The sequence below is a fragment of the Mustela erminea genome, chromosome X (assembly GCF_009829155.1).
Source record: "Mustela erminea isolate mMusErm1 chromosome X, mMusErm1.Pri, whole genome shotgun sequence".
In the NCBI taxonomy this organism is placed as follows: Eukaryota; Metazoa; Chordata; class Mammalia; order Carnivora; family Mustelidae; genus Mustela; species Mustela erminea.
In genome coordinates, this window is record NC_045635.1 from 97,820,559 (window position 1) to 98,108,916 (window position 288,358).

Below are 288,358 nucleotides of genomic sequence, written 5' to 3' on the forward strand. Positions count from 1 at the left end.
ATTACCTCAGTAAGTCTCAGTCTATTCCAATGACACTACTACAGTACAGAGTGTATAATGATCTAGATAGCTTGATTAGTACCAGTAAATGTATCTATAGGCTTGATTAGTACCAGTAAATGTATCTATAGACGTGTATGATACGTTAATTCTCCTTAAACAAAACAAGACCTAGCACATTTGGGATAAGCTAGAGTTAGTAAGAAAAGACATTAAACCATAGAATGCACTGGAAATGGTTCAAAAGGGAAAGCACCTCATGAAATGGATGTGTTTAATTCCAAATGGAGCTGGTAACTTGCAAAAAAAGAAAGAAATCAACAATTCATCAGCTTCTGACACAGCTTTTCTTCAGATAGTGCTACTGGACAGAGTCATCATTTAAGCCAATCTTTTTTTTTTTCCCCCCTAAAGGGATTTTTAAATGAATGGGATTCTGGTATGTGTTCTAAAGTTACATCCAACATCATAAAATAGTTATTATTTTAATTTGCTAAAATTGCCTCAGAGTGTACCTACCATGTGCTATTTGTCTAGCCAAAGACAATCCATAGAGTTTCATGATTTCTCTTTTCTTGTCCCTAAATCATCTTCAGAGTCCTGTCTATAGGAAGCAGTCAAGGAAAATTCTAAACAGATCTGTCTTGGTCAGTCTTCTCCCTTAGAACTTTCTGGAAGCTTCCAACTAGAATCCATCCTCCTTTCTTGCAATGCCATTCAAACATGTGCAAAGTTTCAGTCATCTGCTCAGAAAACTCTTTGTCTTTTCAGAATTTCAATTGCCACCCACTCTTGATGCGGTTTGAACAGTCAACCAATTTTCATTTGCTAATTGACTTTATTTTCCCATTCTTTAGCTTCTTTTTTGCTTCCATTTTCAAATTTAATGGGATAAATAGCAAATTTAGTAGGCCATTTCAAATGATTTATTCATAAGGTTTCAAAATCTGAGCAAACTGTTTTATACAACTCTTCCAAAAAGTTAAAAATAAAATGTCTACCTATGCCAAAATAAACATAGAAACAAAGCTGCTTTTTGAATGCAGAAAGGGCTACTTTTAGAAACATACCGGAGCCTTTTCAAAATGCAAGTTGTAATTTTCTAGTCCAGGAAAGAAAGAAGACATTCAGAATAGCCAGGAAGCACATTAGGTAGAATCTAAACGACGGACCCCATCTCTCGCTCCCCTATCCCCTCCAAGTCAATAGCAAGTCCTGCCAATTTGGGTCCCAAGTAATTCTCCCATTTGAATATTTCTGCATCTCTGTTGCGACCCAGTCCAAGTTACCATTACCTCTTGTCTAGATTCCTACTGAAGCTTTGTAACTGGCTATTGGTTTTCACTCTTTGATCTTATGGTAAATTAATGCCCCCTCCACCTAACACTACATACAATGTTAAGGAGTCCACATCCTCACCCCTGGGATCTGTACATATGTCACCTTCCATGGTAACAGGGATTTTACAGATGGGCTGAAGCACGTCGAGATGTGAGCATCCTGGACCACATGGTTTGTTCCAGTGTGATCTCAAGAGTCCTTTTCAGAAAGAGGGTGGTAGAGTCAGAGACAGAAAAGGTAACGAATGGAGTGGATGTCAGAGAGAAGAGAGGGTGCTACATTGGTCATTGGGAAAATGGCAGAAGGAGCCATAAGGTAAGGAATGCAGATAGAGACACTGGGTAAATATCTCTTGAACGAAGGGATAAATTCGTGGTCTGAGACACAGGATCTCTGGTCAAACCTGCTTCAAATTCACATGACTCTCACCTCAGCCTTGCATGTCAAGAACAGAAATCTCAGAGGCCATCCCTTGGAGTCTTGGTAAAAGACTCCAGAAATAGCATCGTCCCTGTCTGTATTTTAACTTTGTATATTGAGGACCCAGAGTCCCAGAGGAAAGGACCCCACCAGAGACACCTGGGCAAAAAGAGTCAGGTTTAGGGGTACCTGCTAAGTCAACAGAGCATATAGTGCTTGATGTAGGGGGGTCCCGAGCTCAAGCCCCACATTGGATATAGGGTTTACTTTAAAAAAAAAAAAAAGGGGCCATGTTTCCACCACAGGGAAACCATTTCCGTACTGTGACTGCAAGATGGTAACTTTTTAAAAAATTACCTATTTTTAAAAAGATCTCTCTGCCCAACGTGAGACTCAAACTCACAACTCTGAGATCAGGAGCTGCTTGCTCTTCCAACTCAGGCAGCCAGGTGCCCCAGGATGGGAACATTCCTGATATGCCCAAGCAAGGAACAATCTTGTGAAAAGAAATGAAACAATCAAGTACTCCCTATCACAAAACCCAACAACAACAAAGAGGAAGTTTAAAAGGAAAGCAAGTTGTAAGGAAATGCTATCCTACTGAAGTTGGAGGACTTCATCTGTCCCCAACATTTTCCTTGTTGAGGAGATACTGTGACAGGGGCACGGTGACATCTGCTTCCAACCTCCCTTCCACTTCGTATGTGTAGTCACCACTGCAGTCAGAAATGTTGCCAAAAGTCATGGAACCAGATAAGATACTTCAGAACTGATGTATACATATCTTTGCTTCATAACACTGCCATTTCCTTTGTTAGCTGTTAATGCTCTTCGTTTTCATACAGTTTCCTAATGCATGCTAAAAATCTCCCTTCGGCATACAAGAGAGCAAAGAACACCAGTGTCAATTTGCCAAGACTCCTTTTTCAAATTGCTCTTGTGTGACAAGCTTATGAGTCACGATGTTGGTGCTGTAAATTCATTATAGATTCTCATATCATGGCCCATCATCTCAGTCAGACATGCTTTCGAGACTTCTCAATAGCACTAGCAATTGGTTGTTTTCTTTCAGGCTGCTTTAATATTCTACTCTTTGGCATCTGATGTGCATTATGGAAAAATTGAAAATACCCCCAATTAAAGTTGTCGACTGCAATACTAATTCAGAGCTAGCCATCAAGGCTGAGGGCTTCCGTTTAATCTGAAATTCAGGCTTTGAAGGTTAGCCATCTCTGAGATGTGAGATGGTGTTAACACAGCACCATTGATTCAAATGTTTTCACAGCTGAATTTCTTGTTTCAGTCATCATCCCAATCAAGCCATCTGGTCCTTTTGGCCATTAGGAAGACCAAATCAAATTAACCATTCAATCTCTGGGCAATCGACCCATAAAATGATCAATATAATCAATTTTGTCAAGCTAGCCTCAGTGTGCAGAGGAAAGCTGCTAGAACACCACACTTGAGGGAATGCAGATTGCTTTCCTTTCCCTGTCAGCTAGCACAGAATGATATTTTAGTACTTCTATGGTAGAGGCATCTTTAATAAATAATGACAGCTCAGTACTTAATGTTGGTTGAGTTTCGGGATTTTAAATATTAAACTTCACAAAACACTGATGCAAATGTTAAGTCCATTTTTCAAAATATAAGTAGTGATTGGTTTCCTTTGGTCATCCATAACATTCAGTGTGCGCTCCTTCATGTGACCGGAATGTTAAAAGAGAAATGAAAAGCCAAGAAATGAATGAGGAGACAGGATCACACTGAATTACATAAAGGCAGTTATTAAACTACTGAACCCCAAAGAAAACAACACTTTGTGGAGAAATAATTATTTGAGCGTATTCATATTTCAAGGCACTGAGAAACAAATTTTGAAAAAGCCTGGGTATGGTTAAAGGTACAAATAAATCATAAAATGTTGACTGAAATATTCCTAAGAATTAAATTGAACTGTTTTTTTCCAAGCCTAGAAGCCATAAATCTTTGTAACTTTTGCTAGAACTCAGTTTCGGTAAACAACATTTGTAATATTTGCAAATGAGTTAAGGAGACTATAATCATGATGTTTCCATCCTCTGATTGTATATATTAAGAGCTGTATAAGGTCTTAATGTTTGTTACTCCTTGTGGGGGAGTTAGGTGTGTTACGTTATTTCCATATACATCTAGAGTATTCTATTTTACATCTTAAAATTGGGTCATCACAGCCAGAAAATTCACACCAAATTACATTTCCTGGACACACAGGCAGAGTTGTCAAAATATTCTCATCAGCTGAGTAAATTTTTGCTCAGAGCAAAAACAGCAGACTGGAAAACACAAACACCCTGTAAGCTATCAATTAGCCCACACATGAGAATAAACTCATATCACATAGAAATTACGTCTGTGACATAAAACCCACACGGGCAAGTATGCACATGAACGCATATAGAGCTACACACTTGATGGCATTCTTTTGAAATCATTTTTTAGAAAAAAATTCTCCTCGGCAGAAATCGTTGCCCCCTGATTAGAAAATAGAAGGCATTACTGTCATTTGAATTATAGGAACACATTTCAGTGTGTCAAATGCCAACATAGCAAGAGAATCAAGAGTCACACGTTAACCTTTGGTAATGGAACCCATCAAGAAATCTGAGGCTGAAGAAAACAGTACGAACCCGACATCCTCATTCATCTCAAGGCCTAGAGATAGACGCCAGGCTGAAATCAGAGATCAGAACGGAGGAGCCTCATAATGGGTTCTCCAGGAGGAGGGCTGTTTCTGGGAAAGATTCTGGGAGAAAGCTCCACCAGCCATGTGCAAAAAAGATTCCGAGTAAACATGATTATAGAGAAGGAGATGAATTAAAAAGGTAAAAAGCAACAGGGTCCTTGATTGAAGTGGAACATAGTGATGGCTACGGCCGAATGGTTTTATGATGAAGATTCTACACAACTGAGTGAAAAAATGGGCCAAAATAATGTGTCTTCCCCCTTCATGATTAAGCCAGCTACTTGTGTTCTTTATCTGCTACAGAAACCTGCTCTATTAATTATTCGTTTGCTCTTCCATCTTCAGTAACTTCCACATTATTGGGTCTTTCTTCTCTGCCTAAAATTAACCACAAATCTATATGACTTCAAAATAATAAAAAAATAAGAAAACAAAACAGAAATCTTCCCTCAGCCCTGAATCCTCCTCACCTGTCAAATTATCACTCTCCTTCCTTCTGCAAGTAAAGCCCTTGATAAAGTAGTCTGTATTTGTTTTCCTCCCATCAGCTCACTGTGACAATTTAATGAATATTTAATGAGCACCTACTAAGTACCAAGTGGTATACAAGAGGCTGAGAACGCAAAGACGAATAAATACATGATCCTCACCCTAAAGGACTATGGAGCTGGTAGTGGGGAAAAAATGTGTAAGTAAGTGTTCCACTGTCAGAAGTCTAGTGATGGAAACTCAAAACCCAAACAGGTTATGATATGTGTGTGTGCACGCACGCATGCACCCATGCACGTGTGGACAGAGATCCCTCGTGATTTGACTCTCACTACTACTCACTACTCAAAACTCCAGAACCAAATACATGCAGATCACGTGGTGTTCTTTCTGATCTGAAGCATCACAATCCACACTTGGAAACCAAACAGACTTGGACAGTGAGGGATACGTGGTTTTATAGTAAGATGTTAGGTTTCAAATACCACAAATAGGTACAAAATAAGTAGTGTAACTTCTGCTATAAAACCGAGACTAATTTCACGTTTGACAAACTTAATCCTGGAGATTTTCAGACTCTTGGTCCCTCTTTCATTCTTGATCCTTTCCTTCACTGCTCTTCATGACAAAATTTATTCTCTACATTTCTGCTTGCATGTGTCACTTTCTTAGCACCGTTTAGTGCCTACCCCACGCCCATGTTATGTAAAGTGCGGTCCCTGGCCAACAACGTCAAATTTCATCTCAGAGCTTAACAAAGATGTATAATCTCAGGCCCTATCCCACACTAACAATCAAAATCTGCAACTTGAAAAGATACCTAGGCGTCTCATAGACACCTTAAATCTCAATAAATGCAGGAAAAGCCTTGGCAAAGTCCAACATCCATTCCTGATAAAACTCTTAGCAAAGTAGGATTATAGGGGAACTTCCTCAACCTGAGGAAACTACAAAACCATAGCTTTCATATTTAATGGTAAGCGATTAAATGCCCGCCTTTAGTGATGAGGAACACAGCAAGCAGGTTCACTCTTCCAACTCCTTTTTCAACATATTTTCCGGAGAAACTAGCCACTGCAAAAGGCAAAAGGTAGAAGGTTAAAAAAACACCTAAAATGCACATAATCAAAAGTGAGAAATAAAACTTTATCTATAGATGGCACGATTATGTAAAAAGCCTCAAGAAGAATACAAAAGAGCTAATAAAACAAGTGAATTTAGCAAGGTCTCAGGATACAAGGTTAACATGTAAAAATAAACTATACTAGCAATGAAAAACTGGAAATTGAAATGCAATATGCAATTTACAGTAGCATCAAAAAACAAAATACTGGTCTAAATTAATCTAGGAGAATAGGTGTAAGATATGTATGCGGTGGAGGGGGGGAACCCTGCAAAACATTGTTGGCAAATGTCAGAGAAGACCTAAATAAATGGCAATACATGCAACATTGATGGATTGGGAAACTCAATACTGTTTGAAGGTCAAATCTCTCCAAACTAATCTACAAGTTCAATGCAATTACAATCAAAATCCAAGCAGGAATTGTTTGTACAGGTAGACAAGTTGGCTTTGAAAAACATTCATAAGGAAAGGGAAAGGAACAAGTACAGTCAAGACAATTTTGAAGAACAAATTTGGAATGAGCCTACTTGATCTTAAAGCTTACTATATAGCTACAGGAATCACAGAGTATGGTATTAGCAAAGGACAGACACAGACGGATGGGACAGAACAGAGTCCAGAAATGGACCCACACAAATACAACCATTTGATTAAGACAAAGAATAAAAACAATGGTCTGTGTATATTTGGATATCCATATGCAAAGAAATGAACTTGATCCATCTATTATACACAAAAATTAACAAAAACTGAATCGTAGATTTAAATGTTAAACCTAAAACTATAAAAGATCTAGATGGAAATATCACCTATGTAACCTTGGTTTAGTGATAGATTTTTTTCACATAACATGACAAAATGTGATCCATAAAAAAATGTCAAATTAAGAACTCCAAAACCACTATTAAGATAACAAAGAGAGGGGCGCCTGAGTGGCTCAGTGGGTTAGGCCTCTGCCTTTGGCCTGCGTCATGATCACAGCTGAGGTCCTGGGATCGAGCCCCCCATCAGGCTCTCTGCTCAGCAGGCAGCCTGCTTCCCCTTCCTCTCTCTCTCTTTCTCTGCCTGCCTCTCTGCCTACTTGTGATCTCTCTCTCTCTGTCAAATAAATAAAATCTTTAAAAAATAAAAAAGATAACAAAAAGAGGGGACCCTGGGTAGCACAGTTGGTAAATCATCTGACTCTTGGTTTGATCTCCAGGTTGTGGGATTGAGCCCCACATCAGGCTCTGCACTTAGCACAGAGTCTGCCTAAGTTGCTCTCTTCTTCTCCCTCCACACTTCCCCTCTCCATAGTCTCTCTCAAATAAATATTTTTTAAAAACTAGAAAAGAAAGCATAAGACTCAGAAAAAACATGTGAATAATATGTATCATAAATGAGTTGTATCCAGCATATATAAAATATATGTTACCATATGATCCAGCAATTCCAGTTCTAAGTATACATCCAAAAGAATTGAAAACATATATATTCAATACACTTTACATGAAAGTTGATAGCAGGATTATTCATAAAAACCAAGAGATGAAAACATCCCAAAGATTCGTCAACTGATGAATGGATCGGCAAATGTGGTATATCCATACAATGAATGGATATACAATAAAAGGAATGAGGTTCCTACTACAACGGATAGTCCTCGAATAAATATAAATAAATAAATAAATAAATAAATAAATAAATACTGAGTGAAAGAAGCCAGACACAAAGGGCTATGTATTATACAACTGAATTTATGCAAACTATCCAGAGTATGCAAATTCATTAGTTGTTGCCAGGGACTGGGGGAAGAAGAAATGAAGACTGACTGTTAATGACTACCAGATCTCTCTTTGGGGTAACAAAATAAGATAGTAGTGAGGGCTGCATAATTTTATGAATGTACTAAAACCCAGCAATTTGTTTACTTGAAAACAGTGAATTTTATCTGGGATTTAAATCATATCTCAATTAAAAATACGTAAGTAGAAAAACTCAATAATAACAAAGTAATTAAAAATGGGCAAAATATTTTAATAGAAATCCCACAAAAGATATACAAATGGCAAATAAAGATATGAAAAGGTCTTCATATTTAACAATAAGCAGATTAAAATTAAAACCACATTTAGATATGACTAAATACTACTTAGAATACTATAATTTAAAAAAAAAGAACCAATATTACTGAGTAACATTCATATGTTAATCTTAGGCACTGCCACTTTTTGGAAGACACTTTGGTAGTGTCTTACAAATTAAACATAAAGCTTACCATACACCCCAACAAACCTACTTCTAAAATTTTACCATAGTGAAATTAAACATGGTGTTTTCACAGAAAACCTGTATACTCTGAAGTGGAAACAACCTAAATGTCTTGAACTTGTGGATGGATGGATGGATGGATGGATGGATGGAAGTGATACATCCATAAAATGGAGTGTTACATGGCAATAAAAAGGAATGAACTACTGATAGAGTCAACAACATGGACCAATCTCACGAATGCATGACAGCCAGTACAGAAATGCTATACAATGTATGGTTCCTTTTTTATGACATTCTGGAAAAGGCAAAACCATAGACTGCTAACAGATGAGTGGTTGTTGGGCTCAGAGTCTGGGGAAGGTTCGGTTATGAAGGATCAAGGGGGATTTATGTAGTAATTGAATAGTCCATTAACTGAATTGTAAAGAGGGGGACTCTTCCTGTATGAAATATACACCTTCAAAAGGGGGGGGGGCATGCAGCTCAAGTAGGCCTTTCTCTGTGAAACTTCTTTTTCAGTTTCACTGACAAAATTCTGTTTGTCCCTTTTTGAAAGTCCTATTAATTTATTTGAGAGAGCATGTACGCATGTGAGCAGGCAGGGGTTGGGGGAATAGGGTGGGCGGAGGGAAGGGAGAGAATCTCAACAAGATGTCCTCGTGAGCACAGAGCCCCAGATGGGCTCCACCCCATGACCCTGACATCATGACCTGAGCCAGAATCAAGAGTCTGATGCTTAGCCCACTGAGCCACCCAGGCGCCCGTTCATCTTCTTCTGACAACTTCATTATAACATGTATCCAACTTTCTGTTATTATTACTCAGGTAGGCATCCTAATTTCACATTTGACTGTGACTGCCTGGATGGTGCGTTGCAACCTTCCCATCTTCAGCACTGCTGGTCTTTGCACACAACAGCTGTTCCAGAAATATTTTAAGCGATGGGGGTTGGGGGGACAAGGGGGAAAACTTCGAACGTTTGTGAGCCTGGATGAGTGAGGCAAGGATGGCGCCCCTAACAAAAACAAGGAGCAAAGGAAGGCCAAGAGTTAAGTCAACAGCACACGAAATGGCACAATGCACATGACCCCCCCTGCATGTATCAATCCACACTACGGGTCACAAACCTTCAGCGGTGGGGACATTGAGAGCCCAGACACAGTGAGCCCAGTATGACTGCATCCAGATGGGAATCTAGCAAATCGGGAATGCTGAGACAAGTAGGATAAGCAACTGAAATCCCAACAGGGAAGCCAGTGACCCCAGGAAAACTCCAAATTCCGAAGGTTGCAGGACATGATGCCTTTTCGCCCAGGAAGACAAGAACATGAACTAAGGCAGCATCTGCGAATGGCTTGCTGCAGAGAGAATGATGTGAAGACTAAAGTGCAAACCTTAATGACAACGGCAACTGCATTTGCATAGCGCTTTCTACTTTTCAAACTGTTTTCCCAGTCATTATCTTGTTTGGTCCTTGTAGGTTTTTTAATTAGCAAAGCTATTTACATATTATACATATTTATCATCTTTTCCCATCACCAAATAAAGCAATAACATTTCCACATAGACATTCAGGATTCATTTCTTATTAGCTCAATACTCTCAGATTTTCCAGTTTTCCTTCATAGACATAGCTCAGTCCTCTTTTTCGTCTTGCCTACTTTGCTCTTTATGCCAGTATTCCTCCAGCATCTCTCATTTACCTATAGTAACACGTTTTTCTTCATATATATATATTTTTTTTTCTATTAGGATATACTTTTTAAATATAACATACTAGTTTCAGTCATACATGGTTCAATATTTCTCCGAATCTCACAGTGATCACAAGTCTATGGCATCCATCACTACGCATAGCTAGAATTTTTTCCCTGTAGTGAGAACTTTTAAGATCTAGTCTCAGCAATTTTCCAATATACAATACAGTATTAACTGCAGTCGCTATGTTGTATATCACATTCCTAGGACTTATTTATTATACCTGGAAATGTATGCCTTTTTTTTAAAGATTTTATTTTTATTTATTTATTTGACAGAGAGAGAGATCACAAGTAGGCACAGAAGCAGGCAGAGGGGGGGAGGGGGAAGCAGGCTCCCCACTGAGCAGAGAGCCGGATGTGGGGCTTGATCCCAGGACCCTGGGTTCATGACCTGAGCCAAAGGCAGAGGCTTAACCCACTGAGCTACCCAGGCTTCCCTATACCTTTAAAAAAAAAAGATTTTATTCATCTATTTGAGAGAACAAATGGGGACACGAGCAGAACGAGAGGATTAAGCAGACTCTGCATGGAGCATGGAGCCCTATGTGAGGCTCGATTACTTGACCCTGAGAACATGACCTGGGTGAAAATCAAGCACTGGTCGCTTAACCGACTGAGCCACCCAGGAGCCCCAGTTTATACCTTTTGATCACCTTCACCCATTCATCACCAACCAACACACACACTGAGTTTTTATCTCCCCAAGTATGATTCTATAACCTCCCTCTTTTCTGCTTTAATAGAACCTGAGGGAATTTTCGGTGTATTTGCTACTATCATGAATAATCCAACTAACTCAGAAAGATTTTCAGTGGGATGCCTCCAAAGACGAAGAGCTTAAGCAATCTCTTCTTCCTCTTCATAATCTTCCCTTGAGCAAGTATGGTGTCGCCTCTGAAACTCTGCATTAATTTTTAAGAAGTAGTTTATTATCTTCTGCACAGCATTATAGCTTTGTCCTGGTACTTCTAGTTCCTGCATCCTCTTAAAGAAGACACTTCAACCATTCTCTTTATTGAGTTCATCAGTTCCAGTTTCACAAGCAAAGGTTCATTTATTTTCTTATAACCCTTTCATTTCTCACTTGTCTTAAATCCTGTCTTTAGTGGCCTCTACAACACCACTTTTAGTTTTGGAAAATGTTTTCCCTGGGGCACCTGGGTGGCTCAGTCGGTTAAGCATCTGCCTTCAGCTCAGGTCACGATCCCAGGGACCTGAGATCAAGCCCCATGTCGGGTGCCCAGCATTTCTCCTTCTCCCTCGCCCGTCCCTCTGCTTCTGCTCCCTTGCTCTCTGTCGAATAAATGAAATCTTTAAAAAAGAGTTTTTCCCTTTTGAGTGGAGGAAAAGATTTCCATGAGTCATTTATGCTTTTGTCTTTCAATGCTGTGCAGATACTCTGTGTAGGAAGTACTGATTCAAGCTACAACATGAGTAAACCTCAGAAACCTTGTAAGGAGAAGAAGCCGGTCAAAGAAGACCACTTATCATATGATCCCATTTACATAAAAAGTCTAGAAGGGACAAATCCATAAAGAGAAAAAAAAGCCAGATTAGAAGTTCCCTGGGGAATGGGAGAATTAGGAGTTATTGTTAATGGATATAGGGTCTTTTTTGGGGGAGAGATGAAAATTGAAAATTAGACTGTAAAAATAGTTGTACAATCCTCTAAGTTAACTAAAAGAAAAAAAAAACACTGAACTGTAAGTTTAAAATGGACAAGGCTGTGGTATGTAAACTACACCTCAGTAAACTTGTTTACAGAGAAAAACAACTGTGATATAAAGACCAAGCTTCAGGCTTCAGAGTCAGAACATACCAGACCTCCTTCCTCCTGTGACTCAAAGTTGACTTCCTCCTGATGATCAGTAGGAACCACATATTACTAAAATATGTGAAAACTGGCAACTCAAAATGTTTAAAAAGTCTTAACCGCATGTGCTAACGATGATTCCAAATTGCCCACGATTGCCCTCGTACTGACCACCATTTTATTTATAACGTCCACATACTGCCAATACTATTCTTCTCTGCTGTGCCGCCCCTCATTGTTCCTATAAGCTCCAAATATTCAGGTGGTATAATGTAACAGCAAATAGGATAGTCATTACTAATCAGGGTACTGGAATAAGACAAATCTAGATTTGCATTATGGTTCTACAACTTAGCTGTCTAATCCTAAAGAGTGGTCTTGAGGGGCACCTGGGTGGCTCAGTGGGTTGAGGCCTCTACCTTCAGCTCAGATCGTGATCCCAGGATCCTGGGATCGAGCCCCACATCGGGCTCTCTGCTCCACAGGGAGCTTCCTCCTCTTTCTCTGCCTGCCTCTCTGCCTACTTGTGATCTCTGTCAAATAAATAAATAAAATATTAAAAAAAAAAGAGTTGTCTTGACTTCCCTAAGTCTTGGGGCCCTCATTTATAAAATGGCATGAATGATAATACCTCTCCCCACCTTAGAGTCTTGCATTATTTAGGGGATTTAAAGGGCTATGACAGACACTGTCTTTGGGGTGATCCATGGTAGATGTTTTGAGGGCAACTGACCCACAGCCTGTGTGCCCCAGAAGGCCTCCTGGGGAAGCCTGAGCCAGCCACGTAGCTTTCTCCCTTTGTCTTATAACCATGTCCACCAGCGAGAATGCTAATTCACCAGCTGCCCGCCTTAAGAGATTCAAGAACAAGGGGAAAGACAGTGCAGAAATGAGGCAGCGCCGAACAGAAGTTAACATGGAGCTGAGGACAGCTAAGAAGGTTGACCAGATGCTGAAAAGGAGAAACGCAAGCTCGTTTCCTGATAATGCTTCCTCCCCCGCTGCAGGAAAGCTGCCACAACCAGGACACTGTAGAATGGTCTGTTGATGACACTGTCAAAGGCATAAATAGCAACAATGTGGAAAGCCAGCTCCTCAGGCTACTCAAGCTGCTAGGAAACTGCTTTCCAGGGAAAAACAGCCCCCCGTAGACATGGTAATCTGGGCTGGTTTGATTCCAAAATTTGTGTCCTTGGGTAGAACTGATTGTAGTTCCATGCAGTTTGAATCTGCTTGGGCTCTCACTAACACTGCTTCCGGGACATCAGAACAGACCGAGGCTGCAGTAGATGGAGGTGTGATCCCAGCATTCATTTCTCTGTTGGCATCTCCCCATGCCCCCATCAGTGAACAAGCTGTGTGGGCTCCAGGAAACATGGCAGGTTCAGTTTTTTGAGACTTGGTTGTCAAGTACAGTACAGTTGACCCGCTATTGGCTCTCCTTACAGTTCCTGACATGTCATCTTTAGCATGTGGTTACTTATGTAACCTTACTTGGACACTTTCAAACCTCTGTCACAAGAATCCTGCACCCCCGTAAGATGCTGTTTGAGCAGATACATTCTTCCTACATTAGTTCATCTCCTACATCACGATGATCCAGAAGTATTGGCAGATATCTGCTGGGCCATTTCCTACCTTACTGGTGGTCCAGATGAACAGACTTGTGCCCCAGTTTATGAAGCTTCTGGGAGCTACTGAACTGCCCTTTGTGAACCCTGTGCTTCGAGCCATAGGAAATATTGTCACTGGGACAGATGAACAGACTCAGGGTGTACTAGACACAGGAGCACTTACTTTCTTTCCCAGCCTGTTAACAAACCCCAAAACTCATATTCAGAAGGAAGCTGCCTGGACAATGTCAAACATCACAGGGGTTCTCCAGGACCAGATCCAGCCAGTTGTGAATCACAGATTGGTCCCATTCCTCATTGGTCTTCTCTCTAAGGCAGACGTTAAGACCCAAAAGGAAGCTGTCTGGGCTGTGACCAACTCTACAAGTGGCAGGACAACTGAACAGACTGTATACCTCATTCAATGTGGCATAATGGAGCCACTGATGAACCTCTTAACTGCAAAAGATCTCAAAATTATTCTGGTTATTCTGCATGCCATTTCCAACACTTTTCAGGCTGCTGAGAAACTAGGTGAAACTGATAAACTTAGTATAATGATTGAAGAATGTGGAGGTTTGGTCAAAACTGCAGCTCTATGAAACCATGAAAATGAGTCTGTGTACAGAAGCTTCACTAAACTTGATGGAGAAGGATTTCCCTATAGAGGAAGAGGAAGATCAGAATGTTGTGCCAGAAACGACCTCTGAAGGCTGTATGTTCCACGTTCAGGACTGCACTCCTGGGACCTTTAACTTCTAGACTGTACACCTGAGGGAGAAAGTCATTTGTGGTGTGCTCTGGTAGAAGTCTGTCTTACTGTTTCTCTAGTAAGGACTCTTTCTCAGTGTGTTTTGTTATGGTAGCTCTTTTTACAATGAAACTCTACTTGACCAGTTCAAAACTGTACAAACTGTAGAAAGCTCCTCCTCTCAGTGGGTTTCCTATTTCTATGTGGAATCTCCTATTGTACAGTGTCCTGTAAATAAAGATTAAATTCTTTTTCTTTAAAAAAACTAAATTAGGGTGCCTGGGTAGCTCAGTGGGTTAAAGCCTCTGCTTTCAGCTCAGGTCATGATCCCAGGGTTCTGGGATCAAGCCCCACATCGGGCTCCCTGCTCAGCGGGGAGACTGCTTCCCCCTCTCTCTCTGCCTGCCTGTCTGCCTACTTGTGATCTCTGTCTGTCAAATAAATAAATAAAATCTTTAAAAAAATAAAAATTAAATTAAAAATAAAAGGATATCACATGTTATGTACTTATACAGTGATGGACAAAAAAAAAAAAAAAAGAACCAATACAGACAACTTTTAGTATGACTATTAAAATAGAGATAAAGAGCAGAAGAAAAGAACTGGAGTCTTTGGAACTCAAACTTTTGGACTCTTGGTCACTGAAATCTTCTCTCGCATATACATTACAAAATAACTGACAGGCAGAAAATGGTCACAATACCAGCATCAAAGGAGCGTCAACTGAAATTAGAAACCTGTATCGTATACTGATGCTGAACACGAACCAAGTGTATATGGTCATATCTACTAATGCCTCTTTAGTCTCCATGCAGAATGGCTTCACCACACTACAAGGTACCATGATCTCAACCAAACAGAACAAGCTGAACAACGTCAGGAGTGGCATGTGTCATAGTGAAATACTAACCCTGCTACTACTAATAAACAGGTTAGCAGTTAACCATGGGGCTCACAGGGTTCTGTTTCCTATGAAGAGTAGCTAAGTTTCAGCCAAGGGTCCTACATATAGGTCGGCCAGCCAAAATTTTCAACCTGATTGCTGGAATTTAGAACCCCTTCGCCCAAGACTTGGACAAAGACGCGGAAAACAGATGCCATGGAGAACCAGAGCTCCAGACTTCTTATCCCTCAGTTCAAAGATCTATTCTAGGATCTAATTTTGAGTTCTATCTTCCTATACAGTTCTCTTGGCAATTGCTGAATAAACAGGAAAAATAAGGGGAAGGGGACGTGGGGAGGCAATCTGCCAGTTGTCATTCTCCAAGACAGATGCAGTGCCAACAGGCACATTCAAGCAAAGGGAGGGAGAAAGCTATCCCCAAGTTAGCTTCTGGCATGCCTTTAGCTCAACCAATGTGACACATACCTCAGGGTTACAGCCCTGGTCCTGGGATTCCTAGTTCTGCTCAGCTGCAAGCAGTTTTGCTAGTGTTGTAGCAAATGTTGGCTGAGGACTGTAGTTTTAGCAAATATTTATGTTGCATAGGCAACACAGAAGTTTCCATAGCAACCCAGCTGGTCTTGAAGAATAAGGAAACATTAGGGTAGCCTTATGGAAGGCACCGGGCTCTCGGCATAGAAGCTAAAAGTGTGATTCAGGCTGGGATTATAACCCAGGTATCTTGACCCACTCTCTAGAATTTTCTAGTTTGCCCCCCCCAATCTTTCATGAATTGGCAATCTAGTATGTGATTTCTTCCAAAGATCTGTATTCTGTAAGGGTAAGGAATGTTGATGTTACTAGCTACTACTTTCTATGCTTTTTTTTTTTTTTAAAGATTTTAGGTCATATCTCCACCCAACATGGTGCTCGGAATACATGAGCCTGAGAACAAGAGTCATGTGTTCCACAGAGTGAGGCAGCCAGACACCCCTGAACTACTTTCTAAACAGGAGGGGAGCATGGAAGTGTCAGTCAATTGCTATGTCTCGTGGTAGAGGTGGTCCAGTGGGAAGTGATGGTAGGGGCTTCACAAAAGATGATAAGAAAGAGCCCACAGGGGACTACATGCCCTACAGACGGGCAAAAGTATTAGTCCTTTATTTACACCTTTGGGGTTGTCTCCTCAGGACACCCACCTTGTCTGTATAAACAGCACTGCTACCTACCTATAGACTTAAGACTCCAAACCCGAGAATAGCCATCCCACTGCATGATCAGTAGCCAAAGATACTTTCTCTCTCAGAAATTTGAACTAAGTAGAGAGAGAGGGTGGAGATTAAGCTGATTTGAGATTTATTGTCTGGTTTGCAAACCAAAGAGACAGAACAGAAATGTAAAAACTTCAAAGGCAACTTGGCAATTGAGACTTGCCTTAGATTGCTGAGGTGGGTATGGTCAGCAGCTACGGTCCTCAGAAGAAGTAGATGTTTTATTTTCAGCAGAATCAAGCAGGCAACTGATGTCCCAGACCCAGAAGACGCCAGTATAGTTGCAAAGCCAGAATTAGGGGTTTACAAAATAAGTAGGCAAGCAGGAAGATCACCAGGGAGTCTATAGGAAGAGGTCCTTGTGCTGCTGACCACTTGCAAAGGACACACAAACGTTAACTGATGTACAATCCGGTCTTTCTAACCTCAGATAGGAGGTTTGGGGGTAGAACTGCTGAGCTCCCACCGGAGTTTGGTCCACCTGAGGGCACACCTCATGGCAGCGCTAGGGAACTACACTGGAAAGTTCACAGGACTCCAGCACAACAGAAGAGTAAGTAAGGTTGAGAGACTGATTATTAGAATAAAGTAAAAATAACTAATAGTGATATAACATCTATGTGTTTGTACCTTTTAAATTTTTTTAAAGATTTTATTTATTTGAGACAGACAGTGAGCAAGTGAGAAAGCAGAAGTGGAGGGGCAGAGGGAGAAGCAGACTCCCTACTGAGCAAGGAGCCCGACATGGAGCTGGAACCCAGGACCTTGAGATCGTGACCTGAGCCAAAGGCAGACACTTAACAGACTGAGACCCCCAGATGCCCCTACTATGTGTTTTGTGTTTTTACACTGTTCTAAGAGCCTTACACATTTGAACACATCCAATCTTCACAACAAGGGCACTATTTGTATTATTATCCCACATTTTATAGGTACAGAGAAGTTAAGTAGCCTGTCTAAGTTTGCAGACTTGTGCTGAACTGCCTCTCTTTAAGACTAGTTCTTAGGGGCACCAGGGTGGCTCAGTCAGTTCAGTGTCCAACTCTTGATTTCGGCTCAGGTTATGACCTCAGGGTTGTGAGACTAAGCCCCGGCTCAGGTTCCACGCTGGGCGTGGAGCCTGCTTAAGATTCTCTCTCCCCTCTAATTATATAAGGCAATAAATTTATGGAAATACATACACACATAGATTTATGATGGTTTAAGCCACATGTTTCTGGTAACTTGTCACAACAGCCATAAAAAATTCATACAATGCTCAAATTAGGTTTTGCTATCCTAAGGGAGTCCTACCCTTCACCTTGTGGCAGTTACTTTGACTGCAGTGCTAAGCTTTCATTTCTCTCAGGAGAGCCTGAATATGCTCACACTGCAGATTCCTAAACTCCCAATCCCAGATGGCCAGATCAAATTAGCCTTGTGGGTTGAGACTCAAAAATCTGCGTGCTGACAAGTACCTACACGTGATAATGCAGGGAGAAAGACTACACTTTGCAGAAAGACCGATATTGTCAATGTATGTGGATTGAACAGAAACCTTGGCCCAACCTGTGTACTCGCTGTATGCATGGCCCCCACCCTTTTCCTATGCTACTGCTTCCTCTCTGTTGGGAACTACCCCTGGTCTTTACCACCAGCATCCTCTACAGGATTAAACCAAGTCCCAAATCTATACGCTCAGTTAGGTCTCTCTTGTCGCTGGCTATAAAATTGTCCCCAGAGAACATTGTTCTCTATCCTCTGTTCCCCACACTCCAAGACACTTAGGGTGCACCTACAATTGACCAACATCCAGCTATTTTCTCTCCTTTTCCTCCAGATCTCATAACTGCCAAATCGTTTCTTCAATATGGTTGCTATATACACTTGGTTGATGTTCTTGTTGACTGACCAACCATCCAGTTGTGGTAAATTTCATAGTGGTTGGACAAGCCTACAACCCTTGAATAAACGTGTTTCCATGACTGCTCTTTGCTAAAAGTTTTGACATGAGATCCCTATCAACATATCCTGTTCCACACTCTGGAACAGGGATTCCAAAACATGACTGTGCAAAAGAATCACCAAAGAGCTAGTTAAAAATGAAGGTTTGTACCTATATGCTCAGAAATTCTAAGATGGGTACGTGTGTGACTCAGTTAAGCGTCTGACTCTTGGTTTAGGCCCAGGTCACAGTCTTGGAGTCATGAGCTCGAGCTCTGCATCGGGCTCTGTGCTGGGCATGGAGCCTGCTTAAGATTCTCTCTGCCCCCACTGCCCTCCCTCTCAAAAAAAAAAAAAAAAAAAGAAAGAAAAAAATTCTAAGAGGTAGTTCTCAAAAACCTACATTTTAAAAATGTTTTTCTAAAGATTTTATTGATTCACAAGAGAGATAATGAGAGAAAGCACAAGTCGCAGAGGAGGGGCAGAGGGAGAAGGAGAACCAGACTCCCTGCTGAGCAGGAAGCCTGATGCAGGGCTCGATATGGGGCTTGATCCCAGGACCCCAAGACCATGACCAGAGCTGAAGGCAGAAGCTTAACTGACTGAGCCACCCAGGCACCCCAAAAATCTACATTTTAAATAAGAACTCCAAGAGATGCTGATGAAAATGGTCCATGGACTAGACTTTGAGAGGCATTAACTTTTATGAAACTGACATTGTATCCCTTAGATCAATTTAGGGGTGGAGATACTGCAACCTTCCTGAGACCCTAAAATGTTTGCTTAAGACCCTACCCCCTTCCCTTGGTGCTCATTCAAATGTATTCATTATACGAGGCACCCAAATTATCCCATTGTGAATTCTGTCTGTCTCTAGACTTTAAAGATCATCATAACATCATTCTTTTAAATGTCACAAAGACACTTTTTCTTGGAATACAAGGCTTAATGAAGGGTAAAATATCACTTTTGAAGTACACAATGCTTGCGAGGCTATTAAGGGGAGTAAACTCAGGATGAAATTCTAATATAGATAGGTCTAAAAGCTATATTTTGTAACGTAAAACACAGGCCAACAGCCGTTGTGACTAACACCCATTACTGTTGCCTCTATGGAGAAGAGGGACATGAGGGGATTACAATAGGATGGGGGCAATGCTGTGTGTTTATAAAACTCCATTTGGCAGATTTTCATCTGGGAAACGTCTCCTAATTTCATCAGTCTGAACATTTGCCATTTTCAGCACTCTGCGTCTTGACTGATTGCCCAATCTGCCTCTTCCTCAATTGTTATCGAGCCATTTAGAGGAGGAAAATAGCATTAGCCTGCAAAAGAAATTACTCCCTGGAAAGGTCAAAGTAACACGATTTTTGTTCTCGTTCAAAAGAAGAGATGGAAATTCTAAATAGTGCAGCCCTCAATCCCACCTCTACAAAGTACAAACGCTCTCCTAAAAGTTGGTCTCTGATGCTCATCAAAGCCCATTAAAGCACATCAGATTGTACTTACTCAGTCCAATCCTTTCAGTGTATAAATTACTCTCCGGGGTTTGGAGAGGTTCAGTAACTCTTTGAGGCCCTGGTCGGTGAGTAAGTACATCACAGCAGTCATTTCTCAATCGACCCTGTGGCCTCAATGCGTTAATGCACTCCCCAGGGGACAGGCTGGCTTAATAGTCTAGTCATCTATTCCTAAAGGCCTTAAAAATGGATGTCATTATGGTGGCGCTCTTCCTTTCAACACAGATCTTAAGCCTGCCACGCAATATTACATTGACGATACACTAATTGTCAGGATGGAGCTTCTTAGAGCTGAGACCCACATGCTCTTACCGGCTCATGGTCCCCGCCTCCGTTAGCGTGAAACTCTCCAACAATGAAACAATCAGCATTTCCAACCTGCTCAACAGCTGATATTTCATCCTAATGAAATATCCTCGGGAAACAAGTAAGATAGTTGAAGCATTTAAACATTATAGAGTTGCAGGGCAAGTTTTAGTGTAGTCCTGAGTCTTACACAGCCTTGGAAATTTGCATCAAGGTGAAGCTTTCCTGGGGTGATAAGTACAGAAGGAGGAAAGTCAAGTCGCTGGGGGCCGAAGGATGAGATACAAAAAGAAATATGCTGGAAAGACTCTTCCCTAGGCCTTTCTGTAAAAACGTAGTCTTGTTTTTTCGGACAGTGGCATATATACTGGTTAACTTTTACTTATCAATTGCCAAACATACACATTAAAGCAAAAGTTGAAGACTCAAAATAAGTGGTTGGTGCCTCAGGGGCCAATGGCAGGCTACCCCAAGAGAGGCCACAGTGGCATATAGATTTTGAGCTGAGAGACCCAAAAGACTGAGGAAGCAACTTTGATTGCCCCCCCCCAACAACTTCCAACAAAGAATTTAGAATGAAAGCCAAGCTCTAGAAAGAGAGCTATCACCATACACAAATACATTAGAAATGAAATAGAGGAGATAGACAAGGAACAACTGAGAAAAGTCAAGATTTTAAAAAAGTTAAAATTCCTCTGTAGGTCCCATGTTTGTTTCTGTGTGGCCAGCAAACATTTCCCCCTTTTTCATCTTTTTTTTTTTAATTTTTATTTATTTGACAGAGAGATCACAAGTAGGCAGAGAGGCAGGCAGAGAGAGAGGAGGAAGCAGGCTCCCTGCCGAGCAGAGAGCCCGATGCGGGGCTCAATCCCAGGACCCTGAGATCATGACCTGAGCCGAAGGGAGAGGCTTAACCCACTGAGCCACCCAGGCGCCCTCCCCGCCTTTTTCATCTTACTGTGAACTGCATTCCTTCCCTTTGAAGTCCCAGATGCTCCTTCCCCTTTCTCCTTAGTTCTGGGTGACACATATCACATTTGGCCTGTTTTTGGAATCTTGTGTGTGTATTTCCCATATGTAGGAAATGATATTTTATTTTCTACTGTTAATCTGTTTCCTGCCGAGTTAATCTATGGTCTATCTAAAAGAACATTGGACAGAGGAAAATTCCACCCCAGCCCCACCCGACCTTGGGACATGGCTAACCTAATGTAATTCCGAGCTCTTCAAAAGTTGGCTTTTTTTTTCCTTCCACCTACAGGTTGTCTCAAGCTCCATGATACCATTTGGTTCTCAGCTACTACTTTGAGTACAAGTTGTAATTTTATATTCATTTATTTACACCCCCATGTTGTTCTTAAAAGGAGTTAAAGAACAGGTACTAAGGACCTATTTTAAATCTTTGCTAGTTACCATGAGTATAAAAGACCTACAGAGGGTAGTATTTTTGTAACCCACAAAGTTTTTGACTGCCTGGGCCTCCAGACTTCTAACATTTGCCTGTCCCCTCTGTCTCGAGCAGCTCTGAGCCACCATTTAAAAAGTACACAAGCCTTTCCTCTTTCCACTCTTGTCTCCCCTAATTTTTTTTAAAGATTTTATTTATTTATTTGACAGAGAGAGAGATCACAAATAGGAAGAGAGGCAGGCAGAGAGAGAGGGGGGAAGCAGGCTCTCTGCTGAGCAGAGAGCCGATGTGGGGCTCAATCCCAGGACGCTGGGATCATGGCCCAAGCTGAAGGCAGAGGCTTTAACCCACTGAGCCATCCAGGTGCTCCTTGTATCCCCTAATTTTATTGTGTCTCTCATTCACTCATTCAAGTCTACTCTCTTCAGACATAATCTGGTTTTTTTTTGTTTGTTTGTTTTTAAACAGGAACTATCCATAAAGAATTTCAATGTGCCTCAAAACACACAAAGACTAATCATTGTCATGATTTTCACCTAACCTTGTGTTTTAACTTTTATGTATGGGCACTCTCTGAACACTGAATCTATGTTTGTGTATCTTTCCTCCGTGGCTGAAGCTGTTCACACAAAATAAACTGGGAAGCATAAAATGAAATTTATTACAGTTCATCATAAGAATGGTCAAATACACCTTATCTGTTACAGCACAGTTGAATTGTTTACATCATTTAGACATGGTGTTAACTTTAAGAGAGTCCAGGAGATTACCAACAGCATATATTTGCATGCTATTTTACAATGCAGAAGCCCTTTCACACACTGGGTCCCCATGTAAGCTAGGAAGGATTAAGGATCAGAGAAGTAAATTGATTTGCCAAAGATCACAAAGCTAATAAGTATTGGAATACGTAATTTTCACTTGGCATTTGGAAATGTGTGAATACACAGATTAGATGAGTACACAAGACTTGAGTCCTTGAGAAAATCATAACCAAGGGACTGGCATAGCACCATTGTCAATTTTCAATAAATATTCATGGAGAATGGACCCAAACTCATTTTGAGGTTGCTTGGTGTAATAAAAAGCAGCCCATGAAGTTTTAACACCCTGCCAAGATCATGGTCCCATTTGGAGTAGAGCACTCTGAGACAGTTTCTGTAAATTGACAAGGCTCACATAAGGCAGAGGCCCCATCACCCTAATCATTCAGTGACTGATTCAAGGTCACAGGCAACTCCATACAGCTTGGACACAAAGAAGCCAAATACCTGGGGCTTCTTTGAAACTCGGCCCAACAGAGATTGCCCAAATCAGGGGATGTTTAATGGACTCGATTATAATTTTTGTTAGGAAGTTAGGATCACTTGTTGGCCTTTTGGTTAAGATCATGTGTAGACAGGAAGTTAGGTACACGCAGAGTTCAGGATGTATTCCAAACAATCATATCCTAAAATCTTGTGGGAGAACAAATGGCTTTGAGGAAAAATAAACGGGCCTTGACGAGAATAGATGGGAAATACGACAGGTTTATGACAATGTCTAGTTGGGCAATTCTGTATCCGGGTGCTGCTTTGTGCTGACTTCTCTTCAGCCATAAGAGTTAGTCTTCCGCAGTTGGGAGACTCCCAAGGAGGGGATTTATGCTGGTTGAATTCTTTTTGGCGGTGCTTTTAGGAACATACAGGGAGTTAAGAAAAAGCCTCTTCCTGCAGCTATTGTTTCTTCAATGTCGTCAGCTGAAAATAATCCTTACACCTTTACAACATATTCTAGACCCTTCGGTGCATAACCTTTTGTCCTATGGCACTGCAGATCCCATTGTTAACTAAGGAGACTCTTAATTTTTTTCTTCTCTGATGGAAACTTTGGGAAATCAGTTATTCGCTAGGATCCATGAACATTCATTGGTAGCTGGTCACGGGTACTTGAAGACGAAAGACATCTTTTGCTATCTTAGACAAAGATATTTACCTCGGGTCTATTTACCTCGTCTCTAAAAGTATCCTGATATTTAGGGCTCCTCTAAACACCCGAAATCTAGCATAACAAGGTTCAATGGGCTATAACTGGGTGATAGATTGTAATATGTGCATGCTTTTTGAAAGGAGGGTGAAAGATCATGGCTAGACTATTTGTCTGACCAATGGCCTGGAACACTGAAATGGGAAAGTCAAATGCATATGCATTGCAGTGATAAGGAAAGGATGTCTGTGGCAGAAATACTAGGAGTCCTAAGAGTTCTTTCTACCATGTCTTTAATGTACTTTCTACGAGAGCATGTTTCTGAATTCACAAGGAAAATAAATAGCAATATATAGTTCGGTATTCAAATATCTGCTTGATAAAAAAACTTTTCAGAATGTACCTTGGTGACAGGAAAATACAATCAGGAAATTTATTATACAGAATAACGACCATCCTTAAGATATCCATGATCTAATAAGCAGAAATTGTGAATATGCGACCGTATATAGCAAGAGGGACTTTGATGATGTGATTGAGTTAAGGATCTTCAGATGGGGAGATTATCCTGAATTACCTCGGTGAGTCCAATGTAACCACAAGAGTCCTTACCAGAGAATAAGGCAGGCAGAAGCGTCAAAACAGAAGGTATGGCAAGAGAAGCAGAATGGGACTGATTTGATTATTGGAAGAGGGCAATGAGCCAAAGTACATCAGATGACTCTAGAAGCTGGAAAAAGCAAAGCGCAGAGTCTCACCTAGACGCTCCAGAAGGATCACAGCCTTGCTGACACCTCAATTTTAGCTCAGTGAGACGTGTCCTTCTCCCGACCTCCAGAAATGTAAAATAATAAATCTGTGTTGTTTTAAGCCACTTTAGTGTGTGGCAATGGGTTATAGTAGCAATAGGAAATGAATATAGTATTATTTATTATGCTGTTGATGCTTCCATTTCCTTAAATCAGGACCCGCTTATGCTTTAAGTTTAGACCTTTGCAATAAATACGAGGATGTGACAGTTTATTTTGCAATGAAAAATACCATTCTTACTCATTAATGCCTCCATAAGACTTCAAACCATAATTAAAGACCAAAACACCAGCTCACTCATTTGATGTGGAACAAAAGCATAATTTAATTGTTTTTTCTTCCCTGATGCACCCAATAGCATGAAGTTAAGACCAAAGTGATAACTTTACATGTAAGAACCCACATCCTAAACACAGAAAAGGAAACCAAAGTCCATCAGAGAATTTGGCGGCTGCCCTTAGTTTACAACATAAAGGGATGCGTGGTAGATAAAGATGTAGCCTCTGACCTTTCAGAATGAGATGGGCTTCCATGCCTCAGCAAACCAGGACCATCTAGACCACCAGTAGAAGGAAGGGCCTCATTCACCTTCTATCAAAGCCTGCCTCCCAATAATACTGTGCTGCTTTTTGACTGTGAGCATGACCCAATTTCTGATCCGAGAATCTGCAAACATAAAATGTCCCTCCACGACATGTTTGGACTCTATCCAGGAAGTACCCACAACCAGTTTAAACATCGCCTCTTCCCACCAGATACTGACCCAGAATCTGTGTCCCTTTACAACCTGGCCTCTACCCCAAATCCATTTATTTCCAATTTCCATTCTCCATTGACCCAGCGCCACTCTGTTTCCCTAGGTCAGACAATTGGAAATAGATTAGCCTTGAACATTACATATATTACAGTTGATGCAGCAAACATTAAGATAGCTTGTGAACACAGTCATTGTTCACAGCAGCTGTACCTAGCAGATGAAGAAGCTAGCACTCCAGTCAGGTCGGCCTGATTCCAAAGCTCCTCCCTTACACCCTACTGTATATGGCCTTCCACTCAGACAATCGCGAATAAGATCAGAATCTACCAACAGCAGAGAATCATCCGATCCTTGTGCCCACACATGGTGCCAAACTCTGGAACTCCAGCTCTACCACCTTCTGCCTCAGTGCTGTCCCCCGCACTCACTTCCTAGATTACCTTAATGAACACGATAAGCTTTTACATGCTAAACATCAAGACTGTGGTTTGCATTTCAACAATTTAGACCTGTAAGGCCAAGCAATGATGAATGTAAGCATTTCATGACATAAAACAAGCACATATGTTAGTGATGCCTTTCAATGCCCCCCAAAGAATCGGAGAATAAAGTTCCTTGCCTATAGGAATGTCTGTCTGTGTTTATGAAATACTTGAATTAACATCCTAGAAATAAAAGGAAGCTTTTGGGGTACTGTCTGCTACATCCTACAAGCTGAAATCCAATGGGTATTTTCACAACAACCCTCTGACCCAGGAGGTGGCTCAGTGCTGAGCCAAAGCATACTTAATACCACTAAAGTAGAATGTTCACTTTCCTTCCAGTTAGGAGATAAATCAGTGGCCAGTAAAAATTGAGAAAACAGGGGCACCTGGGTGGCTCAGTGGGATAAAGCCTCTGCCTTCAGCTCAGGTCATGATCTCAGGGTCCTGGGATTGAGCCCCGCATTGGTCTCTCTGCTCAGCAGGGAGACTGCTTCTTTCCCCAACCAACTGCCTGTCTCTCAGTCTACTTGTGATCTCTGTCTGTTGAATAAATGAATAAAATCTTACAAAAAATTTTTTTAAAATTTTAAAAATTGAGAAAATGACTGTGTATTGCAGATTGATGGGACCCAGTAAAATTGGTGATTATAGAGTTAAATTATTCTATAATGATATTCTCTTTTAGAACGGAGGCTCAAACGAAACACTAGCCATTTCTTCAGGAAGAATTTAGAACAAATTAGGAGATAGGTGGCAAGCTTTCCTGTCTTTCCTTCTTAATATCACCGTATTTCACCCCCTCCCCGCAGGTGTTTTGCAGTGTGCCACATGAGAGCAGTTTATGGGAGTGGTTAAGATTGGGGAAGAACTCCTGGTTTGGAGTCGAACAAACGTAGATTAAAATTCCAGTTCTGCCATTCAAAACCCACAAACCTCTGGAAAAGTTAGTTTCTGTGAACCTCAAAGTGTTGCTGTGAAAATTAAGTAATGCAACAGGGTACCTGCCGTATCAGTGTTCTGAGGAAGCTTTGTTGTTTCCCTCAAGCAGCAAAATATCTTCCCGAGGTAGAGGTTGTAGGGCAATTTTGTAACCCGAAGCCAAACCGTAGAGCTGCTCTTCTGCTACAACCATAAAGAAGTAACTGATGAAATCTATCGGAATTGTATTTAGCGTAGTGAGGTCTGTCAGTTTTGTCTATGACAGAGTGACCGCTACTGGGCTTGTCCTCCCGCAGTTAAAACACGAAACAAAACGAAAAAACTACAAAGGGACAAAGAACGTGAAACATCTGTTTTTATACACAAGACAATAGATGGTACAGGTTGGAAGTCCTTGGAATGAAAATAATAAGATGGGCCTGAAAAATATGCCTAGAGGTCTCATTATGTCTTTGGCTGAACAGGAAGTTGTTCATGCACTGCCTCACACAGGCGAGGGACAGCTATAGGGGAGTTACAAGCTGGACACTTCCCAAAACTCATACAGGATTGCAAAATAGTCTAGTTCTCATCAACTAGCAGGGACCAGTAAACACATTCATGAAGGAGCCAGATAAGAATACTTTAAGCTCTGTGGGTCCAAATGGTGTCTCTCACATAATCTTTTTTTCTTTTTAAAACTCCCCTTTAAGGATGTAAAAATAATTCTCACCTCTCAAGCTCTTCAAAGTCGGTCCACAAGCTGGATCTGATCTGCAGGTTATGGGTTGCTGTATTTAGAGCGAGAATGTAGACACCACTTTGAGCACCAGAGTATTCAGTGGGAGACCAAAAAAGGTCACACCTTGGTAATAGCATTAAAGTAGACAGAGAATACAGTATATTCTTTTGGCTCAGACTAACAAACCCTAAACACAAACCAAAAATGAATAAAGAATAAGGAAAAAGTTATAACATAAGAACAAAATAGAGAATGTCACTGAAATCCTACTGATATTAATAGGCTAACTAGACAGTATTAACAGTATTATGCCAATAAGTCCTCCAATCAGATGAAATGGGAAAATTCCAAGAGTGACACCAATTATAAAAACTGACACAGGAATACACAGAAAACTGAATAACCTCACAACTATTGAAGAAATTGAATTCATAACTGACAACCTTTGCACAAAGAAAACTTCAAGCCCAATGAGTTCTATGAAACATTTTAAAAATAAGTAATACCAAACCACAAATATGTCCAACAAACAGAAATAAGAACACTTGAACCCATTCTATGAGGCCTGCAATACTCTTGTACCAAAACCAGGCTAAGATACTACAAAAAAGAAATTTATTCACTAATATCCATGAAATAGAAAGTACTAGAAATACTGAGACAAGCAACACATAACAAGTATAATACATCTAAGTGCCTGGGTGGCTAAGTTGGTTGGGCATCTGCCTTCTGCTCAGGTCATGATCCCAGGATCTTGGGATCAAACTCCGTGTCAGGCTCCCTACTCAGCAGGAAGTCTGTTTCTCTCTCTCTCTCCCTCTGCCTGCCACTCCCCCTACTTGTGCCCTCAATCAATTAGGCCTTATGCCAAGATTTCAAGGCTGCCTCAACATTTATAAATCAATCAATGTAAATCACCATAGGAAAAAACTAAAGAAGAAAAACCATATTACCCTCTCAACAGATGCAGAAAAATCACTCAGAAGAAATTCAACATGCATGAATTATAAAAATTCTCATTAAAAGGGGCATCTACATGAAACCTACAGCCTACATCATACCTAATAGTGAAAGACTAAATGCTTTCCCCCCAAATCAGAATTTAAGGCTGCCCACTCAACCCTTCTCTTCAATATCCTACCTGATATTCTAGCGAGTGAAATAAGAAAATAAAAGGTATATATTTTTGTAAGGGTCAGTACTGTTCTAACAGCAGGGATGAGTTTTGCATATTAATTTTTGTGTATCGAGCTTGAAGCCCGTGAACCTACTGAACTCAATTATCTGAGCACTTTTTTGGTAGATTCTTTAGGGTTTTCTAAAGGACAACTTTTCCTTTCTAATATGATTTTATATTTTATAAAAAGTACAACAACAGAAAAAACTCATCTGTGCTGCTAGAGCAGCATCTGGTACCTGGCAAACACTCAGTAAATATTAAGTTTCTATTTTATTTGACATAAATATTGGAAATGGAAAACAAGAGTCATGTAGCTTTGTAGTATATGTATACCTTATGCTAATGCATTCTCAAATTCTTCAAATATCCAAAATGATTCTACAAATCATCTGTTGGGTTTGCTGTAAAAACCTTTTTCTAAGGATAAAAAGTTGTTTTAGCCTTGGTTGACGTATATAATTAAACTAACTCACCCTAAGCTATTAATGTTGTGCTCTAAGTGATTGTTTTTAACATTTTATTGAGGCATAATTTACAGAGGATGAGATATATCAATCTAATTATACAGTCCAATCAGCTTTGACAAATGCATACCACTGTATAACCAACACCCTTATCAAAATATAGAACCCTGCCGGAAGGCCAGAAAGTTCCATGGTGCCCTATTCCAGGCACCCTTCTTCCCCAGAAGAGTCACTGATCTGCTATTACCACAGATTAGTTTTCCTCGTTTTCAGAATGTCCTATAAAGGAAGCTACGCAGTGTTCTCTTCTTTGCTGGGCACCTTTCAGCATAATGCTATTTTTAAATTTTTATTAATATTATATTGTGATAAGAAAACACAAGATGCACCCTCTTAACAGACTGTTAAGTGCACCATAGAGTATTTTTAACTGTAGGCACAATGTGGTACAGATCTCTAGCCCCTATTCATCTTGTATAACAGAGACTTTATCCTTCTTACACAGCAACTCCCTGTTTCCACCTCCCCCCATCGCCAGCAACCACCATTCTATTTTCTGCTCCAACAAGTCTACTTTAGATACCTCTTGCAGCATTTGTCCTTCTGTGATTACTTCACTTAACATAATACCCTCAAGGTTCACCCATGTTGTTCCATATTGTGGAATATCCATCTTTTTAAAGGCCAAATAATATTGGATTCTATGTACACACCTCGTTTTCCTGATCCACTCAGTCAGCTTTTGATGGGTATAACCCTTTTGGATAAATATCTAGAAGTGGGATTGTGGCCTCACATGATAGTTTTAATTTTCTGAGGGAACTCCATATTGTTTTCAAAGCAGCTATATCATTTTACATTCCCACCAACAGTCTGGAGAGGGCAAAATAGAACTGCTTAACCTGAAAAAATGAATCCACCATAGAATACAGGTCCTAGTAATCAAGGAAAAATAGGTCTTCCTAGGTCACATGATAAGTAAGAATACAGATAGATGTAAGGGTAATATTTTTCTTTCTTTCTTTTTTTTTTTTTTAAAGATTTTTTATTTATTTATTTGCCAGAGACAGAGGGAGAGAGAGCGAGCACAGGCAGACAAAGAGGCAGAGGGAGAAGCAGGCTCCCTGCCGAGCAAGGAGCCCGATGTGGGACTCAATCCCAGGATCCTGGGATCATGACCTGAGCCGAAGGCAGCTGCTTAACCAACTGAGCCACCCAGGCATCCCAAGGGTAATATTTTTCAAATGCTAACCTTCATTCCTTTCTTCTAATCACTCACAACCACCAGACAATCCCCCGTCCTTCAAGTAGCAAGGCTGTCCTGTAGTCATTACTTTATGTGAGGGATAGAACAGAAAAAAGATACGCAGATTTAGTCGCTAGAGATCTTAGAGAAGAGAGAAAAGTCCAGGAATAGACAGGAGTTTGGAGGGAAACATCAGGGCTTTCCTAAACCTGCACTCCCCTCCAAGAGCCCAAAGAAAATCCACAATCCATGGCGGCGCAGGAGGGAAAGTTCTGGTGAGATGAACAGTGAGAGGGAGAAGGCAGGATCTAAGGAGACTGAATCATAAATGAGGATTTCAGGGCAAAAGGTAACTATGAAGAGCATCATTGCGCTATCTAGGCGTTTCATGGAACCATTCTGCCCACACTTAACCTTAGCAAGCAGAGTCTGTTAATGAGGGCAGTCCTTCTAAATACATCTTATAAACTCTCAACAAACACCAGCACCCCACCCTGTGACTACCAAGTGTGATGTCTGTCTGGCCAGGCGACTACTCAGCATGGACAACATCTTCAGCAATACCCAAAGACAGGAGGGATCCAAGAGAAGGGCACTGGCATTGTGGTGGTGTTCAAGAAAAGCTCTCACACTGTTAACTGTCAAACTAAGGGGAACAAAGCCTCCTCAAGTCAGGAAATTGGTCAAATGCTCTTAACCTCCAATCTCCCCGCTCATGAAAACAAAATCATCTGGTCAACCAACCAACTTCATTGAAAATCAAGGTTTTTGCATTTCCCTTCTCAAACCACAGAGATCTGAGCGCATTATAATTACACATCCCCAAGGTGACACTCATAAATTTTGACTGGAAGTTAAGGACTACGTTACTATGGAATGTGACTATAGGGTCCCTACTTATTTCAGGACTGTCATATATGACACTTGACAGATAGAAGGCAAGAACATAAGCTTTGCAACGCACACAGGTACTAATCCTAGCTCCAGTCCTTACTAGATGTACATCATTAGACAAGTTACTTAAAACCTATGAGCCTCAGTTTCCTCATCTACAGTGGGGCTGACACTACTTTCCTGGCCAGGTTGTAGTGAAAAAATAGAGATGATCATCTGACGCTTAGTACTAAAATCACCTATTACAATCCCTGGCACATGGAAGACATTTAGTAAATGGAATTATTAATGAAAAATCGTTCTGCCAAAGTGCCACCATTAAACACTCACTCCTGTGGGTTAATGAGCTACTCACTTAAACAGAGTCATTGCTAGCCAAAGTTGTAAAATACATAATGTGCCTTTAGCACCTACATTCAGACTTTCATCTTTATGCCCTTCTGTCCTCAAATTGGTATTTTGTTAGAGAGAGAGGGAGATCAGAGAACGCGTGGGAGAAAATGGAACATAGAAAAATTCCCAGTTCTAGTTTAGACTTGTGACTTCGGAAGCTGGGTGACAGATGTGACATATTTAAGAACTTATTTTTCCAGAAAATGGAGCTGGACCAGGCAGACAATATAAATTTCCCTGATGTTATGATAGAGTTAGTGCATTATCATTTAAGTAGTACTCTTCAAACATGACTAAAAATATATATGTGTATGTCTTCCCCCAACTTCATGTATTTCTGATTACCTTAATCATTCATTACTTTCTCAAACATTACAACATAAAAATGAGAAATGGCTTTCAGTTAAGAAAATTTGCAAGAGAGAACATAATAATGTGGAACAGCTGCAGCTATGAATTTTATGAATGCTTTGTTGAAAATAACATTAAATGGTAAAATCAGATCACAGATTAACTCTACTCTGTTTTATGCTATGCGCAAAATGCATCACTCTTATTCAGCTATGATGAGAAGAACATGAAATAATTTACCCTGGTCTTTATTGGGTAGAAATCATCCTCATCGTCATGTTTTTATTGAGGGGCTAGTATATGGAAAGTAATGTGCAAAAATGTATGGATATGAAGACAAGGTGCCTACATTCAAAAAACTTAAAAACAACTTAGGAAACAGGCAGTATAGACAAACATGAAAGCACAGGATCAGGGTCAGAGTTGATTGGTAAGTATTCCTTATTTTTACATACTAATTCCTGAGCTTTGGATCCCTTCTCTACATCAAGTAGATAGTCCTAATGCCCCACTTCTCCACTTGGTTTCTGACATTAATAATACATGTGTAAGGTTTTTCCAGCTAAATTTTGCAAAATTATGTCCCAGAAGCCAAACAAAACCCAGAAACAGATTTGTCACACTATCCATATTTCCAATGTACTCTTTGACTTAGCTGTACCCATTTTCAGATGGTTTTGTTTTACTTTGTCATTCAGACTTCCAGCTTCTCTTGACAAATCAAAAGATCTGGCAAGGCTAGAGCCATTTTCCACTCTCCATAACATTTAGCTATTCCTAACAGAAGGCCTCTAGACGGGACCTAGGAACTCCACTTCTGTCATAGGCCCCACCACTGTTTTTTCTTCCTTACACATGTCTAGCTCCACTCCTTTACCTCTCAGTCTCTAAAGGCACATCTGGGACACCTGGGTAGCTCAATCAGTTAAGCGTCTACCTTCGGCTCGGGTCATGACCCCAAGGTCCTGGGATCAAGTCCCACATCGGGCTCCTCACTCAGTGGGGAGCCTACTTTTCCCTCTGCCTGCTGCTCTCCCTGCCTGTGCTCTCTCTCTCTGACAAATAAATAAGATCTTAAAAAAAATTAAGGCACTTGGGTGTGATCTATGATCTAGCCACACTCCATACTCAGCATGAAATCTCACGGTGGCCTTGTTGTGACTTAAAATTTCTACCTTGGTCCTCCTGCCATGTTCCTTGTTTCAGGAATCCTTCTGGCACTGGCATTTCCTGACTGTTGACTTCCTGCTCCTGCCCCATCTCTGTGACACTTCTTATTGAAACCTATACCCACAAAGGGTTGGCTCAGACCTTATTTAAAATCTCTGAATGACTGTTAACTTTACCGACACCCAGATTTAGGGCAATCAATAGTGATGAGAAAATATGGTTCTGTGGGGAAAAAGAACTAATTGTATTCATGAATAATCTGAGAGAGGAAGTTCATGAGCCTCTAAGCCAAAATTTCAACAAAGCCTTGGTCTCTCTTCAAAATATGTAAGAACAGGCAACAGTGAAATCTCCAATGGAAGTAATTCATTTGGGCAAGGATCAGAAAGGAAAATGAAAACTATGAGGTGATAGGTTGATGGGGAACACCATTTTTCAGCAGAGGAAGACGGCAGTCATCATGTTAAGCCAGGGATCTTTTCACTAATACAGAGTCAAACACACATCATGTCTCTGAATACCACACAATAGACAACACACAGCCTCATCGATGATGCAATGCAGTCCTATGAAAAACGTTCAACCCAAATCCAGTAAATTTTAGTTCTAAATTCTAGTTTCTAGAACTCCGGAGTTCTAAATGCTAGTTTTTAGAACTGTAAGGAATAGAGGAACAAGTTCAATTACACCACAGGGAAAAACGGGTGACACCAACACGCAACTTATTCTAAAGAACAATATTCCCATCAAAATCATGGAAAGAAAGGGGCGGGGTTGAATTACTTATACACAAATCGAGAAATTGATTGCTTTTAAATAAATGCACAGGCAGGAAATCCAGCAAGCAAATTTTCAATATAAGTGAACCGTAATTTGATCATTCATAGAAAGAGAAATGGTTGGATAACATCGAAGTACCAGGAAAGCTGTGAGCACAGATACAGGTGATGACTAACTCAAAACATTTCACCTTGAAACCGTCACTGAGGAACTGACACAATATTAAGTGAAGTGCTCCAGGATTTTGGGTCTCTCTCACTTATCCTATCCTTCACTAACTCCTGCTTACCAGGTATCTGCTTGGCGATTCCCCGCCCAGTTTTACTTTAGCTCCTCTCCTCTTCTGTTCTCTCAATGCTCTCTTCTTCCATCATGACTTTGTCTACTAAATTACTTATCTGTCTCTCCTTGTGGCTGGAGACCTTCTATAGGACAAGGCTAGTATGTCCCCAGTGTCCAGTCCAGTGTCTTGCATAGCATGGGCTTCCAGTAAATCTGGCATATCTTGTTACTTAAAACTGAAGTCTTTCTACGCCCTGTCCTAAGATTTGGAGCCTACTTCTTAATCTCTCCTAATAACTGAGGCCCAGGTATCTAACAAGATAAGATTTCATTTTCTAGCTGCCTGTAAGTCTGTCCTAATATCGCGTCCTATGGAATCTTAACACGCTGCTCTGTTCATCTGTCAATGCATCCCTGCTACTTAATTTTCTGAAATGTCAAAGTCAATGTCACTATTCTTTCTCGTTATCTCAAAATGCTGAAATTTTTGTGGGAACTTTTCAATACCTGAGCAGTTTCAATACCAAATTCAGGGCATTTTTGACACCTTAGCCCTCCAAGTTCATTATCTGAGTGGTAGTTAAGCTTGACGTGCAAGAGCCATCCAATCAAGCTGTTTCTACTGCATGTGATCAACGTAATCATTTGCCCTCATTGTCACTCTCCCCTAACTGTCAGTACTTTCATCCTGTAAAATCCCAGAGAGGCTATCAACTGCAAGTCCAGTTGAAATTTGGACTATCTTCATTTCTGGTCTTGTCGACATCTCCTTGACATAGGTGGGTGCATCTACAAGTATTTAAGCCCCTTTGGTAGAAGGCAGAAGTCAGTGACTTTACACGGAACCGAAGTAAAATATATTCAGTAGTAAGGTTGCTTTTGTAGGGTCAAAGAGAAAAGTACGACTAGAGTTTGGGAGTAGTTATCTTCAAATTAGCCACCAGTCAGATAGCCTTGCAACATAAAGATGTTTATTAGCTAGGTGTCATTTCCGCTTTTCATGCATAGAATAAGGTCCCATAAAGATCCCTACCTTTCAAGAAACCCCTAGGAAGCCATCTAAACTTCATTCTAGAGGCTAATAAAGTTTTAAAAAACTTTATTAACAAAGTTTTAAAAAAAATGTGCCCATTTGGACCGGTTTGTCCAGACTAGGAAGAAAAAAAAAATTAAACAGTCTAATACATCCTGAGACCTTCACAAAGAAAGTGCATCACCTCTATTTGCCTCACTGCTGACTTTGGTTAATTGTCAATGGGGCTTGCTGCCAAATGACGCTGCAGTTGGCCAAATAATAGTCAGCACCCTCCAGCCTTTTGACTGTCTGCCATTTGAAGCTTCAGATGCAGCACCCAGCACAAATGGCCAATGCAGGGATCCGCCAGACCAGGCCTTTCTTTGTCTCTTCATCTACTTAGTATAACATCATGTTGAGTCAAGGTTGTCGGAGGATACTTACCTGACTGCCTTATGTTCTTTTTCTTTTTCTTTTTCTTTTTTTTTACAGCAATTACCACTACATCTCTATTCCCTGTTACAATGCAATCTCTTTGGTGGCAGAGGGTACCCCACCCTGAACACCGAACACAGTGGCAGATATAGAAAAATTGCTCAGTCAATATTTGTTGGCCACACAAATGAACGCAACAGCCAGGGTTTACTGAAATTTTACCATGCCGCGAGATTGACGTGCAGGAGCCATCCAATCAGGCTGTTTTTACTGCATGTGATCAATGTACAACATAACTGCTTAAGGGTTCATGTGTTGTATTGGCCATTATTTCTGAGGAACACTACCATGAAAGAGGTGTTCTATAAAATCATGCCCATTTTACAGTTGAGGAAATGTAGGATCAGAAAACTAAATTCTGATGAGGAAGGCCATGCTTGTGATTATTGTTAATACATCAGTAGTCCATGAGGAACAGTAAGGAAGGAGGGGACACTTAGAAATGTAACATACCCTGGAGATGCCAGTGGAGATTATTAATAATACCTAACATTTACTGAAAACTTTCTATGGGTTAGAAGAGTTTATCTCTCTTTAAATTTCACAACAACCCTATGTAGGAGGTATTATTATTATTATTATTATTATTATTATTACTCCAGTTTTATAGATTAGGAAATGAAGGCACTGAGCAGTTAGGCAACTTGTCCTAGGTCTCACAGCTCCTAAGTGATGGAACTCGACTTCAATCTTGGTTGTCTGACTACCCAAACAAATCTCTGAACACTTTCGTGAGTGGAGAGACTACATTGAGGAGTTATATCTTATATAATTCCCCAAAGAACTATGTGCTATTATCTTCAGCTTATGGATGAGACAAGGGCTTAGAGGAATTTCAAGTCCAAGGTCATACAGCATGAGAGTATTCTAATTTCAACACCCGTCCCATTTCCCTGAGCCCTGAAAGATGGGCTGGCTTAGGGACAGAAGTAAGGTAGAACTGAAAGGAGAAAGTAAGAGAACAAGTAACCAACATAAGAAAAGCCTAGACTGAGAAGATCAGAGTACAAGTTGAAAGAAGGGAAAAAACAAGGAAAAGGAAAAACTAAGATTTATTCCTTCAGGGATAGAGATGGATTTTGCTTGAGGTATGGAACATTAACCACATGATGTAGTCATTAAGAAGATCATTCAACTAGGCTGAGTTTCTAACTTGACTGCTTACTGGCTCTGCGAATTTGGGTAAGTCACTGCAACTCACAGAACCTGTTTCCTAACTGATAAAGCAGATGTTACAATAGCATGTGCCTCTAATGGGGTTGGGAAGAGCATGTGATATGTAGCATGTGCCCATTAAACGTTAGCAAGTGTTATGGGTGGAAAAAGAGGGGCCAAATACTAAGTTTCATTATCTCCACTTCCCACTCAATCCTGGCCTGATTCCTGCTTTGCACACAGTATTAGGCACCAAAGAGGAGAAACATAATTCTTAGAGTTACCCATAATTGCCAAAATGCCTGAACACTGTGATTTTGATGAATGACCACATTACCTGGATCATGTTTCTGAGTAATGGCTAACTCTTTCAAGCATGTCCGTAAATTGACTAGGCATTTGCAATATGGCCTAAGGCTGTGGATAGCCTACACCCTTTGGGCCCTGGCATCTATAGGATTCATGTGGGCCCCTTCCTGTCTTAACATTCTGAATAAAGGCTCCCTAAAATGGAGCTTCCCACTATGGTAGCAGTTAATTCACTTGCCATATGTGCTCTTTCCTAAAATACCCACGTATCGGTCTTCTACTAGTTACTTTGTCTTTTGTAAGGGATTTTCCAGTATCTTTGCTGGCTCCATATTTCCACTGTTAGTTCTGTCCAACCTTTGGTCCATTCGCCTGGTGACTACCAGACCACAGGCGCTTTAGCCTCAAAAAATGGTGAAGTTGTCCTTGTCTAAGTCTGCACAGAGCTTCCATAGGATTTATCTCCCTGAATGTTAGTAATGGCCCCACAAGGTCAAGAGCTCTAACCCCATGTTAAAGAGAAAGAAACGATCATTAAAAGAGGGTAAGAGTCTTTCTCCAAAGTACATGGTTATTTGGTGAGCCTGTGGTTTGAATGTGTCCCCCCAGAATTCGTATGTTACAATCTAATGGCCACCATGGTGATATTTGGAGGTGTAAACTTTGGGAAGTGATTAGGTCATCACCTAGATTAGAACCCTTGTAAGAGAGATCCCAGACAGCTCCCTCTTCCCTTCCACCATGCGAGGACACAACAAGCAAACAGCCTGCTATAAACCAGAAAGCTGATTTTCACCAAGGAATATATCTGCCAGCACCTTGATCTTGAAATTCCCAGCCTCTAAAACTATAAGAAATAAATTTTGGTTGATTAAAACTACCCAGCATATGGTATTCTCATTAGAGCAGCTCAAAAGGACCGAGACAGGTGACAAAGCTGACAGGTTAATGGGACCATTGGACTCCAAGTCCAGTGTCCTTTATACTTTGCTAAAGGATTCTATTCAGCTGAGTTTTAAGGACAGCCTGCATTTTGGCTTAAATAGCATGCTTCTTGCAGTGTAGGGATGTGGGGCACAGTGTCATGTTCGGAGGTCCTAGTGAATATCCCTTTTTCTTTTTCACTAGAGAAAGGACAGTGATAAAAATTATCTGCTAATGGACTAGAACATGCTACATTCTTCTAGGCTTCTGGACAGCATGATCTGCTCCTTCTTATGAGAATACACTTTCCCTTATTCCTTTTACCTAATGAATGCCTAACCTACTGTGGTAGGCAGAATAATGGACCCCTCCACCCCCAAGGCCATCCTTATTCCCAGAATCTTTGAATATTACCTTATATAGCAAAAGGGACTTTTCAGATTTGATTCTCAAGATTATCCTGGATTCTCCAGTTGAGCCCAGTGTAATCACAAGGTTCATTATAAAAGAGACCAGAGAACCAGAGTCAGAGAGAGAGTTGAATAAGCTACACTGTATATTTCCAAAATGGAAGATGAGGACCAGGAGCTGAGAAATGCAGATAGCTCTAGAAGATGGGAAAGGCAAGGAAATGATTATCTCCTAGAGCCTTCTCAAGGAACTCAGTCACGTCGACACCTTGATTTTGGCCACATGAGATGTCTGTCAGTTTTCTGACCTCCAGAACCGTGCTATGATAAGTTTGTATTGTTTAAAGACAACGTTTGCAGTAATTTCTTACAGTAGGAATAGGAAACGAATATGCCTACCTGTGGGGACTTAGTTCAGACATCATGTCCTCCTGAAAGGCTTTCATAGCTCCCAAGGCAGACCCAGGTGGCAGTGCTGCCATGGCTCGGGGTGGGTCTCCTTCTCTTTTACAGGATTCAGCATCAAGAACCTGAATCACACTCCATTGTGGTCCTCCTCTTCCTCTCTTCCAGATACCTCCTGCTGCCTGAAGGGAAGAATAGGAAAAGAAGCCCAGCTCACTTCCCACTTTGCTGCAAGTGACATCCTGGGAAATACACCAAAATTTATGGGAAACAAATACTGATCTTTCAGGGGCAGAATATGTTTTTTTTATCTGAATACCTTTCTGAAGTTCTTACAGTGTGGTAAGCTTGCCTACCTGTGCGAGAAGCAGAGTCACTCACCAATCCGGCCCCAACCACCCTAACAGCCTTGTCTTTCCCACTTGCTGATACAAACTACATCAGTCAGGACCCAGCCAGGAAAAGAACCCACAGCAGCTAGCTCAACAGAGGGAAGTCAATACAGGATACAAGTCACATCCATGTTAGAACAGAAAGAACAACTGGGGGGAAAGCTGAGGCAACCTAGAGCTTGGTGACCCCAAGAAGCTGCTGCCACCCATAGAGCTGAGGGACAAAGGCAGGAGATAATATCCCAAGTCCGGGAACCAGGAGTCAGGGCAACCAAAACGGAGCTGGAACGACAGAAGCAGCAAACACTCGACAAAAGCTGGGACCCTACATCTCCAGAAGAACAAAAGCCAACAAGAGGAGACACTGTCAATTGGCCAAAACCCAAACCATAGCGAGGGGAATACCATGGCTGCTAGTATTCTACTGTCTAGCAAACGCTGACTAGCGCCTCCTATTGGTCAAATCAAACCAGAAGCCATTTGGGTTAGAAAACCGAAAAACAGTTTGCCAGGGTCAAAACCCTTCACAGAGGAAGGAAAGGGAAAAGCATGAATCTAAAAGCAAAACCGATATTCTTCCAGGTTCCCAGATACAGTATACCTTTTACTTCCTCCCTTTACTTCAATTACACCCCAGTTCTCTTATCTCAAATATGACCTCCACTGTGAAACCTTCTCTAACTATCCCAGGCTTGCGAATTCAATGATCTCTGTGGTCTCTACTGTGCGTTGGGTGATGAACTTAGTCGATACTGAGGAGTAGCTCTGTTATCTTTGCCTGCACCTTGGAAGGAGATCTAGACAGCCACATTTCCTATAGCCATCTAACACATGGCGGGTTTTTGCTCAGCTGCCTGCAGCTTAATTCTTGACAACTGCATAATATATCCTTTAGCAGGGTATATTAAGATTTCCTGGAATATTCAGGGGGTAATATTCAAATACTTAGCAATCGGTATGGCACGGGCACCATGCAATCAGAATGCATCCTGGCCATTACACCTATACTGGGACAATCCTGCAGGATATCTGACTGGGCTATGCTGAAAGGAGAAAAGAAGCTGCAGGCCTGGGTTATGTACTGATTCTATTATTTGGTTATGTGAGCCCCATTATTAAAATAAAGCAATGTTGGGGAGCACAGGTGGCTCAGTCAATTCAGCTTCCAACTCTTGATTTCATCTCAGGCCATGATCTTGGGGTCCTGGGATCAAGCCCCACGTTGGGCTCCATGCTCGGTGGGGAGTCTGCTTGAGATTCCCTCTGTCTCTCCCTCTGCCCTCCCCCAACTCATGTGTGCTCTCTCAATAAATAAATCTTTCAAAAAATAAAACAACGTTATTTTAAAAATCAGCATGTAAAATATCGTGTTCTCTAAAAAATAAAACATTCTACGGGGCGCCTGGGTGGCTCAGTGGGTTAAAGCCTCTGCCTTCGGCTCAGATCATGAACCCAGGGTCCTGGGATCAAGCCCCATGTCGGGCTTTCTGCTCGGGGAGCCTGCTTCCCCCTCTCTCTGTCTCTGCCTACTTGTGATCTCTGTCTGTCAAATAAATAAATGAAATCTTTATTAAAAATAAATAAATAAAACATTCTATATATACATAGATGTATGTTGTGTGCCCTGCATTTGAGTCTATATTTTTTCTATATTACATATTAATATATATTTTTTATAATACTCTCTGGTTTTTGTACACACACAGACATGAATGTATAAAAATGCATAAGAAACAGGGTATAACACAATGGCTGCCTCCAGGTTCACACTGTGGGTGATCATTATTTTACTCTTATTTTTGCTTACTTACATTATCTGCTTTTTGTACAACACTCAAATACTCGAGGATATTTTTCTACAATGTCCCACTCGGGGAATAAAAAAGTTTGCAAACTAAATGAACTTCTATCTTTCCTTCTTTCTTTTTTTTTTTTAAAGATTTTATTTATTTATTTGACAGAGAGAGATCACAAGTAGGCAGAGAGGCAGGCAGAGAGAGAGGAGGAAGCAGACTCCCTGCTGAGCAGAGAGCCCGATGTGGGACTCGATCCCAGGACCATGAGATCATGACCTGAGCCGAAGGCAGTGGCTTAACCCACTGAGCCACCCAGGCACCCCAACTTCTACTTTTCTAATGTTTCCTTAATCTCTAGCACATGGATGATGAATGGAGAAAAGAGAAGCAAGGTCATAATACATGCTCTAAAAATACATTTTTAAAATACCCAGTATTTTGCATGCTCTTTGTATGCTTTCTAGTCCTCGGAGAATCAAAGTGGAGAAAAATTTTTTTTTAAATCCCAAACCACTGTTTTGAAGCACTGTTCCGAAGAAGAAGAAAAAAGAAGAAAGAAGAGCAAAGGAAGAAGGAAAAAGAAGAAGAAAAAAGCATGTAAGGAGCAAAAAAGTTTATTGGAAGGCATGGCTTCACATTTTGAATGGAGATCGGTATTTCATAAAATGTTGGGAGGATTAGTTTAGAAAATCATCACTCTTCCTTTTCACGGAACGTGCCTGCCATGTCAAATGACACCCCAGCAGCCCTTCCATTTCACTCACTGCCAGAACTGTAAGCATCCTGTGGCTTGACTGCTCAGGTCAACCATAATCTTCATCATCCCCATGATCAGGCCAAGCTGGGAGGTCATGGCCAGCATTTGGGTTCACAGCAGGTAGACACAGAGGCCAGGCAGAAGGGCCAATCAAAGATATGGTAACACAACCTATTTCCGCTCTGAACCCTCCTAAAAGCTGAGCTGCCAGTTGTGGGTGCCCAACGGGGGCAACCCATTTGCAAGGGACTAAAACACAGTGCCTCCCGCATGACCTACTTGGTGATCTCCATATAACTAAGATTGATTTCCTTTCCCGAGACTCCTTATTGCTATTTTCGTTGCACAATTACTTCTCACAAATCTGTCAGGGTGACGCCTCCATTCTCCCAGCTCAGGCCACTACCAAGGCAGCAACAAATCCTGTGTTTTTCCAACTCTAGTTGTGTTCCATTAACTTTCTCTTTGGCTTGAACCTCTAAACTAGGTCAGCTTAAAGTCTGAGCATTTAATTTCTCCTTTTCCGGCAACTATCATAACTTATAAGCCTTGTATTTAAAAAAGGTTTAGCCAAATGTCAACCACATCCCTAGCCTATGAAGATAAGAGCTATATTTAGCTAGCTCTAATTAAAAATAGCTAAGATGCCGCTTGCTATGGGAGGAGGGGGGAAATCTGTGTGGTTCACGTCTCATTTCAAAGACTTTGACATTTGAGTTGCTTCAGTACTGTTTATAGTTTGAATTAATATTGTTCCATTTAGTTTGAAATACAGCGAGCATCTAAATTGTATTATTGATCCTTGTAAAACATGTCAAGTTCACCAGTCTCACGGGCAGTAAATTCTGGGCATTTAAAAGGGGTCTTGTGACTCTCCTTGTTAAAGTTATCCTAACCAGAGAATTGGATCCTGGATGAATTGTTCCTGGAAGAGTCATGCAGATGGCTCCCTCTTGTAATGGACATCAGGTGGTCAGTCAGTCTGATATGCAAACATTGCCACTTGACAAAAACCGCAAAGCAAAAATTTAATATCTGACCCAATCTGATGGTGGGCTCACTTCTTTATGGAGCACAAAAAGAACAGAGACTTGCATGTTTACAAACCAGGGGCGGGTGCATCGTTTTGTTCTTCTACTTCTTTTAAACACTTCCCCACAACTTAAAAAAAAAAAAAAAAAAACTGTCCATGAAAAGGAATTCAGATTTTGAAGAGGTGAAAGCAAATAGGTTGTCATCTGGCCCTCCAATGGGATGAATGTTCCGACCTCAGGAAAGAGATTCCTAGGGAGAATGGACACTTCTCAACCTAGAAACAAGGTTCCAGTGCTTGGGGGTGGGGAGGAGGAGTGGAGGAATATAAGTGAGCCTCAAACTCAAAGTCCTACAATAACCTTATCAGGAAACTTCATGGCCGACAGAAAGCATTAGGAGCCAGGGGCTGCGTTCGGGGCTTCTGAGGGTGCAGGTATGTCTGTGCACCTGTGCACACGTCATCAGTGTGCTCGTCTGTGCCAGTGTGTGTAAGAATATGGGTTGTGTATGTGTGTGTTTGTTGTATGAAGCTCTGTGGTCCAGGTTGTGTGTATATATATGCCAATGGAAAATTTCAAAGGCCCTAGAGATCATCTTCTTTGGCCTTTTTCTGTCTTGAGAATGTTCTTTCTCTCTCTCTTTCTTTCTTTCTTTCTTTTAGAGTGTGAGCCACATTTTTGATGTTACACCTGGTATGCAGCAGTACCAAGGCAGAACAGGTGAAATCAAACATGACTTGTCTGACAAGGAGGCCAATGCGTGTAGAACCGTTTGATAGCTGGTTGACATTTCCTGTTCTGCTTTAGTATGCCTTTGGAATTATCAAAAGCAGCCAAGAACATATAACAGGAAAGTAGGAAACTAGGCCTTCCAGAATCTGCTCTCATTTCAGCTGTCTCCAGTCTCTAATTGGTGTCAGGAATCTAGAATGGCTTTCCCTTCTGTTTCTCGACACATTTCACCTCACTGGATTCCACATGCATAGACAGGGAGCATCTTAAAGGCAGGAATTATGTCTCATTCATCTCTCTACTCATAATAGCGGCACAGTACCTGGCATTCAAGTCAAACTCAGTTTTTAATGAATTGAACCAATTTTTCCTATTCCCAAGTCACGTTTCCCTTGCTCTTCCAACACAAGATCGACCCTTCGATTCAGCTTCATGTCCTCAAACTCATTCCTGGTAGGACGCAGTACAAAAAAACGAAACTGATTAAGTTCACTGTCTTTCAAAGCACTGCCTTTGCCTAACACTTAGAAGATGTCATTTCCCATTGCTCTCTCCGGAAGTCTATAGTTAAATACATATCATGCGTTAGTCAATTCATTCAATTAATATTTTCTGAGGGCATGCCATGTGCTCAGCACAGCAGGTTTGGTGAAGCAATAAAGACACGGGAGATAGTCTCTGTCTGTTGGACATTCATCTCGTACAACAGGTAAAATCTAACCAAATGACTCTGGTACAAGATTTTCTGTGTAAAATGTTACACAATCACCCACAAGTTATCAGTTTAGGTGACGATGAGAGCTCTTCCTTTCTGTATAATCAGTAGAAGCTTCCTGAAGAAGGGGGCATCCAAGCTGGACCATACAGGATAAGTGGGATTTACGTAGGCAAAGAGAAAGATTTTGGAACCCTGAAGCACAAGGGCCAAGGTGATAATAGTCCCAGAATTAGGAATTTCTAAGAATCCCCATCTAGGGCTTGCCGGTATATGTTCGTAGGTTTAAAAAAAAAAAAAAAAATCTTGTTAATGTAATGTGAACTGTCTGTCAGCTTCTGGAATACAGCCCCAAAGGCTGTGGTTTACAAATCAGACAGGGACAGCTTAGGCTGTTTCCTAGGATGGTATAAATCTCTTAACTGAACTGGCCAAAAATGGGTTGTTTGGACGTATGCCTTTCCCTTTGAATAACGTGTCAGTGCGTGTTTCATAGACAGCTGCATTCTAAAGAGAAAGGGAAAGAACAAGAGGGAACAAAAGTGAATTTTCAGCAGATTCTTAACAATGGCATATTTCTACCAAAATTCTAAATTCATACACACACACACACACTTCCACAAGAATCATGAACAGAAAGCTCTCTCATCACAAACAGAATTTTGTCTACACGCCACCAAGTAACTACCCAAAACTAATTAAAAAAACATTTGGCAAAAATGCCGCCTACTTGCTATGAAACATTCGGAAATATACAGAAATACCTGGATAGTGGGCCAAAGTTCTGTTTTCCCCAGCATAAGACAGAGAAATCAACACTGTGTAGACACAGCCTTCCTCTGCTTATTGGAACGCCAAATCAGGGAGCAGCTCCCAATCAAAACACCAAGCATTTCCGCTTGAGTCTCTAACGCCTCACTGATTTTGAAGAGAAAATGAGTGCTACAGTATGGATAGATTGGATGTTTTATAGTAGCGTTTCACCTAATTTGCCCTCAGTTTGGTACTAGTCATCCTGTTATAACGATTTAAAGGCACCATACCCTCTTAACTGGTGCACTTAAAGAGAATTCATCTCTTGTCAGAAAATTTGATACCAAGTGCACAATGGTCCTCACTCGTCATTAGAATTCTTTATAAAGTGTAGTTAATGCTAAAAATATTTAAAGCAGATTAAGAATAGAACAAAGAAATGAGGTGCAACTGTGACTATGACAGGGTATGAATATTAATGACGCTTTCTTTCCCCCATCGTTCCTGTTCTTATATTGTACCGTCCCCTGTGCTTTCTGATTCAAGATCTTAACTTACACGGCAGCAATGACTAGCAGCCTTTGGTGATCTGTGACAGGACACATATCTAAAGATACAATTCATCTTTTTTTTTTTTTTTAAAGATTTTATTTATTTATTTGACAGAGAGAAATCACAAGTACACTGAGAGGCAGGCAGAGAGAGAGAGAGAAGGAAGCAGGCTCCCTGCTGAGCAGAAAGCCCGATGCGGGACTCGATCCCAGGACCCTGAGATCATGACCTGAGCCAAAGGCAGCGGCTTAACCCACTGAGCCACCCAGGCGCCCCAAGATACAATTCATCTTTAGTCTATTATCTGTCTGAGGGTACGGGGCTAAGCTGCAGTATTAGGACTACCCCACCACCTAAGGGATAAAGTCCAATCTCAGCCTGACATGTAAGGCTCCCTGCAGGCTGGTCCCCATCAGCGATTTCCAAGTCCTATCTCACAACTCCTTCACACAAATCCTCTACTACTGTCACTTCCACTTTGTCACTGCCCGCCCAAGAAACCATGATGAGTCTTCCTTGTGCATACTGACATACACCGGGCTCCTTATTTGAATGTTCACCTTTCCCAACTTGTATACATTCCTCAAGCCTGTGCACAGATTGCCCTTCGACAAAGCTTCCGGCAGCCAAGCCAAGCCAAGCCGTAATGAGCTCTCCCTCTCCCAATGACACCACTCTTATGACATACGGTCTTATTTAAGTACTATTTATATCTCCAATTATACTCCAATTATAAACCTCTTAATGGACAGGGAAAATGTGTGCTTGTGTTTCAGCCTCCTACAGCTCTTAAAAATGTTGCCTAGAGCTGAACCAAAGAAATGGCTTATAAGTTGATGAATAGATGGATGGGTGTGGATAATAACATGAAAATACCTACTACATGTAACCCCAAAGCTCCTGATTTGTTTTCTTTTTATTAAATACCCCCCACGGGTTCTGTCCTCTACAATATAAATATCCTTTAGCTAACCACAACAAAAGATACGGCAACACAGAGACTCGTGTCAAAGCTCACAACATCTGAGAGGCCTAGAGCTCTGTCTTGTGATTTATGCTTAAGGAATCCAATTGATTTCAAAGGATACTGTACTGATCAATGCTTGGAGAACTTGAAAAACAGCCTTTACTTTAATAATAATCATCAAGGACCAAGTCCAGAAAATCGGCGGCGAGTCTCTGCCGTATTTTAGGTGCTGAGGAAAAGTAAAGCAACGAGGAAATGAAGGAATTTGCTTCAATAGTGCTTCAATTAAAGCACATAAACTCAACACGGGCCCATGATACACATTCTGTATTCAGACTCTCCCCTATAACCCAATTTTGCTTCTCATAAAAGAAGAGAAATTTCTCCAAAGCTTTAAGTGTCACAAAGCAAATAACTGAAGTGTTTCTGTTTATGGGAAGGAGTCTCCTCTCTTCCTGAAAACCCCATCTGATAGAACTTGCCTCCCCTAGCTGTCCCGCCTCCCATCCTCAGCTCTTATACTCCTAGCTCAAAGGAAGAATGGCCTCTCCCCTTGCTCCAGGGAACACCGACCCCCGAGGTGGCAGGACAGCCGGCCCTCCTTTTCTCTTTGCCCAACTCTGTTTCAGAGTAACTAGCAAGTGCCTAAATAGAACTATTTGGCCTGACTAGATTCGAAGTTCTTTAAGAGCAGGAACTCTGCACAACGAGAGAGCACGGAGTTTACGGCAGTCAGTGTTGAGCATCAACAGAAATGTACAAAGCTCCCGCACAGTCACTGCCGGATGTCACTTACCTTCAGGAAAGGGGACATAACCATGTGGGGCCCCAGACCTCATCTCAGTCCCGCAGGCAATCCTTTGTGTAGCAATGACAACCTATGTTCTGCTCTCTTCCTTCGCAGTTCACTCTGATCCAGCCAAACAGGACGGTGTCCTGCAATCCACACCACACTCACTCCCCCTCGTGGGGCTTTCTACCTGTATTTCCCTTCTCCTCTCTACATGCCTTTCCCTTCTCCAGGAACACAGGCATACCAGACGTATGGTGGGTTTGGTTCCACATCACCACCATAGAAGGATTTAGGTGATCTTTTCAGTGTCCCTATGCATATGAACATTATGTCACCACGATATGCTAAGTTATTTTTTAAAAGATTTTTATTTGTCAGAGAGAAAGAGAGTGAGCAAGCACAAGGTGAGGAAGTGACAGGAGAGGGAGAAGCAGACTCCCAGCTGAGTAAGGCGCCCAACGCTGGACTCGATTCCAGGACCCCAGGATCATGACCTAAGCCGAAGGCAGACTCTTAACTGACTGAGCCACCCAGGTGGCCCTATGCTAAGTTATTGAGCGTGCAATAGCATTAGCTCTAAACAAATGATGTATGTACCTTAATTGAAAAATACTTTATCACTAAAAACACTAACCACCATCTTAACTTTCACCGAGGCCTAATCTTTTTGCTGGTTTGTGGAAAGTCTTGCCACAATATGGATGGCCGCCGATGGATGAGGATGGTGGTTGGGGAAGGTTCAGGCACCCATGGCAATTTCTTAAAATAAAAGCAAACAAAATTTGCTGCATCGATGGATTCCTTCCTTGAGGAAGGATTTCTCTACAGCAAGTGAGGCTATTTTACCAACGGTGGGGCTTCTTTTAGAATTAGAGCTGGTCCTCTCAAACCCTGCGGCTTCATTAGCAATCGAGTTTATGTAATGTTCTAAACCTTTGGTTCTCTCTTCAAAGATCTTTGCAGCATCTTCACCAGGAAGAGGCTCCATCTCAAGAAGCCACTTTCCTTGCTCATACAGAAGGAGCAGCAGCCCCTCATTCCTTAAAGTTTAATCATGAAATTGCAGCAATTCAAATACTATAATGCAAACGTCTAAAATATGGCAAGAATTAACAAAATGGGACACACATAATGTGAGCAAATGCTATTGAAAAACTAGTACTGGCAGACTTGCTTGATGCAGGGTTACCACAAACTTTCAATTTATAAAAAACACAGTGTCTGGGGCTCAATGAAAGAATGTTCAACACAGGGGTGCCTGGGTGGCTCAGTGGGTTAAAGCCTCTGCCTTCGGCTCAGGTCATGATCCCAGGGTTCTGGGATCGAGCCCCACATCGGGCTCTCTGCTCAGCAGGGGGCCTGCTTCCTCCTCTCTCTCTTCCTGTCTCTCTGCCTACTTGTGATCTCTGTCAAAATAAATAAATAAAATCTTAAAAAAAAAAAAAAAAGAATGTTCAACACAATGAGGCCTGCCCACAGAGTGTTCCTCCCTGCCTCCCCCATGTAAATGCCACCTAGCCCCACCTCGGTCTCCTCTGTAAAGTCCTCCCCACTGAGTCCTGCCAATGATTCTCTCTCCTCCAACTACCTACTCGATTTATTAGCTACCAAAGACTTTGTGCTTGATTTTATCTACACCTGAATATCTTTCCATTGTTCTCTATTGGTTCCAAGCAGAGGCCACAGAATACTAGCATCTAATCAAATCACATATTTTAGCCTAAAGATTTTTAACTGTTATGCGGAAGCCAGTGAACAAAGTCCAAAACCCTTACCATAACACTGAAAGTCCTACTTTAGCCAGTCTCACCAGATTCTGGCAAAACTTTACGTCTCTCTCTCTCTCAGTTGCCTCAGGCTGCCATTATAAAATATGATAAACAGGGGCACTTAAACAACAGAACTTTATTTCCTTACAGTTCTGGAAGATAAAAGTCCAATAAGATCAAGGTACTAGTATGGTCAGTTTCTGGTGGGAGCTTTCCTCCTAGTTTATAGATGGCTGCCTTTTCTCTCTGCACTCAGATGGGGGTGGAAGGGTGTTGTTCAAGGTCTCTTCTATCTCTTATTATAAGGGCTCTAATCCTATCATGAGGACACCATCCTCATACCTCACCTAAATCCATCTCCCAAGGCTCAATGTCCAAATAATAGCCTATCGGGACTTAGTGCTTCAATGTATAAATTTCGAGGGGAAACAATCTGGTCCATAGCCAACTCCCACTAAAGCCCATAAAATGATTCAACTATAAGGGTCAATGTCTAGACTCAACTTGAGGGTTCTAGATTCCACCACTCACTGGCTGTGTAGATTTGGACAAATAGCCCATTTGGGGCCTTAACTTCCTTATCAATAAAATGGGTTAATAATTGTACTTACTTCATAGGATTACACTGAGGAATAAATAAGACAATTTGCATAAGACATACACCCAGTGTTACCTAGAGCACTTACACCATTAAATGCACAACATAAGGGCACTATGCATCTGGCTACTTTTCCTAGAATATGTTCTCTCCAGGTCAGCTTATCCATCACTTACTATCAAGTCCTCAAGGTCCAATCCCACATACTACCACATCTTTCACAAACCTCCTCAGATCCCTTGAATTATAGTCTCCATTTTCTTCTAACGTACTGTGTTTATATTTTTATTGCTGCACTTATTCTAGCCTGCCTTAGTCTAGCAGGATGAGATATTTAAATATAAAAGCATTAAACAGTATGCTCAGGGCTTGGAGGAACATGCATTCATTACCTTGCCAACAGAAAGTACTCCATGCAATGAACATCACTGGGCTAAGAGTCAGGATATAACACAGTTATGACTTTGGTGGTAGTACCTTTCTGTAGCAGTAATATTCAGAAAGAATGAATCTCAGAGCTTTTTTTTTTCCTTAAGATTTGATTTATTTATTTATTTATTTGTTTGACAGACAGAGATCACAAGCAGGCAGGGAGGCAGGCAGAGAAAGAGGAGGAAGCAGGCTCCCTGCCGAGCAAAGAGCCCAATGCGGGACTCGATCCCAGGACCCGGAGATCATGACCTGAGCCGAAGGCAGAGGCTTTCATCTATTGAGCCACCCAGGCGTCCCGATCTCACAGCTTTTGATTCAATTTTCTCATCATAAAAATGAGGGGATATCCCCAGCTTACAAATATTCTTTACTAATGAACTTGTTTGTTGTAAAAACTTCTTGGAATTTGATTATGAATCCCAGCCATGCCATTTACTAGCTGCATGACCCTAGCAAGGTCTTTTCTTTGCTTCTCACTGATCTCCCCTGAAAACAGGAATATTGAGAAATTGTTTGAAGGATTAAAAAAATGTGTGTAGGGGCGCCTGGGTGGCTCAACTGGTTAAGTGTCTGCCTTCAGCTCAGGTCATGATGCCAGGATCCTGGGATGGAGTCCCAGGTATGGCTCCCTGCTCAGCGGGAGTCTGCTTCTCCCTCCACCCCTCCCCTGCTCATGCTCTCTAATAAATAAAGAGTCTAAAAAAAGGTGTGTATAAAATGTCTAAGGCACACTAGAACTCAGCTGGAACTCAGTAAAGAGCAGCTCATCCCCTTATCCCCCCTCCCTCCCCACCCCCGCCACCATCCTGGGCAAGGACATCCTTTCTTAGCTACGCTTTCATTCCTGCCTATGTGGACCTTGGGAACTGGTGCTTCTCTAAAGTGACTGGTCATTTCTTGCCTTTTTTTTTCACAGCTTTCTTGCTTTCCTGTAGAACTGCTTACCTCTATCTCTCTTCCTGGTATATCCTCTCCCCACTTCCATGTAGCACACGTAATAACCTGGATCTGAGAGACTATTTGAGCACACTGGTTTATTATCTAGAGAGATGGCAAAGCAAGGGTTTCTTCACATTGTATTGAAGCTTCAGTGGGAAAGACTGCTTCTGGGACCCATGGCTGAAACACGGAATGGATTTTCCCACAGAAGCATAGCTTTGCATGGTCATTAGCATGTATGGTATTATTAATATAGCATGATCCTTCAGATTATGCATTACATAGGCTTTTATGGGCTGTCCTGGGAACCTAATTACCATGGATACCATTGTTTTCTGTGGGAAAAATGCATTCCACATTCCAAGGAGCTGACTCACAAACATAATACAGAACCATGAGCCACACACAAGGCACAAACTTTCTATACTTCTTCTCTAAACTACCCAAGGTCAAGCTTAGAGCTAAGTATTACTAACTGCGGACTACTTACAAAAACTGAATAATTACAAAAAATAATTTATAGATATCTGTCCTGGATACTCATTTCTGTCCCTAGAGGGCCAACATTCATACCACTTCCAGAACACTCCTGACGATGCATTACTGCTACCTACTTACTTATTGGCTTATTTCTCTCTTCCACTTAAGGATGGGAACTTTTGTTTTTGTGCCTCTAGTGTGAAGGATGGTATTTGATCCTTGGTAGTTAAGAGAGAATTTAATAAATGACGAAAATGCCAAGAACTACTGACCTCTGGGGAAGATGGCACAGGAGGACCCTAAACTCACCTAGAACCAGGAATACAACTAGATACCATTCATATCAATGCAAATAATGCAGAAATGACAGGAAGACCAGCGAAACGAGAGAAGAGGGCACATCGAAGAGGGTCAGGAGGACAGAGATGTGGTAGGGAGCTAAACTCTACAGGTGTGACTACCAGAGAGAAGGAGCCACGAGTGCACAGAGGGATGAGAAACAGACTATAGTACCAGGAAGGCTGTGCAGGGAAAATGAAACCCTATCGCATCTGGCTTTGAAAATCAGAGGAACCGAATTTCCTGAGTTCTTACAACTACCGGGACTTAAAGCCTGGAACTTTAAAAATTACTGTCTGGGATCTGGGAGAGGCCAGAGGGCCATAGGAAGCTGAGTCTGTACCCTTATAAGAGACAGCACAACAGCCCACTGAGACACATCTTAGAAGCAGCATTTTGTACAATGACTCCGGTGAATGGGAGGGAGTGTTAGTTACTAATCTCAGAGTTCCCTAAGGGACTTCTCCAGGAACAAAGGAACAAGCAAGCACCATTTCCCTCCCAAGCCACCCAACATAAGCAAATGCAGGAACAGATTAGGTGCCAGCGTTTATGGCCTCACTTGCTTACACTGTGCCCCACCTCGTCCAATCAGGCCTGCCTCGGTCCTGGCCCTGTGACTTCCCTCCCCAGAACAACTGGTGCAAACCTTGCCAACACTGCCACTCCCCACTTCCTATGGAGAACACATGTACCCTTGTTAAAGCTGTAGCCCGCAACCATGCATGCTTTGTGCAGAGGCCCTCACTGGCCCAGTCACCACATTTGTGGTGCATCCCCTGTAGAAGAAGACAGGCATCACCTTGTTAAAGACACACACTCCAGCAGTTACTTGCAAGAGTAAGAGACATAACTAACTTTACTAGAACACAAAAAATAATCACAGAGAGTTAGGCAAAAGGCAGAGACAGAGGAATATGGCTCAAATGAAAGACCAGGACAAAATTGCACTGACAAACCTAGGGGAAATGGAAGTAAGTGATATGTCTGACAGAGTACTTAAATTAATGATCATAAAGATACTTACTGGACTTGAGAAATGAAGGGAGGCCATCAGTGAGACCCTTAACCCAGAGATAAAAAAGAACCAAAGATAAAGAACACAGTAATTCACATTAAAAATATACCTCCTGGAATAAGCAGCAGACTAGAGAAAGCCTAGGAACACATTAATGATCAGACAGAGTAATGCAAAATAATAAATGTGAGCAAGTGACAGACAAAAGAACTATGCAAATGAGAATACACTTAGGGACCTCAATGACTCCATCAAATGTAATCACACCCACATAATATGGAATCCAGAAGGAGAAAAGAGAGAAATGGTGGTAGAACATTTATACCAATAAATAATACCTGAAAACCTCCCAAATGTGGGGAAGGATATATCCAGATCAAGGAGCCACAGAGATCCTGGAACGAATTCAACCAAAAGGTGGTCCACAACAAGACATACAGTAATTAAAATGGTAAGAAGTAGTGATAAAGATTTTGAAAACAGAAAGAGAAGAGAGGCGCACCTGTCCAGCTCAATCGGTGCAGCGTGTGACTCTTGATCTCAGTGTCATGAGTTCAAATCCCACGTTAGGTGTGGAGACGGAAAGAAAGAGAAGAAGAAAGAGAGGGAGGGAGAGAGGAAGAGCGGAAGACAAAAGTCAGTTACATTCAAGGGAAACCCCATAAGGTTATCCTTGTATCTTTTAGCAGAAACTTTGCAAGCCACAAGGGAGCAGCATGATATATTCAAAGCGCTGAGTGGGAAAAACTGGCAGCCAAGAATACTCTATTCAGAATAGAAGGAGAGGCAAAGAGTTCTTCAGACAAACAAGAACTAAAGGGCTTCATGATCACTAAAGCATCTCTCAAGAAATATTAAAGGGGACACACCTTGAGTGGAAAGGAATGACCATACGTGAGAGTATAAAAAGTAGAAAACACAAAAGCAGTAAAAGTAACTATATCTAAATATCAGTCAAGGGATCCACAAAATAAAAGGAAGTTAAAAGATGACATAACATTCCTAAAACATGGGTAGTAAAGAATGGATTCAAAATAAGTGAGCATCAACTTAATATAGGTTGCTACATGTGGAAGATGTTATATACAAACCTAATGGTAACCACAAATCAAAAGCCAATAACAGATATGCCAAAAAATAGAGAAGTGAATCTAAGTGTATCACTAAAGAAAGCCAGCAAATCATGAAAGAGAGCAAGAGAAGAAAGGATCAGGGAATAACTACAAAAAAAGACAAAACAAGTAAAAAATTGGCAATAAAAACACATTTATCAAAAATTACTTTGAATATAAAGGGACTAAATGCTCCAATCAAAAGACATACGGTAACAAGGTGGATAAAAGAACAAGACTCATCTATGTGTTCCCTAAGAAAGATTCATTTAAGACCTACAGACACCTCCAGATTGAAACTGAGGGGAAAGACAAACACTTACTGTGCAAATGGATGTCAAAAGAAAACCAGGGTACCAATACTTCTATCAGACAAAAGAGACTTTGAAACAAAGACTGTAACAAGAGACAAAGAAGGACCCTATATAATAAAAAAGGGGACAATCCAACAAGAATATAATAATTATAGATATTTACGCACCCAACACGGAGCACCTGAATTCCTAAAAGATAAAGGAAATAAATAATAGTAATACAGTACTAGTAGGGGACATTAACAGCCCATGTACACAAATGGACAAATCATCCAAACAGAAAATCAACAAGGAAACAGTGGCTTTTAATGACACGATGGACCAGATGGGCTTAACAAGTATATTCCAAACATAAAGTCATACCACGCATCTTTTCTGACCACAGCACTAAGAAACTAGCAATCAACAAGTAAAATTCATGCTACTAAACTAAACAATGAGTAAGTGAACCAAGAAATCATAGAAGAAATAAAAAATTACATGGAAACAAAGGAAAATGAAAACACAATGGTCAGGGGCGCCTGGGTGGCTCAGTGGGTTAAAGCCTCTGCCTTCGGCTCAGGTCATGATCCCAGGGTCCTGGGATCGAGGCCCACATCGGGCTCTTTGCTCAGCAGGGAGCCTGCTTCCTCCTCTCTCTCTGCCTACTTGTGATCTCTGTCTGTCAAATAAATAAAACAAAATCTTTAAAAAAAAATTAAAAAATAAAACCACAATGGTCAAAAACCTTTCGAATACAGCAAAAGTGGTTCCAAGAGGTAAATACAGTAATAAAGGCCTACCTCAGGAAATGAGAAAAATTCCAAATAAGCAACCTAACCTTATGCCTAAAGAAACCAGGACAAGAAGAACAAAGAAAACCCAAAACAAGCAGAAGGGAGGACAAAATAAGGATTAGAGCTGAAATATATTATATAGAAATTTTTAAAAACAATAGAACACATCAATGAATTCAAGAGCTGGTTCTTTGAGAAGATTAAAATTGATAAACCTCAAGCCAGACTCCTTTACACATTTTGTTGTTATTGTTGTTGTTAAGATCTTATTTATTTATTTGTGAGAGAGAGGGCACAAGCAGGGGGAGCAGCAGGCAGAGGGAGAAGAAGTCTCCCCACTGAGCAAGGAGCCTGATGCAGAACTCGATCCCAGGACCTGGGATCATGACCTGAGCCAAAAGCAGACACTTAACTGACTGAGCCACCCAGGCATCCCTCTAGCCAGACTCATTTTAAAAATAAATAAAGAGAGAGAAAGAGAGAGAAAAAACTCAAACAAAATCACAAAGGAAGAGGAGAAAGAACAACCAAGACCACAGAAATACAAAGGACTGTGAGAGAATATTACAAAAAATTACATGTCAATGAACTGGACAACCTAGAAGAAATAAATAAATTACTAGAAATGTTATATAACCTTCTAAATTGAAGCAGGAAGAAGTAGAAAATCTGAGCAGACTGATGATGACCAGCAATGAAATTGAATCAGTTTTCAAACAGCTCCCAACAAACAAAATTCCAGGACCAGATGGCTTCACAAGTCAATTCTACCAAACATTTAAAGAAGAGGGAATACCTTTTCTCCTCAAACTATTCCAAAAAATGGAAGAGGAAGGAAACCTTCCAAATTCATTCTATCAGTTCACCATTACCCTGATACCAAATCATATAAAGATGCTACAACAAAAGACAATTTCAGGAGAGTAAGTGACTCTCGATCTCAGGGTGGGGAGTTCAAGCTCTATGTTCAGCAGTACAGTTCACTTAAAAAAAAGGGGGGGGGGGAACGGGGGAACTATAGGCCAATATCTCTGATGAACACAGTGCAAAAAATCCTCAACAAAATACAAACAAACTGAATTCAACAGTACATTAAAAAAAAATCATTCACTGCGGTGCCTGGTGGTACAGTCAGTTAAACATCTGATTCTTGGTTTGGGATCAGGTAATTATCTCAGGGTTGTGAGATCGAACCCCACATGAAGCTCCACACTCAGCAGAGTCAGCTTCAGATCCCTCTCCCTCTACCCCTCGCACTCATGAATGTTCTCTCTAAAGTAAATAAATAAATCTTTAAAAAAAAAATTTGCCACAATCAAGAGGGATTTATTCCCAGATTGTAAAAGTGGTTCGATATTCAGAATTCAATCAACGTGACACATCATAGCAATAAGACAAAAGGCTAAAAACCGTATAGTTATTTCAATAGATAGATACAGACAGAGAAAAAGCATTTGACAAAGTACAACATCCATTCATTATAAAAACCCTCAACAAAGTAGGTTTAGATGGAATATACCGCAACATAATAAAGACCTTATATAAAAAACCCATAGGGAACATAATACTGAATGGGGAAAAATTGAGAGCTTTTTTCCCTAAGGTCAGGAGCAAGACAGGGATGTCCATTCTCTCCACTTTTTTACAACATGGTACTAGAAGTCCTAGCAACAGCAATGAGACAACAATGAAGAAAAAAAATAAATAAAAGGCATCCAAATCAGTAAGAAAGAAGTAAAACTTTCACTATTTGCAGATGATATAATACTATATCTAGAAAACCTGAAAGACTCCATCCCTACCCCCAAAAATACTAGAACTGATACATGAATTCAGTCAAGTCACAGAATACAAAACCAATCTATATAAACAGAAATGTGTTGCATTTCTCTACCTGAATAATGAAGCAGCAGAAAGAGATATTAAGAAGGGAGTCCCACTTTTAAGTGCACCAAAAATAATTATGAAGAATAAACTTAACCCAAGAACTGAAAGACCTATACTCTAAAAACTATAAAACACTGATGAAAGAAATTCAAGACAACATAAAGAAATGGAAAGATAAGCCATGCTCATGGATTAGAAGGATAACATTTTTAATGTTCCATACTACCTAAAGCAATCTATAGATTCAATGCAATCCCTATCAAAATACCAATAGCCTTTGTCACAGAGCTAGAACAAACAACCTTAAAATTTGTAGGGAGCCACAAAAGACCCCAAATAGCCAAAAAATCTTGAGAAAGAACAAAATTGGAGATATCACAGTTCCACACTTCAAGTTCTACCTCAAAGCTGTAGTGATCAAAACAGCATAGTGTTTTGCCATAGTGCCAGCATACTGGCACTAAAATATATACATAATCGATGGAGCAGAATAGATTGCCCACAAATAAACCCATGATGATAGGGTCAGTTAGGCTTCAAAAGGGGAGGCAAGAATATATAATGGGAAAAAAGTCTCTTCAACAAATGGCAATGGGAAAACCGGACAGCTCCAGGCAAAGGAACAAAACTGGACCACATTGTTACACCATAAACAAAAACTCAAAATGGATTAAAGACCTAACTGTGAGACCTGAAACCATAAAAATCCTGGAAGAGAGCACAGGCAGTGATGTCTCTGACATCAGCGGTAGCAATATTTTTTGAGAAATGTTTCCTGAGGTAAACATTTTTGGGAGGTAAACATTTTGGGAAAGAGCAAAAATAAACTATCAGGACTACCTTAAAATAAAAAGCTTCTGAACAATGAAAGGAACAGTCAAGAAAAGGTAAAGGCAAACTGTTGTATGGGAGAAGATATTTGCAATTAACTTATTGGAAAACGGGTTAATATCCAAAATGTATTTTAAAAACGTACACAATTCAACACCAAAAACCCCAATAATCCAATTTTAAAAATCACTGATCATCAGGGAAATACAAATAAAAACTATAAATATTATCTCACACCTGACCAAAACGGCTAAAATCAAAAACACAAGAAACAACCAGTGTTGGCAACAATGTGGAGGAAAAGGAACGCTCGTGCAGTGTCAGTGGTAATGCAAACTGGTGCAGCCACTGTGGGAAGCAGTATGGAGCTTCCTCAAAAAGTTAAAAAAAGAACTACCCTACAATCTAGTAATTGTACTACTAGGCAGATATATATATATATATATTGTATGTAAAAACACAAAAACACTAATTCAAGGGCATACAGAAACCTCTATGTGTATTGCAGCATTATATACAAGAGACAAATTATGGAAGTAGCCCAAGTGTCCATTGCTGGATATCAAAGAGCTATCTGCAGATAGCTGATCACTGCAGCATTATTAACAATAGCCAAGACATAAAACAAGGTAAGTGTCCCTCAATGGATGAATGGATAAAGAAGATACCCCCCGACACACAAATATATACTCTCTCTCTATATATATATATAAACACACACAAACAAACATATATATGCACATACACAACAGAATATTGTTCAGCTGCAAAAAGAATGATGTCTTGTTATTTTCAACAAGATGGAGCTGGAAAGTACCATCCAAGTGAAATAAGTCAGAGAAAGACAAGTACTATATGATTTCACTCATGTGGAATTGGGGGGGGAGGTGGCGGGGATTGAGCAAAGGAAAGAGAGAAAAAGAGAGAGAGATAAACCAAGAAACAGACCCTTAACTATAAAAAACAAACTGGTGGTCACCAGAGGGGAAGTTTGGCACAGGGATGGGTAAAATAGTTATAGGGGATTAAAGAGTCCACTTATCAGATAAGCACTGAGTCGTGTATAGAACTGTTGAATCACTATATTGTACACCTGAAACTAACAGAAACACTGTGTGTTAACTTTACTGGAATTAAAATTTTAAACTTAATTGAAAAAAAGCTAAGAGCTACAGGTGCAATAGAATACACACAGGTAGTTATTTCCACGGACCAGCGTGGTGGGTCTGGGAGAAATGTACATGTCTAGACTGAAAAGAAAGAGCTAGAAACCCTAGCCTAGTTAGCACAGAGTGTACCACGGCTTAGATACTAGATCTTTCACAGATTCTGAATCAAGCACTCGATATTAACAGAAAAGTAAAGAATCAGATAACTATATGATGTCAGAACTGCTGGGGACATAGGAGATTATCTTTCCCTTTTTATTTTCCAGAGATGGACACTGAGACCCAGACGGGAGCTCGGACTTGCAATTCACCCAAACTAACATCCAAGAACCAGCTCTCCATCATCTGACAGTTCCCATTTTGAACAGACAGCCAGGAAAGATAACCACTCCACTCAAAGGGAAGTCCAAACTGCTCCTGAGAATCTTCTACCTATCCTCTAGGGTCAGCCCTACCTAGTTATCAAGGCCAGCTCAAGTTATAAAACCTAAACAAGGATAAAATGTCTCTGACACAGAGCCCTGAAAATCCATACAGTTCAAACTGTTCTCAAACAACAACAAAAATACTCCCAACAAGTTTCAGGAACCCCCTGCACAAACAATTGTGTCCATACTATATTACACTACCCAGGGTTTCTCACAGAAGTATCCTATATTTATCATATTTTATGAATATTCTATGTTTATGAACATAATATTTAACATTCAATTTTTAAAAGCATTAATGTGTTTTCAAGTTGATAGCACTAAAATAGGCTATTTGAAAAACCAAAAAAAGGGTCAGAAAATACATCAATGTACAGGGGCACTAGTGGAAATTTCCAGTAGCAAAAATGATCCCTCCCATTGCTCATTTTTTGTTCATCAAAAGAGTGTTTGAAGACTTCAGTGGGGATTTTCTAGTCAGAATTGTCAAAGAGTACGTTGCAGAGATCATTCAATGAGAATACCAGTTTGCTTCTCCATACCTGTCCGTGTACATATTTCATGAGTGCTAAGTGGTAGAGTAAAAATAGCACTGAACTAGGAGTCAGGAGACCTAGCTTCTCGTCCTCGCTCTGGCTCTGACAAGCTGAGCTGTCCTGGGAAAATCTCTCACCCTCTATGCACATCAGTTTCCCCATCTGGAAAAACGAGCAGATAAAAATAGATTAGAGTTCCCTCGGAGCCCTGCTTTAATATTGTTATGTGTGTTTTGGAAACAATTTCATTTGTCAAAAAGAATGCCAGTGCCCTAAGATTCTTCACAAATTACTGAAGGGAAACTTTCATGATTTTGCTCCTAATGATTTTGATCGCGTTTCACTCTTAATGGGCTAATTTGGCAGAAGGATCGAAGGATGCAACGGTTCAAAATGGGGGCTATTCCCAATAGTTGTCAAACAAGAAATTGTTACTTTCTGAAAGTAAAAGAAAGTAATGGATAAAGCAGGTGACGTAGAGAAATGCTTCCCATCCTAAGAAATGGTTTGCAAATATGTTACTGCTGAGTGTCCAATGTCGACGTAATCTCCATGCAGACCAAACCAGGATTAACGTAAACTAGGCTGGAACAAGCCATGTCGTAACAGTGGGGATGGGATGTTGTTTGCATGGATTCTACGGAGACCCATAGTGTGAGAATAGGTCAGTGTGCTCTGTCCAAGAGAATCAGTGCTCTGATTCTAAAAACAAGCACCAATTCTCTGGAGAGTACTATTTCAGGAGTGGAGAAGAACAAACTGTCACACCACCCTAGCTTGATGGAAATGTCCCCAGAGAATAAGACATTTCCTCTGTTCTAACTCTATATTCTCCAAGTAATATTCTGATATACCACCTGACCTCAGAGTACACTTTCCAATCAGGAGTGTGTGTCCCGTGCCAAAGATTGATAGCAGGTGTACTGCTGGATACGGTCTTTCTCATAAATTGAGAAAACATATCTTTGGAGTATCTGATCTCTTGGATTCTGATTAGCATGGGCAAACTCATTTACTGAGATTTTGTTCTGAAAAACTGGAATAACAAAACCAGGATCCTGAGTTCCCTCACCAAGAAGGGCATTCACCCGTGCCTCCTGGGCTGAAATGGTCAGTACCTCAATACTACTATCCTTCCATCCCCTAACAGAAACTTCGGTGTGGCAGACTATTTCTTGGGGCCTCACACTAATGACACAAAGAACATTTTCCAGTTTAGACTCATGAACCTGGTTATCTTCACTCTTTCAGGGCTATTCTTCCAGTCAACTAGCCTGACAGGAGGTTCAATGTCAATAAAGTTTTAATAAACATATATAAAAGGCAACAACTACAGGGGAAGCTAAATGAAAGGAGGGTATCTACATCACTGGAAACCTACACATACTGCTGGAAATAAAACAGATCTGTGACTTGACTTTAAACACCCCCTAAACAGCACATGACATGCATGACATAACTAATGCCTGTCTGCATCTTTGACCTCATCTCCGAAGACCCTCTCTTAACACTCCCTCCCCTCCAGTCATACACTACATTAACAGTTCCCTATATAGAATATGTCCATGCTTTAACATATATAATCTTTTCTACCTGGACAATCCTTTTCACTCTGAATTTTCTGGTTCAGCTTGAAGGGGAACAGAAGATACTACCCCAATCTTTGACATAAGGATTATTTTGAGCTGCTTGTCTGTTTTTTTTTTTTTAACCTTGTAGAAATCGCTTTACATGATTGTTGACTCATGCTGGTGTGACCATTGATTCTAAAATCTTTATTTTTTTATTTTTTTTTTTTTAATTTATTTGACAGAGAGAGAGAGAGAGATCACAAGTAGGCAGAGAGGCAGGCAAAGGGAGAGAGGTGGAAGCAGGCTTCCGGCTGAGCAGAGAGCCCGATGTGGGGCTCGATCCCAGGACCCTGAGATCATGACCTGAGCTGAAGGCAGAGACGTAACCCACTGAGCCACCCAGGCGCCCCTGATCATTGATTCTACAAGCCATTTCTCTTCACTGGCTTTTGGGCAGATGGAAAATCTTTTTCTCCCCCTCCTTTTGAAATTTACATATTTTTTAATTGAAGTATATTTGACATACAATATTATATTAGTTTCAAGAGTACATCATGAGGGGCGCCTGGGTGGCTCAGTGGGTTAAAGCTTCTGTCTTTGGCTCAGGTCATGATCCCAGGATCCTGGGATCGAGCCCCGCATCGGGCTCTCTGCTTAGCAGGGAACCTGCTTCCCTTCCTCTCTCTCTCTCTGCCTACCCCTGCCTACTTGTGATCTCTGTCTGTCAAATAAATAAATAAAATCTTTAAAAAAAAAAAAAAGTACATCATGAGCCGACAGTTATATACACTATGAAATCCTTACCATGATAAAGGTAGTACCTACCATGTGCCACCATATGAAGTTATTATAATATTACTGACTATATTCTCTATAATTTTTATCCATGGGACTTCATTTATTCATTGTTTTATAAATGGAAGTTTACACTTATTAATCCCCTTAACCTAGATTGTTCATCCTTCATTTTGGAAGCCACCAATTTTTTCTCTATATCTGTGAATCCATTCCTGTTTTGTTCTTTGTTTAGTTTCTTAGGTTCTCTATATAAGTGAAATCCTATGGCATTTATATTCCTGTCTGACTTATTTTACTCAGCATACCTGCTAGGTCCATTTCACGAATGGCAAGATTGCATTCGTTTTAATGGCTGAGGGATATACCACCATGTATTTATTACCACACACACACCACCATGACCACCACCACCACCACTTCTTCACCCATTTATCTACTGATGGACACTTTGGTGGCTTCGTTATCTTTGTTAGATATCTTTGTTATCTTTGCTGTAAATAATGCTACAATAAACATAGGGATGCATATATCTTTCCAAACCTGTATTTTCATTTTCTTTGGGTAAATACCCAGAAATGGGATTACTGGCTCGTACAGTATTCCTATTTTCAATTTCTTTAGGAACCACCATATTGTTCACAATGCCCATACATTCCCACCAACAGTGCACCAGGGTTCCCTTTTCTCCTCATCCTCCTCAATGCTTGTTATTTCCTGTCTTTTTGATACTAGCCATTCTCACTGGTGCAAGGTGGTATTTCCTTGTAAAAAGAACAATTTGCATTTCCTTCAGCTGGTTATTTTTAGGAAAGAGCAGACACAGGAAAAGCTCTGAAAACCTAACAGATATAAGGAAAATCTCCATCTGTAAGGATGTCTCCCTATCTGTACCAGAAGGATGAGAATGAGTAAATGAATCTCTAGAAACTCTTATCAATAGAAAAGGCAGAAACTTAAATCTGCATAACAACTTAATCCTTGACTACTGGACTCTGCCTGAAAACTTCCCGTAACAGGGCCCCCCAACCCCAGCATCTTTTTTTTTTTTTTAAACTGATGGTGATACTATTTAAGGTGATGTCTTGGGCCATTTAGGGGAGTTCAATCAGTTTTTCCAGTATCTCCCTTGTATACAGGAGATATATATGTTATTCAACTTGTTTGTTCTTTTCCTATTAATCTAGCTTTTATTATAGGAGGATACCAGTCAAGAACCCAGAAGGGTAAAGGGAAAATTATTTTTCCTACCCTACAAACTCAAGCTTTATCTTCTTTTGTAAGCTTCTGATGACAATTTGTTAAGTGTCTTCCTGTGTGTCTTCATAGACTCCTATCTCTGTATATGCCTATCAAAGTTCTCATGTTTATGAATTATAATTCCAGGTTTTGTGCTCTATTTTCCCCCTGATGCCATCAGCTCCTTAACACAGGATGTAACATCTTATTCATCTGTGTATTTTCAGTTTCCTAATAAAGGGTGAGCCCTTATTAACATGTTTGTTGAATAAATGGTCGAATGCTTATAGAGGAAAGTATGCAGCACAGTGGAGAAGATCCAATCACTGAGGGCCATGTAAGGAATTGCAAAAAATTTCCCTCACATAGTCCCACATTAAACATTCCAGTGTGGTTCCATGTCTCAAGCTTCCTTCCAGCAGCTCTGACATTCAAGAGCCACCCAACATTGAATATTTTGTTTTTAATTGTCGGTCACTTTCTTAATGAAATTCAAAATAAATCATTCTACTGAGTGCAGAATGAGCTCAATAAGCAGAGGCTAAGTTAAAAGAAAGAAGACAAAACCAAGGCCAGAATGGTCTAGAAGAGGGTCAAAATGCCTTTCCATTCCTCCGAGAACTCTTTGTGAATTAGACCCCACATTCATCTTTCCTTCTGCGTGTTTGAAATAATGTCAGACTAAGTCATAAACGTCAGATGAGCTGAAAAATATCTACTTAAGAGGATGTTTCATATACAGCCAAAGAAAGGCTATTCAAAACTTCCCACATAAATGCAGCTTTCAAACATTTATAGACCTGAGGCGATGTTGCATTTTCTCCGATGGATAGAGAACATTTCTTTCCTTGTTCCCGTTTCAGGTTTTCGACAAATACCCATTCCTCCTCTCGGTGATGTGCCACTTCAACCTACCCTTCACAAAACAGATGGCAAGAATGAAAGAAGAAAAAAAAATCTATCACGAGTAGCCACAAAGTTCTTGCTTCAAATGGTCATTTTTGAGCTACCTTCTCTCAGGTACCCTGTGACAAAGTTGAAAGTTAGACTTCGTTTTGTAAGCATGATTCCTTTTCCCTCCAACTTACTCTCCTCTCTCTTCTCTCTCCTTCCTTCCCTCCTCCATTGCTCTCCCTCATAGTTACTTCTAGAGTTATTATTTTCCCATGTCCTGACACATTATGTAATTCCGCCGCATTTAGAATTATTGAATGGACTTTTGTTGCCATTTTTACATTTTAACATGCACTTTAACATGTACTGATTTCAGTTTGGGGGTCCTTAATTCCATGAAATTATAGGTAAATTCCTGTTTTTTTCTTTAAGATTGTATTTATTTATTTGACAGAGATCACAAGTAGGCAGAGAAGCACGGAGAGAGAGAGGAGGAAGCAGGCTCCCCGCTGAGCAGAGAGCCTGATGCGGGGCTCGATCCCAGGACTCTGAGTCCATGACCTGAGCCGAAGGCAGAGGCTTTTTAACCCACTGAGCCACCCAGGCACCCCATAGGTAAATTCTTGTTTTTATACTTCAAAGTCAAAGATAGATATTTTGGCTATGGTGAACATTATCACTGTTTATTGGGTATTTCATTTTTCTTACCTTAAAGAAAGACCTTCTTACCTTTCTTACCTTTTCTTCCTCATGTTGAGAGGAAATTAAAATGACTGATGGATGAACACCCTGGATCTACTCATAGCCTTAGTGGGAATTTTGTATACAAAGCCATAAGAGCATGTCATGTTTGAAGGTCTTTCTGAGTGGGGCGCCTAGATGGCTCAGTCGTTAAGCATCTGCCTTCGGCTCAGGTCATGATCCCGGGGTCCTGGGACCGAGCCCCTTGTCAGGTTCCCTACTAGGTGGGAAGCCTGGTTCTCCCTCTCCCACTCCCCCTACTTGGGTTCCCTCTCTTACTCTGTCCCTCTGTCAAATAAAATCTTCTTTTTTTTAAAGAGTCTTTCTGAGTTATAGAGCAATGTAGTGTACATTCTTAAATTGGGTACCAGAGAAAAATCAGAAGACTGCAAATTGGGTTAAGTCATTTAACACAGTTCAAAGTCAGATCAAGCCTTCCTCAGATATCTGGCTGGGTTTGTGTGCCAGGCTCAACTTTGTAAGAAGAACATTTGGTTCACTCGGTTATCACAGATCTGACCTCATTCTTAAGTGGGTTTTTTTTTAAATTCTTTTTTTAGTAATCTCTATACACAATGTGGGGCTCGAACTCATGGCCCTGATATGGAGTTGCTTTCTCCTCCAATCATACCAGCCAGACACCTCCACAGATTTGTCTTCTTAATGACAACTAACCTTACCTTTTTATTCCTCTCATTATACCCCAATTGTGATTTTCCAAATAAGAGAGAAAAACAAATATTCCAATTCTTTTGACAGAAGTATTTATCATTGCCATTAATAAGCTGACTCTTCAACATTTCTCTGGGCCTTGGTGGTAGAAATTTTATTTCCCAGAACTATATCAACCTGGGACAGACACCATTAAAGTTAGCCCATGGAACTAAAACCAGAGAGAAACAGGAACACTAAGTCTTCAATCAATATTACCATTATTTATGTTATACTGTACAGGCTCCTAAGCATAGGATTTCACATAGATTGTAATCTGAATTCTATTCTTCTGGCTTTAACTTCTGGACCTTCTTTCCACGCTACTACATGCCAGCTACCCTGCTTTCTATGCATTTGCTCCTGCCCCGACCTCATCCCACCCTCTACTCCCATTGTGCGGAGGGAATCCAAGGCCCGATGCAAATATCAACTGTTCCATAAAACCTTTTCCTAAGGCATTAGGCAGAACTGTTATTTTCTTGATGTGGTCTTGTTGGTTGATTTATATCTCTATTGCAATACAGAGTACATTATACTATTTATCTATCTGTCTTCCTTTCTTGAATGTGAATGCCTTGAGGACAAAGGACCATGTCTCCAATCTTAATTCCCAACCCCTGGAGTTAGTCACATCCTTCTTTGTACTACCATGGCCCTTGACTTTCAAACATAGTGTACGATATCAACATCACTTCTATACAAGGCTGTCTCTTTGACAATGAGCTCATTTAGATCAAGGACTATATTTTGTCCATCTCCAGCAATGAGCACATGAACAAAAATATAGCAAACGGTCAAAAATATTTGGCAAAAGCAAGCAGAACACAAACCTTACTTACATGAGCACCATTTTCTCACCACTTGAGCTACTGTCAAATGGGATAGATTAAACATTCAGAATTTAAAAGTAATTACAGGGTCATTGTTCTAGCAAAACTTCAAAAGGATCACAATCACAAACATAAATATAGCCCAACTATTATTTTCCATACAAGACAGAATCATGGGAAATCAACATCATTCAATATGTATCTACTGAGCACCTACTATGAGCCAGGATCCTGAAGTGCTGCTGATATAATAGAGAAAAAGACAAATACCCTTTATTCACATAGTTTACATGTTAGAGTGAAGAAAAAGACAGCAACAACAAGTACAAATTGTTTTACATATAGACTCTGCTGAGAGGTAATTAACTACCACAAAAAATAATAAAGCAGGATATGTAATTCTGATCATTTCAATAATTCAAGGAGAAAATACATTTGTTTTGATTATGTGGCATTTAGGACCCTAAGTGTTTCTATAGGTCTACTTTGTAAGTTTTGGATTCTGCAGATCATTAGCACCTAAGGAAACACCGATTGATTTCTTAGCATTAATTAACGAGTGATATTAATCCACAAAACCACTGCTGCTTACGTCAGTATTATCACCTGCTGAGGGGGATCAAAAAAATGAGAAGGAAAAAGATGGAAGGAAGCAAAACAATAAAAGGAGATTTGAAGCTCTAAATCTGCATTTATCCAAAATGTGAATTTGCCCTTGAAATCCCCATAACAGGGCTACTACACAGGCAACTCACCGTTATTATAAAATCCCCTGGACACGCAGAGACCTAAATCCAGATGAATCTATCTTCTACTGGCTTCTACAGAAGAGAGAAATACTAGAGAGCAAGATTCCAGGAGTATCATTCTTCTCCAGGGACGCTTCTCCGCTGCAGGTGTCTCCCATTCCCTCCCTTAACACAAAACATCTCCCTTCAGGCAGTGGAAATTATGTTTCTTTGAAACTCTCACTTCTTAAGAAGTGATGCAGATCTGCTTTAAAGCAGATGCCAAAGTGCCCAACATTGTTTTTCCCTGGAATTTCTGGAAAACAAAACACTAAAGCTTTATCTTTTAATGAAGAAATCTGGCACTGTTATTAAAGGCTTACCTATAGTCTTCAAATCTTTAAAAAGATATCAGTAGACTAAATCATTTAGCAAAAAATGTGTGGGTGTGTTTTGAGTAGGCCACAGTCAAATTATCATGCTGATTCTTTCTGCATATTCTGTCTGATATTAAAACCAGACTTTTACATCTTAGGAAAAAAAGACAGACACTCAATGCAGAAAAGTCTAAGATAATCTGGTTATCTGAAGATATTTTTCTTTGAAAATCACAGTGTATTTCCAAATAACAGGGTAATAAAAATTATTTTAATTGCTTAAAAATATGTTTAATAACATTTTGCCACATATTTACTCATGTTCTTGCCAAGTTCTTTACCCAAAATGAAAAATGGGGTCCCCTTTCCAGGTCAGTTCTCTTTAAAATGGAAAACTGGGCTGACCTCTATTACTCTTTTTAAAATTCATATTCTCATTTGCACTTCACTGACTTGGGGCTAAGCCATCGGGAATGAAATCAGCATGAAATTGTTAATAAGTATTTTGTAATTATTCGTTTATTCAATCATTTCCCCTACCTTCCTTGTATTCACTTAGAAACAAATTTATTGTGAGTGCTAAACATTCACTTCAGATAGGAGGACACTCATCGGCAGAGTAAAAGAAAATTTAAAACATACGTAATTAAGCCACCCCAAAATAAACATTGTTAACATTTTGGCCTATGGCTATTCAGCACTTACACAGAGGTTAAGTATAGACAGATATATAAAAATACACAGGTGCATATTAAAAATGGAAGTCTAAACTGTTCTCTCCAGCTCAATTCTATAGGGAACATCTTTCAATCTTAATAAAGGTGGTTCTACATCATTTTTTAGTAGTTGCATAATGCATGCATATTACACAGTCTTTAATTATGTTGATATTATTACTATCAACTTTTAGATACTTTATATTCAACCTGCTTTATATTCAACCCTGCTATGATGATTCTTTAAAAGATTTTATTTATTTATTTGAGAGAGACAGAGAGAGTGAGCCGGGGAAGAGGAGGAGAAGCAGGCTCCCCACTGGGCAGGGAGCCCAATGCAGGGCTCGATCCTGGGACCCTGAGATCATGACCTGAGCCGAAGGCAGACGCTTTCACCCACTGAGCCACCCAGGTGCTCCTGCTATGATGATTCTTAATGCTAAATTGTAGCAACCATTTGTTTTCCAAAGGATAAAATGCTAGAAGTGAAGTGTCAAAAGCCATGAAAATATTAATACCTTAAAACACATGGCCCAAACGCATTTCATGAACACTGCCTGCTTTATAGTCAAGGGCCATTAAAAATATTTTAAGGAGAGTGTAAATACTAGTACAGCTACCCAGTTCCTCCACTGTCTCCACGGCACTTAGAATTATCATTCTTCTTAATGTTTGCTCGTTTGGCAGGCAAAAAACATACCACCTATCTCTTAAAGAGGAGAGTCTTTGTAAATTACTGAAACAACAGACATCTGTTACAACCACTTGATGTGAGGTATTGCTCTCAACTGTGAAGATCACACAACCAAGGCACCAATGTCGCCTCCAAAGAACTTAAAACCCAACAGAGGGGGGCACCTGGATGGCTCAGTGGGTTAAGCCGCTGCCTTCGGCTCGGGTCGTGATCTCAGGGTCCTGGGATCGAGTCCCGCATCGGGCTCTCTGCTCAGCAGGGAGCCTGCTTCCCCCTCTCTCTCTGCCTGCCTCTCCATCTACTTGTGATTTCTCTCTGTCAAATAAATAAAATCTTTAAAAAAAAAAAAAACCCAACAGAGGATTCAGACATGGACACAAATGGTAAAGACTAGACACGTGCTAGTCTAAGATCTGTAACAGAAGTAGAAATAAAGTATATGGCACAACCACACCAATAAAGTCATTTTCCTGAGTCTATTTCAGCAAACAAAGGCGTTTCCAGTTTTCACAACCTGATGGGTTCCATATAAAAAACCAGATATTTAAAAAGGAGAAAACGTGGGGTGCCTGGGTGGCTCAGTCGGTTAAGTGGCTGCCTTTGGCTCAGGTCATGATCCCAGGGTCCTGGGATAGAGCCCTGCATGGGGCTCCCTGCTTGGCAAGGAGTCTACTTCTCTCTCTCCCTCTACCTACCGCTCCCCTTGCTTGATCTCTCTCTCACTCTCAATCTCAGTCAAATAAATAAATAAAATCTTTAAAAATCAATAAGTAAAATAAATATAAAAAGGAGAGAACTGAAAAGTACACAGACCTGAGAAGAAAGCAAATAAACTTTGTTAAGTTAGAGATGCTGGTAAAGGATTACCAGGGCTGGACAGATGAAGAAATGGACACATTTCAAGCTGCAGGCTCTACACTTACCCTACAGAGAAGAGGGTAAGTGACAGTTTCTAGAAGGCTTCATGGTGGGTCAACTCTGATTTCTATCTAATCACCTTTTACCATTTCGGCACACAGAGAAACACCAACCATAATAGTGTTTTGTAAACCTTACCATATTTTTTCTTCCACCCTACCTTAGTGAGGCGTAAGAGCAGTATTGATGTAGGAAATGGTTGGAGTTTGGAGCAATGGCCAAGAAAGAATTACTGGGATGCCATCAGTGCAAAAAGGTGGTTTAAATGAAAGCACAGGGACAGGACCCGTGGGCAGAAAGAGCGACGCTGGGGTCATGAGGAGTGGCCCATGATAAACTTTCAAGTTGGGAGGGGGGTTAGGGATAGCATACGTCTCTAAGGAATTTTGGAAGTAATTTCCAGGACCTTGAAGGACCTTATTACTAATAACCCTAGTCATGAGACCCTTCAGATGTATATCAGTGAGTCATATGCTTGGGGGATGATTGCCAGCATGTATCTTGAGGGGTAGCAATAAAGTAAGATTCCAAAGGAATTTTTATGTTAAACTAGACTTACAGGATCCTGGGGGGTGGGGATAATGTTAAGCTAAGATTACCTTTTGCCCTTAGCAAAGTGTTAACTTTGAGGAAGCTGAGTTGCTAGAGGAAGCTCAGTCTGCCTGTTTCAAGGACTTGTCAATGGACTTGAAGTAGTAAGGAAATGTAATTTTTCTTTTGCCTTTGTTTCCCACATCAGTACCACTGACTCCTCCACTTTTTCCCATTTTCTGCATGTACAAAGATTAAGAATATTAAAGTCAGAGAGGTTAAGGTATCTTGTTCCACGGGCTAAATCTGCAAGATTTTCCCACTGACTAGGGACAGAAAGTATAGGAGGTCCATTTTTACTATATCTCTGGAACAATTTCTAGTTTCATGAAGCAGCCTAGAGAAAGTCAAGACTTTACAACTGCCTTAATTCTTTGTCATAAATAAAATAAGCACATTATATATTTATTTTTTCATTGGAGATGGAGTTCTCGGTCACACTTTAATACAAATCAGGAGACATTTTAATGTGAAATATAGAAATACTTGTTCTCGGTCCACTAAGAATTCCAATGAAGCATTTTGGATGGCTGTCGTAGACTGTCTACCAACATGCATGGTGAAATGGAGAACAGAAGCCATTATTAATAATAGTCTAATCAAAACCCATTTCTGCCTTAATTTTTGCAGAGTTCATATAAACTGCTTTAGGGCCTAAATAACCCAGACATTTTCTCCATTTTCAAACTGCAGGGAGATACAGATAATGATAGATCATTAATTACACACCTAAAAAGCCACCAGGTTAATGGAAAATTAATGGATCTTACTCTTTATGTCTGCATCGAGAACAGTACATATGTTCTCTATCTTTGTTACAAACACTTTCCAAAAAAAAAAAAAAACCTAGGTCATTTTTACAGTCATTTTTTTTTTTGTCTTTGCTTATAGTAAGGTCTTTTTGTGCTCCTTTCTTTTTAAAAGTTTGTCAGTGATTCATTCTATTTACAATGAAATCCTCTTACATAAGTTTTTTTTTTTTTTTTTCCTCCAGCCGAACTGCACTGTCAGTGAAAAGTCATTAGACCCAGATTTTCCATTTGTATTCTGTGAGGCAGCAAAACACTTGAGGACCCTCCCAGTTCTCCTTTCTGCAGCAGGAGTATTTAGGGCCATTATAAGTGTATGTGGGTGCCTTCTCTGCATTTTGCCCTTCTAGCCCTGGGAAAGCTTTTTCATATCTCAAGAGGCTTTCAGAGCCTTTCATTTGCATTTTTAAAAATTCAAATGGGCGGAGCAGCCCCCTTGGCTATTATAGCCTGTGAATCAGAGCCAACCTGTGTAAATGACAAGGTTGTTTGAAAATGAAAGAATTAAAATGACCTGACAACATGGGCAAATGTCACTGATTATCCCATGGACTGACTGCCTTGGAAAAACTTGGTTGCCCGTGCTACTGAGTAAATCAGATACAAGACAAGGTGATACATAGTACTGTTACTGATTTTTTTGTCTGTTTGTTTGCAAATGGAGTTGGATGAGAAAGAGAGGAAATTAAGAAGTTATGGTTACAGGTACATGTACAGTTTATGCCTCGCGTACCAGTACATTATCACCCTATGTAAAGACAAGTGGACTTGGGAACATTAAATGAATTGAAAATACTGAGAAAGAAAAAAAAATGTTAAGTAACATGAAGACTCTAAAAAGTGTCCGCCTGAGGCACACAATTTATTCTTTAATACGTTTATCTGTTTCTGTGGGGGGATACGAATGCTAAAAACTAATGGTTTATTCCAGATCACCCACATCATCATTGTTCATGCTAAACAATACAAATGAAATTATTTGATTCTTTTGACAAAGCACACATAACCATCCATCAGTGGAGAGAGAGAAGTGATCAGGAAAGAAAAAAACACTAAAAGGAACTCCCAGATACCTAGAGGCAGAAAAGAAAGAACTTGTGGTTTTATGTTCTTTTCAAGATTTTACTTATTTATTTGACAGAGGGAGCGAGGGGGGCGGCAGGCAGAGGGGAAGCAGGCTCCCACAGAGCAGGGAGAGCCCAGTGTAGGGCTCGATCCAAGGACCCTGAGCAGAAGGCAGGTGCTTAACCCGGCTGAGCCACCCAGACATCCCAAGAACTTGTGGTTTTGAAAGCAGAACAAATGAAAGCAGTACTACCAAAAACAAGCAGTGAAGTTCACAATTCACAGACTGAATTGACAGGAGGGTAGAAACACCAGCCACTTCAATGCATACCCTGTCCTTTGTAATCTTGTGGTAAGTCTAGGAATCAGGCACGTAAAAATGAACACCAAACCAAACTGCGTGACATTACGAGCAAGGAGCTGTATGGCAAATACAATTTTTTAAACATTATGCAGAGGAAGAAATATAGAACAAGTAGCCAGGAGATCTATTATGGCTTCTTGTACATTGATAAACCTCGAGTGCATTAGGCTAAGTGCAGCAAGTGAGACAGAAAAAAAACTACCATAGAATATCACTTCTGCGCGTAGTCTAAAAACACAACAAGAAAACCCAAACTCCTAGAGAACAGACTGGTGCTTGTGGCAGGGTGGGGAGGGCAGAGTTGGAAGAAGGGGGTCAAAAGGTAGAAATTTCCATTGATAAAAGAAGACATGGGGATGTAACGTTCAGCCTGGTGACTCTATTTCTGAAGTTCATAATTCAGCATTGTATATTTGAAAGTTACTCTGGGAGTAAATCTTTGAAGTTCTCAGCACAAGAAAAATATTTTTCTTAAGTATTAACCACATGCAAGGTATTTTTGCAAAATGTGGTAGGGAATAGAGGGTTGAATGAAATGAGTACAGTCCTTCATTCTATTGGGAATAATTGTTGCTGTCTCTGTCAATCTCCTGAATCTTAGAGGAAATGGAGTCAGTCTTTCAGCTTAAAAGATGATATTACCTGGGTAGATGCATCTTATCAGGCTGAAGAAACACCCTTTTGTCCTGGTTTGTTGCGAGGTTTTGTCAGGAATGGATGTTAGATTCTATCAACTATTTTTTATGTACACATTGTCATGATTATACAGTTTTCTTGCTTAACCTGCTAAGGGGGTGAATTACATGGATTGACTTTCAAATACTAAACTAAACTTTGAATTCCTGGGATAAACTCCACCGGTTCATGATATCTTATCATTTTGACATACTGTTAAATTTCATTTGCAAACATTTCATTTAGAAATGTTTCATCCACATATAGGAGAGATATAGGCCTTCAGTTTTCTCATAATGTGTTATCTCTACTTTTAGAATCGTGACAGTGTTGGACTCCTGGAACAAGGTGGAAATTTTTCCCTCTCCATAAATTTCTAGAAGGATTTCCATATCTGTGATACTATTTCTTTTTCCTATATCTGGCAAAATTCCACAGTGAAGCTATTTAGAACTGCTAAGGTTTGTAAGTCCAAATTCAACTGCTGAAAACTAGATATGTGTATTTTCAAGTTATTGAGTTAATCGTACATAAGGTGTGGTAGTTTGTGATATTGAAAATGTGTCCATTTCATTCACGTCATCATATTATTGGCATAAAGTTACTCACAATTTCTCCATTAGCCTTTTAGTATCTGTATGAAATGTAGAAATATTATGTCTCTCATTGTTAATATTTTAATTTGTACATTTTCTATTTTTTATCCTAAGTCTGGCTAGAACTTTGTCAACCTTACTGATCTACTAAAAGAATCAGATTTTGATTTCACACTGATTTTCTCTATGATTATGCATGATTATTTTTACTCAGATCTTTACTAGTTGTTTTCCTCTACCGTTTCAGGTGGGGGAGAGCAGGGGGCAGGCTCCACACCCATCACTGGGCCCAGTGGGGGGCTTGATCGCCACAACCCTGACATCATGACCGGAGCCAAAATCAAGGGTCAGACAATTAACCTATAGAGCCACCTAGGCAGCCCTATATTGTTTTAATTTGCTTTGCCTTCTTGTCGTTTTCTAAGGTGGTGGTTGAGATCTTTGATCTACAATTTTTTCTTCTCTTCTGGTAAGGGTGTTAAGTGTTATAAATTTCCCTCCAATTACTTTTCTTTGGCATTATAATTTTTTTCTTATTTAAATTTTAGGTAGCTACCATACAGTGTAATATTGTTTTCTGGGATAGAATTCAGTAACTCATCACTTACATATGACACCCAGTGTTCATCATAACAGGTGGGTATCCATAATACACATCACCCATCTAGCTTCCTCATCCACTTCCCTCCATCAAACCCCAGTCTCTTCTCTATTCTTAAGAGTCTCCTATGGCTTGTTTTCCTCTGTCCTTTCTTTCCCTCCTTCCCATATGTTCATCTGTTTTCTTTCTTAAATTCACCATATGAGTGCAATCATATGGTATTTGTCTTTCTCCAACTGACTTGTTTCATTTAGCATAATACACTCTAGCTCTATCTGTGTCTTTGCAAATGGCAAGATTTCATTCTTCTTGATGGCTGAATAATACTCAGTAATATTCAGAGTGTGTGTGTGTGTGTGTACACATCTTTAACCATCCATCCGTTGATGGACATTTGGGCCCTCTCCATACTTCAGCTATTGTTGATGATGCTGCTATAAACACAGGGGCGCAGTGTTCTGAAGGGGTATCCCTTCAAATCTGAATTTTTGTAACCTTTGGGTAAATACCTACCAGTACAATTGCTGGATTGTAGGGTAGCTTTATTTTTAATACTCTGAGGAAGCGTCATACTGTTCTCCAGAATGACTGACCAGTTTGCATTCCCACCAACAGTGTAAGAGCATTCCCCTTTCTCTACATCCTCGTCAACACCTGTTGTTTCTTAAATTGTTAAAATTTAGCCACTCTTAGAGGCGAGAGGTGGTATCTCATCATGGTTTTGATTTGCATTTCCCTGACAATGAATGATGTTGACCATCCTTTCGTGGGTCTGTTAGCCATCTGGATGTCCTTTTTGGAAAAGTGTCAATTCATGTTTTCTGCCCATTTCTTAACTGGGTTGTTTTTGGGGGGTGTTGAATTTGATAAGTTCTTTGTAGATTTTGGATACTAACCCTTTATCAGATATGTCCATTGCAAATATCTTCCTCCATTCCATAGGCTGTCTTTTATTTGTGTTCATTGTTTCCTTTGCTGTACATAAGCTTTTCATCTTAAGGAAGTCCCAGTAGTTCATTTGTGCTTTTGTTTCCCTTGTCTCCAAAAACATGTCTAGTAAGAAGTTGCTAAGGCCGAGGTCAAAGAGCTTTCTGTGTTCTCCTCTAGGATTTTAATGGTTTTCTGTCTCACATTAAGGTCTTTCATCCATTTTGAGTTTATTTTTATGTATGGTATAAGAAAGTAGTCTAGTTTCATTCTCTTGTGTGTGGCTGTCCAGTTTCCCCAATTCCATTTGTTGAAGAGACTATCTTTTCTCTATTGGATATTCTCACCCGCTTTGTTGAAGATTAGTTGACCATAGAGTTGAGGGTCCATTTCTCGGTTCTCTATTCTGTTCCACTGATCTATGTGTCTGTTTTTGTGCCAGTGCCATACTGTCTTAATATCTACAGCTTGTAATATAGCTTGAAGTCCAGAATGGTGATACCTCCAGTTTTGTTTTTCTTCTTCAGAATTGCTTTGGCTATTCAGGGTCCTTGGTGGTTCCATACAAATTTTAGAATTGTTTGTTTTAGCTTGGTGAAAAATGCTGGTGATATTTTGATGGGGATGGCATTAAATTATACCCCACATTTTTAAATAAATTGACCATCCAGTTCAAAATACTTACTAAATTCCTTTTTAATTTATTCATTCATCCATGGGTTATTTAGAAGTGTTTTAGTTTCCAAATATTCATGGATAGTCCAGAGACCTGTTATTGACTTCAACTTTAATTCCACAGTGGTCCATGAATATACTTTGAATGACACGAATTCTTTTAAATTAGTTGAAACTACTTTTATAGTCCAGAATGCAGTCTATGTTGATAAAGGTTCCATATGTACTGGAAAAGAACGTGAATTCTGCTGTTGCTAGGTGGAATATTCTATAAATGTCAATTAGCTCAAGTTGGTTGACAGTGTGCCATTTTGTTACTGATTTTCTGTTTACTTCTTTTTTATTTTTAAATTTTATTTTTAAGTAATCTCTAAACCCAACCTGGGGCTCAAATGCACAGCCCTGAGATCAAGCATCGCATGTTCTACCAACTGAGCCAGCCTGGTGCTGTTACTTCTTCTATTAATTACTGAGTGAGGGATACTGAAATCTCCAACCGTAACTGTAGATTTTTCTACTTCTATCTGCAGTCCTATCAGCTTTTGTTTACATATTTTGAAGCCCCATTATGAAGTACATAAACATTTAGGATTTGTAGTATATTTTTTTTTCTTAAAGAGTTACTTACTTGAAGAGAGAGAGTGTGTGTGCACATGCGTGAGCAGGGAAGGGGCAGAGGGAGGAAGAATCTCAAGTTGACTCCTCACTGAGTGCAGAGCCCTATGTGGGAACAGACCCCAAAACCCTGAGATCGTGACCTGGGCCAAAATCAAGTCAGACACTCACCAGACTGAACTAAACAGGTACCCCTGGATTTTTATAGTCTCCTGATGAACTGACTCATTATTCTTATGAAATAAGCTTTCATATTCCTAGTAATATCCTTGGCTCTGAAATCTACTTTGTGTATTAATATATTTACTCAGCTAGTGATTAGCATGTTATATGCAAGGTAATTTTGTTAGCAAGTTATCATTTGCCTCTTTAATGTATAACCTATTTATGTCTTTATATTTACAGTGTTCTTCTTACAGGCAGCAAATGGTTGTTTTTTAATCTTGGGTTTTTTAATATCCAATCTAGCAATATCTGTATTTGGAGTGCTTAAAATATCTGCATTTAATGTGAGAATGTGACAGTATTAGGTTTAAGTCTATTATCTCGCTACTCACTATTTGTCCATTTGCTCTTTACTCTTTTTCTATTGTTTCGCCTTCTTTTGGATTCATGGAGTATTTTTTAATGATCCCATTATTATTATTATTTTTTTTTTGCCTCTGTAGACATCTCTATCTTGTTATTTTAGTGGTAGATTTAGGATTTACAATATACATCTTTAAACTTAACAGTCTCCTGTCAAGTAGTATTATGTTACTTTGTGTGTATGGTATAAAAATTTTACAAATTACATACCTCTATCTCTCTTGAACTTTGTACTATTGCTCTCATTTATCTTACATTCACATATGCAATAAACCCCCACAGTACATTTTAAAAATTTGTTTGTATACCCACAGATTTCCTTTGTGTAGATACAGACATTCTTCTAGTGTCATTTTCTGGTTGAACTGAGACCCTGCATGGGAGAGTGAGACCTGGCTGAGGATGAATTCTTTGAGCTTCTGTACATCTAAAAAAGGAGTTTACCTTCATTTTTGAGAGATATTTTTATTGTCTATAGAAAATTAAGTTGTTTGCCCTTTTTTTGTACTTTAAAGCACCTTTAACTACTATCTTCTTGCTTTAAATGGTTTCTGATGAAAAATCTGCTGCTATCTGTATTTTTGTTCTTCTGTACATGTCACTTTTCCTGTCTGCTATCCAATTCTTTTTTTTTCAAGATTTTAATTTTAAGTAAGCTTTACACCAAACATGAGGCTTAAACTCACAAGAGTCACATGTTCCATCAACTGTGCCAGCTAGGTAACCCACCCAATTCTTTAAACAATGATTTAAGGAGTTTGATTCTGCTAGGTGTTGGGGTAGTTCAATTAACTTGTGCTTGGGATTAACGTAGCATCTTGGACCTAAGGCTTATAGTCTTCATCAAACTTGAAACATTTTCAGCTATTATTTCTTCCATTATTTTCTCAGTCTCCCTCTGCTAATTCTCAGAGCTTCAAATTAGGTGTATATCAGACTTCTTGAAGTGACTTTAAAGCTCATTAATGCTGTTCTTTATTTTGTTCTCTGTTCTTCTGTGTTTCATTGTGGATAATTAGTATTGCTTTATCTTCAAGTTCATGAATATTTCCTTCTGCAATGTCTAGTCTGCCATTAATCCCATCCAGGGTATTTTAAATCTCTGGTAGGGCAGTTCTCATCTCTAGAAGTTCAATGTTGTTCCATGTATTTATCTTTTGTGAGTCTATGTTTCTGAACATAATACAGCTATAATAACTTTAAATTTCTTGCCTGCTGATTGTAATATCTGCATTTGTTCTGGTTCAGTTTTGATGATTTAATCAGTTTAAATTCAATTTTCCTATTTCCTTATATGACTGGTAAATTCTGATCCGATGTCAGGCATTGTGATTTTTTTTCCCTTTTTGAGTGCTTGTTATTTTTATCTTTGTATAAATTTTTTTGAGCACTATTCTGGGATGCCGTTAAGTTTGAAAACAGTTTGATCCTTTTGGGTCTTCATGTTAAAATTTGTTAGGTGGAATCAGAGCAGTGTTCAGTCTAACGATTATGGTTTCCACCATTCAACAGAAATCCTCACGTTTATGCTACCCAATACCACAGTACCTGCCTGGCTCAGTTGGTAGAGCTGAGACTCTGGTCCTGGGTCGTGAGTTCGAGCCCCATGTTGGGTTTAGAGGCTGAATGAGGGAAGGATGGAAATGAATGAATGAATTCATGCATGCATGCATGCTACCCAATACCTTATAAACCTTGAGGTCTTCCAGCCGAACTGATACAAACAGGCACTATTCTCAATGTTGTGAGAGTGCCAAGCACCATTAACTTTCATCAGAGGTTTCCTTTCACCAGCCTTGGGTCATTTTCTCATACACAAATGATCATCCAAATTAATCTGAATGCTCAAAGAGGGTTGTCCATACATCTGTAGAGTTCTCTCTATATGCAACTCTTTCCTCCCCCACTTACTCTGCACTTGAATTCTAGCCTTCTTAGTCTCACTGGACTCTCATTTCCATCTCACCTCAGAGAGCTGAGCTCCCTGGGCTCTGCCTGTGTTGTTCCTCCTTGCAGTATGACCTGGAAAGTGTCATGAAGCAGGAACCGAGGGCAGTCACAAGGCTTATTGAAGTTGTCTTGGGGATCATGTCCAGGGTCTTGAAAACCATCATTTCACTCATCTTGTCCATTGTATATTTCAGGTGGGAGGGGCTCAATCTGGTCTCTGTTTTTCAATCTTGTCCAGGAGCATAAGTGTTTGCTCCCATTTTGAAATGTTAGGAATACCTGGGGAAATGGTACCCACTAAGAAGTTACAATTACTTAGTTATCATCTAAAATCTATGGCTCTCATTCAACCCACACTGGGCACCAGAACGAGCCTGTGAAAACAATAGAAGGAGGACTGCTTGATACAGTGGTAATTTATAGGAGCCGACAACACTGCCCTGCTTCTATGCTTCTTCTGTATGTAGGTCATTTACCCATGATATTATTCACTTATTTGGAAGGTCCCTTTTGTTCTGAGCCTGAAACAGACCTAGTCCACATGGAGAGGCCTGATCAATGATAACCATCACAATCTGCATATGTATAGGTTTATATATTTATGTGCATAGGTAAGTTTATATATTTTTAAAAAGTGTTCATACCCATTTACATCCTATTTGATCCTTGATGTGTCTGTCTATAAGGCACTAAAGATTAGGTACATCATACCCATTCACAGAGAAGTCAAATGATCTGCTTGATCACATCACTGGCTAGAACAATGGCTGGCACTCAATATGTTCAAATCCTTCCCTGGATTCTGTCCCCAGAACCTGTGGTTAATGACTGACCTATAAAACCAGGATGAGTATACTGTAGTTACGTGAGCAAGGGCTTGGCCTTTTAAATAGGAAATCAGACAAAAGAGACCCTAGGAGACCCACTGGAGCAGAAATCCCATAGAAGTGTAGGGGAGCCGTCCTCTCATAATACATTTTAATATAATGCAAAATTTCAGGCCCCAGCTGGATGTGAAAGCTTGTTTTCCTCCCTCTTAGCCATCATGCATTATTCATGTGAAGTGACCTCACTTACATGTCACAGGCAGATTGTGATGACAGAAGCTCCTGTGGTGCAGCACACAGAAGGCCTGATTTCCTGGTGCTCGAACTTGGTCTCCTTCCCCTGCTTCCTATGCTGCCACTGGGGCTGTCACTCCCCTGTGGTAATGAGCTCAAACGAGTGTTTAATCACACAGTTCTCCCTCATTTTGAAGCAAAGCCCTTGTGTGCTCAGTCTGGTCTTCTGTCTTCACAAGGGATCCTATTGAACTCCTGGAACCCAAAGGTCCCATTCGTCATTCCCCTACCCCTAAGGCTGTGCCAGCTGTCCCACTGAGGAGCTGCAGAGAGCCACAGGCTGACCAAATCGCTGGTTTCTGCACTCATTGGTACTGTTTATCTGGCTGACCTAAGGCTTGTGCTTCTGGAACAGAACCAATAAGAAGGCTGGCAGGATTACTTTAGAACCTCTCGACTTATTTTTTTCTATGTTTCTTACTCTTCTTGTTTATTTCTTTCACTTAAAATAGATCATGCAATAAAAAGGTCTAAATATCTTTGCAGTATCCTGAAAATGTCCAGCTGCCAACGAATCTAAATGTAAAAAAAATAAACAACGACAACAACAACAAAAGCCTTCCTAAGAGGAAATAGAAAACGATTGACAAAAACAGGTTCTTAAATGCGGTATCACTAAAGAAAAAATGTATTGGGAGATTGTCTGAAGAAAAATTTAACATTAATAACTACCCAAGGTGACTGAGTATATAGAATAAGCAATGTTCAAGAAAGGGATTTCATAGAATTCTACACCAGTTAATGGTTCTCTGAAAAATGATTTCTGGGTGATTTTAGAGATGTTCTAAGAATGAGAATATGTACAAATGATTCTATTGACTTTTTAAAAAACCTGTTCTGACCCAAAGGGAAAAACTATAAAAGCAAGACAATATAATTTGCCCTATCAAAGACCAAGAAGAAAAGAATTTTTATAATTACATACTACCAAAAATTTTCTATAGCAGTAAGTTTTTTGTTTAATAAGCATAGCAGATAAAGAGTGTCTATCCAAGAGATTCTATCTATCTATCTATCTATTTGAGAGGGATGGTGGGTAGGACCAGAGAGAAAGGGACAAGCAGATTCCACACTGAACTCAGTATCCGACATGGGGCCTGATCATGACCCTGAGATCATGACCTGAGCTGAAATCAAGAGTTGGATGCTTGACCTACTGAGCCACCCAGGGGTCCCTACCTCAAGAGATTCTATTGCAGGATTCTAAACCATGAAACCAAAAATGAGGTTACAACTTGAAGGCTTCACAGCTCACATCTCAAATTCATTCTTCACCTTGATTTGCACAGCTAACTATAGGACTCTATTGTTTGGCTCTTTTTTTCTCATCTGGATGGACACTCGGGGAGAGATTACAGTGTTTTCTTAAAAGTAGGAGTATATTAGAATCACCTCTGGAAGGTTTTTTTTTTTTTTTAAGACTCCATTTATTTATTTATTTGACAGGTAGAGATCACAAGTAGGCAGAGAGGCAGGCAGAGATAGAGAGAGGGAAGCAGGCTCCCCACTGAGCAGAGAGCCCGACGCGGGGCTCAATCCCAGGACCCAGAGACCATGACCTGAGCCAAAGGCAGCAGCTTAACCCACTGAGCCACCCAGGCGCCCCACCTCTGGAAGCTTTTAAGCAGTAAGATAGCAGGGCCCGACCCTGGCTGCACAGTGTCCAACTCTCTGGGAATGGAGATCGGATACGTTTTTGAACAGCAATACATGATTAAGATGCACATGTGTGGGGCTCCTGGATGGCTCACTCGGTTAAACGTCTGCCTTCAGCTCAGGTCATGATCTCAAAGTCCTAGGATCAAGCCCCACATAGGGCTCTCTACTCAGTGGGGAGTCTACTTCTCCTTCTCATTCTCCCTCTGTGCTCGCTCTCTCACTCACTGTCTCTCTCTCAAAGAAATAAAAATATTTAAAAAAAAGAAAAGATGGGCATCTCCGTTAAGTTTTAGATTAAGAGAGATTTAAGGAAATTAGGTCACTAAATTCATAGCAGTAACCGATCACTGCTGTAAAAAAAAAAATGACACTCAGCTTTGTGACTTGAAACAACATATTTATTATATTATAGTTCTGGAGGGCTGAAGTCTGAAGTAGATCTCACTGGTCTAAAATCAAGGTGTGGCCAGGGCTGCATTCCTTTCTGCAGATGCTATGAGAACACGTTCCTTGCCCTTTCCAGCTTACAGAGGCTGCCTGCATTCTCAGACTTCCATACCCAAAGCCAGCAACAGTTGGCCAAGTGCCTCTGATGATGCTATCTCTCTGATTCTGTTTCTTCTGGAGAGATCAGCTTCCCCCCTCCTCCATTTAAGGACCCTCAAGGTTACATTGAGTCTACTTAGGTAACTGAAAATAATCTCTTCAAGGTCATCTGATCAACAACTGTAATTCCACCTGCAACCTCACGCCTGCCCTTTCCTGAACAAGAGAGCATATTTACAAGTTCTAAATTAGGACACAGACAACTTAAGGGCATCTGTTATTCTCTCTACCCAAGTTGATCTATTTCAACCACTTCACTGGGCAGATGAGGCAAAAGAGACATGAATCTGTGGAAAGATGTCGCCAGTTAATGGTATTAATGGCGTCAAAGATACTCATCCCTTTATGTCACCCCTAAAATCGAATAACCAAATTCCAGAAATGTGGCACCTAGTCATCTACATCAACACTGTCCTCCTCCTTAATTCAGAACAACTTGTCAACCTCAATGTAGACCTCACCTGATGTTCCAGAGGTACACTGCAGATGTTTAAGATACGCAGCCCTCTCCAACTGCCAAATAAAGGGCAACTATTATTTAACACCTGACCTAAGTCAAGCCCTTCCCAAAGTACCAGTGGGATTTGCAATCAGGCTTTTTTGCACCACACTTAAGGATGCATCCAAAGGACTCCTGTGCAATCTGACTGCCCCTTATCCACGTACCAGTGCCTGGCCCCTGATACATGCTTTGCTTTGGCAGACGTATGCTTTGCTCTGGCAAAGGCCAATCATATTCCACAGGGAGAAGCCAGCTCCTATTCCTGACAGTCAATCAAACTTTTAGCACCTCCCAAGCTGGAAACATTGAAATTGCATCCCTATCCTTGATGTCTCTTTTCAGTTTTCTCACTCTCACTCCTTTAGCCTGCTGTTTCTCCAGGGGAGAACATATCCTTTTCCAAACAGCTGTTCATTTAATGCTTGGTGAATGAATGAATGAATGAATGAACAAACTGGCTATTGAAATCACCTCATCAGTTCCTGTGTCTCCAGTCTCTCCTTTCAAAACACATCCTTTACATATCTGCTGGAGAGATCAGCTTAAACCAAGGATCTAATTGAGTTTTTTTGAGCTTCCGTTGCCTACAAAATAAAGCTTCCTTTGACCTTCAAAGCCATCCAAATTAACCACTTTAACATTCCACCTTTGTCCGCTATTGCACTAGCTCTACTCAAGGTGCTCACCCCCTTATTTATCTCCATTCTGTAACTACGGCTAATCCCTGATTGCAACCTGTTCTTTAAGCCTTGCTGTTCCATACTTTCACAACATGAAATCTATCTCTGTCCCTTCCATTCTCCACGACCTAAACCTTAACCATTCTTCAAGTACCAAAATTCAAGCGATTTCTTCCATCCATTTCTCCCAAAGCACCCAGCAGGCATTACTCATTTTGTGACCCCAAAAGGTTTTGCACTAAGTCCAACTAATATATATTTATTAAGTAATCCCAGATTTTATAATAGATCAGCATTAAAAATGTTGAACCTCATAAAATTATGATTCCTCAAATCATACAAGAGTTTTATTTTTTGCTTCATACTGCACTGATGGACACAAGTATTTACCATATAGTAGACAGGGTTTTTTTTACCCCAACAGAAGAAAAGTTTCCAGTCAACTTCTGGTTAACCAGAAAAGCCAATTAACCAGAAGATCCATTCCTTGCTCTCAATTATACACACCAATGGAGTGAAGCAGTGAGGCCAATGATCTAAAACAGTAGATAATCAAAAATTCTACCCACTGGCTTGCAGGTTCTCCCCACACATGCTCCCCCTTTCCCGCCCTACTACACTACACACCCTGGCCTCTGGCAAACTCATTATCCTGATTCTGCCTGGCTTGGATTATACAGCAATGAGTTTACATTTTCTGCATCTACATTCCTTTACCTAACTTGAATTGGCCGCCTCCTGTCGGCCAGCCGCCCAGCAAGGACCTGGATGGAGAAGAGAAATGGAGGCAAATCTGACACAGTCCCTATCTGGAAATAATGTATAATTTTTCTATAACCCAAGTGTGAAATAGAGTTTAACACGGAATTTTTTTCAGTCCCGAGAAAGCGATGAACTTGACATATTCGTCAGCTGCGATGGCATACAAAACTATAGAGAGATGAAATACCACGATCTCCTAAGGGAAATTCAAGATGGTACAGTCAGGGGCACCTGCATGGCTCAGTGGGTTAAGCCTCTGCCTTCAGCTCAGGTCATGATCTCCAGGTCCTGGGATCAGGCCCCACATTGGGCTCTCTGCTTGGCAGGGAGCCTGCTTCACCCTCTCTCTCTGACTGCCTCTCTGCCTACTTGTGATCTCTCTCTTTCTGTGTTGAATAAATAAATAAAATCTTTAAAAAAAAAAGATGGTACAGTCAAGCATGCTCTGTCATCTGGTTAAGAGAAGGTGACTGCAGAAGGCATCGGGTGAGAATTCAGGGTTGGAGAAAACAAGACTGAAAAGCAGGTTGAGGCCAGATTGGTGAGGACCTGATAAGCCAATCCAAGGCATTTGGACTTGATTCCTGGAAGCAATCTTAAACTGGCAAAGGAAATAAGACTGCATAATGGCAGGGGTGACGGCAGAGTCATGGGAAGGATCTAGCAGCCCTGGGTTAATCATCTGAACTACAAAATAACCCACAGCCAGAAGATGAAATCTGAGCATTTCAAGAGACCATTTCCTGTTGCAGATAACTTTTTCAGAACTCCTACTGCCTAAGGATTTAGACATGAGATCTCTACTAAACAAATAGCCAAGAGCCTAGCACAGAGCCCTGCACATGATCAAGCATTCAGTAAATCATCACTAAATTCAATAGAATAAGAGATGAGGCTGGATAAGGAAGAAACTATATTAAGCCACCGGGTGCTGAGTGATAAAAGGCCTACAGAGGGACATTACCTCCCTGGTGCTTATGGTAAGTAAAGGAAAATCCTATACTCAGGAAGTTGAAAAGAAAATCATGTTGAAAATCCCCTGCTTAATATTCTCAAGTGGATCCCGGCTGCAATCAGGATTAAGTCCAAATTCATTTGTTAGGCCTAAAAATCTTCCTGTGATCTGGTCCCCCAACCTGCTTTGCCTGCCAGTTTTCCTAATATTCCCTAACACAAAGCCCCTACTACAACTAGATGGTCCCCTGAACACACACTGGAGAAAATGTCAATCCTCGTCTGACCAGGGACATGCTCTGTAATCTGGATAGACTTGATTTTTTTCCCCAAGTAATGCTGTGTGGATTCCTATGATAACCAATTATTACAGTAGTCCTTTAAAATGCAAACTGAGAATCACACTATCTAGGGTGGTGACGGTTAGCCTTTAGGACTAAGCCAAAACTTGGATCCATTCTTAAATAAACAACTTGGTTCCCCCAGTCCTAATGAATGGGTAACGTCTCCATGCCAGAGGCAAAGTCTGCCTTACTCTTTAAATTCCAAATGACAGAATTACCAATGGGCAGAGCCCTTGGTCCACCTGCCACAGCATGCATACATGATCAGAATCAATTTTAATGACTATGAGTGTGTGTGCACTTATCCCTGGGAAGACAACCATGCAGAAGGATGCCTGGAAAGAAGTCTGCAGTTATTTTAATGATTTGGAAACTATCCATTAATTTGAAATGTTCCAAGCAATGCTTTTAGGTCTCTCAAATGCTTTATGGTCTCTCAAAGTACCCCCACAACAAGTCAACTATTTAGCTCTTAAGTTAAATTTTAAGACAGTTTCAACACTTTTTAAATGAGCACCCACTATGTGCCAAGTGCTTTTTTATAGGTCATTTCTTTAGCACATAAGTATGTCATAGTTACGGAATGGCCACTCAAATTTTAAATATGTGCTTATTTCTTCTCATTAAATCAATTTTCCTTTAAGCAGTAGTAACCTTGAATAAAAGCATAGAACTGAGTTGGAATAATTCTCACATCCATCTACTTCTCTCTCTCCCCACAGCCATCACACTAATAGTCACAAGCGACCATCCTTCATCTAAAATATTCCAACAGTCTCCTCTGGACACAGTCAGCTTCTGTTCTTGTCCCCTCCAATCTATTCAATACAGAATAGCAAGAATGATCACCTTCAGAGATAAATCACTTCACTTAATCTCCTATTAAGAAGCATCTGGGGTGTCCGGGTAGGTCAGTCGGTTAAACAACTGCCTTCGGCTCAGGTTATGATCCCAGAAGTCCCAGGATCAAGTCCCACATCAGGCTCCCTGCTCAGCGGGGAGTCTGCTTCCCCCTCTGACCCTCTCCCTTCTCATGCTCTCTCTCTCACTCTCTCTCCTTCAAATAAATACATAAAATCTTAAAAAAAAAAAAAGCAACAGCAGCAGCAGCAGTAGCAGCAGCATCTGGTGTCCTCCAACTCCATTTCTGTATACTTGAAAGTTGTTCAAAGAGTAGATCTTAGGGGCACCTGGGTGGCTCAGTGGGTTAAAGCCTCTGCCTTCGGCTCAGGTCATGATCTCAGGGTCCTGGGATCAAGCCCCGCATTGGGCTCTCTGCTCAGCAGGGAGCATGCTTCCCTTCCTCTCTCTCTGCCTGCCTCTCTGCCTACTTGTGATCTCTATCTGTCAAATGAATAAATAAAATCTTAAAAAAAAAGAGTAGATCTTAAATATTTTCACCACACACACAAAAAAAGGTAATTATGTGAGGTGATGGAGGTGTAAACTAACCCTCTTACAGCAATCATTTTGCCACATATACACGCATCAAAACATCACGTTGTACATATTAAATTAACACAATGCTAATTCTATTTCAATAAAGCTGCAAATACTCCTTATGGCACCCTGGAAGCCCTGCGTGACTTTCGCTAAGCTCTAGGATGTCTGCGCTCCAAGCCTAGAGTGCCAGGGCTAAGTTAGTTGCATAAGAAACTAGAACTGGCACCCACACATCCAGATCAAAGAAAGAGAGATTATCTGCAAAAGCCCCACAAAGAGATGCTAGAAAGTGGTGTCATAAGCAAATGCCTGCATACTGGTCATTGCTCATGGGTATATCACCATTAGAGACTTGGAAATGAACAAAAAATATTCACATAAGACAAAAGATCACCTATTATGTTGCCTTGATAGTGTCTTCAGATTTGCTACAATTAAACCACTCTACAGTCCTCCAGATCCCATTCCATGTTACCAGCTCAAAAATTTCAATCCTATCATTATGTCCCTCCTACAACTGTACCAGGTTATACTTACCCGCAAACAAGCAGGACATAGTGCTTCCTATCTTAAAAAATTAAATAAAAACCATACCTTAACCTTCCATAATATATATATATAATTTATAAGTAAATATTATATGTATATATTTAATTGCCCTAATCAATTTCCCATTATCATTTCTTCAAAGAGTTCTGTCTGTTTCTGCTCCTTCACATCCCATTCTCTGTTCAAACCAAACCATTCAGACTAATGTCCATCTGTATAAAATGGCTATGGTCAAAGTCACCAATGACATCCATGTAGTGAATTCCAGTGGTCACTTTCACTCTTACCTTACTTGATTTCTCAGTAGCATTTGGCAAAGATTGCCACTCTGTTCTCTTTAAAACACTTTTTTGTGTCTCTTCCTTAATACTGTGCCCTTGGCTTTCCTCCTACTGGTTGCTTCTTCTCAGCCTGCTGGATACTCCTCTGCTACATCTCTTGAAGTTACAACGTACAGATATTCACACGTAGGGACCGTTCTCTACTATAGCTATACTCCTTCTAGTTAGTCTTATGCAATCTCATGTACTTAAAGATTATTAGTTTACTAAGCATTAGCAAATCTGTATCTCTACCTCTAAAGCACTACCTGACATTTGTATATAAGTTAGACATCTCCAACAAAATGTCCACAAAGAGCTATCATTCTCCCTCCATCCTTCCCTCCCTCTTTCCAAATTCTTCATTCTTCTTCCGCATTTCAGGAAGCAGCATCGTCAAATATACACAATGGCCAATCAAAAATCTAGAAGTTGGGGTACCTGGGTGATGGAGTCAGTTGAGCTTCTGACTCCTGATTTCGACTCGGGTCATGATATCACACACTCGGCAGAGAGCCTGCTTGAGATTCTCTCTCTCCTTATCCCTTTGCCCCTTCCTCCTCTCTAAAAGAAATACATAAATATTTTAAGGAAAAATCTAGAATTTATCCCATAGCCACACGTTCTCTCATCACCCCCTAACATCTAGCCCATGGACATCCTGTTGATTCTACTTTTCTGAGCTTTTTTTTTTTTTTTTAAAGATTTTATTTATTTATTTGACAGCAGGAAAGCCAGTGAATAAAAGCACAAGCAGGGGAGGCAGCAGAGGGAGAGGGAGAAGCAGGCTCCATGATAAGCAGGGAGCCCGATGTGGGGCTCAATCTCCGGACCCTGGGATCATGACCTGAGTTGAAGGCAGACGCTTAACCGACTGAGCCACCCAGGTGTGCTTCTGAGCGTATTTATACCCTTATCATCCACTGGTCACTTCATTAAAGCGTCCTTCTAGCTTCAAAACTGCCAACTTGTAACTGTCTTAGAACCCTTGGACCAGCTGTTCTCCTTTTCTAGTATGTTCTCCCTTCAGAGATTGATATTCCTGACTATATTATGCTATTCGGTTCTAAGCATAAAAACCACCTCCTAGAAAAGCTGCCTCTGACAGCAGAAAAGTAAAATCAGTCACTTTCCCATTATAGTCTTTTATTTTACTATGTATCACTTACTGGTATATGATACTTCTTTTACATGTGTACTTCTCAATGTGTTCATTAGCAATCTCTACTAAAACATGAAGTCTGTAACAGCAGAAGCATGCTTTCCCTTTTCAACACTATATTCCTTGTGTGTCTGTAATAGTGCCAAGTCTATAATGGGCACTCAAAAAATTGTTGAATGGCTGAATGAACATATAAAATCTCCAGAATAAGGGATTTTCACCATAGCAAGGTTTTAGCAAATAAAACAGAGAAGGAGGGCTTGGAAACATGGTGAAAAGTTGGGACAAAGAACAGAAAGGAACATAACTTAATGTACCATACAACAAGGTTGTTAGAAATTTCAGAGAAAGACTCTAAGAATTTTTCTCTTATAAGACCCCATATTTACAGGTTCTTATATGAGAAGGAAAAGCCTTGGGGAGCCCAGGTACTTCAGTCCGTTAAGCATCCGACTCTTGATTTCAGCTCAGGTCATGATCTCAGGGTCGTGAGAGCAAGCTCCGTGTTGGACTCCATGCTGGGCATTGAACCTGCTTAAGACGCTCTATCTTCTTCTCCGTCTGCCCCTCGTTGTGGGGGTGGGGGGAAGGAAGTAAAAGCCTTAACAAGAACTGGTCCTATAGGTTTGACTTTGAGGTCAACAAGCAATACATGTGCAACAAAGGCGGACTCATGCCCCAGCCAGCCCATGAGAGAAGACTCTTGAGGGATAACTCAGGTGGTGACAGGTATTAAGAGGCAAAAACAACAACAACAGAAAACCCACAGGTAAGTTTTGTGTACTGATACATTTTTAAAAAGACAGAGAGAGAAGGAAAGCAGGCAGGCAGAAGGAGGAAGGGAGGGAGGGAAACACACCAGGACTCAGTATTTGAGAAGTAGTCTTCAGAGGAATTCTTCTGACACAAAGCTAAGAGAACGGGACAGCTGGTTGAGGTAAGAAGAAGGTCAACACAAGGACCATCCAGAAAAAAGAAGACAGTGATAAGCCTGACCTATAGATGGGACAGAGCTTTAGACATCCAGGAACTATTTGTCTGATAGCAATTAGCAGAAAATAACCCAATGGGCTGAAGCCTGGGACACAGCTCAAATTTCAAAGACGGCTCGAGAAAGAATGAGGTTGGAACCTAGGTCCAAAAGATTCAAGGCTGGGTGTCCAATAGAGAAACCCAGCTGTAAGGACTAGGATATAAGAACAGATCTTTGTCATAGAATCAAAGGAGAATCTCAAGTGTTAAACCAACAGATGGGCTCAAACCGTGGTCAAATATAATGCCTACAGTGCTAAGTTACTGCCCTAGGGCACTTCAACATGTTCCCATCTCAGCCAGGGCTGGGCTCAGAGTCCACAACTAAGCTGAATGTGCAGGTGATTAAAAATGCCCTCAGTCACAAAAACTGAAGTTCTGGGACCAGAGAGCCCAGCAGGTCAGCCCTGAATGTGACACAAGACCTATCTTTGTGGCCAAGGCTTTCTTTGATGATTTCAATAGCTCAACACGAGCAAGAGAGTCATTAGCGGTGGAAGGTACCTAGTTAGGTTGGTGAGAGGCCACCAGGAATCAGCCTTTAATCACTCCCAACCACCTGCTCTCCCAAAAGTCCAGCCAAAAGGAAGATTCTCCTTGGATTCTCTCAATAGTCCTGCTGCTTCTGGGAAGCCAATGACCAATTTCAGACATCAAGAGAAGATGAACTGCCTCCAGAGGGGGTAGAGCATTCATCTCCAAAGGTTTGGAAGCATGGACTCAGGCCTCCTGCCTATACAGCTAAATCCCAAAGGAGGCATTCCTTAGCAATGCTGCTTACTATGAATTTGTAAGAAATTGAAGAGTTTCTCCATCCATGAACATACATAGAATATTGAAATGTGCATCGCCAAGAAATAAGAGTCGTACACAATTTTGTGTCCTTGCAGCTTTGAGGTGGCTTGTGGAAGCCACCTAAACCAATGCAATTTCCTTTACGTTGTGTACCCAGTAATAGCATTTATGCCTAGATGAAGGAGTAATAATGATTACTTAGCCTTAGGGATGTTTGATATTTGTAATGAAGTTTACCCCGACAATGAAAACCTTAGATGCCAAATACACTGTACTCAACCTGCCTCTTTGTTTTTTTGTAAGTGCACTTTGAAGACCTCAAACACCTCTTATGTGAAACGGGCACCTAAACCCAAGGGCCTTGTAGCTGAGAAGAGCCAGGTTGCTCTGATTCTGAAAAGACAAAACCTCTTTCTGGCTGCTCAGTGTTTTCTTGCGCGAAGTTCTTCAAAGGCCTAAGAGGCATTTAAATACCCCCACAGGTAAACTATCTTCCTCCCATCAGATTAGAGTTGATATGAGTTATTGGTATTTGGGTTGGTCACAGATCTCAGAAGTCACTGGGATTCAATGACTCCAATAAGCTAAATATGATATGCATCCTACACTTCCTACAAGAGCCACCTCCCGCCTGACTTCCTCCATGAGGCCTTCTGTAACCACACTTAGATAAAGGCCGGTCTCCAGGAACTGTCATGGCGCCTCCGGCACACTTCCGTTAGAGCAGTCATCGCGTGATACTGGATTTATTTGTTAACCTCTCTGTTGTCTAATGAGATTATGAGATACTTGAGGGAAAGGAGCCATTTTTATTCTTCTGTGACTCATCAGAATCTAGCACCGCACCTGGAACATGCAGAGGCTATCATTGGAACAATGAATGAAATAAAATGTTACAAAAACACTGGCTTAACCCAGTTCATTTTATTCGAGCATCTCCCAGCCATTCACATCTTCATAAATGTCATTTACACAATACTGCCCTAAATTAATGAAGGTCTCTACTGAGCTCCTGTCCTGTACCTAATAGTGTGAACATGGAATCAACCCTCCAAGGGTTTACCATCTCAATGGTAAATGTGGACGATCATGAAACAGCCTGGTGCCCTTGGTTCTTATGGTGGGTTTTTAAATAGATGAGAGCATGGAGGGTCTGAGTAGCATTGAGAATGTCGGATTGAGACTGCACTTAGAAAAACTGGTTTGGCAAAATAAGAAAAGCAACAAAAAGGAGTTTGGCAACAATAAACAAAGGAGGTCAGGATGAAGGTAACGCAGAAGCAAATGAGGCCGAGAAGGGGGAATAAATGAAGCAATCATTTAAATAATGAGGAGTTAATTTTGAAGGGAAACGTAAGGTAATTGAAGGGTGTAGGTCAAAGCACGGTAATGAATGAGAGGTGCTGAAAGATGATGATGAAATTGCATCAGTAAACAGTATGGGGGCGCCTGGGTGGCTCAGTCGTTAGGTGTCTGCCTTTGGCTCTGGTCATGATCCCAGAGTCCTGGGATCCAGCCCTGCATCGTGCTCCCTGCTCAGTGGGAAGCCTGCTTCTCCCCTGCATCTCTCCCTGCTTGCGTTCCCTCTCTCACTCTCTCTGTCAAATAAGTAAATAAACTCTTTAAAAAAAAAAAAAAAAACCAGTATGGCATTGTGAGGAATAATGAAGAGTAACGGTTCTAGAGGAACATTTTCTCTATCTCTACCAACCATGACAGATGGTACAAGACAATCAATTTCCTTTCCCTTTGCAAAGCTTTGCATGAGAAGTGTTCACCAGTGCTTTTACATCAGGTAGCGTTGTTATGTAAGGCCTGGCCTCAAAATCTGTCCTAGGGACGAAGTGATTGAAAAGTCCTTGGCTGCTAGTGGAGCAGAAAGAAGAGTCTCGGTCTCACAGCCCCTTCAAATCTCACGGCTGTGAGACTAGACTGAAATCCCACAATAATAAAGCTCATCTTGCTCGCCACTGTCTCAAAACAGCATCAAGCACAGACAAGGCACTCACTGAACACATTTTGTCTCAGACCGGAACAAATGATACTGCAGAACTTAGCATGGTCAATCATGCAAAAATAAACATTAGTCATACCTTGTAAAATTGATATCCACTGTATTGATTTAATTAATGCACATATAGCTGGACATGAGTAATAAGTACAGACAGTAACAAGAGAATGAGATACGGTCATTGACCTAAAGGGTCATAGTGTAATGGGTTAAAGGGACACATGTGCACACACACCTTTCCATGGTTGACTCACACAATATATATAGCACCAATGTCTGAAAGTCTCCAGGGATATTTTAAGTATTTCTTTCCATATGCATAGCAGGGGGACATAAATGATAGACATCATCTTCATTTTGTAGTCAAGGAACAAAGAATCATTGATGATAGAAAATTAGCAGTCATCTAGATCTTCTGTTACCTTATCTGCAAGGGGGAAACCCGAGTGATGCAATTCAAAGTCATATGTATCCCAAGAGACTGGGTGCAAGAAATGGATAGAGAGAGGTCTATAAAGAGAGGGGAAAAATGATTATCTCAAGTGGTGGTACCTTCAAAAGCATGCTCAAATAGCTTTAATAAGTCTCTCTCAAGCAACAGTTTGAGAAATACGGCCCCAGGCTCAGGACTCAGGGAGGCTCTGAGTAAGGACTAACATGATGGATTAAGACCACAATTAAAAAAAAAAAAAAAGAGTTAATGAAGCCTTTTGGACAGTGAGGAAGCAGTCCTCATTTAACGAAAGCATCCAGACTCATTCGTTGGAAAAATATTTTTTAAACAAGTAGTACTTACCAGTCTCTGTGTAAGTCTCAATATACACAAACCGTAAGATACATTTCCTTCTCTGGAGGAATTTGGCAACCAGTGAGAGAAACAAACAAGTAAATGGGTAATATCCATTTTGGGAAACAATAGCCAGCGTCACTGGAATACTATCCACTGTCAACTACCATGGAGAAACATTTGCATGTGTTCACAACATGGCATTTTTATGAGAATCATCCCTGTGGTGATGTTCATAAATCCCTAAATTAGGAGATAACCTCAATGTCTTTCTATACCAGAATGTCAGCCTACATGTATAGCATGCCATACTATGTAATAGCACTAATGAAAGAGAACAAGGTATATCTTAATGTTCTGACATAGAATGTCTATGGGTGGCTCAGTCGGTTGGACATCTGCCTTCGGCTCAGGTCATGATCCCATGGTCCTGGGACTGAGCCCTGCATCGGGCTCTCTGCTCAGCGGGGAGACTGCTTCTCCCTCCTCCACTCTCTCTGCTTGTGTTTCCTCTCTCACCGTGTCTCTATCTGTCAAATAATAAAATCTTTAAAAGAAAATAAAAATAAGTGGTGGAATAATACATATAGTTGGAATGAATAATTATGGAAAACTTTAGCTTGATTTCCAAGGATTTAAATGTTTAAACAATTTTCAGTAAGAGGATTATATATTAAGGTACTGATAATTAAAAATAATTCTAAAATACGTGTATGCTAAACAGTGTCTTAATCTCTTTATCCCATTTTCCCTTCCCAGAACTTTTTGCCATTGTTATTCTTAAATAGGTAAGAATGGGGAAGGTAGAAGGAAGAGTGTTGTCAAGAAGGAAAGCAACATGCACTAAAACATGAAAGCCGGAGAAGGCGAAAGAATACTAGATTATAGGGCATCAGGGATGATGGGTGTTGGGGTGAGTGGTGGGGAAGGTACAGGGTAGATTGAAAATGGAATAAAATGAGGACAAATCATAAAGGTAGGTATATATACCTTTATTTATAAAGGTATATATATCTATACATATAGGTATGTATACATAAAGGTATATATATATATACCTTTATATATATCTATAGATATATATACCTTTATGATTTGTCCTCATTTTATATATATATATATATATATATATATATATATATATATATATATATATATATATATAATCTCCAACGAAGGAGCTTAGATTTTATACTGAAGGTGCCGGAAAACCAATGAGCAAACTTTAAGAAAGTTAAGTTTTAAACAGATGCTTCTGGCTATGGTATGGAGAAAAAACTGGGAGGACAGGAAGGCAGCAAGAAGGTCTTTGTAGTAATCGTAAGAATTGTTGAGGTCAAGAACTGAGGTAATGCCAACAGATAGCGGCAATAGAAATGGAAAAGAAAAGAGCCCAGGAAGAAAGGACTATGCAGTCGCTGATTAGAAGTGGTTGGAGAGGCGCCTGGTTGGCTCAGTGGGTTAAGCCTCTGCCTTCAGGTCAGGTCATGATCTCAGGGTCCTGGGATCCAGCCCCGCATTGGGCTCTCTGCTCAGCAGGGAGCCTGCCTCCTCCTCTCTCTGTCTGCCTCTCTGCCTAATTCTGATCTCTCTCTGTCAAATAAATAAAATCTTAAAAAAAAAAAAAAAAGAAGTGGTTGGAGCTGGCCTGGGAGAGAATGTTGCCAAGAATGTTGTGAAACTTTATGACTGAGCCAATGAGTTACCATTGACTAATTAAGAAATCAGAAGTAGCTGATTTGGAGTGATATCGGAGGCAGCTGATGAGTTCCCTTTTAAGCATCCTGAATTTGAGGTCCCTATGAGAACTCCATTAAAAAATATGACTACAGAGTCATCCTCATTTATCACAATTGTCAGGATTGCCTTCTTTTTAAAGACTGAATAATATTTCATTTTGTTTATCTATTTGTCCACCAAAGGACCTTGGGTTGTTTCCCATCTAGGATCTTATGGATACTACTGCAATTAACACGGGAGTCCAAATGTTATTTAGTGATTCTGTTTTCATTTTGTTTGGATATACATGCAAAAGTGATATTGCCAGATCATAGGGTAAATTTACTTCTCATTTTTTGAGATGGTTCCATACTATTTTCCATAACTGCTGTACCAGTAAACATTCCCAACAATAGTGCGCCTAAGTTCCTTTTCCCCTCATTCTCACCAACACTTTTCTTTTTGCTAATAGCCATTCTAACAGTTGTGAGGTGCTAGCTCCTCATATTTGCATTTTGATTTGCATTTCCCCAACGAACAGTAACACGAAGCATCTTTTCATGTACCTGTTGGTCATTTGTATGTTTATTTGTATGTTTGTATGTTGGTCATTTGTATGTTTGTATGTTTGTTTTGAAAGCTGTCCATTCACTTCCATTGGCCATTTGTTAATCAGGTTTCTTTTTATTTTTTAAAGATTTTATTTTTAAGTAATCTCTGCACCTAACCGGGGGCTCAAACTCAAATCCCTGGATTGAGAGTTGCACACACCACCGACTGAGACAGCCAGGCAACCAGATTGGGTTGTTTTCCTTAATTTTTATTTTCTATTGAGTTGCCTGAGTCCTTTAGATATTTGGATAGTCCTCTCTTACCAGATATATGGTTTCCAAATATTTTCCCCCATTTCATAGGTTGCCTATTTGCTCCTTCGATGGTTCCTTTGCTCTGCAGAAGCCTCTTGGTTTGATGCAATCCCAATTATCCAATTTTGCTTTTGCAACTTGTAATTTCGGTGTCATAACAAAAAAATATTATTGCCAAGACCAAGGCAAAGAAGGTTTCTACCTATTTTCTTCTACTAGTTTTATAATTTCGGGTGTTACATTTACGACTTTACTTCATTTTGAGTTGATTTTTTTATTTGATGTGAGATAAGTGTCCAGTTTCATTCTTCTGCATGTGGATGTCCAATTTTCCCATCACCATTTATTGAAGAGACTATCTTTTCCCTATTGTGCATTCCTGGCACCCTTATGAGATCAGTTAACTGTAAATGTGTGGATTTACTTCTGGGTTCTCTATTCTATTTCACTGATTTATATCCCTTTTTATGCCAGGATCACACTGTCTTGATTGCTGTTGTGCTAAGTGAAATAAACCAGACACATAAAAACAAACACTGCATGTTGTCACTGATGTGGAATCTAAAATAGTCAAGCTCACAGAAGCAAACAGTAGAATTGCCAGTTGCCAGGGGCAGGAGGGAGGGGGAATGAAATCTTGATCAACCTATACAAAGTTTCATTTATGCAAGATGAATGAGTCCTGGAGATCTAATATACAGCATGGTGACTATTGTTAATACTGTAACGTACTTGAAATTTGCTAACAAGGTAGTTCTTAAAATAAATGGTAAGGAAATGAGATGACGGATAGGTTATTAAGCTTGAGTGTGCTGATCATTTCATAATTTATACATCTATCAAAGCATCAAGTTGTATACCTTAAATATATACATTCTCATTTGTCAATTATATATCAAGAGTGCTGAAAAAATAAAGCCTCAAGATATAAAATTTTTAAAAGATACAACTATAAGAGTCAGACATACAGATCTGGACTCAAGAGAGGGCTAGGAAACGTGATAATAAGCATATATAACTTGAGTTTCGGTAATGAAAATGTATGAAATGACCTAAAGAGAGTTTGTACAAGTTAAAAAAGAGAACTGGGTTGAGGACTGAATTTTGGAGAACACCAAGGTTTAAAGAAGAAAGTAGATGAACAACAGAAAGAAACGGAGATAAATTAAGGGATTCAAGAAAAAACAGTTTCTTACCACGTTACATGGAGAAACAAAGTATAGCAAAACAAATATTAAAAATACCCACTGGCATTCTCAACAATGAAATTTTTGGCAATTTCAGTGAGAACACTGGCAGGGGTGAGGTGGGGGGTGGGGGGAAGAATCAGGGTTGTCAGGGTTGTCAGACAGAAGAATACCCCCATGTCCTAATCCCTGAATCCCTAATACCCTGGAGTATGGTTGCAAGGCTAGGAACTCTAACCAATGGAGAAAGCACAGACTTAAATGTGTAACCATCATACCCTCCTTCAGTTTTCTAGAAAATCTCCAATAACAGGCCTCTGCACCCTCTCCAAGGACTTTTGTCTCTAGCTGGCAAAAGTATACAGGGTGATCGCTCGGGCCATTTCAGGGGTTACTCAGTTTCCTTGGGTAGGTCCCATGTATACAAGACATGTATACATGTTATTAAACTTTTTCTGATTAATCTGTCTTGTTATTACAGGGGGACCTCAGCAATGTATCTAGAAGGGTAGAGGGAAAATTCTTTCGCCCTCCTCCACTAGGCTGGATTGACAAATGCTATAGGATCTATAGTATCTGTGCTTTACATTCTGCACAAGATTTTAACTGTGTGTCTGCTATCACAGCTCTGTGAATATGCTGGAAAGAACACAACAGTTCACAGCTCTGTTAAAGTTGTCAAAGGAAGGACTCAAACAAAACCCAACAGGAAAATCTGAAAAGGCCCTCTTTATCTTGATGAGTATGTAAATATTCATGATAACATTTGATGATGGCACTGTATTTGAATAAAAAAACATTAAATATTTTAATCAAGTCAGCCATCATGTGCAACAGAAGTAATCTTCCCTTTCAGAGGTTCCTGAGTGGATGATGGGATGTTGTCTGATGTATCAGTGATTGGCTATTTACTTGTATAGTTAAAATTCATCTCCTCCTTTCATCATTTTGAAGGGACATTGATTTCAATAAAAACCTCCAAATGAGAAGAACAAGAAATTTAAATCCGAAAAGTGAAAGTGAATTGTGGAAGGCACAAAAAGTTCAAGGGGAAGTCAAGAGAGGAAAAGAACTGGCAGAGATTTTGCTAGATTCTGAGAGCTTACCCGATATTCCACTTAAGGGTGACCGCGGGACAGAGTCAAGTGTGCTACTCAAGCTGACCCAGTAATGGGAGCAGAGCCACACAAGGTCACCTCCTCACTGTTCCCCAACTTCCTCCATTCCCACCACCCCTCCCAAAACACAAACTCTACGACAGGAGGTGGCAGAGGAGGAAAATATGAAGTATTATCACTGACGTGTCAAGGCCAAGGGATAGGCCACCGAAAGGCAGGCTACCGAAAGGCAGGCTACAGTGGCTTGGAAGATTACTCTGACCTGAAAACAAACAAGACCAAAAGACCCAGAAAGAAACCTGGACCTTCCCCACAACTGCCTCAAAAGAATATACATAGAGGACCACCCCCAAGAAGAGCGCGATCACCATAGACAACCAGGAAGGGGTTTGGGACAGTTCTCCCCTCTCCCCCAATGTCCCATGCTGGCACGAGGATTACTTTGAGCTGAAGGCAAATGAGACACTGCGGGCTCAAGAGAAACTTTCCCCCTCCCTTAACCTCAAAGAACAGTCCCAATTGGAGGGTCTTTCTGGAATAAGAGCTATTAGCAGAGATGAATTTCATCTGAGTGACCCATCTATATGGCAGAGTAAAAGTGTAATTACCAAATACCTGCTCTTCTTCTTGTGCACTCCCTTCTTCTGAATTCCCAGACACCTACCCCCTTCTCCTTAGTTCAGAATGACAGATACACCTCATTTTGCCTGTCTTTGGGATTTCCGGGTCTGTATGGATTCCCCATACGTACACCTGTTAAATTTTATTTTCTCCTCTTAATCGGTTGCATATCAATTTGATTCTTAGCCCAGCTAGAGGGACCTCTAAAGGGACAAGAGTCCGTACTCCCCATCAAGGGCACAAGACATTCTTGCTCCTAGACAACTACATTATAATAGGAACTAGGGGTGGTAGGCAAGGGAGGTACATAGCAAGGCCTGTTTGTCAAACTTCCAAGTCTCACTTTTTCTGTGTGGCCCAACAGACATTTGCTTACCAAACACTGACTCTGTTTCACCTTCCTGAGAATGGCTTTCTTCCTCTTTGAAGTCCCAGGCCCTTGACCTACGCCCTCCTTACTTCAGAATGACAGATATCTCATTTTGCCTGCCTTTGGAATTTGAGGTCTGCGTGGATTCCCTGTAGGTAGGAAACTAAATTCAATTTGTTCCTGTTAACCTGCTTCATGAAAAATTAATTCCTAGTGCAGCCAGAGAACCAGGACAAGGAAACATTTCTCACTCCCGAAAAGAGACCAGGAAGAGCCTCACTATCTGTGCAGAATATCTCACCTCTGGCTAGTTCTGTTGAACTGCCTCTTCCGTAGGGATGGCGGAAAGCTGCTGGAGAATAGGAAGTCCTTTTAGGCTCCCCTTTACCCTCTGACGTCAGTTGTGTTCAGTTATGTGACCAGTCAGTACCTCTTTATCTACTGGTTTTTGCTGTTTGGCTTTTTTTAAAGAGTTTATTTATTTATTAGAGAGAGAGAGAGAGAGAGACAGAGCGAGAGAGAGCATGAGAGGGGAGAAGGTCAGAGCAAGAAGCAGACTCCCTGCAGAGCTGGGATCCTGAAGCGGAACTTGATCCCGGCACTCTGGGATCATGACCTGAGCAGAAGGCAGTAGCTTAACCAAATGAGCCACCCAGGCACCCTGATTTTTTTTTTAATAAAATGAAAGACTTGGGGCACCTGAGTGGCTCAGCCAGTTAAGCCGCTGCCTTCATCTTGGGTCATGGTCCCAGGATCCTGGGATTGAGTCCCACACTGGGCTCTGTACTCAGCAAAGAGCCTGCTTCTCCCTCCCCCACTCCCCTGCTTGTACTCTCCCTCTATCAAATAAATTAACTTTTAAAAGTCTTAAAACAAAACCAAAAAAACAAAAAAAGGAAGACTGGACTTTTGTATCCTGCGGCCAGGCTAAGGAATTTTCCCTCTGGCGAGCTCCCATAAGATTTGGCCCCAGATCCCTGGAGATCCAGCTTAGGGACTTGGCTGCTACTTTGGGGGGCACACAGATTGCCCATGGTGGTCCCCGTAGACCCCACCTGCAGCCTCCAAGAGCCCTGTGTCTACTGTGAATAAAAGAAAGGAAACAGGCATGCTATACTCCTCCAGTCAGACTTAAGACACTATTTGCCTTAGCGACTTCTCCCTAAAGTCACCTGTGCCTTGCAATCACTGATCTTATGTTATTGGTTTTTTTTTTTTAAAGCCTGAGAGGTAGTCAGTGTCTCCTTAGGGATTACTCTTCTTAAGCAATACACTGCAATGATCAATTATTTTAATGATCCCACTCACGAAACGGTCCCATATTTTACTAAAATTAATATCTGCATAGGCCTGAAAAGCCCCTTAATGGCTTTGGAGAGATCCATTGCAGCCTCTGAAATCTCTCCAAACACTATAAAAAAAAAAAGCCCTAGGTAAACATAAACTGAGATGATCAAACTCTAAATAATTTATATGCGTTCCTGACAGTCATCTTTTCTCAATGCTACTGCCTTGAATTAATAAGAGTGTCATTTCCCCCAAGGGTCCAAAGGACTCCAGGAGCAAAACACATCCATCCCCCTGCTATCTCGGGGGGGGGGGGGTGGTGAGGAAGGCACAAGAATGATGATCCCCTCTTCACAGTCTGAGAAAATGAGGAACTAGGGCTGGGAAGGATATGTTCCACGGAAGGTTGGAGGCAGAGCTGTAAGGCTCCCTCCAAGCAGGACAAAAGATAAAGGTCAGGAAATTAATGCTCTTGCAAGATCTGTGACACTGGAGTGGATTTGGAGACACCATTAGTCCAAACTGGTCAGGACTGGGTGAGCCAGTCTCTTACCATAAAATGCCAATGGTACCAAAACTGGACAAAGGCCACCTAAAAACCAACAACTGGACAAGGAAGTCTTCTTTGAAATGCAGGTAACAGAGATTCTGTCTAGAACAGGAAAGAAATGGGCCTTAGGAGGTAACCTCCCCTGCAGTATTGTTTTTAATCAGGCCTGTAATCAGCCAAGGACAAAGAGTCAAAAAAATAATGGTGAGATCACAGAAGAATGAATTACATCAAGCAATCACACCACAGAGTTAGGTATAACCTACGGAAGCTAAATATTACCGTTAGGAACCCTTTTCAGTTGAAAGAGAACATGTGACAAAGACAATCTCATTCAGCACAGGGTAGGACGAGGCTGGAGCAGGTCCCCCAGAAGGTACCCGCTCGGGTCAGCAGAATCAACTTAAAGACTTCTTATCAGGCAGGCATCAAAGGAATAGAGCAGAAAGGAGAGTCGGAAGTATGAGTTAAGGAGTGCCAGGGTGGCTCAGTGGGTTAAGCATCTGCCTTCCGCTTGGGTCATGATCCTGGAGTTCCGGGATCAAGCCCCGCGTCGGGCTCCCTGCTCAGTGAGGAGTCTGCTTCCCCCCTCCCTGTGCCCCTCCCCTTTTGCTCCTCCTCCTCTCACACTCACTCTCTCCCTCACAAATAAATAAATAAAATCTTCAAAAAATATATGAGTTAGTCAGCCACTTTATCGTGTTCACCCTACTCCTTTCTTCACGAGGATCGTCCCTGCTTACTCTGGGGGAAATGTCAGCCTGTATAGTTACAACCAAAGAGAGGGGGGATATGTGACTTGTCTTTGCAGTTTCTTCGTTTAATGATCTTGGGAAAAATCAATAAGGTATCCTGAGCCTGGGTTTTCCTATTTGTAAAGATAGGTGTATGACTAGTACCTACACACGAGTTGTTATAAGGAGGAAATGAGATGAAGAAGGTCAGCGTTTCTTAGAGACCTAATAAATATATGCAGCTACTATTACTGTCCTTATCAGGATCATCATTTAACCCATTTTACCTGGACTTAGGATTCTTTATGGGTCTTAGCTCTCCCAGGCAGGTAAGTTCCATTTTAAGCTCCTTCCTTATTCATACCCACGGATAAAGGACAACAACCCCCATAGCCTCACTCCAAAATGCCGAAGTGAAGCAATCGCTGACTAAGGGCAGCACTTACCCCTGTGCCTCTATACCTGGTCCATGGTCTGAAAAAGTGGGGAGACTTCTAACTGCCATTACTTCAGAGATATCATTTCTTCCCTGCCCACTGCCCGTATGCCCGGATTCCAGACTTTGAGTTTACTCCTAATCACGGATAAATCTAGTTAGAGCCCTCCTTGCCACGGCTTCCTGGTTTCCAAGTCTTGGCTCACATTAGCCTTCTGGCAGTCACTAAAACCCAGAACCACATCCCTATTTCAGGATGCCACTCTGATCGTTCCGATCATACTCCTGTGCCGAGGAAGCCTGGTCTCACTAGGTTATGATGGTGCAAGATAATTTCTTCTGTTCTCCCTAAAAGAGCCAGTTGGTAGCTTCAGTGACTGGCATCACCACTTCCAACTTCCGACTGTCCCAGTCCACTCTGCAGAACAGCAGCAAATACAGGAAGCAAGAACACAGGGCCACCCAAACCGTGAGACTCTCCAGCTATCCATGCTCAAACACCGTGGATTACCAGGAAGAGAGCTTGTATGTGATTCAGTCACAAAAACACACTTTAAGCTAAATATCATGCTAGAAGATCTCTGAAGTGGGAAAGGGTAGTCTCAGATACGCAAAGCCAACACTGAATGTAAGCACTGAGGAAACATAAGCGTCTACATGAGAACAGTAATGAATCAAGGAAATCAATGAGATTAATTGATTTGGGCATTGCCAGGAAGGATCGTGACCTTGTGGCAGTTTATGAATACCAAAATCAAAACCGAACCAAAACAAAAACCAAACCAAACCAAACCAAAACTCTGAGGCCAGAATGGATCATCAAAGAAAAAAATTAACATTTAAAAAGTTGGCTTGACGCTTTTTCACAAGATTACTGGGAAACGGAACTCACAGTGACCCCCAATTTCAGGGACATAACCTCCTGTGTTGCTGGGGTTTCTGCCCAATCAGTTCCTGGTGAATGTTAGTTTTTCGAACACAGTTCCTGAAGTGAGCAAAGACGAAGGTACATAACAGACCCTTCACTACAAAACACAGGAAAGGTCAAGTGCCAAGCCTCTATGGCACCTGTGAATTAAAATGGCTCAACCCCCCCCACAGAAGTGACAAGATACAAGGGCAACAACCTCTTCCTACCCAAGGACTGGTCTTGCAGAACTATAGTTGGTTTGAGGCACGACTATGTTTTTTTGTCTTTGATGTGAGTTTTTCACTTAATAGCTAACCCTTAAAAAGAATCTGTGATGAATTACTACATTAAAAATATAACTTGCTCTTAGTCAATGGGGCCCCTATTTTATGCATATTGTTTTACTTCCCCAAGTCGGTGGAGTCTCCAACACTAGGCAAGGGAGGAGTTCAATGAAAAAGCCCAAGCAGGAAACAGAAAGCCAGTCTCCCCTGCAGCGCCAGGGACACAGTCTCCTAAGAGACTCAGCCTGATAGAGAGAACGATCATAAATAAATACCCTGAGAATGTTAGAAGCGGTATCAGAGGGAAAAAAAAAAAACAACCCTGCAACAGAAAAACCCCAAACCATCTGTCCTTTTCGCTCCTACCTAAACATGCTGTCACTCAAGAGTCACTATGCACGCTGCCCCTTCTGGAAGAATCATCATGAGTATAATCGCTTGTTCATTGTACAATTCCCCTGGTACACCGCAACCCCCATGAGGATGGAGACCAGGGCTCTTGTGCCAAGTGACCTTCATCTCTGACCTGAAGGCAGTATTAAAACTCAAATACTCCCCCTAGTATCTGTTATTTGCGCATCCACAGGGAGGACACAACCTCAAGTTCGGCCAGTAATTCCAACAGCAGGCGGTGTGCACACATTTCTGCTGAGAGCCCCTCACGATTGAAGGACACAGGTTATGTGGGGCATGAGATGGAATAGAAAGATCTAAGCGGGTGAGTTATGAAACCAATGACAGAAGGAAGAGGCAGAAGGACCTGAAAGAAAATCCCCATTTAGCTGAGTCAACTCTGAACCTACCCAGAAGTGACTTTAAGACCAGGTCATTCTCTGAGCTCACACAGGTTGTCTAGAAGGCCATATTTGAGGCACCCTCAAGTCACTTCTGGGTACTGTGCCTGCTCTCTCTCTCTCATTCATCACCTTCTGGAAGCCTGACAACAGCATTCTGTTCAAAAACCACCACTGCATGAAAGTAAGTAGTCATCTCATATTCCCTTCTATCTAGATTGGGAATTTATCCCATGCTTTTCCCCTTAACGTGCTCCCCATGGGGTATCTTTCTCCCAGTGAGTTGATTTATATTTATCAGAAATGCATTAAAAATCACAGCATCACAGAGAAGACAGCTAGAATATAATGAGGCTGCTTCCTATTAATCTGGAACTAGGGGCCGATTTAGTAAAAAAAAAAAAAAGCCCACATGCACTCTTTGTGAATGTGAATTCATCTGCCAACAGTATGTGTGGGTCCTCCCACCGATGCTGGAAAAAATGCCGGTATTTCTCAAACGTATGTGCGTCTGGAGGAATCATGGAGGACTGGGTACATAAAATTCCCAGGGGCTTTTTCAAACTGCACGAGCTCCTTGGGAGATTCTGGAACTTCCCTCATACCAACCCCACTTCTCCAAGACTAAAAATCCCTGCAGGGTAATGAGTGATGCTCCTGATGGATGTCAATTTCACTGGGCGGAGGCAGCAAACAAGTTGAGAATCGCTAAATTAAGCTCAAGATTAACAACCAAAGGCTCTTCACTCCTGTCCCGCCAGTTCTGCACATCCATTCCATTAGGAATCCCAGTGGAAACTGCATTAGCAAACCTATTAAAACCTGCCTCAGGAAAAGACAATTAGTCGAAATTCACATCTTCTATAAATTACATACAGTTTAGATTTTTCTGAATCTTTTCCAAATGGACTCTACTCTCTTCTCCCACCCAAAGACAGGCCTTCATCATGTCACGCAATTGCCTTACAATGCTTCTCACTGACCTTGGTCTCATCAGCCTTCAAGGAGGATTAGCCAGCTCAAGTGAGAACCTAATCAGTTCCTCTGTTTGAAACCCTTCCAAAGTTTGAACCTCCGAGCTTCTTGGCAGGGCTCACAGAGACCTCTATCACCTGGCCTTGCTTTGTCCCTGAAGCTAGATCTCCTATTATTCCTCCTTTTGGTTTAAAGTTGTGATATTCAGCTATTAATATACAGAAGTCTCCTTAAACATACCTACTGTGCTCCAGTCGTCCATGCCTTAGTAATGCTAGTAATACTTCTTAAAGGGGCGCCTGGGTGGTTCAGTCAGTTAACTGTCTGCCTTCAGCTCAGGTCATGATCTCAGGGTCCTGCATGGAGCCACAGTCCTGCCTTCACCCCCCCCCCCCCCCACTGCACTCCTGTGAGCTGTGCCCTCTCTCTTTCTCCCTCTCTCCCTCAAATAAATTTTAAAATCTTCTTAAAAAAAAAAATACTTCTTGAGGGGCACCTGGGTGGCTCAGTGTGTTAAAGCCTCTACCTTCGGCTCAGGTCATGATTCCAGGGTCCTGGGATCGAGCCCCCCATCGGGCTCTCTGCTCAGCGGGGAGCCTGCTTCCCTTCCTCTCTCTCTGCCTGCCTCTCTGCCTACTTGTGATCTCTGTCTGTCAAATAAATAAATAAAATCTTTAAAAAATATACTTCTTGAAATATTTTTTCCTCTCTTTTCATGTGGCCAACTCCTATTTATCCTGTAAAAGCTTGCTAATACCCACCATTCCTCTGCCATATTCTACCTGACTTCCCCAGGCAATCTCTCCTTCCACTTCTGTATCATTTCCGCCTCTTGGGCAAATTTCTTTTGCTGCACTTGGCACGTTGTAGTGTAATGTTTGGCTTACACATCTCTCTGCCTTCTCTGCTAGACTGTGAATTCCTTGAGGCCAGAATCCATGTATATCTTCCTAGTTCCAGCTATAAGCCCAGGTGTTGGCATGTAACAGCTCATAGTAATTGGTGAACTGAATGAAGCCAAAAAGAAATGCACTTGTATTTCAAATCAAGATATCACCCTCCTGTCATTTAATGGAATCGGAAACCTTCAAGTTCAACATAATCAGTAACTCTACTATCACCCAGGCAAGTCAGCAAACTCTGTGAATTCTTCCTCTGGAATATCCCCTAAAGCCTTGCCAAGCCCACCAAAACTCCTCTAGTTTAGCCTTTGGTCCCAAAGTGTTTGAATAGTAATGCATCAGGCTCCAATCTGATCACACTTCTTCCTTCTATCATCCACGCACACCTCCCATGTTGCCAAAGCTATCTACTTGAACCCTACAATTTCACTCTTCCCCCAGTGACTACTCACCAGCAGTATGATAAAAGTCCTCAGCCTCATATTAAAGCCCCAGCAGACAGCTCTGAACCCATAACCACGTGATAAGAACATTCCACTCAAAGACCTGCCCCAAAGAGAGAAACAGTCAATAGAGCATTGAAAGATAAACTATATATAAGTTTAAAATATCTATATGATGAAAAATACCAGAGTCAGATCAAAAACAAACTAGAAAATGTATGTTAACACATAGAATGGAATCTCTGTAATATACAAAGACTTCATAAAATCAACAATCGAATAAGAAGCGGTAAGCAGGAGGGGGCGCCTGGCTGGCTCCATCTGTGGAGCATGTGACATAATCTCGGAGTTGTGAGCTCGAGCCCCATGTTGGGTTCAAGATGGCTGAAAAATAAAATCTTTAAAAAAAAATAGTAAGCAGAAGGGTAAGTTCACTGAAAAACAAATAAAATGGCCAACCAACATATAAGATACTACTTCCCAGATAAATACAAATTAAGACAATAAGATATTATATTTCGACATAAGACTGGCAAAAAGTAAAACTTTGAACACCATGTGCTGGGAAGGGTGTACATAAAAGTAACTTCCATAAATGGTTGCTGGTAACAGAAATGGTTATAAGCTATTTGCAGATAAATTTAAGACTACCAAACAAAAGTAAAACTGCACTACTTCTGTACCTGGAAATTACATTCCAAAGAATTCTTTCCTACAGAAAAACCCACACAGACATACAAAAATAAAAGCACAAGCTCTTCAAGGAGAACTGGCTGTAACGGTAATAAACTCCCCTCAAAATTGAAAATATCCACCAATGAAGGAATAATTCAATAAATGATCATACAGCCGATAATGAGGGATTTCCATAGAGCTATTTAAAAGTTGTAAATGTATTTATTCATATGAAAATATATTGGTGATATTCTTTAAATGAAGTTATAAAACATTATGTATGAGTAAATCTATAAAAATAATATATACACATAACATTACATATATGTACAGGCAGTTATATAAGGATATAAGACTATGCTATTCATTTCTGAATGTATTTTTTAAGTAAAAAAGTTAACCCTTTTCAGGTTTCAAGTTCAGTTTTCAGAAAGCTAAGTGCTCTACAATGCTTTCCCCATCAGCCCGACGCCAGTGAATCTCCCCATCCCCTGAATTCTAAGGGTACATAGGTCTCTGTCTCATGAAACACAGCATTCCCTAATGTGGTCATTTTCTGCACACATCCTAGCTCCTCAACTAGAGGGCAAGCTTAAGGTCATGGAACCGTGTGTCAGGCCTTCTTCTAGGTCCTGGGGCACCAGGAGAATGTGCTCAATAGATTAGGTAGTCACAGAACAGAATCCTGTGAAAACACCACTTAGACCTTTTTTAGGATCAAAGCAACAAACATTTAATGTGGTACCATTTTACATAGATAATTGGTAAGAGCACTTTTAAAGGTTTTATTTATTTGACAGATACAGATCACAAGTAGGCAGAGAGGCAGAGAGAGAGAGAGAGAGAGAGGAGGAAGCAGGCTCCCTGCTGAGAAGAGAGCCTGATATGGGGCTTGATCCCAGAACTCTGGAATCAGGGCCCAAGTCGAAGGCAGAGGCTTTAACTCACTGGGCCACCCAGTCACCCCAGGTGAGAGCACTGTTAAGTCTACAATAAAGCTGAGAGAAAGTTCCAGAGATTTCCAGTGTGTACCTGTTGCCCACACACTGGAAGTGCCTCCCCATTATGACTATTGCTGACCAGTATGGGGCATGTGTTACCAAGGATGAACCCACATGGACACACAACCACAAGTTTATATGTTACCTAAGGGTTCATTTTTGGTGTTACATGTTCAAGGGGTTTGGACAAATGGACAGTGGCATGGACTCATTATTATATCATACAGAGTATTTTCATTGCTGGAAAGATCTCGTGTTCCACCTATTCCTTGACCCCAAACCCTAATCCCCATTCCTTCTTTTTATTTTCTCCATAGTTGTGCCTTTACCAGACTGTCATATTGTAGGAATCATATGCTAAGCAGCCTTCTCAGAATGGCTTCTTTCACTTAATAATATGCATATAACATCCCTCAGTATCACTTCGTGGCTTAATAGCTTACTTTGCTTTGGGGCTAAATGATACTAAGATGTTTGGTTTTTTCCATTCGCCTACAGAAGGACATCTTGGTTACTTCCAGGTTTCTGCCATTATGAATGAATCTGCTATAAATGTCTCTGTGTGGGTTTTTGTGTGGCCACGTTTTCAACCCTTTTGGTTAAATACAAAGGGGTATGACCACTGGATCCAGGACTACCAGCACATCTACTTTTCTAAGAAACCGCCACCCTCTTCTCAGGTGGCTATGGCGCGTCGTATTCGTACCAGCAACGCAGGAGCTCCTCTCACTCCGTACTCTCAACATCACTTGGTGTTATCTGCGGTCTGGAATTCAGGCATTTGAGTTGGGGGTGATTCTATTGATACATCCTCTACCGCTGAGACACTGCTTCCTCAGCTCTGCCTTGAGTTTACTCATAAATTCACCAAAGGCATTGTTCGTGTTTGCTATGGTGTTTTTGATCTTGAGCCTATCTTTTTTATTCTTTCTTAGGATTTCCATCTCTATGCTTACATTGCCCCTGCATTCTTCCATGGAATCTACTTGATCCAAGAGGACACATAGCATATTCTTTATAGCTGTTCTAAATTCCCAGTCTGATAATTCCAACACAACTGCCATGTCGTCGTCGTCGTCTTTTTTCTCCTTGTTTTCTTCCTCCCTAAGTAGGCTCCAGGCTGAGCATGGAGCCCAATGCAGAGCTTAAACTCACTATCCTGAGATCAAGAACTGAGCTGAAATCAAGAGTTAGACACTTAAGTGACGGAACAGCCCAGATGCCCCATCAAATTCTGTACTTTATATTTTGGAATGCCTTGTGATTTTTTTCCCTGATAATGGGCAGGATAAAGGAACTATGGTAAACAGGCCGTTAGTAATGTGGTACGGAGGTGTGGGGTGAGGGAATGTTCTGTAGTCCTATGATTAGGTCTTAGTCTCCTAATGAGCCTGTGCCCCTGGACTGTGAATTTCACAAGTATTTCTTAGTATTTTTGCCCCTTCTTATGTGGAACAGGATGGCTAAAATGGGCTACAGCTGAGTATTTGTCTTCCCCTGTTTATGTAACCTCTGATAATATTCTAGTAGCTTAGGCTCTGGTTAACTAGTCTCCCATGACGGCAGGCATTGTTAGGATCAGAATGTTCCAGTGCATTTTAAAATAGTTCCTATGGGGGGGGGGGGGCACCTGGCTGGCTCAGTAGGTTAAGCACCTGCCTTGGGCTCAGGTCATGATCCCAGGGTCGTGGGATCAGGCCTTGCCTCTCAACAGGCTGCCCTCTCCACGGGAAGTCTGCTTGTCCCTAATTCCCTTCCCTCTGCCCATATTCATGCTCGTATTCTTTCTCAAATATATAAAATCTTTAATAAATAAATAGACAAAAGAAAATAAAATAGTTCCTTTTGGGGCACCTGGCTGGCTCAGTCAAACTGCTGACTCTTGCTTTGGGCTTAGGTCATGATCTCAGTGTCCTAAGATCGAGCCCTGCTTCCAGGCTCTGCACTCAGCAAGGAGTCTGCTCGAAGATCCTCACTCTCCTTCCCCTTCTTTCCCTCCCCCAGCTCACTCTCTCTTACCTGCTCACTCTCTTTCAAATAAATAAATCCTTAAAATGGTTTCTTTCCTCTTGCATCTCCCAGAAGCATTAGGGGATTTTTGTAAAACATTTACTATGGTAATCTGGTGGCACTTCTAAAAGGAAATCTCGCAATACCGAGGGGATACCCTGTGACTAGGTCTACCTTGGAGCATTTTGCTTTCAGAGTTTTCCGCACTGAGCTTCCAGAAATTTTCTTTTAAAGATTCTATCTATCCATTTGACAGACAGAGATCACAAGTACACAGAGAGGCAGGCGGGGGTGGGGGTGTGAGCAGGCTCCCTGCTGAGCAGAGAGCCCGATGCAGGGCTCGGATCCCAGGACCCCAGGACCATGACCTGAGCTGAAGGCAGAGGCTTTAACCCACTGAGCCACCCAGGCAACCCCAGTTTCTTATGATGTTTTTTTTTTTAGATTTTTTTATTTATTTATTTGACAGAGAAAGAGATCACAAGTAGGCAGAGGCAGGAAGAGGGGGCGGGGAAACAGGCTCCCCACCAAGCAGAGAGCCTGATGTGGGGCTCAATTCCAGGACACTGGGATCATGATCTGAGCCAAAGGCAGAAGCTTTAACCCACTGAGCCACCCAGGAACCCATAGCATTCTGCATTTCTACACTATGATCTCTCATTAGATAATCTTCCCATGAAAGAGTATTTGCAACACTTATAAGGCAATAATAATAGCAATACATGCCAGTTTCTCTGCAAGGCGCTTTATCTACATTATCACATTCACTTCTCATTATTCTATCAGCTTATTACGACTATTTTCTGTTTTATGGCTAATGAAATGCAGGCACAAAGACATCAGGTAACTTGCCCAAGGTCACACAGCTGTCAAGTAGCAGGGCCAAGATCTTTATTTGAGTCTACTGACCCCAAAACCCATGTTCTTCAACACTACATATTTCCTTTTTTCCACTCAACTTCTCAGATCCTCATTATATCTAGATTACAGGTATATTTCATGACAGAAACTTCACAGACTTTCTCTGTGGACTAGAATATATATATATATATGTGTGTGTGTGTGTGTATGTGTGTGTGTGTGTATGTATGTGTAAAATATATAATATATAAATATATAATATATAAATATAAATATGTATATTTGTTTTTGAAATAGTTATTTCAGAGAGGGAAAGAGAAAAAGAACACACGCAGGGGATAGGGGCAGAGGGAGAGGGAGAAGCAGACTCCCTGCTGAGCAGGGAGCCCAGTGCAGGGCTCCATCCCAGGACCCTGGGGTCATGACATAAGCCACCCAGGCACCCCTAGAATTTTTAATTTTTTTAACTACTTAAAATATTTTTATGACATGGTATGACACAAGATTTCTGCTCCTAGGTATATATCCAAGAACAATGAGCACATGTGTCCACAAAAAGATTTTCACATAAAGGCTCCTAGCAGATATATTCACAGCAGTGAAACCATTAGATAACTCAAATGTCCATCAATACATGAGTATATGAACAAATGGAAATATACAAGGGAATGCTACTTAACAAGAAAAACAAAATACCTACACATTCAGGAAAATGGATAAATCTGGAAACCATGATGCTAAGGGAAAGAAACCAGACACAAACAGCCCCACACTACATGATTTTATTTATAGGAAATTCTAGAAAAGACAAAACTCATCTACAGTAACACAAAGCAGATAAGTGGTAACCATTTGGGCTAAGAGGATGGGCCAGAAAGAGGACATTAGGAGAAAATGACCAATGTAAAGGATCTTGATCTGGGTGGTAGGTAAAAGAGATTATTCCCTGAGCTATACACTTAAATTATACATCAATATAATGTTGGACAAAATCTGCTGTGAAAATGGATTATAAGCATTCTGATCCTATGCATGAGAAAGTAGCGCACCAACTAAGTTGGCTAATGCTGAATCCTACACCAAAAGGCCCAAAGTATACATCTTGAAACTATGTAACTAAGGGCGCCTGGGTGGCTCAGTGGGTTAATTGTCTGCCTTCGGCTCAGGTCATGATCCCAGGCTCTTGGGATCGAGCCCCATGTTGGGCTCCCTGCTCAGCAGGGAACCTGCTTCTCGCTCTCCCTCTGCCCTTCCCCCTGCTTGTGCTCAAATAAAACAAAATACGTAACTATATTCAAGTTCTCGCTTACTCATCTTCTCAGTGCCCAAACTACAGCTAATGAAATTGCCAAAATAGATGGGTTCCCTAAGGATAAAGCAATGCTTCTTAACTGGGGGCTATTTGGATACCCAGGTGACCCACAGCAATTTGATGAAGGATTTTCCATTCTCTCAACTTCTGGACTGCTGCTAGCATTTGGTCAGAAGAGGGGGTGTTGATAAATATCCTACATGGCCCAGGACACGTCTCCATGACAAAGAATGAGTTATTTGACCTGAACTAATAATAGGGCAGAGTTTAAAAAAAAAAAAACAAAACCCCACAAGGATAACACAGTGCTATAGTAAAACAACTGTGTACATAATGAGGAAGGATGGAAAATGCAAACAAATCAACATCTGTTAAAACCAACCATTTTAGCCAGGTGTCCCTTTGGAAAACATTGGGCAGCGTCTGAGCGAATGGGCGCGGGATGACTAACTTATGATTCCGGTGGAGAATAGAGGTGGTACTTAAATGCCTCCTTACTGCGAAGCTGGTGTGGGGTCCTGAGGACATCGATCATAAGAGGCATCCAGAAGGCACCTGAAGGGAACTGAGATACCAGAAAGCACAACAACATTGCTCAAACTTGGACGACTCAAGTCGAAACATTTTGCCTCATATTATCTGTGCAAATGAACACAATGTCTTTTCATATTCTAAGTTTTACTGAAGAAAACTAAGTTGGCATGAGGAGTCTTATTCTTTTGCCATAAGCCTGAATTTGGGTTCTTTTTTAAAAATAAATATCTACTCGCAAGGAGTCAAGCTGCAGAGAGAGAAGTCACATTAACCAGAAACAAAAGGAATGTTGCCCTAGCAACCAAAAATACTTACAAGATTTCATCAAACTCACTGTACATAGTTTCAGTTTTTATTCGATCAGTTTTTGTTTGGTTTGGTTTTAAACAGGGAAAAGCTTGAAATAGACTGATAAATAATTGCCTGAATGGGCCAAACACTTCCTAATATCCCATCATGAAATTTCTTTCAGCACCACCAAGGACATAATTCTGAATTGTAAATGCAAAACAGCATAATAGCCGGCCTCCTCCTTCCTTCCATTAAAAAGGTCTACAGTGTAAAGCAACAAAAGAGCTCCCGGACAGTACAAAAGAGGTTTCTCTCCCATACCAGAGCTGCACACTCTACTAAGCATGTAAAAAGCATTTCTAGAATCACTCCTTTTGAAAAGTAGCAAGCCTGTCTTAAGAACCAAGCGTGTTCCTGGCTAATCCCCTCAGCGCTTACAGATGGGGTACACCCAAGTAGAATGGAAAATTATCGATGATTTTTTGAAAGGAAGTAACTTTTCATTCCATGGGAACAGTTCTACTCTCATGGCCATGTTTGGAGTTGGACAACAAACACAATGAGGGAAGGACATTAAAAAGTACACGAGGGTGGACGATAGAAGCCTAGTCCCTGTTCGGCCACTAAGTAGCTCTAGGATGTTGGCCAATTCACAGCACCTCCCCGGGGCTCGGCTGCTTCACGGGTTAGCGTCAGAACAAGCAGATGACCAGCTAGCTAATCCCCTCCACTGCCACCCACAGGGTCCACCCAGGTAGGAGGGAAAAACATCACTGGTTTTGGAAAGAAAGTGGCATTTTGTCTCATTCAAATAGTTCCACTCTTCACAGAATGTCTGGAATTGGGTCAGGCAACTAATTTCTAGGTTCTCTCTCAGACTTCTCAGTCAGGTTTTAATATAAGGTAATACAATAGAAAAAAGGACTCAATTTTCTAAATTCATTCTATCCTTCTAATCTCTTTTGGACTGTTAGAAAACTTTTCCTGAAGAGTGCACGATCTTCTGCCAGAGGCTTATCTATATTCATTGTCTGACTGGCAGTCCGAATAGTACTGGGGAGCAAATAGTACTGGGGAGCAGCCCTTGACTTTCCACGAGGAATTGTTCATAACCTTGGTTATCCAATAACGTCCCCTTCATAATGTCGACGGCCTATTTCCCAGCTCGAGGTACATACAGCCTTCCGGAAGCGCTAGCTTATAAGGAGTTCGGTACAGACAGACTGTGGGCTATTGAAAGTTACAGGAGCACCTGTACTCACCGGAGACCACTGAGAACAGAACAGTAGAAACTTCTTGTACGTCTACACAAAGAAGAAATTAATCCACAGGAAGAAAAGGAGGCTAAATTAAGAACAACGTAGGGAATTAATGGAGCAAAAGAAAGCCCCTCGTTCTTTTCAAAAATGGGAATAATTGAGTTAGCTATGTAACCTGAGACTTGAGACAGACTTTCATTTTTATCTACTAAAACTACATTCATTTCTCCACAAGCAGAGGCTGCTTAAATGTCTTTTTAGCTTTAGAATATGACTCAAGTCAGATCTATATGCCTGTTAAATAGAGGGCCGTATTCAGAATACAGAAGCATTTGGTATAAGAGAAATAAACAAGTTAAAGGTCTTAGATTGGGGGCTAGGACACTTTTTTTTTTAAAGATTTTATTTATTTATTTGACAGAGAGAGATCACAAGTAGGCAGAGAGGCAGGCAGAGAGAGAGGAGGAAGCAGGTTCCCCGCGGAGCAGAGAGCCCAGATGTGGGGCTCGATCCCAGGACCCTGAAATCATGACCTGAGCCGAAGGTAGAAGCTTTAATCCACTGAGCCACCCAGGAGCCCCATAGGACACTTTTTAATCAAAGTACATTAAGAAAAGTATAGGATCCCAATAACCACAGTTAATATACTGATTTGATGGTGGTAAAATTTCCTGGGACTTCCCATATAAAGTTTTCAGTTCAGTTTGCTCCATGGTTTCTATTAATATTAGACACTACCCTTCAAGGCAAGGATTTATTGTTACGCCTAGAGTGAACAGAAATGATTCAACCTTGACTACTTTATACATTCACTTTTTAGATATGGGAAAAAAACATATAATCATGGCATGCTAAAGAAAATTGGAAAACCCTAATTAGAGAAATGAATCTATTAGAAGGTGGGAATAGCATAAGCAAAAAAAGCCAAAGAGAATCAAAAACAGGTTTGTATGGACTCTTCCCACAGAAGGCATTCCATCTCTGTCCTCAGTATAACTAGAATCACCGGATGGCGGGTGATTACCTAGTTAAAAGTTTCAACTAGGACTAAAGACCAAGGAAGTATAGCAGGCTCTTTCCCTCTGTTTCCATCTCGTACAAACACACAATTCACTCTAGGAAGAGAAAAGAGGTTGAATACAATCATGGAGAAAAATCTTGAACTCCATAGGGCAAAAATTCACAATTGCATTAGTTCTTAATTAGAATGAGATCTTGAAACGAAGTAGGTTCTGAAACGGGAGTGTAGCTGAGGTTCAGCTCACCCTTGAACTCGGGACTGAACTTTATGGGTCCATTTCTATGTGGATTTTTTAAATAAATATACTACAGTACAGTAAATGAGTTTTCCTTGTTATTTCAAAATCAGATTCTTTTCTTCCCTTTATTGTAGGAAGAGAGTGTAAAACACATGTAACACACAAAACGTGTTATGATCATTTATGTTATAGGTAAGGCCTCCAGGCAACAGTAGACTATTATTAGTTAAGTTTTTGGGGAGCCAAAAGTTATATTTGAATTTTCCACCATGTGTGGAATTAATACCCATAACACTCATGTTATTCAAGGGTCAACTGTAATAGTCTCCCCAAATTTTGACTATATCTTCTCATTTAGAATAAATCTAATTATTCAGGGGTGTCTGGGTAGCTCAAATGGTTGGCCAACGGCTTTCAGCTCAGGTCGAGATCTTTGGACCCTGGCATCAAGGCCCACATTGGGCTCCCGGCTAGGTGGGGAGTCTGCTTCTCCCTCTCCCTCTGCCTGTCCCCCTGTTCATGCTCTCTCTCTATCTGTATTTCTCTATCTCAAATGAATAAACTAAAAAAAAAAAAAAAATCTCTTAAAAAAAGAGTAAATCTGGGACGCCTGGGTGATTCAGTGGGTTGAGCCTCTGCCTTCGTCTCAGGTCATGATTTTAGTGTCTTGGGATCAAGCCCCACATCGGGCTCTCTGCTCAGCAGGGAGCCTGCTTCCCCCGCTCTCTCTGCCTGACTCTCTGTCTACTTGTGATCTCTGTCTGTCAAATAAATAAATAAGAAATACTTTTTTTAAAAAAAGAATAAATCCAATTATTCAAATACACACTGAGAGTGCCTTTATGTGCTAACCTCCTTGTGTGAGTGAGGAGAAAGTGAAGCAAGCTGGAGAAGTCTGAGGCCCCTTCCTGAGAGCACTCATAGTCCTAAAACCAAAGTGATTTAATGAAGGAGTTTTCGGTGGAAGGAAGAATAATCTTGCTGAAGGCCAAAAAATGGAGAGTACAGACAAGTCATCATAAGGAGGTATTTGAATGGGGAAGCTGGGTGGCTCAGCCAGTTAAGCAGCTACCTTGGTCTCAGATCATGATCTCAGGGCCCTGGGATCCAGTCCCATATCAGGCTTCCTGCTCAGTGGGGAGTCTGCTTCTCCCTCTTCCTCTGCCCAGTCCCCTCTCATGCTCTCTTTCTCAAATAAATAAAAATCTTTTTTAAAAAAAGAAAGAAGAGAGATCATATGATAGTTGTCTTTCTCCGCTTGACTTATTCCACGAAGCATGATACCCAACATGGGGGGTTAAGGGGGTAGGAGAAGAATCAATGAAACAAGATGGGATTGGGAGGGGGACAAACCATAAGTGACTCTTAATCTCACAAAACAAACTGAAGGTTGCTGGGGGGAGGGGGTTGGGAGAAGGGAGGTGGGGTTATGGACATTGGGGAGGGTATGTGCTATGGTGAGTGCTGTGAAGTGTGTAAACCTGGCGATTCACAGACCTGTACCCCTGGGGATAAAAATGTATTATATATTTATTTAAAAAAAAACAAATAAATAAAAAGGACTATTTTTCATTTAAAAAAAAAGAAAGAAAGAAAGAAAGAAGAAAAGGAAAAGGAGTTATTTGAACTATGCCTTGAAGGACTAGCACCAGATAAGAAAAATCATAGGTGGGCTCTGTCTGATAAATGAACAAGCCATGCATAAGACAGAGAAGCATGTGAAACTATGGCATGAGTGAGGAACTATCCAATTACTCGTTTCATAGAGTGTGAGGTGAGTTTCCTGTGTGAGGGTTGTGAGGGGTAACCCTAGAGAAGGTCTTTTGATGCCAGATTAAGCAGCTGAAACTTGGTCCTGAAAACAATGGGAAGCCATTACATAATTTTCAATACAGCCCGACCCGATCAGAATCACGCTATACCCCCCACCCAAAAAAAAAAAAAAATCCGTCAAGCAGCAATGAGAGAAAGGGGCTGGAGGGTGCTCCTAGGTAGTGAAATGAAGTAGGGATGAATACTGTTGAAATAGTGGACTGCCATGTACAGTTGTGTACATTGAGCACTGTACAACTCTACATTGCACCATTAATGTAACAGATACCACATATTTATGTAATAATTTTCCAGCAAATAGAAATAAAGGGCTTTTAAGAGTAAGTGTTTCTGCCAATAGATGAAAAAAGAATCCTATGAATTAACAAAAATTATTATAAGGTCAAAAACACAAGTAAGTGGTAGGATTCACATGGCATAAGTCTCAACTGCAGGATGATGCATGAATAAAGACAACAGGGAAGGCTTTGAAAGTAGCGCCATAAACTAGAAGGATAGCAAGATATAAATCTTGTAAGAATAATAGAGTAGTATGGAACAGTAAGTCAATAATTCCTTCTGCTCCCAGAAGGAGTCACTTCCATATACAATGAACTTAAAGCCAGCCCCAGGCAGATGAGCCAATGTTAACATAATTACCATTTATTGAATAATTCAAAAAAGCCCCACAAACATATGTAAACTTTCTAATTCTTACAACCTTAAATTCCATGAGAATTCCATGGTAATTACAAATTACCTTGATTTTGCATAAGAGAAAACTGAAACTCAGAGAAAAATGACTTGCTTAAGGTCATATAAGTGAGAAAATGCTGAGGCTAGAATATAAAACTGTGTCTGTCTCTACTCTGCTATGTTCCTTCTAGGAGTGAAAATATATAATAGGAGCTTCACTGACCCGCTCTATTTTCTAATTATCCAGATGCCTGGGGCCACTCTGGGTGTGGGGCCGGTGTCCCAGTTAGCCCTCTCAGCTCCTGTTCTCCTCACTCACCTGTGACTGCCCCTTAGTGCCTGGTGTCTAGGAGGGCTAGCTCTCCAACATTACCTCCACCCCAAGGAAATAGTAAGATGACTCAGTTCAAGTGCATGGCTCCTCAGGGACCAACCACACTAACCTGGGGAGACAAGACTTAGTCAACAACACAGGTGGCTGAGTCTCCTCAAAATACTGGCTTTGGATAATGTGGCTCCGATCCAGAACAGGGCATGCTGGGGCCAAAACTATTTGCAACACCGGGGACAGAGAATTCAGAAAACACTCAAAATCCTCCCCTATTTAAAAAAAAAAAAAAAATCCTCCCCTATATACTGCACATGGGCAGGCCGACCTGTTCTCTCACTCACAGATATTAGGGAAGAGCACTGGCCAGCCCTGCCTACTTCCAAGCAGACAGACAGCTCTTAATGGCAAAGAGTTTCAATTTAGGAACTAATGGAGGTTCTAGACTACACACACACACACACACACACACACCCCTTTACCATGCTAACTATAGCATTTGAAACAGGTATCGCCAATGAGCTTGATACTCTCATATTATCTCCTTTCTTTCCTCTTTTTTATAAGACCTGGACTTTTCCCATTTGATGTTTCCTCCGTGGTGCCTAAGAAAGTAAGCCTATCTTATTAGTAAAAATCTGTATGGAATATGACCGAATGTCTTTGCTTTTCTATCCATTTTACTAAATCCAAGTCACTTTTAGCTGAAAGGAAGGATAATTACATTTTCTTTTATTCGAGCAGCAAATCTAAGAAGAGTTGCTTGACCAGGTGATGACATGGACGGGCCGGGGACGTGGCTTACGTTCATCAACAGAAAGAACATTTTCTTTGTCCAACAGAAAGAACGGTCCCTTAGTCATATGGGCAAGACTCATGTTTACACACTAAACTAGAAGATAAAACTGGGCTGGACACTGGTTGATCTAAATTATTGTACATCAGTTTCCATTTGAAAGAACTCCAGGCAACCTAAATGTTCTTTCAAAGAAAAGGACCTAAATGTTCTTTCAAAGAAAAGGTTTACCAAATACAAACAAAATCAAGAGTTATAGGTACAGTCCTCTATATGTCAGTCCAGGGTCCAGAGTCACTTAGACCCAGCTTCAATTCCGGGGCACTTGGCCCTGCCAACACATGTCCCTGCTTCACATACAGACAAGGCAGGCCCAAGCACACGAGGGCAAGAAGTTAGCGCTGTTGCCAACCATGCACGCAGACCGCATGTATGTTCATTTTGTGCCTCTATCAGCACCAGCTGGGAATGTCCTTCTCTTCAACTCAACGGACACTAGCAGCAGGGTCTGGTGCGGATAGACCATCAACCATTTCGGCATACGCAAGCAGTGACTCGGACTGCATTCGAGCCACAATCCTTTCTTTGTTCAGAGCTGAAGTAAAAGAGTATTTATACATGAGCTGTTCTTGGTCCCCAAAAACCTTATTTCCATACTAATGAATGACCCAATTTATAGTTTGACAAAAATGACTTATCCCTGGCAAAAGGAATATATGTCACGCAACAAAGAGGCCGATTCAAGAACATACCACTGCCCACCACAATCTGGTTTGGAAGGCGACGGAGCAACAGGCTCCTGAATTTGAAGAAAAAGAAATGCTTGAGATCCTCGGTGTGTCCTCTCATTTCTTGACACACATACCATACACACCATCTGACATGCACCCCAGGGCCCACAAACACCACATGTATACCTCTCCCATACCCACACACCACTCATGCACAAATAGAGCCTAGCTCATATTTTCTGCCAAATGCAGCATGAGTTTTTGTAAATGCTTTACCCTCTGTTATTTGCTTCTTCCATTGCACCTCTCGAATCTTCTTTGGTTGCTTGCACTTACAGATAAGACATCACTACCCGTGACCGATTTCACCCTGTCTCTGGGGCCAAATGTATGAGACACAGGTTGACTGTCAGGGCTTCGGGTGGGCAGAAAAAGAAAAGAAAAGGAAAGCTTGTCTTCCTCCTTTATCCTGTTTTTCCAGATAAAAACCCACCATGGACTAGGGACAGTGAATTGTACTCACTTACTTTTCAATAAAGTCCATTTTCCAAATGTAGCATCGCTCTTGGAATTTGCGGCCAGCATGCGTGGCTCCTACCAGTTGGCAGGGATGAGAAGCCATGCAGACTGCCTTCACAGAGTATCACACGCACGATGATTTTGCCAAGTGTCTTCATCCTCTTTACATTCAATCCTAGTCATCTAAGAAGAATAGCTAACCTGGTGACAGACACCAGGAATGTCTATACATGCATTATCTCATTTTATGCTCACACTAGTTATTTGATAGAGTTGCTAAAAGTCTCCACGTCTTAGAAATACAGGGATTGGGGCGCCTGGGTGGCTCAGTGGGTTAAAGCCTCTGCCTTCGGCTCAGGTCATGATCCCAGGGTCCTGGGATCGAGCCCCGCATTAGGCTCTCTGCTCAGCAGGGAGCCTGCTTCCTCCTCTCTCTTTCTCTGCCTGCCTCTCTGCCTACTTGTGATATCTCTCTGTCAAATAAATAAATAAAATCTTAAAAAAAAAAAAAAAGAAATATGGGGACTGAGGTTCAAACAGGTTAAGTGAGGTAGTAGGGAGGAGGTTGTGGCTTTTCTTCTAACTCTCTCCTTCCCACAGCCCTTCTTGGGACCCCAGGCCTCAAAAGAATTGCTACTTTCATTGGTTTCCAAGACACTTCATGACAGACATTTCTTGTAGGTGGAGTGGCATTGCATTTAAAGGTCACAAGCCTCTTAGGACACTTCTCGACATTGATAAACTAGATAGGATCCCCTGGAAACCCAGTCATGTTGATTTATCCTGCCCTCCTCACATACAAAATGATCTCAAATTTCCATGTCAGAGATGGCCTGAGGCCACGAGAGGCCAGAAATAGATTGCAGTCTGCTGAGAGGTAGCAGCCTTCTGTAGGCTACATCAGTCTTCAAACCAGCTTCAAACCAGCTTTCCTTGGTACTGCTTATAGATTATCAGACACTAGCACAACTTAAAATAATAATGTGCACACTGCTTCTCACAGAGGAGGAGAACTACATCAAAGCAACTTTTAGGCATTCCTATTTCCCTACCATTAACACCAACCCAAACTAGCCTTAAATCCTCCCTACTCACTAAGTTCCAGTCCCATTGGTCTTCTCTCTGGTTTTCAGCACAGTGAGCATTTTCCTGTGTTGGGAGCCAATACACACCTCATTGTCTCTACCCAATATGCTCGTTACCACATCTTCACCTTCACAAGAACCATTTCATCTTCTGATGATCGACCTAAATATCTTTCCATATAAGATTGGTTCCTTCATCACCCTTGTGTATGATACATTTCTCGGCCTCTTGTTTTGTTGCCTTTACCACATTTATTCAAATTTTTGTTTCATTGGTCTTTCTACTTGTTTTCTTTTGTCCGCCTATCCTACTGGAATGGACGCTCTAAGGAAAGAGGAAGTTGTCTGCCTTGTCTGCGCCATGTCTGAGGGGTGCAGTATACCACGTGGTGCAGAGTCCACTGAGGGCTGGCAAGAAATATCAAAAACCATGGGTAAGGTGAACAGAGCAAATGCTCTTGTAACGTGCTAGAGTTATAGCGCTACAAAATGGCAGCGGTAGGATTACAACTCGGGTTTGTTTCCACCTTCAAAGCCTTCAGAAAGGGTACAGACACAGGAAATAATAATGTGTTGACTACCTGTCATTTTCCAGGCCTTCTATAAGACCTCTGGTAGAAAAACAAGGTCCTGCCATTCAAGCATTAAATCTGTCATAAAAAAGAAACAAATAGGGGCGACTGGGTGACTCAGTCGGTTAAGCATCTGCCTTCAGCTCAGATCATGATCTCAGGGTCTTGGGATTGGGCCCCATATTGCACTCCCTGCTCAGTGGGGAGTCTGCTTCTCCCCCTCCCTGCTCATGCTCTATATCTCTCTCTCTTTCAAATAAATAAAATGTTAAAAAAAATTTTTTAAAGACAAACAAATAACTCATCTGTCCATTCATTCAATAAATATTTATTCAGACAAAAGACTAGAAAGAAGAAAGAATCCTGGCCCAAGGAGACGTGATTTCTTCTCACATTTGGTTTTCCATCAGAAACTACTGTAGGATTCAGTGATTCTGCTTCTGGACATTTATCTGAAGAAACACAAACACTAATTTGAAAAGGTATGTACCTGATATTCAGTGCAGCACTGTTTACAGACACAGAAACACCCTAACCGGCCATCATCAATGAAAGAATGGATAAGGAAAATCTGATTACAGGTAAATGCGTGCGTGCGCGCACACACACACACACACACACACACCATGGAATATTAATCAGGCATAAAAAAGTAGGAAATCTTGCCATTGGAACAACATGGATGGACCTTGATGGCATCATGCTACATCAGACAGAGAAGGCTAAATGCCTTATGATCTTACATATATGCAGCATCAAAAATGACAACCAGAACCACAATAAACTCATAGATAGAGAACATGTTGGCAACTGCCAAAGGAAGGGGCAGGAGTCTGGGCAAAATAGCTAAGGGGAGCCAAAGATACAAATTTCCAGTTATAAAATCACTAAGTCCTGATGATGCGATATACAGTGTGGTGACTATAGCTAACACTGTAGCTCACACTTGGAAGTTGTTAAGAGAGTAGATCTATGAAGTTCTCAACACGAGCTCCTTCAGCAACAGATACAGTACACTGGAACAATACAGAGGTCAGCATGGCCCCGTGCAAGGATGGTAGGCAAATTCATGAAGTGTTGCATTGTTTTTCATTTCTGTTCCCTTGGAGACCAGTCTTGTAAGCACGTGTGAAGCCATAAGACCCCCGCCCCCATGCCAGCACACTCTCAGCCTGGGGACCCACTCACACTAAACCCTCTTCCCATTACCCCTCCCAACCCACCTCCTTGGAGAGAAACTAGACATGGAAATGGGGAGGGGTCCTGGCCAGGAGAGGGCTCCTTTCCTATTCCTACTCATCAGGGAGTCTGCTTCTCCCTCTCCCTGCTTGTGTTCTCACTCTCTGTCGAATAAATAAATAAAAATATTTTTAAAAAGAAGAAATGCACATCAAACTTAACAAACATTTTAGTATCTATGCCTAGGATGTACCCTCCCCTCCCCTAAAGTTCGTGTTTCGATGGATCTGGATTGTGCATCTGGGCTTGATTAAAAGGTGTACAGCCAATATGAACTCACATCCAGGCTGGCACATCACTGGTCTACCGGAATACAGTATGATAATATAACATTTTAGAAGAACAAATGAAATGGGAATCAACACGACAAAAGGTACTCACAACAGAAGTTGACATTCAAGCTGGTTATGGAGAAAGTTGGGTTTTAGGTGCAGAGGAGAGAAAAAGACAGAGACACAGGAAAGATCAATTCAAGTACTAACTTCATTGAGAAAAACAGGAGTACAGATATTTACAAGTTTCCTTCAAATCCTAAACATGACACCACAAAAGACTACAGAGGTCACCTCGAGGTGTCCTTTTCAAACATCAGTGCACATACGAGTCATCTTGGGATCTTGTTAAATGAAGATTTGGATTCATTAAGCCTGGAGTGGAACCTGAGACTCAAGACCACACTTTAAGTAACGAGATTTTAGGGTTTTAGGGAAGAACAATGACATATCAAGATAATTATTAAAGTAGCAGCACACTGACCAACAAATACAGCCCAAAAGCAGACCAAAGATCATATCAATCCTTTCAAAGACCAAGAGCCGAGCTCTGACTGTGGGGCTGACCGGGTCCAAATCAACACAAATGGTGGTTTATAGCTTATCAGACCATTCAGCAGCCATCACTCTCTGTCTAAGGCCCTTTCCTTGGAAAGAAAGCAAATCTTATACCTCAAGACTTTAGGCCTCCCTAGGCTCACAGGAACCTTTCTCTCCTTCCTTTCTCCCCCTGAAAAGGGGCAGGAATGAGAGAGAAAATAGCTACTCCTTTGACACTGCATGATAGCCACCTTCCTTCTAATTCAAAATTATTCCAATTCAAAGGAGTCCAACTGTAGGAGAATTTCAGAAACACTCATTTTCTTTAAAAAAAAAAAAAAGATTTATTTATTTTAGAGAGGGAGAGAGAACTTGACCATGAGGGGCAGAGGGAGAGAGAGAAACCCAAGTGGACTCCATGCTAAGCATGGAGCCTGACATGGGGCTTGATCTCATGATGCTGAGATCACGATCCGAGCCAAAATCAAGAGTCAGAAGCTTAACCGACTGCGCCCCTCAGGCGCCCAAGAAATACTCATTCCTAATCATAGATCCTAACTGACAAATAATCTTAGTCTGCTATTACAGAGATTCCAAAGTGATACCGAAGGAGCAACGCTCAGGGCAATACATATTCAAAGTGATGAAGGTAAGGCACAAATGAAGACACACGACACCTTCAAAACCCGACTGAAGTACCATTTTCTTCAGTCAAGTTCACATGGGTGAAATAGCGAATTAGCACCGACATCCCAATTTAACTTGCATTGTTGTATTTAATCCTCCCAGCAATTCTAACATATTATTCGATCTGTCCTGGGGTTAAGATCACTGAAGAGATGTAACTGACTTACAAAGCTATACTTCTAGTAAATTCCCAGCTGGGATGGAAATCCAGACAGTCTGACTCCCCAGTGTTGTTTTCTTTCCATTTTACAGAACTGCTTTCCGTGAGTATGGAAAAAAAGATTTCCCAGTTCCTGATCCCAATTTACTGAACACAGGACATTTCCATCAAAGCGCTCAGTTCTCCCATAAATCACTTAAGGGTTTAATTTCCTAAGCTGAGGAAAGTGGCATGACCAAAAACAGCATTAACATTACCTGAGTATGGGGATGCCTGGGTGGCTCAGTTGGTTGGACGACTGCCTTCGGCTCAGGTCATGATCCCGGAGTCCCGGGATCGAGTCCTGCATCGGGCTCCCAGCTGCATGGGGAGTCTGCTTCTCCCTCTGACTTTCTCCTCACTCATGCTCTCTCTCACTGTTTCTCTCTCTCAAATAAATAAATGAATTCTTTAAAAAAAACACAAAACATTACCTGAGTATGAAGACATACCAATGGCTATCAGACACATGAAAAAATGTTCAGCATCACTAGCCATCAGGGAGATTCAAATTAAAACCACATTGAGATATCACCTTACACCAGTTAGAATGGCCAAAATGAGCAAGACAGGAAACAACGTGTGTTGGAGGGGATGTGGAGAAAGGGGAACCCTCTTACACTGTTGGTGGGAATGCAGGTTGGTGCAACCTCTTTGGAGAACAGTGTGGAGATTTCTCAAGAAATTAAAAATACAACTTCCCGGGGCGCCTGGGTGGCTCAGTGGATTAAGCCGCTGCCTTCGGCTCAGGTCATGATCTCAGTGTCCTGGGATCGAGCCCCGCATCGGGCTCTTTGTCCTGGGATCGAGCCCCACATCGGGCTCTTAGCTCAGCGGGAGCCTGCTTCTCTCTCTCTCTCTGCCTGACTCTCCGCCTACTTGTGATTTCTCTCTCTGTCAAATAAATAAATAAAATCTTTAAAAAAAAAAAAATACAACTTCCCTATGACCCTGCAATTGCACTACTGGGTATTTAACCCAAAGATACAGATGTAGTGAAAAGAAGGGCCATCTGTACCCCAATGTTCATAGCAGCAATAGCCATGGTCGCCAAACTTGGAAAGAACCAAGATGCCCTTCAACAGACAAATGGATAAGGAAGACGCGGTCCATATACACTATGGAGTATTATGCCTCCATCAGAAAGGACGAATACCCAAATTTTATATCAACATGGAAGGGACTGGAAGAGATTATGCTGAGTGAAATAAGTCAAGCAGAGAGAGTCAATTATCACATGGTTTCACTTATTTGTGGAGCATAAGGAATAACACGGAGGACATGGAGAGATGGAGAGGAGAAGGGAGGGGATAAACCATGAGAGACTGTGGACTCTGAAAAACAATCTGAGGGTTTTAAAGGGGCAGGGGGTGGGAGGTTGGGGGAGCCTGGTGGTGAATATTAAGGAGGGCATGGATTGCATGGAGCACTGAGTGTGGTGCATAAACAATGAATTCTGTTACGCTGAAAATAAATTAAATTTAAAAAAAAATTACCTGAGTACTTCTTAGAAAGGCAAATTTGAGGGACCCACCAGGGACCTCTTTCATGGGAGTCCCTGGCAAAACAAGCCATCTGGTGATTCTTCCTGATGTCAAGTTTGAGAACCACTGTTCTTTATCTACTTTATGTACACCCTCTTCAATTTAAAACCTAGCTGTGGGGGCGCCTGGATGGCTCATTGAGTTGTGTGGGCAAATGTTGATTTTGGATCCAGGGGTGTTCTCAGGATCATGGGATCAAGCCCTGCTAAGGGCTCCGCGTTCAGCGGAGAGTTGACTTTAGATTCTTTCCGTCTACCCCTCCCCCACCCACTGGCGAGCTCTAAAATAAATAAATTGTTAAAGAAAAAAAAAACTAGCTATAAATTAGGTCATTCTGCCAGACTGGTGGTTTAAAAGGGGTTTCTTGATTCAGTTGTTTCTCTTGATTAAAATCCAATAAGTGAACAAACTTAGAGATAGTCCTCTCGTGACCCCGCAATCAAGAGTCCCATGCTCTTCCAACTGAGTCAGCTGGGCGCCCCAAGATATATTTTCCAAAACTAAGATCAGCCTTTGTTGGAGAGTCTCTGTTCAATATAGTGGCTATCTGACTCACACAATCTCACAGAGTCCTTTGACCCCCTCACTCCCACAAAATCTCTAAAAGGTCATGAATCAACATTCCTTTGCATTGAAATGGGTGGAATCGGGGTGCCTGGTGGCTAAGTCAGTTAAGTATCAGACTCTTGGTTTCAGCTCAGGTCACAGTCACAGGGTTGTGAGATGGAGCCCTGCCTTGGCTCCCTGCTGGAGTGTGGAGGTCTGCTTGAGATTCTTGCTCTCCCTCTGGCTTGGCCCCGCCCCCGGCCTCACCCACCAACCCCACTCAGTCTTACTCGCTGTCTCTCAGGGAAAAAAAACTGTGTACAATATTTCACGTGACTGATTTAACCAAATAAAGACTTAATTTTTCTCATAGTACACCAGCCTACCTCTCAAACCAGAGAATAAAAATGCCCTCGTTTCTACCAACAAATTTCAACCACATGGCTTAGATTTCAAGGAAAAAGCAGCCCCCTTTTCCAACTTCTTATTCCTATCCTTAAAACAGAATGTCCAAGAAAACCAGGAACCAGAAGGGTCTTGTGACTAACCAGCCAGGTCCTCATTCCCATCTCTGTGCTCTTGCTTACTCACTTTCTGTCCTGGGAGTTCCCTCCTCCACCCTTCGATGGAAACCCCATTTGTCTACCAAGGCCCGTTTCAAACCCTATTCCTCCCACATTCAGGCAAATAGCATCACTCAGTCCCTCTTCAATAAAATGGGGATAGTGAGAAGCTGCTCCATAAATTGCTGTGTGGTCTCCATAGGAAAGCGACCTGGTTCATCATCGAAAATTCTCATCCTACATGACCCTCTTTCTTCTGTGGATGCCTAGAGCAATCAGAGGCCGTATCCCCACAATTGGTACCGTAATGTAACTGTCTTATATTGTGTACCGTGTGAGCCATCCGAGCCCAAAGCGTAGACAGACTCTACTTACAACCTTCTTCCTCTAAGAAAAGACCAGAGAAGGTCATGATCAGATCTAAATCTAAAATTCAATGGCCCAAAAGAGTGAAAGGCTCTGATACAAACACAGGAATTAAGATCCCCAGTAAGTGTGATTTCAGAAATTTATAGCAGCCAAAGTTCTGTACAGGATGGTTGTATTGGCATCACTGGACATTTCTCATTAAAAATAAGTCAGCAGAGTGGGTGAACATTTTTAATATGAACTAAAGATGATTCTAAACTATCCCTGTAATCAAAAGAACTTCCCTCACTTTCCTCTTAAATGCATAATTGGAATGGGAGAGAAACGATGAGGTCAGAGCTTGCTGCTAATCCTGGTTATTGACACAACTGCTGTGTAGCCCAACGTGAGAAGCAGTGACAGAGGGCATGACGTGATGCTCTCCAATGGGGAATACTTCCAACAATAGGTCCGCTGGTTGAGATATCACAGCTCTGTCTGCTACGTGCCCACTACTCCTTTCCTTACTGACTTCCATGGCATAGAAGTCCATCAGAAAACATGGCCGTCCAACAGCAAGCCACTGATCTGGTTTCCACGGAAGGCCTCCTCGAAAAGGAATTGAATGGTGCTGGAGTATAAAGGCTGGACATACTGTAGTGAACAGAGAGTAGGAGCTCTCTGGAATGCTGCCAATTTTCCTCAGGGCTGCTACGCTGTTCAAGCTATTGGAAGTCATCCTTTATCTCTGACTGAGGCAGAGACAGAGTGGAGTTCCATGAGGAGGAGTCAAATTGCCCAACTGAACATAAACTCTATTAGACATGGCAGACATGGCAGTATTTTGTTTGTGTTTTTTGAGCCTTGGGCTTTTATTTTTCTTTTAAAGATTTTACTTATTTATTTGAGAGAGACAGAGTATGAGGGGAGAGGGGCAGAGGGAGCAGCAGATTCTCCACTGAGCAGGGTGCCTCCCACAGGGCTCGATCCCAGGACCCAGAGATCATGACCTGAGCTGAAGGCAGATGCCTAATCCACTGAGCCACCAGGGCACCCTGAGTCTTGGAATTTTAGAAGAATCTAATGAAAGCTACAGATATCATCCAAGAAAGAACTTCCCACATGTGTGTATTTTCATATTCTGAAATTGATCAGTCGTTCCACCAAAGTCCTGAGGCTCATCTGTGTACCCCACGGTGAGTACCCCAACCCTAGGTCGACCTAGAGTACAGGAACTACTCTTTCTGATGATCCTTACACTAAACTCTCCTTAAATGCACGGTGCCATTTTCATCCCCATTAAGGAAGCAAAGGGATAGAAATAATTAATTTTGAGGTAGGAGTTCCTATATAATTGCTATCCATGTTTTCAGGTATTTTTAACGAGAAACTTGTGGGAATTCAACACACAAATTATGGAACCCACCTATCTGTATAACGACATCGAATTAAGAGACATGTTGGCAAACACTGTGACTACCCTCCAAGTGCCAATTCGTACTAATGCACCTATAGTGCCAGGTAATCTCTCAGATGATACAAGTTCAACATCAGGATAATGATTCATTCTTAGCATGAGGAGCTGTCAAACAGAAAAGATACCGTCATGCAACGAAACACACTTCAGCGCATCAAAGAGGTGTTTTCTGGTATTTCCACAGAACAGAGCATATTAACCCTCTACTGAACACTCAAGTGGGTTTGAGACATGTTCACGGGATAAAGAGTGATCTGCTCAAAGTCACTTCTTTTCTGAAGTACAATAACATTTTTGCTATGGCTATTCCCAAGGCACAGAGAAAATGTGGCTAGAGATGCTTTCTTCTTGGTGCTCTGTTACTTCTCTGGTAAAATATTTGTCCATAGTCATCTGGAGGTGCTGGGCTGGTCAGTCTGGAGAGAAAGTGACTCTTGATCTCAGGGTTCCAAGTCTGAACCCCATGATGGGCAGGGAGATTACTTGAAAGTGTTGGTTTTGGATTTTTTTTAAGACTTTATTTATTTGACAGGAGAGAGAGAGAGAGAGATGAGCAAGGTGAATTGAAGGACAAAGGGAGAAGCAGTCTCCCTGCTGAGCAGAGAGCCTGACATGGGTCTCAATCCTGGGACTCTGAGATCCTGACCTGAGCCAAAGGCAGATGCTTAATGGACAGGGCCACCCAGGCTTCCCCTAAAGCTTTTTTTTTTTTTAAAGGAATATAGATTATCAAGGATTGGGAAGAAGTTTTTCAATTCTACATGAATAGTTTGTTTGGGGGAATGTGCCCTGGATCTCAGTAAGATACTGGAGAAATAAAAGGAAAAGACTCCATTATTTTCCCTCTACAATAATCACAGGTTCCTGACCTCAAGTCTAGTAAACGTATTTGTGATTTCCAAGCATGTTAGATGGAACTGTTGACTCTTGCATAGACCCCCGCCTTTGCCATCTTATTTTACACTTCCTCCCCTAAAAGCAGCATCCCGTGGGGCTTTCTATAGTGGACTGTGGGAGGCAGAGACAGTTTTACAGTTCTGAGCCTCAATCTCAAGAAGGACCTCATCTCATCTCTTCCGTGTTCTGGCTCACCCTCCAGCACCAGGAGAAAAGCACGCCTGAAGTAAATGGCTAGTCCAAAGCCCCCAGAACAGAATTTCCAACTAATCAGTGACTAAGAGGCACAAAGCAGACATCCACAAAACCCACAATCACGTGAGCAAAACTGATGCATGGCTGCCACTAATTTCTGTTGTTGTTTGATATATATCAAGAGCTGACTCTCTGCTAGCCTTTAAAATGGTAGACGCACTGAAATCTCTGATTTTGCAATATCCCGTCTCGTAAACTATACATAGTTGACCCGTGAGCAATAGGGAGGAGGGGGCACACCCTACAGGCAGTTGAAAATCCACGGATGACATGTGACTCTCCCCAAAATATACCTGCGGATAGCCTAGTGTCATCTGGAAGCCCTACTGACAATAACATAAACAGCCAACTAACACATATATTGTATGTTATACATACAATTATCTACTGTATTCTCACAATGAAGTGAAGAAACGGTTCAGAGAATTGGAAGAGAACGTACCATTCAAAACTGTACTGTGAAAACTCTGCATATCAAGTGGACTTGTGGGGTGCCTGGGTGGCTCAGTTGGTTAAGCAGCTGCCTTTGGCTCAGGTTATGATCCCATGGTCCTGGGATCGAGCCCCATGTCCGGCTCTCTGCTTGGTCTGAATCTCCCTCTGCCTCTGTCCCTGCTCCTGTGCTCTATCTCTCACTCATTCTCACCCTCAAAATAAATAAATAACTTAAAAATAAATTAAAAATAAAGTGGACTTGTGTAGCTGAAATCTGTTTTGTTCAAGGGTCAACTGTACACCCTAAGACAAGGTGTATACTATACATATCTCACACACACACACACACACACACTGAACAAAAACATTGACTGCCTAGTTAGTGCCAGGCACTGTGACAGACACAGGGCATGCCATGGTGAGCAAGCTGTCCTCCCACGGCTTACTGGCCATTGGCTTGAGGTCCACAGTACGTCTTATCCCTCGTGTTATGACTGGAAGTGTGGTGGGGTGTCACATAATCAGGGCTAAGAATCATTTGGCTTTACTTCTTTATAAAGTAACTAATGAGATCCATTCCTAAGAGCGAATCATAATGACATTCCCCTAACAGTGCTTCTGTTTCCTGTCAAGAAAATACAATGTTTCACATTAGTACACTTTCCAGATTTAATTGAAGTTTGCACCTCAAACTCCGAAATCCGAACATTGGTGGGAAATTGTATTAACCCCTTCCCTGTCCTCTCAAACAGCACAGAATGCTATTTAACCTTTCTTCAATGACTCAAGGCCATCGACAAGACCCCCAGTTATTATGCTGAATGGTAATCCAGCTCTAGCTCTGTCTCCATATTCCTCTTCGTCCTTATCAGGTGGTCGAATCTATTTTTCTGTCACCCAAACCACCTATAATAGCCTTCCCTTCCCTACCTGTGTTCCACTAACTGCTGCATCTTAACCAGTAAACAAGCTTATTAAGAAGTACTAAAAAGAAGCTCAGGGGTGCCTGGGTGGCTCAGTCAGTTAAGCATCTGCCTTTAGCTCAGGTCATGCCCCACAGTGGGCTCCTTGTTCAGCGGGGAACCGGCTTCTCCCTCACCCCCCACCCGCCCACTCATGGTCTCTCTCCTGCTCTCTCTCTCTCTCAAAGAAAAGGAAAGGAGGGGTGCCTCGGTGGCTCAGTGGGTTAAAGCCTCTGCCTTCGGCTCAGGTCATGATCCCAGGGTCCTGGGATCGAGCCCAGCATCGGGCTCTCTGTTGGGCAGGGAGCCTGCTTCCTCCTCTCTCTCTGCCTGCCTCTGCCTACTTGTGATCTCTCTCTCTCTCAAATAAAAAAAAAGTAAAAGAAAGAAAGGAAAAAGGAAAAAAAGGAAAGGAAAGAAAAGAAGCTCAAAGACTCAGAGTGTGCTCCCCTGCTATTCTTATGTCAAGCACCGAGTTGCGGCACTGGGCTCTGGAACATTTGTTCCTGTCCATCATTCTTGCTAAGCAAATTCAAGGTTCAAGGCTAAGTATTCTAAAATACAGAGGCTACTGACTAAAAGTCTGGCCTCGCGGGGGTTCTGATGTACCTTATATTTTATTGCCTTTTAGAGATTTTGAAGTGTTTTTTATCCATATAATCATACTTAATAATCACAATACTATTCAAATAACCAGATGGAAAAGATCTCAGACCTAAATGGACTCTTGCCCCCGGGTGCAAGCAGAGGGCTTTCTGTTCTCTCCAAACACTTAGGAAAGATTATAAAAAGTCAACAGTTGGAGGCCCTAAGACCTTAAGCACCACGCGGCTCTAAGTAGTTTCTTTAAAGAATAAGCACCTGACATGAACTAGGATGTCAGGAATTCAGCTACGCTGGCTCCTGAGCAGAGAACAATGGGCGAACTCACAGTCTGGAGCAGAAGGAGAAGACGGATGAAAACTCTGCGCACACTGATTGAGCTTTAGAATTTCGCGAACAGTTCTACAGCACATGGTTTAACGAAGCAAATTAGACTGGACTATCCTATATGTTGCTTTACGTTTTAAAAGCCATATCCATCTTACTTTTTGTCTCCCAGAATCAAATTAGCATTTTGTCAGAAAGCTAAATTTACACGAAAGATTGACACGCTCATTCTCTTGGCATCACCAACTGTTACGGGGCTTCATTCCTGAGAGCAGAGCAGACGCAGTTAGGTCTGCCGTCCCCATTAGTTCTTCCTCTCACGTCCAACATAGTGCCCGAGACGAAAAGGCACTCAATAAATGTTTGATGAATCAATGAATTTGTAAACTCATCAGATTTGTAAATTATCTGCCTCATTTCTTCCAGTTATGGCTATTTGGGAATCAAAAAGAAAAAAAAATAGAACTAGATTTAATAAACCACCAGCCGATCATTTACCAAGCTATTTGGATTAACCACAACTTCCATTATTAACTGCCTTCTGTGTTAGGAAATGTCCAGAGGCAGCATGGAGAGAAAAAAACGGGCGCAGGAAGGGAAAGCAGCAATTATGCTGAAGTAGAATTAATTGTTCCAAATCCATCACCCTCACCTCCGGATCACATAATAACGGTTCCTGTGCGCCCTTTGACTCTACACCGCACAGCAGCACCGCAAACGGAATGCACTATGAACCGAAATCTTTTTGTTTCTCTCCATATACGGTCTGGGCACGTAGCCAGTAAATGGGTTCAAATGCCCTCACAGGACCATGTTCCAGCCAGCGGCTCCATTTGCCATACGTGGGATTGTGTGGACACGGTCCTGGGAGAAGGTCTCAGCTGTCAGGGAGGAGGCAGGGGTCTCGGCTATCTTGCTTTCATTCAGTCTGACAGTGTTTACTTATTTAGGATGGAAAAAGAAGTCATTTGAACTATTCCTTATGTCCCTCTGGAATCCACAGGGCTCTCTAATTGCAACAGGGAGACATTTACATATACTGTACATATTTAAATTCAGCAGCCCTATTGACAGAGTCTTCCAACAGCTGTTTAAACATCATTCATCCTGGGCCGCCTGGGTGGCTCAGTCAGTTAAGCGTCTGCATTCAGCTCAAGTCATGGTCTCGGTGTCCTGGGACGCAGCCCCACACAGGGCTTCTTGTTCAGTGGGGAGTTATTTGCTCCCTCTCCCTCGGACACTGCCCCCCACCCTCCGTGCGCTCTCTCTCGCTCACTCTATATCAAATAAATAAATAAAATCTCAGGGTACCTGGGTGGCTCAGTGGGTTAAGCATCTGCCTTTGGCTCAGATCATGATCCCAGAGTCCTGGGGTCCCCTCCCACGACAAGCTCCCTGCTCAGCAGAAGAATCTGCTTCTCCCTCTGCCTCTGCCTCTCCCCCTGCTCTCGCTCTGTCTCTCAAATAAATGCAAATCTTTTCAATAAACAGATAAATAAAAATCCCTAAAAAATAATAAAAAATAAATATCATTAGTCTTAAATTCAGTTATTTCCTGAAATCTTAAAACCATCTATCTTCTATTTGTTGTAGTTTATTAAAGAGATCACATGGTGAATTCCTTGAATAAGTATTTCTTGATTTCTGCTCCTTAGGATGAAGAAGTTTAGCAGGAGAAAAAGCAAAAAAGTGGTTTCTGATATTTTCCACTCTTCTCCCAAACTCACCCTTACCAAAAAAAGTATCACTTCACATTTGCATATATATCTTCCCAGTCAGAGTCCACGAACTTCCTAATATATCTAAAATATACTCACGATATACAATTATTCATAGGAAAATTTTTTGACTTTCTATGATGCTTGCTACTCCTGGTTTTTGTACTCAAATTTTCTATTCAGTTTCCTGCAGCATTTTAAAGGTCACTCCTCATACAGGCGTGGATAGCAGTGATCAATACAGAAATCAGTGATCATCTCTGCTGGGTATCAAGTGTGTACGTGATGTCTGTTTCATTTAGCAGACACACACAAGACAGATGTGAGAGTTAGTGAAATCTACCTAGATGCTTAATTGTTTCTAAAGCTTAAGGAAGCTTATTTAATGGGATATCATTTAATTAAAAAAATAAAACTACATCAATACACAGATGTATCAAAATACAAATAGTACCATAAACAATTAAATCAGGGGCTGCCTGAGTGACACAGTCCATTGGGCATCCAAGTCTTGGTTTCGACTCAGGTCATGATCTCAGAGTCTTCAGATTGAGCCCTGTGTGGGGCTTTCTGCAGAGTCTGCATAAGATTCTCTTTCCCCCTCCCACCCACACTCACTTGCTCACTCTAAAATAACTAAGTCTTGGGGTACCTGGGTGGCTCAGTGGTTGGGCCTCTGCCTTCAGCTCGGGCCTTGATCTCAGGGTCCTGGGATCGAGCCCCGCGTCAGGCTCTCTGCTCAGCGGGAAGCCTGCTTGCCCCATCCCCATCTGACTCTCTGCCTGTGATCTCTGTCAAATAAATAAATAAAATCTTTAAAAAAAATAAATAAAATAAAATAACTAAGTCTTAAAAAACAAATTAAACCAGGAACAATCATCCCCCTTCAAAAAGTATGAATTGCCAACTGTGAGCTATTGCACAGTCCTAAGAATTGTTGATACAAGAAGAAGACATAGTTTAACTACTATGGCTAATTACAAAATGTATTATAACTGTGCTTTTCACTTAATTTGTAGTCTCTTTTCACTAATAGAAGGGTAAGATCTTCTAGCATGAGTGTCTAAAGGCAGAGTTTTAGTAACAATTTTCATATAAAACTGAGGGACAGTCTGCGTAGTACTCTTCAAACATCTCAAGGTCATGAAAAACACCAACTAAGAAATTATATCAATAGAATCTAAGGAGACAGGAAAACTCAATATGATAGGATATCCTCGACTGGATCCTGGAATACAAAGACAACATTAACGGAAAAACTAGGGAAATTCAAGTGAAGTCTGGAGTAAAATTAATAGCGTTGAGACAATGTTGTCTTAGTTTTGACAAATGCACAAAGTAACATGCATTTGTGGAAGCTGGATGGAGGGTATAGAAAAATTCTCTGTGTCATCTTCACAACTGTTCTGTAACCAAGACATTATTCAAACATAAAAAGTTTACTTTAAAAATGACAAAGGTGGGACTCTTGGGTGGCTCAGTTGGGTAAGCATCTACCTTCAGCCCAGGTCATGATCCTGGGGTCCTGGGATGGAGTCCCACACTGGGCTCCTTGCTCAGCGGGGAGCCTGCTTCTCCCTCTGCCTGCTGCTTATGCTCTCTCTCTCTCTGGCAAATAAATAAAATGTTTAAAAAAATAACAAAGTCAATAGGACTAAAGATACCGGAGAAACAGTATACAGAGGTCATATTCTCATGTTTCCTATATGCCGGACACTATGCTAAAAACTTAACACGTATAATCCCAATGAAATCTCCACTACGTTCCAAAAGACATATCCTATTCTCTTTTTTTAAAAGATTCTAGTTATTTATTTCTCAGAGAGAGAGAGCACACACAAGTAGGGAGAGTGACAGGCAGAGGCAGAGAGAGAAGCAGGCACCCCACCGAGCAGGCAACCCAATGCGGGGCTCGATCCCAGAACCCTGGGATCATGACCTGAGCCAAAGTCAGATGATTTAACCCACTGAGTCACCCAGGTGCCCCCAAAAGCCATATCCTATTCTTATCTCTACCAATGAGTAAACTGAAGATCAGAGAAATGAAGTAACTCGCCCAAGGACACATACACAGAAAGGGGCTGGCACAAGGTTAGAAGTCTGTTACCAAGACTAAACCAGGGCACCTGGGTGGCTCAGTGGGTTAAGCCGCTGCCTTCGGCTCAGGTCATGATCTCAGGGTCCTGGGCTCGAGTCCCGCATCGGGCTCTCTGCTCAGCAGGGAGCCGGCTTCCTCCTCTCTCTCTTCCTGCCTCTCTGCCTACTTGTGATCTCTGTCTGTCAAATAAATAAATAAAATCTTAAAACAAACCAAAACAAAACAAAAATAAACCAAGAGAAAACCAAAGTCTAGAATCAACCACGACACTCCCCAATCCCACTAATGGAGCTTGCTCATTTTCGGGAAGCTGCAGATTACCTGACGCCCTGCAGTGCTCACATGTTTAAATAAGTGCTACCTTCAGAAAAGATTTTGTGCTTTCCGAGTCTCCATTCTAATGTCCACAACTTACTACATCAACTGCAGCCATTTCCATTGTTAACTAGTACTGCCATTTCTCTTAACTCTCACGGACCTCTGCCGTTTTCCATTATCACATTCATATATACAACCCATACTGCACTGAGTGGAAACCCATCTTCCGGACTCAAAAGAATGATGGAATCCTTTCTATATAGTACTATTTGCTTGGAACATGACATTACTTTATACTAGGAGCTGATCTCTATACCCCAAGAGCTGGGTTATGTAAAACCACCTTGGCTTCTTGTGTTCATCTGTGCCCAAGCATCTCAAGAACTCATTTTCTTCATCTGGACCATCTGTCCCAAAGGTTAGGTCTCAGACTTCATAGTTAGCTTAAGAATCTCCCCTATGGGGGCGCCTGGGTGGCGCAGTGGGTTAAGGGTCTGCCTTCAGCTCAGGTCATGATCTCAGAAGCCTGAGATCCAACCCCGCATCAGGCTTCCTGCCAGGCAGGGAGCCTCTTCTCCCTCTCCTCCCTGTTCCTGCTCTCTGTCGCTATATGTCTCTCTCTCACTCAAATAGATAAAGAAACTCTTTTAAAAAAATAGAAGATGAAGAAGAAACAGAACTGTAATTTTTTAAAAAGATTTTTATTTATTTATTTGATAGAGAGTGAGAGAGAGAATGACAGGGGAGAAGGTCAGAGGGAGAAGCAGACTCCTCGTGGAGCTGGGAGCCCGATGCGGGACTCGATCCTGGGATTCCGGGATCATGACCTGAGCCGAAGGCAGTTGTTTAACCAACTGAGCCACCCAGGCACCCCCAGAACTGTAATTTATATGAATGAATGAATGAATGATGAGAGGGAAATGCTGGCCTAGCCAACAAATAAGAGGCACATACTCCCTCGGGACTCTACAGAAAGTTGTGGAAGAGCTTGGACCCGACAAGAAGAAAGGGACACCCTTCCAGACATAGGTATTTTAGCAGAAAGCAAATACAGTAAGGTACTCAACCAGCTGATACTTCTCCGTTTAGTATTTTCACAGGTTAATTTCACCTTTTAAGGTTCATTGATCTATTTAGATTCAGATGCCTTACTCATTTGTGAGTTAGAAGAAGTCCTTTCTCACTGGGGTCCAGTTTCCAGATCTGTACAGGGAGGTAGTTAATGATCTCTAAGGGACCCCACCTTCTCTGACATTGTAACAGCTCCAGAACAGGAAAATCCAATCTAAATCATAGTCTAAAGTGATGGCCATCCCTAGACAAGGTAAGATCAGGACCATAGCATGTCTATAGTATGAATTCATATGCAAAAAGGAAACAAAATAATGTGCCCTTCTCAACATCAGAACTCTTGCCTTCTCCCAATGCTTCTGAATTTCCATTGCTTGAATTGGATCACCCATTTTCACTTCTGTATCTTTGGCCTCCATAATACCATTTCTGGCTAATTCTCCTTCCCTACACAGATTCTATCCCTCCTTTGAAGCACGGCCCAAAGTTTCCTGTACTGAGTTTCTACAGATTTCTCCCAATGATCTTACCCTTGTTTAAACCCCAATAGCCCTGGGTGAAAAGGTTCATAATTCCATTGTCTGACAGTTCAAAATGTGTTCTTATGTTTTTGTTGTATCTTTTAAAAAGGTCTTTCTGGGGGCCCCTGGTTGGCACAGTCAGTTAAGCGTGTGCCTTTGGCTCAGGTCATGATCTCGGAGTCCTACGATCGAGCCCCGCATCGGGCTCTCTGTTCGGCCGTGAGTCTGCTTCTCCCTCTCCCTCTGCCTGCCTCCTGCCTACTTGTAACCTCTATCAAATAAATAAATAAAATCTTAAAAAAAAAAAAGGACTTTCTGATGGTAACCCAAATCATCTTGGTTTTACAAGGTAAAATGAGCATTCTAATTAACTATCAAACCCCCTCATATTCATTAAGAAAAAGGGACAAAAAGGTATGGCTCATTCTACTCCTAAAAAAATGTTAAAAGTAAATTTAATTTAAAAGGAATTTCAGTTCTAACTACGGAAACTTCAAAACAGGGCTTGGAAGTGCTCTGGAGTAAAGGGACGACAGGTTTGATGGCTTTTCTTTTTTCATTACTATTAAAAAAGGTAGTGTTAGTGCTAATATCATTAGCGACCATTGTTGTTATTAGTTTTGACAAAAAAGCGCTAGATTTTCTGCTGCAGGAGTGAGAGGTTTAGCAAAGGCTTTAGGGAAAGGCATAGACTATTTCACCTGAGAGGAAAACCAAGAGATATAAGGTAATGCTTTTTCTGATCAACTCATGAAGAAATAGGGAAAAAGAGCTATTGCTTGAGTCACATAAAGATAAAATGCAGGGGGAAAATGTTTAATAATCTATGGCAAGTGTTTAAATCTTTTCAAAACAGTGACTCAGAATAGCACATTGATTTTCTTCGTTGTTAATTACCCTTAAAGGAACAATCAAGTAGCTCAGATCAAACATTGAACCAGTATTTACTCACCAGTATCATGGGCTGGCAGTTATAAGGGACATGGAGAAAAAAGAACAACACAGCTAGGATTGAGTTTACCTTCTAATACAGGAAGATTTGTTCGGAAGGGAGGGAGCAGGTGCTTATCAGACAAAAACTTAGGAATCCTTGACTTAACCCATCACGTGTTTTTTTTTCATTCATTCATTCATTCATTCATTCATTCATTCATGTCTGCATCTGTCACATCCTTTTCCTAAGGTTCTCCTGGGCTACATTTTTAAGCCTCTCCAAGCTGTCCCATACACAACCAGCAAGTTGTCTTGCTACTACATACCCCAAGATTCAGCCACACCAAGTTCTGTGTAGGTTCACAGGTTGCTGGACTTTTTCAGGCTGGTCTCTCTGCCAACATGACCTTTTAAAACTCAGCCAAAAACCACCTCCTCGGTGAACTTCTTCCTGACACCTGCAAGCAAAAATGGTCCTTTCTCTGCGGTTCCCCAGCACCTAGCACATGACTGGATTGCCTCTTGGCAAACTCTACGGGAATTCTTTGTTTCTAATCCATCTCCATCTTCAGAGAGTTGTCTAAGACAGGACTCAGTTTCAGGAAACAGAAACCATCCCCAAATGTTTAACCAGAAAGCAACAGAACACAAAGAATTGGATCCTTACAAGATAGATGGAAGCGATGGAGGAGTGGGCTCAGGACCGGGTCTCCATGAATGGCTCCCAGAACTACACGTCTGGCTGGCCCCACAGAAACTCAGGAGAATCAGGGGGCATTAGCATATAAGGGGTTATATGCTAATAAGGGGCTAATAAGCAGCTTCAGAAATGCCCTCGTTCTTTACAGCAGGGCTTGGGGGTGGCAACAGCAAGGACAGCTGGACCGCTACCACCTCTTTAACTGCTGCTAAGTCCCACGTGAGTGCACGTATTTGATGAAGATGAGGAGAACTCAAGCTACAAGGAGACTTTGGGAGACACAGATTTTTAATTTTCAAAAACTCGGCAATATAGGCAGATAACCAGAAAGAAAGTTGGAGTAGATGCTGAGGGACAGTCTCCCATAAATCCCATAGAGACTTAGCACCCAGAAATGGTTCCCAGCTCATAGGATGGACGTAAAAATGCTCACTGAAATCATGAATTCTGAATGTAAAAGGACTTAGAAGGTGGTTGGTATCTTTCAAAGTGGCCCCATTTCTTGCTTTCTTTGTTTTTCTAACAGCAAAACGTCTTCATTTTATTTTATTTTTTTTTAAAGATTTATTTGACAGGTAGGCAGAGAGGCAGGCACAGAAAGAGGGGGGAAGCAGGCTCCCTGCTGAGCAGAGAGCCCAATGTGGGGCTCAATCCCAGGACCCTGAGATCATGACCTGAGCCAAAGGCAGAGGCTTAACCCACTGAGCCACCCAGGCGCCCCAAAACGTATTCATTTTAAAAGAACATTCACCTTAGCATCATTTATAAAAGGGAAAATTCTGGTCTCAACTAAGTATAAAATAAGAGGAAATTAATTGAATGAATGCTAATAGATAATTATGCAGTCATTAAAATGATTATGCAGATCTCTCTGTGGACAAGGTAAGATACTCACGATCTGACCCACCTCACACACACCACAAAAATAAAAATAAATTAAGGATAAAAACATGAGAAGCAAAATTTGAAAACCCCAAAAGCAGAAAAAAAAAATTCAGGATGGGGAAAATTTTTCAAATTACGACAGTAAATGAGCATACACTATAACAGAAACTGCCAAATCTGACTCTATTTTATGGCATGAATTACTATTCTACTAAGTAACCAGAAAACCCATCAACACAGGATTAGCATCAAGATTATATGAAGAGGGCTGGCTCACTCGGTAAAGCATGTGACTCGATCTTGGGGCTAAGAGTTCTAGCCCCATGCTGGGTGTTAAAATTACTTTAAAAATAAAATCTTTAAAAAAAAAAAAAGAGTACATAAAGAAGTAATCCTAAGAAAACCCAAGGAAGGCACCTGGGTGGCTCTGTTGGTTAAGCCTCTGCCTTCAGCTCAGGTCATGATCCCAGTCCTAGGATCATGCCCCGCATCACGCTATCTGCTCGACAGGGAGCCTGTTTCCCCCATCTCTCTGCCTGCCTGTCTGTCTACTTGTGATCTCTCTGTGTCAAATAAAATCTTAAAAAAAAAAAAAAAGAAAGAAAGGAAACCCAAGGAGCCCAACAGAAAAAATGAGCAAAGGCTATTAACAGGTAATTCACACATTTTTTAAAAAAGAGCCGATAAACATTTGGAAAGTCACACAACCTCACCACTAATCCCTGACATGCAAATTAACATGACAACAGATCCTAGGACCATCCAAAAGTCTGGGAAAATTTTTTAAGTCTCACACTGACAACCACTGGCCGAAACTGGGGGGGGGGGGGGGGGGGGGGGGGCACTGGAACTCGAGCACGAGGGTGAAAGAGGGTCATTTTGCACAAGCACATTGTAGAGTGACTCGGCTCCACCTCTCAAATTGTGCCTAGATAATGCCCCCAATGAGGGTTCACCGATTTTCCTGCAAAGTGCCGAACAGTAAATATTGGAGGTTTTGCAGTCCACATCATCTCTGCGGCAAGTACTCAACACTGTCATTATGCGATGAAAGCACAAACAAGTGGGCGGAGCGGTGTTCCAATGGACTTTGATTTGCGGAAACAGGCAATGAGCCAGATTTGGCCCCTGATGTATAATTTCTTGATTACTGCCTAGAGAAACGATCACATATATACACAAATGAGGAGGAAGGCCCCAGGGTATTCCCTGGATTATTAATAATGTTGGAAGAGTAGGAATAATAGAAATATCCATGAGCAACAGAAGAGGTAAATAAAGTATGCTAATGTCATGAAATGGAATACAACACAGCAGGTGAAATGAAGGAGCCAAAATATATTTAGTGACATAGCCAAACTTTAAAAAATAACGAGGTCGGTGGAAACGGCGAGTGTTATCTATAAAGTTTAAAATTTTACAAAAAGCCATAGGGTGAGGGTGAGGGATGATTTCAATTCTGTTCACTGTGCTTTCCCATATGGCTTTATTCTTGTGAGAAATATCATGCACTCATATTATGTTTACCCCACACATTCATGAAGGAGTATTTCGAAAGCACACAAAATGTGGCAAAGGAAAACAAAAACCAGCCATAAACTCACCACCTTCCTGAAGAAACACACTGCAAACACATTTGACATAGTTCCTTTTCGTGATGTTTTTGGGTCCCTTACTTCTTCGTAGTTGAGATAGTACTAAAGATAACCTTTCCACTGTCTGCTTTTCTTCACTGATTCTAAGCATTTCTCCAGGGTATCTTCGATCCCTTATAGGCATCATTTTTTTTTTTTACTTCCATATTATTTATAGGTTTGTAAATGTGCGACTTCAAATCTCTTTTTTTATCCTAGTAAATTGCTAACATAAGCCTTCAATTCCACGCCTTCTATACATTCTGTACACTGACAGAGGGTAAATGAATTATCCCTAGTTCTGCCAACGTGCCACAATCACTAATGCACCCACACGAATGAGCGAAAAATTAAGTGGATTGAATAAACTACGTTTCAGAATGAATTGACAAGACACTTTCTAATTAGCAAAGCTGCTTTAGACTCTCATGTCCGTCTGGGAAAACAAACAAGTACTTAAAAGATTTTCTTTCTTTTTGTGGCCTGGGTCCAAGAGGTCAGAAGCTGATGCTTTGTCGCTGTGTGACCCTGACAGGAATCATGAGCTGGTGGCCTCCACCCAGGACATTGAACATGCTTTGCAAACCTCTCATCTACATGCCAGGAAAGGTGACATTTTGAAATATGGTTTCGTGGTGTAATCACCCAGAAACTCATCAATGCCCACGGGCACCTTGACATTTTATTGCTATAGAACTCATCATCTACAACCTTATAATAAGGCGTCTGTTGGATCCAAATTCAGCAGCTCTATCGTTCCCTAGGTGTTATTTTAAAAGGTTATTGATGTCTAAAATAATAAGGCAATAAATAAAACTAAGCTGCTTTAAAACTGCTACTTCATTAATTCGGTTATTGTTTTTCATAATACGTATCTTTGGATCATTGAAAGTTACTTCCCTTTCTTCAGCAAGGTAGAAAAAGTTTTGCCTTTTTAGACTGTGCCATATAAAGTAACAAAATCAAGACAGTTGGGAGATCTGATTTTGAATGGTTCAATGGTCAGTCTTCAAAGGTTGCTGAATAAGTCACTAGTCATCAGTTGGCCTTGGTTATGCCAACTTCTCTGTTCACTCCTTGCACCTTCCAACTGCTTCTCACCTACCACTGTCTTCCCAGAATACTGGTTAGCACCTCTCTTACTGACATAAGAATAATCTGAGAGCACATTCAGGATTTTTTAGGGCCACACCAGACACTTAGCTTACCACTAGGTCTGATGGACCTAAGAGAAACAGGACTGTGTCTTATTCATTGTCAATAGTGGCCAGTGGTCAGAATGGAGCCTGTGGCACACAGCTGGGGAACAATGAAGCCTCATTGAATTGAACTACAAATACCCAGGAATGAAGTGCCCAGTGAAATTTTGGGAGATAGGTTTCACCACCAATGAATGTTACAGATCAAACCAATTAATTGATGAAAGAAAACAATATGCTACTTATGTAGACCGAATGTTTGTGTCTTTGTCAAATTCATTTTAAAACCTAATTTTATAGTATTTAGAAATCGGCCCTTGGTGGGGTGATTAGGCCATGAGGGTGAAGCCCTCACGAATGAGATTAATGACCCTGAGATAAAGTTCCTAAAGCATTCTCTCACCAATCCTGCCATGTAAGCACACAGCACCGTGACAGGGAGAAGCAGCAAGCACTCACAGGACATTGAATCTGCCATTCCCTTGACCTCGGACTTCCCAGCCTCCAAAACTGTGAGAAATTAAATTTCTGCTGTTTCAAACACCAATTCGATGGTAATTTTGTTATAGTAGCCCAAATGGACTAAGATCTCTACCACATAAAATACGTGTTTTGCTTATGAAATGTGTGTTATTTCTAGAACTCAACCTAAAGGAACATGAAGCCTACCTTGAGAAAATACACCTTGAGAAAATATACACTCTCCAACATCACCAGTAGCAAAACATAGTATAAATTCTCACGTACATCCAAGCTTGTCAGAGGAACAGTGTTGTCAACTTTTAAAAAATAAAGTGGCTGGCCCATAAACAGAAACCCTATATTCCATAAGCCCTAAAGTTCTTCAATCACCACCACCTAAAACATACCATGTTGGCAAGGAACGCACTAGTAGGCCTCTCTGTCCCCTTAAGTTTCACTGTTAACCACAACCAACATTATCAAGTTCCTTGTACAGTAATATTCATGTGGTAGATTGGAAGGTTCTTGAAGGCTTTGAACACTCCCATATCCATAGCAATTATTACTTCCTGATGTCTAGTAGGAAAAAAATATTGGTTGAGTGCCCTTACCTCCTCTAAATCACGGGCCCAAAGAGTTTGGCAGTGACTGCTAGAACTTGAAATATTTTTGAGGCCCAGGTTTCACTTCTGGTTCACACTTCCAATACTCATAACCACACCTATGGTGCAGTCTGGTAGGTGGGCAGTGGCCACCCAAAAACAGAGCCTGTGACAATGTTGTCCAAAGACTCAAATAACAGGAGCTCTAGACTACAGTGTCATCGCAAATCTCCCAGTGAGCTGTCCAATGTGTCTTCATAGAAAGTGGAAAATAAGATCAATAGAACTGTTTTGACGTCTTCATAGACACAATGAGCCACAGGGGCAGCAGGAAACATGGTTTACACCTCCACCCCATACGTACTATCGGCAATTCCTCTGCTACAATTCAATGCAAGTAATGAGATTTTTCATCAGGCAGACCACGTGCTTTTATTAAAGTAGCTCATTTAAAGGGAAATTGATGCACTTGTAAATATTTAGAGAACATTTCTAGCTCTGTGCCCACATTATTATATAGGCTCCCTTGTCCTTGGAATGTTAATAGTGCCAATTAGGCTTACAAATAAGTGTGAGTCCAATGGCACCAGCAAGCTGCCTGCATTGTTTATCATCGCAAAGACAAATTGATTTAGGAGGCCGCTCTCCCAGTCAATGTGGTGAAAACCAAAAGTGGTTTGAATGTTAACATTAGTTAGGGAAGGGTCATTTATTAAAGCTGAAAACCCCCTTGCATGACTTCGTTGTTCCAGGGGTTGCAACCTTAGGGCTTTAGTTCCGTTACTTCAGAGGGACTCTTCCAGTGACCCCCCACCCCCCAGTCCTCAAGCCCCAAGGCTATGCTGCCAGTCAAGGGATAGAGGTGATGTTAACATGCTGTTCCCGGGTGTTTCAAAGCTCATGCATATGCCCTATATCCACTGAATCTTAAGACTGCCATAGGAGGGGCCCCTGGGGGGGTGGGGCTCGGATCCAGATTCTAGGGTCCTGGGATCGAGCCCCGTGTTGGGCTCTCTGCTCACGAGAAGCCAGCTTCTCCCACCCCCTCTGCCTGCTGTTCCTCCTGCTTGTGCTCTCTGTGAAATAAATAAATAAAAGCTTTAATGGGGGGGGGGGGGGGGAAGACTGGAATGGGAGATAGCCAGGGTAGCCTTTTCCCTTATTTCCAAGACATGTGGAAAGTCCCAGGTCAGAGGTCTAGTGAAACAGCTGGAGCGAGGGGAGGCCCTGCGCAGACCATCGTGGGTGATGCAAATTTAAGACTGGATGACACAGTATCGAAAAGAATTCTGAATCATTATTTTAAAATGTCTAATTTCAAGACATCCAAACTGCTTACAAATGTCTGCATCACAAAGTCAAAGGAGACCCTGTGCTCCATCCAAATCCCTCTCCCAACAGGGTGACCATTTTAAACCATTTGGTATGTAACAGCTTTTTCACACACACAACACGCCTGTTGGGGTGTGTGTCTCCATATGGGTGTATACACAAAACTAAGATGTTCCACATGAATACATGATTGTATCTTAATGGCATGCATGAACATCTTTCCATATCACTGCGTATAAATCCACATCGTTCTTACCAATAGCAACAGCCCAGGGAATGGATGTACCGTGAACCAGTTCCCAGGGAGCTTGTGGGTAGATTCTTTTCTTTCTACTGCAAACAGTGTCTCAAAGCAAACCCATATTCACATAATGTTGGCCCACTCGAGTATTCCCATTGGATGGTTTCATAGAATTAGAATTGCCAGGTCAAAGTACATATGCATTTTCGATTTTAATACATAGGGTCTAAATGCCTTCCAAAGAGGCTGTAGCAATTTCCAGTATATGAAAATGCCTGGGGGTTACTTTGAATAACGGACAGCATGTGAGGACGGTAGATTAGGAGGGTAAAGCAGAGTCAAAAAGAACTTCAAATTCTTAGGTCTGAGCGATTTAAAGCATGGTGTCAAACTCTGACACACAGAGAGAAGCTTGAAGGGAGCATGGTTTAAGGGGAAAACAAAACAAAAAAAAAAAAACCAGGAGAGAGAGAAGGAAAAAAGAAAAGGAGAGTAAAGATAAAAGAACAAAAGGCCAAAGACAGAGTCTCTAAGCTCCCAGTGGAAAGAAAGCAGAAAGAAACGCCATCAAAGGGAACAGAGGATGCGCAATCAGAAATGCAGAACGACAAATCTACAAGGGAAGACTTCTAAAGAGAGGCTAATCCCGGTGGCAGGGCACAGAGGTAAGGCATAAAAGCCCACTTGCATCTAGTGATCAGAAAATCACTAGTAACCTGTGAGAATACAGTTTCACACGGGGGACAGGGCAGAGATTGGAAAGAATTTTTAGAAAAGAGAAACAGAAAGATCAGACATTCCGGAAAGCTGGTAATGAAAGGAAAACAAAGCAAATGGCCAATAATCTGTCCTCCTACCCCCTGAAGGACCTGATGAGGATGTCCTATACTGTGCCTTGCCACTTCTTCAGGTGACGAGAGCTCTCTGATGACACAGGGAGTCCCAGCACAGTAGCCTCTTCAGCTAAAATTAGCTTGGAGGGACCTTGGCACTGGAGGAACAGAAAGAAGAAAACAAGAAGGGGAGATGGGAGCAGACAGCAGAGAATGCTCAAACAGTGAAGACACATTTTGTCTACTTCAAATGCCTGTTCAACTGCCGATCCGATTGAATAAATATTATTAAAATGCACAACGCACCATTTCACAACTATTAAAATGACTGCACAGCTCTCTGTATATTGATGTGGAAAGAGATCTTCACTACTTCAGGGTAAAAAGGTATAACATGGCATGTTTGCGTAATCTCATGCATTTAAACTTGGAATGATCTTGGCATCGAGTATCAGACGAAAGAATGTTCAGTAGGTGTTTCCTAACCGTGGACCATCTCCGGGATCGAGGGGACTATCTATGAGTGGTTTTCATTTTCTTCCAGGTACTCTTCCAAATTCTTTGAATTGTAAATGTGAGTGGACCACCTTACCTAATTTACTAAGGCATTTTCTTAGTGCCTTTCCAGCCTCAGACTTTGGGAAATGGCAATCATGACTGGAATGGACAACAAGCACAGGTGGCAGAAGAGAGAAGACAGGGATGGGGTTGGAGGACACATGAGAGTCTTCCAGAAAGACTGTCAGGACCAATAAACCACAGCTGAAATCAAGAGAACACAAGATGTTTTGACAAAGACAATTTTTGAGGCAGGGATCAGGGAGAGGATGAGGAAGAAAACGAAACAGAGGAACGGGATGATATGAGACAGGAAGAGTTCTACAGAGAGGACAGATGCCAGATGTAAACTGAGGTTGTTTCTGGCATTCTGTACGCTGTTCCTTTTCCAGAAGATAAATGTAATGGATTGGTCTTACATCAAAACGTCTTGTTCCTAGTCAGAGACCCAGGCCGTGCCCTAAAAATCACATCTCGTGAATACCTTCTGTTAATTCTACTGACGTATTTTCAGAAAGTCAACGGATTGAATCCCAAGCGGACATCTCAAAAATTCAGTAATACACTGTCTATACAATCCTTGCCATGGGCAACTCTCCCAAGATGGCATTCATTTCTCAGGATTCTGGTATAAAAATGGTCACTATGTTAAGAAAATGGACTTGCCAGTTCAAGGAGGAGCTCTTTGCAGGCATGATAAGCGGCCAAGAAAACGGACTCTCCGTACTGAGGCAAAAGCAAAGTTACCTCAGTCAGTTGCTCCTTCTGCCTCTATCCAAGTAAGCCCTATAATTGGCCTTGCTTCCTCCCCCATTCCCTATAGAAATTGTTGAAAGGTTATCAAAGGATCTTGGCAGACATTTCTGGCCACAACCGAACAAGGGACACATGAAGAAACCAGTCACTTGAGAATTTGGGGGACACTGGAGGTGGAAAAAAAATTATTCCATTCCATTAAAAGTTCCACGCAGGGCACCTGGGTGGCTCAGTGGGTTAAGCCTCTGCCTTCGGCTCAGGTCATGATCTCAGGATCCTGGGATCGAGCCCCGCATCAGGCTCTCTCTCTGCTTGGTGGGACGTCTGCTTTCCCCTCTTTCTCTGCCTGCCTCTCTGCCTATTTGTGACCTCTCTGTCAAATAAATAAAACCTTAAAAAAAAAGTTCCACATAAAGATACAGATTTTCTGAAAATGCTATTTCACAAAGCATCGCTTTTAACTTGTTTTTCATCCATATTCAAAATCTAACAGTCCCAGAGACAGAATCTCTACCAGCAGTCGTCACCCAACGCCTACAGTAGATTTGTGGGTATGTCAAAAACTGTTAATCACAGGGGCCTTTGATTAATCTACTTTAATTATCTCCCTGGTCTACATGGCAAACCCAAGTGGATTTTCATTATGAAGGAAGAATCATTATATAATTGCCAGTGATGCAAAATGTATGAGGCTAACTCAAGTCTTAACGGAACACTAGCAGAGAAAGCAAAAGCTGGAACAGGTGTTTAGTCAAAGTGATCTCCAAACTTCACCACTGTTCTTCCTTTTGCTTTTGATAAGGCAGAACCACAGCCATGAAAATGCAAAGAAAAAAATATCACCCAGTAAAATGTATCCAGATCACATAACTGCCCCAGAAGTCTAAGTCTCTGTGCTGAAAGGATGGAAACACCTCCCAGCAAAGTGATGACTTTCTGTTTTTAAGTGCTTGCCTTAGAAATGATGACTTATTCAACCAAAGGTGTGCGGGAACTGCTAATGAGCAATTGAGAATCCTTCTTGGCTCCAATTAAGGCTGCAAAACAGCAAAAGTACACGCACATTTTGATCACATATGCACACGTTGGAGCTCGTCTCCCTTCTATGGCCCATTTTCTGCTCAGCTTCCTTGGTGCCACGGCATAAAGGAAAGTGCAGCCAAATACATATGCTTTTAATCCAAGCAGTGATCACAGAGCAGAGTTATTCCTATCAATTGCAGAAGTCGAAATTCATGAGTCATCCTTGGTATTTCCAGCTCCCTTCTCCCTGAGATTTAATCCAGGTATAAGTTATGTTGATGTTGCATTCGAAGGATCTTCTGAATTCATGTCCTTTACTCTGGGGCCACTAGCAACATCCTAGTGAAAGCTATTAATGTTTTGTTTTGTTTTGTTTTCAGGCAAGCCTGCAGAAGCAACAGTCTGCATGGTAGCTCACTCAGGTCTTTGGAAACTGACATCCCTAAAACAGAATGGATGACGCCACCCACGAAGCCAAACCATACCTGGTCTACCTCCAGAAAGTCCTCTCTGAGTGAACGGAACCACTAACCAGCCAGTTCTGCAAGACAGGAAACTGGGTGCCATCCTGGAATCTCCCCTCTCCTTCCATATACAACTAAAATCACATTTGCCCACTAAACACACTTAAATCCCCCTACTCTTCTCTGTTCCACCAGCATCATCAATATGCCACTTCAATACGGATGTCTCAAACCTTCAGCAAGGCTCTCTTTTGTCTACCCATATGCAGGCCCTGACCCCAAATTCTTTTGAGATGATGCACAGGAATTGTTGTAATCATGCCCTCCCCTACTTCTTAAGTCTTCACTGGCTTCCCATGGCTTTTAGGACAAAAAGAAATTTCTCCACAAAAATCTGTAAGTCTCTGAGTGTTCTGGCCCCTACCTGCCCAGCGCCTTATCTTGTACACTCTCCTCGCTAAGCTTCTTATAAGGCATCCAACTTTCCATGCTTGCTCGCTTCTACAACAGGACCTTAGAACGTGTTATTCTTAGAAAGAAGCCCTCGTGATATTAACTTAACATCACTCCGACTCATCTTTGTGATTCCCAATTCAATGATCAATTTCACCAGGACATTCACATCGCACAACTCCTGGGTATGCTAGTCCTGTTGTACTCTCTGAGGACAATTACCTCCTGCGGCTGTAAAGTACACAGCCTGGGAGAAGTCCTGATTTCTCCTCCTCCTCTCTCTCAGGGAGCACTTATTTATCCTCGATGACAAAGTTTTAGAACCACGTAGCTTTCCTAGTTACCACGTAGCACAGTTCTATTTCTGACGTGGTTATCGCTGGATTAGATCATCTCTTCCCATCTAGGTTGGAGGACCTATGAAGAGTGACGGCCTTATTGGTCTTGTTTATGGCCATATATCCTGCATCTTGCACAATGCTTGGTTTATAGAAAGGTCCTCAAAATGTTTATGTTGATTCGAGATAGGGGTCACCATCTGTGGACCCTGTTGGTCTAACGTCTGGTCTCTGTGTGGTTGGCTATTTCTCAACAGGCTCTTCTGGAGAGGTAACAGATAATTTGTAGGTCTCCAGGCCTCTCTACACACAGTGCATGACTTGGATCAGGGGAGATATCCCGTATCTCAGTTCTGCTCTGATTCTAACTCCTATTTTGCTTCACTGTCTTCTTCAGCTGGTGGTGACTAATGTTGTTCATCTCATCTGTCTCTCTGTGCTTTCTTGAAGTGCTAGACTCTTTAGAAGATCGTTCTGCTGCACCACGTTTTGTGGGCATTTCAGTCCCCGTAGCTGCCTTCCACACCTTGGTACTGTCTCTGAATTTACACTGATATGGGGTCGTCTGCTCCATTCCTTCTTTACCACACGTGGATGGTGGTTCTGTAATGGGGGTAGCTGTTCTCCACGTTGGGTTAGTCGTTGCCTGCTTGTGGTTGGTGGATCCGCACTTGTGGTCAGTTGTTACCTCCTGGGGGCGGACTGCTCCCACTGATGCTTGGCGGTTATGGGTTTGTGGTTGGTTGGTCCAAATCTAGGCTAAACTCCTAAGGTTTACTAGTAATCTCAGCCACGCTGAAGCCATGTGTTCTATCCCAACGATTCTGACCTCTGTATACATGCCTTCCGGAGGGCAATGTAGAGCCCCACTCCTACCCTTTCTTTGGTCATCAATGCCCTGCTCCAGCCTATGGCAGTCCTCAGGTGGCGTAGGTTTCACAAGGCACCAATTCTAACACCCCTGACTTCCACTTCAGAATTCAACATAGTTATTATCAACACTACCATCATTTCTTCTGGGACTCTCTCTCTTATGCTAGATGACCAGTTTATTAGACAGTACTTAATTTTAAGAACGGGAGGTGGAAGAGAGGCATGCAACCAGTAATGTGGGTATGAGTGTTGAGCTTCCTACCTTCTCAGACCATGCTCTTCTGCCCAAATCTCAACTTGTTCACCACCAAGTTCCACTCTTCCTCCTTACTTAAAAACAGACTGTTTTACCTACCTCTACTCTCTGGATTCTAATAGAGTTATATATTTTACCATGGCATGTTCCATCTGATATATTTAGGGTGATTCCTTACCCCCCTCCCCAAAATGTTTTCCTTCAAATAGAATCCTTAAAGCTTAGGAGGCTTACTTTCATGGAAGCAGAAGTGAGTCAGGTAGCATAAAGAATCAACATTTCCCAACCAGGAGATACTGAGCGTGTTGTAAGCACACAATAAATAAAGTAATTATAATTTCCATTATCATTCATCTTTACATTGTTTTCATGACGTGATTCCCGTGGATTTAAAAATCAATGTATTAGGGTGCCTGGGTGGCTAAGTGGGTTAAAACCTCTGCCTTCAGCTCAGGTCATAACGCGAGGATCCTGGGATGGAGCCCTGCATCAGGCTCTCTGCTCAGCAGGGTGCCTACTTCCCCCTCTCTCTCTGCCTGCCTCTCTGCCTGCTTGTGATCTCTGTCAAATAAACAAATAAAATCTTTTGAAAATATAAAATAAAATAAAAATCAATGTATTTTACCATATCAACAGATGCAAGAATTATTGTCAAAATTCAATAATCACTCATAAAATCTCTTGACAAGAGACAAATAAGGGAATTTCATACATCTGACAAATGGCACATGCCAGAAGAAATAATAATGATAATCCTACAGATAAGTTTATGCATATTGGTAAAAGACTGAATCTTTTCCTCCTACAGATCATCCCAAGGATGTCTACGCTCACCAGTCCTATCCCACATCATGCTAGAGAACTTGATGGGTGCACAAACTCAATAAAAAGAAAAAAAAAAGTACAGATTTTTAAAGGGCAGAAATAAAAGTGCCCCTATTCACCAATGTCATGACATTTTGCTCAAAAAATCTGTAGGTACCCACAAAAATAGCTCCTAGAACTAATGAGTTTATTAGCAAGGTCACAAGATACAGTGTCAACATACAAAAATCAATTCTATTTCTTCCTACAAGAAAGGAATGATTTGGGCTCCTGGGTGGCTCAGTTGGTTAACCATACAACTTCTTGATTTCAGCTCAGATCATGATCTGAGGGTCAAGGGATGGAGCCCTGCATCTGGCTCCATGCTCAGCAGGAAGTCTACTTGACATTCTCTCTCTCCCTCTCCCGCTGCCGCACACCCCATTCATGTGCTCACATGCTCTCTCTTTAAAGTAAATCTTAAAAAAAAAAGGAATGATTAGAAAATTCAATTTTAACGTGCCATCTACAAAAACATCAGAAAAACATGAAATACTTAGATATAAAAACAATAAAGTATGTGCAATATTTATATATTATATAAGTATATGAAATATATATATAGCCTGAAAATTAGATAACACTGATGAGATAAACCAAAGACAACCTAAATAAAGGGAGATATGAAATGAGTTTAAAGACCAATTATTGTTAAAATGGCAATTCTACCCCAAATCAATCTGTAATTCCAATATAATCCCAATCAAAATGCAAGCAGGATTTGGAAAAATTGGAATCTATAAGCTGATTCTCAAATTTATATGGGAAAAACATGTTTTAAAATAGACAAAATAATTTTGAAAATCAAAGTTGTTGAACTAATGCAATCAGATTTCATGCTTTATTATACAGCTACAGGAATTACCACAGCACGCTACATTGGTGAAATGATAGGCAGGAGCATGAACAGAACAGAACAATGTCTAGAAATAAACCCACACATAAAGGGTCGAATGATTTTCAACAAAGGTGAAAAAGCAATTAAGTATAGGGTCGTCTTTCCAAGAAATATTACTGGAACAAGTGAACAGACATATACAAAGATAAAACACTGAAATTTACCTCTGTGTTTCATTTCATAAACAAAATTTACTGGAGAGGTGCCTGGGTGGCTCACTCGGCTGGACGTCCAACTCTTTTTTTCTTTTTTTTTAAAGATTCTATTTATTTATTTGACAGACAGAGAGCACAAGTTGGCAGAGAGGCAGGCAGAGAGAGAGGAGGAAGCAGGCTCCCCGCTGAGCAGAGAGCCCGATGCGGGGCTCGATCCCAGGACCCTGGGATCATGACCCGAGCTGAAGGCAGAGGCTTTAACCCACTGAGCCACCCAGGCGCCCCTGGCCGTCCAACTCTTGATCTCAACTTAGTTCCTGATTTCAGGGTCATGGGACAGGGCCCCTTGTTGGGCTCCAGGCTGGGTGTGGAGCCTTCTTAAAATTTTTTTTTACTGGAAATGAATCACAGACCTACATATAAAATTTAAACTGTGAAACTACTATGAGAAAATAAGGGAGAAAACCTTAGCAACTTCAAAGATTTTTTTTTTAATAGGATCCAAAAAGCATTAAACACAGAAGAAAAACTGAGAAATTCTATTTCATCAAAATTTAAAAATTGATGTCAAAATGCACTCTTAAGAAAATGAAAAGGCAAGCTACAAACCGGAACAAAGTGTTTGCAGAACAGATCTCTAATAATGTGCTAGTGTGCTAAATACGTACTGAATTAAAACCTCAAAAATAAAAGGATCAATCTTTTTTTGTTTTAAGATTTTATTCATCTGACAGAGAGAGAGAGAGACAGAGACAGAGACAGAGAGACAGAGAGACAGAGGAAGCACCAGCAGGGGGAGAGGCAGTCTGAGCCAAAGGCAGACTTCCAATCATCTGAGCCACCCAGGAACCCCGGCATCAGTCTTTTTTAATGGACATAGATATGAGGAAAATTTTATATATTGCAAAAGATGGCCAGTGAGTACATGAAAAACAGCAGTCTATTTCATCAGATATTAAGGAAATAAAAATTAAAATCACAATGACATACTACGTACGGTACAACATGAGAATTAAATTTATTTTAATTCCAGTATAGTTAACATACAGTAGTTTTGGGTGTACAATATAGTGATTCAACACTTCTATATGATATTCAGTGTTCATCGAAATAAGTGTACTCTGAATTCCCTTCATTTCTTTCCCCCACCCCCCACAACACACACATTCCCCAACCCGAAGTCACCATCAGTTTGCTCTCTATTGTTAAGAGTCTGTTTTGTGGTTTGTCTCTTTTTCCTTTGTTTCTTAAATCCCACATGATGGGGCACCTGGGTGGCTCAGATGGTAGAGCATCTGCTTTCCCCTCAGGTCATGATCTCCATGTCCTGGGATCCAGCCCTAAGTGAGGCTCCTAGCTCAGTGGGGAGTCTGCTTCTCCCCCTCTCTCTGCCTCTCCTCCTGCTTGTGCTTGCTTGCTCTCTCTCTCAAATGAATAAATTAGAAAGCAATTTTTAAAAATTAAACCCACGGGCGCCTGGGTGGCTCAGTGGGTTAAGCCGCTGCCTTCGGCTCAGGTCATGATCTCAGGGTCCTGGGATCGAGTCCCACATCGGGCTCTCTGCTCAGCAGGGAGCCTGCTTCCTCCTCTCTCTCTCTGCTTTCCTCTCTGCCTACTTGTGATTTCTGTCTGTCAAATAAATAAATAAGTAAATAAATAAATCTTTTTTAAAAAAAAAAATAAATAAATAAACCCGCATGTGTGAAATCATATGGTATTTGTCAATCTCTGACTCATTTCATTTAGGATTATATGCTCTAGATCCATTCATGTTGTTGCAAATAGCAAGATTTCATTCTTTTTTTATGCCAGAGCAATACAAAACTATGAAAATTTCAGAAGTTGACAATATCAAGTGTTGTTCAGGAAGCAGAGCAACTAGGACACTCTTATGTTTGCTGGGAATACAAAATGGTACAGTTACTTAGGAAAACAACTTGCATTAACTTATCCACTTAGGCAAGCCTACACCTACAATATGACTCAGCGGTTCCACGCCTACATATTTAGCTCGCAGACATGAAAACTTATGGCCGCATAAAAAAATCAACATATGAATGTTGATAGCAGTTTTCGTATCAATGCCCCAAACTGTACATAATCCTTTAATGCAAATACCTGTATAGGTACACAACCTGTGTTACATCTGAACAGTAGATTCCTACCCAGGAATGGACATGAACAGATTACTAATATATGCAGAAACATGAGTGGATTTCAAATGCATTTTATTGAATAAAACAAGCTAAACTCAAAAAACCAAACTATATGATTCCATTTATAGGACATTGTGGAAAAGGCACAACTAGAGGTAAAGGAAACAGATCAGTACTTCGCAGAGGCTGGAATTCACAAGGGATGGATTACCAAGATGCAGGCAGGAGAGAAATTTGGAGAGGTAATGGTGCTATTCTTTATCTTGGTTATGGCAGTTCATGGAATGCATTTTGATCAAAACTCATAGAACTGTACACTAACACAAGTCAACTTTTCCGTATATAAATTATACCTTAATAAATCTATTAACGAAATGAGAGTACTGAGGTCATCCAGTTGATATGGTCCTGTCACTCTTGAGGTCAGTGATGTTTACAACTTATTTTTAATGAAAAAAGTGCTCTAATTTCTTCTTCTGGGACTAATCAGAATTAAGTGATCATGTGAGACCCTCTGGGCCTTTAATGATTGTCTCTTCTCTTTTTGTCACTTTAAGAATCCGCCCCAGTGCTCGCTTCGGCAGCACATATACTAAGAATCCGCCCCAATGACCTGGGACATCTGTTCAACTAGTGTAGTTCAAGGCTAATGCGAGTCATTGGTTTCAGTCATTTTTTCATGCGACAAAATATTTGGTGTTTCATTCTCTTTCAACACAAAAAAATCTTTTTTTGCCCCCTCTCCCAAAAGAAATCTCACTTAAAAACTTCATTATATGAGATGGGTAAATTGTATGTCATTCCAGGTCAATGAGTAAGTGATTGCAACTCTGAGAACAAGTGGAAAGTCATGTTTAAGAGAACAGCCTTTGGAATCATATAGACCAACGTCACACTCTAGGTTCTGCTTATTTAGATAGCTGGCTTTGGAGACAACATTTAATATTTTTTAGAGCCTCTATTTTTCTTCTGTAGGATATTCACAGCATCTTTCTTACAACAAGGTTATTGCAATATTAGTGTATGGCTCAGCGTAATATTTTCCCAGTTTTTTGAAGTATAATTGGCTTATAACATGGTATAAGATTTACAGTTTTACTGAATTGATACACTTACATACTGCAAAATCATTAAAACCATCACCTCATCTAATTAACATACCATATTTGTGGTAAGAACATTTATGATCTATTCTCCTTAACAACTTGAAAGTATACAATAAAGTACTATTGACTATAATCCCCATGCTGTACATTGGCTCCTTAGAACTTATTCATGTTATAACTAAAAGTTTATGCCCTTTAGAAATACAAATCAAAACCACATTGAGATACCACCTCACATCAGTCAAGAGTGGCTAAAATTAACAAGTCAGGAAACAACAGATGCTGGCGAGGCTGCGGAGAAAGGGGAACCCTCCTACACTGTGGGTGGGAATGCAAGCTGGTGTAGCCACTCTGGAAAACAGCATCGAGATTCCTCAAAAAGTAGAAAATAGAGCCACCCTACGACCCAGCAATGGCACTACTGGGTATTTAACCTAAAGATACAAATGTAGTGATCTGAAGGGGCACGTGCACCCAAATGTTCATAACAGCAATGTCCACAATAGCCAAACTATGGAAACAACCTAGATGTCCATCAACAGATGAATGGATAAAGATGTGGTGTATATACAATGGAATACTATGCAACCATCAAAAGTAATGCAATCTTGCCATTTGCAACGATGTGAATGGAACTAGGGGGTATTAAGCTGAGCAAATAAGTCAATCAGAGAAAGACAATTATCTTATGATCTCCCTGATATAAGGAATTTGGGAGGCAAAGTGGGGGGAGTTTCGGGGGTAGAGAAGGAAAATATGAAACAAGATGGGACTGGGAGGGAGACAAACCATAAGAGACCTTAATCTCACAAAACAAACAGGGTTGCTGGGGAGAGACAGGCAGGGAAAGGGTGGCTGGGTTATGGACATTGGGGAGAGTATGTGCTAGGTGAGTGCTGTGAAGTATGTAAGCCTGACGATTCACAGACCTGTACCCCTGGGTCAAATAACACATTATATGTTAATAAAAAAAAGTTTTTTAAAAAGAATGTGAGGAAACTTCTCAGTCTGATTTTCTTCTAGAATCCAGCATACATTCCATAGTAACCTGACCTGACTGCTAAGAAGGCAAAGGAAACACATTTCCCTGAAATCAAGCTATTGCAATATCCTCTGCTTTTATCAAAAGTATGGAACAAATGCATCATCTTAGCCTGAAACTAAAACTTGGAAGTAGTCATTTTTCATTACATTGTTTGGAATTAAAAACATATTAAATCGGTCCATTATGAAAATTCTATTGTCTATGTTGTATGCTTCAGACCATGTCTGTGTCTTAAGGCTATGAAACAATTTTTGTAATTGTAATAAAAAAACACAAATCATTGACTTAAAAAAAAAGTTCATACCCGTTAATCAACCTCTCCCCATTTCCCCAACCCTCTCAGCACCGGTATCCACCATCCCATGCTAAGTCTAGTTCAGCTTTTCTAGATTCCATACTGAAGTGATATGGTACAGTATTTGTCTTTCTCTGACATATTTCACTAAGCGTAATGCCCTAAAGTTCCATCCATGTTCCATCAAATAGTAGGATTTCTATATCATCGCTGAATGATATTCCATTGTACAGATGTAGGATATCTTCTCCATCCCCTCATGGACACTTAGGTCATTCCCCTATCTTAGCTATTGTAAATAATATTGCAATAAACATGGGAGTGCAGGCATCTCATCCAGGTTCATTTCCTTTGGATATACATGCAGAAGGAGAATCATGGGATCATATGGTAGTTCCACTTTCCATTTTTTAAAGAACCAACACACCATTTTTCCACAGTGGCTGTACTCATTTACATTCCTACCAACAGGGCACACAGGGTTCCTTTGTCCACATTCTTCAGCTCCTCTGCCAATTTTTTTTCTTTTGTTTATTTTATTTTAAAGATTTTATTCATTTATTTGGTAGGCAGAGAGGCAAGCAGAGAGAGAGAGGTGGAAGCAGGCTCCCCACTTGAGCGAGCCCGTGCGGGGCTCGATCCCGGGACCCTGAGATCATGACCTTAGCCAAAGGCAGAGGCTTAACCCACTGAACCACCCAGGCACCCCTCTGCCGAATTTTATATGAGACTTCTTTAAAATACTGAGTTGCAGGGCACCTGGGTGGCTCAGTGGGTTAAGCCTCTGCCTTCAGCTCAGGTCATGATCTCAGGGTCCTGGGATTGAGGACCATGTCAGGCCCTCTGCTCTGCAGGGAGCCTGCTTCCTCCTCCCCCTCTGCCTATCTCTCTGCCTACTTGTGATCTCTCTCTCTTTCAAATAAAAATCTTTAAAACAAAAATATTGAGTTGTAGGAACTTCCTTATATATTGTTGATATTAACCCTTTATCAGAGATATGGTTTTCAAATATTTTCTCCCATTGCACAGGTGCCTTTTATATTTTGTTGATTATTTCTTTTGCTGCCAGAACAATTTTAAAGACACACAGGCTTCTCTTACTACTTCTACCATCCACCGTTTGCCATCCTTCCATCTTAGATTTATTCTATCAGTTAAAGCCTGGATTTCTTCTTCAACAACTTTAAGTTCCCCATTGGAGCAGCGGACCACTCTGTGTTCAACAGAGGTTGTGTTCTGTCTGGTCTGTCCCCTTCAGAGGTAAGTCACTCCCACACTCTACTGCATCATAAAGAACCACCATCAAACTGCCATAGGACCCATTGCCCTAGAAGAACATCAGGGCATCAAGTGATGTCAGAGTACCAACTTCTGAGCCTTCAAATAAGCACAGACCTCATACCCACACAGATATCCACACACCAACAAAAAGCTTCTAGTTGAATATTCAAGTGTTAAAGCCATCTATTTCCATCAAAGAAGAAACCCATCCTTGAATAGAATGGAAAGGACTATCAAGAGTAAAAAGGAGTTAATCAAGAAAGAAAGTGAGCTGGCTTGCCACTGTTCCGTAGGTCCCAAAATTAGACAGTAAGACTCAGACCAGGTACGACAGCATATTACAGTACAGCAAGGAACAGGAGCATCAGCCAGGTAATTTTGCCTCCATTGCATGGGATCCAACAGATGAAGTCTATACATGTAGATATATTGTACCTGAGGAACTCAGAGTCCAGAATTTGCATACTTTATAGTAAGCAGTAAACTACCTAGTCCCTCCCCAACACCCTTTTCTCAGGTAACTAACAGAGATCATCTCCTATGAGGTCTTCATCTAGTCAATCCACCTACATGAATAACCACAGAAACCATCCAGTATCAAACAGTGAAGCTCTGAGGCTTGACACAATCAGTGCTATTGTTCAGAAACACCTCGTACCCGTGGAATACCGCCTCTCTTCACAATTACCAAACAACTTATAGTTCAGGTAATAGTCTCTTCCCATCATTTCTTTCCATAAGGAAAATTAATTTACCTACAACCTGGTACAGTTTTCTAGCTTTGGGTTAAGATGTAGTCCAAATTTGCCATGGTCATACATGAACGTTTTACCAGTTAGTCATAGTTCTGACTCTGGTTGCTGAAGGTCAATAAGCCAGAACTGAAACTGAAAGAGTGACGTGTGCATGAGGACGGACTAGTGCCATCGAGGAACGCAGCCCCCCAACACACAGAAACATTAAATACTAACTAGAGATTGCATAAAGTGACTTCACAGAAGCTCTGGAAATCAAACAAAAGATCTAGAGCAACCAAACAAACGTCCAACCAAGAAAAAAACACATTCAAAATGGGAGAAAGAAATTTCCTCAAAATTTTCGGAAATCTGTGCTCCAACCCTTCTTGACCTGGAATAATGCAGTTTGGGGTAAATGGTAGACCCGTCCCCATTTCCCTTTCTTGAACTAGAGAGAACATGGTAGATGTAATTTGGGAACATTTTAACTGGTTTTAGGCACTGCCTGAGGATTGATTTCTGTGTCCCATGATTCTGGTATGACACAAGCAAAAGTGACACAGCTTGACCAAGGCTAGGAAAAGCGATAGGAAACAATGTACTGTAAGTCACTAGTGATAGCTGCAGAGGAACCTGAGACACGCAGATGCTAGGACAAGAGGTTATGGACAGAGGAATACAATAGAACAGCTAAGTCCTGAGAAGCAGGAGAGCAAATCAGAGGAAAAGTAAGACATTTGAAAGTGTGAGAGATTTAAACAAACACATACACACACACACAATCACAGAGAAACCATATAATCAGAAAAATAACTTAAAGACCTTAACCCTTTATGAAATGCTGATCCCAAATCTCAGAACATGCCCTGATTATTAGTGAAAGTTTTCCTCTGCACAGAGGCAATCTGCAAAAACTCGAAGCCATGGCGGTTGTTTCGTTCTTTTCTTGTTCTTGTTGTTATATAAATAAACATGCGATTTTCTTTCTTTCTTTCTCTATTTTAGCTTATTAGGTTATTTTTACTAGTCTCTACACCCAATGTGTAACTCAAACTCAAGGCCCCAAAACCAAGGCTCACAGGATCTTCCAACTGAGCCACCATGCACCCCTACTATCAATTTTCAAAGTTCACAAGTTATACAAAGTAACTGAAGGTTGAGAGGGATGGTCTCTTGAAAGAAACAAATAAGTGTCCAGAAACCACCCCCGAAGAACACAAGCACTGAACTTGCTAGACAAAGACTTTGAAAAGGCTCTACAATATGTTCAAAGAGCTAAAGGAAAACACTAAAGTCTCAAAGAAATCAAGAATAAAAGATCTGAAAATAAAATAAGAATATCAGCACAGATAAAATTATTTAAAAAGAACCAAAGAGAAATGATGCACTTAACAGACACAAGGCTGCCTCAGTCAGTACAGCAAGCAACTCCTGATTTCGGGAGTGTGAGTTTGAGCCCCATGTTGGGTGTGGGGATTACTGTAAAAATATAAAAAAGACAAAGAAATGATGCACCTGAAATACACAAAACACAAGTTGAAAAATTCACTAGAGGGGTTCAACAGCAGACTCAAAGAAGCAGAAAAAAAAAACGTGTGACCTTGAAGCCAAGTCATATAAATTACCAAATCCTCGGGGGAAAAAAAAAGAATGAAGTGAATAGAATCTAAGGGATTTATAAGATAAAATCAACCAGGTCAATATATACATTAAAGGAGAACAAAAAGAAAAATTGGTAGAGATTACTTAAAGAAATTATGGCCAGAAACTGTCCAAAATACAAGTAGCTCGGTAAACTCCAAGTAAGATAAATCCCCCAAATCTCCAATAAGACACATTATAATCAAAACTGTCAAAAGCCAAAGACGAATTCTTGAAACCAATAATAGAAAAGTGACTCATCACATGCAAAGGATCACAAAAAGTTTATAAGCAACGTCTCAGCAAAGGCCTTGGAGACCAGGGGTAAGAATTTATTACATATTATTGTTAATAATATATTAATTATAGTATGTGTATACATGTATGTCCACACACACACACACACGCACGCACATATACACACACACAGTGAACAGTGAAGAGAAAACATGTCTCTATCTGACAAAACCATCCTTTAAAACCAAGGGAGGGGGACACCTGGGTAGCTCAGTTAAGTTAAGCATCTGATTCTTGATTTTGGCTCAGATCATGATTTCAGGGTTGTGAGACAGAGCCCCAAGTCAGTCTCCATGCTGGGTGTGAAGCCTCATTAAAATTCCCCACGTTATCTCTCTCTCCCTCTCTAAAAAAATAAAAGTAATAAAGTAATAAAACCAAGGAAGAAAAATATTCCAATATATACCAAAGAAAAAGAATTTCATTTCCTCTAAATGTGCCCTACTGGGAATGCTACAGAGACTACTTCGAACTGAAATGAAAGAACTCTAGAGAGTAACTTGAAGTCATATAAATACATAAATTTTTCCAAAATAGGTAAAAACAACTTTTTAAATGTAAGAAATCATTCCAAGAGAATTAACACTGACCCTTCTCAAACTCTTCCAAAAATCTGAATGAGGAAATACATTTTATCTTATTCTGTGAAATAGCAGTACTCTGATACCAAAGCCAGACAAAACTACTACCAAAAAAATGACTGCAGAACAATATTCCTAATATTTATCAAGGGAAATATCATCAACAACATATTAGCAAATCAAATTTCACAGCATATTTAAAGGATTATATATGATGACCAATTTGGCTTTATCTCTGGAATTCAAGTATGGTTCAACCCACAAAATTCGATCACTGTAATATACCACACCAACGGAATGAAGGACAAACAACATGAGAATCTCCATTGCTGCAGAAAAGACATTTGACAAAATCCCACAGTCTTTAATAACAAAAATACTCGACAAAAAAGTAATAGCAGGAAAAGACCTCAAAATGATAAAGGCCTTCTGTGAAAAACTCAAACTACCATCATCTCCAATGTTCAAAGAAAGTTATACCTCTAACATCAGGAATAAGACGAGGATACCTGATTTTACCACATCTACCCTACATAAGAGCAGAAGTCCTTTACAGAGCACTTAGGCCCCATAAGGAAACAAAAGGGATCCAAACTGGAAAGGAAGGAGTAAAATTATCTCCATTCACAGAAGACAAAATATCACAGCAGAAAACCCTAAAGATTCCATTAAAACAAAACATACACTTGTGCTGAACATCACAAACTGTATATAGTTGTTGGTTCACAATATTGTACACCTGACACTAAGGTAACAATGTGTGTCACCATGCACAACTGAAAACAATTTTTAATCAAAATACTTTTAAAAACTCCATTAAAAAAAGAAAAATAATGCTTCATCTGAAATTCAAAAACAAAAAAAGGAGACGTGATAAAGAATTAAATTACCTATGCTAATCAAAAATTTTAAAAGACCCTGAATTAATAAATTCAGCAAACTTGCAGGATACAAAACGAACACACAAAAGTCAGTTGCAAATCTTTACATTAACAAAGAACCATCAAAAAAAAAAAAAAGAAAGAAAACAAGAAGTAAATCTAACCAAAGAGTCAAAATACCTGTACGTTGAAACCTACAAAATGTTGTCTAATGAATTTTAAAAAGACACAAAGAAATGAAATGTCATCCAGAGTTCATGGGCTGAAAGACAAAGTAGTAAGGTATCAACACTCAATAAAGTGATATGCAAGTTCAGTGGAATTTCTATCACAATCCCAATGATTTTTTTTTTGCAGTAATAGAAAAATCCACCATAAAATTTTTATACCATTGCAAGGTGACTTCAATAACCACAACTATTCTAGACAATCATGTCTGTAGGACTCACAGGAACTGATTTCAAAACATACTACAAACCTGCAGTCAGCACAGTTGAGTGGGACTTACATAAAGACAAACAGAACAATGGAACAGAAGAGAAAGCCCAGAAACAGAAACAAACCCTTACAAACATGTTCAGATGATCTTGAAGAGGCAGCTAGACTGAGTTGTGATGAGAGAACATTCTTTCCTGGTTCCTGGGTGGCTCTGTCAGTTGAACAGCTGCCTTTGGCTCAGGCCATGATCCCGGGGTCCTGGGATGGAGTCCCACATCGGGCTCCCAACGTAGTGGGGAGTCTCGTTCTCCCTCTGCCCCTCCCCCTACTTGTGCTCTCTCCACCCCCCATGCTGTCTCTCAAATAAATACTTAAAATCTTTTTAAAAAAAGAAAGAACACTCTTTTCAATAAATGGTACTAGGAAAACTGTATATTCACATGCAAAAGAATGAATGTGGGTGCTTACTTACACCTTATACAAAAATTAACTCAAAATGGATCTAAGAAGCAAACCTAAGATGTGAAACTATAAAGTATTAAAGAAAACTCAGAGCAAAAATTTCACCACACTGGATTTAGCAATGATTTCTTAGCTTTCACAACAAAGACACATTCCACAACAATCAATGACACACAAAATTTAATTAACAAAATTTAAAAATCTGTACAAAGCACACTATGAACAGGCAAAAAGAACCTGTGGAAGAAAACATTTGCAAGTCATATTATCTGATAAGGGATTAATACCTGTTTTATTCGGCAAAGTCCTAAAACCCATCAACAGCAGGCTCAGTGGGTTAAAGCCTCTGCCTTCAGCTCGGGTCGTGATCTCGGGGTCCTGGGATCGAGCCCCGCATCCGGCTCTCTGCTCAGCCTGCTTCCCCTCCCCTCCCTCTGTCTGCCTACTGGTGATCTCTGTCAAATAAATAAATAAAATATTTAAAAAAAAAAATTTTGATTCAAAAATAAGCAAATGACCTGGGGGAAAAAACCCCTACACAGTGACATCAAGCCATACCCATTAAGATGTTTTCTATCAAAAACAGAAACTAAGAAGTGGCGAGGATATAGAGAAATTAGAATCTTGGTGCACTGTTGGTGGGAATATAAAATACTGTGGAAAACAGCATTATAGTTCCGCAAAAAATTAAAAATGAAATTACCATAGAATCCAGCCACTCCATTTCTGGGTCTATAGCTAAAGTCATTGAAAGCACAGACTCTAAGAGATATATGCAAATCCATGTTCATGGTTGCATTATTTGCAAAAACTAAAATGTGGAAGGAGTTTAAATTGAGATTCATCAAGATAGAAAAGAGCATGGCGGTTGTCAAGGTTGGAGTTAAAGAGAAGTGGAGGATTAACGTTAAATGGTATAAAGTTTCTGTCTGGAAGGATAACGAAAGTTCTGGAAGAAGATGGTGGTGATGCTTGTGCAACAGTAAAAATGTATTTAAAGCCACCAAAGTGGGGCACCTGGGTGGCTCAGTGGGTTAAAGCCTCTGCCTTCAGCTCAGGTCATGATCTCAGGGTCCTGGGATCAAGCCCCAAATCAGGCTCCCTGCAGGGAGCGTACTTCCTCCTCTCTCTCTCTGCCTGCCTCTCTGCCTACTTGTGATCTCTGTCAAAGAAATAAATAAAATCTTTTAAAATAAAGAAAGAAAGAAAGAAAGCCACCAAAGTACATACTTAAAAATGGTTAAAATCTATATGCGTGACTACAAAGGAAGAAGAAAGAAAGAAGAAGAAAGTAGAAACCGGAAAAATATAGATGCAAAGAACCAGTATGCTAAAAATTTTCTTAAAATGAAAAACAGGAAGATAGAAAAATAAACATTTTTAAACACCCAATGTGTTCAATTTCTAGAGGGCTTTATTTAACCCATGAGTTTACTACTTATTATCTTCTAACTCAAATGAGAAAAACTATTTCTTTTTTTTTAACATTTTATTCATTTATTTGACAGGGGGAGAGACAGAGAGAGAGGGAACACAAGCAGGGGGAGTGGTAGGAGGGAGAAGCAGGCTTCCTGCCAAGCAGGGAGCCTGATGCAGGGCTCGATCCCAGAACCCTGGGATCATGACCTGAACTGAAGGTAGACACTTAATGACTGAGCCAACCAGGCGCCCCGAGAAAAACTATTCCATCTAAAATCTATTAACAAACTATCTACTATACTCTTGGACCACCTCTTCTTAGGGAGAACAACTGAAAACAATCAAGATTTCAAGAGTGATGCCTACGATTTACCGACAATTCTGTCAACATTTCCCCTCTTTATCTCAACTGAGTCAATTAAAGAAAAACGTACTGAGTGCCTGTTTTGTATGGTAGCTGTGGACACAAAAAGGAATATGATATGGCATCTGATCGCAGGACGCTCAAAATTTAACTGAGTGCAAAGAACACGTAACAGTTAATTCTGATACTGGGCCCTCATTAACTAGGTGCTCTCATCTATTTGTGCACATAACACAACAGGAACAGGAGGAGGGCAGAAGGCTTGAAGAGTTGAGACGAAGAATGCCTGTAAGAGAAACTGGATGGGCAGCCCAAAGTTTACTTAAAAATGAATAAAATTGGGACCCCTGGATGGCTCAGTTGGTTATGCGTCTGCCTTTGGCTCGGGTCATGATCCCAGAGTCCTGGAATTGAGTCCCATGTCAAGCTCCCTGCTCAGAGGGGAGCCTCTTTGTCCCTCTGCCAGCTGCTTCCCCTGCTTGTGCTCTCTTGCTTTCTAATAAATAAATAAAATATTTTTTTAAATAAATAAAATTATCGGAGACATCTGGTTCAATGAATAGGATATCACATATGGCCAACCCAAACAGTATGAATACCTCTAAAATTTTGCAAGAATCCCAAAAATGAGAGCAAATAAATGTGAGAGGTGGTCACAAATGACAGCCCCAATTTTGTGTCGGTGACTTTGTGAGGACATTTAATTCTAAAGGAGGACACAGATAGCAGAAAGTCTCTCCAAGAGGACCCAAACCTTTTAATGGATAGACATGCCATATGCACTCAAAATTAGCATATGCTTTTAGAAATGTTGATCTTTTAACATTATGTAAGCTGGAAGAGAGAAAATTAAGAAATACTAAGTTAGGAAAAAAAATGCTAGAAAATCCTTGGTGGGAGGCCCTCTTTTATTATTTTAAATAAAGTCTCAGTTTAAATAAATGTGCCAGCAAGTGTGAAGGTGCTAGTTGGCACTCCCATGAGGACGTTATCAACATGCTAGCTCCTGCTATCCACATTTCCCCAGCTTCACTTTTGACCTAATTATGAGACTGGTGCGGAATAACTATTTAGATCTTATTGACCATTAAATAACCATTAAATGGATTTTAAGGGACTTTTAAAGTGTGGAGGTATCTTAATTATTCAAACAAGAGAGCAGAAATACTTTATCAGAATGAGAATCAGAGAGGCTTTTTTTTTTAATAGGACAAAAGCCCATTTCTACATTATGAAGTACTAAAAATAGTAAGGAGAAAAATATAAACTATATCGAAACTGGTTTTAAACACATCGGTGACTGTCAATGGGTACCTATATAACAATGATCATAAAGAATTGGATTTGACGTTCTGGAAGGAGATAGGAAACTTATGAAACTGATCACACAGATAATCTAGAAAAGAGGGTTAAGGCAAAATACAGACATTGGGGGGAAAGGTAATAACCAAGGAATATGGAGTCTAAACATGCCAAACTGAAAATCTAGGACAGAGGCACCTGGGGGGGCTCATTCAGGTAAGCGTCTGACTTCAGCTCAGGTCATGATCTCAAGAGTCCTTGGATCCAGCCTTGGGACAGGCTCCATGCTTAGTGGGGAGTCTGGTTGAATTTCTTTCCCTCCAATACTCACGCTACATTCTCTGTCTCTCTCGTGCTCTCTCTCAAATAAATAAACAAATATTAAGAAAAAAATCTGAGGCAAATATGTGCCAAGGAGTCAAAATACTAATAATCCTATCTCCCACCAAAAACACCCAATGACTCTCTGACCCTATTTTCCCTACCCTTCTAATATTCTAAACTAATATCCCTAAGTTTATACCAACAAACTCACTTCACTCCAAGGGTTCAAGCATTGTCTTTTTCTAATCAGGTGACACTGAAGGACTTCTACCTAATCAGTCTGGCAGCTTCACACTGAAGAAGACAAGTAGAGGGCCCAACTAAGACCTCACACCCCAGTTCTAGTGACCATGCCTTTCCGACCCTGTTTCTGATCTAAGTCTAGGACCTAGAATCCTGATCTACTTTTCCTGGTCCTGGAGATTTCCTTGCTTTTTACTAAAAGTCCTATGACTAAGCTTCCAAAAGGTATTATCAGGCTTGTTTGTACACTAAGTTGCCTGAAACCCGGCCCCTAGCTAGCTGCCCCACTTTTCTGATTCTAACTCCAAGCCGTCTGTCTTGTCATGATCTTCTACATTGGCCTGTCATGCCTTGACAAAAGTGTCTCACTTCTCAGGCTAGATTGATGCTTAAGTTTGACTCCCAGTGGCCTGGCTGCTCTTAGTACTAGCCACATCTTGGGTACCCACATGAAAACAGATCAGCTGGAGCACGGGGCTGAGGAGAGCCATCTTAAAAAGGCAACTTCACATCCAGGTGGCAGTCTCACTGACCACAGTCCCAGCTACAGATCCAAATATAGCTCTGTACCTCTGAGGACCAGGTTATTGCACATCTGGCCTACAGTCACCAGCACCGTAAGTCAAGGGACCCAGGAGGGGTCACACCTACCCATGATCCCAGTAATAGGCACACAGAGCTAGTCCCAGATGTGGTCCCAGAAGTAGCCCAGGCCCTCTCAGCCAAAGGCTGGATACACATAGAGGTAAGCCAACAAACTCAGTCCAACAGTAGGTTCTGAAATGGCCCTTTATCTGGGTTCCAGTCTTTCCCAGCCTCAGTCCACAAGCAGTCTGGCTGGTAATAGCAGACACTCCCTTCTGTGCCTCCACAGATCCTGAAACTGTCCCTAAAGCATCTGATTGGCCCAAAGATCAGATAGGCTCTACACCCTTACAACCCAATGGTAACAAGCCCATAAATTACTGACCCAACTATAGACCTAGCAACAGATTCAAAACCCAGCTTCAACTCAGCATACCTGTGATTCAAGAGGTAACCCATCAGCCCAGAAAGCCAACAATAGATGGTATTTACCTGCTGAAACCAGTTTGTAACAACTGGAAGAGGCATATGGTATTTCAAATGTGGACACCAAAGCAAAGCGAAACAGATTATGAAGAACCAGGCAAATACAGCACCACCAAAGGAAACTAATAAAACTCCAGGAACCAATCCCAATGGGATGGATTATACAAACTGTCTGACAAAGAATTCAAAAGAACCAGCTTAAAGAACCTCAATAAAATGCAACACAACACAGATAAACAACAAAATAAAATAAACAACAAAATAAAATCACGAAAACAATGCAAGAATAAAAAGGTAAGTTCAGTAAGGAGACAGAAACCATAAAGAACCAAACACAAATGCTCAGGCTGAAGAATACAATTGGCAGAACTAGAAAATTCAGTAGAGAGCTTCAACATCAGAATTGGTCATATAGAGTCATCATATAGAATCAGCAAACTTGAAGACAAGTCATTTGACATTAGCCGGTTAGAGTAACACAAAGAAAAAAAGAATTTAAAAGGTGAAGAAAGCCGGCATGAATAATGAGACATCATCCAGTGAATGAATAGTCACATGATAAAATTTCCAAAAGGAGAAGAGATAGGTAAAGGAAAAGAAATTTTTTTAAGCACAGAATAAGCTCAACAGACACACACACACACACACACACACACACACACACACACCAGGCAGTGCTTTAAAAAAAATTAAATTAACAAAATAATAAAAGAAAACTTCACAAATTTTTTTTAAAGTTTTATTTATTTATTTTTTTATTTGGCAAACAGAGATCACAAGTAGGCAGAGAGGTAAGCAGAGAGAGAGAGGGAAGCAGGCTCCCTGCTGAGCAGAGAGCCCGATGGGGGGCTCAATCCCAGGACCCTGAGATCATGACCTGAGCCAAAGACAGAAGCTTTAACCCACTGAGCCATCCAGGCACCCTGAAAACTTTGCAAATTTTTAAAGATGGGTAGCCAAAGGGTGCCTGGGTGACACAGTAAGTAAAGTGTCCCACTTGTGGTTTCGGCTCAAGTCGTGATCTGGGATCATGGGATTGAGCCCCAAGTTGGGCTTTGCCCTCAGTGTGGAGTCTGCTTGGAATTCTCTCTCCCCCTCCCTCTGCCTCTCCCACTCAAGCGCTCTCTAAAATAAATATTTTTTTTCTTAAAAAGGGGTGGGGAGAATCCCACACCACGATCCAATGGGATTTATACCTGGGATGCAAGACAACCCAAAAATCACAAAATCAGCAAATGTGATACCCATTAATAAAATGAAACCTCAAAGTCTTATGACTGTCTCAATAGATACAATACAAGCATCAGACAGAATTCAACATCTTTTAATATCATAAACTCTCAATATTTTAGTACAGAATGAACATACTTCAACATAATAAAGGCCATAAATGACAAACTAAAAGCTACCATCATACTGAATAGTGAAAGGCTGAAACCTTTTCTTCTAAGATGAGAACAAGGATACCCACTCTCACCACTTTTATTGAACACAGCGCTAGAAAATTTAACTGGCCACTCTTACTACTCCTTTTGAACACAGTACTAAAATTATAGCTGGAGCGCTGAGGCAGCTAAAAGGAATACAAGCCATCCAAACAGAGAAAGTAAAATTGTGTATTTGCAGAGGACAGGATCTTATATGCAGAAAACCCTACCCCCCCACAAAATTATGACAATGCAAGCGAATTCAGTGCAGTTGCAGGATAAAAAAAATCAAAATACTAGGGATAAATTTAAACAAGAAGGTGAATGATCTCTACATGGAAAAATATGAGGCTTTAATTAAAGATATTGAAGAAGACACAAATAAATGTAAAGCGATCTCTTGTTCACAGACTGGAAGAATTAATATGGCTGAAATGCCATCTACAGATTCAACGCAATCCCAAGCCAAATGCCAATGGTGTTTGCATGGAAATAGATAAAACAATCCTAAAATTCAAAAGGAATCAGAACCTCGAAGAGCCAAATCAAACCTGAGAAAGAAAAAAGTTGAAGACATCACACTTCCTGGTTAAAATCTGTATTAAAAAGCTTGTAGAATTTCAGAGACCAGTGATTCTCCTCCATTTCAAAATGACTGACTCATAAACTCATAAACAGAACCCAGGGTATGTAATATGGAACCATTCTTATCTACTTTTAGTCTAAACACCTGATCACAAGAAGGCCTAAGACATCATTATGAAGGAGACACTGTAACACCCTGCGGGACAATAAAGATGATGGGCTAGCAAATGGGAAATGGTCTTCCAAAGTCTCTCACATAGAGGGGTGTTGCTTGGGGTGTAACACAAGGCAGAACTCAAAGCAAGTTCTCAACAGGTCTAATTGCAATCGCAGGAGCTGGCCACCAATCCTTAGGCACATTTTCCTTCTTCTAAGATGGCCACTGGGTCACCTCAACTCCACGTAGACCCAAAGCCCAAGGCCAGTTCCCTTGGTGGTGATTTACTCACAACTCCCTGTCCTTTGGCTTCCAGGGCTCCCATCCTCCTTACTGTCCTATCTGAACAGGAGGGCACCCATTTGCCCTGAAAACATACTGTGGCATAGTGCACGCCACAAAACCCCACAGACCCCACCAAACAAATACCACTTCAGCTTGGCCCAGGTAGCATTATGTGTGCCCGAAGCCATGGCATCCTGATCCATATAAATTTAGGATCTCACAGAAAACCATCACCAGTGTAGACAGTTAAAATCTAAATAAATGAATGTACTCAGACGACTTTGATGAAGCTCTTTGTTTATTTAGGAAGGGCATAAGAGTCCACGGGAAAGCCTCATAATAAACAGAACTCATGCTGGGAAAGCTCTCAACAGCTTTTAAAACCTCCCACTCTCGCTTTTACCCAACCCCCCAACAACCTTCCACCACATAATGACGTACTCCTTTTCTCAATAATATTTTAGCTGACAGATGAGGTCATTTCCAGAGAAGCAGTGACACTTGAACAGAGGGGGGTTTTATTTATTTAATTTAAAAAGATTATTTAAGGTTTTCCAATGCTCTTAGCCCCCTAGCAGCCAAAGAAACAGAAGGCTAATGTCAAATGCTTCTACCAAGAGGTTTACTAATGAATTGATGCGATTTCTACCAAACCCTCCGCTTTTATTTCTTGGCACAACATCTGAAAAAGACCAAAAGATTATGGCCTCCAAAAGGAAATGATACAGCTTTACTTTTTTAAAGTGAGTTATATGTGGGTTTCTCCCCACGCCCTTTAGATTCTCCTCCAAGATAAAGGGTCTCATTATTTACAGCCATATGTTTAGTGAGTCATGTCAATGTCTGCAACTCATGTGTCTTTCATCTCTTCCTACATCCCACAAGAAACACTGAAAACCAAATGGTTCCTATGAAGGGCTATCCCCAGGCAAAACCGTGACGTGGGGCAAGTTTGTCTTTTTTTTTCCACTCCCTTTATTTAAGGTCTATTATATTCCCCCATACTATCTTCAAACCACAAAAGAACGACCTGCTATTCATTGGATTTCAGTTCCCCGGGCACGCTATTAAAAAAAAAAAAAAAAAAAAAAAAAAAAAAAAAACACCTCAAAACATAGCATATTTCTCTAGTCAGCCTCCTCTGAAAAAGTCCTGGTCCTATGTGCATCTTCTGAAAATCATCCCAAAGGCAAAATAGATAGACAGCGAGGATTTAAGAGACCTGCAACATTGTAGGGAAGACAATGTTGGAACCTCTGTCTCCCCACTTAGGAGACCAGGAGGGTAGACCAGTATCCACGAGCTGATAACACTAGCCAAGCAAGAAGGAGCTCAGGTACTACTCAAGTTAGAGGGGATCACGATGCTACCAAAAAAAAATCTTTCTAAGTTTTATTTTTATTAGTGATCTCTACACACAACGTGAGGCTCAAACTCACAAAGTTTCTGAGGTCAAGAATCACATGCTCTTCTCACTGAGCCAGCCAGGCCCCCACAATGTTCAAAATTTTCATGAAGTGAAATGTTCATAGGGAAAATGGTAGTAAACAGGAAGTAACAAGTCTAGAGGTTAAGGAGCCGGACAGACTGGGTTCAACTGGCAAGCCCATCATTTACCAAGTAATCTTGGGTAAGTTATACCCACTCCCCATACTCCTATTTCCTATTATTAGGTGACTAACAAGATGAAGGTCATCCCTATCTACTTCAAAAGACTATAATGAGAATTGAGAAATCAGATGGAAACCAGTCCCTAGCACTTGATCAATGAAAATATACCACTTCCTAGGGATATTCTCTAGGACACCTCACTTCTGTGTCCATTTCTTCATCTATAAATTGGAATAAAATAAGTTATTCCGAATATCTTGTGATTATCATAAAGCATAAAGGAGGAAATCAATGTGAAAAGCCTTTGGACAGTCAACACAATAGACAAACCAAAGGACCCTTCTCGACAATGAAAATCTATCATCTAAAACCACCACCTGTATTGGGGCGCCTGGATGGCTCAGTCAGTTAAGTGGCTGCCTTAGGTCATGATCTCAGGGTCCTGGGACTGAGTTCTGTGTCAGGCTCCCTTTTCCCTCTCCTTCCCTCCCCTTCTGTCCCCCTGCCTTCTCATGCTCTATCTCTCAAATAAATAACATCTTTTAAAAATTTTTCAAAAAATAAAACTAAAAATACCAACTACGTAAATAAAGGTCAGGATCTGATGAGTTTCATCCCCTTTTCCATGGCTCCAGTCACAAAATCCATACAAACCAAGTCTCTAGCAGCACTTTGTTTGCTCTTGTGAGTCCTACATTAGGACTACACTTGACTCTCGCTGGTTTTGGCTTCTGTGCAATCTCCTTATGAATTTAAGTACCCATAATCCTGGTTTTGGCATCTGGATTTTTCACCATACCCACCTAATTAAAGTCGACAGAATTTATGACCTCTGTCTGATACTATTTCCTGTTTCTACCTACGTTTCCAGAATTCTTCTATCTTCTTACCATCCCTCCTAGTTACTGTCTTCCAAAAATGCTATCCATTGGCCTCTTAGTGGGGAGCTGGGCTGCCCATTTGAACCCAGGGTATGGACACTACCATGAGATCTGGCAATCTTTTATCATGAAGCTGCATTCATTAACAGTTGTGAAACCTTCTTGGATTCTGTGCATTCTTATGGAAAGGATATATGGCACAAATCCCAGTACCCCACATGGGTAATAATATTTCAGATTCACTCAGTACTGATGAAGTCTGGAAAGGTGAAGATATACCCTAATGATCTTTCCATGAGCGATGTACTCCTTTGGCCTATGGCCAGGGCTGGCAGTAGACGCAGAAAGGCAGTAGACGGAGAAAGTGTCAGAGTGAAATGGAAAATTAAAACTATTTTGAGAAGACTAAAAAATGAATGCATTTAGGCCTTAAATGGATTTGTCCATATCAAGCAGTAAAAGTTGGAGGTGGATGCAATTAACATAGTTCCTAGTACAAAATGGATAATCAATTACATGTTTGACCAAGAAATTAATAACCTACTAGTTTTTAAGGTCATATCTAAATAAGAATTTCAAAAGGTCAATTTTATGTGTTATAAATCACATTATTCTTCTAAACTGTTTCAATAACAAATACCTTGGAAAACTACTGATGTAATATAAGAGATATTGGGATGGCCTGGCAGTCTTGAGCTTTATTAATAAATCAAAAGAGGATTAAAGATTGAGAAAGAATGATGGTGACAGAAAGACTGATGGATGACTTCCTAGCCAGAAAATACAGCCCTATTTTCCTAATAGGAACTAACAGTTATGAGAAGCCCCAATTTTGCATTGGTTAACCATGATATTATTTACTGAACACTGTGTGATAGTATGTCCATTTGTGAAAAATTCAGAGTGTTCTGAAAAGTTGTCATATAAAATATCAAGTTTTGGAGAGCCTGGCTGGCTCAGTCCATGAAGTCTGCAACTCCTAGTCTCGAGGTTGGGAGTTCGAGTCCCACCTTATGTATAGAAATTACTTTGATAAAATATAGTCTTGAGGGGTTCCTGGGTGGCTCTGTGGGTTAAAGCCTCTGCCTTCAGCTCAGGTCATGATCCCAGGGTCCTGGGATCAAGGCCCACATCAGGCTCTCTGCCTGCGGGGAGCCTGCTTCCTCCTCTCTCTCTGCCTGCCTCTCTGCCTACTTGTGATCTCTCTGTCAAATAAATAAATAAAATCTTTAAAATACACACACACACACACACACACACACACACACATATATATATAAAATATGTAGTCTTTAGGGGCTCCTGAGTGCTCGACTGGTTAAGTGGCTGCCTTCCACTCAGGTCATGATCTCAGAGTCCTGGGATCAAGCCCACATTGGGCTCCCTGCTCTACTTCTCCCTCTCCCTACTCGTGCTCTCTAGTAAAGAAAGAACATCTTTAAAAACCCTTTTCAAATTTAAAAATTAAAAGAAGTGTCAAGTTTTTAATATTTTTTCAAAGTCTGTTAAAGAAGACAGACACAACTCATTTGAGTTGTTCCCTGCCAGAATAAAACTCAAGACTCCTCAAGGAGGGTGCAAATATAATGCGATTGTTTAGCATAACTTCTGGACAGTGGCTGAAGAGATGTAAGGGCAGGCTTCCCACCAGAGGCCAGAAACCCCTTCCAAATCCTTTTGTTTATTTCCAAACCCTACCTGTTATTTTTACACATGTCCCTACCCTTCATTCACCTTTTCCTTTCTTTTTGTCCTGCTTCTTGCATTGAACACTCTGAGGATGTGGGTTAATAGAAATACTGAGGTAGGAAATTCGCCTACAGCAGACGCAGTGGAAATCAAAACTATGAAATGTGCCTGTTTTGGCCATGGTTATATTCAACTCTTCCTTCCTTTATGAAGGACTCAAACTGTTGTTTTCTTCCTTTATAAAAAAGTCTGTGCATTTCCTGCCATACGTCTGGCTTTATAATGACATCACTGGTTAGATGATTTTAAGAAAATGAAAAACTTGTCTCTGGGGAAGTTTTAACAAAGACCAAGACAACACACACAAAAGAATCTGAAAATCAGAAGAGTGAAGTCAAATAATTGCTAACCAGTTTCCAATTAACAAATTCAGTTTAAAAACTGAATATAACAAATCTTCCCATCTGTGTACACGGTTAAAGTATAATACATGATTATCTACTGATTATCTACTAGTATTTCTGAGAATTACAGCATTTCAGCTAGGAGTGTTCCTAGAGACCTAGAGATCATCTCCGCCAACCTCCTTGTGTTTCAAAAATGAGAAAAACGAGACAGAGAATGGGGCACCTGGGTGGCTCAGTCATTAAGTGTCCACCTTCAGCTCAGGTCATGATTCCAGGGTCCTGGGATCAAGCCCTACATTGGGCTCCCTGCTCCACGGGAAGCCTGCTTCTCCCTCTCCCACTCCCCCTGCTTGTATTTCCTCTCTCACTGTCTCTCTCCATCAAATAAATAAATAGAATCTTTTAAAAAAGAAAAAAAGACAGGGATGCCTGGGTGGCTCAGTGGGTTAAAGCCTCTACCTTCGGCTCAGGTCATGGTCCCAGGGTCCTGGGATTGAGCCCCGCATCGGGCTCTCTGCTCAGCAGGGAGCCTGCTTCCTCCTCTCTCTGCCTGCCTCTCTGCCTATTTGTGATCTCTGTCAAATAAATAAATAAAATCTTTAAAAGAGAGAGAGAGAGAGAGAGGAAAGTGACAGAGAAAGACTCTTTCCCTAGACATACAGCTGGTTTGTGACTGAGCAAGATTTAAAAGATAAAAAACTGGGTCTTGTATTTTACTACTATCTCAAACAGGGCAATGTATGACACTTCAACTGGTTGGCCAGCAAATTATCAATTCACCAGTGAGGGTCCCAGCACCCTGGGACCATGACCTGAGCCGAAAGCAGAGGACTTAACCCACTGAGCCACTCAGGCACCCCTAAAAAGAGTTCTAATATTGCTTCAAGTTTTCATTGATTTGGTCACCTAACTTGACTCTGAGTAAACTTGTAGGCTCATAAGCACACCCGCACAAAAATAAACAAGTTTTATATCTGTATTTGAACTTACCCTTTCATCATGCCTTAAAGGAGTCAGAAATGGTATATAAGAATCTGTGCTATGAGAAAGCAAGCCAATCATGGTAATAAATATTCCTGATTATATTTTCCTAAAACCAGGCAGATAATGCAGTAAGGAGATTAGAGACACAAAACAGAAAGGTCTTACACTCTTTTACTGAGTTGGTAGCTGGGTCTTGAGAAAATGCCTTTTGGTTGGATTTTTATGGTGATCTAAATTACCATGGGGCTCTCCAACAGGAGATGGTGACCTACAAAAAAGGTACAGGGGAGAAGGGAGACTATGCAAAAATCTTTCTACCTTGGAAAGCGAAACTACAGCTCCGTTTCCATAATCAAGTAAAACTGCCATTTTTAAAACAGCATCACCTTTCTACTCCAAGAACAGCACAGGGATACTATAAGCCTAAACCATTATTACTAAATTCAAAAACATTCATTGAATTGAATATTCTTCCTGGGGAAAAAAACTGGGTCTTGTATTTTACTACTATCTCAAACAGGGCAATTTATGACACTTCAAATGGTTGGCCAGCAAATTATCAATTCACGAGTGAGGAATAAAACAAGATCGTTCTGTCACACAACTCCGTAAACTTCCATTTTGGATGATCTTGTTTTAATGGTCACTATAACTGAATTTCCTCTGAATGAAATTGAGCCATACATCATAAAGACAGCTCTCAAATGCTTCCTGAAAATAGCCGAACAATTTTGTGATTAAACCAACATGTAATTGAATGCATAACACAGAGCTGGAAATTTATGCAAATGCACATCTTAGTTTCACTTGGCGTAATTCTTTCTCCTGATGAGTTAGTATTAGCAGTTGGGAACAATCAGCAGAGCCAGGACAATGCACAAACAGAGCTTAGCAATGTACCGAAAGGCCTTCTAGCTACCATACCTAATTCTCCCTCTTTGAGGAGCAATACCCACTCCAATGATTACTTAATGTATTAATTCAGACCCTGTGGGAAGAAACTAGCAAAATGCGTAAGTAGGGGTTTCTGAAAGCTCTTAAGGGTGATCTTTCCCACACCGAATGTTTAAAATTATATAAAAAGGTAAAGGAGGGGCGCCTGGGTGGCTCAGGTCATGGTCTCAGGGTCTTGGGATCAAGCCCTGCTCAGCAGGAAGTCTACTTTCCTGTCTCTCTTCGCCTGCCTCTCTGCCTACTTGTGATCTCTGTCAAGAGAAAAAATAAGATCTTTTTAAAAAAAAAGTAAAGGAGTCCAAATGTACCTGCAGTATAAAAGCTAAGTACCTGTGACCAGAAATTAGAATCTTTAACCCAAAATGTAAAAATATGCTAACAGGTAAATCAGATCCTTTCTCCTATAATAATGGTGAGAGGGTAGACAATGCAATGGAAACACTCCAGCCTTAATAGTTTAGATCAGCAGCTATTCCTTAAGTAGGGATAAACTGGCCAGGGCTCCTATCTCACAGGGGCCCTTCTAAGAAAGATATTAGGGTTTCTTAGAGGAGCACGGAGGCTTCGAGTTTACTCTGAAATTGCAAAAGAGCGCAGATTATGGCAGCAATCAGCTCTGAATTCAAGTCTCAGATCTGTCACTGTTACAGGCAAGGTAACACAGGAACGAATTAACCCCCAAAACTTAATGGTTTAATGCAAAATATGCTTATTCCTCCCTGAAGCTATAAATCCAACACAGACCCCTTCAGGGTGGGGAAGAGAGTTCTACTCCATATGGTCACTCAGAGATCCAGGCTAAGGGAGGCTCTACCGTTTTGCAGCTATAACCTTCCAGGTCAACAAGTTATAACAAGTTATGGGTAAAGAGAGCTAGAGAGTTGCACACTAACTCTTAGTGGCTTCAGTATGGAAATGACAGGCATCACTTCTGTCCATAGCCGATAGGCCACAGTTGATGCACGGTCCTGCCTAACTCTCAAAGTCCTAGACAATGAAGGGAAGCATGTGAATCTGAAGACCAGTTCATTTCTTTCCCCTGGCCAAGTCATGTGACCTCTGTATACTTTCATTGTCCTATACATAAAAGGACATGTAGAACAGTAACCACCTCAGAGAGCTGGTGTTAGTTCAATGAGTTAATGCAATAAAAGCATTCAGTACAGAGCCCAGTACATAACCTACCATTTCCCTGCTCTCAAGCACAGTGAATTCGTGATGGTGCCGGATATAAGAGACTCTGAAAACAGAATTTTAAGCAGCAAGACAATGTTCTGCTTACTCTCAAGAACTAGCCAAATTTTACATGTGTTGGAGTCCATAAGAACATCTTCATGGGATCTAGGAGACTATGTGAACAGACAGATAGGAAAGCCACAGCAAGGTGGGCAATAAGGTTTTGCTAATATTGCTGATTTGTTAGAGTATGATGATTGAATAAAGGAAAACAACAGTTTGAGTCACCTAAACCTGGATTCGACTCCTGGTTCTATTGTCTATAGTTGTAAGATCGTGATCAAGTCCACGACAGGGTGTCTATGAGAACCTTGCTTGCCCTTCGGGGTGGACAGGGGGTAATGGCTTCTCATAGAGAGATCAGGAAATGACAGCCCCTTGGTAGCATTTGAGCCGAACACAAGCTTGCACACATTTGAGAAAATTCTTATGCGACAGCTGAACATCGCTCTCATCTATAACCTACAGAAATCAGAAACTACCTAGCAGGGGGACGGTGGGGAGGGCCAGAAAGAGTCAATGAAAATTCTTACTGTAAAATATATATAGCATCGCCAGCCAATAACAAAAAAAATAAATAAATGGTTATTCCCTTGCCCTCACAAGTAGTTCAAGCCGCCTTCTAGAAAGACAATTCTATAAATAGCCATTAACTGTTCCCACTGACTGCTGCAACATGTTAGGAGACTATACAGTGGCAAAAGTTAACACCATGAAACTTTTCCCCTTCTTCCCTAACTCTGGGAAAAACATATACAACAGTCCCTGTACCTTTCTCTCTTCTTGGATGTCATCCACTTCTCTTATTTATACCCACCTCCTTTAATGAAGCAATGTTTCCAAATAATGCTAATGAGAAACAGCTCTCTGAAAAGCCAAGTTATGGTCTCCAAAATTCATAGAGGAGGTTCTACTGGAAAGTTAAAAAAAAAAAAAAAAAGTGCCCACCCACCTGGGTGGCTCAGTCGGTTGAGTGTCTGACTCTTGATTTTGACTCAGGTCCTGATCTCAGGGTCGTGACATCGGGCCCCACATGGGGCTCCAGGCTCAGCCTGGAGTCTGCCTAACCCTCACTCCATACTCCTCCCCCTGCTCTCTCAAATGAATAAAATGAATGAACAAAAGAAACTAAGAAAGAGGAAGGAAGGAAGGCAGGCAGGCAGCTGGCTACAGAAACCAGTCAGAACAATCAATAACTTCTATGGCTCTTGTTGGAAATATACTCAAGTATCCAATGGAGAAAAAGCAAATGAAACATCTCCAATTGATAACAAACTGGACTCATACCAACAATTTTTTTTTAAATATCCTTTCCCTGTGAATTCATTTTGTTTTCTGCAGTGGATGAATATACTACGGTTCCAAAAAATACATCTATGGAGATGGAAAGATGGAAGGGCCTACAGGAAGAAAGTGTGTGTTTGTGTGTGTGACTACATGATTTTAATGACGGATTTGAAAGAAAAGGCATATTGTGCTTTTCCAGTTAAGTATGTGAGGATGTGATCACTTTCACCTTGCCATAGAGATTCTAAATGCCTAAGCGAATCAGCTTCTTCAAGCCCACTCCAGGTGTAGAGGAATAGAGAAATCCAAAGCCCAAATGCCACTCAAAATTACTGTGTTTATACACTGAAATGTATCCCTTTTTAAAGCTCAGTCGGTGAGGCGTCTGCCCTCAGCTCAGGTCATGATTCCAGGGTTCTGGGATCGAGCGCCACATCAGGCTCCTTGCTCAATGGGGAACCTGCTTCCCCCTTCCCACTCCCTCTGCTTGTGTTCCCTCTCTTGGGGTCTATCAGATAAATTTTAAAAATCTTAAAAAAATAAAACAAATCAGTGAATACCAGGACTAACTTGCAAAGCTATTTCTATTTATGTTACATAGTGTCAACTATATTTACATTACATCATTTACATAAATAACTCTATACACAAAATACTAACGGCAAGGTAGACTTTTTCAAATTGACAAGTTTGCAGCTAAACTGATCAAATAAATGAGCACCTCATTTTACATGCATAAACTAAGGAAAATAATAATTATCCACCAGGGATGTCGTGAAAATTCAGACACTAAGAAATGTAGAGCACACAGTGGGATTGTCAGAGCAAAATAGGAAATAAACGGTCTTCTCCTTGTTTTCAAAGGTTCTTCAAACCAGTCCCTGAATCTTTGACGTCGTAATAAAAAAAAAAAATCCATTACCAAACAGTAGCTGAACAATTTGGCAAATGGATTCAGCATAAGGTAAACTTGTACACTCTCTCTGATTTCAACCAGCAAGTCAAGAATTCACTTTCATTCCTAATCCCATGCTTTCCAACAAGGTGGATACAAACAGAGCTCTCTCCTCCCCTCTGCCCGACAGGGCTCCACTTCTCCACCCACCTGCCAATTCTGTTCCCAATTTCCTCTGGCCGGAATTTTCAGCCAGCTATCCTGACTTCCCCTGCAATATCAAAGGGTAATAAATTCCCCCAGTTCTCTCCTGGAGGAATCTGCTTTTCCTAGAAGATGCTGGACGACAGATAAGCCATTTGAGAGCCAATACATCTGTTCAAACAAGTGGAAACATTATAATTGGTGAGAACGTTTTTGTAACTTCTCTTGTGTTCATCCCAATATCAGGACTGGGAGTCAAATCCTAAATGGGACCGGAAAATGAAGGGACAATATGGTCTACTCTCAAATGCCTTGTATGAGTCAGTCCCCCACCCTTGGCTCCCAAAAGAGGCCCACACCGTCTCTGTGTTTGAGGGTTCTGATGCCAAGATTAGTTGCATTTTAAGCTCTCTTACTGCCACCTCTTTAAACCAAGCCAGGAAAACTGAATTGGCCAGAAAATTAATATAATTTGATAGAAATAAATTCAATCATAACCCTTTCAGATAAAACTAAATGCAGATTCTATGAGGCATGGATGAAGAGTCCTAGTTCCTGCTTAAACTGTAGGGAGAAGGAAGTAGACGACACTACCTAACTCACAACCATGAGCACTCAAGTCCTAAGACCTTAGACATCACACATAAAGGGCTCGTAGCTGGCCTATTCCACTGATAGTGTCGGTCATCTCTCAAGTTCTAATCTACCCGCTTCCCAGGAGAGGCTACATCGAAAGCCCAAAATGGGGGCGCCTGGGTGGCTCAGTGCGTTAAGCCTCTGCCTTCGGTTCAGGTCATGATCTCAGGGTCCTGGGATCCAGCCCCTCATCGGGCTCTCTGCTCAGCGGGGAGCCTGCTTCCCCCTCTCTCTCTGCATGCCTCTCTGCCTACTTGTGATCTCTGTCTGTCAAATAAAAATCTTAAAAAAAAAAAAAGAAAGAAAATGAAAAAAGAAAACCCAAAATGTTTGCTATTGTTCTTTTATCAGGGTTTTGGTTGGAAGGGGTCAAAAATTCTACCTCCAACTGGGATGATGTAAAATGAAGTTGTTGAAGAAAGTGATGCTCTTTACTGCTTATTCCTTATAATATGATACGATGTGGGTAAATCTGCAAGCCTTCTATTCCAAGGATCTTTAGCATCTGTCCTTTCTTTTGCTGGATCCAACTTGTCCGCTTTTTAAATAATATTGTAGACGTCTTAGCAATGCCCTGGCGACAACTTAGTATCCTTTCTATCCTGCTGAGTCTAATAATCCTTCAGTGCTTACCCAAAGAAGCAGAATTCATAAAAAGCCACATACCTTAAAGTAAGCGATGGTTTTCAAAGACCCAGAGTGATCTGTAGCGTGTCCACTCACTGTTGCTCGTGCAGCCCAACTACACCTTAATTATATCTGCTTCATTTACACATATTTTAAAAATTGAGGGTTTTGAGTTGTTTCAAAAGCTTTCACAGCTGAAAACAATTTCTTACAATAACAATAGATACATATATGTATGTTTTGCCTATGTATATTAGGGTTATCAACAAACGAACCAACATATATATTTAAAGTGGGCTCCAAGTGGAGCTTGAACTCATAATCTGAGATCAACACCTGAGCTGAGATCAAGTCAACTGCTTAACTCAGCGAGCCACCCAGGCACTCCCAACATAAATTTTTTTGATGGAATTTTCTATTTGGATGGATGCTTTACCATGCAGATAAAGCAGGACCTGACACTCAAGTAAGGACCTCTTCTCCCCCACATTGAGCTGTCTCGGTTAGTTACCTTTAATAGGGCCCATCAACCACCTAGAGAAATTGTATATACTTTGAAAGGAATCTGTCGCCAGCCTGAGCTGGCTCAGTCCGTAGAGCATACAACTCTCCATCCTGGGTTTGTAAGTTTGAGCCCAACGTTGGATACAGAGATTAACAATAAAATCTTTAAAAACAAAGAAAATTTAAAAAAAATCTTAGGGTGCCCAGATGACTCACTGGGTTAGCGCCTGCCTTCAGTTCAGGTCATCATCCCAGGATTCTGGGATCGAGCCCCGTGGGGAGTCTGCTTCTCCATCTCCCTCTACCTGTCACTCCCACTGCCTATGCTCTCCGACAAATTAAAAAAAAATACTTAAAAAAATAAAAAGAATCTCTAGGTCGTAAAATGAATTCCTTGGACCCAGATCATTATCGGCATGAGAACTATGGGGAAACTTGTAAAGGATGATGGGTCACTACCTATTCTTGCACATTGAATCCCATGACAGTGTACACACCTGGCCAAGGCACGACCTTCAGTGTCATTGGCCTGGATCAACCAGAGCTGTGGGATATCTGGAGGTCTGACAGATCCAAAAGAAATTTCATGAACTCCAGACAACTACCCATGCCTCATACCTTGGGGTACAATAAACACTTGAAGTGAAGGGAATCCAAAGACATCGCCTTGAGCGGGTGAGTACTGTAGACATGTTTCAGGGGATAAAGTGTGAGTTGGAGAGTAGTGTAGTAGTTTGGTCTGCTAGGGCTGCATGACAAAGTAACACAGGTCGGTGGCTTCAACAACTGAAATGTAATTTCTCCCAGCGCTGGAGGCCAGGAGTCGAGGATCAAGGTGCCACTTGAGTCAGTCTTTGGTTAGGTCTCTCTTCTCCCGGTGTCCTCACCTTTCATCCACGCAGAGGGAGAGAGACAGAGAAAACTCTCATGTCTCAGAGTGCCTGGGTGGCTCAGTGGGTTAAAATCTCTGCCTTCGGCTCAGGTCATGATCTCAGGGTCCTGGGATTGAGCCCCTCATTGGGCTCTCTGCTCAGCAGGGAGCCTGCTTCTCCTCTCTCTCTGCCTGCCTCTCTGCCTACTTGTGATCTCTGTCAAAGAAATAAAATCTTAAAAAATAATATATAAAATAAAATATAAAATAAAATAAAATATAAAATAAGATGAAATATATAAAATAATAATAAATAATTGTTAAAAAAAAAAAACTCTCACGTCTCTACCTCCTTTTATACTTTATTTTTGGTGGCCCAATAATGCTTTACTGAAATCGTTTGCTTTACATTTCTTAACTAGCTGGATGTTTCATGGCACCCCTGTCGGTATCATCTATGACGTCATGAGGGTGGCAGCCAGCAACACTGCAGCCCACAGAGAAGACCCCTTAAAGAGATACTGGGGACTTCCCAGAGTTCTCCGGCTAAAGAGCAGTGCCATGTCTGTTGGGCAATGTTGGCAGTCTCACTGAAAGTGCTATTTTTACTGGACTGAATGTTTCCGGCTCTCGGTGCTTCCTTGAGGGCTTTGATAATCAGGGTAGAGGCAGAAGGTAGCACCTTAATCTGGATCTGTCTGTTCTGAATGCTGAGTTTCACCATAATCTTCAGGTGCTTCCATCACCAATTGCTTTAGCGACGGTATGACCCACCATTTTCAGAGAGAGACCTGGGAGGGGGCAATCTTTGGGGCTCAGACAGACACAGCACCCACTTCCCCACCTGTGCACCTCAGGTATGCCACTCTTATCTCCTTGAGGTCCAACTTAGGTGGCAGGGCAGAGGCAGCTGGTGTTGGATGAACCTGGATTCAGGAAGACGTGTTCAATCCCACATGAAACCTATCACTCATCACTAAACTTGTCCATGGATATGAGTCTGGACACAAGACTCAGAACGTAAGCAGAATTGTGAGAGGAGACAAGGACATCCCTGCTCCAAACCTCTCCTCCTCAAGACTGTCATGAGTACATACCGCCAGAGAAGAGAAAGGTCACTCCACACTCCTCCTCTTCAGGATTCCACAATTAAAAGACTACCACATCTTGGGGCACCTGGATGGCTCAGTCAGGTAAGCGTCTGCCTTCAGCTCAGGTCATGATTCCAGGGTCCTGGGATCAAGCCCCATGTCAGGCTCCCTGCTCAGCAGGAAGTCTGCATCCCCCTCTCTCACTCCCTGCTTGTCTTCCCACTCTTGCTCTTTCTCTCTTCATCAAATAAACAAAAACAAAATCTTAAAAAAAAAACGATTACCACATCTTAGTTTCACAGATTAGCTGGTTGTCATTTTAGGAAGGTACAGAGGCTGGTCTTGAGAATTAAAGAACCAAGCTGTTGTTTCAAGGAGGATTAGGAAGTATGAAAGTATAACAAATATGTCGGTGAGATGGAAGATCCCACGCCCACACCCAAGGACATTGAACCTGGGAGTGCCAAAGGAGGTTACTATTTATCAAGTAAAAAGGGAATAGCAGCAAGGTGGCATGGGAGCTCAGTGGGAGGAGAGGCACAAAAACAAACCACCTACATCACTATTTAGCCCAAAGTACATTCTAGAAGTTGAACAACAGAATGAGTTTGAGCAACTCAGAACTCCAAACCAAAATGACCACTGGGACCAGGTCAGGTAGCAAAAGTCAGCAGCTCTAAGAGTGAATACCTGATAGATACTCAATGCGTATTTGCAAAATAAACTGAACGGAATATTGGGCTCGCTGTCCCTAGATCCTTGACTTAGATACTCCATGGCATTCACCCTTACTTCCTTTTGGTTAGTTACCACCTGTTAAACTAACAGTGCACCTTGTCCACGCGCCTCGTAGTTCTCAAAAGTAAAGACAAAAAAACAGATAAAATATACATCAAAAAGTCAGAGAAATTTTTTTTTTAATAGCAGCGTACATTTGTTCTAGGCACTGCTGGCTTCATTTTGCCTCTGAGACGTGATGAAGAAAACCAATAAAACTTGTCTTTCTTTAACACCTTTACATGAGTGAGGTTTTTTCGTTACTTCTCCCAGACTGTTTGCTATCAACACCATTTCAAAACACAGAGGGGTACCACATCAGAGAACCCTTATGTCACCAACCCCTGCCTGAGAGAGGTAGGAGTATAGAAAATAGAAAGAACCCGTCATTCACAGCTTCAAGCAGCTGGAATACCTTTGGGGCTTGAGGTGACCCAGGACAAAACTAACTCACCAAAGCCTTTCTTGATGATGCCTCTTGTTCCTCTATTTCAGGCAACAGACAAAGCCCTGCATAACAATTCCCTCACGACTCACGGTGCCAGAGCAATTTCAACACAGAAACCCACTCAGCCCAGAGAGTAAGAAACAACTCATGCACTCGCTCATGGTGGTTTGATTACAAGCTCAAGTGCTATTTGTTATGACAAATAGCATGGAGGACAAGGGGAGATGGAGAGAAGGGAGTTGAGAGAAATTGGAAGGGGAGGTGAACCATGGGATACTATGGACTCTGAAAAACAATCTGAGGGTTTTGAAGGGGCGGGGGTGGGGGTGGAGCTTGGGGTACCCGGTGGTGGGTATTAGAGAGGGCACGGTTTGCATGGAGCACTGGGTGTGGTGCAAAAAACAATGAATACTGTTACACTGAAAAGAAATTAAAAAAAAAAAAAAATACAAGCTCAAGTGCTGCAACTTACAAAGCCTCTACCCTTTTGAAAGCTCAGAGAGCAATAAGCTGTGCTTGCCTTTGTTACCCAGCCTCCTAAAAGCCCTGAGACCGCCTCTTTAACTTCTTCAACAGTGGGAGGAAAAGGGTGGGGAATTTTCACCCTTTGGTAGTTGCACCCCACCTCAAACGCTCCAGGAGAACTTGAAAAGTGACCTCTGCATACCGGGAATATTTTCGTGGAACACACGTGCAACTTGGTTGTGGACGCATGTAAAAACAGTAAGATGTATAAGGGTAGTCCTTATATAAATGGTGTGCCATTAGCAGGATGAATAACAGAAGCGGAACTCCAAAATGACAGGACTGACTGACATTCCAGCAACAATTTTTCGGGAGTCTTTGTATTTTAGAGCAGTATCAGTTCACAGAAAAATTGTGGGAAGGGTAGACTTTCCGTACAAGCTCTCAGCCCCTCCCCTCACCCTACCCATAGTTTCCCCTTTGTCAACATCTTGCATTAGTTCAGTACTTTTGCTACAATTCATAAGCCAATACTGATACACAATTAACCAAAGTCCTATGGGTTCTGGCAAGTGTAGAAGGATGTGTATCTACCATTATAGTATCATACAGAAATTTTCATGGCTCTCAACATGCCCTGTGTTCAATGCATTAATCCCTCCCACTCCTTCAGCTCTGGGCAACTAATCATCTTCTTAATGTCTCCATACCTTCCCCTTTCCCACTACTCCTTGCACTTGGATTAATAGAGTATGGAGCCCATGGAATAAGAGTTCACTTCTTGAGGTGCCTGGGAGGCTCAGTGGGTTAAAGCCTCTGCCTTGGGCTCAGGTCATGATCCCAGGGTCCTGGGATCAAGCCCCGCATTGGGCTCTCTGCTTCTCGGGGAGCCTGCTTCCCCCCTCTCTCTCTGACTACTTGTGATCTCTGTCAAATAAATAAAATATCTTAAAAAAAAAAAAGAGTTCACTTTTTTTTATTACAAGGTAAAATGCCATTTAATGGATGTACCACCGTTTACCCATTCACCTACTGCCGGGTATCTTGGTCACTTCCAAGCTGTACCAGCTACGAATAAAGCTGCTATAAACATCCATGGGCAGGTTATCGTGCACATGCAAGTTTTCAGCTCCTTTGGGTAACTAACAAGGAGTCTGATTACGGAATCTTACATTAAGGGTACATTTCGTTTTGTAACAAATTGCCGAACTGGAACTAAAGTGGCTGTACCATTTCACCATTTCCTCCATCACTGAAGGAGAGTTCCACTTTCTCCACATTCTCACCCAGCATAAAGCATGGTCAGCATTCCAAATTTTAGCAATTCTAATACGGGTATGCTAGTATCTTATTGTTTTAATTTACAACTCCCTGATGTCATATTAAGTTTGGCATCTTTTCATTTGCTTCTTTGTCATGGGCACACCTTCTTTGGTGAGGTGTCTGAGCAGATCTTTTTCCCCATTTTTTAACTGCGTTGTTCTCTTATTGTTGGGTTTTAAGAGATTGGGGGATATAATAGATGCTGATCCTTTATCAGATATGTGTTTAGAAAAGATTTACTCTCAGTCTGTGCCTCTTTTCATTCTCCTACTAATATTTTTTTAAGGTTTTATTTATTTGACAGAGAGACAGCAAGAGAGGGAACACGAGGGGGAGTAGAAGGGAGAAGCAGACTTCCCACAGAGCAGGGAGCCTGACAAGGGGCTCAATCCCAGGACCCTTGACTGAGCCACCAGGCACCCCCACCCCAATAGTATCTTTAACAGAGCAAAAGTTTTCCATTTTAATAAAGTCTAACTTTCCAATTGTTTCTTCCATGAATCGTGCTTTTGTTATTTTATCTAGAACATCATCATAAAACTGAAGGTCACCTAGATGGGCCCCTATGTTATCTTCTAGGTGTTTTCTATTTTTGCAATTTACATTGAAGTCTATAATTCATTTTGAGGGGGTTTTTTGGTGAAAGATGTAAAGTCTGTGACTACATTTGTTTTTATTTTTCTCATGTAGATATCCAGCTGTTCAAGCATCATTTATTGAAAAGACTTTCGTACTGCACTGAATTGCCTTGATTCATTTCTCAAAGACCATTCCTGTACTTTTCTGTCCCATTGATCTGTTTGCCTGTTCTGTCATTAATACCACACGGTCTTGAGGACTGAAGCTTTACTGTAAGTCTTGAAGTGGAGTAGTGTAAATTCTCCAATTTTGTTTTTATCCATATTGTGTTGGTTATTCTGGGTATTTTGCCTTTCCATATAAACTTTAGAATTCCATTATCTCTATCCACAAAGTAACTTGCTGGTATTTTGCTGGTGATTGCCTTGAATCTTGATCAGTTAGAAAGACTGACCTCTTGACAAGATTGAGTCTATCTATCTATATACATGCATGAAATGGCTCTCCATTTATTTAAATCTTTGATTTTATTCATCCGAATTCTGTAAGTTTTCCACAAATAGATCTCCTCTATAATTTGTTCCATTTCTAACTAATTATTTCATTTTTGCCACAAATGTAAAAGGCATCCTATCTTAATTTTAAATTTTAATTTTTCATTGCTGGTATATAGGAAAGCAACTGACTTTTGTATTAACCTTTTGTATTAACCTCCAGCAACTATGCTATAACTGCTTATTACTTCCAAGAGTATTTTGGAATTTTTACAAAGATAATCAGGTCATCTGCAAATAAAGACATGTATATTTCTTCCTGTTCAATATATATACCTTTTATTTCTTTTTTTTTTTTTAACCTATTTAAGTAGCCAGGCCTTCCAATACAATGTTGAAAGGAGTGGTATGCATGGCATCTTTGTGTTATTCCTAATTATAGAAAGAAAGCATCTAGTTTCTCAACTTTAAGTACAATGTTAGCTGTAGACATTGTAGATGATCTTTATCACATTACACAAGTTCTCCTCTCTTCCTAGAGTTTGCTGAGAATTTTTACCATAAATGGATGTTGGATTCAACAACTGATTCTTTCTACATTACAGATATGATAACATGATTTTTCTCCTTTAGCCTACTGATACAATGGATTACATTAATTGTCAGTAACAGGTTTGAAACCTAATGTCCCATAGTACTGCCACATCCATAAAAACACAATATATCATTAGAATGGAATATTAGGCAGATACGAATCAGGTTTTCAAAAATATTTCATAACCCGAGAAAAGGCTAACATAATAAAAATGGAAAGAGCAGGCAGATGCCCAGAAAACTTTTAAATCACAAATAAGATGGCAAAAAGACAAAAGCACCAGACCCACTAGCTGCGAATTTATCCATTCCCAAAGCTGAGCAGAGCACAGCTGAGTAAATGCTGCCTACCAACTTGACCATCATCAGGTTTAGTCAGCAAATGAGGAAAAAATTAATATAAAATTCCAGCAATAAGACATAAACAAATGACTGGAGTTAAGGACTTTTCAGCAACTTGCTTTTTGCTCATGGATCAGATAACAAGAACTATCTGCGTTATTGATGTAGCATAAGCGTGGGGATTTTACTACTTACACTTAAAGACTTCTCTTTTTGGTAATGACCAACGTGTTTGTTTTTTTTAAAGACTGGTTTTTCTCGGTACATTTTTAAAGATTTTAAAACTGTTTCCTATCTGCTCAAGTTGAAATCTTTAAGAACCTTATTTTAATTTGTAATATAAAAGCTTACAACTTGATTTAAAAAGGAGAAAAAGAAAAAGAAAAAAAGGTCAACAGGGGTACCTGGGTTGCTCAGTGAGTTGAATGTCTCCCTCCAGCTCAGGTCATGGTCCCAGGGTCCTGGGATGGAGCCCCATATCAGGCTCCTTGCTCAGTGGGGAACCTACTTCTCCCTCTCCCTCTGCCTCTCTCCCTGCTGTTCTCTCTTTCTCTGTCAAATAAATAAATAAAATCTTTTTAAAAATAAATATTTAAAAATAAATTTATAAAGATCAACAAATACTAAGCATGTATTCATAAAGGTCTTAAATCATTTTTAAAAATCTGAAAGACTGGGGCACCTGGGTGGCTCAGTGGGTTAAAGCCTCTGACTTCGGCTCAGGTCGTGATCCCAGGGTCCTGGGATCGAACCCCGCATCGGGCTCTCTGTTGAGCAGGGAGCCTGCTTCCTCCTCTTTCTCTGCCTGCCTGTTTCCTGCTTGTGATCTCTGTCTGTCAAATAAATAAATAAAATCTTTAAAAAAAAAAAAACCTGAAAGACTGCTGTACAATCCCTTGGATGTGTATACCATACACACACAATGCTCTGTAAATCATATACATACACACATTTACATCAACAAAAAACCCACAAAAATTTTAACACATGGCACTTAGACTTAAAAAAGGATAACTGTTTACAGTACAAGAGCTAAAACAAGAAGGAATAACATCATTTTGCTCAAGCTTAGCTGGGGATATATAGGTGTATTGGGGGACCCAAATATTCAGCTGTTTGGTGAATGTCCATGAATAACCATGAAAGCAAAGAAAGTATTGATTTCAGGGTTACAGTAATTTTTCAGAGGCAGAAAAATTTGCAAATATGAAATCCATTAATAATAATGATCAACTTTATATATAGATACAGATATATCTACATATGTATATATATATGTATATATAGGACGATGGTTACATAATACTGAAAGGATATGGATTTAATTGATAATAATGTTCATTCCAGGGGATTTTAATTTGCATTTCTTATACTTTTCTCTATTTTTCAATTTTTATGTGAAAAGGGATTCACTGCAAACTACAATGGTGATAAATTTTCTAACCCTAAATGTTATTGAAGAATGGTTTATTATTAGACATCCATAAAATTAAAACTATGCATTTTTAATGATTATATTTAGGAAGAATTATTGATAACATTAAAAATGCTTATGACATAGTGTTAAATGAAAAAGTATAATCTCTGGGGCACCTGGCTGGCTCAGTATGTGGAACATGTGACTCTTGATTTTGGGGTTGTGAGTTCGAGCCCCATGCTGGGAATAGAGATTACTTAGAAATAAAATCTTTAAAAAGAAAAAGTATAATCTCAAACTATATATACAATAGGATCTTCTCTCTATGAAGAAATAGTTTTCAGGAGATAGGTCAAAAAGTTAGCAATATTTCTCTCTGGTGGGTTGGAATTATGAACAATTGTTATCCTTTTCCCCAAACATTTCTGCATTTTCTAAACCCTTCAACCAAGTACCATAAAGTCCTCTTACGAATTGAAGGAAGTTTAGTGTATCTAGTAACTAATTAAAATCCCAGAGATTTAAGTCATTTTTCCAGATAGAAGATGACCTCATAAATTCAAAACCCCTTCCCAGTGAAGATGTCCAGATTTGGGGATATTTTAGATTTCATGTTCTCTGTGTTTCTGATATTTCGATAATGAACAGGGAGTGCTTCCACGATAAACCAACAAAAACCTAAAAGTACTGGGGAGTGTTACTTAGGATGTTAACATTAGTGGTATCTGGGTAGTTCAGTAGGTTAAGCGTCTGCCTTCGGCTCAGGTCATGATCTCAGGGTCCTGGGATTGAGCCCCGCATCAGGCTCTCTGCTTAGCGGGGAGTCTGCCTCTTCTTCTCCCTCTGCCCCTCCCCCTGCTTGTGTACTCTCTCTCGCATAAATAAAATCTTTTTAAAATGTTAGCATTAGGGGCACCTGGGTGGCTCAGTGGGTTAAGCCGCTGCCTTTGGCTCAGGTCATGATCTCAGGGTCCTGGGATCGGGTCCCACGTCCGGATCTCTGCTCAGCAGGGAGCCTGCTTCCCTCTCTCTCTCTCTCTCTGCCTGCCTCTCTGTCTACTGTGATCTCTCTCTGTCAAATAAATAAACAAAATCTTTTAAATAAATAAATAAATAAAGTGTTAGCATTATGCAGATGAGCATTTAATGTGAACCAATACATATAGCCATTTCAAAGTAACATAAATTGGAGGAAAAGATGATCCCTATCTGTATTTCTATGGAAGACAGCAGGGCAAAGGAGAGAAAAACATATAGGAGTACAGGTCACACTCAAAGAGCAGGAGAAGCTGTTGGTAAACATTGACTTCCCTAGGCTACATGGCCGCAGCATGTTAACAGCGTAAGAAACCTTACGGATCCATACTGGTCTGGAAAGTGTGCATACATTTTATTGAAGGACACTGTATATTTTGGTCTCCTGAAAAGCTTGTTTGCAAGGTTATTAAGTTACAAAACACATCAAAAAAAACTACTGCCTCCAAACAGATATACAGACTTCTGTTAAGGTGAAACTCTTCTTTAACCTTGGGGTGCGCCATCTTTAAATCTGCATTTGGTCCAACGGGATCATTTCCTCATTAAGCCTCCTCTGCATATGCCATAGAGCCTTCCTTCTGGAGTCCCCGTTTACGACTCAAACAGAGAATAGACTAGGAGTTGACTCAGAACCTCCTGGGTTTATAAAACCTGACAGCAAGAAGCAAATTACGTGATCGATGCAGCCTACCTTCTGCTGTTAGGAGAGCATATGCCATAGAAGCATCTCAAAACAATTTTTCAGGTGTAAAAAAGACTGAAAAATCAAATTATTAAGTGAAATAACATCAACATGTTACTGGGGCTTGTACCCATGGCAGCTGTTGCATATTCTGACAATGCATCTTCACAGGAGCTGTCGAACGTGCTCTTCCTGTCTGTATCCTCTCTTGTTTATAAAGAAGTGTGATTATAAAGTAGTATGACTATTTTAATCTAATAGACCATACATCTTTTTCGTCATAATGAGCGCCTTTCTCTTCAAAGGAGTCACTGGAAGGTGCTACCTATTTCATTGCTCAAAACCCGCTTGAAACACCATTTAGTAAATACTTTCTGACACAGGAGAAAGGTCATCTCAACATTTTACAGTCCCTCTTAACTCCAGACTGATGGCAAGACACTGCAGTGAAACCCTTCTGTACGTCTCCCCCCACACTGTCCGTCCCCTCAGAAGATAATGCTTGACCCCTATTAGGACTGTTTTTTTTCTTTTTCTTTTGCTTTTTTTTTTTTAAAGATTTTATTTATTTGACAGAGAGAAATCACAAGTAGATGGAGAGGCAGGCAGAGAGAGAGAGAGAGGGAAGCAGACTCCCCGCTGAGCGGAGAGCCCGACGTGGACCTCGATCCCAGGACCCCGAGATCATGACCCGAGCCGAAGGCAGCGGCTTAACCCACTGAGCCACCCAGGCGCCCTCTTTTTCTTTTTTTAAGATTTTATTTATTTAGGGGTGCCTGGGTGGCTCAGTGGGTTAAAGCCTCTGCCTTCGGCTCCAGTCATGATCTCAAGGTCCTGGGATCGAGCCCCACATCGGGCTCTCTGCTCAGCAGGGAGCCTGCTTCCTCCTCTCTCTCTGCCTGCCTCTCTGCCTGCCTCTCTGCACAGATTTTATTTACTTCTTAACAGAGAGAGAGAGAGAAAACCAGCAGGGGGAGTGGCAGAGGGAGTGGGAGAAGCAGGCTCCCCGATAAGCAAGGAGCCAGACATGGGGCTGGATCCCAGGACCCTAGGACTATGACCTGAGCCAAAAGCAGATGCTCAGCTGACTGAGCCACCCAGGCGCCCCACTATTGGGTCTATTTTTAAACCGCCAACATAACATGGATAAGGCGTATCAGTATTTTCAGATACGGAAGGGTCTCAATAAACAGTTAATTTTTAAAACTGATGTTTGAAATGTCATGTGTGAGATTTATGGTCTTTTCACACATTTTAATTAATCAACAGAGGTGTCTTGAGCACCTACCATGTGCAATAGCCACGAGAAGCAAAAATCTCTATCATTACAAAGCTTGTGGTCTATTGGAGGAGACAAACAAGCAAATACAAAACACAAATATGATATGATGTCAGCTAAAGATAAATGTCATGAAGAAAAACCAAGCAAGGGAAAATTCAGTATCAAGAGAGGGTGCTATTGGAGAAACAAGAGTGGGTGCCATGCAGATACCCCAATGAGGTGGAAGAGCAAATCAAGTGAATATCTAAGTGCAGAATATTCCTAAGAGAGGGAACAACAAGCCCAAATCCCTGAGGCAGAACCATGCCTGTGTTGTTTGAGGAACAGCAAAGGAGTCAGGGGCTAAAATGGAGTGAGCAAAAGGAAGACTGTCAACAGATGCGACAACAAAGGGAGGCAGAGACCAAGAAGGGATTGTAGGCCATGTCTAGGATGGTGAACTCATTCAAAGTGTGACAGGAAGCCACTAGACACCTGTGAATATCAGAATGACAGGATCTGATGAATATTTAAAAAATGATCGTTCTGGATGTTGGGTGAGGAATGGACTGTATACTATCTAGGAGGTTACTGACATTCTCTGGGTAAGAGATGGTGAGGATTTGGGAAGGGTATCGATGTCAAAGATGGGTGAGGACTAATCAGACTGCATGCTTGTTCTGTCAATACCACTAACAGACTTGTATGCAGGTCACAATACACATCGATACCTGCTGGCACAAAGTGTGAATGGTAGGTACCTATAAATTTGAGTTCTAGGTCATCTTCAGTTTTTTATTTGTGCATTTCTAGACCAGTTGAGGACTTTTACCACTAGTACTAAAAAAGAAAAAAAATTTTTTTTCATTTGGGAATGAGGAGGGGTCCACAATCTAAAACACAGACACCGAAGGTAATTAACAAAAATATATGACCGAGTATATGCAACAATTTGGTGGTCGAGGTACTTGTTGCCAGAGTCACAGATGGGGTGGGGCAGGGGGTGGGGAGGGAAATACTTTGCAGGGGTAGCCACGGGGCAGTCAGACCAATCAGTCCAAGGAAAGTCCAGACGCTTGAAACGATGCATATTTCCTGGCTAGGGCGGCGTGCTGGGGAAGAACGCGACAGTAATCTGAGAAAGGAATCCTAATGAACAGAGGAAACATTCTGGGAAGCAGGCAACAAAGAGCAGGCAGAGGGTCAGTCCTGCAGTGCGGAGAACATCCAGTAGTAGGCAAGATTTCCAAACAAAAGAGTAGCCCAACTTCAAGTAAGCACGGCAGGAGGCAGACGCCCCAGCAAGCAGGTAGGGGGCAAAACACAATATGGCAGAAACACAAGGAGTCCGTCCTTAGAAAACTTCTGGGAAGCTTACTGTGTGCTGTTCACTGAGCCAAACGTTACTCGGATGAGCTATGGTTCCAGAATAAGAGAAAATATAATTTTCTTAACCTACCTTAATGGCTCCATGATCCGTTCAAGGATCCTTTGATCTTTAAGGCCACAAAGAGGCCTGCCTCATTTGCAAGGCGAGCTGGAGTCAAAGTCTTCAAGAGAGATGAAGAATGGCAAGATTCCAGGCCGTCATGTGCGCAGCGTTCACACCGGCCGTCCCTCCTCAGGATGACATAATACACCAACCCCAGCCTCCATCATCTTTTAGCTTGTCCCCTAGAATCTTGATTCTAAGTTCTTTGATAGCAAGGGCCTTCCTTATCTTACTCTTCATTAGATACATAGTATGTCCAAAGGCACAGTTCATGGTAGGTGTTCCACAGTATGTGTGGAAATGAGGGATAAATGAATGAAGTTAATATCAGAAGACATTCTGCATGGTGACATTATGAGGACATCGTTCTTACATTACACCCTCGTGTCCTTGTATATATACTGAATGTGCAACTTCTCATCAGCCTAAACTTCTTGCTGAAATTCTGACTTGGCGAATAACCTGAAGAAATGCCAATTAAACCACCAACTAGCTTTTTAAGGTTTTCCTACAATTTTATACACATTCCCACTCAACACCTTGAGCCAACCCCATGCCTAGCAATCTCTCAGGGCTTACCTGAGGCATCAGTGTCCTTCTAGAAATATAAGACTAGTTTCTCCTTCCATCTGCATGGTGTAGCATTTCTTACCTGAAACATGTAATGGGAACTAATGGGCCAGTTCTCAAATTCTAGCATTGTCCAAAGGTGTACTGACAAGAGAGGACATCACAGACCTAAGTCTTAGCCCAAGCTCTGTCACTAAACAGCACTCTGACCTCAGATCAGTCACTCCCCCTCTCTGTGCTTATTTCCCAAACTATAAGATGCATAGAGTCAGGGCTCCCCTGAAGTGCCTTTAGGCTTTAAGGTTGTGTGAGGCCCATGAGGGACCCAGAGCCCAGCAAGTCATGGACACTACAAAACACTTCTTGAATGAAAGAACGAAGGAGCTCGAAATGCAATCAAAACTATAGGGGCACCTGGGTGGCTAAGGTCCTGATCCGAGGGTCCAGGGTTGGAGCCCCCCATCAGACTCCCTGCTGAGCAGGGAGCCTGCTTCTTCCTCTCCCTCTGCCTGCTACTCCCCCTGCTTGTGCTCTCTGTGTCAAATAAATAAATAAGATCTTAAAAAAAAAAAAAAAAAACTATAGACAATTTGTCTCCCAGCAAAGTAGAAAGGGCCTTAACGAGTGAAACAAGAGAAAGAGTCTGAACATGTGGAAAACTGAAACACAAGTTATTGTAGTTGGGAAGAAATTTCTATGAGGATTGAAGGGCAGTCTATCCAAATTCAGTGCCATATTCGCGACACATGACAGCTAGCTCCCTGACCAAAAGGTGTAATGAATTAAGGAGAGAAGTCTTCCCTAAAGCATGTGGGACATGTTTTTTTAGGGAAGACATGACCAGGATGAATGTATCTTGGGTAAAATCAGGCACTTTCTTGGCCATATTTAGTTAACATTTTCAGACCTGGGGGTACCATTAGATCATAAGAATAATATTGTATTTAATCCAATTAAATGTCCTTTCAGATGCCTCTATTTCTGTGGAATATTTTATTAAAGATTATATTTATTTATTTGAGAGAGAGAGAGTTGAGTGGAAGGTGGGGGCAGGAACAGAAGTAGAGGGAGAAGCAGGCTTCCTGTTAAGCAGGGAGCCCGAAGTGGGGCTCAATCCCAGGACTCTGAGATCATGACCTGAGCTGAAGGCAGACATTCAACACATTGAGCAACCCATGTGCCCCATCCTGTGGAATATTTCAGTCCATCTTCACTCTTTTCAGATTTTTGTATAGTCTTTCCAGTTTTCTACAATCCAAGCATTTATTCAGACTTTCCTCCTGCCAAACAATTCAGTCAAAAACAAGAAGCATTTCGAGTAATTGTAAGGATAAAAAAATCAAAACAGTTATGATAACTACGGTTCATGGAATTTTTACCATGTGCAACTGTGAGCATGTGAAATAGAGCATCGTATTTAACATTCACGATAATCCTGTGAATTAGTTATCACTCTCACCGTTCTACAGAGGAGCGAGCTAAAGGAGGGAAAACAATGTGTCCAAGGAAGTGAACTCACAAGCGACAGATCTAGGACATAAATCTCAGCCTCACTGACTGCAACATCCAAGTTCTTGAGCCTTACATTATGGATTCAGTAATGTATTGGTATTGGACTATTTTTCTTTCATTAAGTATTCATTGAATACTAAGGGTTGGGCACTGGGCTATGTAGGGGATTAAAATGTCAACCAAGAGAGCCAGTAGCTCCCACACAGTACTTAATGCACTAGAGAGAAGACAATGAAACAGGCAATCACAGGCTGGTGACCTGAGATGGTGAACAGGCTGTAAGCAATCACAGAAAAAACACCTCTGAAATGGAAACTCAATACCACAACTCACCCACTGGTGGAAGAAACAGACCTCCGGGTTGTACATGCATCCATTTCCGTAGGGACTGAGTCAGTGAATTAAACCAGTCACACACGCACAAATGGATTTTCCTAAGCTATAATTTTCATTGGGTCATAAACACTTGTCGGCCCCTCCAGAGGACACTGAACCCTGATCGTCTTGTGAGACAGTTCCTGCAACATACAATTAATGAAATAGAGGCTTTGGTCATGCTTTCCTTCAGCTGAATAACATAATCTACGTAATCTATGTAACACTCATGAAATATGCATGTAAACCTGACCACTTTCATTCTCTAAATAAGCCAACCAAATTTCAGAAATTTAGTAAAAGCGTGGGCAACTTCACAAAGACAAGTGCAGCACAGAGAGATGGTGGTCTTTGGGAATACATAAAGAACTCACTTTTGGGGTGCCTGGGTGGCTCAGTGGGTTAAGCCTCTACCTTTGGCTCAGGTCACGATCTCAGGGTCCTGGGATCAAGCTTCGCAACCAGCTCTCTGCTCAGCAGGGAGCCTGCCTGCCCCTCTCTCTCTGCTGGCTGCTCAGCCTACTTGTGATCTCTCTGTCAAATAAATAAATAAAATCTTTTAAAAAGGGGGGGCTGGGTGGCTCAGAGGGTTAAGCCTCTGCCTTTGGCTCAAGTCATGGTCTCAGGGTCCTGGGATCAAGCCCGGAATCCGGCTCTCTGCTTGGCGGGGAGCCTGCTTTCCCCTCTCTCTCTGCCTACCTCTGTGCCTACTTGTGATCTCTCTCTCTGTCAAATAAATAAATAAAATCATTTTGAAAAAAATTTAAAAAATAAAAGAATCCACTTTTATGGGGAAAAAAATTCCTCTCCAGTTTCACTTAGACATCTTGTAAGGGCCTATTTAGCCAGAGCAATTCCATCCGGTTAAACAATGATTTTGTTGTTCATGCAGTAAAACTTAAACTGAACCTGCACCTCCCCCAAGGGAACTTACTTGAAAGCAAGTCCCGGAAACCAGTAGAATATGGTCGACCAGTCCCCGATAACAGAGCCCAAATACAAGGGGGGTCAGGTCAGGTGGAGGGAAAAGAGCCGGAATGCAGGGATGAGTCAGGCCAGGTGGAGACATCCAATCAGTGAAGCGCGCATACTGTCTCCCTAGCTACCAAGGAGTGTGGGCCCCGCCTTTTGGGTGCCTTTTGGGCACCAATTCTGACCAAGGTGATAGGCTAGTTCAAATAGCTAGCTACTATGGGGTGAACTGTATTTTTGGCCACCCATGTGTGACCTAGCACGACTGTGCAGCTTTACCTGTGTGTTACAATCTCATTGGCCACCTGTGTGTGGCCAGGCTCAACCACATGGCCTTTGCTCTATAGAAGTTAGTCTGTAAGGCAGGGAGGGGTCGCTAGCTCTGTAAGAGGCGGCCCGGGTCGGTTGGTTTGATTCTTGATGTTTGGCACGAAATAAAGCTTTGCTTGACCTTCGCTTTGCATCAGTCTCGTTCCTTTGACCATGGACCCAACAATCTCAAATGCCCATTTTCATTCATGTATATGCAATTACTTGGCTCCCTTGCCCATGGACCTGAAGAGGCAGAATCTATATTGGAATGGTTAACAATTACAATCGTTACAAAATTACAGTAATGGCTACAGTTGTGGAACACATAATGTATGTCAGGCATTATACAGTGTGCTTCCTAATCACGATCTTACTGAATTCTCACACTGAAGAATGAACACTGCCGTTTTGCAGATGAGAATGCTGAAACCTGGAAGTGAGATCCCTACCCAGAAATCTAGACCTGAGCCCAAAAAGCTAGAACACTGAACCCAGAATCTTAACCACTTGAGACAGTGGCAAGCACTTAGCAGGGGGCTTGCCCTTAGTAACTTGCTGAGGATCATAAACAGCCTAATAGTTACATTGTACACAAAGACCACTACACACATAATTAATAAGCAGCTTTAACACTCAGGAAAAGGAAATGTCAATTTCTCTGGTCTTTTGCTTTTGGCCCCTCCCTCTGTAATCCTCATCACACCCTTCCTGGAATGGGCTCTGCGATCCACACTCTTTTCCCAACACCTTCTTCCTCTAGGATTTTCCACTTTCCAGGGCGATCACTGTGATCTAACCCCACCACCATTTATTTAAGTAAGGCTAAAGATCGCCAATAAAACACAAAACTGCTCTCTAGAAGGAAATTTAAAAATCACAGGGAAAGTATCACGAAATACTGGTACAAACATTTCCCTCCCTCTAGGTCTTCTTCACTGACTGAGGTTCTTCGCTCTGACGTCATGGACAGCATATGAGGAATCCAATACAACTGTTGGCATTTATGAGAGCCTACATCTGAGGGGAGGGAAGAGGAAAGTACATAGCTTTTATCAGACACAAAAAGAAATCCCTGACAAAGACGAAAGGATCTTTTCAAATGAATGAGTCTTTTCTAGCCATCTACAGAATTCTTGTCATGTATATAGCGTCCCCGTACTTTCTTCTCTTCTTCAATCTCGACCACCACTCAGGTCCAACTCCAAAGGCGGTCTCTCACCCATAGCTTTCAGAAAGCCCTCTCTGCTGACTCTTACCCTGTCCATGTCCCTGAATTTGCTGGTAATTCCCAGGGACAGGCTCTGTCTGCAGTAATCAAAGGAACGAAGGAAAGTGACTGAATTCACAATTCTCTAGCCCCACGTGGCATGCCAGCTGCAGTCTGGGCAGACCTATTACAGAAAAAGCTGCGCAATCTGGCACTACCCCAGGAGGGAAGAAGAGGAAACCAGCATTTCCAAAATGCCCTAAGACAAATCTCTGATCCAGTAACTGAAATTGATGCCACAGAAATGCAACAGCATTGACACAACCCTTTGAAAGAGACCTGATCAAAATGCAAAGCTAAAAGTTGTCTCTGATGACTCGAGCTGAGCGGCATACACCTCAGCTGGGGGATGGGGGTGGGGGGGGGGGGGCAGAATGAAATCTAAACCACAAAATGTACACGGATTGAAACAGAACAAAAAAGATGGCGCTCAGGGGCACCTGGGTGGCTCAGTGGGTGAAAGCCTCTGCCTTCAGCTCACGTCATGATCCCAGAGTCCTGGGATCGAGCCCCACATAGGGCTCTCTGCTCAGCAGGGAGCCTGCTTCCTCCTCTCTCTCTGCCTTCCTCTCTGCCTACTTGTGATCTCTGTCAAATAAATAAATAAAATCTTTAAAAATAAAAAAAAAGATGGTGCTCGGAGAAATGAGAGTTAGTTTCAAAACCTTGAAAAGTGTTCTTTACAGTGATTAAGAGTACTACATAATAATGTAGAAACGTGGAACACAACAGTAAGGGACAAATTAGGGCATACAATCATTATGATCACACCTGTAAAACTGCGTTATCCACAAAACAAAAGAGTTTAAGAGTGAATTTTTTCTGAATTTTAAGCTGTTGGGACCCAATGATTTTTTTTTCCCTTTTTTGAATTTATGTAGCATCAGTGTCATGTGTTTATTATTTAAAGGAGGAAAGAGAGCACAATTTCCAACTGAAAAAGAAGTACTGAAGGTGCTTGGTAATGTCATCAAGCTCAAAGAAACAGATTCTAGAAAAATCTGAACTTACTTCTCGATCAGTGTATCAAGAGACTAAATCTATTTTCTTCCTACCAAAACGGCTGCCCTTAAAATACTGAAAGGACAGAAGTAAAAAGGACCAAAAAAATAAAAATAAAAATAAAAAAGGTTGCAAAGTTCTTGCAAAGTAAAACTCAATGAACAAAGTATATGGGACTGGAAGCATACCACTGAACTAGGTGAAATGACGGAGAAGTAGATTTAATTATTTGCCAGCTCACCCTCTACCCTGTCCCAGAACTCCAGCTGGGGTGTCTCCTGCCCTCCAAGTGCCCCTTCCTGGGCAGTGCTGCCCTCCCTTTTCGAACCCTGCCTTGTGAAACTTGCTTAGGCTCCAACATGAACTCGCCACTCACCACAGGGCAATCATTTTATAAGTTCCAAAAGCGATGAAAGGGATTTTTTTTTTAATGTAGTGATCACCGCAACCCCAGCCTCTTTCTCCCAATTCATTAAGGTTCCAGCTCAGTGCAGGGCACAGTGGAAAGAGTAGCTCAGTACCTAGGTTCTCTTTACTTCCCACTAGGTTCTATGGAGTAACTCAGCTCTGGGACCAAGAGGTTAACGGTTGATTGGGCTTATTTCTGGCCAAGGCCCTTCACAGGCCTGAGAAATGCCCTGGAGACTGCAATTTCCTTGTGGTTTTTCCTACAGGAAAGATCACAATTTAACAATTATACATCGCTATTGTAACAAACTACAGTGAGCGCACCAAGTCATAAATTCAAAGCAGCATTTCAAGAAATATAAATGTGTGATCAAGACCTTGAGGGATACCACTCTGACATTAGTAAAACAATTAGTCCTAAATCTTAGGCATTTGAAATTCATTTGCTATCTGTAAGCCTCAGCGACCTCACCTGTAAAAACGGGAATGTTCTTACCGGCGCCAACCAGACGTTAACCAAATTACCTGAAGTCCCTTACTAGCCCGAATGCGTAAGATGCAGCGTGTCTAGGTTGGAAAATAGTTCTCGTTCACCTGGATGCCTGGGGTGCTCCTCTATTATTCTCCAGCCATCTACCCTACCCCTTCAGGTCTTTTCCAAACTGCTCTGAAGTTGTTTTGCAAAAGCAGACCTGAATCTGTCTCTCCCTTATAGAAAACCCCTGATGGCTAGCAACAGCCAGCTACATTTGGATAAAATAAAATCCAAACTCCGTAGCTCAGCAACCACATGTCCCCGGTATGAATGTTAATGGTCTTCATTCTCAGGTCTGAAAAATGCAGGACTGTTGTTTCTGAACAGAGCCAAATCACTATTTTGAGAGCATGTTCCACCAGAAAGCCCCCCCCCCCCCCCGCAAATTGCAGTTTACCAATTTCATGAAAGTTCAATTCCTTATGGATTTTCTCAGCCATTTTAGGTTGAAACACAATGTAAGATTTTCCATCTCTCTCTTTTCCCCCACTTTATTCTAGCATTGATCTTATTGCCAGGAGCTTACTTGTCTTTGCAACAGGGGAGCCACAAAGGGCTCGAGGTAGCTGGTCCCTAGCCATCCTCTACCAAACACTTGCTAGACCATCCTAATGGGAGTTCTCGAATGTCATCCCCTCTCTACGCTAGCATCTGCTAACTTAGACATCTTCCCTTCTGGCCTCAGGGCTTGTACCTCGTGCTCCCTTCCACCCTGGTGTCCTCTCACAATGATTGACAGGCCCCTCCAGGTCTGTGGGCTCTCAGTGGCTCGCAGGAAAACTTCTGGCTTCTTCTCACCCTAGGTCCTATTTTAAAAACATTGCCAAGCATTTTAAACCATTTCCTTGGCGTATGGCTCCCCAGTAGGAGAGAATGGATAAGGGAAGACACCATGCCTTTTGCATTCCCTGATACATTTTGGGGGGCACCCGGGTGGCTCAGTTGGCTAAGTGTCTGCCTTCGGCTCAGGTCATGATCCCAGGGGCCTGGGATGCAGTCCCACATCGGGCTGTCTGCTCAGCCTGTGTCTCCCTCTCCTCGCACCTGCCCGTGCTTGCTCTCTCTCTAGTTTCTCTCTTTCTTAAATAAATAAAATGTTGAAAAAATAAAATAAAAACGGTTGCTGAAAGAATACAAGTTGCTTCACAACTGGTTTACTCTAATCCTTCTGGCTTCTTCTACACACTTATTCACGCAGAAACACAGAGTAAACACAGGGTGCTATGGAATTATGTACTAAGGAACACTAGCTTAATATGAGTTGATCAGGACAGATCTCTATGCAGAAATAATGTTTAAGTCCTGGGACTAGGACACAAGGTGGTAACCCCCATCTCTCCCATCTCCCTTCCAAACACACACACACAACAGTTAATTCATCAGTAATCATGAGCAATTCACAGCAGTTTTTAAAATGCCTTTAAAGTCGGGGCACCTGGCTGGCTCAGTCAGTAGAGCGTGCAACTCTTGACCTTGGGGTTGCAAGTTCGAGGCCACATTGGATGTAGACATCACGTAAATCTTTTTAAAAAAAAAAAAATCAACAAATAAATAAAAATAAAATCTATTAAGAAAACTAAAATGTCTTTAAAGTCCTAGGAGACTTCAGAAGTGTCTCAGGGGCAGATAAGAGAAATGAGGAAGAGGAGTATAGGGTCCTGGTAGGCAGAATAATGTTCCCCCAAGATGTCTAAGTTCTCAGAACGTTTCCTAACATGGCAAAAAAAAAAAACTGCAGCTATCCAGGAGAGCCCAACTGGATGACATGAGTCCTTAAACAAGTAGACCCTCCCCAGCCATGGCCAGAGAGAGAAGGGGCAGCATCACAGGGGAGATGGGATGTTGCTGGCTTTGGAGATCACACAAAGGGGCCATGAACCAAGAATGTGGGCAGTCTGTGGAATCTGGAAAAGACCAGGAAAGACCATCTCCCTTAGAGCCTCCAGAATGAAACACCGTGATTTGGGTTCACTGCCTTCCAGAGCTATAAGATGACAAATGTGTATTGTTTTAAGCCACAAAGCATGTGAACTTTTGCTATGGCAGATGTAGAAAACTACCATAGTTCCTCCATTATCTTTTCTGGTGATCCAAACAGAAGAGCTCTGCACTGACCCATGATCCCTACTGGGACTCTGCAGCCAAGTTCATCTGGGGGCAGGGTTCCAAGAGGACGAACCTCATTGCCTCAAACATGTCTCAAACGTGTCTCGGTAACTTTCCTATTGTTGTTACCTCTATCCCAGAACCCCCTCTCCCCAGACCCTTTGCCTTCACCCAGCACTATCTTAGTGGCCCTCCAAGGATGCCACCCAGTTCTGGGTCTCTGATGTCCTGTCCCTACCCTACTCCTGGCAAAATCAATTGCTCCTTCTTCTCACTTTCTATTATGTTCCATATATGCTTTGCTTACTGAAATTACAAGCTGACAAACCCTCATGGACAAGGACCAGCTCTCACCTAAGGCTCATTTAACTAAGTATCCACTGGAGCGTTGGGCTCATAGTAGACACTCTTCTCTGACTGCCTCATCTAAGCAAGCCTCAGCTGACTGTATTTTCTTTTTTTAAAGATTTATTTGACAGAGAGAGAGAGAGAGAGAGAGCGCGCACAGCGGGGAGGGGGAACAGGAGGAGTGGAAGACAAGGGTAGAGGGAGAAGCAGGCTTCCCAGTGAGCAGGGAGCTTGACCCAGGGCTCCGTCCCAGGACCCCTGAATCATGACCCGAGCCAAAAGCACACACTGAACCGACTGAGCGACCCAGGCACCCCAGCTTCCTATATTTTCAATCATGCTCCATGTGTTCTTTCTTTCACAATGCCTACAACTGATCATTCTCTGTATGTACCATCTATCTTCCCCACTACATGGGAGTTTGATGAAAATAGGTCAGCTCTGTCTACCATGGTATCGGGGACATCTGGCCCAGAATGCAGGAAACAAATCCATTGTTGAATGTGTGTTTAACGTAGTTTGCATCCGAGAGAAAGAGACCCATGGGCAAGATGATCCCAACACATAGCTGGTGGGAACTATGGAACAAAGCCTGACGCGAAGGAGCCCAAAGACTGCGTCTGGCCATCCTCTCTCTGGCTCATGGGACCCAACCACAATCTCGCTAACAGGAAGAGCCAGACCTGTTCTTCCTGAAGCAGCTCCTCCCTCCCAAAAGAACAACTAAACAGAGTGCTGGCACAGAGCTCGGGAAGGTTGCCAACTTCAACAGAACTTGTCGCTGTGTATTGCAAACAGTTACTGGCGAGTAATGAGGAGCCCTTCCGTGCATCGTAAGTGACCGCATGCGTAGCATCTCTATCGAGACTGATGACGCTGTTTTCCCAAACTCAACAGAGAAGACTCTTTTACCAATTTCAATGCTAAAACGAGTAGGCTGAGAGCAAATACCTGTATTGCACGTTGGGTGCCTCTCAGTATGTTGGTCTTCGGTAACTAATGGGTTGTTTCAGATGGAAGTGATTATAGCTAGTAATTAGGAAATCCTACTCAGAAATGTGCTCCCTTTGAAGCCGCTTCGAAATGCAAACACACCTAAGGGGAGAAAGTGTTTTAGGTAGATAACTGTTCTGAGTTTGTTTGTTTTTCCTACACCAAGGACAGTCTTACTGCCAAGATAAGTAGCAATGACTATAGTGGGATTTAAGGGACCTCAGGAAGGTGGGTCCTCAAAAATCCCCTCCACGCTATTGATACCGCCTGCAAGTCCCCCTCCCCCACCATTTAGTAATAATTGTCCCTAGGGGCCAACCATGCATCCCCCTTTCTAATCAAAATTCAAAAATGTAGAAAAGGAAGCTCTAATCCCTAACTAACCACGAAGAAGGTGGTAAGAGTCTTGGTTTGGGACAAGCTTCATATGGAAAAAGGAAAAGGAAATCTAAGAGTCCAAAATGTGAGAATGCTTTTGTAGGTTGCGGGGTTGGGGAACCAAGAGTTCAAGCAGGTGCCCAACATCAAAAGAAGAGAGTCAAGAGAAGCTAGTGCCCGAGGGGCCAAGTGAAGGCACCTACACTGCGCAGTAGCAAGCTCCCCACCCCCGGAAGCAGCCAGGCTTGCGCATTTGCTGCTCGCGCATCTCCTGTCACGCACAGGCGCGCAGCAGTCAAGGTCTTCTCAGGACAAAGGCAAAGAAAGCTCTTCCTGAAATGAATGTCTCCTACTGGACAGTGCCTAGGCCAAGGCCATCACTCAGAAACTATAAAGCTGATCATATTTCCTTTACTTTCCCTGGCAGCCCATCTCTGAGCTCTCTATTCTAAGCAGTGCTGTTTTTTTCCCCTCCTAACTTGAACTCTTAAAGAAAGGATTTAAATGTCCTAAAATCAGGTGGCTCAGTTGGTTAAGCAGCAAACTTTGGCTGGGGTCATGATCTTAGGGTCCTGGGATTGAGCCCCGTATCAGGGACCCTGCTGCTCCCTCTCCCTCTGCTCCTCCCCTCTGCTCCTGCTTCCTCTCTCAAATAAGTAAAATTTAAAAAAAAAAAAAGGTTCTAAAATCATTTACTTGGCTTTCTAGTTGATTGTGGAATTAAGTAACTTGATGCCTATTAAAAGGAGGTAAGTAGGTGTGCCTGGGTGGCTCAGTTGGCTGGGTGCCTACCTTCGGTTCAGGTCATGATCCTAGGGTCTTGGGATTGAGCCCCCCATTGGGCTCCCTGCTCAGCAGGGAACCTGCTTCTCCCTCTCCCTCTGCCTCTGTCTGCTGCTCCCCCTGCATGTGCTCTGACAAATAAAACCTTTTAAAATAAAATGAAACAAAATAAAATAAAATATAAAAAGATGTGAGGTGTTGGGGAAGAGTTACAAGAGGATTTAAGAATGCAAAAAGGATTTAGATAAATAAAAGCTTGCCCCAAATTCCTGAAATTAGGCTGTCATGACTTTAATCTTATACCTTAGCACCACTAATGGCAGGACAGTTTGTTTTCTTTCTTTTTTTTTTAAAGATTTTATTTATTTATTTGACAGAGAGAAACACAGCAAGAAGAGGAAACACAGGTGGGGGAGTGGAAGAGGGGGAAGCCAGGTCCCCACCAAGCAGGGAGCCCGATGCAGGGTTCAATCCCAGGACCCTGGGATCATGACCTGGGCCGAAGGCAGATACTTAAGGTCTGAGCCACCCAGGTGCCCTGGCAGGACAGTTTTCTAATGTGATCTAACAATGCCTAAGGTACAATCTTGTCACAATGACCTACTTGAATCTAAGCGAGCCTTCCCAATCAATTCTCAGTTTACAAGTAATAAACGGTATAGAGAAAGGAACAAATCAGCTCCTGAAAGAAACCTACAAAAATACAGAGTCGGTGTGCAACAAGTTCTTCTAATGGAAAACGGGAACTGTTTTAGGTGAAAAGACACTTACTATATGACAATCACATGTGACATATGGTCCTCAATCCCAGTTTGGATACAAAGGCAGGAAAACACATTTGGAGGACCACTGAGGAAATTTGCATAAATGCTGGGTGTTAAGTAACATTAATTTTTCCAGGTGTGCTATTAATTTGCTCCTGAAGGAAAAGCATTCTTATTTTTCAGAGAGGGATACCAAAATATTTATGGTTAGAATGTCACTGTATCTGCAACGTACTTCCATCACGTAACAAAATCCTGAAATTATGCCATACCGATGATTGATTATTCTGTCTGTGCTCAAGGACAGTGAAACTGGTTTAAAAAAAAAACTCACCAGGTGTTTCTACCATAGTTAAGGAATAACAACTTGAACTTTGCTATGCAAACGCTCCTTGACATACTCCTAAAATACACGGAATGAAGTAAGGCTAGGATAATGGTTTCCAGTTCATTTACAAGCGATATTCTGCCATTTGCATTTCACTGCAAAAGTTATCTACCTAAGGAAAAATAGGACATTCTATTGATCTAATAGCAACATAAGTAGACCAATGATGTGTTGAGCTATACTGACAATCAATGCAATTGAAAGGGCAGAATATTAAAACTCAAGGTCCATCAACAACTATTTAAAGGACATTTTCCCTGAAAACAAAAAGGAAAGAGAAGATTGACAGACAACGCTACCAGTGTACAGAGGTTCAACCAGAAATGAAGCTGAATGGCATCAACATTAAGGTAACAAGCTCTGGAGCCTATAGCTGAATCCCAGTCCCACCACCTGTCAGCTGAAAAATAATAGAGCGTACTGGCCCCATAGCCTCCTTGTATGGATTAAAGGAGCTGTAGAGTATGTGGTACACAGTCAGCACTCAGTACATACAAGAAGCCTTTCTTTCTTTATAGCAATGACTTTTAATCACTGGTTCATTGAAGGGCTTTGGGGTGTCCCCGTCCCCACCGGATTGAGTGCTAAATTTTGTGAACTCTCATCTTCTCAAAAGAAAAGTCCTTCGTTCTTAGCAGATACTAAGAGCTCCACAACCACCTCCAAAGTTTAAGACTCACTGCGTGAGAGGCATTTGTCATAATTCCAGATACGTGGCATGACTATACTCACTGTGGCAACTGCCACCAATTATGTTTGTCCTGTCAAAATGTTATGCTCCCTTCTTCTAACAACACATAGTTTTGCTGAGCATCTGTACCCAAGAGGGGAAAAAAAAAAAAAAAAAAGGGACTGTACACAAAGGGCAGTGACATCTTTTTTTCCTGTCTAATCCTCACCGGCTCTGGAGAGGGCAGCCCTGATTTATGCCTTATTATAACATTTGGAAAGGTCAGCTTATGTAATAAAGGTACTATGGCCTCGCTACATCATTAGAGAGCCCACTTTCAGCCAGGAAAATGGCACGCTACTTCGACAGAACTGACGCCACTACCCAGAAGGCTTTGACTCGCTGGAAATCTGATGAAAATTTTCAAGTCCCTTGGCAATAATTTTCCAGCACAATTTTAAGCTGGCTGTGCTTCTGCAGCAGTGCAGCTAAAATCTGCTACAGGCAAATCCCTGCAGAGTCTGAAAATTTGTCAGAAGGCAGACATGTCTGTAATCAACGATTAATCCTATTGACCATGATTAACGCTTCCATACTCCAGCCTCTCAGCGCCAAATGCTATGTCATGATTCCACATGTCACCACACATCTCTCACAGGATTACACCGTCTTTCAAATCTCCTTTCAGAGGAGCTGGAAGATTGTGACACATAGGTCATATCCATTTTAGAGATGTTACATTTCTCTCTTCAGCAAGAGCCTTTTCATCTCTGATGTGATTCTACTCTATATTTGCAACGGCCAGGTTTCAATACAATTCCCGTGGTGGCGCAAGCATAGGAACTTGGTGGTCGGATGGTTTGTCCTTATGGGACATGAACGGAACATCAAAAACAACGCATCTCCAGGCATGCTCAGGGTGTGACCTTGGACAAGTCACCTGTACCTTTGACAAGACTTATTGCGTACCTACAGAGTTCCAATCATTTCCTGCTAAGTTCAGGAGATGCATACTAAAGACACTCTTCCTGCCCCCAAAGAGCTTACAGTGTAGAGAGAAGACAGACAAGTAAACGGGGAATTTCAGTACAGTGTAATAGAGGATAATTACAATGGAAGTGATCATAGAATACTGTAGAAACAGGGAAGGCATCTTTAAAGAGCAGGCATCTGGGGCACCTGGATAGCTCAGTCGGTTAAGCATCCAGCTCTTGATCTCAGGGCCCTGAGATTGAGCCCCATGTCAGGCTCTGCACTGAGCATAGGGCCTTCTTGAGATTCTCTCTTGCCCTCTGCCCGCCCCCCGCCCCCACTCATACCTGCTCACTCTCTCTCAAACAAATGGTTTTTAAGAAAAGAGCAGGCATCTAAACTAGAAGTTACCTAAGTGTATGTGTGTGCGCTGGAGTGTTCCAAAGGGAACAGCACGTACAAAGGCTCAGAAGTAAGAGAGAGCATGATAACATTCAGGAGTTCCATGGCTGGCCTATGGAGATTGAGAGATAAATTGTTAAGAGCTGGGGATGAAAATAAAAGTCAGATCATGGCGGGCCTGGGGAAGGCATAGAAGATGTTTAGAACAACCGGAAAACACGAAGAGACATCAAAGTGCTGTGAGCCATTGCGATATGATAGGAATTACATTTTAGAAAGATTACGACAGGTACAGTGTAAAAAATAGACTGAATGAAGGCAATGCAGAAGGTAGGAGACCAGTTTAAAGTCTACTGCTTTTATCTAGGTGAGAGAGGATGATGGTCAGACTAGACTCCCCGAAATGACAGTGGAGGCTCTGGTACGCAACCCCAGAACACCTTCAGGACCAAGGCGCTCACTGCCCTAGTTGCCAGCAATATTGGTTGCTGGAGGCTCACAACTGAATCCCTCTCCAAAAACTGCCTTCAGGCACAGGGAGCCTACAACTGGATGACAGCTCTGAAGGAAACCCCAGTTTGTGAGCTCCCTAAAGATGATGTGAAGGCTTTTCTTTGGACAGCATCGTGGCTGGGTTGCTCCATCTCCCTGATGCTGCATTACTCATGTCCTCACGCTTTTGTTCCTGAGGGTGTTCCCCAATACATCTCCTGTCTGTTTCCAAAGGACCAGATCTAAGGCAGAACCTCAGTAGTTCTCACCTGTAAAAGGAGGGGGTGAATGAGTTCCTTGCTGAACACACTTCCTGTCCATTCTACCACCTCATAGTCTTTGGAATTTTTTTGACAGTTCTTGCAGATGTTTCAGAACACCAGGAAATGGATACACCAGACGCTTAATTTTTGCAACCGCAGCAGGACTCATGACAATAATTAGAAATGTTTTGCAAACAGACCACCCACAAATCTTGCACCCAGTCGGGGTTTCTATTGTCTACTTATATAAATATAAAATTCTTTATGGCCTCCCTGCCAAAGCTTGCTTCTTATAAAAAATACTGCTGCTCCCCACAGACCAGCATGCAACAGTGCCTTATCTTTTGCTGAGAGCAGAACTAAAAGCAATAAGTCTAGCACTTTTCTAAATGCACAGCAAAGCTGAATGTATGATTAATATATCAAGCTGAATATTGCTGCAATGACTCTCTCCTCCCCCTTCAAAAAAAGTTCCTCAGCAAAACAGAATTCTTTTGTGAGCTATTATAGCTATACCTCACTGCTTTCAATGGTAAGCCATTCATAAACTCTACATCATGTGATTTTGACCATCTCAGAACCACAGTTTCTTATGGACTTTCCATGATTTATGAAGGCCATATTCCTGTGAAGAAATTCTTAAGATTTTATTTATTTTTATTTGTCAGAGAGACAGCACAAGCAGGGGGAGCAACAGGCTCCCGTGTGAGCAGGGAGCCCCATATGGGGCTCGATCCCAGGACCCTGAGGTCATGACCTGAGCCGAAGGCAGAGGCTTAACCAACTGAGCCACCCAGGCATCCCCCTGTGGAGAACTTTTTAAAATCGTGAATTTACAAAGTGTGATTCCAATCTTAGAATCTGAGAGCTGCAAGAAACTTCAAAACACAAGACCAGGAGTCTTTAACCTAAGGTCTCTGCAACCTGAGATGGGCTTCCAAAGGTCTACAGAATGCTAAGGTTCTATACCGAATTTGTGGAGTCATGCGACAATTGTTAATAGAGTATATAAGCTGATACACACGAGACTCTCTGGTCCTGCAAAATTAAGACCCATTGTTGATACCAATGGTCTTGCTTCCTGCTTAATGAAACTTAAAGTTTAGAGCAATTCCATGACTTAGCCAGGGTCAACAAGTTTAATATTAGAGCCCAGGGTGGCTTCGTTTCAGTCTGGTGAGCTTTCCGCTACACTGGGCTAGGAAGGCATTTCAAACCAAGGCTTCATTCGGAGTACATTATAACTTCTTTCCTATCACACCAACATGTCCCTACTGCCAAGGGAACGCTTCCTCAAAGGAAACCAAAGCCTTCTGTTAGGCTCAGTAACTTTTATAACTTTTAACTTTTACCTTCTATTTATCTAGCATTTTATGGTTTTCAAAGCACTTTCCTATCTACGATTACATTGAAGTTGAGCCTCAAAACCCTTTCAAGATAGGAAACTAGCAGTTAAAAAGCATAGGCTCTGGAATAAAGCTGCCTGGGTTGGAAACGTACCTCTCCTATTCCTAGCCAGGTCACCCTGAGCAAGCCACCTACCTCTTTCTGCCTGGGGTGCCTCATCTGTGAAATGAAAACACTTAATAAATATTAGCTAGGACCATTATCCCTATCTTAGAATTACCAATGAGGGGTTTGAGAGGAAGTTCATGTAACTTCCTTATAAGTGCCCTATAATTAGTGGCTCTGGGACTCAAAAACAAGGTCCATTAACTCCAAGTCAAAAATCATTTTAATGTACAACACAAAGAATTCTGAAAACAAAATAAGCAGGAAGCAATCAACCTCCCAATGACTGAAACAGCCTCTCATTTATATCCAGGGATCATCTAGGTGCCGTCACTGGGTACCCAACTATGAAATTCCGAAGCTGTTCTGAGAATCACCTCTTACTTCCTGTTTTTAAATACAGAGAAATTCAAATCAAATAGCTGACTAGGTTATGTCTAAGCTGTTTTTGAAGCCACATGAGACATAACCCTTGAGAATTTTTGAATTCAGAAGACATGCTGCCCATGATCAATTCTTAAGGGGAACTTTTCTCCAATGAAATGGAATGCCATATTAAATAACCCAGCAAATCAAAAGGCACAGGACCTTAGAAATGCTATTCCCAAGCTCTGGCTGGTCCAGGTTTTATCCCACAATGACCATCAAAGCCTGTGTTCATGGTCTGTTTAAATAAGCAAGGCCCCAGATAACACCCAGTCAAGGGCCGGAGTGCTTTCTTCCTGGCTTAAAAAGACAAGAAGACCTCACTCACCACTCACCAACGTGTGCAGTGACCACTTCAGCTGCACTAAGAAGGAGCTCCCCAGAGGACCTGGAATGAAGAAGCCTTTAAATGGGTTTTTCAATTACTATAAAACACATTTTGGGGCACCTGGGTGGCTGTTGGTTAAGGGTCCGACTCTTGATATTGACTCAGGTCGTGATGTCAGGTCCTGGGATTGAGCCCCACATCAGGCTCTATGCTCAGCAAGGAGCCTGCTTGAGGTTCTATCTCCCTCTCCCTCTCCCCCTGCTTACTTACTTTCTCTCTAATAAACACATCTTTAAAACACACACACACACACACACAAGGGATGCCTGGGTGGTTCAGTGGGTTAAAGCCTTTGCCCTCAGCTCAGGTCATGATCTCAGGGTCCTGGGATCGAGTCCCACATCAGGCTCTCTGCTTGGCAGGGAGCCTGCTTCCTCCTCTCTCTCTGCCTGTCTCTCTGTCTACTTGTGATTTCTCTCTGTGTGTGTCGAATAAATAAAAATCTTAAAAAAAAAATACTTAAAAAAAAAAAAAAGAAACTAAAGCAAAGGAAAGCAAATCACCCTAACATAGGCTGAAGGAAGAGAAAAGACTAAAACTGAAATTTATGCAATCTGGAGTAAAAAACAATAGGGAGGGCACCTGGGTGGCTCAGTGCGTTAAGCCGCTGCCTTCGGCTCAGGTCATGATCTCAGGGTCCTGGGATCGAGCCCCACATCGGGCTCTCTGCTCAGCGGGGAGCCTGCTTCCCTCTCTCTCTCTGCCTGCCTCTCTGCCTACTTGTGATCTCTCTCTCTCTCTCTCTCTGTCAAATAAATAAATAAATAAATAAGAAAAGAAAAACCACCAAGTAGATGGTGCATCCAAAAACCCGAGTCCTAGTGCCCGTTCTATTGCAATTTAGTGGGCACCTTTGACAAATTTCTTCTTCCCAGGCCTGTTTTCTCTTGTAGAACACGAGAGGAACTAAAGAAATGATCATTTGCGCTACGTATCACATGCTAAGATACAGAGCCCCAAACCAGTAATTTAGCATCTAATTTGTCATATTCCTGATTCCATGATCAACCTTGACCGCAACATTCTAGTAATCAACCAGGTCTGTAACTTGCTTCTGAACATGAGAGTCCTCGCCTGGAAGTCCAATTCTCTGATACGCTAACTACCCCAATCGCCCTCCCTCAAACGTTCTCCCATCAGGCACTAGCCAACCAATGTGCACAACATCTAGACTGTTGCTTTTTCCGTGGGGTGGGATGGGGGGTTCTTTGAGAGACTGTTGGGAGGAAGTTAAAGCAAGAAACCTAGGGGCTGCCCATTTTCATGTATTGTCACAATTTGGTTCAGTTTCCACCTCACTTCGGTTCATTATTTTCTTGGCATACAATCTAATTTCATCAAATATGCAAACCTGCCAAGGGAGGGATTAGATTGTTACAACCTGGAGGTTGATTGGACACGTGCCGCACAATTAGCATTTCAAACAGGTATCAAGGAAGCCTAGGAAGATGTATTTTCTTTTACACTTACTAGTGTCAGTGGAAATGTTTCTGAGACTATAGGAAGCTAAGTTCTCCTGCAAAGGTAGAGACAAGGGATAAGAATGAATTTAATTGGAATTGGGGGGTATGGGTTTTTTTTTTATTGTAAATGGCAACTTTTCCAGTAAGGAACTGCAATTTTTTTTTTTTTACTAAAGATTTTATTATTTGAGAGAGTCTTCACAAGCACAGGAGTGGGGGGAAGGGAAGAGGGAAGAGGGAGAAGCAAGCTCCCCGCTGAGCAAGGAGCCCAAGGTGGCTTGATCGTTCGAATGCAGGACCCCAGGATCATGACCCAAGCGAAAGGCAGTTGCTCAACCAACTGAGTCACCCAGGTGCCCCAGGAACTGTAAATTTCTACAACAAACCAATATTGGAGATTTCTAAAATGCTTTCTTTTTCTGTTTTAGGTATATATCCATATATCCTTGGCTCCTAAACATAAGAGATCTTTAGAAATTTGCAAGCAGACGTGAATGGCCACTTCAGTGACCTTAGATAAGAGGCTGATGGAAATGTCAAACTTTTCATTATGTTGGAGACAGTGTTAAGAGAAAAAAAAGATTAGAAACATATAGCAAGTATGGAGGACTTGAAGACGACCTCCCCCTACCCCAAGACTTTGCGTTGGCTCACAGGCCCCTACAGATAGCCCTGAACACAAGCCTAAGCCTCTCTCTGGAGTACTTAACATACTTGGCTGTAAACTCCACATTAAAAAATAACCTTTGGGGGCGCCTGGGTGGCTCAGTGGGTTAGGCCTCTGCCTTCGGCTCAGGTCATGATCTCAGGGTCCTGGGATCGAGTCCCGCATTGGGCTCTCTGCTCAGCAGGGAGCCTGCTTCCTCCTCTCTCTCTCTCTGCCTGCCTCTCTGCCTACTTGTGATCTCTCTCTGTCAAATAAATAAATAAAATCTTTAAAAAAATAAAAATAATCTTTGGGGCGCCTGGGTGGCTCGGTGGGTTAAACCTCTGCCTTCACCTCAGGTCGTGAACCTAGGGTCCTGGGATCGAGCCCCACATGGGGCTCTCTGTTCAGCAGGGAGCCTGCTTCCCTTCCACTCTCCGTGCCTGCCTCTCTGCCTGTCAAATAAACAAAATCTTTTAAAAAATAAAAAATAACCTTGGATCTCACAGGGAATCCTCAGACATTTTAGGGTTTCTGGGTGGCTCAGTCGGTTAAGCGTCTGCCTTTGGCCCAGGTCACGACCCGAAGGTCCTGGGATCAAGTCCCGCAACAGGCACAAGGAGCCTGCTTCTCCCTCTGCCTGCTGCTTCCCCTGCTTGTGCTCTCTGACAAATAAATAAATAAAATCTTTTTTTTTTTTTTTAATGAGTGATTTAGATAGGTAACAAGCAGAATGTGTGTCCTATACTTAAACTATTCCATCATAGATCTCCTGGCAGCCAAACTGCATATATGCCCTCGAGGAGACCCCCGCCGGTCACCTGGTAGCAGGCAGCTCCCTGAAAGCCAGTCCCCGCACCTGTTAGCAATGGAGTCAATTCTAAGTGTCTCTACCTGCCACTCCCAACCCTTTCAAGTGACTCTGAAAATCGCAGGTGTCCTCACCAGAAGGTTCTGGGCCAGACTCTTCCGACGTGTCTCAAAGGACAAGAAGAGCAGAGAGGACAAAGGGCTAGGAATAAGGCCTGGGTCCCCTATAGCTTTCCACCCTGGAAGGCAGCTTGACAAAAACAGTCTACTGTCTTCGCACAAGAAGCCCCTTTCTAGCCTCCGATAACTTGAAAATGCTGCTGCTGTGACAGGCTGCACATTCAGAAGAACGGATGTGAAGGGGAACAGGGACAGGGACAGAGCTGGAAAGTACGGAAGTATGAGATCAGCTCCTTCCCAAGGATAGATTAAAAACAGGGGCCATCAATAGCCCAAAGGCTACAGCACCAGGATCGGAGATCAGAAAACTTTAATATAAGGAAGGGCCATGTCACCAACGTGCAATGTGGCCTCTGGCGAGTCAGTGACATTCTCACTGTGCCCAGAGCTGCCTAGCTCGCATCTGCCCGACGTGGACTGCACGCCTACAGCCCAGCTCATTTGGGATGTCTTCTGGGAGAAGTTTTCGCCTTGATAGCTGGTGAGGCTGAATTAGCAGCAAAACAGAAGAGCAGCAGCCCAAGGTGCCCCGCTGACCACATCCCACCACGTGGCCTCCTGCAGCCCCGTGGCGCGGTGGATGGATATTAAAGAAACAACAGTCTCTCTGGCGGCTCTGCCTAATAGATGATTCCCTCCCATCTCTGTCTTATCGGTCCCAGAAAATAAGGTTTTGCAATGTTTCAAAGACCCTCTGATGAAGAAAAGGCTAGGGCTTAAAAAGTCACAGAGAAGACAAAAGTAAAGAAAACTGAAGTTAAAAGTAATACCCAGCAATGTGTCCATCAACGTGGCTGTTTGCAAGAAACCAAAAGAATTCAAGGAGCAAAACAAAGGGCTGGGAAACCAAGTAATTCTCTGTGCTGCCGGGGTGGCTCTGTTGGTTAAGTCTCAGGTGGTGATCTCAGAGTCATGGGATCACGCCCCGTAGTGGGCTCCCCACTCAGTAGGAAGTCCGCTTGAGATTCTCTCCCTCTCCCTCTGCCCCTCCCCACTCCACACTCTCTTGGTCTCTCTCAAATAAGTGAATGAAATTTAAAAAAAAAAAAAAAAGTGGTACCAAGGCTACCTATTGGCAGGGGCGGGGGGCGGGAGGAGAATCAAATAGTTTCTCATTTAAATCTGGGCCATGTATAGGAATGGCTCTAAAGGAAATTAAACTGTGTTTTCTAATCTACTCCCAAAAGACACATGGACGACCACAATGCCCAAGCATTTGTAAGCCTATATACCCCATTCCTCCTACAAGGATTTTTCCAATCATGCAAATCACCTGAAGGACCTGTTCAAAATATAGTTCCCAAGGCTATACGCTAGAGATTCTGTTTTCCAACGTTTAACAAATACCCTGAGAGATCCAATGACCAGGCAAGTTGGGAAACTCTACCCCAAGTAAGGCCTTCTAAGTCCTGACTAGTCAAAAAGTGTGATGTAGGAAGGGCACCATCTAAGGACTTATTAGAAATGCAGACTCTCAGGTCTTGTCCAGCCCTAGAATGTCTTTTTTTTTTAAACAGTTTATTTTTTTTTAAGATTTTATTTATTTGACAGACATAGATCACAAGCAGGCAGAGAGGCAGGCAGAGAGAGGGGGAAGCAGGCTCCCTGCTGAGCAGAGAGCCCCATGCAGGGCTCAATCCCAGGGCCCTGAGATCATGACCTGTGCCGAAGGCAGAGGCTCAACCCACTGAGCCACCCAGGCACCCTGTCTTTTTCTTTTTTAAAGATTTAGTTTTACGTAATCTCTACACCCAATGTGTGGCTCCAACTTACAACCCTGACACCCAGAGTTTCATGTTTTACTGACTGAGCCAGGCAGACGCACCCCCAGAATCTGTCTTTAAACAAAATCCCTAGGTGATCATTATATACATTCAAGTTTGAGAAGCACTGTTTTTAATGGTTGAGTCATCTGGGAACCTAGTCCTCCATAATCGTACTTCTTCATGAATCAGGTTAGGAGATAATTCTCCAATTTGCTTAGTCATTCGACTAATATCTGGGGTAGATTCTACTAAGTGTCTCAGCACTGTGCTGTGCACCAACATTCATATTTTGTAGAGAGAAAGCCTTAAACTACAGGAATCCATCCTCCACAGTAGAAAACCAGGCACTGGGACAGTCTCAGGAGGAGGATCTTTTAAGGGTAAGGTAGAGCGGGGGCATGTCCAAATCATACCATTTAACTGAACACCTACTCTATCTGTGCATAAGGAGGGTTTGGGCTCTGTACTACAATCTCTGACTAAATTCTACAGCTAAATCTCAACGATCTCACTGTTCCACTTAGCCAAGAGATCAGAGAAGGCTGGTTTTGAGTCCAGGTGTGTATACAGCATCGATGAGAAGCCTCACACAGCCCCAATCGAGCCCCCTTGGGAAAATGACAGTCATTGGAGCATTGGCAGAAGCCAATAAAGTAGGATATAGCAGGGCACTTTCCCAGAGAGGGTCAGGATGGTTTGCTCCACAGAATAGAGCCAAGGTTGAAGCCAGGAGGCAATGGTATATGAACACTTTAACACTTCCTAAATGAGGCGACCCTGGCGAAGGACCAGCCATTGTGGTTAGAGTTCAATTTCAGTTGTTCATTTCACTCCTATGTAAACAATGACTCTAACTCCCCCGAATTTTTTTTTTTTAAGAGTTACAAATTTACAGTAATATATAGTATATAGATCTCCTCTGTATGGTTCTAGCCCTTTAAAGTTTTGGAGCAGCTTATCACAAAAAGCTCTTTCAAACAGCTTTCGTTCAATGGTTGATACCCCCACTGGCAGGTCAGACCTGTAATTGCAAGTTTACAATCCTTCTACAAAAGTCCTATTTTTCTTTCCAAGTTTCTAGCCTCCAAATTCTCCTTCCTTGTTAAGCAGGAAGAAAAGGGGGGGGAGGGGGACACAGGGAGAAGATTACAGTCACACCCGGCCCATGTTCACAGCAGGCCTCCAGTGACTTTTAGCTGGCATTAACACACGGTTGGTTTCCTTAGAAACTTATGTAACAGACTTAATGCTTCGTCCAAATCCATTTAAAGTTTTTAAGGGGCCAAGTCCTTTTTCTCTGAACAATTTAAAAAAAAATATTAAGCAGTATAATGTGGCTTTTCAATAGCAGAAAACCTGTAAGTGGTTTTCTACAGCCACATTTAGAGCTGTTTATAACAAGATGTACTTTCAAAGATGTGTTTATGTGTATTACATGGAGGCATAAACAAAAATGTACACATGTGGACAAGAAATCATAACTTGGACCATCTTTTATGATTCTCTGACTAGACTTAAGAGGAAAATTATTATCATAGATAGAGAGAATTATTGAACATACTTATGCCCATAGGGTTATAAATACTGGTGGGATAAAGCCATTCTCAGGAGTTTTGAGTTTTGGGTTCTTGATTCGGTATCTGAATCTATGGACCCACTTCTTAAACCTTCCCTCCTTCAAATCTTTCTCCTTCCACATTGTTGATGATACTACCCTGTCTACATTCTATTTCTTTGACCATAGCTGGTGGTACTTTTCTCTTTCCACTGGAATCAAAGACCAATCTTAAACTCCCTCTACTTACTTTCCACCTCAGTGACAGCAGCTAATGTCATAGTTTCAACCACCACCTTATGGTAAATAAATCCCTAATTTATACACCCAGACCTGCCCTTTCTCCAGAGCTTAATTCCCACATACCAAGCCACAAATCTCAACTGGCAAGTGCTTCTGCCATCTCAATAAACACACACACACACACACTCGCCTAGCTCAATATAACTGAATCCAAACTCCTTCTTCCATAAATCAGCACCCCTTCTAGCCTTCTCCCTTGTCTGTTGGTGGTATCATCACTCTCCTGGGCTCAAAATCTTGGTGCCTTTGTTTCTTTCTTTCTCTTCCTCCCCCCGTGAGCTGTGAATCATAAAGTGCTCAGAAAACACGGATTTCTTCAACAAATATCTATTGAGTGCCAAACATTTGCAAGCCATCGGTTAACCCATCAGAAGAAGAGTGGGGTTGTTTCCTTTTTTTTTTTTTTTCTTACTTAGAAACAAGGTAAAAACCTTCAGGTTTTAGAAATGTAGCAGGACTAGGAACCCCCAAAACCTTCTTGCTGTATCTTATCTAGAAATGAGAAATTTTATTTACAAGTCAAGCTTTTATTATTTTTTTTTTAAAGATTTTATTTATTTATTTGACAGACAGAGATCACAAGCAGGCAGAGAGGCAGGCAGAGAGAGAGGAGGAAGCAGGCTCCCTGCTGAGCAGAGAGCCCGATGTGGGGCTCGATCCCAGGACTCTGAGATCATGACCTGAGCCGAAGGCAGCGGCTTAACCCACTGAGCCACCCAGGCGCCCCACAAGTCAAGCTTTTAAATGCTTAGCTGAACTCTCATTTCAGTAAGAAAAAAAAAAAAAAAAATCACCGAAGACCAAGAATAAAGAGAAATCTGAAAAACCAGGGCAGTGAGCATATGACCTGATGCTAGCACAGCCATAAAGCTACCTGTTGGCATCCTTTAACTACAATCTTGAATTTTAATGGTCACGTATATACATAGAAGACAAGGTCATGGCTCATACAAGGAAAGGGGTTGAAAAATGAGATGTCAGGATAAACCTGGCACCCTCGAAAGACTACACCTTCATCAAAATGGTAGACAAGATAAAAATCTGCATACAGTCACAGAAAAGCTAAAAGTATTTTGTGGGAAGAAAAAAAAATCAAAAGTTGTACTGAACTAGAAACAGAAGTAAACTTCCTTAGCCCAATAAAAGATGACTACCAAATGCCACATTTAATATTAGGATAACATTCGAAGCATTCATTTTAAATTTAGAAACAAGACATAGATGTCCTCTACTTATACTTCCACTTAGTATTTTGCTGGAGGACCCTAAGGGTGCAACAAGAAAATAAAAAGGCTTACAAGTTGGGAAAGAAGCAAAACTATCTACCTTTGCATATGATACTGAAGAGGGTTAGAAGCAGAAAAATGTTTCTCTTTAGCCCAGAAGGCTGACATATAGCCTGCAGAGTTCCAATTAAGGATCAAATGTGTACTGTCTGCTACATTCTTAAAGGTTTTCACGACTGCCTGTACGTCTCATCGATAGTTAATATTGAGCTGAATAAGCACCAGAGAAATCTTGCAGAAGCAGTTTTACAAGTAGACATTCAAAGAAGAAATTTATAATCTAATCCTCCCTACACGTCCCTTACCCCATGATCACTAAGCATATAACCACCAGCTTCACACAGCAAGAGCGCAGCTCTAGCTGTGCATGGTTGCTGTCTCCGTGCTACTTGAACAATGGTGGAGGCCTGGTAGAGAAGACTTACCATACATCTATAGTAATCAAGAAAGCATGGTATTGGAGAAAGCCATGCAATTAATGGGTCCCATGCAGGGGCACCTGGGTGGCGGGGTCATGAGATCAAGCCCTGGGTCAGACTCCTTGCTGAGCATGGAGCCTGCTTAAGATTCTCTCTCTCTAGGGCACCTAGGTGGCTCAGTGGGTTACCTTAGGCTCAGGTCATGATCCCAGGGTCCTGGGATCGAGCCCCGCATCGGGCTCTCTGCTCAGCAGGGAGCCTGCTTCCCCCTCCCTCTCTGCCTGCCTCTCTGCCTACTTGTGATCTCTGTCGGTCAAATAAATAAATAAAAATCTAAAAAAAAGAAAAATTAAAAATAAAAGATTCTCTCTCTCCTTCTCTCACTGTCCCTCACCCCTTCTCAAAAATAAATAAATAAATAAAGGGGCATCCTTATACATTAGCAAACAGAAACTAGAAAGCAAATTTTTAAGAGCACATGGCTGGTTCATTCGGTGGAGGATGTGACTCTTGATCTTGGGGTTACAGGTTTGAGCCCTGCGTTGAGTGTAGAAATTCCTTAAAAATAATTTTTTTATTTTTAAAAAAGAAATTTTTAAAAAATACTCTTTGCAATGGTAATGACAAAGTGTAAGGTAGTTATAAATAACATACTTTTCTAAAAGAAATTATAAAACTTCAATGACAGTACACTTAGCTTTGCTAAGCAAATAAATAAAACGTGACCATGGATGGCCAAGCATACTATCCTAACGATCTTACTTTCCCCCTAAAGAGCATATAAATTCGATACAATTGCCATCAAAATCCCCAGACTGAGTTTTCGTGGAACTTGATAGCTAATCCTAAAATTCAAATGAAAGAGCAGAGGGCCAGGAAAATTTTAAAGGGAAACAAAGTGGAGAGAGTCCCTTTAATAAAGACCAAACTTATTATTTCAAAGCTTTAGTAATTAGGGGCGCCTGGGTGGCTCAGTCGTTAAGCATCCGCCTTCAGCTCAGGTCATGATCCCAGGGTCCTGGGACGGAGCCCCACATCGGGCTCCCTGCTCAGTGGGGAGCCTGCTTCTCCCTCTCCCACTCCCTCTGCTTATGTTCCTTCTCTTGCTGTGTCTCTCTGTCAAATAAATAAAATATTAAAGAAAGAAAAGCTTTAGTAATTGAAACACTGAAATACTGTCTACAGGGGTTGACAAATGGACCAGGGTAACCCAAGATGGAGCACAGAAACAAACCCAAACTCTACAGAAACTTCATCTATAAGGAAGTTACCATTACAAATAATGGAATATAGGGGACTAGTCAGCAAATGGTTCTGAGACTATTGGTTCACTCTATGGAGAACATTTTTTAATTAGATCCCCACTTGACAAGTTTCATAAAAGTAGACTGCCACTGGATTACAATCTTTAATGTTAAAAGAAACTAAACAATTGACAAGGAAAACTTTATAGAATCTTTTTAGGATTGGGGGATATGAAAGGGGGAGGGGAAGAGAGAGAAAACCCCAAGCAGGCTCCTCACCCAGTGCAGAGCCCGACGTGGGGCTCAAACTTGCCACCCTGAGATCAGGACCTGAGCTGAAGTCAAAAACCGGACACTGGACCAACTGAACTACCCAGGCACCCCCACATCTCTGATGTCTGATTTAAAGGATGTTAAAGATGCTGGAAGAAACATTTCTGGACATACATCTTGACACCATTGTCTAATTAATTCTTTAGACTAAGACTGGGGAGGTGCTGTTGCTGAAACACTTCATGCCTTAGAACCGTTACCACCAAAGTCCTCCCCGTCTTGGATAGGTAATGGTACAATTGTTACTGATAAATCAATTCAAATATAGACCCAATAACGCAGTACGAATCCTGCCATCTCGGAGCTTCCAAAAATGTCACTTTGTACACATCATCTTCCAGTTTAGATAGCATCCAGAATCATCAAAATTGCTCCCCTAACAGTCAAGTCTCTCTAAGATAGACTTCCTATGTGCTTCGACTATATGATGCCAACCACATGTAACTTCATACATAAAGATCTCTGCTTTGGTCAAAGGAGTGAGTCTGTGCTCCCTAAAACTCGTCACACACATTTCTGCCTCCTTGCCTTTCCTCATTATTTACAATCCTTTTGGTTCCCAGATATCTGAGTCTGGCTTGCACTATAAAATCCGGCCCCCTGTTCTGTGTGCCAGCCCCGCCCCCATCATCATCCTGTAACCTATTAGATCATCAATCGCCCTCCCTGATCATTTCTTCCACTGAACTCTTCTAGCATAATCTGTGTCACTCCCACGGGACTCGACCACACCATCCTTTTATTTATTTTTATGTACCTATGCCTGATCAACCCACCTAGACTAGATTATTTTTCCAGTTATATTGTCTCACTCCAAAAAGGATAGATGGGGGTGTGACTGGACTGTAAACCTGTCAAGGCCGTAGTTCATGTTTCCCTAGCACCAAGAGTGTTGGGCTTGGCAGAAAGAAAGGGCTACTGAAGACGGCGAAAGTCCCCGCCACAAAACCTGAGCTCGGACAGGAGAACAAGGACCCAAGCAGGAATCTGAAAACCCTCCCGCCCCAGGCTCCCATGGACCAATGGGACCCTGACAAGCGGGAATCTGAGACCCCCACCCCGGGCTCCCAGTGGACCAATGGGACCCCGACGAGCAGGCGAAATATACAAATAAGGGAAGCTTGCCAAAACACCCCTGAACTCCCCTCGAGGTCCCTTAAAAGCCCCCTTCTCCCTGCCTTGGGCGCGACTTCTGCCACTCTGCTTTCCAGAGTCACGGAACCTCGCCTGAGGGTGCCCACCTTCTCCCGGCGCAACTTTCCTGGCTCCCCTTCTCCTGAGCCCTGAAACTTCACCAGAGAGTGTTTTTAATAAATCTTGCCTTGCACCCACTTTGCCTGGTGTTGTGTTTATCTCACCGGAAAAACTTTACAAAGGGTAGAACTCCACAAAGGACCAAAACTACCAACTCCACTAGAAGGAGAACCAGGACCACTTTGTTCACAGCTATCTATCTAGTACCAGCAAATTTTGTCATACTACATGCCCAATGACCATTTGTTGTGGAGTGCCTGAATAAATGAACGGGCCTTATAATTTTGTAATCATGATTAAAGACTTCCAGGTACCAAATGCAACGTGAGAAATGAGACTGAATACGGCAGACAAACACACTAGAAGCTCCATGGCCCATACCATTAGAAGCTCCCCCAAAACCATCAGCCCAGTTGTATATGAGCTGCATAAGCCCACTGTGTGCCTCTTACTTCAAAGCAAGATCGAGAGCTAACATGAACTGGGTGACTGATTTGGACAGGGGCTGTGCAAGCAAGTTACACATACGATAGGATCTTTAAGACTGTCCTGTGGGGCGGGAAGTAGGATTATTCCAGATTACAGGTGAGGAAACTAAATCACAGAGAATATATAAACTGACCTACATGCCACATAGTGGGCCAGACATGACACGAAAGCAGGACACCCAGGTTTACACTCTTAAGACACTGGGACCATATGGAAAAGATAACTGTGGATTCAAACAGGTCAATTTGAATAAGGTTAGTATCTGATTCTAAACCCATCAAGTCAATGAATTAAACCACTTGTTTGCAAATAGGTTTGCATTTGCAAAATAAACGGGAACACTGGGGTGCCTGGGTGGCTCAGTAGGTTAAGCATCTGCCCTCCATTCAGGTCATGGTCAAGCCCCACATCCAGCTCCCTGCTCAGCCTGCACAGCGGAAAGTTGGCTTCTTCCTCTGCCTCTCTCCACCCCTGCTTATGCTAGCTCTCTCGCTCACTCTCGCTCTCAGATAAATGCAATCTTTAAAAAAAAGAAAGAAAGAAGAGGAAACACGGATGGGGCTTCTGCTGGCCTCAGGCACGCTCATGGGCCCTATTTGATTTGTCCCCTCCCCAACATGGGCTCTGAGAAGTAGGTATCACTGTTGCCCTCATTTTGCAGGTGAGACAACTGAGAAACAGAGAGGCAAAGTACCTCGCTCAGGCTCAGAAAGGTAGCAACAGGCACAGCTTGGTTTTGACTCCAAGGCTGGCTGTTTCACCATAGACCACGGTTTCTCAGTTCAAACACATTTGGAGGTTATAAAGGCTTCCGTGTATTATGCAAAATTCTCCTAACAGTTATTAATGTGCTATGTTATCTAATATCCTAGCAACCAACATAAGGTGAAGAAAGTTCTAGACCATTTAATAGCCATAGACCCTAAGTTCCATGTTGAGGGCATCCAGCCAGGGTTTACTCTAACTCCGTTAACCTTCAATACCATAAAATATCAATTTTCCATAGAACCTCGTACTGGTCAACACACAAATCAATGTCCGGAACATGTTGTTAGCAGATAGACCTCATTAGACCAATTGAGAAAAAGGGGGCACCATCAAGACCATAATTCTATTTACTATACACATCCTAGAGACAAAGTAATGGTTATTTGCAATCTGGGACATCTTATAGATTTCATGAAATATGACCTTTGGTAAAATACTTTGAGGCTCACTGACTGCTCTTAATCTATCTACCAAGGTATTTGGAGAACTCTAATTATAGCCACTGTATCTTATTTATGCAATATTCAATTACTAACATGGCATGCCATTTATCTCAATAATTATCTCAATAATTATTCTATTAAATCTAAATGAGTGTTCTTAACTCAGTCTATATGCTGGAAGTGTTCTTCCCCATGCTTGTGTCCATCATCTGCTTCTAGAAGTAGCTCCCGTGTCGTAACAAGTCAGCACGCAGGCAACTTAAGAGAATCGAGTCTCTGTGGATCTTAGACATTGTTTATGCAAAAGAATTACAAGGCACTTCGCATACCAAAAAACTGCTAAATCTACTCGCCTGGTCACTCATTCCCCTCAACCCCAAACTCCAAATAGATGATGCTTAGGCCTAACACATGGGACAGGAAAGAATTCAATTAAAAGAGCTCCTACTCCTGACCACTCACTCAGATGGGGGTGTAGGGGGGAAGGGTCAGCGGCCACCCTCCCCCTCCCAATCCACTGAGCTGCTTCACCCTGCTGATTTCAGATTCCGTCTCTTTCTTTACTCTCCCAAACACTGTCCAACGCCTCCCAGACTTGTGGGAAGAAAAAGTTGGAAAATACTTTCGCTGCCTTAACGTTCCTATTCTGGACTAATGGAAAGACCACTGTGAATGGTAACAGCTTTCCGTGGCCTATCTACTTAAGCATTCTGAACTCAAAAGAATCAGCAGACAATGGCACAGGATAAAGCTAAAACATAATGTTTTCCCTCTGACTGCCATGCCATGATGCTTCCTGAACTGTAGGGAAAACGTGCAAGAACTAAGGCGGTTATTAACCAACGGTGGGGAAGCCACCCCATCTCCCCGCTTACCGCCACCTCCTGTGCACTTCCCCTAGGAAAACAGGGATGGACAGAGAAGTTCAGAGTAGTATTCACATCCATTATTTTCCCTGTTTCAGCCTCTAAAATACTCTCTGGGGCCCCAACTGGTGTGCGCTTCCTCCTGCCTGTGTTCCAAGAAGGAGCAGCGGACTTGAATGTTAGCGCTTGAGGGCACCTGGAGAGCCACGGGGACTGAGATACTTGCGGTAAAGGTACTTACTGTCCCCTTTTCCATATGATCAGAACAGATGGGGCAAGAGGAGGGAGGGAAGTTAGGAGGCCTGAAGGAAGAGGCAAGCCGTTGTCCGTGGAACCCACCCCAGGAGAACAGGTGTTCGCCCTCCGCACATGCGCTCTGTATGCAAACAGCCAAACCCTGGCGCTCTGTGCTTCACAAAAGTCATTGAGAACTTGGGGAAGATATATTAAGTACCAGTAACAGTCATTTCTTTAATGCCAACAGTCATGGCCAGACCATGAAATTACACAGCTCTTTCAAGCATCACAAAAAGGGTATTAAATTTAGAGTCAAGTACAAATTAGGAGAGATTTTAAGGAGCATGGCTCAGAGCCCACCTGAGATGAAAGAACCTTCTACAGGACCCCCAGAAACAAATACTGTTCACCAACAGGTCACTCTCCACTTAGAGGCTGTTTTTCTCTCTTTACAAAGCCATTGCTAGACCAGGCCAGCATTTCGCAAAGCATGCTGTGTGTGTGAATCACCTGGATGAAAACCCTTTGGGCAAGAAGGGGGTTGGGGGAACTGTTAATATTAAGGTTCTTCAGGGGCACCTGGGTCGCTCAGTCAGGTAAGTGTCTGCCTTCGGCTCAGGTCATGATCCCAGGGTCCCAGGAACGACCCCCACATCAGTCTCCCTGCTCAGCAGGAAGCCTGCTTCTCCCTCTCCCTCTGTCCGCCACTCCCCCAGCTTGGGCACAACCACGTGCTCTCTCTCTGTGTCAAATAAATAAATAAAACATTTTAAAAAATTAACTCTTCCATCTGTGGAATTGAAAACTCTGAGGCTGGGGCCCAGGAATCTGTATTTTTAACACATCTCTTGCCCCTCACCCCAAATGGTCCTGATCTATATTTAACAAGCTAGAAAAATGCTTCGGAGCTGTCCTTCCTGTGCTTCTGGACTGAGCTCAAATTCCATCTCCTCTGTGAAACCCTCCATTATCTGAGTCAATAGATGCCGGCTCCCCTATTGCCGTGGGGTCAGATTGGGGCAAGCACAGATACCAAGAACTAAGTGTCGTGCACAGCAGCGTGGGCTTGCAGAAGGGCTTAGAAATGTGCACCAATCCTCTGCGCTTGAGTTTCCAGGTCTGGGGGCTGAACGCCAAAGTCAGGGTGCCAGCAAGGTCAGATCCAAGCGCCCCCTTTCAGGCTGCAGACTTCCCACTGTACCCTCAGCATGGTGGAAGGGACCAAGGGGCTCTGTGGGATCTCTTTTCGAAGAGCACTCATTTCAGTCCTGAGGACTAAGACCTCGAGGACCTAATCGCCTCCCAAAGGCTCCACCTTCTAATCTCACCTCGGGGATTCGCATTCACACCAGAGTCTTGAGGGGAGAAGAACATTCAGCCCCTAGTGCCTTCTACGCAGCCTCCAATTGGTGAGAACAGTCCATTGCGACCCACTAGCAACAAGGGTCGAGAAGGCATTTTAGTGCTCATTTAGGGATGGACAAAGAGGAATCAAAATGAGACAAGAAAAGGCCAACTAGAAAATTCTACCTGGGTAGTAAGGGAGGGAAGTAATGTCCAATATGGGACCGTCTCTTGCCCAAATACCAGGCAAATACCTCATGGGTCCTGTACAGGTGGGAAGACAGAAGGGGGTGGAGGGGTGCTGGTGAGAGGGGTAAGGTTTGGCCTCAGCTAAAATGCCAAAACTTGGTAAGGTGAAGACACTAAATCAGTGTTTCTCAAAGTATACTTGAAAAAGCTCTGCATCAGAAACCCCTGGGGGGCTTATAAAAGACCCAACTCTGTACCTCACAATCTCTACAGCCCAAGACCCCGCCTTTAGTAGTACCAGCACCAGATGGGCTCCCCCTCTAGTTCAGCTCTTCACTCTTCCAACTTGTCATCACACTGATTCTGGGGGCTTTGAAAGACGAGCCAGCAAGCACAAGCCCTAAGAATTTGTGACAGGAGATGGATGAGGGAGGTTCCGGGGAGAATTCCAAGCTCTCCACTTGGTGAGAGGGATTCAGGGAGACCCGGTCCACAGAGATCACCACATCTCGGTTTGTGTTCAGTTGCTTTCCTGCTTCATAGTTTCAAACCCCTCCCTCCCTTCCCCGCCCCCCCCCCCCAAAAAAAAGCAGAAAACAAAATAAGCCAACCAAGTGTCTCAAAGACACACTGCCTCGGTTGATTCTGTAAGAACAGCAGAATGGCATTGCTTATTTTTCCAGAGACCTTCAATTATTTTCTGAATATCCTCCCATAGACTATAAAATTGTCCAGCCCGGTCTCCTCTATGGACTTTGCTCATTTATGCCGGCAAACTCACCACCTGCACCCAGAAGGCTACATGCAGACTCTCTCCCCACCTCTGGCTCATCATTACTTCTCAAGCCAGGTGTCTAATATTCCTAATGCCTCCTGGAGCCTGCTCAACTGAACTAAGAACTCCAAAGCCCTATCTACATTCAAGGTGAGGCATAGGAAATTGGCTGGGGGATTCAATATTAAAAAAAAAAAATTACCTTACATGTTGTCGCCAAAATACAAAGCAGAATTTAACGCATCTGATGCAGCCTGTAATGGGAAATGCTACCTAGGGGACAGTGCATCCTGATTCCTTTCCAGCCAGAGACATAACGTGTTCTAATAAGCCACTGCCTCGTAATCCGCAGACCATTCCATACCACGAAGGGATACCACGCTTGGCCATAATGACAATTCCAAAATACAGAGTGAAGATCTTTGCCATATCTATCCAGAGAGCCAGCCAATGGATATTTCTTCTACTATTCCCCAAAAGACCTGTTCTAGTTGCCCATTCCCCAAAAGACCTGTTCTAGTTGCCGTGATGCAACAATGAGTGAAACACACACAGTGGCTGCACTCATGGAGCTTATCTTCCCGGGGGGAAACTGACAATAAACACAAAAGTCAAAGAGAGTCATTTCAGTTAGCAATAAATATACAAAGAAAATAAAACAGGATACTAGAGCGGGGTAAATCACAGAAGGGGAAACTTACTGGGTGGTTGAGAAAAGCATCTCTGAGCAGGTAATGCTAGAACTGAAACCTAAATGACAAGGGAGAGCCACCAACTTGAGAAGGTCCAGAGACAAAAAGAGAGCAAAGGGCAAATGCAAAGACGCTGAGGCAAAAAAGAGCTTGATCTGGCTGAGGAATAAAAAGGCCAAAATGGCTATAACGAAGCGAATAAGGGTGAGTGTTTGGAGAGGAGATCAGTTAAGTAGGCAGAGCGAGACTGTGCAGGACTCTCGAGGCGATGGAGAGAAGGACTTTATTCTGTGCACGACAAGAGGACAAGGAGCTCGTGTGGACTGCTGTAAACATGCTAAGTAAAGACATACTTGCCTTTTTACTGACAGCACTCCCATGGGCTGAGATGCTTTATTTTTTTTTTTTTAAGATTTTACTTATTTGAGAGAGAGCAAGAGAGAGAACACAAGTAGGGGGAGAGGCAGAGGGAGAAGGAGAAGCAGATGCCCCCACTGAGTAGGGAGCCTGATGCAGGGCTCCAAGATCATGATCTGAGCGAAAGGCAGACACTTAACCAACTGAGCCACCCAGGCACCCTGGGGCAAGATGCTTTAGAAAATATCTACTTTAAACCTCTCAAAAGCTCTATCAAGTGTAACTGTTCCTAGACTGAAGCCAAAACAAAGGGTTCACCCAAGGTCACACCTAGTAAGTCATGAAGCCATGATTCAAACCTGTGTCTGAGTCCAAAGTCAAAGATGATTAAGGGCTACACAAAGTAAGAAGTTCTGTTCAAGTAAACCCAAGTATCCTCAGCCTTACCCTTTCCGATACGTACTATGATGCCATTTTGCAGAGGAGTAAACTGAGGAAGAGAGGGCCAAAGGACCCATCCCATGCACATACCAGCAGCATTTCCCCACCATACCAAATGTCACATTTTTAGAATTACCTTAATCCACGTTAACCTGACTTAGACACTTGTCACTGGCCTACTCCTTTATGCACAGTGAGGGCTCTCGAGGCGTAGCAAATGGCCCCACCATCAGAACTGATAAGGCGTAGAAGGCAAGGCAACATTTGGAACCTAGCCCTCTGTGCGGGGCTCTCTGTGGCCAAGGACACTGCCCATCTGTGTGCAAACATGAAGCTGTAAGATTTTTTTGCATGTCTGTGTCTAAGGGACAATGACTCTTCTCAGAGCTGTGAATAAGATAGAAGCGACTGGGCAGGTCTATAATGTCTGTGACTGCTGGTGGACAATAAGAGCCAATAGCCAATATGGTTATGATCCCTGAACCCCTCTGGTAGCCACTCCAACCACGTGCCACACCCTGTCACCCTCGCACTCCAGAGCACCCCTTCCAGAAGGGGCAGGGAAGAGAAGCACGGACTTTCCATGTAGCACGGGGAACCAGTGGGAGGTTTCACACGGTTCATCATACAGACATGGGAAAGCACCAGACAATGGAACCACCATTCAGCCACAAAAAGAAATAAACTTCTAATACATGCTGCAGCACAAACGAACCTTGAAATCGTGACGCTAAATGAGGTAAGTCAGACCCAGGCTGCCACGGATGGCAGGATTCCATCCAAGTTAAAGGGTCCAGATGTCCGCCTAGCTGGCTTGGTCGGTAGAACCTACGACTCTCGATCTCTAGGTGGAGAGTTCAAGCCCCACATTGGGTGGAGAGATTATGTAAGCTATTTAAAAAACTAATAAATGAATGAAAGAATGACACATCCAGAATAGGCAAGCCCATAGAGACAGAAAGTAGATTGGCAGTTGACTAGGGCTGGCGGGGTGATGGGGAACAAGGAGAGATCGCTGAGGAGAGTGTGGGATTCTTGGAGGTGGGGAGGAGGAGGGATTTTAAAAAAAAAAACCTTCTCAAATGAGTGATGCTGGTTGATCAACAATGTGAATATACTAAAAACCACTGGATTTTATAGTTCCAGTAAAATGAATTTTATAGCATGTGAATTGTAGCTCCACAGAGTGCTCATAAAAATATGCATTTGGGGGAGATAATGTTAACTATATATTATTACATGCATACACACATACACCATATATATACATATGCACACATATATGTATATGTACAATATACATACATGTGTATGTGTACATATATACACGTGTGTTTATATATGTATATACACATATACATATATATACACACACACATATATGTATATATATATATATCTCCATACAATTCTCAGAAGCCATTTAAACAAAAGTAACTCCAGCTAATAGAACCCAGGCTGCATAAAACCTTACTCCTCATGAGGTTTTCTTTCTTCATGCCTCCCTTTTTACTTAACGTCCTAACAAAGAATCTTCCTGTTACGGCCCCAAGAAAGCAAGCAATAGAGAGCTCTGAGACTCAGGCAGGAACCCCTGGGAACCCCTGACTTGTTACACTGGAAATAACATCACAAGGCATGCCTAATTATGACAGTTTCATGAGTGATAATTAAAATAGCACCTAACACTTGCATGCTGTGTGCCAGGCCCTACACGTTAGCTGCTTTATGTGTATTCTCTCATTCACGTCTCCCAAGCACCCTGTGAGTCAGGTAGTACTATTCAGCCCATTTGACGAATGAGATAAATGAGGCCCCAAAGTTAAGCAACTGATCCCATGTCAAATCACTGGGATTTGCTGTGCCCAGAATAGATACCCAGTGATTCTGATACCTGACTCACAGTTCAGTCCCTACACAACACACTACATCCCATAGCAGTAGTATAATGATTAGAGGCCCATCAGCTAAAATGCATTGTGCACCTGCTTTATCCCACATATTCTACCTGGGGTAGATGACGCCACTGATCTATCATTCTATAGGTGGGGAAACAGAAGCCCAGCGTAGCTTGGCAGCCTCCCCAGAGTGGAGGGTGACCAGCCATCCCAGAAAGGGGCAGAGGATGAAATGAAATGTAGGCGGTCCCTAAGCTGTGCCCCTCCCTCCCTGACAGTTCCATCCTAACCTCACCCGTGGGGAAGGAGATTCAGCACCTGTGTGACCCACGAGAGCCAACTGCAGTCACGCTCCAGCTGACCAAACCTGGTAAAATCAGCCAGCATGGGGGCCTGACCGGTGTCCCTCCTCTCTCTCTCTCTCTCTCTGCCTGCCCACGGCTACTCTCTGTATCCCCCCCACTCTCGTTTTCTGGCCTGTCTGCAGAAGAGAGGGATTTTTCTCCCCAACATAAATCATGCAGAACTAAGGACCCTGACCAGATCTGAAGTGTACAATACAAAGGCAGCTCTGGCTTTTCCCTTTTCATGTATTTTGCACAACAGCCAGCCACCAGGGCAGGCAAATCCCCACTGCCCTGAAGCTCCAACAGGAGTTTTACAGGGCTCCTCATCTAATTAAGAAAAAGGGTCGATTTTTTTCAGGGTCTAAAAAACCCCTTTGGTCTGAAATCTATCCATTATATTAGTTGGGGAAAAAAAAAAAGCTTCCTCGAATGAGACATTAAATAAAAGTGCTGATTGAATTTTATCACCCTACGTAATTAGAAAATAAAAGTGAATCTGATAATAGATTTTTAAATGATACTACCCTTCACACACAATAAATTTCTTTGATTTTTTTTATCCCTCATATATACACTCTGATCTGTATAACCTACTTTAAAGCAGATACGACTTTAATGTGAATGGCACATTATCACCCGTCAAATGTAAATCTCAAAGGCATGCTCTCGTTAGGGTACGGGCTGGGCCAAAGTCAGGACTTTAAGGACAATGAAAGGGCCAGACAGTGGTTTGAGGCTAGGGACAGCGGGCTTAGAGAGAAATCCCTTGTAGTTGCCAAAATCAACAAAAGTAAATCGAGGTTCAGTTATCTAGAAGGTCAAAGCGGAGGGAACAGGTAGAATGCTAGCGTCTGCATTCTAGGAGGTCTGATGGGGGATAAAAAAAAAATCCTAGGAATCACATTATCTACAAGGACCATACAAGCCTGATACTGGGATAGAGCTTCATTACCAGAGGTCTTTCACTCACACACACACACCCCGGACTAGGCAGGAAACGGTCTCAATGTACGAGTGGAACTGGATTTGAAAGGGTCAGAAAAGTGGCAGCAGCTGGCAATGCAAAGACGGAGAAATCAATAGCTGTGGCTAGGTCCTGATAAGTGTCAAAAAGTCCTTTATTAAGGCAGTGTTGTTCTCAACTATGAATATGCATGGCCTGAGCTGGTGGGCAGCCGACTGCGTGAATGGCTCTTTCAACAGGGACCCAATGTCACTCTGGAGTCACTGAGCCAGGGACGGCGCCCAGGAACGCTGCTGTCAACAGCACCTGCTCTAGACTCTTCTCTCTTGTCAGTACCTACTTCAGATGGTGGCCTTCAAAAGGCCAGACTGCATTAAACACGTCTTATACAATGTGGAAGGCGCTCTTGCTAAAGTCCCCGATGGAAGGAAAATGGTTACTTTTGTGCCCCTTCAAAGAAATCTTGTATTACTTAGAGGCAAGGACAGCAGAACACTCGGTGCCCACACTGGTGGCCCGAGAAAATCCTTTCAGGAGACCTGACCAGCCTGGTGGGGGAGAAGCCAAAAATCCCGATGGCTCATCTGTTATGAATGTTGCATTTCTGAAGCACAACTCCATTTGTATTCACTCTTGCTCCAACACCTTTTTGTGGTACCCTCTGCAGGACGTACGTGGGCAAGTTTATTCACATGACAGCCAGAGGGACGGGGCACAAGAAGCGACTGCTTCGTGGGTGTGTGGTTGTGAGATTTCCTTTTGGGGTGATGGAAAGGTTTTGGAACTGGACAGAGATAATGGTTTTACAGCACTGTGAATGTACTAAATACCACTGAATGGGACACTTTCAAAAGGTTAATTTCATGTTATGTGAATTTCGATTAAAAAAAGATGCCACATTCCATCAATGGAGCCTGTACTCCATCTGTTGCTTGGGCTAGTGATTGTGTTGGGTCCCAGATGGACCAATAATCATACAATTAAATGTCTGTCAAGTCCTTGCATGATTCCAGAAAGCATTCTGAACGCTGCCTACATATTAACTAATTTCACCGTTATGGCAATTCCCCCAAAGAAGGCACTGTTATTCCCATTTTACAGATGAGGAAACTGAGGAATACCGAGGTTGAGTAACTGGCTCAAGATATTATAACTCATAAATGGTGGAGCCAGGATTTAGACCAGCCAGTTTGGCCACAGAGACTGTGCATTTAAGAACTGTGCTATACAGGGGGTGGGCGGGGTGCGGTGGGGGTGGCGCACCTGGGTGGCTCAGTCAGTTAAGGCTCAGGTTCATGATCTCAGAGTCCTGGGATTGAGCCTCACCTTCGGCTCCCTGCTTAGTGGTGAGTCTGCTTCTCCCTCACTCTCTGGCCCTCCACCCGCCCCCACCAACTCATGCTCACTCTCAAATAAATATAACCTTAAAAAAACAAAAACAAAAAACCTTGCTACACTGCCTCACACACACACACTAGCCTCAATAGGCGCGCAGTCAATTCATGGTGAGTGCAGAGACCCTAAAGGTGGGTGGAGACCAGCCAAGTAGCCAAGGAGAGAAGGCGCATGAGATGAATCATAAATGACTAATCTGAATTAAACACACACAGAGGAGTCCTTCAGATCGAAGGGAAGATCCTAAATGGCAAAAACAGTGAGACTCTGTTAGAAGGACCCGGCGTCACTAGAGTAGGAAGAGGTGACAAGTGCCAAGCTGGGAAGCAAAAGAGGACAGACCGTGGAGGCTTTCTACTTACCTTGTAGGCATAGAAGAGCTATTGACAGCTCTGAAGCAGGGGGTGACCCAGAGTTGTGTTTTGGGAATACCAGACTGGTGACTCCCCGGTAGTTAGAATCGAGAGGGACAAGACAGCAGGCAGGAAGGGAGACAATGAGCTAACCTAGACAAATGGTAATTGGCATCGAGAGGAATGGATGGAGTGAATATTTAGTGATTCCAATGAGCCAGACTCATCAGCTCAGAGTCTCTGAAACTGCCAGCAAGATCAAAAGCAAACCATTTCCCATGGTAAGTTCCACCTTTCTATTGTTCTTTAAGAAGTGTTAAACATCATCATTTCTAAACAGGCCAAGAACAGCTAGTCTGTTCTTCATTTTCAGAAGCCTTCCCATTGAAATTCTCAATGCAAACCGGACTTCAGAAAGCAGCATTCAGGAATACCAAGTTTCCTTAGGGAAGAAACATCCAGGTTCGACACAAAAAAAAAAAACAGAATTCATGCCTTCCCAGAGTCTCGAAAAGAGAATGGTTTGAAATGAATATGAGAAATTAACGATGCAGCATGAGGCTGTCTGGATGGCTTTGTCATCCGAACGGCACAGGGTTTCAGGACAGCAGGGATTAAAACACCAGCCAGGAGAGTGAAGACTTCATCAGGAAATGATCTTGGCATCAGAAAGAAGATATTGAAAAGAGGGGGCAAAAATAAGATTGTTTAAAATTAGATTACTATGTGATGAATTGTTAATCTGTTTTGTTATTCCAAGGACCATTTGGTCCTCACAAGGTACTGGGCTATTTGGAGACCACGGTGGGGGTGGGGGGGGAGTAGAGGCACCTGGTGGCTCTATCAGTTAAGTGGCTGCCTTTGATTCAGGTCATGATCCCAGGGTCCAGAGACTGAGCCTTGCATCGGGCTCCCTGCTGAGGTAGGGAACAGCTGAGCAGGGAGTCCGCTTCTCCCTCTCCCTCTGCTGCTCCTCCTGCTTGTGCTCGAACTCTCAAATAAATAAATAAAATCTTGTTTAAAATGAAGCAACTCGAAAAAGCCAGAAAATTCAATGTGGTACAGGGTCACCGCGAATGTTATGGGAGAGCGTCCACATTGGGAAGTCAACAAGAAGAGGCTGTTTATGGGAACTGCAGGGTTCACTCCAAAAGTTTTGTTTCACAGCAAAAGTGCCGCACAGACCCCATGCTGGGAGCAAGTACAATGGGCCAATGAGAGAAGAGGGAATGAAGGCGAGGCAGAACGCAAACACCAGAGGCTGAAGGCCAGGGGAGAGGCCTTTGAGAGGTAGAAACAAGAGGCCAGGGTACCTGTGGTTGAGTAAGGTGGGGCCAGATGGCTCAGAACACTAGATAAACATGGTGCCCCTTGGGGTGCCTGGGTGGCTCAGTGGGTTAAAGCCTCTGCCTTCGGCTCAGGTCGCGATCTCAGGGTCCTGGGATCGAGTCCCACATCGGGCTCTCTGCTCAGTGGGGAGCCTGCTTCCTCTTCTCTGCCTGCTTCTCTGCCTACTTGTGATCCCTGTCAAATAAATCTTTTAAAAAAAAAAAAAAACATGGTGCCCCTAAGCTTTCTTCCTGGCACAGGGCTGTGTCTCTCACCCCTTTTCTACTTCTACGAAATACTTAAAAGCTTTGCTGAAGTGAGATTTACTCAGAGAGGAGCAACCAAAACCAGAGAGGTTGCCCAAAGATTGTCTCAAGTTCCCTCCTCCCACCTCATCCCCACCCAATGGACTGGGGCCACTCCCCGGTTTTAATTTTCTAGTCATCAGGGACTGGTGATCGAAGCATTCTGTGGTTCTGTAAGAATCTTAAAATGCCACCTCCCTTTAGATCAATGTCCCATTAGCCTGAGGGTTTCACTGGGCAGGGGAGAAGGTCAGCAGATTGTCTTCAGTCTAAGGCAGGCCAGACTTCCCAGGGAAAAGGAGCGAGGAGGGGGTGGGGAACAGTCGCGCCTACATTCAGGTGCACCGTTTGTGTGGCAGGCAGGATGCCCAGAGAACATTCTCACGTTTGTCATCTGTCAGTGCGTCATTTTGGAATAGAATTGGTGATCTCAGTCTCTGACCTCACTCAGGCTACAGAAACCTCTACAGTCCAAAGCCAGGCAGCATCAGACAGGGATGGTCGAGGGCACAGCAAAGAACAGACAAGCTCTGGTCTCTTCGAGGTGCTCACTGGCCCTGCTCCCCAGCACCACTCTAAAGCACCCTACCCCTCCCCGAGCTTCGGAGCACGGCTGCCTACCTACATCTCCATTAAGTGACTTTCTACTTTCTACCCCCTCAACAGTCTACACTTGGGATACAGGTCACACTCCACCTACTTGGATGGGTTCCAGAGCCAGTCCAGCCATAGCCTTATGACCAACCATCTCCCTGAAATCCATCCAAGGGAAGAGAGAGACCATCTGCTAGCACCCCTTCCCTTCTAAGCCGAGATACATCCCCTCCAGGAGGAAGAGTCTATAAGAGAGCCCGAGCAGGCTGTTCCTCTGCTACATCAGAGTATTTTTTTTCCCCAGCCCAAACTTAAAAGGGGGAACCTGAGGAAGGGAATCCTGCATTTAGATAATTATCCGAAGATAATCCCACATAATCACGCTGCCTGCTCGTTGTCTACCAAATCAAACCCTCCTTGCTGAAACAACTCCTTTCAGGAAAAGCTTAACATTAGTGTATGTGATAACCCATAATCCCACCCAAGTGGCCAATCCCAAATGGGGATCGATAAGATTTTTTAAAATGTGTAAAAAAAAAAAAAATGTGGAGTCCCGGGTGCTTCAATACAAAAAGGCAGAGGACATTGAGGCTTCTCAGGACAAGACGGGTTGTTTGCGGCGCAGCACTGTCAGATGCAGTGAGAAGGGCTGGGATCGGCCCAGCTGAAATGCAACGCGCATCTGAAGCTGGCCCCCGGAAACTGATGACCCAGGTGCTGCACTCGAGAAGGCTTGAAGACCTCCAAAAAAAATAGGCTTTAAGAAAAAGAGACAATACAGGCGCCTGGGTGGCTCAGTCATTAAGTATCTGCTTTTGGCTCAGGTCACGATCCTGGCATTCTGAGATCGAGTCCCCGTATCGGGCTCCCGGCTCCGTGGGGAGTCTGCTTCTCCCTCTCCTTGCCTGCTACTTTGCCTGCTGGTGTTTATGGTCTCTCAAATAAACAAATAAAACATTAAAAAAAAAAAAAGAGGGTGCCTGGTTGACTCAGTCCGGTAAGTGTCTACCTTTGGCTCAAGTGATGATCCTAGAGTCCCAGGATCAAGTGCCTCATCAGGCTCCCTGTTCAGCAGGGAGTCTGCCTCTCCCTCTGACCCTCCCTATCTCAAAATAAATAAATAAATAATATAAAATTAAAATATTTTTAAAAAGGAGGAAAAGAGACAAAAGGGGAACATCTGACTGGTTCCATCATGAAAGCATGCGACTCTTGATCTCGGGGTTGTAAATTCAAGCCCCACGTTGGGTGTAGACTACCTAAAAAAAAAATAAAATATTTTAAAGATTTTATTTATTTATTTGAGAGAGAGCAAAAGCAGGGAATGGGCAGAGGGAGAGAATCCCAAGCAGACTCCTCACTGAGAGTGGAGTGGGCCTCGAGGCTGGATTTCACCACCCATGAGATCATGACCTGAGCCAAAACCAGGAGTCAGAGACACTTAGCCTACTGACTCACCCAGGCACCCCAAAAACAAAATCTTTAAAAACAAAAGAAAAAGAGTAGCATCGCCGGAAAAGAATCCTACTCACACCCCTCCCAACTCCTGGCTTCCCATTTTAAAGCTAAAATAGCAGGGAAACCTCATTTAGGGAAGTATTGTGTTTGGGGGACTTATAAGGCAATTGGGGCTGCAGCAAAACTCCATTTCATTACAGTTTATAACAGCAATATTTTTTAAAACTTCCATTCTGTTTGCTCGCCTTTAAAACACCCAGGGTCTTCCTCTCCCCCGCCCCCAAGTGATCCGGTAATAGTTGTTTACAATATCCAAAAGACGCAGCTATGATCAGTGAAATTGCTGAAACTCTCTGCTTTGCTGATTCAGCAGATGTGCTTAAGATCTATAAAAATATAATGATCTTCTGTAAATAGTCAGGGCTGGCAGTGCCAAAAGAAATAAAAATAAAGGTATAATCATTAATCATTTTCATATGCATTACTTGGAGGGGGTTGGAAATGAAGGGATAAATTACCACAGGCAAAACGCTCTATGGAGAAACAAAGTACCTGTTCGAGTTGAAGGACATGCTTGCATTACCAGTGTCTTGGGCATCCTCCCTAAGGAAAACAAATAGCCAATGAGGTAGCCCCCAACTGATTCCACTGCTGAGACAACGAACAATCCACTATATTTATGAAAAATAAATAAATATACATTCGTTAAAGATACGAATTTCCATGGCATCCACAACTATCCAAGTCAAGAGTATGACTTTTTTTTTATTTTATTTATTATTTGACAGAGAGATCACTAGTAGGCAGAGAGGCAAGCAAAGAGAGAGGGGGAAGCAGGCTCCCCGCTGAACAGAGAGCCCGATGCAGGGCTCGATCCCAGGACCCTGAGATCATGACCTGAGCCAAAGGCTGGGGTGTCCCTAGAGTCTGTCTTCTTAAGCAGCTTTAACCAGCTCTATTAAAAATCCTATCAAAATCTTGTTTTTTGTTTTGTTTTGCTTTGTTTTACAAAACATTGGTAACTCTTTAATGGAAAAGTTGTTTTCTTTTTCCCTCTCCTCGGAATACGTGGCCCCAAAAGAGAAAACTCATTTAAATCTGTGAGCCCCCCCACCCATTTCACCAAATGCTCATGAGGAGACCTCATGTGTTTCCTCACGGTTAAAGGTCCTTTTAATCATTTTTAAAGACATCCGAATGGAGAAAAATCCAATTGCTGCCCCCCTCCATGAATGTGAATGCCTGAACAGAGGACTCAATTCTGCGTTCACCGAAAGTAAACCAATCCCATCTTGTGCAGCTTCTCCACGAGAAAAAGAGTGATTCTGTTTTCCATCCCCACCCAAGCCACTCATGCAGGGACCCATGAGACCATCCCTCAGCCACCAGTAACTGATTTTAACAGCACAGCCACCTGCACTTAGAGGTCTTGGGCACTGAGGCTGGGCCAGCCGCAGGATCCAAGCAACACTGTCTAAAAATATCATACTGCACGAGGGCCTCCATCTTTTGGTTCTAAATTAAAGGAGGAGAGTATTTTAGGGTGTACATGAATGACTCACCAAATTTAAAAAGGGGGGAAAAAGACTAATGCCAGAGTTTCTGGCAACAGCATGGAAAAAACACCACCTAGCCAAACATCAGACTAAGCGGTAGAAAACAATGCTAATTTGGACCCCAATGTGCTAGATTAATTATGCAAGAAGAATGTAAACAAGCGCAGTAAAGAATCACATCAGATTTGAGGTCTTTGCATAGATTGCATTAGCTGCATCTGTTTTTCTCCGATAAATGATACTCAAACCCTGAAAAGGAAATTTCCAATGGGAGAATGGAGGGGGATTCCAAACACTGATGACCCTATGAGCCTCCAAGCCTGTTAGGTATCCAGTGGACGTGATATTTATCCAAAGCCAGCAGCTGCGGACACCTTGTCTCGCACTTGAGACAGGGCGCTGGAACAGCAAAATGGTGGATTCTGCCACACCCTTGAGGAAAACGGTTTTCTTCACTTCAGCAGAAAAAGTCTTCATGTAGAGGTACCTGGACGGCTCAGTCACTTAAGCATCTGCCTTGGGCTCAGGTCATGATCTAGGGGTCCAGGGATGGAGCCCCGTGTCAGTCTCCCCGCTCAGCAGGGTGTCTGCTTCTCCCTCTTCCTCTGTCCCTATCCCCGGCTCGCTCACTCTCCCAAATAAATAAAATCTTAAAAAAAAAAAAAGGAAAAGTCTTCAAGGAATGAAGGGAATAAAATCAGGAGAACTCTTGGGGGAAAGATGAATATAAACATTGTAGGTCATTTTACTCACCATTCCAAATATCTTTTCATTGCCATATACATTCGTTGTCTTTAGTGAAAAAAAGATGCTTCTTTCTTAGCTGTGCAGCATATAATTTTTCAAGCCTATAACCCAACTAGAGAGGTCTTGAGTCCCCTTCAGACGAACAAGTCAATACTTGACTTTCTCTTTCTCATAACATGGGAGTTAGAATTTTCCATTTAAATATGGGGATTTATAGCTCTTGCCCCAAACCAAAACTCATTGTGGGTTTTTTTTAAAGTTTTTATTTATTTAAGTAATCTCTACACCCAACACAGGGCTTGAACTCGGGACCCCTGAGGATCAAGAGTCACATGCTCTCTGACTGAGTCAGCCAGGTGCCCCATCATTGTGGGTGTTTTTTCGGTTATTTTTGTTTTTTTCAGACTTCTCAAAACCATCTACATCTGGTTGCATCACAGGTCAACTTGTACAGTCAGGGTATTTGTGACTGAGTAATTATTGTCTGGGTACAAGTATATTGCAGATAATATTAACCCTTTCATGCCATCAAACTCAGTCTCATCTTGATTGCTTTATCTTCCAAGAGGCATAACACAGACACCGACTGGAACTATTTACTGCCATGCAGTCTGAATACTGCACACCAACCCTCCTGAAATGAGTTCTTTTGTGAGAAACAGCCCTCTCCCCAACTCCCTGTATATTCTAGACGCATATTTTTTTTCAAGATTTTATTTATTTATTTAAGAGAGAGCATGAGCGGGGGGAGGAACGGAGGGAGAGGGAGGAGCAGACTCCCCGCTGAGTATGGAGCCTGATGTGGGGCTGGATCCCAGGACCCCCGAGATCAAGACCTGAGCTGAAACCAAAGTCAGTTGCTCAATGGACTGAGCCACCCAGGCACCCCAGTACTGACATGTTTGATGAAGTCTACAAAACCAGATAGAGCTGTTTGATACAAATGGATATCCACACACAAAGTCAGACCCAAGTCTCTTCACACCACACACATACAACTTCACTCAAAATGAATCAAAAATCTATACATTAGAGCCCAAACTACAAAATTCTCAAAGAAAACAGGAGTGAATACTCAGGACCTTGAATTTGGCAGGATTTCCTTAGATAGGACACCAATAGCACAAGCAATGAAAGAAAAAAAAGATGGGGGCGCCGGGTGGCTCAGTCGGTTAAGCAGCTGAACGGTTCAGCTTGGGTCCTGATCCCAGGGTACTGGGGTCAGGTCCTGCACTGGGTTTCCTGCTTGGCAGAGAGCCCGTTTTTCCCTCTGCCTGCCTCTCTGCTACTTGTGTTCTAACTGTCAAATAAGTTTTTTTTTTTTTTTTTTAAAAAAAGAAAAGATCAACAAATCTGATTTCTTCTAAATAAAAGTTTTTGCATCATACAACACCATTAAGGAAGTGAAACTACGACTAAGAGAATGGAAGAAGATATTTGCAAATCCTTTGGTTGAGGAAGGACTTGCATTAGAATCAACGTCTACTGCAATTCAGTAACAAAAAACTCAATACCACAATCTAAAAAATGGCTGAAATATCCAGACATATTTTACCCAGAAGACACACAAACAGCCAATAAACACATGAAAAGATGCTCCTCATCATTAGCTGTCAGGGAAATAGAAGTCAAAACCACAAGGTAGAACCACTTCGCACCCCACTAGAGTAACTTCCATCTAAAAGACGACAGTAAGTGTTAGCGACAATATGGAGAAGCCAGTAGCAGTTTGGCAGTCTCTCAAAAGATCCAACCTACAGTTACCATATGATCCAGTCATCTCTCTACCAGGTACATACCCAAGAGAAATAAAGACCTACGTCCCCACTAAAACTTGCATGGCAATGTTCACAGCAGTACTTCCTAACAGCCAGAAAGTGGAAACAACCCAAAAGTCCATTCAGTGATGAATGGTTAGACAAAGTACACTCTGGAATGCTGTTGAACGCTCTGAAATTAGCTCATCATGGCGGTCGCCTAACTATGCGAATAGACCAAAAGCCATTTAGTTGTACACTTTTTTTTTTGAGATTTTCTCTTTAAGTAATCTCGACGCCCAACATGGGGCTTGAACTCACAACCTGGAGATCGGGAGTTGCATGCTCCCCTGACTGAGCCAGCCAGGCACCCCTTCGCTATATACTTCAAACGGATGAACCGTAGAGTATGTAAATTAAATATATCAGTAGAGCTTATATTACACATACTTTTTTTTTCAAGTCAGAAACATTTGGCTCAATAGAACTGCAGTTTCTCACATAAAAGAGTTTCATAATAGGACAATATAAAGTTCGTTTGAGCTTAATGTCATTATTGAATAGCAGCAGTCAAGGAGAGCAGAGGATAGTTAAGAGAGAAGTGTGAAGGATAAGAAAGGAAGGGAGAATTCAAAGGAAGGGAGAATTAAAGCCACTGTCTACCCTTCTATTTTTTAACTATCTTCCAAAGGGAGTTATTTTTCCATGATAAACATGATTTTCTTCAACTCCATGGGAAGTATTCTTTTCTTTCCCCTGTAGACAGTGATCTCTTAATGTCCAGTACAAAATGAAACAGAAGGTAGAATGATCAACAGTGGCCCAGAATCCACTGGTCACCCATGAGAAACCAGGACCCCCAGGTCTCCACCTCTCCGTAAGTTCTAGGCCCTTCTCAACTGAGCCATTTAAGACAGAAGAACATTATTTACTCACGGCGCTTTTTGGGGCCCCACAGGGGCATCCACTGCCGGCAATGAAGAGTTACCTATCTCTTGGGTAGAAGGGGGAAGAAAGCATGCCCTCCCCACTCCTTCACAACCCTTAAGGAAACACATTTAAACAAATGTTAACACAACCATTAACCAAACACATTGGTTTGAACAACCAGATAGTTGCATTCTCCACCCTTCTCTCCCTCCCTCTTCACCAACAGGCTATCCTTGATGGACTGCATCCAAAGAGCTCTCCTGATGAGTATGGCCAATGGGAGTGCCCCCCAGGAGACCTGGCTGTCCTCCTGCCAGGCAGTGGGGTAGCAAAGGCTATGGTCCCCATCACAGGCCACAATCCTGGTTGGGTGGCTCTTTCCAGCAATTACCACTCTCGCAGAGTTTTCCACAATAAGCTCCTCCCCAAAGGTCTTCAGAACTAGAAGCAGCAGCAGCCCCTTGGGGGTGCTTCACCAACCCTTATTTGTTCTCATGAATTCTGCCCACGCTCTTTATAAGGCCCTTGATTCAATTCCCTTCAATCACTCCTTTTGCATGTACCACCTGCTTCCAGCTGGGACACAGGTGGACATCGGAGCTTTTCCTTCTGGAGGGGGCTAGAACAGTGAGGTCATAGTGAACTCTCCATTAAAGGGACATGGAAGAGCTCTGTACACGTCTCCTAATTTTCTTTTCCTTCCAGCAATTCCATAATACATGGCGTTGTCACAGATTTATCCTCTCTGTGGCTTGGAGGAACACAGCCCAGGTCACTTAGGCCCATTTAAGTAGTAGGTTCCTTGACATTTTAAAGAAAGACTAAATGATCCCCTTTTCAAAAGCTCTGGCTAAATGTTCCTGCAGAATGAAAGCCCACCTCAATCTGAAAATGACTGTTCATAAAGCCAAATGCCCACTTCAGCTGGAGCTAATCACTGCTATTAGGGAATGATTTCAAAATTTCTAAGGCAGGGACTATACAGCTGTCCCTGCTTAAATGTATGAATTGGGCATGCGCTCTCTTAACACACAAAGTAGACCCCATGTGCCACCCGTCCCTGAACTCTGGTCTTATAAGCCCACACAGTTCATTCCAGTATCTATTCTGATCTCAGATTTGCAACTTGGATTTTAAAAATGTGTTTATTGTAGGATCTTCTGAGCATACCCTAGCAACACTGCTACAGGCATGACAATGCTCTGTTAATTGGATTTCCACCTGCTTCCTGCTTGTTCATGAAAACCTTCCACCAAAGTTAAGGCAACCATCATTCTTAACATAATCCAAACCAAGAAACGGGATGGCTCACCATCCCACATTAGAACCTGTTCTCAGCTCTACAACCAATGTAGTCAGGGCTTCATTTTGGCAATTAATTGTCCCTGCACTTATTGCTATCAACAGAGCAGGAACACGAAGTTGGTATTTAGGCATTTACTACAATACTACAGAAGTTGTACCAGCCAAATCTGACGCTTCGATTCATCCAGTTTCCTAAGAAGCCCCGAACTTGCACCATCCCCTCTACAACCCCAGCTCTCCCCCTCCCCCATTTTCCTCCTTGCCCATTCCCCTTATGATATTAAGAACATGACCAATGTCACCAAGCTTCCACTGAATCTGAAGGGCGATTTTAGTGGGCAGGCCCTTCTCGTCCTCCATGAACATTATGTTGGGCATCTGCCTTTGGCTCAGGTCATGATCTTGGGGTCCTACGACCAAGCCCCACATCAGGCTCCCTGCTCAGCAGGGAGTCTGCTCTTCTTTTCCTGCTCTTGTGCTCTTACTTGCTCTCTCCCTCTCAAATAAATAAAAATAAAATCTTAAGAAAAAAATAAAATAATTTTTTAAAGATTTATTTAAATAACTCCACACCCAACGTGGAGCTCAAACTCAAGACCCCAAGATCAAGGGTCACACAGCCAGCCAGGTGCCCCATAAACTAAAAAGAACTCTTAATGCTTGAATTTCAAACATCGCCAAGAAATGTATGCAGGCAGAAAGGACGTTCAGTTTGTTTTTGTTAGCAGTCTTTGAAACCTTTTTATTACAAGTCTTCTTAAACCCTTCTGTACATACTTTGCAAAAGGGGTATAACTTCTATTTACCGGTATAACATTATTTTTTTTTAAGATTTTTTATTTCTTCATGTAACAGAGAGAGATCACAAGTAGGCAGAGAGGCAGGCAGAGAGAGAGGGGGAAGCAGACTCGCTGCTGTGCAGAGAGCCCGATGTGGGGCTCGATCCCAGGACCCCGAGATCATGACCTGAGTTGAAGGCAGAGGATTAACCCACTTAGCCACCCAGGCGCCCCTATACCATTATTTTCAATGCAGGATGCGGTAGGGTTCTCAGAATCATGTCACAAGTAGAGTTTTTCAATTGACATAACCTCATGAAAATTTAAACTGTACAACACGTTGACTTGATACACTTAGATACTGTAATATAAGTGCCAATGGAGCAATAATTCACACCTCTATCACATCACAGGATTATCATTCCTCTCTTAAGTCTGAAGATTATACCACTTTTGTCTATATTCACTATTCTGTGCATTAGAACCAACATTTTTGGAATTCCATAGCATGGGGGTGGTACGCACTTGACTTAGTGATTAACCCGTTGTCTTCAACATAGAAAAGAAGCATGAAGGAATGATTCACCTAATTATATCTGAATGCTCTTTAAATTCAATTAATTTAAAAGAAAAATAGGGAATTTTTTTCCCATTAGAAAGATTAAAAGCATGACTTCTTGCATCCCACATTACTTATCGAAGCCACTGTCTCAAAGTTGTAATAATTCTGTGTTCACGAATATAAAAGAGTAAAAATACTCAAAAAAATACACAAAATATTCATCCAAACCAGGAAAAAAAAGAGTCCTTATTATTGTCTTTCCTGACAAAAACCACTGGCTTTGATATCAAACAACACAGGTGCCTTTACTATCAACGATTATTCATGCTTGGAGACAAAATAGTAAAGGGACACAAGGCACAACAGGCCACTTATAGAAAAAACAATAGTGCACAGCACATTCTGCTACAAAATACAAATACTCCATAGGTACAAAAGTTTCCTTCAAAGAAGGCTCCTCCGGTCAGGAGGCTGGACTTTTGCCTCCGCATTTGTGTTTTTCCTACTCCACCAGTTGGGAGTCTAGGCTCAAGAGGTTATATTTATGCTCAAAAATTCTTTATCATTCTTCTTTGGACAAGCGTGGCTTACCAAGGAGTTATCAAATGACCTCCTTTTTGGCTCAAGAATCAACCAAGGTTCGGTAAGATACTGGTTTTTATTTTGACTCCCACAGTCAAAGTTCCAAGCAGGCTGTGATAGCACAAGACCAGAGGATAGATGTACATTCAACTCTAACAATCATCATAATAAAGGTAAGTGATCTCAGTGTTCCAGTTAAAAGGCAAACATGGGCAGACTGGGAAAGTAAGAAATTCCAATTCTATGCTGCTCACGAGAAACATGTGTGAACCACATGAATCTAGAAAGGGTGATGATAAAAAAAAAAAAAGAAAAGAAAAGGAAAAAAACCATAGCAGACCAATTCCACCCAAGATTAAGAGGCTGTAGTTATATTTCTATCCAGCAAAACAAACTACGAGGCAGAAAGCATTCCTGGAGATGGAGACCCCATTCTCCAGACTCCTTTTTTTTTTTTTTTAAAGATTATTTATTTATTTATTTGACAGACAGAGATCACAAGTAGGCAGAGAGGCAGAGAGAGAGAGGAAGGGAACCAGGCTCCCCGCTGAGCAGAGAGCCCAATGCGGGGCTCCACCCCAGGACCCTGGGATCATGACCCAAGCCGAAGGGAGAGGCTTTAACCCAGTGAGCCACCCAGGCACAGCTCCAGGTTCCTCTGTTCGAGAACAGCTCCTTTCAGGGTGAAGGCTTTCCATTCCAGGATCTGACTCCTAATGTACACCTTTTGGCCTAAAAAATACTCTTTTGCTAGCCACTGACGAATTTAAGGGGACTTTTCTGAGATAATTTTGTACAAGATTTACTTGTTTTCGAAAGGAAAGTTGAACTAGTTGCCTAACCTCACCTGATACTCAAAGCAGAAATGTATATATTGGGTTTTTCCTCCATCTATATTTATTTAAAGGACTAGGTTTAGTCTGAAATTATGCCTTTAATACTTTAAATTCATGTTATAACATCATTTATGTATTAAAAAAAATGAGGGCAATTAGTAATAGTCTCCAAAAACTGGCAACCCCTGTTAGTTTCTCTCCATCTTCATTCTGACATACGAAGTTCACAGATCTCATCAATCCAAAGGTCTGCAAACCACTTCCTTAAAGGACAACAAGCTCAGGAGGACAGGGCTTTGAGTGCCAGGATCCTTTTTGTGGGTAGGCATGGAAAGTAGAAAAGCGAGGTTGTTACAGACAGCGGAGTCCATTCCCCAATAGTATTTAAGAAGCTTTTCTTGTCTTCCACGCTTAAAGCCAGCACAGGATAAATACATATGTTTCTGATATGTTAACTCAACTGCTCTGCAAACTAGTTCTGCCAAAAAGGTGGGGCAGCCCAGCAAATTCTAGCTTTTGTTTATTTGCAAATGAAAGAGTACTTTCCTGAACCAGGAACTCAGGTTTTATAAATATTAAGTAAGAGAAAAACCTCAACTTCTCTAACTTGAAGACAAGTATATTAGATTTTATTTATTGATGTTCTCCTTAGGCTGTGCTATTCTTTATTAATGAAATGGTGCAACACTCAAATAATGAGATGATGACCCAAGATGGGCTTTTCCCCTTTATGCAAAATGTATTTCAGATGCCGAGTGATGTATACCAGAAACCTTTCTGTTGATGAATACTTCAGCTCAAACAAAAAATAGAACATAATAGAGGATTATGGATGAATTTGAAATAATGTCAAGTATGATGGGATTTTCCTCAGTAAACAGACTAATGAAAATGTGATCAATTTGAGTGGAGAATCTGATGAAACAAAGTAACTTTCATGGTGTCACAATTAAAAGCAAGGCATTTACTGAGAACCAACTATGGATGAGTTCCAGGAAGAAAGCTTTCACTGGCTCATAGCCTACATACATTTCTTTTTTGTGATGTTTCCAATTTTTTGAGGTAGAAGTAGTAACTGGACTATCTCTTTTTTTTTTTTTTTTTTTTTAATTTCTTCCACTGGAACTATTACCGTGGTGATAAAAATAAAAACTGCCACTGTCCTTCAGCTTTTACAGATTCTTGAGCAAGCAAGCAGCCCATTTAATGACCTCACATATGGCTCAAATATTATCATTCAAAAAGAATGATAAAGGCCTTTTTACATCTAAAAAAATTAAGAAGTTGGGCTCACCTCTAGACTCTAGCTCCCCTGTGGTGAGCAGAGCCCAGCAGAGCTGGGAGAGAAGTTGAATCGCTCACCACGCTGTACCCCTGAAATCAATGTAACAACTAGGTTGTCAACTTTAGCCACCCCTAAAAAAGGTGGTTCTTTTTAGGTTTTATTTATTTATTTGACAGAGAGAGAAATCACAAGTAGGCAGAGAGGCAGGCAGAGAGTGAGGGGCTTGATCCCAGGACCCTGAGATCATGACCTGAGTCCATGACAGAGGCTTAACCCATTAAGCCACCCAGGCGCCCCCCCTATAAAGGTTTTTAATTAAAAAGACAAAGGCGCTAAGTGAAGTCAAGCAGGGATGAGGTTTCAGGGTGTTTTTTTCTTTTTTTAGAAGGAAACCTTCGCACTAGCTAAGACTCCTAGAAGAAGGTACTGTATACACCACTGCCTTCTTTCTCAAGCCCCCCTTCTGTTTAGTTTTTTTTTTTTTTCAAACTCTTAAGGGCTTTTAGTAACATCCAAATCAAAACCCCAACATTGCTCTCTTTTATGAAACTTGGCAAGCTAATTCTAAGATTAATAAGGAAGTACAAAGGACCAGAAATAGACACACATGATGAGAAAGAATGAGTAAAGGATGTTTCCCTATCCGAGATCAAGAGTTATCATGGAGCTAGTCATTAAGATCTTGGTAAATAGGGTAAAGGGACAGGCCAAGAGACCAATGGGACACAACAAAAAGCTCAGAAACAGACCTGTGCAGATATGGGCAGATGACCCGGGACTGTGGGGTTAATGCAGATGAGTAAGGGAATGGATGGAATTTTTTTAAGTCAACGTGGGGCTTGAACTCATGACCCCAAGATCAAGAATCACAAGCGCTACCGAATGAGCTAGCCAGGCGCCCCTCAGAAGTGGAGAGACTTTTTAAACATGAGTGCTAGAACAAAGTGTTATGCATTTGGAAAATAAAATAATCATCTGAATTTTACTCAAACCATACACACAAAAAAACAAGTTCCCCTGTGGATTAAACATTCAAAAGCGAAAGATAAAAATCAGAGAAATTATTACACAAAAAAGGAGACTATTTTTAGGACATCTCAGTAAGGAAAGGCTTCTTAAAACACAAAGTACAAGTCATACAAGAAAAAACTGGTAAATCTGCCTAAATTAAGAACTCTCATTCATTGAGATACCATAAAGCAAATTTAAAAAGCACAATGTGAAAGATAGCTACAATATACAGTAATGCATGTGTATATTTGCACGTTTGTACACATTCCTAAAAATGAGTATGAATCAACCTACCTCATAGGAAAAGAAAATGAACAAAAGGATGTAACAGACTTTTAGGAAGAAAGAAAACAATAAAAACCGTGACAGTAAATCAGCATCACACAAAATTAAAATCCTAATTATATGCCCACCAATATTCACCAAATTGGCAAAAAAAAAAAAAAAAAAGGCCAATGGAATACCAATACTGACTATATGATGCTTTGGTGTTTCTTAAACACCTTTGAAGATTCTAGAACCTTTAGAAAATGGGTTTAGAAAATTCTAGAATCTTTAGAAAATGGATTGGCATTACTCTGTATAGTTCAATGTCCACATATCCTTTAACCCAGCCATACTACTCTCAGGTAAAAAAAAAAATATGCAAGAGAAACCCTCACATGTACACAGTAAGAGACAAGAAAAATGATGTTTATAAGGGCATTTGCTTGTAATATAAAAACAGCTAGAGAAAAACCAAGTATCTGTAATAAAAGAATTATATTCCTACACAGAAATAAACTACAGCAATGTACGTTAACATGGATAAAACTCACCAACATAATGTTGAGTCAAAGAAGCAAATCAAAGAAGAATATATGGAATAGGATTCCATTTACACAAAGGATTAAAACACAGCCAAACAATACACATATGCAGGAATACGTACCCGGTTGCTCTAATGATAAAGAAAAAGTAAAGAATGAGTATCACAAGTGGAGAGTGCTTTCCCCTTGGAAAGGAGGAAGCCATGAAGGTGATGAAGTTCTAGAACCTAGGTGAGGTTCAGTGGGCTGAGGTCCGGAGCCAATGACCAAGATAGAATTCTTGAGACAACTTTGGTGCAAAATGGTGGTTCATTAAAGCACGGGGACAGGACCCGTGGGCACAAAGAGCTGCTGTCCCGGGTTGTGAGGGATGGCAGGTTATATACCTTGCGGTTGGGGGAAGGTGAGGAGAAGGGAGGTTTCAAGGGGAGTTTTCATACGTTAAAGAGGGCCTACAAGGTGCGGGGGGGTGGGGGGGGCTTGCCCTTGTGGCTTGATCAATGTCATCTTTAGGTCAGCCATTAATATCAAGATAGTTGGGAGATTCTTGGTGGGGTGTTATGAACCTGCTATCATTTACATTCCCTTCTACCTCAGCCTCCTCCAGTTTATGGTGGGGAGGGAGACATTAGGGCTTCAGGAACTGAGAGTTATTTGCCTCTGGAAATCTGTGCTATTGATAAGGTAACCTCCCTGTTTAGACCTCTAGGGCATCTGTAGAGCAAGGGAGATTCCTGTTCTGCAGGATTGTTTTCTCTGTAAGTTAACTATTTATCGTTTTATGGCAGTCAGGGGTGCCTGAGGAATGCTACACATATTATGGAGGGGAGCAGGTGGAGAGGGGGTGCAAGGTGCCAGCTTTTGTTCTGTCCTCAGCCAGCCTCCTGCTCCCTCATCATTCCCCCCTGAACAATTTTGACCCTTAAATCTTTAAGGTGGTTGAAGGTGGAAGGTCTCATCTTCTGTAACTTCTTCCTGCTGAATAGGGGCGTAGAGCTGTCCCTACCTGCTCGGGTCAATATTGATCAGGGTAGGAACGTATAAGGGAGTTACGAAAGGTGGAGGCAGCTGAATCCAGCGCTGACAGTGAAGAGGCATCCTTGCGCGTGATAAGGACCATCTGTCGTGGTGAAGCCATTGCAGCAATGGAGTCTCGGCACCGAGTAGAGAAACACGGAACAAAGCAACATATTAAGATTAATAAGACGATAAGAATGAGAAGCCCAAAGGAGATTTGGCCATAGCCCTCCTCCAAACCAGGAACTTAACCAATCACTAAGAGAGAGAGAGGGATCTTGTAGAGCCTTAATCTGGGCATTCATATCCTTTGTTAATCCTGTGACATTTCTGTGATAGTCTGGGATGTACACACAACATTCTGTCTTGATAACTGCACATGTGCCACCCTGTGCTGCTGTCAGGACATCTAAGGCCACCCTATTTTCTGGACTGCCTTGCATATCTGTGAGACTTCGGTATTAAGTAGGGAGATGCTATTTAGTGAATCATTGAGTGCCTTTGTAGTGTATTTATTAAGGGCTTTTCTACATGCCACATGACATCCTCTAGTCCCACAGATAGAACAAAAATGGATGCTAAGTGACCATCCCATTTAAAAACAGATCATGTCCATCTTTGCTTTAAATTGGGGAGATTAGCTGGAGTGGTGATGGTTTTAGTAATGTGCCCATGAATCCAGGCAAATCCTAAGGTACGGTGACTTATCCACCCTGGACGAAGGCAGGGCCACAGGTTAGTTCCACATATCCAGTGGGTTCCATTTGGAGCTGGCCATCTGATGCCAAGTCGCCTTACCCAATCAGTAGCAAACCAGTCAGTAGCCTGGAGTACTACTACTTGGGAACACATTTCTAGTGATAGCCACCCTAGATATCGTCTGTTATTTGCCCAAGTATAATACGTATGATTCTTTTGTTCCCAACATAAAACTGCCTTTTGACTGAGCTGTCCAATCGTGGGTGTAAGCCACAAATATGTATCCCAGATCTGATATATACCATCTTCAGTATAGCGGTAAGGAGGGTTTTGTAACTTAGGCCCATATTTGATTGGGGAGTTATGGCTTGATAGCAATCCCCTTTCCTTCCAAATAGTTCCATGGGCATGTAGTACCAGGAAAGCATATTTGGAGTCAGTGTTAATGTTTATCTTAGGCTTTGGCAATTGCAAAGTGCTAGTGAGCACTATGGCATACCTAGCTTTTCTTATTCTTTCTATGAAAACTACTGTCATCAGAAAACCAACTGTCATTCGTATTTTTAACAGGGGCATCTTAAATCTGGCCATATAGAGTAAGCAAGATCAATAACCTCTGAACATTTCTGCTCTATAGAGAAAGAGGTACAGTGGTCAGGTTCAGGCATAAAGGTAACTAGGTTTAAAGTTTGACAAGTTTTAAGTATTATTTCTGGCATATCTGTAAGTATGGCCCAATATTTAATTAGTCGGCCTACATCATTCACTGGTGGCCTTTGGCTTCTAAAACAAATCTGGACCTGATGTGAAGTCATTACAGTCAGGGACTGTCCCATAGTGAGCTTTAAGGCTCTTTTTATGAGGAGGGCTGTTCTAGGTTTCGCTAAAGCATCTGTTTGCAATTGCACCTCAACAGAGGTGGCCTCTAGGATAAATATGACTAAGGGATGAAACCAATAAGAAGCCCTTTGAGTGGTCCAGGCTTAACAATATCCTGAATACAGAGGATCACTGGCAAGTGGGAGAAAACTTGTCAAGAGGTAAGGGGAGTCCCCCATACATCATCCAATCCAATCATAAATAAAGTGGGGTCATCCATTATCTCTACAAGTCCATAGTTAATCCTATGGAGTGTGGTATGCTGGCTTTTAGGCAATTTCATTATCCCAGCCACACACAAGGTGTTAAGTTCTACAATTGTAGGGGAATCAATCCCATTTTTCCAGTTGTTTAATCATGTGCCACAGGGTTCTGCTAATATCCCCACAAAATAATAAGATCGACTAAAGAAGCTATTATGCAACTTCTCTGAAGTCTACCTCAAATTGTCTAGCTTAGGTAAACAAACATTTAAAGACAATCGAATCTAGAATTTAACATCCATAAATGTGTTACTAAAACATAATTTTTCTCTCTAAAATAACCCTCATTTCCAGAGATAGCCAAATCAGGGCTAATTCACTTGAGAAACAAGTCCAGTTTTAACAAACTTGGCGTATTATTTACATAAGCTCAGCAAGAACAGTTGAGTGTGATCAAATAGATCTTTTAGAACCTGCTTTGCTGGAACTTTTTATAAGGAATCTCTAGGTTGAACTTTTAGTAGCCTCTCTGGGCCAGAAGCCAAGCCACGTATTTGCCATCAGGCATGCCTGCAATACCTGTCGATTTGGGCGAGCTCCTCTTCTGAGACTCTGTACCTACCAAGGAGTGACATTCTTTACTCACTCGGTGAGGCTGCTGGGAACTCTGTAAGCAAGGTATCAGGCCAACAGTCCCAAGGGGCTTTATGGCTCCAGGTTTCATAAAGTCAACCTTAGTTCCTTAAAGCTGTCTGGTCATATCTGAGTCTTTTCAAACATGACATCCCAGTCAAAGCCTTGGTAAAATAACCAGTTTCCAATGGTGTCCTGTTACAAGGAGAACAGATTCTTACTGAACTTATGCAAATGACTGATTGCCATGGAAGAAAAGAATACTTACTGAGACCTTTTGGTTTGAGGGTTCAGATAGAGAGAAAAGTTGAATGCTTTGAGCACTTTTACAAATCAATACTTTTACATCTCTGTAAGTTACAGATAGCTTAAGAAAAAGTATCCCTAGTCTGGAGGAGCAAACATTAAAGAACCAGCAATGTCTAAAATAAGACAAAACATTAAGAGACAACACTATAATCTTTTAGTTCATTTAGTTCCATGTTACTAATTCTGGTGAATGCAGCTTTAGTTGGTTTTGGAAATTCTTACCCATTTCAAGTTTTAGGATTTTCAAGTATATCAAATATCTGTATTTGTCCTGAAAGTCCTTTATATGAATCTCCTTTAAGATAAACTCATTTTACAAGAGAATTAAAACAATTATAAATGACAAAAACTCGGAATGGATATGGTTAGAGCTGAAGAGACAGGAGTTTACAATTTAGCTGCAAGGAAATCAGGCTACTTCTGTGACACATAACATTTCCATAATTACAATATCAAGCGATGAAATCTCAAAACATTAAAACTTTAGGAAAAGCATAGAATCTCTAGAATAGTTATAGTATTTTCCCAAACAGTAACCCAAGGTTTATCATTGGTTCAGTAGTACTTCATGAGCAACTTCGCAGACCAAGGAAAAGCCTGAGTTAAAGAGATTTACAACTTAAATCTTGTCAACATTTGCTAAAATCTTATAGAGTTTTAAAGCACATGCCTAAATATAATTAGGGATGTTAAACACCTGATAAAGCAAAACAGGAACTGGGTTTTCTGGGCAGGCAAAGAGAAAACCATTGACATTTTCTTAACAGCAGATCAATTAATCTAAGAAAAACCTTGTACTTTGAACAGAGACAATTTTAGTCTTATACCAATGTACCTTTAAAACCCATTCATTCAGTCAGATCTTGACCATAGCTAAAATTCCTTTTCTGAAGATTTCCCTTCACAAACCTTCTACAACTTTCCTTTGCATTCAGGTTTTGTCCCAAGCCATTTCCTTCCGGACAACCATCTTATTTAGAATAAAATTACCTTCCCTTACCTTCAACAAAATGTATTCCCATTCCTTAAATCTTTATTACATATCTCCTACTTTAACTATTTATCGTTTTATGGCAGTCAGGGGTGCCTGAAAAATGCTACACATATTACCGCGGGGAGCAGGTGGAGAGGGGGTGCAAGGTGCCAGCTTTTGCTCTGTCCTCAGCCAGCCTCCTACTCCCTCATCAAAGGTATTATTGAAGAGGGACCCATCAGTAGAGTTTCAAGATAGTGGAAATAGTTAATCGTTTATCAGGGGTAATTTTTTCCTTTAAACTATACTTCCATATTTGAGGATAGACACATACAATTATTTCAAGGTGAAAACATAATGTCCTTGAATTACATAATATCAATACGGATAAATCTCACCCTGCCGCCTGCCCCCCAAAAAGCCTCTCTGCATATTGATCTCATTTTTCCACATTTTGTGAAAACCCTGAAGGAAGGCTTAATCATGGAGAGCATCAATCTGCCTTTTGGGAATTACTGTTTCCGGATTTCCTGTCCTTAGAAATCCTAGTGTCAAGCTATGCACATGAAAAAGATTAGGGCTGAATGTTTCACAAAAGGACTCTTCCAGTGAGAAACTCAAACAAGGTCCTTAGGATCAAATCCACCTTCTTTTGGAAGCAGAACTTCAAGCCAGGCAAAAAGGAGGGTCAAGTTCATCCCAGACAAGGGCACTCTCGCCTCCCAAGACCCTAACTCGATGGAAGACACCCTAAGAGATCTCTATTTAAAAAAAAAAAAGAAAGAAAAAAAGAAAACCAACACTTCAAATGCACTGCCGAACCCCTAGCATTGCCTCGAAACACCTCACCTCTTTGTACGTCTTCTGTTTCCCTAGTAACAACCAACCTTGGCTTCCGGACGACTTGGCTGCCAGTTCATCATCTGTCTGTTCCAGTTTATAATTCAAAACATTTCACGTTGAGTTGATGGCTCCAGGAAAGAATTTGGACTTGATTGCCGCTCACGATCCTGCATTTGCCACTAATCCAACTCCTTCCTTTCTCTTTCTTGGCCATTTTGATCCACACCTGCTAGCATCAGCTGGCCTTTGCCTTGCTTCCTGCCAGCATCCTGCCAACTCAATTCCCATGCCCGAGCCCATGACCTTCTGCCATTACCTCCTCCTCAAATCCATCTTAAGGATCCCTTCCAGCCGGGATCTGGTGCACGCAGCGACTACAGTAACTCCCTACGCCACCACCAGTTTGACACGTCCAGAGACGGCCTCCATGGGGCACCTGGGTGGCTCAGTCTGTTAAGCACCTGCCTTCGGCTCAGGTCATGATCTTGGAGTCCTGGGATCCAGTCCCCATGCCGGGCTCCCTGCTCAATGGGGAGCCTGCTTCCCCCTCTACTCCTCCCCTGCTCTCTAGAGCTAATAAATAATAAGATCTTTAAAAAAAGATTGAGGGATACCGGTGGAATTTTGATCGGAATAGCATTAAAAGTATAGATTGCTCTAGACAGTATAGACATTTTAACAATGTTTATTCTTCCAATCCAAGAGCATGGAATTCTTCAAAGAGCTGGAGCAAATAATCCTAAAATTTGTATGGAATCAGAAGAGACCCCGAATCGCTAAGGAAATGTTGAAAAACAAAAATAAAACTGGGGGCATCACATTACCTGATTTCAATTTTACTACAAAGCTGTGATCACCAAGACAGCATGGTACTGGCATAAAAACAGACATATAGACCAGTGGAACAGAGTAGAGAGCCCAAATAGGGACCCTCAACTCTATGGTCAAATAATCTTCGACAAAACAGGAAAAAATATACAGTGGAAAAAAGACAGTCTCTTCAATAAATGGTGCTGGGAAAACTGAGCAGCTATATGTAGAAGAATGAAACTCGACCATTCTCTTACACCATCCACAAAGATAAACTCAAAATGGATAAAAGACCTCAATGTGAGACAGGAATCCATCAGAATCCTAGAGGAGAACATAGGCAGTAATCTCTTCGATATCAGCCACAGCAACTTCTCTCAAGATATGTCTCCAAAGGCAAAGGAAACAAAAGCGAAGATGAACTTTTGGGACTTCATCAAAATCCAAAGCTTCTGCACAGCAAAGGAAACAGCAAGAAAACAAAGAGGCAACCCACGGAATGGGAGAAGATATTTGCAAATGACAGTACAGACAAAAGGTTGATATCCAGGATCTATAATGAACTCCTCAAACTCAACACACACAAAACAGACAATCATATCAAAAATGGGCAGAAGATATGGACAGACACTTCTCCAATAAAGACATACAAATGGCTATCAGACACAAATGTTCATCATCACTAGCCCTCAGGGAGATTCAAATTAAAACCACATTGAGATATCACCTTACACCAGTTAGAATGGCCAAAATTAGCAAGACAGGAAACAACATGTGTTGGAGGGGATGTGGAGAAAGGGGAACCCTCTTACACTGTTGGTGGGAATGCAAGTTGGTGCAGCCTCTTTGGAGAACAGTGTGGAGATTCCTCAAGAAATTAAAAATACAACTTCTCTATGACCCTGCCATTGCACTCCTGGGTATTTACCCCAAAGATACAGATGTAGTGAAAAGAAGGGCCATCTGTACCCCAATGTTTATAGCAGCAATGGCCACAGTCGCCAAACTGTGGAAAGAACCAAGATGCCCTTCAACGGATGAATGGATAAGGAAGATGTGGTCCATATACACTATGGAGTATTATGCCTCCATCAGAAAGGACGAATACCCAACTTTTGTAGCAACATGGACGGGACTGGAAGAGATTATGCTGAGTGAAATAAGTCAAGCAGAGAGAGTCAACTATCATATGGTTTCACTTATTTGTGGAGCATAACAAAAAGCATGGAGGACATGGGGAGTTAGAGAGAAGGGGGTTGGGGTAAATTGGAAGGGGAGGTGAATCATGAGAGACTATGGACTCTGAAAAACAATCTGAGGGGTTTGAAGTGGCAGGGGGTGGGGTGGGAGGTCAGGGTACCAGGTCGTGGGTATTATAGAGGGCACGGATTGCATGGAGCACTGGGTGTGGTAAAAAAATAATGATACTGTTATGCTGAAAATAAATAAATGGAGAAAAAAAAAAAGATTGAGGGCACCCGGGTGGCTCAGTGGGTTAAAGCCTCTGCCTTCAGCTCAGATCATGATCCCAGGTTCCTGAGATCAAGCCCCGCATCAGGCTCTCTGCTGGGCAGGGAGCCTGCTTCCCCCTCTCTCTCTGCCTGACTCTGCCTACTTGTGATCTCTGTCAAATAAATAAATAAAATCTTTAAAAATAAATAAATAAATAAAAATTTAAAAAGATTGAGATTGCCTTCTTGCCACACCCTAAAGGACACTTAATGAGTGCAATTTCTGAGGAGTTCCAGATGCCCCTTTGTCCAGGAGCACAAGGCGTAGCTATGATATGCTATCTTAAGCAGCGCTGGAGAAACAAAATGGGGTTGGCTAAGGCCAAAAGACCAAAGAGACCCATGCAGCTATTTATGGAAAAAGTCCACCTGTGTGGACCTCATCCTGAAGATATTAATCTATGGGCCAACTCGATGCTTTGGGAGCAACACAATATGATGGCCAAGCACCAAGATTCAACACAGACAGCAGAAGCCCGAAGAAGTAAGAGAAATTTCTCCCAGTCTCTTCTAAGTTGTTCTGCCTAGTTAACTTGTATACTCCTCTTTCGAACCCCAGTTTAACCTTCCCCTCCTCTCTGAAGTCCCAGCCCCACCGAATCAGCATGCCCTACCAGGTGCTCCGATACCAAATATCCTCTACTCACTCCTTTAAACTGGGATTATAATCTATCACCTGAATTACAATGACCTGTTCATTTATTCTCTTTCCCTTGCTGGAAAGATAAGCTCCATCAGGACTGGGCAGCATTGAGCAGTGTCTAACCCATGCTACATATAAGGAATTATCAAAACAATAAACCTTTTTGAATGAATGAATGAACTCTTTCAAAAGACTAGAATGGGATGTCAGTCGGAAAGGCAAAGCATCTCAATTCTAGGGCAAGTGAGGAAACAGGACATGACCCCAAATACAAATCAAGGAGCGGGTGGTCATGGGCGGCATCTTCAAAATCAGACAAGGGCTAGCAACGATAGGGAGCAGATGGGGAGCCTCTAAAAGTTACTCCCCTAACTTGGTTCAAAAGCATAAAAAAAAAGGTGGCAAACCCCAGGGTAGGGCTGAGTCTTTAAAAGAGGGAGCAAGGGACCAAGGTGGCCAATAGCTCTTTGCAGCTTTTTTTTGTTTTTTGAAGATTTTATTTATTTTAAAGATTTATTTATTGATTTGACAGACAGAGATCACAAGTAGGCAGAGAGGCAGGCAGGCAGAGAGAGGAGGAAGCAGGCTCGCCGCCAAGGAGAGCCCAATGCGGGGCTCAATCCCAGGACCCTGGGATCATGACCTGAGCCAAAAGCAGAGGCTTTAACCCACTGAGCCACCCAGGCACCCCTTGAAGATTTTATTTATTTAATAGATAGAGAGACACCAGAGAGAGAAGGAACACAAGCAGGCGGAGTGGGAGAGGGAGAAGCTGGCTTCCTACTGAGCAGGGAGCCCGATGTGGGACTCAATCCCAGGACTCTAGGATCAAGACCTAAGCCAAAGGCAGATGCTTAACAACTGAGCCACCCAGGTGCCCCCTTTGCAGCTATTAATGCTCTTCAAGGATTACTGATACAATCCCAGGATCCCAGGGCTGCTCGGGAAAATGAGCTCATTCCACACTAAGGGGAATTACGAACACTTCAAATCCTTCTGAAAAGCATGCACAGAATAATTTATGAAGTCATTAACTGACTACACCCTCACTCTACTTCTGGCTTTCTCAGGACTCCCAGGGAAACAGAGCATGGACCTCAAAATTTCTTCCCCTCAAAGTAAGGCAGCTTCACCCCTCCTCACTATGCACCCTCCCAAGGCAGTTTAGAGAGAACCCTCATGCTCAGGCCAGCCTCAGAAATTAAGTGTACCTAGAAATATTTACAATTTCAAGGGGCGCCCGGGTGGCTCAGTGATTAGGCATCTGCCTTTGGCTCAAGTCATGGTCTTAGGGTGCTGGGATCGAGCCCTGCACTGGGCTCGAGCCCTGCACTGGGCTCCCTGCTCAAGGGGAGGCCACCTTCTCCCTCTCCCACTCCCCCTGCTTGTGTTCCCACTCTCCCTCTCTCTGTCAAATAAGTAAAATCTTAAAAAAAAAAAAAAATCTCTTTTTTTCTTTAAGTGCTCCCCACAGGGAACTAAGTTAAGAATCACTTTGGTGGGGTGCCTGGGTGGCTCAGTGGTTAAAGCCTCTGCCTTCGGCTCAGGTCATGATCTCAGGGTCTTGGGATCGAGCCCCACATCGGGCTCTTGGCTCAGCAGGGAGCCTGCTTCTCTCTCTCTCTCTCTGCCTGCCTCTGCCTGTGATCTCTCTCTGTAAAATAAACAAATAAAATCTTTAAAAAAAATCACTTTGGCTTATACTTCCTGTGTATTAGGAATCCACCATCTCTAACCACAAAGAAACTACTTTTGATTGATCTTTGGGAACAGCGATCTTCCCAACAGGAATGCAGGAAATGTGCCTAATGGGGAACAACCTGGGATATGCATACAGCCAGGAGCAGACAGGGCCCCAAGGTCAACTGGTAGGTGAAATCGAGGGTTTTCCACTAGCAACTGTCAAGGTAACAATAAACACACTGATTTAAAATTTAAAGTGTATGTTCACAGACTCTCTTTGAAAGAGATAATACTGTCAACAGTGGTTGCCTCTGAGGACAGACTCAAGGAGGCTGGAGGGGCTGGCAGCGTGGACAAGGGTTCAAAGGAAACTTAATTTTCTTTGCAGACCCATTTGTACCTTTTGAAATCCTGCTGTTTGCTAGTCATACTTTCAAAGTTAGGCCAATTTCATGTTAAATAAACTAAAATAAGCATCCTTCTCGAGGCCTGGCCCTCCTTCACAGTCAAGCTCAGCCTTCCTTGGGAAACTCCCATAACACGCTAGCACAAAGAGATCTCCCGGAGTTTCGCGTGTGGGTGGGTATTTTACAGGAGGGCCTACTGCCAGGCAGAGAGGTCTGTGTGATTGTTAGAGGCAATGCGGGCTATATCGAAGCTAGAACAGATGGCAAAACAGCTGCTGCTTGTAGGCCAAGTGGGTCCAGATCAGACTTGGTACTTTCAACTGCCTGATGTCAATGGCAGGGTTCGGCCAGTGTGCTCGTCTCGGTTAACCCTGGTTTGGGTAACTGGAAAGAGCATTTACCAGACTTCAGTCTAAATTAGCAAAAATAGCGGGGTTGCTCAGAAAGCTTACTGAAGAGGACAGTACAAGTGCCCGATCATCAGCTACAAGGCTGGAAGATTCGGGGGGACAGGACCCATGGCGGTCTCACGACATCCCCAGTGTCTAGAAGAGTGCCTGAAAGCAGGCATTCAATGAATAACTGTTAAAAGAATGGACGCAGGAGGGACGCCTGGGTGGCTCAGTTGGTTGGACGACTGCCTTCGGCTCAGGTCATGATCCCGGAGTCCCGGGATCGAGTCCCACATCAGGCTCCCAGCTCCAAGGGGAGTCTGCTTTGCTCTCTAACCTTCTCCTCGCTCATGCTCTCTCTCACTGTTTCTCTCTCAAATAAATAAAATCTTTAAAAAAAAAAAAGAATGGACGTAGGAAATAAATAAATAAATAAATAAATAAATAATAAAAAAGAACGGACGTAGGAGAGGTAGACAAGTAGGCCCCCCACTTGTCAGAGAAGTAATCGACTTGTCTAAAGGCACGTAGCTCAAAATGGCAGATCTCAGACTACAACAAGGTGGGATTCCTCATCCACTAAGCTTTTCATTATATGAAGCTAGGGACAGACCAGCACCAAGAGAATAAGGGTTTCAACAATTTAACAACTGATCAGCAATCTCAAACGGTGTGACCTAAAAAACAAAGCGGTATCGAGATAACGGAGAACAAAGAGAATCCAAACATATAATTTCTTTTAAATCTGTGTATAAACATTGGACAAAATTACTATGAAGGTCTCTAAGTGTACTATGAACACAAGTACTTTCAGCTAATAGCCTTCCTTCCAGATGTGAGGGATATCTCATTGTGGTTTTGCTCTGCATTTTCCTGATGACTAGCCTTGTTGAGCCTATTTTCATATGCATTTTGACCATTTGGAGGTCTTTTGGGGGGAAAAAATCTCTTAAGCCCTTTGCCCTTGTTTTTAATCAAGTTATTTGGGGTTTGGGGCGCCTGGCTGGCTCAGTTGGTAGAGCATGCAACTCTTTATCTCAGGGTCATGAGTTCAAGTGCTTCATTGGACACAGAGTCTATTTAAATGTGTGTGGGGTGGGGGAAAGAACTCCCAAGGGCAAATATCTCCCACTGCCTTAAAAATAAAAAGTCATTTGGGGTTTTTTTTGGCTCTTACGATGTAGGAATTCTTTATATTTTGGATCTTAGCCCTTTATCAGATGTATTATTTGCAAATATCTTCTCCCATTTCATTCTGTCATTTCATTTGCTGTGCAGAAGTTTTTTTAGTTTGATGAATTCTACTTACTTTTGCTTTTGTCACCTGAGTTTTTGGTGCCATATCCCAAAAATCTTTGCAAAAGCCCATGTTAACAAGTTTTTCTAATGTTTTCTTCCAGGATTTTTGTGGTTTCAGATCTAACGTTTACAACCTACTCCGTTACTACTAACGTCTATAACCTACTCCGAGTTGATTCTTGTGTATGTGTAAGGTAAGGGCCCAGTTTCATTGATTTGCATGAACAGCCAGATTTCCTAACATCATTAGCTGAAGAGACCATTCTTTCCCCACTGTGTATCCTTAGTGCCCTCATCAAAAATTAGTTCATCCTCTCTGTAGTCTATGTTTCTGTTTTTATGTCAGTACCACACCTCTGATTACTATAGCTTGGTAATATAGTTTAAAACCAGGATGTGTGAGGCCTCCAGCTTTGTTCCTCTTTCTTAAGATTGTTTTGGTTATTCAGGATCTTTTTTGGCTCCATACAAATTTTAGAGTTCTTTTTTCTAGTTCTGTGGAAGAGGTCATGGTTGTAGAGAAAAGGGAACACTTGCACACTGTTGGTAGGAATGTAAATTGGTACAGCCATTATGGAAGAGGGCATGGAGGTTTCTCAAGAATGTTAAATTAGAGCTACTATCTGATCCAACAATTCTTTTTCTGGGTGTATAACCAAAGGAAAGGAAATCCACACCTTGGGGAGAGATCTACTCCCCCATGTTCATTATAGCACTATGCACAATCGTCCAAGATGTGGAAACAGCCCAGGTGCCTATTTATTTTTTATTTTTTATGTTTTTACTTGACAGACAGAGATCACAAGTAGGCAGAGAGGCAGGCAGAGAAAGACAGAGAAGCAGGCTCCCCGCTGAGCAGAGAGCCCAATGCTGGACTCAATCCCAGAACTCTGGGGCCATGACCTGAGCAGAAGGCAGAGGTTTAACCCACTGAGCCACCCAGGTGCCCCAACCCAGGTGTCTATTAATGGATGAATGGATAAAAAAGAAAACACTGTATACTGTGTGTAATAAAATGGAATATTACTCAGCCTTAAAAACGGAGAGCCTGTCTTTGGACATTATGCTAAGTGAAACCAGATACAGCAGAAACATAACTGTGTGATCTCACTGATATGTGGTATCTAAGAGTCAGACACCCAGAGGCAGAGAGTAGAACAGCAGTTAGCAGGGATGGGAAAGTGAAAAAAATGGCGAGAGGTTAATCAAAGGGTACAAATCACACAGAATGAATACATCTAGGGCTCTAACGTACGGCATGAGGACTAGAGCTAACATGGCTGTACTGGACATTAGAAATGTGTTCAGAGGCGCCTGGGTGGCTCAGTGAGTTAAGCCACTGCCTTCGGCTCAGGTCATGATCTCAGGGTCCTGGGATCGAGTCCCGCATCAGGCTCTCTGCTCAGCAGGGAGCCTGCTTCCCTCTATCTCTCTCTGCCTGCCTCTGTCTACTTATGATCTCTGTGTCAAATAAATAAATAAAATCTTTAAAAAAAAAAGAAATGTGTTCAGATTGCAGATTTCAGGTGCTCTTACCACCAAAAAAAAAAGTGTCAACTAGGTGAGGAGATAGGTTAATGAGCTTGATTAATGTGATCATTTCACAATGTACATGTATATCAAATCCTGTTGGATGCCGTCTAATAACTGCAATTTTTATTTTAAAAAGAGTAAAACAGATCTGTAGGAATAAATGTATGCCAGTCCTTATTACTGTAAGATAAAGTTGCCTTACGGGTGCCTGGGTGGCTCAATTGGTTAACTGTCCAATTCTTGCTTTTGGCTCAGGTCATGATCTCATGGGTATTCGGATGGAGCCTGCAGAGATCTGCAAATTCAGTGGGGGGTTTGCTTGAGTATACTCTCTCCCTGACCCTGCCCCCCTTGCTTGCTCTAAAATACATCTTTAAAAAAAATAAACAATAAAAATCTTTTGCGATAAGGGGCACCTGGATGATTCAATCAGCAGAGCGTGTGACCCTTGGTCTGGGGAGTTATGAGTTCAAGCCAGACTCTATTTAAAAATAAAATCTTGAAAGAGAAAACCTTTTGTTATACGGAAGTGTTTTGTGGGGGCGCCTGGGTGGCTCAGTGGGTTAAAGCCTCTGCCTTCAGCTCAGGTCATGATCCCAGGGTCCTGGGATCGAGCCCCACATCGGGCTCTCTGCTCAGTGGGGAGCCTGCTTCCTCCTCTCTCTCTCTGCCTGTCTCTCAGCCTGCTTGTGATCTCTGTCTGTCAAATAAATAAATAAAATCTTAAGAAAAATAAAAAGAAATGCTTTCTGCTTAACATAAAAAGGAACTATCAACTTCAATCATTGGTAACCAACACAGAAGAGAAAATATGTTTGTAGCTTCCAATATAAAGCAGCAGTCCTAAAAAGTAACAAAAGGAGAAGGCCAAGTCCAAAGGCCTTGGACTTTCAAAATTTGTCCCCGTAGACCAGGTCCTGGATCCAGGAAGAACAATCAACAAAATTGTGCCCTCCTTCTAGAAGCGTAGCCCAGCCCCCACTGCTCCTGCCACCACCCCACCCCCACCAGCCAGAACTAAAACCTTCCTAATACTGGCTGCCCTTGTACCAGCTTCCTGAACACCTTCCAAACTACAGCCTGTCATCAGCTGGCTGATAAAATTATCCGTTCTTTCTCATTGCAAAGTCGGGCTCAAATTCTAAAAAAACATGCATTAACTTGGTGGTAGGAATCCTGTCACAATGTACACATATATCAAATTGCCATGTTCTACATTTCATATTAGAACTGTATTTGTTGATCAGAACTCAAAGCAGAAAAAAATACAAGTTTAAAATGAAATGAAGAAACAGCTAGGCTAGAATGTCAGCCTTTAGGTTGACAGAGAAACAAATCACCCAAAGCCAATTCTCTTAAGTTCGTCTTACAACATAATCAATCGATTTATCAAAACCCATTAGTTGCCACTGTCCCCACCCCCACCCCTGTCCTACTCCCCTCCTGCCTGCCCCCACTGAGCATGTGCGGTATATGCATATGTCCCAGTTGGGGATGGGGAGGGTACCAAGGTCACAACAGTCAGTCTTGCCTGCTCCACCTCCGAGGGCAGAAAAGGATACCCAAGCCTCTGCGGAGGCACACAGCCTCCCCTTCCAACCCTCACTCATCACCCATCTCCAGATGCAGGAAAACGACAGTTACAAAACTCAGTATCCCTAAAATTTCAAAAATGTATCCAAAATGATTATGTCCATGTGTTGATATTCTTGGTGGTCACCAAAGCCTGTTCTTTCAGTAAAAGACCTAGCCTCTCTGCAGTTAGGTAGGATTAGGTGATTGGTTCTGGCTAATCAAACATAGAAGCAAATTATATGTATCGCTTCCTACCTGTAAGAATCTAAAGCCTTCAGAGACTCTCCAGTTTCTCTTCCCTTACTTTGGAACATGTTCCAAATACAGACTCTACCATCTTGCAGCTACACTATCAGCCTGGGTTGATCCTCCAACAGTTTGGGTCCCTGAATATCTATGCTTTCTCGGAAACCCCACAAGTTGCACTAGTATCCACCATATGTGAGAAATAGATTCTGAGATTTTGAGGTTACTATAGCAGAGCATAGCCTTTTGGCCAATACAGATCCCATAGAGCACAATTTTTTTTTAACATTAAGTTGTTAATGGAAACAAGTCTTTGCTGAATTAGCAATTAATTTCAGGGCACCTGGCTGGCTCAGTCAGTAGAGCATGTAACTCTTGATCTCGGAGTTGTGAGTTTGAGCCCCCCCCATGTTGTATGTAGAGATTACCTAAAAAAATAAAGAATGAAGGGCACTTGGATGGCTCAGTGGGTTAAGCATCTGCCTTCGGCTCAGGTCATGATCTCAGGGTCTTGGGATCAAGCCCCACGTCGGGCTCCCTGCTCAGCGTGGAGTCTGCTTAAGGATTCTCTCTCCCTCTCCCCCTCACCCCACTTGCCTTCCCTCTCAAAAATAAATAAATAAAATTAAATAAAACTAAAATTAAAAATGATATCATTAAAAATAATAAACAATTTCAGAGGAAGGAGAGGTACGCTACTATCTTAAAGGGACAGAATCTCCCTATTGCTCCCACTTCACTCCTTTCATTCACCCCTATTGGCTGTCAGATGGCTAAGAAAAGGACAGCAAAACTTCAAAACACTCATCAGTTGGTGACTTGGGCAATTAATCATTCAACAAGATAGTTTTCAATAAACAGACTCTGAATGAATTGACTTTCAGTAATTTGGTTGGCTTCCAGAATAGCAGACTCCTACTGCAGGCTGGTAAAACACTCTTTTTGCAAGGGGAAAACCCTCCGAGCATACCATGGAAGAAATCCCTTCTCCATTTGCCCAAGGTCAATGCTGTCTCTTATCACTCCAAATTTCTTCTTTCCTGAACATAGCATCTTACCTGTGTTCAGTACATCTGGCAACTTAACAAGGTCCTAGAAATCTGTTGGTCAGTGAGCTGAAAGGGAGTCCAAAAGATGAAGCTCTTATCCCTCTATTCTTCCCAATCAAGTTGAGACTAATAACTCATCTGTCTCTTGACCAATGCATGCCTATTGGACTGGTGGGACTCCCAAGAGAAGGACTTGACTTTACAGAGGATTAGCACATGGCATCTAGTGACAAGCTGAATAAAAAGACTTTTAGGACTGGGCACCTGGACGGCTCAGTGGGTTAAGCCCCTGCCTTCAGCTCAGGTCGTGATCTCAGGGTCCTGGGATAGAGCCCCACATCGGGCTCTCTGCTCAGCAGGGAGCCTGCTTCCCCCCACTCTCTACCTGCCTCTCTGCCTACTTGTGATCTCTGTCTAATAAATAAATACCTTAAAAAAAAAAGACTTTCAAAAAAAAAAAAAAAAAAAGACTTTCAGGACACTTTAATGCCTAGTAGAAAGGCCACTGTTTGGTCTTTTCCTTTCCTGACCACCCTACTTTTCTTATCTTTAAAAATCAAAGTTCTTTGAATTATCCAGAGGCAAGATATGAGGGCTCTAACAAAAAATAAATGTTTTCTTCCTAGCAGCCCCTAAAGAAATGCTCCTTCCCCAAAATGAGATAATTCTCCATCCTCTAAAGTTACTTTCCATAATACACCAAGCACTCTGGTTTGCTGGTCCTAAAAGAACAGATCTAAATGGTTCCCCCTTGCTGAAGTGGACAGATCCTGTGCTCACCATCTGCACAGCTGTCTTTGGTTCTGGGATACTGGTGGCTGCCTCTTGGGGACTAGGGAGGTAACAGAAGGACAGAAGAACCTCAGAGCCTGGGCAATAAGGGAGGTAAAACCTGAAATTTGGGGAGTATTAGGTCCCTGTATCCTACAGTCTCATATTACTTTTTATTTCTTTGTAGCATCTAATACATCTCTATATCCTCCTTCAGTGCCAAACGAAGTGCCTGGCAAACTATAAGCCCTCAAATATTTGTTGAATGAGTCAGTGGATGATTGGCTGGGTGGGTGGATGGGTGATCAATTCTTGGCTCCAACTCTCCAGGATCACACCCAAACTAAGTGAAGCAGGTGCAGGTGAAGAGAAACTTTCAGGTAGTAAATTCCAGGAGTGCTACAGTGTGTGCCCATGCATGTATGTACCAGGGCAGGAGAAAAGAGAGGACCACTGGCCTTTGGTTTGGGAAGTATCTGTAGTCCTAGTCCTCATACCTGAAATACGGGTCCATAAAACCACTAAGAGAGTGGAATCCAGAGAAAGCCGTATGTCTAGTGATCTGTATGCCAGGGGCTAGGGGAAGTGGGTGATGGGGGATTACCATGGCTCAGTGTGAGGGTGGCTCACTGGGAGTTTCAGCTTCTCAGGAGTTTCTGTCAAGGTTGTTCAGGTCTCCCTAGCTGCATGAGCAGCAATTCAAGACATGGTTGTCCGCAACTATCTGCTGTTTGTCCCATTCCTGTTCTCCATAAGGACATGGAGTACAACAGCTCGCTTCTTTTTACGACTAAGAAAACTTGGTGAGCAGGCAGAAAGTACAGTAGTGGGAGTGGAAATTGTTTACTCTTGGGAGTCTAACTGAATTTCAGAGAAATAATTTGCATAATGTAAAATGATTTACATATAGATGGAAACAAGAAGTTCACCAGACCTTTCTTTTAACTTCTACTCCTTCCCATCTCCACCTTCTTCCAGCCCAAGGTCACATAGTAGAGGCTGACCCCGCAGTCCCTCCCAGTTAGCCCTCACCTCCAGCTGCCAGGATGAAAAGATGCCAAGGCAACAGGTTTCACAATACCACTTTTTGTCATACTAATGATGTGTAATTTTAACTCAAAGATTTACTACTTCTAAGAGTCTGATTATGAAATATTGTGGGAGCCCGCTCAGCTTAAGCAAGGGCTGCTACGGGTGTTTTTGATTGGGCTTCCCTGGAGCAATAATGAAGTCATTTGTAAACCTACCCCGAAAGATTCTACTAGCACTTCTCCCAGGCAGTCTTTCAGTTACAACAAGCCTTGGATTGCTACAGTGAAACATATGTTTTCTATTATAACCCTCAGCATACTTCTGCTGTTGTCAGCCCAGCCCTGGGATACCATCAAGTTCCTCTGACAGTTTCTAGGAACTCTTACCAGGATAACAGGATTAGCTACCATACGGTGACAGGAGAAAGTCCTAGAAATCACCCCTCACTTCCCCCATACTATTAGTAGGAAGCACAGGATACAGATCCCAGGGCACAAGCTTAGGGTCAATCAGGAACGGAGCACAAATGAAAACCAGACAGATGGGGAAAAGACCCTTGAGGAGTTTCAGTGCCCTACACCAAATAGGACCAACTATAGGAACTTAAGGGTTAGGGGAAGTCTAAACCTTGTGGGCTGAAAGCTAGACCAAGAAGCAGAGCGGGAAGACCAAAACAGGGACTTCACTCTGCAGGACAGCCAGCCAGGGTGGCATGTAGAGGAAGGAGTCCGGGCGACCAGCCAGCTATATTCAAAACCCTGCAGAATCAGTATTTTTATATATAGATATAATACATAGGTCAAGTTGATGGTGCCTTTTGCTAGCTATAAAGATATCTAAATAACATTGTCTCAAATACTTTCCAGAGACCATCCTGTCTCTACATTATTATTCAAGAATTTGACATCTGAAAAGGCCACTTTGGAAGACAGTTTGGTGGTTACTTACGAAACATACGGCACCACCCAGCAATTGTGTTCCTTGGTATTGACCCAAAGGGGTTGAAAACTTACAGCCACACAAACACCTGCACGTGGAAGCTTATTTATAGCAGCATTATTCGGAATTGCCAAAACTTGGAAGCAAAAAACGCATCCTTTAGGAGATGAATGGATAAACCATGGTACATCCAGACAATGGAATATTATTCAGCGCTCAAAAGAAATGGCTATCAAGTCACACAAAGATATGAAAGCAGCTTAAATGCATATTACTAAGCAAAAGAAGCCAATCTGAAAAGCCCGCATGCTGTATGATTGATTCTAACTATATGAAATTCTGGAAAAGGCAAAACTATGGAGATAATAAAAGATCAGTGGTTGCCATGGGGAGAGATTAACAGGCAAAGAACAGCGGATTTTTAGGGTAGTGAATATACTCCATAACATTATTAAAATGGATATATGTCCTTATAGATTTGTCCAAACCTACATAATGTACAACACCAAGTAAAAAAGGGGGGGCTTAATCTGGGAAATTACTGTGGGACACAAAGTACTCTGAACTGATTCTGAACTTGGTTCTAATTAGGATTTGGCCATGTGCCAGCTTACTGGGCAAGTCCCTCACCTCTGCAGACCTCAATTCCCTTTACTATCAAATGAAGTAAATACTTATAGACAGGAGATATCAAAGATATTTAGAATCAAAGAGCTACAAGTTATTCAACTTCAAATGGTGATTTTTGTCACTTCATAAAAATACTAATAGTTCTTTCTTTAAAACAAGTGGTGGGAGGAGGGGGTGGTTCAGTCTCTGAGCATCTGCCTTTGGCTCAGGTCATAATCCCAGGGTCCTGGGATCAGGCCTGCAGTCAAGCTCCCTGCTCAGCAGGAAACCTGCTTCTCTCTCTCCACTCCCCCTGCTTGCATTGCCCCTCTCACTGTCTCTCTGTCAAATAAATAAGTCCAGGGGCACCTGGCTGGCTCAGTGGGTAGAGCATATGACTCTTGATCTTGGGGGCCTGAGTTCAAGCCCCATGTGGGGTATAGATCACACAAATAAATAAAAACTTAAAAAGAAAAAAAACAAAACAAGTTCAATACCCACTCAGCACTGCCATTCTCTTTCTAGAAGGTGTTTTCCAGGAGACTCCGGTTAGTCTCATAAACTGGTCCTGCACCAACCCTTTTTAGAGCACAAGAGGAAGGACAGTTAATCCACACATTCCAATTACTAAACTGAAGATTTTAACTGATACGTCAATTTGGCATTTTCTTTATAAAAAGCCGTCGTCTACCATATGTGACAGGTGACAGAGCAGTGCATGGTGTGTGTGTGTGTGTAGACCCAGGAGTCGGGGAACTGAGTTCTAGTCCCTGTTCTGACATAAAATGCTCAATTACCTTGAGGAACTCCTTTAACCTCCACTTTTCAGTTTCCTCCTCTGAAACCTAAGGAGGAAGCTAGTAATAATGGCAGCTACCATTTGCTGAACACATACAACGGGCCTGGCATTATTCCCAGTACCATAGATACTCATGATCTCCAAACCAATCACAACAGCCCACATTAGAGAACATTAACATCCTCATCTTGCAGAAGTGAAAACTAAAACCCATAAAGGCCTTCATTTTTCCCAAGGTCACCCATCAAGTGTGGGCTTCCGACCCAGCCCCTTCTGACTCCAAAGCACAGGTTTCTTCCCCCACTTCCCCATTATTCTGTGCTCTCTCCCATTAGATGGATAAGCTAGAGTCCCTAACGTCCCTTCCCAAACCTGATATTTCACTATTCTAGGATCCCAGTTAAGCCTAGAGGTGGGTGGGAAGCAAAACTGACTGCTTTCTAGGCAAGACTATGTAACTTTAGTCTTGACTATAGGCAAGACTATTTATGGGTGGAGTCAAAGTTTCAATTCCGGATGAAGAGAAAGAAGAATTCTACCAGGAGGGGGTAGAGTAGAGAGTGGGAAAGTGTCATGATCAGCCTGGCTCACTTCCGGTTTTGCTGCAGATGAATCCTGCTCATGGAAAACTAAGAGAAGTCTGATAAATGAGAAAGAATGAATGGAAGAAACAATGGTCAGAAATTAGAGACTTGTTACCTTTCATACCTAGAAAAATCCTGGAACCAAAAAAAGGGAAAAATCAGATGACAAAGTCTTTGAGGTACACGGGGCCCTCTATTACAAATGGACAATGAAGAATTCAATGTCAGACAAACCTAATTTCCTTCTGTGACAGAGTGGACAAGCCTAGCAGTTTGGGGAAAGTAAAAAATGTAGTATACATGTGGTGGGCCTTTATATTCTACCCCCATGGTGAGTGAGAGAAAGGCGGTCCTGAAACAGCTTGCCAATAGTAGGACCCCAGAACTGAGCCCAAGCGTAAGCAAAGGGGCTACAATTTCAGGGTCATTTAAAGCCTACCACAAAGGCATTTGTCATTTAACTTCCATTACTATTGCCCAGAAGAGATGATTTTTACATAAGTTCTAAAGGTCTTGCATAAGGATCTTAGCTCAACCTCAAACTTTCACTCCACATGCTGGAAAGATCCTAATATTTGCCAGCTGTACCTGAACTAACTGCCTGTCAACCAAGGAATAAGTAGGAAACTGAGAGCGTTTAGGTCAGAAACTAAATAAAAATCTAAGCTACTTATTTATTTATAGGCCAAAACCACACTCTAAGTAACTAGTACATGAAATTGGAGTTAAGAAACACCCATTAGAGCAAATCCGAAAACATAAAGTCTTTTCTGTTAATGATTTTTGCATTAACTTAAACCAAACCTCTCAAAGACAGATTTCTTTTCAAACCTTAATTGACAAGTCATTAACTGACCTTCTGCCTTCCCAATCATCCTCTTGACAGACTTCTGGCAGGCTTTATAATGTCAGCTAAGGACAAAGTCGCTTGGTTTTCTCATCATTCTTTAAGAATTCTTAAAATATCATCAGTGTAAAGAGCATTCTTTCTGTTACACTCAGTCATGGGACCAGAGTGGGCCCCACATTATCTTGTTTTATTACTAGTCCCATCTCCGATCCCCCTGGGACTGCATCTAAGGGATAGTCTGGTAGGGTTATTATTACAGGTGGAATTGTGTCTTCCCGTCAAAATTCATATGCCGAAGCCTTAATGCCCAATGCGACTGTATGTGGAGACAGGGCCTTTAAAGAGGTAACTACAATTGAAAGACATAAGGGTGGAGGTCTAATTCACTCTGACTAGTGTCTTTGTAAGAGGGGAAAGACACCAGGGATGTGTGTGCCTAAGAAGGTGACCATCTGCAGGCCAAGGACAGAGACCTTGGGAGAAAATAAACCTGCCAACACTTTGATCTTGGACTTCTGGCCTTGAGAACTGTTAAGAAGAATTTCTGTTGTTTAAGCCACCCGCTCTGTGGTATTATTAAGACAGCCCAAGCCAGAGAAGACATTTGGGAAGAGGACATGTTGAAGAGTTAGGCCAAGCTGGATTCAAAGCCTGCCACTTGTTATCTGTACAGTGTTAGGCAAGTTACTGCACCTTCCAGAACCTGAATCTCCCCATTTATAAAATGGGGTAAGAATATGCTTTGGGGGGGGGGGGTGAAAAATCAGCAAAAGGTATGTACTGGGACAGTCACATAGGAGGTCCTCAATAACCAGGCCTTTTTTTTTTTTTTTTAACACTAGTACTTCAACTCAAATGTTTGCATAGATTCAGATTTATTTTTATCCCAGTTAGGATTTCACTGGTTGAACCAAACTGGACAGGATTATTTTCAGTTAAAATTCAGGCTTCCAAGCTCAGGTCTTTTTGCTGTTTTTGAAGTTGCTGTCTTTGCCTCCCAATCTCATTCCAAACTCCTGCTCTTGGTCTCGGCACCAGACAGATAGATCCCTAAAGTGTTAAATGCACTCACTTACATGAAAAAGGATTCCCCTTGGTTAATTCATCTTAACGGACTCCTTTTAGAAGTTCATCTCTAGAAATTAAGATCTGCATTATAAGGCACATAACTAGAGGTGCCTCCACAGGGTGCGGCCCAGAATAAAGATGGCGCCGGCTTGCCGTCTCTTCCGGCCAACAAGGCGCCAATTTCACAGTTTCGGTTCCTGAAACCTATGGCACTTCCTCCTCTCGCCCGATCTTATTGGCTCTTCCCCCTCTGTCCTCACTTCCCTTCTGCTGCTCTATATAAGGTGTGCCCCCGCACAATAAAGTGAGATCCTGCTTCGACAGACCTCCCAAGCCTGGTGTCGTTCCTCTGCGCGTTCCGGGTTCGCGACACTCGCCATCCAGCTCAGCCCCTAGTGGGGGTCTCCGGCCGGCCCGGCGACGCGCCCCACAACTGGTGCCCCGTGTGAGGAGTCTCTTCCGCTGACGGGCCAATCGGTCAACGGGTGAGTGTACCCCCATAAGTTATGGGGCAGTCCTCTTCTAAAAACGACCCCCCTGTTGAACCAAAGAGGTTCTACCCCTCGCTAGACCCCTTTGACGCGGCTCCTTGGCCCCCGGACCTCCAACCCGGATCTCTGGCTGAGGGCCCCCCTGCGCGCCCCCCTTCTACTAACCCCTTTATCCAACCGTTAGCGCCTACCCCTCTGCCTCCATACTGCCCTCCTCCTTCGGAACACCACACCCCCAAACCCCCGGGTTGCTCTCTTTACCCTGTTAATGTGAACCCCGGGGGCAATCGACCTCCCCCTGGTACCCATGGGAACCCGGGGACCTCAAGGAACTTAAGAAGGCAGTTCTGGAGGATGGGCCTAATGCCCCCTGGACCGAAACCATCCTCCGCGGACTTGCATATTCTCCCTGTACGGCGGCAGACTGGCGCTCGCTGGCCAGGGCCGTACTTCCGGGTGCCCTATATATAAAGTGGACAGCCTTATATAAAGAGGAATGTCAGCAGATTGCAGAAAGAAATGCCCGAGCCAATCCAGCCATCCCTATAACTATGGGAATGCTTGCTGGGACTGATGGCCAGTATGCCTCCGGAACCCAACAGGCAGCCATCCCCCCCCCTTACCAGGACCAAATCCGAGCCGCTGGGCTCGCGACTTGGAGCAAACTTGAGGAGGGGCCTTCTGAGTCACTAATAGCAGGGTTACACCAGAAAACTAACGAAGATTTGCCCTCTTTCATTGATCGGGTGGAGAAATCCGTTAAGAAAAAGATGCTCCCTGGGGATCTCAGAGACCATTTCGTCAGAATGGCAGTATGGGAAGGAATGACCCGAGATTATAAGATGGCCTGTGCTGGCCTAAAAGAAAGATCTATGGACCGCTGGGTTATTGCTACAAAAGACATTGGGTCCACATCGCATCAGGCGCGAGCTATGGCGGCAGCCTTAAGAGAGCATCAACAGGACAGCCTTGAGACGCTAGTATGTGTAATGCAGCAGGCATCATTGCAGCCCCACCAGGCCAACCTTCCCCGCCTGTGCTTTGGCTGTGGGCAAGAGGGGCATTTTAAGAGAAACTGCCCCCTAGGGCGCAAACCAAGCTCCCCACAACCTGCTGATAGGCCCCGAACACCATGTCCTAAATGTAGAAAGGGGTTCCATTGGGCCAAGGATTGTAGATCTAAGTTTGATATCCAAGGCAAACCTTTAAACTCCAATCGGGGCAATCCCCAGCCCCGTTAAACAAGGGGAAAACACCTGTCAAGGCTCATTGGACAGTTCCTTTGGTCCCAGGCCTCCGCCCCAAAATGCGTCTTACCATCGGAGACAAGTCCTTTAAATGCCTCATTGATACAGGTGCTGAACGCACTGTCCTCAGGCAAGAGGAAGTCCCCCCTTCTTGGAAACTTGTCCCCGGCCCTCCCCTACTGGGGGTAGGAGGCCAGTCCAGCTCTTATGAGACTGCTAACCCGTTATGTTGGGTAGATCCAGATGGCAACAGAGGACAGATTCGCCCCCTAGTGGCCCCTGGCCTCACCACTAACCTACTTGGTCAAGATATTCTAGGGGCAACGGAGGCCTTCATTACTACTGACCATAAGGCCTTCTTTGATGATGTACTAGATGAGGAAAAATACCAACAGCAGTTCCAGGAAGGAAGGGACTCCCATCCTAATTACCGAGAGGACCCCTATCTTGAGAGCATTAGGCAAAGGTATCAGTCCCCCCAATCCTAAAGGCCACTGCCCTGCCCCAGGTCCCTAAGATTACCTGGAAAGAGGGACCTCCCATTTGGGTGGAGCAGTGGCCTCTCCCTTCCCACAAACTACAACAACTCCATATCTTAGTGCAGCAACAGTTCGACCTAGGACATAAACGCCAGTCCCTTAGCCCTTGGAACTCACCCATTTTCGTTATCAAAAAACCCAATGGTACATGGAGATTACTACAGGACCTGCGACAGGTCAACAATAAAATGGTCCCCTTTGGAACCCCCCAAAGGGGACGTCCATGGATTCCAGCCATTCCATCCAACCATTTTATTACCACCATTGATATAAAGGATTGTTTCTTCTCCATTCCCCTCCACCCTGATGATATGGAAAAGTTCGCCTTTTCCCTGCCCGCTCTTAATTTCTCCGGGCCCGATCAGAGGTTTGAATGGACGGTCCTCCCCCAGGGGATGGCTAATAGCCCATCAATCTGCCAGAACATATTAGCCCAGATTTTTACATCATTTTTCAGAAACCCAGACATTCTATTTTACATCTATATGGATGATATTATCCTAGGAGCGCCTGACCGCTCTCAGCTTGACCTCCTCACTACCGAGTGCCTCTCTATTTTGGCCCACCATAATTTCAAGGTGGCCCCTGAAAAGATCCAAAGGATCCCCCTTTTAAAATCCTTGGATCCTTACTCTCCTTGGATACAGTGTCCCCGATCAGACCCCAATTAAAGATTCAACCCTCGTACACCCTACCTCAGTTACAAAAACTACTTGGTGAAATAAATTGGATGAGGCCATGGATCTCTATTTCTACTGAGAAACTCACCCCTCTATTTGACCTACTCAAGGGCTCAAATCTTTCGTCTGATATCATTCTCCCATCCAAGTACTAACCAGGCCCGACCCTGCTTAGCTTCCGAGATCAGACGAGATCGGGCGCGTTCAGGGTGGTATGGCCGTAGACTCGTCTGATATCATTCTAAACACAGAACATATCCAAACACTCAATGAGGTCCAACGGGCCATTGATAAATCTACCTTAAAGCAATTCACTCCCTCCGTGCCCTTAATTCTATATGTTTTCCCTGGGGAATCCCTAATGACAGCGCTATTAGCCCAACAAGGAGAACCCATTCAATGGATCCACCTTTCAGTGGGGGGCACCCCGTGAGTATACGCGGTGACTGACCAACTCGCTGACTGCATCACGAAAGGGAAACAATTCGCTCCGTTTATTTGGACAGGATCCAAGTAGCATTGTTATTCCCTACCGAACTCAGGACTTCACATGGCTCCAACGCAATAATGCTAGGGTGGCCATAGCCTTAGAAGGATTCTCCGGAAATATAGATTGCCATTATGGGCCTTATAAATGGATGAATTCCTTCGGTAAGCTGCAGTGGAAGATCCCCATGCTATTCATCACCCAAGCAGATCCATCCTTTCATACAGCCTTTACAGATGGAGGAAAAGTAGGAGCTTCAGTAGTGATCTTCCCCCCTCACTCTGATACTGATAGAACCCCTACCCCTCAGAAATCTCTCATCCACCTGGTCCAGGGGTCCGCACAATTTAAAGAGCTTTATGCTGTGGTCCTAGCCCTTTCCACCATTAAGGGTCCCCTCAATTTATTTTCTGACAGCCTCTATGTGGTAAACCTCCTACCCAACCTAATCGACGCTCACATCAAACTAGATTCTAACCCCATCACCCCACTTATGATCCAAACCCGAACCCTCCTAAAACAAAGAACCAGCCAAACATACGTTCAACATCTCAGGGGACACCAAGGACTTCCGGGTTTCCTATCCCAAGGTAACTCCTTGGCCGACCAACTTGCATCTACTCCCCAATGTTACTCTGTAGAAGAGGCTGCTCACTTCCATAAACTTACACACACCAATTGGAGGGGACTCCATCAACGCTTCCCCCAGGTACCCATTAAAAATCTCAAAAAAATCATTCGAACCTGCAAATCCTGCCAACCTTTCCTACAAGTTCCCCCACTCCAGGAGCCGGGGTGCAATCCTAGGGGGCTACACCCCAATCACCTCTGGCAAACAGATGTAACCCATTACCCCTCCTTTGGTAAACTTAAATTTGTTTTCGTGTCCGTTGACACATGTTCACATGCTTTCTGGGCAACTGCCCATGCCGACGAAAAGACTAAACATGCTGTCAGCCATTTCTTACAATGTTTTGCCACTCTAGGACTCCCCAAACAAATTAAAACTGATAATGGTCCTTGCTTTACTAGCACAACCTTTAAAACCTTCCTCTCAAAATGGAACATCTCCCACTCCACCGGCATTCCTTATAACCCTCGAGGACAAGCCATTGTGGAAAGACAAAACCGTACCCTCAAAGACCAATTACAAAAACAAAAGGGGGAATCCCTTCCCCCACATGATCAACTCAAAAGGGCACCGTTCACCCTTAATATTTTAAATTTTTCAAAATACGATCATTTGACAGCGTTCCAAAGACACTGGTCCGCCATAACCCCTTATACCTCAATATCAGTCAGATGGAAAGACCCCCTGACTGGGTATTGGAGGGGACCTGACCCCCTCCTCACTACAGGTAGAGGGTTTGGATGCATATTCCCCCGGAAGAAAAGAAGCCTATTTGGGTGCCCGCACGAGACATCAAATACCTCCCAGCCCCAGAAAACAACAATAACCCAGACCCAGAGAGCCCACGACTCTCTGAGGAACCTTTTCTCCCTATCTGACCCACAGATCTACAGTCGAAAGATGATATTATCAATGCTCCTGACCCTACTGGCTCATGCACAAGTCACTAAGAAGACCTGGAAAAGAGGCGTTGCGAGATGTGGAACAGTCCGTTCGGGACCGGCTTCGGTGGCCTTCTCCCATACTTCCTCCCTCTTCTGGGCCCCCTCTTTATTCTGCTCCTTGTCGTTTCCTTTGGATCAATAAGCTAACTCAATTTATACAAAAAAGGATGGAAGCCATTCAGTTAATGAATGTTCAAGTACATTACCAGAGACTGGCCACCCATAATGAAAAAATCTATCATTAATCTTTATTGGCCAATGACGGGTAAGACCCCATATCAGTTGGGGCAACCTAAGACAGGCCTTAAAGGAGATGCCCCCCCGTAGCAGCATGATATTCAGTGACGGGTAAGACCAATGAGAGACACAGAGCAACCTAAGACAGAGGACATACCTATGCTGTATGACCCTCAATGACGGGTAAGCCTGTTGTCTTGTCACTGGCAACCTAAGACAGAAGTCATGCCTACAAAAACAAAAGGGGGAAATATAAGGCACATAACTAGAGGTGCCTCCACAGGGTGCGGCCCAGAATAAAGATGGCGCCGGCTTGCCGTCTCTTCCGGCCAACAAGGCGCCAATTTCACAGTTTCGGTTCCTGAAACCTATGGCACTTCCTCCTCTCGCCCGATCTTATTGGCTCTTCCCCCTCTGTCCTCACTTCCCTTCTGCTGCTCTATATAAGGTGTGCCCCCGCACAATAAAGTGAGATCCTGCTTCGACAGACCTCCCAAGCCTGGTGTCGTTCCTCTGCGCGTTCCGGGTTCGCGACACTCGCCATCCCGCTCAGCCCCTAGTGGGGGTCTCCGGCCGGCCCGGCGACGCGCCCCACACTGCATATTCAGGTCAGAGGTCTGCTTGCACTAAATGTATGGGCAGATCTTTTCACAAAGCTTCATCAGAACTACCATGGCTCTCCAAACCCTTATCAGAGCACCCCCTCCCCGGCACGGCCAGAATCCCACTGTACTGCCACCCACCCCCAACGAGGACAGCACATTCCAAACCAGTATATTGGCACAGGGCCGATTTGACATCACATCACCAGACAGCATACAGTGATAGACAAATGTAATAAATGCAATTCAAACATTAACAGTAAAAAAAAAAAAAACCCAACATAGAAGATTGATTTCCTGTTCTCTTTAATCAGAGCTAAAAGCGTGCTTGTTTTAGAAATGGCAGAAAATATGCAGAAACAGAAGTATATAAACACAGATCATCCCAATTAAAGACCAAACACAACTTACACTCATAAACAAGGACAGACAAATTCATCAGATGAGATTCCGAATACATTGCTATTGCCCTAAATAATTGTTATGAAGAGGCTTCTCCTTGGAGACCATTTGCAGCCATGAGAGAATGAAAATATTGGTGTTTCCACAATCTAGCATAACATCGAATAGACCTCAGTTTAAATCCCATCTGGGCCTCTCACAACCCAGGTTAAGTTGCAGACTGTAAATGGGCTTTCTTTATTCCCCTTCTTAATGGGGACTAAGACAAAGTTTTAGCATGCAGACAGCAAAAATCAAGTCCTACCGTCTTATCATCTTGCGTCGTTATAAAGGAACCCCTCATTAAAAGACTTGCTGATTCTTTTTATTTTATTTATTTATGAGATAGAGAGAGAACATGAACAGGGTGAGGGACAGTGGGAGAGAGAGAAGCATGCTCCCTGCTGAGTGGGGAGCCCAGCGACACAGGGCTTAATCCCAGGACTCCAGGGTCATGACTTGAGCGGAAGGCAGATGCCTAACTGGCTGAGTCACCCAGGTACCCGATTTTCCTTCAAGACACAAATATTAGTGTTTATTCCTCCACATGCTCTTCGAAAGGCTGCATTAAATGGTAGAGCACATGGGCGACCAACGCTGATACCACAAGAGCAGGTCATCACACAGTGCCAGGCAGCACAGTGTGTGTGAATATTTATAGACCTAAGAGGCACGAAGAGGACTCTAGTGCTTTCTTTACACATTCCTGAAGTCACTTACCCTTTGTGGATAAGCAGAGATGGCGGGAAAGTGGCAGATGCAATAAAGAATTCTGGTTGAGCGTCGGTAACCAGGGCAGGAGCAGAAACAGGACTTAGTAAACTAAGGTGCCAAGTGAAAGTCAAACAGAGATCAGAGGGCTTTAGCCAGGCCAAGTCAGACAGGCAGGGTAGGGAGCAGCTCTCAGCCCTGCAGAGTCGGCCAACAGCACAGAGCTACGCACAGACACTGAGTGCAGACTTGAAACGGCCTTGTCATTGCTATTCTTCTCTTCTATTGGTTGGGCACTGGTCCAGACTTATTTGAATCTTAACAATTCCTGTCTCTTCCCATAAATAAAGTAGGTCTGTGATGACCAGCTATGGACTAAGAAACAGAGAGATAGTGGAGTGGAACAGGGGGATTTGTTGTAACCCTGGAACGAGACTCCAGGAGCACGTATTCAATTTTGAAAGAAGACAGAGCAGTGAGGGCTCCTGACCAAGCCAGGTGACCATAGTAGGAGTCACCTGAAATCAGGAATCATATTGTTCTCCCATTTTCTATCATCCACTTAACTCTAGTGATAATTATTCATCAACTATTGTTGAATTGCACGCCATTCCTAGCTGTTCTTGATCATATCCAGGAGTATCAGGTAGATGGCATAAGGCAGCTCCTAGCTGGAATGAGGCTGGTTTTCGTTGTTTTTTTTTTTTAAAGATTTTATTTTTATTTTATTTTATTTATTTATTAGATTTTATCTATTTGACAGAGAGAGAGATCACAAGTAGGCAGAGAGGCAGGCGGCGGGGGAAAGCAGGGTCCCCACTGAGCAGAGAGCCCCATGTGGGGCTTGATCCCAGGACCCCAAGACCATGATCTGACCCGAAGGCAGAGGCTCTGACCCAATGAGCCACCCAGGTGCTCCTGGAATGAGCTTTACAGAGCTAAGAGGGATCCTGGAGTCGATATTATGAACCCCTCTAATGATTAAATACAACTGAACTATAGAACAGTCCTTGACCTCATATAGGAGGGACAGGCTTTTGTGGTGGTGTTTCTCAAGGTTTAGTGTGTACCAGAAGAGTGGGAGGTTTTTCTGAAAATGTAGATTTTTCGGATCTCACTTCTAGGGGTTCGACTTCATTTAAGTCTAACTCAGGGCTCTCCTATTTTCACCAAGCACCACAGGTGGATACAAAAGGTCTATGGATTACACTTTGAAAAATACCAAGCATGTGCATGCACAAAAAGAGGGGGCACCTGGGTGGCTCAGTCGGTTAAGCTTCTCCCTTGGGCTCGGGTCAGGATCCCAGGGTCCTGGGATGGAGCCCCACATCAGGCTCCCTGCTCAGCTTTCTCAAGTTAATAAAAAAGTCCTTTAAAAAAAAATAAGAGGGGCGCCTGGGTGGCTCAGTGGGTTAAGCCGCTGCCTTCGGCTCAGGTCATGATCTCAGGGTCCTGGGATCGAGTCCCATATTGGGCTCTCTGCTCAGCAGGGAGTCTGCTTCCTCCTCTCTCTCTCTCTGCCTGCCTCTCTGCCTACTTGTGATCTTTCTGTCAAATAAATAAATAAAATCTTTAAAAAAAAATAAGAAAAATTGGGGGCACCTGGGTGGCTCAGTGGGTTAAAGCCTCTGCCTTCAGCTCAGGCCATGATCTCAGGGTTCTGGGATCGAGCCCCGCATAGGGCTCTCTACTTGGCAGGGAGCCTGCTTCTTCACTTCTCTCTCTGCCTGCCTCTCTGCCTACTTGTGATCTCTGTCTGTCAAATAAATAAATAAAATCTTAAAAAAAAATAAGTTTAAAAAAAATAAGAAAAATTTCTCATTTCAAACAAGCCCTTGAGCCTATCTGCTGACTGTGGATTTTAAACAGAACCACAGGAATATTCTAAAACAATGGATTTGGCTTGGTCACTGGCCTAGGGATCACATGGAATGTTAAACTAAGGACACTGGATAGTAGGTGTGCAGGTCTCATGCCCAAACTGCAACAACCCCACCAACTCTTGGCCTTTGGTTCTCTGGCAGATTCCAATCCACTGAACACCTGTCAAGACCTATCTGGGGTCAGAAAAATACCGGCAAATGATTTGTGCTGTTCGAACATCAACATCACACCTGCAGCAGTACCCAGGCATCTGCCTAAACCCAAAGTTGAATATTCAAGGTCAAAGCTTTTTTTTTGATTTGGGTTTTTTCTTCTGTTTTTTATTAGCCTCCACGCCCAGCACGAAGCTGGAACTCACAACCATGAGATAAAGACCTGAGCCAAGATCAAGACCCTCAACCGATCCCCCCAGGTGCCCCAAAGACTAAAGATTTTCAATTTTTTTTTAAACTCAATGTTCTGCCACCTTTTCTAGGCCCCCAACTACCACCTGCTTCCCCATTCAAACTATTCCGCAGGGGTCTATTTTATATCAAGCTACTGAGATGCAAAGCAGTGAGAAACCTACTTAACATTTACTCAACGTTTCTTCAGTTTCAAGTGCTGTGCTAAGTTCTTTCTACACATTATCTTGCCTGTACATTCATCCTAGGAGATAGGTACTAATATTATTCCAATGTACAGATCAGAAAAGTGAAGAAACAGGTCCAGAACCACACAGGAAGGGGTAGAACTGGGACTTAACTATTGGTCGGTTACACCAGCAAGGTTCCCTGGCCAGCAGCGTGATTCGCGTTACCTGGTAGTTTCTCAGAAATTCCAATTCTTGCCAACCCCCAACCCCACCCCACTCCATGTGCAATAAATCAAAACCGAGGTTTGATCCGATCTCTTTTTAACAAGCGGCCCAGGTACAGTGCCTGTAATGCACGCAGAAGTTGGAGAAACACGGAGCAAGAGAACTGGGTATGGATCTTTCAGCCCTAGGAACTTATTTCAGTCAACTCTGGCTATTCCGCTTTGTCACAACTCCCCCATGGGAGGAGTTGAACCTCAAAACCCAGGGCCAGGCCTACTGCCCCGTGGGGTCTACCCCTTTTCTTCTTTTAAAGGACAGTTTATTTCACGAGAGCTGCAGTCACAACTACCACTCCCTTTCCTAATAGACCAGAAAATCATGGAGGCCTCCATTGGCTCATTCACTCACTCCACGATCATTTAAGAACCTGTCAGCTGTCAGGCAGTGGCGCGGCAGATAACTGAGACTTAAAAGGTCCAGAAATGACAACCACACAGAGGAAAGTGCACAATACAGAGAACCGTACTTTGAGACACAGTGGAAGGGTGGACTGCTTCACAGGCTAGAGGGATCCAAGCAGAGCCTCCAACGTTCAAACGACAGAGGCAATGGAACCCTCTGAGAAGCAGAGCCAG

General features: G+C 42.0%; 2 pseudogenes; both read left to right on the top strand.

The window, feature by feature from the left end:
* Positions 1-12,738: 12,738 nt before the first annotated feature.
* On the top strand, positions 12,739-14,328 carry LOC116583461 (annotated as a pseudogene).
* A 109,872-nt stretch (positions 14,329-124,200) lies between these two features.
* Positions 124,201-124,298, top strand: LOC116583817 (annotated as a pseudogene).
* Positions 124,299-288,358: the final 164,060 nt, after the last annotated feature.